General features: G+C 54.1%; 1 protein-coding gene and 1 pseudogene across 1 annotated transcript; one reads left to right on the top strand and one right to left on the bottom strand.

Annotated features, from left to right (window-relative positions):
- Nucleotides 1–14554: 14554 nt before the first annotated feature.
- On the bottom strand, nt 14555–17786 carry LOC114509329 (annotated as a pseudogene).
- Nucleotides 17787–82758: 64972 nt separating this feature from the next.
- Nucleotides 82759–266442, top strand: FSTL4 (follistatin like 4). The gene is made up of 14 exons (XM_036014468.1): nt 82759–82936; nt 87709–87957; nt 157730–157923; nt 161299–161422; nt 209057–209223; nt 222480–222600; nt 237767–237928; nt 238329–238463; nt 239399–239425; nt 242479–242597; nt 246343–246492; nt 251479–251586; nt 260010–260119; nt 262179–266442. The coding sequence occupies exons 1-14, from the start codon at nt 82759–82761 to the stop codon at nt 262885–262887; spliced, it is 2553 nt and encodes an 850-aa protein (XP_035870361.1). The 3' UTR covers nt 262888–266442.
- Nucleotides 266443–284072: the final 17630 nt, after the last annotated feature.

Below are 284072 nucleotides of genomic sequence, written 5' to 3'. Positions count from 1 at the left end.
CCCACTGTGAGCGATGGCCAGAATCACACGGCACTTAGAGTCTCTCTTTTATCTCCCCCCTCCTCTAGATGCCAGCAAATTCAAAAGTTAAATCCCACACTTTTATGAAGCAAGCGGGAGTCCTGCTGGTGTCTGTGTTGTACAGGAATGTCGAAGCGGAATGGCTTCCCACTGTGTGTCCCGTCTGTTCTCTCCTGGGCAATGTCTTCCGGAGAATTTAATTATGCTAAATTACCATAGGATCACCAACTGTATCCAGAAAGGTTAGAGAGGAGAATTAGCCATTAGGAAATCCTTTTCGGAAATGGGTTGAGTTATTGTATCAGCTTTTATATCCTCAAAGCTGAATATGTTAATCAGTTATTTATAACCTGAGTATTTTATAAAAATAGCCTCAGAGAGCATTACAAGCTCGGGAAAATGGATACATTCATCACTTGTGTGTCTGCATGCTGGTCTTCGCGCTCCAAGATGCACCACACCTCCAGGGTTGGGAGGTCGGGCCTGCTTGCCGCTCTCGCACATGCGTGCTCTGACCTGTGCCCTTTGGGATCAGAGCTTTGCCTGGCAGGTCATTCTGTGAAGGCAGGGTGGGGAAGGGCTTCTTCTGAGGGGGGAATTGAACCCCCCACCTTGGTCTCGTTAACAACCCTGTTCTCGGTGGCAGAGTCATGCAGTGCGGTGAGCCGAAGACCAAGGCTCAGAGAGCGCCGACTACGGCATCCACTGTGCCTGAGGCTCATTGGTGTCCAAAGCGGGGACAAGTCAGTGAACCGTTGTGAACATCATGCTTTCTCTGCAAAGTGAGGGCTCAGGTTTTTTTGCAGACACTGGGAGGGTCACATGAGTTCATAAAAGTGAAAGTGTGGAGATGCAAGGAGAGGAGGAGGGTGGAAAGTGTTGTCTGTCTGCCACCCAGAACTGTTCCATGGGCCGCTCGGTGCCCTTTCCCGAGGGCCGGGCCCAGAGGTTACTGCCAGGGCTGGCTGTGGCAGTTGGCACAAGACACAGCAATAAGAAAGAACACTCCCACCCTACAAACACGACCGATTTTGTGCTCCCATCTTCAGCAAAGGAAATAACTCGCTAGATGAAAGGCCCTCCAAATCTGTGACTCCCTCTCCAGTCCCGTCTACAGCAGAATGGATCTTCATTCAATGCTCTCAGAGCTTCTGAAGCAGCCTCTCCATGCCTGGCCTTTGAGAGGTGAGAAAAAGGAAATGAAAGAGAAGCCTTGCACAGAATGGGCAATGAATACATATTGGCTGATCGAGCCAATGTGTGTCAAACAAAATACCAGAGGGCAGAATTTAGGCCCTGCCTTCCCAGAATCCCATGATCCAGCTAAAACCTGTGTGTGGGGGGAGGGGGTGGGTGCAGATCGTTGCCGTCTCAAGGACTTCAAAGGGGTGAAAGGGCGGCATGGGGTGGCGTGGCCCCAGCAGCCTGTCCGAGGCCCCGAATCCCCAACACAAGATTAGTCGGCAGAGCCCCAGCTCAGCCACAGAAGGAATTTAAAATCATGTAAGGGTGTGCTTCACTGAAGCAAGGAGAAGTTGTCACTGTTATGAATAGCACATTTGAAGCTGAACTGAAACCCTGGTGGGTTGTTTGGTTCCTGGGTTTGAACTGGGAGGAGCAGTTGGTGCAAGCCTTCCCCGGAGACTCTGGCCCCGAAGCCCTGGTGAGGGAGTCCCACCTTCTCCTGGACCCACAGCAGAATGAGCCTTCCACCCGTGACACGGGGCTCCGCTCACACCCCCAGGCCCTTCCAGGGCCCAGTGACGTGTGAAACCCTGAGGAGGCTCTGATCAAATGGTCAGATCCCTCCCGGGATTTCAGCAAAGACTCAGCCTCTGATTGGTCTCAGAGCTATTTTCCTAGCTTTGAACCAGCCGTGTTAGGAGCAGGCTAGACAGCGATGTGATGAGAGCTGCTTAGCCGGTCCCCTGTGTGCGGGTTTTAAAACACAGCCAGGAGAAGCGTTGCCATTTGGCCAGTCTGCAAGCATGTGGCTGAGCTGAGCGTTCATGGCCAGGGTCCATTCTGACTGGCCACCACTCATCCACACCGCTGTGCATGCGTGTGTGTGTGTGTGTGTGTGTGTGTGTGTGTGTGATGCGTCAACACTGAGAACATGCTGAGTTTTGGGGATTTGAGTAGTTCCTATACTCCCTGTCAAACCTCCTGGCTGGTGATTGTGTAGGTATTTCGTCTCAACGAGGAAGACACATGCTGACAGGGAAAAAATGGAAACCTCTTCCCTTAGACTTAGCCCTCACAGGCACTGCCACTGCGCCCAGCTCTGATGACAGTGGTCCAGCGCAGAATTACCCAAGACCCACCCTTCCCCACTGCAGAGGAGCAGGGCTAGAGCTTTGGGCTCATTCACTCAGTCTCAGTTCTGCCACCTAAAGAGCTGCGTGACCTTGCGGTGGTCCTCATCCTTGAATTTTCTGTCCTGCAAGATAACTACAACAAAGCCTACCTTATAGAGGACTGTGGACATCAGAATAATAAATGGGGCCCTGGCTGGGTGGCTCAGTTGGTTTTAGTATCGTCCTGATGGGCCAAGGTTATAGGTTCCACCCCCAGGCAGGACACATACAAGGAGCAAGAAGCAACCAGTGAATGCATCGATGAGTGAAACAACAGATCGATGTTTCCCTCTCTCTCTCTTTCTCTTGCTCTCTCTCTTTCTCTCTATCCATCTATCTGTCCATTCCCCTCTCTCTAAATCAATTTTTTTAAAAATTTAAAGGTAAAAAAAGAATAATAAATGGAAATCCCTTGGAACACTGCCTAACTCCTAGTAGACGCTCAATAAACGGCCCCTGTGGCTGTGATTGGCTGTGATGATGTTACTGTTGTTTGCCTGAGGGGCAGGGGAAGGAACCCCAGCTCCCACTCTGGTCTGGCCCAGGCAGTCCTGGGGCCTGTTCCCTGCCCCCATTCTTCCAGCCTCAGTCCCTGACATCGAGTCTCGTGGGTGGCATCTAAGGAAAAGGCATGCTGCGTCTGCGTCTGGAACTCGAGAATCTGCGCGTCACTCACACACCCGCAGTGCTGAGCGGGCAGGCTCTGGCCTGGCACCAGGGGGCTGAGCCCACCACACACTGATGTCCGACATCTCTCTGATGGACTTGGGACGTGATTCAGACCAAGACGCCTGGACTTCCTGCACCTGAATGAGTCTCTGCACCTGCCTGTTCTGCCCACTGATGTTTCCCCTCACTCATTCGATGGAAGGCACAGTCAAACATGGCTATTAAATTTTATGTTATTTTTTTTAAAGCAGGAGATACTCTCAGGAAAGTTGGGATTTAGGGGAAGACAGTGAGGAAGGAGAGTCACATGGAAGAATCTAGCCACGGGGAACTTCTATGGCACCCACACTCGGTGGCCTGGGCGCTGGGCTGGTCTGTGACTCACAGGGTATGTCTGCAGCCCTGGCAGCCAGCCTGCTCACTGGCAGCCCCGAGGCGTGTCGGGGAGCGCAGCCCAGGCGCTCCCACAGGTTCTGCAGCCCTCCTCCAAAAACACCGCCCTGACTTAGAGCAGTGGCTGTGCTGTGCAAAGGGGCTTCCAGAAAAATCCTCGGGTGCCTCCACCTCCACTGCAATCCCTCCTCCTTACAGTCCCCCAGAACCACCGCCAGTTTTGATCCCACGTTCTCCCACCTTTCTCTCTGTCAGGTGACGTTTGAGAAGGTTTCCTGTCCCTGGGACTCACCGTCCATGCTCTGGTTTAGGAAGAACCTGACTTCTCCACAAAGCACCAGAGGCTGCTCGGTTCTTTGTAAAAGGCCTGGGAGCGTGTAGTACCCCAGCGTAGGGACACCATGCAAAGCAACAAGGCTAGACGGAAACAGGTTTGCTCATCCCTCAGAGACATCCAGGGCCTGCGCTCTCAGGGTGTGGTCTGCAGCGCTTACTCACCAGGGCTGAAGCTCTAGTTTCATTTCATTCCCCTCACTGATAGGAACAGCTGCCTCCTAGGTGTGACCCCCACACCTGAGAGCCTCGCTCTCTCACCACAGTCATGGTGGACAGCCTGAGAAGTAGCTGTGGAGCTTCTCTGGGAGCTCAGGAACAGCCCCCCCACCCCACTCTCAGCCTGGCCAGTGCCCAAGGGGGCCGGGCAAGCCCCAGCCTTGCTCATTAGGAGTCCATGCCTCCCATCTCTCATGTCAGCTGCAGTCCCTGAGTCCCAGCCGGTTCGCCAGCAGGCTAGCCTTTGTGCTGACCCTTCTCATGAATGATTCTGGTGGGTTGCTTCCCGGACTGATTTCCATCAAGATGCTACGGGCCCTGGCAAGAATCCTCCTGTCGGCTTTGTTTGTTCGACACGGATGTGTTTGGTTTTCCTGCCTCAGAGTGCAGACAGCTGTTTACAGCGTGACACTCAAAATACTTCATGAAAGCAACCTGCAGTTTAGAAGGACTGAGAGGAGGGAAAGAAACACAGTTTCCTTCCCAGGTCGATCAAAGCAGCTGCATAAGCCACCTTGATGTGGGGGCGCGTGCCTCTCTGTGCTCAGGATGGCGTGTGCAGCGGACAGTCACACCAGTGGGCTTTCTCTGGGCTCGGGCCACAGGTCTCCCCCATTTAACTGGGGGAAAGAAAATGAACACGTGCATAAACCAGACCACGCTCTTCAAAGTGACATCGGGATTTCAGAGTTTTCAGATACGCTGTAGCCTCATGAAGTTCAGACTCCGCTGATCAAAATCTGTGCTAGGAATCCCACAAGGCCTGAGGACGCAGTTGTTGAACATTTTGTCTTCAAAAACCGCTACCACTCAGCACGCTCTGTGCTGGCGGGTCATCCAAACACGCCTGCAAATACTGTGTCTCCAGTGCGTGCCGTGCATGAGTCCATGCACGCTGCTGTCCGCCAGGCTGTCAGAAACGGCGCTGGCAATTCAGGGGGCTCCCTCCTGGGCCGTGCTGCACTGCGATCGCTTTCAAGGAAATCAAATTGCACACTTGCAAAACATAGTATCACAAGAAAGACATCACCATGAGTATCACCTTTGGCAGGGTGAACCAGCTCTGAGGTCTCAATGACAGATAAAAATTGCAAGGCTGTCACATATGAAATCCTCAGTTGTCCCTACTTAGGGAAGTGGGGACACCCTCCATTTCTTCTTTTCTGCTGCAATTTAGTTCTTACACACAAAGCTACTGTGTGTGTTCGACCTCTTTGTTGTAAGTTCCCTTACCTGTACAATGGATGATAATACCTACCTCACAGGGCTGTCGTGGAGAGCACATGTCTTAGTGTGGCTGAAGTGCTTAGAACCGTATCTGGCGCACAGTAGGGCTGCTATGCTTATCGCACAAGCTCGCGCTCTGTTCTTTACTGTTGCAGCTTTCCTTGTTCTAACTCTGTGGAGTCTGAAGCAGCAGTTGGCGAGGGGCTGGTTTTCATCTTGGAAGGAAACGTCTTCCTGACAGACGGGTGATCCGAGCTGACTCCAGGCCCTCCACTATCCCCACTCCAAACATATAAATGTGGATAAGGTATTACTGGGAAAAGGTGTGTGTGTGTTAGTTAGTTTGTATTTTGAAGATAGCCGAACCTGAAGGTAGGGGGAATTCCTAGGTGCCAAAAATGAACACAGAACTCTCCAAGGCAGTCGTGGGTGGACAAGCCGACGTCCCGGTGCCCTGCAGCCCCAGGGAACACTGTGCGGTTCAGCTCTGCACCCCCAGGGGTGGTAGCAGGGGCTTTAACATCCCGGCCGGGCAGCGCCTGCACCACACCACAGGCCTCTGCATAGGCTGAAGCCTGGGGGGCTACCCGGCACTAAGACAATTTTACCTCCTGGGCCAGTAATTTGTGATCTGCTAGATCACATTGGAGTGGGTGTCTGAATTTATACTACTTACACGGTGCTGAAATTCTAACCCTAGAAATGAACTTGAAGGGAGTTCCCAGATCAGTAAAAGCACTAGTGGTCTTGGAAGAAACACAACAGAAAAAACACATTCATTAAGAAAAGCACCACCATGACATGATGTATGGGATGCCCACGGGAAAAAGAAAAGCTGAGCCTAAAGGATAAAACTGCAGATCCCAGAGAAGTCTCCTGCTATGAGGAAAACGTAAGAGATGCACACACTGGAGGGTGAGGCCCTTCAAAATCTTCAGATAGTAGAACAATGTAACAGACTACTTAAAAATTCACACTTGAAATTACTAGAATAGGAAAGAAAGAATTATAAAAAAGTTATGGAAGGGGAAAACAGGTAAGCTTGGGAAGGTAGAATTTCTAAAAATTAAAGTTATTAAAATTGATAACTCAGTGGACGGGTTAGAAAAGCACATTAGACATAGCTGAAAAGAGAATTATTAAACTGGAAGATAGCTCTGGGAAAATTATCCAGGAAAGAATTCAGAGAGACAAAGATGGAAAATATAAAGCAGATATTGAGAGAAAACAGTAAGACATTGTTAAGAGATTTTATTAAAATATATTGTTAAGATTTTTGGAGAGAGAATAAGGAGGCCCGTGGGAAAGTAAACGGGGAATGGTGTAGAGGAATCCTGGAAGTAATAGTGGTTAAGAATTTCCCAGAGTTAAAGGAAGATATAAATTCCTTGGCTGAAGAAGTGCACCAAGTCCCAGACAGAATAAATACAAATTACATCACAGAGAGCTACAGAACACCAAAGATAAAAAGCAACCAAAAAGGAAAACTAGATTCACTGCAGAGGAACAGCTACCGATTGCAGACTTTGTATCTGCGACAGTGGGGGCTAGAAAGCAGTCAAATCATATATTCCAAATTGGGAGAGAAAATAATCAACTTAGAATTCTATTCAAGAGTGAGGGCAAAGATACTTCCAGACAAAGATTTGCAAGGTTGTCATTCACAAACCCTCTCTGAAAGAAGCACTGAAGGACACGCTTTAGGAAGAAGGCAGTTGAACTCAGAAGTTAATGAAAAAACACAAAAATCCTTGGTGAGAAAGGCCAGTAGGCAAATATATGGGTGGAAATAAGGAAGCATTGACTGTAGAAAAACACCAGTAATACAATGACTAGTTTCAGGGTATATAAATATGAGATGGGAGGTGATAATGATTGGCCAGTACTAAAGCATTTTATGATTTTGTGTTGTTTGAGAAGATAACAGGACTTAATAAACCTTAGATTTTAAGCCAAAATGCATATTAAAAATTTAAGGGTAACATATAGAAGATAGGAATAGAATATAACCTCTAACACAGAGGCGTAGAAAAGTGAGGACTAGATAAATAACACTCAATTAGTTCACCAGAAGGCGGGAAGGTAGAAGAAACGAAGCAAAGTAAAAGCATGGTGACAGAGCTCACTGGTGCTGCTCTGGGAGACCTGAGCAAAACTCCCCTATTGGAGCCTTTCCTTCATTTTGTTATGGTACCATGTAGATTTTTTAGAAACGCAAAACAAAACAAAAATATGAATGAAGAAAAAAAAAGGTGGGAGGAGACTTGCATAAGATAGGGTGCCAATGCACCCAAACCAGGGCAGTTAATAAAATTTAAAAAGAGAAACAAATTTGATAGAGAAGTCCGGGAATGCAACAACCACTTGGGCAGTGAAGGTCAGTGCGGAGTGCGCGCTTCCTGCAGATGGGATGGGCTGCAGACCATGTCACTGGTTGCAGCGGGCAGGCTGGAAACTTGCTTTCAGGGCAGAGGCAAGCCTGGGGCCTGTCCTGTGTGCACGAGCATCGGTTCAAATGCCAGTGACGAGAGGCTGCTTGTCCTTCGTCAACCTTCAGGGGGGGCTCAGGGTCATGCTGGCAATGTGGGGGAGCCCCTTGGGCGACGTGGGGCTGAGGAGATAGAAGGGGTTCTGCAGGGGGCCACGTACGATATGCCCATTGCCCAGGCACAGTGTGCTGGGTGTGCTCTAAACAGGAAGTTCTCCCCCAGAGCCGACACTGGTCGCCGAGCTGCTAGTGTCACCTGGGGACATTTCAGGGGTCTCAGCCTGAGGTTCTCCTGAGATGATGGTGCCTTCTGGGTGAGACCTCAAAGACATTGGTGGTTCCTCACGTGGGGAACGGAGGCACTCCGTCCAGGCCACCAGTGGTCGTCTTGATGGAAGTACCCTGCGTCAACTGCCACATGCCCACCATGGTTACACTGCCACATGGTCAGGCTCTCCCTCCCTCCCATCCAGCCCTTCCCCACCCTCAGCGCAGTGAGAGTTTCTGAACAGGACCCAGGCTTCCGCGTCAGACGAGGCTGGGTGGATGTTCCCCAGAGGCCAGCTAAATGTGGGCTCCCCTGAGGGGCCCGCCCCTTCATTTCAGAGGTTCAGAGTTGGGACTCTCACTTTTAAGAGTCCCAGATGCTGCCGGGCCTGCTCAGAGGCTCCCTGTGTCAGCATGGGGCTCCAGGAAAGGAGGGAGACAGGTTTCCGGGGGCACCAGCTGTGCTTAGCAAACACGTGTTACATGCCCGCTCCTGGTGCCCCAGCCTTCGGCCCAGGAGGGCTTGGCGAGGTGGCCTCTTGGGCAGGCCCTACAGCAGCAGTCTTGGGGGTCCTGAGCTCTGTGAACCTCTGACAGGCCACCCCCAGGAGGGATACCAGATACCAGAGGAGTGGGGTTAGGAGTCTGGAAGCAGCAGGAGGGGCGAGGTGCCCCACTTGGAGATGGGGAGCTTTTGGCCTTGCGAGGTTGGGATGCAGAGGCCTCTCTGAAGCCCACCGTGGGCGTTCACAGCCTGGCACGCACCCCCACTCCCCCAAGGAAGTTCTTGCCTCAGTGTTTTCATTGTCCTTGAGAATGAAACCTGCAATGCTTTGGGAGTTTTTCTTCCAAATCTGCATTTTTAATAATGTTTCTCACCCAGAGATAAACATATAACCTCTACCCTACCCATGGGGGAAATGCTCCGTCATTAATCTGTATCAGCCTCTTACAAAAAAGATGGCATCTTTCATTTGTCCTGGCCTTTCTGAGAAATCCTAACTAACCCAAGATAATTGTATCAACAAAATTAAGATTAGAAAATGCCAGTTAAAAACTATACATGTATGTACCCTATATATATATGGCAGCAGATTTTCTAGTTTAGCTTCCAGGCCTCTAAAACACAGGTGTGTGGGAAGAGGTCTGATGTCTGGTTCCTTAACTATCTGAATGAGGCACAAATTCTCCAGCCTTGGAACATCTGATTTCCCATCTGTAGATTACAGTGCTGGGCTGGACCACTGCTCTCAGACCCAGCACTCTCCACGAGGTGCTAGCAGTGGAGAGTCCAAGGCCCACAGCAGCAGGACTGGAGGCCAACCCAGGTCTCCCGGGGTGTCGCAGAGAGCCAGAGGTGGCCAAGGTGGTAGCCCTTGGCTGAGGCCCAGGTCGACTCAGCCGAGGGCCGTGGGAGTTGGCCAGGGATGGCAAGTGGGGGTCCTGGCGCATGTTGTGGTGCCCACAGTGGGGGAAGCAGCTTCCCCCTACGGCGGACTCTCCTTTTTGAGGGAGGACTTGCCATCTACTGGGCACTATGATGAAATGTTTACATCACCAGCTCAGGACACGCTCACCACAACCTGATAAGGCAGGAGTTTTACATTTCAGAGTGAGGACCTGAGGCGCAGAGGCAGCAGCTTACCCGAGGCCACTGAGGTCCCTCAGGGGAGCTCCCGCTCCGTCATCTGCCAGGAAATGGAGAGGGAAGACTGTTTTCTGGGAAGGAGGTTTCACTCAAAGGCCTCCTTGCACAGAACTTGGAAGATGACACCAGAAGAGAGGCCACTTGCACAAACAGAGCCTTTTTTTTTTTAAGAAATAGAATTAAAATTCCTGTTTCCTTGACTAACAAGGAGAGGAAGAGTAAAATATTCCCACTCACTCACTTGCGAGGAGAACCATCAGGGGTCCAAGAGAAACCTGCTCTTGTAGGCGGCTTCAAACCGCTCACCTGGGACCTCCCAGCCTCCTGCGCCCGCCCGGGGGGAGTGTCCCCTTGACTATCGAGGTTTCCACTGCTCTACCTGCACTTCCTGGTGGCTCTCTCTACACTGTGCTCGGCGACACTGTCTGCTGGTCTCTTCGTGATGATGCGGCGACAAGAGCCTGGTGCCATCAGTCAGGACACTTCAAGTCAAGGTCCATCTGATGTCAGCATGTGGGCCCCTGTGTCCCTCTTGTAGAAGGGGGTGCCTCCCTTCTTCCTTCGCATGGTCATCACAAGGCTCAGTTGAGACCCTGAATAGGACAGTGAGAGCCATTTAATGCAAATGCCTTGTATTTATTAAGTGACAGTTCTTATTATTGCTGAGGGAGAGATGCTGCGCAGTTCAGGCCAGATCTCGGGTTAGGGACCATTCGCAGAGTAACTTTTCCCAAAGAACTTCCCTGGCTCCTCTCTTGTTTTTATCTCTTTGTCAAGGATTTCAATACATTTGTATTACCCTTGGTAGTAGCTGTGAGTTTTGGTTTAAGAATGAGATGTGATTGCCCCAGATACTGCCATTTATCTACCCAGAAAAAGATATTTAGAAGAAATTTTGGAGCGACAGGAGTTTATCCCCGTGGCCGCAGGAGCCCCCGCTGCGGCAGCCCCACTGTGACAATGTGGCTTCCCTTGTTGGGAGCAAGCAAGGAGGCAGACCACGTGTAGCCAGCTCCCGGGAGCAGATGCTAGAGAAATACCTGCCTGGAGACTCAGAGGAAGCAGGAGAAAGCCCTTTATGGGCAGGTAAAGGCACTGGCCGCACACCCCACCCCCGCCCTGTGCAGGCAAACCTCACCACTTCAGGCAAGTCTCGGGGGAGGCCAGCTGTGTTCAAGGCAGCTGGATCTGGGAATGTCGAACATGAAATCTGACTTAACTTGTTTTGCAGCAACTCAAACTAGAAATGGCCAGAACTTGCTGCTCTGCAGAGGTCCTTCACCCAAACCGTAGGAGAAGGAAATGATTTATCGTCAGTACATTCTAAGCAACTATGCACACAGGAGCAGCCAGGGCAGTGGCAAACAAGCCGGTGTCTCAGGTGGGTTTGCTGGGCAGACACGCACTCTGCTGCAGGCAGGCGTGCTGACCGTGCTCAGGGTCCTGGCAAACACTCAGCCGGTCCCTGGCTATCAAGATACCCCAACTGAGGGAGGCAAAATGGCCGAGGACTGCTGTACTCGAGCACAGGTTGCCCCTGAGCCCCAGCTGTCGGGGGTGGGGGGTGCAGGAGACAAACTCCCCTTCAAGGGCAAACCCCTCTTTTCTCCCACACTGGACTGTGTGACTGTCTTCCTGTTGGTAAATGGACATGTTCCCATGGTGAGCAGCATGCACTTGCCCCTGTGAGTACTTGTGATCACAGGAGGGTTAGCTCATGCTCACGTACACGTCGTCTCATGGATGAGGGAGGGAGCAAGGGATGGGGTCTGAGTGTGCACGTGCATGTGCACGTGCATGAAGTGGGCTGAGACACAAAGACAGAGACAGAGAGAGAAAAGGGACAGAGGGGCAGAAAGGTAGGAGAGAGAGAGAGAGAGAGAGAGAGAGAAAGAGAGACCAAGACATCAAGAGAGGGACACCGAGCCCTAGGTGGCATAGCTCAGTGGATGGAGCACCGGCTGTGAACCAAAGTGTCGCAGGTTCGATTCCCAGTCAGGGCACATGCCTGGGTTGCAGGCCACGGCCCCCAGCAACCCCACATTGATGTTTCTCTCTCTCTCTCTTTCTTCCTCTCTTCCCTCTCTAAAAATAAATAAATAAAATCTTAAAAAAAAAAGAGAGGGACACTGAGAGCACAAGACAGACCTAGAGAGAGGAGGGGGGTGCAGGGAGAGAAGGAGAGACCCCGAGGGGGCAAGCAAGACAGACCGTGCAAGAGAAGCACAGAGACAGGGAGTGACCGAGAGACGGAAGGAGAGACTAAGAGGAAGAGGGAGGAGGAGAGTGGGGAGGGAACTGCTCTCCAGCAGGTGTTCCCTCCCCTGTCCTGGCCTTCGGTTGCTTTAAAACCAACTCACTCATCAGCCACGTCTGAAACTGCTTTTGAGGAGATAAGCTGAAGAAAAATGTGTGTCCCCATGAAACACCTATCACCTGTCACAGGTACTCTCACTGGCTCGTACTAAGAAAGCAGAAACTACAGGGTGACCCTCACGGCTGACAAGCACACTGCTGGTCCCCAGGGAGGGGCTATGGTCACAGCCCTGGAGGGAGGGCCGGCAGTCTCAGAGCTGGAGCTGGCCGGCCGGCAGTCTCAGAGCTGGAGCTGGCCGGGGCGGGGAAGAGGGGGAGGGGTTTCAGACCACGCTGCCTGCCATCAGCACCACATCCTAGGCAGCTCAAGTTCACATGCAGTAACACTACTGTGTTTGACTGATGGGGAAATGGAGGCTCAGGCAGGAAAACTTGCTTGGGTTAAGCAGCCAGTAGGTGGAAGCCTTGGGACCTACCCAGGACACATCTTCTGAGGACAGAACTGTGCTTTGTCAGGACTGCGGCCATTTGCACTGCTGACGGTGGCTGTGAGTGGGGAAGCGGGTCTGGCCCTGGAACCCAGAACTCCAGTGAAGCATGTGGAAGGGCTGGCAAAGGCTGCGCAGGGCAGGTGGACACCAATCACGTTCCCAACACCCAGTGAAGGCACCCGGTGAAGGCGCCCGGTGAGCCCCAGAGGACGCGAGCACGGGAAGCCTAACCCGGGACTCTGGGTCTCACGGCCCGTCCTGCCTGTACATCTGTCTGCACCCAGCACTCCCAGGGCAGCCAAGTGGGGCAGATCCCACACAGGCAAGGGTGGGCACCCACGACGTGTGCCGCTGCCTCTTTGGCATTCTCTTCCTCCCTCATCTGTCACCTTTCATTTACTCCAAGGGTCCATGTCTGGGAGATGAAGAAATTGCCCAACTTGCTATGCGGCAGAGAAGGTGTCATACCCAGGGGACAGAGAACCTGCTTGGACCTACTATGTGGGCAGAGGTCCCCCTGGGAGGCGTTGGATGGGAGCAAGGCATAGTAGAGCCCAGTGTGGAGGGCTTGGGACAACGAGGGCTGAGCCCACACTGGCCGCTGCACAGCCCCACCTGTGCCAGTGACGTTTCACCGGAGCCTGGCCATCTCTAAGAGCATCGCACATTGTCCCCAGCCACATGTAGTCCCTGGCTCCTGAAGCAGCAGTGCCAGAGCAATGCCAGCTGGAACCCTGGATCTGAGCTTGTCTCTCGGCATTGCAGTCTGGCTTCCTCGTCCTTTCATACAGCTCACATGGTGTTTTCCCTGCTTCTGCACCAGTTAGCATCGTGTCCAGTGAAACTGGGGCTGCACGTGCAGGCAGGCCGCCCAGCTCCAGTCCCACCCATCTTTCTCCAGCATCTTCCGCATCCACCTGGAGTCGGCTGGAGTGGCACTTGGCTCTTCAGTCTCAATGAGAAACTCAGAGAGTAGCAGTAATGGCAAATACAAGGTTAGGCAAAAGCAGGTTTACAGTGGTTCATATGGAAAATTATACAGCGATCAATAAATGATCATTCAAGAACAAACTCTGTGTTTCGTGTACTCATGACTGTAACCTGCTTTGCCCCACTCTGTATTAACACAGGGCTTACTGCACCAGCTCAGAGCAGAGGACAACAAGGCCGGTGTTATAATAAAGTTCCTGTGTTACAGGTGAGGAAACTGAGGTTTACAGAAGAGAAGAAATTTGCCTGAGGTCACAGGGCGAGTAGACAGCAGAGCTCAGACTCAAGCCCCCAATGCGCGTCCCTCCCGCTGTGTGCGGTCCGAGCCGGGTGGTGCGTCTGCAGGGCCAGCACCCCACCCGTCCATCGCAGCTCTCCTCTCCTGTGCTACGTGTTAAATGTGTTCGTGAACACAGTCCCATTCGATCCTCATGGAGAAGGAGGGAAGAGGGTCACCCTCTTTGTTTAAAAAAATTTTGAGTCTTGTATGAAATTTATTTTAAGAAGATGAAAGGAATATTAGCTTCACCAGTATGCATTTCTCAGAAGCCACAAAAAGAACTCAGGGCAATAACATAGTATTTCATTTTTTTTAGGCATCTGATTCTGTTTATTTTTATTTTTTTTGAAACCGGGTGTGTTAAATTTTGTAACAAAGGATCAGTAGAGGGTCATATCCTCTCCTGGACATGTGTGCCCTTCACCCCAAAATCTGCAGTGTTGGCTGTACAGAGGAGTCCAAAGTAGCTCGTGGGGACCATTGTCCCTCAGACATGGATTGGGATTCCAAGGAGACACAAAACTCAGCACCTTTTTCATTAAAAAAAAAAGTAGAGCCCTGGCTGGTGTAGCTCAGTGGATTGAGCGCAGGCTGCAAACCAAAGCATCGCAGGTTCGATTCCCAGTCAGAGCACATGCCTGGTTTGTAGGCCATGGCCCCCAGCAACCGCACATTGATGTTTCTCTCTCTCTCTCTATCTCCCTACCTTCCCTCTCTAAAAATAAATAAATAAAATCTTTAAAAAAAAGTAGAGAAACTTTTAGGTTAAAAAAAAAACACCTAAAATATTCTCATAACTGCCTCTGGAACAGATCTTAATCCTTCCTCATGAGAGAGAGGCAGGGGTCATTTGGACTAAACCCAAACTGAGTCCATCACTCCCCCCCTCCCGGCTCTTCTTGTGGCTTTTCTTAGGTCCTTCAGGAGATCCCGAGGGGCTCCTGTGTCCTTGGAACGGGATCTGGGCTGCCTGTCAGGGACCTGCTGTGGTGGCATCTTAGGCTCCTGCTTGGATGCCTTCCTCGGTGAGGGGAGGGACTCTTCCTTTTGGGAACCCCACTCTGCCCCAGGGAGACGGCTCCTACTTCTCTGGGAGTGCAGTGTGGGAGAGCTTCGGGGCCTGACCCCGTCTCAGCAGCTTCTTTGTGGTGATCAGCGATGGTGCTCTCTCCCTCTTCTCACCCTCCTCTTCACTGACTTCCACGTCATCCGTGTCCACTTCTAGAGTGCTCGCCTGAGACTCTGATGGCTCAGCCTCCTCTAGCACATAGCGTTTGTGTCACCAGGACAGACTGACATCACGGACTCTCACCATGAGGTCATTCATCAACGAACTCATCTGCATGCGTCAGTTCGAGCTCCCCAATTCGGTCCTGGCTCCTGGTTTTTCTATAGTCGCTGTACAGAGAGGTCCCAAGCACTTGCAGCTATCAGTGGCACTGCTTGTCAGCCTCAGGTAAAGTGCTCCCAACAAGCAGACATACTGGAAGTCTTCATTGTTTTTTTTTTCTTTAAATTTTATTTTAATTGTTGTTCAAGTACAGTTTTCTGTCCTTTACTCCCATCCCAGCGCACCCACCCAGCCCTCCCCACCTCCCTCCCATTTTCATCCCCCCCTAGTTTTTGTCCTTGTGTCCTTTATACTTGTTCCTGTAAAGCCTTCCCATTCTCCCCTGAAATTCCCTCCCCTCTCCCCTCTGGTCACTGTCAACCTGTTCTCTATTTCAGTGTCTTTGGCCATATTTTGCGTGTTTGTTTGTTTTGTTGTTTAGGTTCCTGTTAAAGGTGAGATCATATGGTATTTGTCTTTCACCACCTGGCTTATTTTGCTTAGCATAATGCTTTCCAGCTCCATCCATGCTGTTGCAAAGGGTAGGGGCTCCTTCTTTCTTTCTGCTACATAGAATTCCATTGTGTAAATGTACCATAGTTTTTTGAACCATTCATTTACTGATGGGCACCTAGATTGCTTCCAGCACATGGCTATTGTAAATTGTGCCGCTATGAACATTGCGGTGCATAGGTTCTTTTGGATTGGTGTTTCAGGGTTCTTACGATATAATCCCAGCAGTGGAATTGCTGGGTCAAAAGGCAGATCCATTTTTAGTTTTCTAAGGAAATTCCATACTGTTTTCCATAGTGGCTGCACCAGTCTGCAGTCCCACCAACAGTGCAGTAGGGTCCCCTTTTCTCCACAACCTCTCCAACACTTGTTGTTTGTTGCTTTGTTTATGATGGCCATTCTGACTGGTGTGAAGTGGTATCTCATTGTGGTTTTAATTTGCATCTCTCTGATAGCTAGCGATATTGAGCATCTTTTCACGTGTCTCTGGATCGTCTGTGTGTCCTCTTCAGAGAAGTGTCTGTTCAGGTCCTTTGCCCATTTTTTAACTGGGTTGTTTGTCTTAGAGTGGAGTCATGTAAGTTCTTTATATAGTTTGGAGATTAAACCCTTGTCTGAGGTATCATTGGCAAATATGTTTTCCCATACGGTTGGTTCTCTTTTTATTTTAATGCTGTTTTCGTTAGCCATGCAGAAGCTTTTTATTTTGATGAGATCCTATTTGTATATTCTTTCCTTTATGTCCCTTGCTCTAGGGGGCATATCAGTAAAAATGTTGCTGTGTGAAATATCTGAGATTTTCCTACTTATGTTCTCCTCTAGGACTTTAATGGTGTCACAGTTTATATTTAAATATTTTATCCACCTTGAATTTATTTTTGTGTATGGTGTAATTTGGTGCTCAAGTTTCTTTTTTTTGCACATAGCTGTCCAGTTCTCCCAATACCATTTGTTGAAGAGGCTATTTTTACTCCGTTTTATGTTGCTGCTCCCTTTGTCAAATATTAATTGACCATAGAGACTTGGGTTTATTTCTGGGCTCTCTGTTCTGTTCCATTGGTCCATGTGCCTGTTTTTATGCCAGTACCAGGCTGTTTTGACTACAGCGGCCTTGTAATAGAGTTTGGTATCAGGTATTATGATCCCTCCTACTTTACTCTTCTTTCTCAAAATTACAGCAGCTATTTGGGGTCATTTATGGTTCCATATAAATTTTTGAAGTGTTTGTTCTATGTCTGTGAAATATGCCATTGGTACTTTAATAAGTATTGCATTGAATATGTAAATTGCTTTGGGTAGTATGGACATTTTGATGATGTTAATCCTTTCAATCCATGAACACATGTATGTTTCCATTTGTTTGTGTCTTCCTTGATTTCTTTCTTCAGTGTTATGTAGTTTTCTAAATACAGGTCTTTTACCTCTCTGGTTTGGTTTATTCCTAGGTATTTTATTTTTCTTTTTGCTATATCTAATGGGATTTTTTTCTTGATTTCTGCTTCTGCTGTTTCATTGGTGGTGTACAGAAATGCCTTTGATTTCTGGATATTGACTTTGTATCACACTGTTTTGCCAAATTCATTTATTAGGTCAAGCAGTTTTTTGGTGGAGTCTGTAGGATTTTCTATGTATACTATCATGTCATCTGCAAACAGTGACAGTTTTGTTTCCTTCTTTCTGATTTGGATGCCTTTTATTTCCTTTTCTGGTCTGATTACTGTGGCTAAAACTTCCAGTACTATATTGAATAGAAGTGGTGAAAGTGGACAGCCTTGTCTTGTTCCTGATCTTAGTAGAAAAGATTTTAGTTTTCGCCCATTGAGTATGATGTTGGCTATAGATCTCTCATATATGGCCTTTATTATGTTGAGGAATGCTCCCTCTATTCCCACTTTGCTGAGTGTTTTTATCATAAATGGGTGCTGTACCTTATCAAATGTTTTTCTGCATCTATTGATTGGAAGTCTTCATTGTTTAGAAGCTCAGCAATGGTATCCTTCTCCGGTTAAATCCAAAGCATCTTCAAGGTCAAACACAAAAAGCGTGTTGGCTTTATGTTGCTACCATAGATGCCACCAACAAACCTTAACTCCATGACTTTACAGACTACAAGTTCAGCCATAAGTCCAAAGCACTCCTCTGTCTAATACTTGGACTCATAGATTTGCATCCAAATGATCTCCACCAGATACCGAGGGCTGGTGCTGTGGATGCTGTGCCATCTGTCACTGTGTGGTTCACCATTCAAGAAGGCCTTCAGTTCTATTTCTGTTGGGTCCTTTCGTGCATCATGTCCAGGTTAAAAAAAAAAACTCTAAGAAAAGGAAAAAGTTAATGGTGGTCTCCTTTAATGAGCTCAGGTGACCTTCTTAAAATTGGAAGTAGGGCAGTGTAAGGAACTTCTTTCCTCAAAAGGTGTCATCGATGGAATCCTGATTCTGTTGAACTGGATGGCTGCTGTTTTTCCCTCTGGTGAAACCAATTCTTCAGAAGCCTGTGGGGGAGAGCAGTGGCAGCCAGAGGTTCCCCGGGTCAAGCAGCCTCCCCTTGCTCCACCTCCCAACCTAGAGCCAGGGTCATGAGATGCACAACCGGAGCATGCAACTAGGTAGTAAGCACTTTTCTCTGGAGGTCTCAGGGGACGATGTCAGTAGAACATTCATTAGCTTTCCAGGTGTGTCCTTACAGGGTTGTGGTCTCCAATGATGGGTCAGCGCCAGGGCAGGGGGTCGGTAGTCTTCGCTGCGGGTCCTGACACCAGCCATGCTGCCCCCGGCCTGGTCTTGCCGCTTTTCTGGGCCTGGATCAGAAACACAGCCGAGGCCTAGACGTTGTCTCCAGTTTAACCAGAGCTCTTTGTGGTCAGCAGATCCAAGGCTTTGTTCTTAAGATTATTTGCATATCTCATTTTTAAAACAACTTTATTGAGAATAGTTTACACAGCATAAAATTCACTTGTGTTTACTCTACAATTCAATGTTTTCAGTGTACAGTGGAACCTTGGTTCTCAAACTTAATTCACTCCAGAAAACTGTTTGAGAAGTGATCTGCTTGAAAACCGAGTCTCCTCCTTTGTCTGTGTCCTGAGAGACGCACAACTGGCCACACAGGCGTCAGCAGGAGAGGGGTGTTGGTAGAGGACTGAGACCCGAAGTTTTGTTCATTTTTTCCACGAACAACTAGGTCGAGAGCTGAACTGTTCAAGAAACAAGACATTTGAGAGAAATGAGGTTTGACTGTACTTCCAGAACTGTGTAACTATCACGACAATCCAATTTGAGAAGGTTTCCATCACCCCCAGAAGAAACCTCATGCCCATTGCAGACACCCCCCAGTCCCAGCACAGCCCAAGGCAACCGCTAACCCTCTTTCTGTCTCTATTGATCCGCCTCTTCCGGGTGTTTCACATAAACACACTCAAATATTCTGCGGCCTTGTGGGGCTGGCTTGTCACTAAGCATAACTTTCTGAAGCTCTCCCATGTGTTAGTTCCTTTTACTTGTTGAATCCTGTACTGTCCTACGTACTGCATTTTGTTCAGCCGTCTGCCAGCCGAGGAAGATTTGGGTGGGTTCCATTTTTAGCTATCACATGATCCTCTTTGAATGGGAAAAAAGTGGGTCTCAGAGAAGTCTTGCACCCTGTCACAGTTTCATCCTCAGCAGGATCAGGCTAGACTCGGGCTGGTGACTCCTGGTTCATTCACTGATCCAAGCAAACACTTATTTGGTACCACTGTATGCCTGGTGCTGGTCTAAACCTTGGGAGCCTGCAGTAAGCAAGACCCAGAAGGCCCCTGTCTTCATGGGTCTGCCAGTCCAGGGGAGGGCGACAATTAGGGAGTGAGCAAACCGAAGTGTCAGGATGCGGTGAGTTTGCTGTGAAGGAAATGACATAGGATTATGTGAGGACATGTAACAGGGAGTTCAGAACATTTCTCAGCATTTTTATTTTGTTTATACATCTCTGGGTGTTATCCCCAGCATTTAAAATTTCTATTTTGCTTAAAGAATTATCCAAATAATTTCACTCTACATGGAAAATGTTCGAAGATTTGAGAGAGAAGGAATTGTTTTTATCTGCACATTTCGAGGGCACCCATGGACTGCCTTGTGGGTAGCATGTGGCTTGTCTCTGCACTGCGTGGGGGCAGTGACTGCCCCCCATCACCAACCCCCCCCCCACCCCCTGCCGCTCACTCCAGCCGAGAAGGCAGTGTCCTTTCCAGTCCGCACTCAGGGCGGCTCACAGGCCTCTGGAGCTCCAGCCGCAACCGCATTAGTGTGTGAGAGCAAATCACCCCAGTTTTCTGGCCGTGTAGAAAGCCATAGTTCTGCTCTTCATGAAAAATTAAAATCTTGTCCTGATCTGATGCAAGGAAACGGATGAGGCAACTCGGGTGAACTCAGCCACTGTTGATCAGGCGGATAATAAACTACGCATTTGCTCGACTCAGGGGATCAATGGAGAATCTTAAAGAGAAAATCACAGAAGAAATTAAGATTAAAGTTGCAGGCCTGTAATATTGGGGACGTATCCTATAGCTGCAACAAAGTAAGGCTGTCTCCTGAAAATGCATTATTCATCCCCTGCCTGTAACTGCAGTTACGGACGCTCATTCACGCCGCTGCAGCCTGAGTGAGAGAGCGAGACAGACCAGAGACAGATGACTTGTATCTCACCAGGAAAGTCAGAATTTCAGATGAGCAGCCGTGGTCCTTTTAGAAGGTCTGTGTGTACCACCTCACCATAGATCGTGAGGATGGAGGAAGCTGCGTGAGTCTAAACCCATTTGGGGCCACAGTGTGGGCTTCACACAGCATACATTTCAGGAGAAAAAAATCGTGGAATTGGTTACATGGTTCATTCCCATGCGTTTTTCATCAGCAAAACCTTGGAGGAACATGAGGAGTGGTTGGGGACTCAGTGGGGTCCTTCAATGCAAGAGCATCATTTGCTCCCAATGCAACTTGTTCATGCAATCACGCCTACCAGCCTGAGAGTCAGAAAGAGAAAACTGTCCCACTGGTGTTAACGGATCAGCATCTGCCTTGGATGTCATTGCTGCTGAAGTCACATAAGCCAGACAGTCGGAACTTTTCGGTGATCAAAGCACGAAGCACAGTAAAATGACCCCAATGAGAGGTTTGCTTCAGCATCTCCAGAGTTATGAGTGATCTGGGAAAATTTCTCTGAATTTTCTGGAAAACTGGCAATTCTCAGGGAAAAAAAAGATCTTACAAGGTTTTGAAGATAAAGTTTGAAGAAGATGCTTTCAGTAAAGTTGCCCAAGCTCATTAAAATTTCAGCAGGTTCTTGGCTCAGGGAAGAGAAGCAGACAAAACCTTAAAGGGTCAAGTCTGTCACCCAGAAGCTTCCTGAAGAGGGAAGTACTAGAAATTGGCTGAGATCAGGATTTCTACAAAATGGTTTGATCCCCAGCCCTGGGGCTGACCAGCTCTGCGGCCCAGGGCGAGCCACCTGTGTTCTCCAGACTCAGTTTCCTCCTGTGCGAGGAAGGGACCCTGTAAGCCTCGTCTCTGCGGGTTGGCTGGGGGGAGTCAATGGAGGTACGGAAGTCCTTGAGCAGGGGAACCAGCATGCAGTCAATGCCCACCGTGATGGCAATTTATTGGACAGAGAGGGAAGGAGCAGAATTTGTTACCGTAGCAGAGAGAGCAAAGAGAAAATGGTGGATTTGCATATTGACTGTGCATGAGAAGTGTCACTCCCTCTCCTGAGAAATCAGAGCAAAATTCTTATAGGCCAATTAAGCTATTAGCAGGTTTAAGGAATGTATTCAACTCCCTCCCTCCACCCCTGCAACCGCCTCCCTGACTTTAAGAGAAAAAAAAATGTGGAATTGGTTGTGTGGTTCATTCTCACTGACAATTAGAAAGTTATCTGAACTTATTTTAAACCAGACTTTAAAAACAGTGGGTAAACACGCATGTATCAGTGGTATTAGTCTGTTGGTTCTTTGAGCAGGCCGGTGATGACAGAACATGCAAAAATTTTCAATAATGCAAATGATTTACTAAGCACATACTATGTGCCAGACACAGCCCCAGGTGTTACAACACTTTGCCGAAGAGGCCAAGATCATGGTTATAATCTTGAGGCAGGTCAGTTGGGCTTATGTTGATTCACCTGAAGGATCCCATGACCACCCACCCCCACCCCAGGCACTGACTATTCCTGACCCAGGCTTAGCTTGGTTCCTGACCTCATCCAGCCATTTACTGGGGTTCATGCTGGGACATGAGAAGGAACTTACCAATCAGCCTTCCAAGTGTAGTTTTAATATGTGTACCTGCATCTGAAGATCACTCCATCAGTTCCGCAGATGGGGTCAGTGAGGCCCACCCTCCACAGAAAGGAGGACCTCCTGGCTCCTGAATGGGGGAGGGGGAGGGAAGAGGATGCGGGAAAACGTGGTGCAAGTGTTTTCGGAACAGAGACTTCTCTCTCCTCAGAAAGTGGACACCCACTGGCGAGGATGGCGGATCCAACGTCTGATGTACTTTTTTCTGATAAGAGGAAGAGGCTGGGCTGTAAAAGTTTCACAGAATCATTTTCTTCACCACAATATCTCTCTAGCAAGCTTTCTCATCACTCATGAATATTTATGTCTTATCTGTTTAAAATGCTTGGAGGAGGGAAAACAAACTTTGTTCTCAGTCTCGAATAATTTCTGAGAGCTATGCGAGTGCTGCTATAAGATAGTAACTTAAACTAAACCAAGTGCTTAGCCTACGGTTCCTTTAAAGCCCGAGTTGGCTGATGTTAATCCTGAATTAGGTGTCACGAGATAAGGAAATTGACAGGAGGCCCCTCGGTGCCTCACACGGACCAATCAGGGCTGTTCACATCCTCCATCTGTCTGTGATGGAGCTCCACGTAATTTAATTGAAGCTAAGTGACCAAGGTTTGGGGGGCGATTCCATTAGGTTCAGAAACCCATCAAGACTCTCGTCTGGGTGCTGTGCTCTCTGCTCTAGCCCCATGCACTGACCTCCCTGCTGACCTCAAGCAGCTTTGCCTTTCCTCACCTTTTCTCTCCACCTCCTCCTCCCTGGACTTGCGCCCGCCTCCACCCGCTGCACTGTTCCGCAGCCCTCTCCGAGGGTCCCACTCGGGGATCCCAGCCACCCTCACGCTCCTTGAGGCTGGATGTCAGGAGGAAGTTCCGCCCCTCACAGCTTCGGGAAGGCGGGAAGCATCACAGAACCACGAGCAGAAGTGGCTGGAGAGTGTAGACCCATCTCAAGCAAGTTTCTAAGGTAGGGAGCGGGTGAGCTGATTATGCGGACCACTCCGAATTCAGTCTCCTGGTTTATGTTATCGCCAGAGCCGTGATGGAAGCGCTGCCTGTTCGTTCAGACTTTCCAGTTATTCTTTATCCAGAGGAAGTAAAGAGAAACAATTACCTTGGCATGACATTCTGCCATTGCTACAAAGCCACCTACCTGCACCTGAGACTTCACTATCTGCCGCAAGAACGAGTTAAACACTAAATATTTCAGAGAGAGGAGAGTAGGAGGGCTACTGAAAATAAATTTAAAAGACCTTCGTGTATTCTGGTCATATATGTCTGGCATATAACTTGCCCAGAGATAAAATAGCTTTCTGACAGGAGGGCAGGGGATGGGTGGAGGAAGGGCCCGCTGGAAAACACTCCTGACCTCCCATTGTCGGGACGTGGGGGCCTCCTCTGTGAGGGCATCTTTGGCGTGACTGAAGGAAGGCTATTGCTGAAGATCCCTTTTCAATAACAAATTTTAAATTACAAACACATTGTGTTGTGCGCCTCCCCCACCTGTCGGCCATTAACTGGGGAAGTCAACGCAGTTGTCATATGAAGGGAGCGGGCATCTCAGCAAGCTGAAAGCCTGCAGCTTCCTTTCAGTTCTTCACTAAGAACGCTCCCCACCCTGCCCCCACTGCCGTGGGTGCCCGTGGAGCCCATGTCCTGGGACCAGCCTGGCCCGGACAGGAGCCCCATGGCTCCCGGACACACGCAGGCTTTCCCTTACACCCTCTCCCCTCATGGGAACGGACACTGGACACGGGGACGATTTAGGCCATGGATGACTAGGCTGCCCGAGGGACCCTGTGCACTGCCTTCCTCCCCCAGCTGGTGAGAATGAGGACCATCCGTTAACGTTACAGGGCTACTTCGATGAGACGGTCACCAGTCAAACCACAGAGGAACTGCTGCTTGTTTACTGCCACTAAAGGAAGCTGTTAAGACAGAGCAGAGATAATTTAGGAGTAATTATTGGTGCACCAGCCCTTTCCGCTGACCCTGGTATTCAGAATTTTCTCTCACTGCATCAACCATTCTTGGCAATGAGATGTGCTTTCCTTATTGATGCCAGGGTAGGGAAGCGGAAAGTGAAGGACCTTCTTCACAAACAGCGGCTGAACATGGCAATGCCTGCCTACACGTCATGAGAGCCGCAGGGGCTTGCCTACTGGAAAACGCTCCAGAATGGAAAAGCACAGAATGCCCCTGATGACAGCCGCTGACGAGAAGTATTCATACAGACAGGCAGACCCTGGCAGTCTCTGCTGGCCTGGGCACTTCCACCTGCATGGGTGGAGCTGCCCACACCTGGGCTAGAGTGGAAGGGCCCGTCCCCAGCGGAGTCTGGGCCCACCTTCCAGAGGTGCCGGGTTCTCCAGCGGCGCCCTGCGCACCTGCTGCTTCTCAGCAAACACTTGGCTCCCTCTTTGCCTGTGCTTTCTGCTCAGGCAGCTGGCCGAAGCTGCCAGGCGTGGTGAGGGAGGGTGACGCAGGGGCCATAGAGAGGCCGTGTGTGTGTGTTTGTGTGCCCCACTCTGCGGTCTTTGGTTGTTAGTTACTATTACCTGTGCTCGAGATGCCGCCCTAGACGCTACACACCGCAGGTCTGTTTCCAGGTGTGATGCAGGCGGCACGGAAGATGGGGACCAGCTCCCTGTCGGCTCGCTAACTTAGAGTGGGAAGGAGGTTCAGCAGGAGGAGGTGAGGTGAGACCTGAAGTCTGCTTTCTTTGCGGCGGAGTAGATCATGCTACCCCTGTGGCGAGATTTCTCTAGAAGATGTCTCCATTGAAGCGTATAGGGTAGTGGCATTGGTCTGGATGCAGAGGACTGGCCTAGCTGACCTCTTGACCCTATAGCCACTTGGGCAGCTGTCATCCAAGCATGCCTGGTCATCCCTAATCTCAGACTCAGAGAGTCCTTAGGAGGGACACACTGCACAAGCCGGGAGCCACTCTGTCCAGTGCTGACTGACAGGCCAGGCCACACACTCCATCGGGAGTGCTCGGCAGGCCAGGAGGTGTGGGGCTGCCTGCAGGCAAACCGCTGCGTGGCTAGTGCGCCTTGACAAGTCACCTGTGTTAAGCATACCATTGCCCACTTTCTCCTTTCAAATGGAAGTTTCTCAAGAGGCAGCCAAAAACTCTAGGAACCGAGCCCTAGATTAGACCACATGGATGGGCAGGGTTACCTTCTCTAAGAGAAAATAGCTGCCCCTCCTGGGAGGAAGTGTCGAAGACTCAGGTGGGGGAGGCTTGTGGGAGCTGGAGCCAGCGCAGCCTTTGCTGAGAAGGCAGGGCCCCGCCCCAGTGTGGGGGCAGTGAGCCCAGGCAAGGGGGACAATGGGAGGCCCCGGGCACAAAGCCGGCAGGTGCACGGGGGCCATGGTCACTCTCCTCCAGTCCCTGCTCCACTCTGAGGGGCCTTGGGAAAACCATAGCCCTGTTCCAGTTCCAGTTTCTTCATCTTTAAAGGCAGGGGTGGGACTCAATGACCAAGCTCTGTCCCCGCCGTGCCAACATTCGGATGGCCTCCCATCACTTACCTGTAAGCTGATCCTCAATGTTGAGGACAAATAAACTACATTCGTATTATTATGACTACAAACTCGTGCTCCCTGGAGAGGCCGATGATGCCCTAGTGTCTCACTGCATTCTCTGTGCCTCCCGCATACCGACCCCGTGTTTCACGCAGTGAAGACTTTTTCCTGCACCAGGTTTAGATGGGTCCCCCTTTTCAGCCTCCATCACCTGCCTTTCACACATCCTCACATTCATTCACATTACCGCTTTTGTCATCAGTTGTCTCTTTTGCCTGAAGTCCTCTCTCAGAGTCTCTTTGTCTCGCTCCAATCTAGAACATTCTTTCAGGTTGCACCCCTGTTTCAGGATATCCTGACTCTTTCTTTCTTGGCTTATACTTTTCTTTTGCTGGAGTACACCCTTATGTAATCTCCTAAGATCGTGTGTATAGGAGTCCCACTTTCTGTTCTTCAGAAATCTGACAATGCTTTTATTCTGTGCTCCTACTCGACAGACTGGCTGGATTTAGAATCCCAAGCTGAAATTTTCCTTATGATAGTCAAGGGAGGATGAACATTAGTGGCGTGACAGAGTTCCAATCACAGCCTGCCCATTCCTCCATCGCATGAGGATGCAGGTGTTCTCTGCCCCACACAGAGATTCAGGGAGCTTGTGGAGACTCCTTGTGTCCTGTGGCCTCCAGGGTCACTGTGGGCAAGGATGGGAGAGAGAGCACTGAGAAGGCCCACCAGCCCTCAATTGACACAGCCGAGAAGTGGTATGTCATTCTCATACCTTCTCTGTGAGGACCAGCCAGATGGCCCCGTGAAGGCCCATGGGAAGTGCAGTTTGGGAGTGCAGGAAGGAAAAACCACACATACCCTTACACTTGTAAAGGTGTCATCTTCAAGCAAGCGGCGTCTCTGGTAACAAGTCCAGTGCCAGACTGATTTTGTCCCTTGTGGGTGAGCTGTTTTAATTTATCTGGAAGTTACTGGGAACATCTCTTTATCTCCTTTAAGGTCACTACTAGTCTATCTCTAAGACCTCCCACCTGGCATGTAACAGGGCTGGGATTAGGGTTAGGGGACTGAGGCCATTGCCTCCAACACAAAAACTTAAGAATAGAGTTAAATAATAAATAATAATACTTTAATGCAATATCTCACAAAGTAGAAATTGCTACAAAAATTCACAGTGAGCAAACTAATAATTCATGTCCTTGGTGGTATGAAATTTTGCAGTGAGGTATCTGGCTGTGTGGCCCCTTCGAGGAGTCTTCAGTCTAAAGGTACGAACCCTTCCTCAAATGGAAACAAGTGGGAGGTCTGCCTGGAAAAAGTCCATCCACTGTTAACATAATGAGAACGGTTTGTGGACATTGATGTGATAGCCGAGGAGAGTGGACTTGGGGGCAATAGATGCTGTTGAGTGAGCATGTGTACTGTGTAGCCATTGCATTCAAAATGACTGAGTGAGTAGAGCAACGAATGTGCATCAAGTTTTGCATTAAGCTTGAACATTCTTCTGCAGAAATTATTTGGATGACTGGCAGCTTCATCATGACAACACACCTGCTCATACATCATGTCTCATGCAGAGTTTTTTGGAGAAACATCAAATCACCCTGGTGACTCAGCCCCCCTGCAGACCAGACTTGGTGCCCTCAACTCCTGGCTGTTCCCAAAACTAAAATCAACTTGAAAGGGAAGAAATTTCAGACCGTTGATGAGATTCAGGAAAACACAACGGGGCAGCTGATGGCGACTGAGAGAACTGTGTGAGGTCCCAGGGTGCCTGCTTTGAAGGGGACTGAGGTGTCATTGTCCTGTGTACAATGTTTCTTGCATCTTCTTCAATAAACGTCTGTTTTTCATTTTATGTGGCTGGATACTTTCAGGACAGACCTTGTATAATCCCTTTTTTTAAAGCACTCCCCACTTCTTGGTGTGCTCTTCTGTCTTTTTGGGGTGTCTTCATGGGCTGTGTGCCCTCCTGGATCGATCTTCCTGGCCCACCTGTTCTCTCAAAGTCTCTGTTTCTATATCATTTTGTTCCATATTCTGGAAAATTCCTTTGGCTTTATTGTTCACTCTGACTATCAGACTTTTTATTTAAAATATTATGCTTTTAATTTCCAAGCTTTCTCATTTCTCACTTTCTAGAAGTGGCATTTTCTTGAAACTGTTTGAGGGTATTAGTAATTTTGGCTTTCTGTTCAAATTCTGCTTTTACTCTTAGGTGTTTTTTTCACATGGATGATCTTTATGTGTGTTTTTTTATTGTCAGTTTTTTGTTTGCCTGTTTCCAGTGTGCTTGTGTCTCACTCCGCCCGTTTTACATGGTGGGCCCGCCGGCTCATGGCTGACCCGTCAAAGGCCAGAGTGACGGGGGTACAGGTGTCAACTGGACCCTGCAGGGCAGCCCTGTCGGCCGGCGCTGCCGCTGCAGGGTGAGTGGCCTATGCTGGCTTTCACTCTGCACAGGGGACTTTCTGTCCACAGTCCTTCTGTCACCCCACCCCATCTCGGCTCTGCCTTTGAGGATGTGACATTCGGCGGCCGCCCCCTCTGCCCACATTCTAGCTGAGGGCTGAGGTGTCTCTGCTCTGTTCACCAGTGAATGTTCTTCCATAGACACTCCCTCAGGGTAGCTGTCCCATTCCCTTCTCTTTTTGTGATTTATCCTTCGACGGGCACTTTAAGCGAGACCCAGAAAGAGGAAGAAATGCATGTGCCTACTCCGTCATTGTGAACCCACCTCTTCTGTTTCAACCTGTGTGGAAGACCTAGCCTTCTGGTGCTAGCACTTGGCATCTCGGGCTTCAAATGCCCAGAGCGAAGCTGTTACAGCCTCGCTGCCAGCCCCCAGAAGTATCTGCCTCTCCTCTGGTCGTGCCCACGTCGGGGAACAGCACTAAAATCCACCCACTCACCCCAGCAGGAAAGCTGAGTCGTCTGTCTGTCATCCCTCCCTTTTCCACCCTCAACATCAAGTCCGCGTGGCTCTAGTCTCTGAATTTGTATCTGAAATCTGCCCACATCTCCACCCCCGACTGCCACCAACCTAGACAAGCCAGCCCTCCAGCCTTACCCCTACCACACGCTCTTCCCACAGCTGAGTGAGCCACCTAAAAGATAGCCCCAGCTCATCTCTCCCGTCGCCCTGTCAGTAAAATCCAAGTCCCTAGCCGTCCCTTCTGCTTGAGCTAGCGCTGCCCAAATCTCAGCGCATCCCCACTCCCCGCTTTGCCTCTGGGCTCTAGCCCCTCTGGCCTCCTCCAGTGACCACGCTCCCTCTTCCCCCAGCTCTCCACATGCACCTTCTTTCTCATCCTCAGGCGCTGCTTGAAGCCCACTCACTCTAAGTAGGTTTTGCCCAACCATTTTCCCTTATTCCTGTACCTGCTCATTTCCTTCACAGCCCTGTCCCAGTGGGTCTGCGCATACAAACAGCTCAGATGGTGTGGTTTACTGGTTCACTGTCGGGTAGTGCTCTGGACCACAGGCTCCCAGAGGACAGGAGTCAGGCTGGCCTTCTTCTCTGGTGTGTCCCCTACATGGTGCCAGGCAGCCGTGCTCAGCAAGATTTGAGGGGTAGATGAGGGAGCAGATGCCCAGCGTGGGGGCATCTCAACCAGCCTCAGGGGCATAGACGTCTGGACGCATCTGGCAGATCTCCCGCCTCCATTGCATCCCTGACCACCGCCACTCACCACCCTTGTCAGAGCCAGAGACGTCAGCTCTCCCAGGACCCAAGGGAGAACCAGCTACCTGGTGTGCCCTCCTGCCTTTTCCCAGTCTGGTCCCCAGGTGCCTTCCCACCTTATCTCCCTCTGCTCTGCCTCCCGCCCTCTGACCTTCCAACCCCCCAGCCACCTCAGACACGTCTTCTGCCTCCACACATCTGTGCACTTGTTCAGCGCCCTCCCTTCCATGCGTGCCTTTCAAATCCTGACTATGCTTCAGAGCCTGGATGACATTTCCCCTCCCCTGGGGGTCACCTGCACCCCAACACTTGGATAGACTCTCTCAGCTCCTCCTTTGTGCATCCTGCTGTACCTCATGGATCATCTGCCCACACCTGGGTGCTGGGTGGGAAGATGCGTTTCCCCCACTGAGCTGTAAGATCTGAGAGGGATGTTGGTTGTGGCTGGCCTGCCCACTGGGAGCCCTTTGGCAGACATTGCACCACGGGGGCAGATGAGGGGAGTCTGCCCAGTGCTGGTGCCCAAAGCCTCTCAGTGCTGGCACCTGGACATCAGGCCTGGGGGTGTGGCCAACTGAGTAGTGCGCCCTGTGCCCGAGTGTTAGGGTGCTAATCTGGGTACAGCTAGAACAGGCCATGAGTCCCCAGCTCTGCATGCCTGTTTCAGCAGGCAGCCTGAGCAAGCTTCTCTGAGGCCCCTCAGCGGCCTCTGTGAAAACAGAGACGTGATGGAGGCTCCTCCCCCATCCATCATCCTTAACTCATAGCTCTCCCTTGTGCTGCCGGTTACCTGGCTCAGGAGTGAACCAGAATGCCGACAGCTGGGAACGGAGTCCAGGCCGTCATTCCCAGCTGTGCTGGCCTGGCAGTCCCCAGGGTCCAGTCCAGCTCTACGGAACAGAGCCATCTGCAGTCTGTGAGCGACACCCACGTGGCACTCAGGCAAGGCCTGGGAGCCCTTGTTGGTGCCAGAGCTACTGTGCCAGCGGTGAGCCAGTGGGCAGTACCATCTCTTGTTTTCATCCTCCTAGCAAAAGGAGCCGCTAAGGGGCTGTGCCACCCAGCGCCTGGCACCCGCACGCCCTTCTCTTGCCAAGACACCTGCCTGTGAGGAGATGGGCAGATTGCTCCGAAAACGACGAACCTGGAAGGAGCCTGCTGGGCACCTCCTGCGCGGTGTTTAGGCTGTTCCCTATGAGTGCCCCATTCTGAAGGCAATTAGTCTAATTGCTTTTGTTATTTCAAAAAACAAATTAAACCACCCAAGTGTTTCAGGGCAGAAAAACGTCGGCAATGTAGTATAAGAAGCATTGGAGGAGCATTAATTCACAGCCAGCAGTGTCTGAGCAAACAGCCTGAAAGCAGCTGAAAGGACAGGGCGCTGCAGCAGTCAGGACCTCTGTGAGGTGAGCAGCTTGCCCCTGGAGACTGGGGTTGGGGGGGTCTCTACTCCTGGCCACCTCTGAGTAGAGTCAGGGTCCTGCTGAGGCCCAGGAGCCATCTGAGGCTCCTGCCCCTCTTCCCCTGCCTGAAAGGCCTATGGGTCCCATGTCCCCCTGCCCACCCACCTCATTGCTGACAGGGCTCAGGCTCCTCCTCTGTGGCCGGGAACAGTAGGGCAGCTGCCAGCTGGATTCCCTGGCTTCCTCCTAGCACCCTCCTCATGGCCACTGGAGGGGCTGCCTGAAACCCAAGCAGGACAAATAGGGACCTAATCACCACTTCTCAGCCTTTTATGGCTTTCTGTAGGCTACCAGACCACCCTCAGCACCGGGGAGCTAGGAGCCCGGCCTGCCAGTGGGGCATGGTGCACCCCACACACACTGTGGCCCAGGACTACTCCCCATTCCCCCCCTGCAGGCCACGCACCCTTGCTTTGGGAAGCCTTCCCTACCATGCGGAGGCTTTAGGTGCCTTCTTTGTGCTCCACCCCCCGGGCCTGGGACTGATCTCACGTCTGCTATTTGGTCTCACTGGTGCTCTCACCAGATTGTGAGCAGCTGAGAGAGGAGGGGCCTCGCCTTGTTCACTTACGGTCCTAGCATATGGCAAAGGATCTGTCATTCAGAGAGAATTCGGCACCTGCTGGATGAGTAGATGGATACGTGGGTGGGTGGATGGGCAGTGAATGAATGAGTAGCCCAGAGGATGGGTAAATGCTCTTGTTCCAGGGAATTCTTCCACTTCAACCTGCTCAGAATCAGAAACCACCCCAGGGAAGAGGGAGAGGGAGTGACTCACTGGGGACCCCCCTCCCCACCCCTGGCTCTACCCTTCCCTTTCTGGTGCGGAACCAGAACGTGGTGAGAACCTTGTCCAAAGAGCCTGTGAGCAGTGTGATGGCAGAGGCCACGCCCTCTCATTCCACTCAGAGCCACGTGGGACTCACCAATCAGCATTTCTCCTGGATCCATCGCCCAAAATTGTTCAGATCCCAGCTCAATCCCTCCTTTAGTGCTGGAGGCCTGGTTGACATCGGGGTGGAGGTCGGATCTCTTGGACAAGCTAGCCACCCCTCCATGTCCCATAGGAAGACCCTGTAGCACAGAAACACCCACCTATTTAGAGTTGTCCTTGATTATGTGGTTAAAAACAAAACAAAACAAAACAAAACAAAACAGAAAAAGGCTCAGCTGGCAGGTCTGCACTGTTCTCAGCACCCACAGGCCTCTCTCGCCCGGAGCACCGACCGCCTGCCCAGACCCACTGGGAGGGCTTCCCACACACCAGCTTTGGAGGCCCAGCCCCGTCCTGCTGCATCACAGTCTTTGGGATGGGATCCAGGACGGGTGCTCTAAACTAGCACCCCCAGACTTTCTTATGCAAGGGAAGAATTAGACTCATTGTCTGGGGGATTCCAAGGGTCTGTTGGAAAGAATTTAAAATGACAGAAACCTGAGTCATATGTGTCCCCCTCCATCTGGGAAGCCCCAGACCTGGCCCTGGCGACCCAGCCGGCCAGTTCAGCGGCCTTCGCCTTCCTCTTTGATCTGCTTCTCCTGCCTCAGCAGAAACCCCTCCTGCTCCCCACACCCTCAAAACTACCTGCGTCTTCCACTATCAACATAATTACCTGGAAATCCTGCATCCTGCTTAGAATGCGTTTCAGTCTCCCTTGTCTGAGTGCCACTTGGTCAGGAGTGTCGTTAGGCTTTTCCCTACCACCTGTAGCAGATGACACTGTCCGTGCATTGAGGTCCACACAGGTGTTGTCACTCAGGTCCCAGGCTGAGGCCCCACTGGAGATGACAGGGGGCCTCAAGTGGCAGGGGACACCCCCCCACACACACTGCTGGGCCACCCCATGGGCTCCCCTGTGGGAGGTGGGCCAGTGGGTTGACCTCACCTCCCCTGCCCCAGCAGGCAGCAGGAAGGGGGCGGGGCACTGGTTCTGGATCACTTGTGCCTGGGAGCTCAGGCTCTCTGTACTGGTTTCCCTCCCCCTACATCCCCCACTGCCCCATATGTTTCAGGGCCCACTGTGGCTCAGAGCCCTGCTGGGGGCTTCTCGGGTGTGTGGCATAGGACCTCCCCTTGGGACTCACACTCTCTCTGTGGGGAAAATGCAACACATGGGAAGTAACAGGGAGTCATACAGGCCAGCGTAGGGTGTGTTATTCCACATTTACGTGGAATGGAATGATGGCCTTGAGGTGCTCAGAGGAGACGAGTGTGGGCTGAGCCAGTGGGGAGGGCTTGGACAGGACAGGAGGGAAGCGGAGTACGTGCTCCGCTGGAGGCGATGATGGCAGGGGATCGGTGACGTGGCACGGGCAGAGGCCAGGGGGCCACAGCCTGGCGGCACCTTTCAGGGGCTGACAGTGAGAGGCCAGACTGCCCTGTGGGTGAACGATCATTCCCTGGTGGAGGAGGAATGCAAGGGCTGTGGTTTAGCACGTAGACTGTCCAAATTAAAGGCAGATCAGAGGCCAGAAAGGTCTGCTTTATGTTCATTGATCATTCAGCTATGATTTGGAGGAAAAGCATAAAACATTTAAAAATAGCCCCTTTTTTCACATAACCTTTGAGAATTTCTCCCTGAAACTTTGCAATTGGGTCAACCATTCCCTGGCTCCTGGCCCTGGAGTCACAGTACCCCTCACTTTCTGCCCAGCGGCTTCTCTCTGTCTTTCCCAGCTGCTGCACACTGGTCCTGTGGGGTGGAGGGTCTGGGGTCTGCTGGCCCCAGAGGGCCAGGGCATGTCCCCAGTGCTTCTGCCGCCACCATCAAGTGAACTTGCCCCACGAGACTGGTCCCTCTGGTCATGCTTAGTTGTAAAACTAGCAAACGTCTTTCTCTTGTGAAAGAGAGCAAATTTCTTTGCACAACTTGAATGCTTTAAGCTTGGGTTGTAGTTTTGTTTAGGGTGTTTGGGGTGGAGGGACTATCTTTCTCATTATTTCACCAGAAAAACCTGCATATAGAGTCAGCAGAAAAGCTTGGTTTTATCACTGGAGAAATGCAGCAGCCTGAGAGTCAACAATGCACTATTGGGCGGGGGGGGGGGGGGGGGGGGGGGGACCTTGCCCCCACCCTGGCCTGGCGGAGTCGCACTCAGACAGAGGCGGGCGCTGCACTGCAGAGTTTGTGTGGGTGCAGGAGAGGAGGCACTTTAACATCCTTGGTGCATGGGGGGGTGGGGCTCAGAGCCCAGGGAGAACATTTGCAAGACCCTGGAGACGTGCGGGGGACAGTTGTGATGTGAGTGTGAACACACACTGCATGTTCAGTGACTGTCCCAGTGAGATGTGATTGGGACTAAGTCCAAAACAAGGAGCCAATGCAGACCTGGGGGTATTGTCTGGCACGTGAAGGCTGGGGCCATTCCTGCAACCAATGGAAAAAGCAGGCAAAGAAGTCTGTTCTTGCCTCACCAACCTCCACCTGCCTCTTCTGGTCCTTCCTGTCCCCTTACCCATCTTCAGGCACTCGGTGCCTAGGCAGACGTCACTGGCTGCCTGGCCCAGGGAGCAGGTCCAGGAGGACCTGCATCTGCGTCCTCCAAGCCACAGCCTCCATCTGGGATGGTGACCTCTGTGAATGACTCAGGACCAGGCCAGATGGTTTGTGAAAGTGGAGACCACCGTTTACTTCTCATTAGGGGCTTATGTGCTTGGCAGGCCCCTTCCTCAGCACCCGCATGGTGGAGAGCTGGCAGGTTCCGAGGGTGGTTATGGGGAGGTGACCCTTTCTCTCTAAATGTGTTGGGGTGGGTTGAGTTCCAAAACGAAAAAAACTTACGAGATTTATTATGGAGGCTGATCAAAAGTCATAACAAATCATCTAAATGGTATAAAATACTTAAATATGAACAGCATCATAGTGCATAGGATCAAGCACCCGACCCACCTCCGAGGGCACTGGTGTGAATGTGCAAACCCCCCACCCCAGGATGTGTCCGGTCTCTCAGCAACCGAATCTGTAACCACAGGATTCCTTTGGACATTTGGATTTCTTTAAACTTTGTTTCTGAGAACCAAATCTTCACTCATCTCCAGATGTGTTCAGGACAGGTTTGCAGCCTCGAACACTGATCTGACACGGGAGGTCGCCCTGTGGAGCTGGGGTATGGAGCAAGACACAGGTCACCGCCCCAGCGAGCCACGTAGGGACTGGACGGAGTCCCTGTGGAAAACCAAACCACTGAGAATATGCAAAGCTTCCCATCCCCGTCACTGTCGGAGACCTGCCCGGAAGGCAGTCAGTCTGCTGTGACAGGGGACGGTGGATGGCAGGTCCCAAAATTGAGACAGGGGATTCAAACCCACAGCAGTGTGGCATTCTCCCCCAGATTAGAATTTTAAAAGTGGAGCAGTGTCGACAGTTGGAATTTGAGTGAGTGGTTTGTGCAAGCCGTCCATGCACGATTCACGAGAGGGCTTTGCTCCCGGCAGTCGGCCACAGGCTGTGGTGTGGACCTCAGGAGAGGAGAGTGGGGTTCACACGGGCACGTTCCCAGAATGGGGGTCGGCTCACAGGTGAGTCTTCAAAACTCTGTTCAACCCTTCATGTGGTTAAAAATGCTCTGCACGTGCAGTTAATACCAGAGAACCAGGTGGAGGTCTTGATCGGCTAACCTCTGAGCAGGTGGGACTGGGAGGGCTTCAAGACATAGCTGGGTCCCACCCGCTGTTTGTCAGAGGAGGAGCCTGAGTTCCAGGGAGGCACCGAGTCTGGCCTGAGGCCACGCAGCCAGCCCACCGACGAGGACCAGGGCCCTGGCCCAGGCAACGATGCCGGCGGCAAGTTTCCCAAGAGACTGTCAGACACGTTCAGGGTCCTCCAGGTCTTGTTGGGCCCACTGGGTGTTTGTTACTCCCAGCTCCACTCTAAACACGTCCTGTTCCTTCCTTTCAAAATGGAGACGGGGCTGAGGGCTACGAACAGACTTCTCCAGAAAGAGAACCCTCAGACAGAATGGAGAAAGGAGGTGTGTGTGTGTTGGGGCGGGGGGGAGGGGTGGGGAACGGCAACCAGCAGGCAGATCTCCCCACCAGGTGTCTCCGTCACTGCCACACAGCTTGGTTGCTGCCTTTGTTGGAAAGAACACTATCCTGGGACTGTGTCCGGGGTGGGGTGTCACATGAGTCCTTGACAAAGGAAAGGGAAGAGGGTCTTCCAGAAATGTGGGGCATTAATCACGGGCGTGTAGCCCAGAGCACATCGAGGCCAAAACAAGACGTAAAAGCCCAAGTTTCTCACAGAACATAAGCTGGAATTTCATCCACCTTCACATGACCTTCCCGTGCCCTCCGGCCTGGAGGCAGCCTCGGGCCCCAGGCACCCGAGTGTCTCCTTCCCCTCCTGCGTGAGCCCTCGCCTCAGAGCGGCCGTGCTGTGATTTGTCCTTAACTCCCCGCGTCCTCTCACCGGGCGTCTGATGACACTGTCGCTGCTGATGGAGTTCACTCAAGCTGACAGTAGACTTCTGAGAGCAAAACAGTAAAGTGACAAAATTTAAAATTTATATTGAAATTCTAGACACATGTTTATCTTTTATTTTCACTCCCCTCCTTTGGCAGCCATCAGCCTGTCCTCTGTATCTGTACGTTTGTTTCTAGTTTGTTTGTTTGTTCGTTTACTGGATGCCACGCTTCTGTGAGACCGTACAGTGTTTGTGTTCCTCCGGTCTGTTTCACTCGGCACAGTACTCTCTGGGCCCATCCGTGCTGTCACAGGTTCCACTCTCTTTATGAGAGTCCTAAATCTGAGTCCTGTTCCATCGAATATAGGTACCACTTCTCTATCCATTCATCTGTCGATGGATATCTACGTGCTTCCATATCCTGGCTATCGTAAATAATGCTGCGATGAAGATAAGGGTGCATATGTCTTTTTGACTTAGTGTATTTGTGTTTTGGGGGGCTAAAGAAAACAAATTTCTTTTTTACTCTAGAATTCATGATCTAATCCTAATCACAGTGGGTGGTCCCGAGTACTGAGTGGCTCTTGCTGTGGCATCGGTTCCACTCGCAGGCTCTTGGCAGGGTGGTCACTGGTGCCCCAAGGAAACAGGAGCGAGCGGTGGAGTCCCCTCGGTTTCTAGGAGTCTGCTGGCTGAAAGGTCCCCTGCAGGGTTCAGCCTCCTGCACCCCCACTCGGAGGCGGCTGGGGCGTGCTGCCGGACCCGGGCCAGGAGGTGAGAGCGCACTTCCCTTTCGAGAGGCGGAGATCCGAGCCACCCATTGGCACCAGCTCCACGTTCAACTTCGAGGCCACAGAAGCTGGGGTGTGGAAGCCCCCCTCAGAGTTTCCTGCCCGCTGCTTCTGGAATACATGAGACTGTCCTCACGTTTCATGCCCTTTCACATCCTTCCCAGGGGGCTGGCCAGGGCCTCCGCACACAGCGGGTCCTTCCTAAAACAGTTGCTGAAGCCATCTCAGAAGTTGCAGGTTTCAAACCATTGGACTCCTCCCTCCCCCACCACCCCCCCTCCCGGGTGTGTGAGGATAACACTCCTGTAGATGACAGTTGGCCGAGAAGGCCCTCACGGCAGGCCAGCAGTCGCCCGTCATCCTGGACACGCCCTTCAGGCCCATCGTCCCCATTTCACAGCTGGGCACAGAGTCAGGACAGGTGTCTTGGCAGATGTGAGCAGTGGGGGGCAGGAGTCCAGCCCCAGGGCACTGCTCTGGAATATGGTCAAGGGAAGCCCATTCTACCGCGTGAAATACATGGGGTGGGGTGCTGTCTTGGCCGGTTCCGGGGCTCACTTCAGGCTGAGGGGAAGACAGACAGACATGGGAGGAGTGGGGGTCTGTCCGTCCCCAAGAAGATTAGCCAATGACATCGTGAGTGTCCTGGCTGGGGTGGCAACAGCCAAGGCAGATATTTCAAGGCTTCCATTACTCATTTCTTAAGGACGAAATCATTCTTTTATATTTATACATAAATAACTGCTTTCTTGAGCAGGCTCAAAGAGATGAAACCCAGGTGGAAGTAGTGTTGAAAATGTTTACCGATTTCCTCTCTGAGGACATCAGATTAGCCCTTTCTGTGGGCGGAATGTGTGATCCGCAGGGAGACAATATCCTCCCTTTGATCTTGCAATACATTTTTCATATCTTCGCCGCAAAAGCTGATTAGTATCGTGTCATTTTTAAACAATGACTGTTCGCTGTGCAGAATGGGAAGGGAAAACTGAGCTGAGCATATAGACAGATGGGTGCTTGTCCAAGGCCAGGCGGTGGGAATGAGTTTTCCCATGTTTCTTTCGCCCACTGACATTGGCCTTAACCCCTTCCTCCCAGGACACGGTCCTGTGCACTAATTGGAATCTGACGCTGGGCTGTATGAATTGGCCTCTCCTCACTCTTGTATGGAGAACCACTGATTAATGACCTCATCCACTCCTTCCAAGGTCGCCATGTCCCCTTTTCTTCTGGAAGTTAAAGAACCCTTGATTAAATGGCAGAAGTGGATTGAGTGGGAAAATAAATGTATGAGGAAAGGCTTTTATAAACGGTCAGGGGCCGGCAGACAGGGAGATGCTGATGATTCCTTTGTAGATGGTGCCCGTAGGCAAATGACACAGGCGGCCACGCAGCATCTGATTGGCCGGCTGCCCTGGCTCGCTAACGTGGAAACTGACATTTCTAAAAGGCTCCTTAGCGACCCACTCGCCTCCCTTCAGGGCTTCACGGCATTTCAAAGAAGAGAGCAGCAGCATCGGAAAGGACTCAGATTTCAAATGTTTTGTTTCATTTTGGCTCCAGAGAATTTTGTTTGTGTGTGGGGGGGGGGGGAGTTCTCTGTGGGCTGAGTGCACCTACCTGTGGGCCCCACAGGCCCATGCTGTCGGGCCCAGTTTCTGAGACCAGAAGGAGGCCTCCTAGCAGCAGTGGGAGGGCTGGAAGCAACAAGGGAAGACTGAGGTCACTGGCGGACTATTTGCAGCTCTGTGGCCTGCAGCTCCTGCCCCAGGCCTCCCTGCAGCAGGGCTAAAATCCCCTGCAGCCACTGAGGGGGCAGGTAAATCATGAGTGAGTTTGAAATGGTATTTCCTTCTCTGAGCTCTCTTCTCTTCCCCTCTCCTCTCCTCTTCTCTTCCCCTCCCCTCCCCTCTTCTCTCTCTCTCTCTCTTCACCTGTTTTACCTACCTACTCTGGGAACAATGTTACAGAACATTATACATCATACATTGCACCTAGTGCTTTTAGCTCTGACCATGCTAAGAAGCTTGTGGAATGCCACCTCCCCAGTCATGTTCAGGAGGCCTGTCAGCCAGTCTGCGCACTGTGCAGGGGTCAAAGAGCAAACACAGGAGGTCGCCAGGGTGGAAATGGAGCCACAAGTGGAAAGAGTGCAGGTGAGCAGCGAGGTGCACTCTAAGGTGCTTCTGACGCATCACAACTTAGAGCGGGCATTCAGGCCTCAGGCGGGGCACACGGGGGCTTGCCCCTGTGCCGGGCCAAGCTATAGTAAGATCTCAGGCTTATGTGGCTTGTGACCTGTGCTGCAGAGTTGGGTTTTGTTTGGTTTGGTTTGGTTTTAAAGCAAAACTTTGTGCAATGTTGTGCCTTGACCATGGAGCGGGGCAGGAGTGCGTGGAGCTTCCCACTCTTGGGTCCTAACCTGAAGTGTCAGGGACCAGCAAGGGAGGTCAGCCTGAGCTGGGAGAGCCTGTGTCTGGGTCTTGGGCAGTGCAGTCAGGAGGCAGAGGACCAGCCGGTTGTCCACATTTGTCAGCTGGGCTTCACTTCCCAGCCAGCGGGTTTCATTTCCGCCCACCGAGGTTCGGTCTGGGGAGTACGTGCGTGTGCGCATGCACGTGAATGGCATGCCTGAGATGTGACACAGGGTTCAGAGGGCCCAGGGGATTGGGAGATTGCCTCCAAAGCCTGATCCACCTGGCTGAGGCTCCTGCCTGGAAATACTCGAGATGCTGGTGCCTCTGTCCCCAGAAGAACAGTCCCCACCCTACAGCACGGCCCCTGTGGGACCTGCTGATGTGAGGACACCAGGAGGGCTGGGGCCCTGGGGGGTGCGGGCTGAGAAGGAGGCCCTCCAGGAGCCACCCTGCAGGTTCGGGGCGGGGGACGGCACACACACACACACATACGCACTCGTGGCCTGTAGACGGTGGCCCATTCTCACGCACTCTCTCTTTCCCTCCCTGATCTCATGGAGTGAGCCCCATCCTCAGGCTGCCAGGGGCCTGTTGGTAGCTCCTCGCCACCAGCTCTCTGCCTTTGCCTCTTCGCTTCCCTCCCAGGACCCGGAGCACCACCCCCTGCCACGGAAACCTCCTGGAGTGTGGTCTCCAGCCGACCAAAGCCTCCCTGAGACTGTCCTCTGCGGTCTCCCTCGGGACAGAATTTCCCTCTCACAGGCCTCCTCCCAAGGTCCTGTGCCCCGCAGCTTCCGCTGGTGAAGTCTGCAGGCCTGATGCTTTCCCAAAGGCTGAATGCACTTGAAAAAGCAATTAATATAGGTTAAGAAATATAATCAGTGAGGAACATGTGCGTATTATACTTGTTTGAAAAACAAACGCCTGTCACCTTCTGCTGTGTCAGCAGTAGCAGCTACAGCGCATCTATCACCTTGAACCAGAGGTCACGCCTGACACCCTCCCATTCATTCTTTCAGGTTAAGCATTTCCTGCCTATTATTTTCTTGGGAAATAAAAATACCTATCAGGACAGGATGCCTGGCATTTTCATCTGATGATGAGATGCAGCAGGGAAACTGGAAGTGCTCAGAGGAAATTATAGAACAAAACGCCACACGGAGAGACCTTGGGATAGGGCAGCTTGGGGTCCCCACATCTGCAGGCTCGGTCTGGCTGCGGAGGGACCGGTCACAGCACAGCAGCCTTCACACCCCAGCTGGTGACCGGCAGACTCTGGGTCACCAGCCAAAGTGCAGGTCAACAGAATCGGGCAGGCTACTCGGAATGGAGTGCCAGCATTGACCTGCTGGGCACCGCCCGCCCCGCCCCCCCTGCCCCGCCATGCACCCAGGCTGCATGTAATTCCTCAGCAAGAAAAATGCCACCTTTAGGACAGAAACAACTTTACTGCCTTGTCAAATGGTTTATATGACCAAGCAACCATCTGCCACCCGTAGAAGCTGATGAGCTCTAGGGGTTTCTGCCTCAAGTGCAGGTTCAGGGTTGAGTTCTACAGCACAGAGTTGGGTGTGGAGGAAGGGTCTCTTTGGTGTGGAGCCCCCATTTAGGAAAAACCAAAGCCAGCACTCTTTCAGCCAGAGCTTGCCCAGGTCTTCCTTGCCAAGTTTCATTTTTAAAAGCTCTGCAACTTCACTTAGATGTATGTGTTTTTGCTTTGTAATCAGATTTTCACCAAACTGATATATCATTAAACTTTTGTTTTTACAATACATGCTTTATTGCAAAACCAATTTCAGCAAAGTATTGCAGATGCAACGTAATCTTTATGTCTTAGTTGTTGTTTTATTTTTTCCTTTTTTGGTTGCTAGGGTACCAAACACTTTTGAGAAAGTAGCTCGATAGTATCTGTAATACGGTGGTTCCCCGGATAAGAGACTGCATTATCCCCATGTAATATATTTGGGCAGACTGTGCCCATCACAGCTCGGCGAGATAAATAAATTAACACCCACTGATTGAGGAAGCAACGTGATATATCTATTGCCGAGAATGGTTTATGCTTCTCTTCTGACAGCTGCTGCATTGCTGGTCTGGTACGCCTCATCCCTGCCCAAATGAGTCATTTCCACTTCTGTGAAAGAGGAAAGCGTGGTGGCCTTCCAAACTTCGAGGACGCCACTTAAAGGCTGGCTAGGACTGCACCCCCTACCAGCGCCTCAGCCTGGCCCCTTTCCCGAATGAGTCATGAGATGAATCTCCAGGTCCTCACTGGGCGGGCACCCCCGTGCGCTCCAAGTGCTGGTCCCTCCCTGCAACCACCCACCTTTGCCTGGGTGTGTGCTGTGACTCCCAACCACGGACTCAGCTGGGCACACCTCTGAGAAGGCAGCTTGTTCTTTCTTCTCCTCCCCCAAGTTGGCAGCCTGGGCTGAGCATAAGTAAAGGCCAGTCTCGGGGCCTGACCGAGGTCAAGGCTCACCCCCGGCTGCCAGCCTGGGCCCAGGAGGGCCTTGCCTCGAACAGCTGGTAGGAATCGGGCACAGCCTCCTCTGTCCATCTGGCCTCAATACAAGCACCGGGGAAGCTACAGCCCCGTCGCTGAACTGTCAGAACACTGCCGTGCAGAGACCACGGAATGATGATGACCACAATGACAGACTGCAGACTTTAGGGGAGGGCGGCCTCACGGCGCCTTCAGCCCCTCCGGCCCCTGAAGGAGGCCCTGCAGGAGAAACAGTTATTCATCCTGCTCACTGTCCCACTGCCTATGTTGCCGCTGGATGCAGGAGAAGAGTGGTGCGGGAAGTGCAGTGCAGCTCCCTGCGCACGGTCTGGGCTGGGGTCTGGATTCGTTCGTTCCTTCGTTCTTTCATTTTGAGCATGAACGTGCTTCAGGCACTGTCCTAAGCTCGGATGTGAGTCCGAGTTCACGCGGCACTATTTGTATTGCCTCCACAAGTCACTTCACCCCTGCATCTCGGCTGCCTCATGGGGCTGTTGGGAGAACTGAATGAGTGAGCGAGACAAGGCCCAGAGTGAGCCTGTGGTGGAGAAGAGGGCGGTCACTGTCGTGTCTGCAGTCTGGGACAGCAGAGCTGTGTGGTGTGCGCTCCCTCCGGCAGGAACCGCTCAGCTGCCTGGGGCCCTGCTTCCCCAGAGAGAGACCACTGACCCCTCCCTGGTGTGGTGGAAGGACTCAGGAGGTTCAGAATGCACAGCCTTCCCATCCTTCCTCCTTCTGACATTGACCCCCACAACTAATTGCATCCAGAACTATTAAAAACTAACTAAATCCCTCCAAACCAGCTGCAGAGGCCATTGGAACTGTGAGCAGTTTTTCTGAAAGTTCATCAAATGCTTTCATGATAGACCCTTTACCCGAGTTCGAGTCCTGGCTCTGCTACTCACAAGCTGAGTGCTCTGGGGCCCCTTGCTCACCCATAACCTCTCGGAGCCTCCATTCCCTCATCAGTAAAGCGCGAACCCCCTAACGTAGTTGTGAGGGTTAAACGAGTTAATGCACACCAAGCTCTGGGAACGGCGCCCAGCTCTTGCAGAAGCTCTGGCTGTGTTAGCTGTTGTTAGTGTTTCAGGAGGAATTTCCATTTAAATGAGAAATGTCTATAGAAATCGCCTGCACAGAAATCTCTCCACTCAGGAAAATTCCCCCAGCTGCGGTGCCCACTAAGTATTCCTGTGTTGTGTTCCTCTCGTTGCTCGGAGCAACACAAATACCTTTGTCAGCTCTTAAAATTCAATTCTCTGGTTTGGTACTTGAGAGATACGCGCAAAGGATGATGCAGCAAGAATAGCCTCTATCTTCTTCCGCAAGCTGCTTCCCGGGTAAGCAGGCAGGCAAGAGTGGTGCTCAGCAGTGCAGCTAGAGTTCCGACGCTCTGGGGGTGCTGGCATCTTCCTGTCCTGGTGCTGTGTTCTTCCAGGTCACAGCCTTCAACAGCTGCCATCAGGGTCCTGGCTGCAGCTCTGGACCCCAGTGGTCTTGGACCCTCACAGGCCACGGCCAGGCAGTAGTCTGCCATGTGGCCCCCAGGTGGGCTAACAGGAGGCTGGCTTGACCCCTGGAGCCTGTGTTGTCAGGGGACTCCTTGGACCTTTACAGCTACCACCCGCCCCTCCCCGCAAGGTTGAGGGGCTCTTCAAGGCTCTGTCCTCTGGGCCCCCGCAGCCTGGGCCACCAGGGACTCTGCAGGTCCACCTCCCAGCAAGGAGCAGCAGGCTCCTGGAGGAGGAGGGACCTGGTGTTTGGTGTCTGTAGCCATAGTGCCTCCTGGCCCAGGGGAAGTCATAGGCAGGCCCCCAGCAGGACAGATGATCCCCTCTTCGGCGGCAGCCACCTTGCTGCTCATAGCTCATAGTGACCTCAATGCCCTCTTCTTGGTAAAGAGCAATTTCATTGACAGAGAAATAGAAAAGCCCAGGTCTTCTGCCTGACTCTGACCGTCCTGCCTCTTTCTGCATTGCCCTGGGGCCTGGGGGAGCCCCTTCCCCTGCCTGGCCTCCATCGCTCACCTGTGGCAGAGACCGCACTCTGTACCCAGCATGCGCCTGGCTGGTGCCCTGTGCACAGGTGTGTCTGGAGCTCTGCTCCAGCCTGCTGGCCTTTCACTGCTGCTGACATTCTCAAGCCTCCCCTTCGAGTGCATAATCATTGGCCCTCCAAAGATTTCTTGATTGGAATGGAAACCTGCCCATTAGACAGTGCAGGTGGAAGTAATCAATATGCACCACCTACGTCAATCCAACCTGCCCTTGGGGGGCTCTGCCAACACCGGGGAGGGGGGCGTTCTGGCCCAGGTGCTCAGGTCCCTCGCTCCCTCTCCCCTTTCGTGTTCCCTCCTTCCCTTTCCTCCTGCTCCCTGTCCCCCCCACCCTGCCCCTGTCCCTCCCTCTTCCTCTCTTCCTGTCTCTTCCCCTCTCTCCTCCCTTCCTCCCCAGGCCCCGCATCCCTCCCTCTCCTTTCCTCCCATTCTGTCCCTCTACACTCTCCACGCCTCCTCTAGGGTGACAGGTGTGGGAATACGTGAAGCCCAGGTCCCACCCCGCATGCTCTCAGTGCTGGCACGGCTGCTGGGCCTCCCTCCCGGTGGGGCTGCAGCCCCGTCTCCCCGGCTCCCTGATGGGTGGGATCTGAAAGGGTGCCTGTGGACTCCTGCATCAAGCCAGCTGCTGGGGCGCTGAGATGGCAGGTGCCATGTCTTCCTGGGGGTGCCGATCTGGGAGAAGCACCCTCTCCTGTCATAACGGAGCCAATGGTGTTCCGCCCGGGGATGGCTGCTCTTGCGTCTGGTGTTAAACTGCTGTTGCTCAGGCTTCATGGTGGGAGGGGATGCCAGTGTGTCCACTTGCAGTGTATAAACTATGTCACTTGCTCAGGCACTTTTTTTTAACCCCGCTTCTCCTGAATTGTGGGAGATGGACAAGCCTGGTGATGTTCCTCAGGGCTCCCCTGGGCTCTGTGGGCAGTGAGCGCGCCGAGCAGCCCCTGCTCACACTGCGCAGAGGGCTAAGGGGCCGCCCATGAAGGCACCGTCCTGGCTGAGCCCCCAGCTCCTGAGGGGCCCATCACACCCCTCGCTGCCACTCAGCAGGGTCACCCTGAGGTGACCCCCTCGGCGCCCTCCTTGGGGAGCCGCAGACCTCGAGTCGTGAACATGATGGATGCTGCAGCTGGCCTGTGTGTAACCCCCTCCTCCCATGGAAACTGGCTTCCCAGTTGTAGGTGGGCCTCCTGGTTTTCTCCCCAGGGCACAAAATAGAGGAAAGGCTGGGTTTTTTTTAATGTGTTTGAAGAAACTGTAAGCAGAAAGAACTTTTCTTTCCAAGTCAGTTGGTAAGTGGATGCCAAACATAGAAGACCTTTCACATTTCTGAGTTGAACTTGACCTGAACCTGGAAGGAGCCTGGATTGGAACTTCAGCTGGACAACAGATCGCATTCCCTAGTAAAGGCCTAGGCAGGAGTGTCCAACCCTTTGGTGTCTCTGGGCCACATTGGAAGAAGAGTTGCCTTGGGCCACACGTTAAATACACAAACACTAAAGAAAACTGAGGAGCAAAACAAAAAGATTTTAAGTAAATTTACCATTTTGTGTTGGGCCGAGGGTCGGACGCCCCTGGTCCTAGGGGAACCCCAAGAGCAGAGGGCCTGCGGTCAATGGCCATACATCCCTTTTACTCTGGAGGAAGTCCAGCTGGCCTCCACTTCCTTTCCTGTGAGTTTCCTACATTTGCCAGTACTTAAGAGACTTCCGGGAAAATGAATGGCACAGTGATGTTGGGGGGAGACAGAAGAAAGGAGAACCCCCAGGGGTAACTCAGCTGCCTCAGAAAGACGAATCTGGGACCTACCCGCATGCACCTGAAATGCTAGAGAGGCTGTGACTGTGGGGTCACGCCTTACCCGGACCCCATGGGGGTGGGTGTTTGTGGAAGGCTCTCTCTGGACCCTATCCTCTTAGGCGACATGTGCCCAGGTGTTCCTTGAGCAGAGGTCGCTCCGGAATACTTCACTGAATCACAGACTGCAGACTTATCCCCTGACCCCATCCCCCCAGTCACGAGCCCTGAAACCTGCCTCTACCAGGAGACAACCCACTGCTCAAGACTCTACCAGCAGCCTGCACACCTAGACTCTTTGGCAGTGGTTCCACTCGTCTTTGCTGTGTTTCTCCAGCCCCGTCGTATCCTGCCTGCCTCTCTCTGAAGCCTCCGTGGGCACCTAGTTCCACGGGCCTCTTCAAGCTGGGGCCAGATGGCCAGCGTTCTGCAGGTCACTCGCTGGCAGTGCTGGGCTGGGGCAAAGCTCAGAGGTGCAGAGCTGAGCAGAGGCATGGCCTCCTGTCCCACAGGTGTGGACAGCAGTGGGGGATCAGAGCAGGTGTGGGTATTTGGGGATGCCCCCTCTTGCCAGTATTTGTCTCCATGCCTAAAGGTCACCACTCAGTGCAAATGCAATCGGGAGGGAAAACCTATGAAACCATTGTCAGAACTACCCCCCACTGTGGATCAGTCAACGGGCCATTAAACCGGGTGGGAATTAGCCCGCAGAGGATCACCTGAAACAGTGGTGGCAGCTGTGGTTTAAAAAGAGCACCAGATGGGGGGACCTGAACTTAAGTCCCTGTCATCTCCTTTAGTGGGCATCCAGCTGTTCTGTGCAGAAGACAGGACACTCAGAGCCTGGCCCCCGGGCTCCTGCATCAGTAGGTCATCTTGTAACAAGGTCTGTGGGAGGTCAAGACCTCCCTTTAAGAAACACTGAGGAGAGTCTGAGTGGGGGAGTTCTCGGCAAGCCCACTTGGCCTCAGTCGGACTCTTAGGTGGGGGTTTTCGTGCGCCCCAGCCCATGTCATTGAGAGGAGGCTGACAGAAGCCAAGCGAGCGCTGAGGGAGGAGTGGCCGCTACCCTGCATGCGGCCCCCCGTAGGCCCTCGGAGACCGGCAGCACCCCGCACTGTGGGCACTGTGAGTGGGCGCTGGTTTGTGGGACACCTGGAGGGACAGGCCACCCGTGGCCGTGGCTCACAGCTCCAGGTGGGGGAGCTGGCAGCCCAGACCCTAGCCGTGCGGCCCTGGGTGCTTCTCCCCTTCCGACGGGCCGGTGCTGCCCCGGTGCTCTCCCAGGTCACCAGGGAAGGTCGCTGGGCCTGGGAGGGAGTGGGTGTAGAGAAAGAGCTGGAAGCCGCGACTCTGTTACAGAGTCGACAGAGACCATTGGGGGGCAGCTCCGGCAGGGGCGGCGTATGGGCTGGTCAGGTGCCAAGTGAGCAGAACGCTGTCTCCCCGCTACTTTACGAGCACTGTTTACGGAGAGTGCTTAATTCAAAGTGTCTTCTCGCCCCTCCGGTGTGAGCAGAGGCTGAACACAGCTGCTCTCATGCTAACATATGACAGCTCGCACGTGCAGACAAAGGAGGGTGTAAAAATCCCTCGTGGAAGTTATTTGAGAAAAAAATCTTGACATCTGGTCCAAGAAAGAAAAAAAGGGAAGTTCTGTTGAAAAATTAGGAAGTTTCCACCACTTGTGGTGCATCTCTGAGCTTCGCGGAATTTGAGCCGCGGAGCCGGGGCCTGGGTGTGGCCGAGCGTGCTGTCCTTTCCCGGGGCCAGCCGGGCATTCCTCTCGAGCACCGGGTTTAGGAACATCCGAGAGGTGTGTGACGTGTGCTTCAAAAGGCAGACGAGCGCAGTGGCTCAGAGAGACACTGGGGACTAAGTGACCTGTATAGCCTGGGCTGGTCCTTTCCTTGCTCTGTGCCTCAGTTTCCCTAAATGTAACATGGGCTGGTGATGATGCTGGCCTCGTCATTGAGGCTGTCACATGCCCAGCACATAAGTCCTCCTCACATCCTGACCATCACTGCCCTTCCTGCAACCTCTGCTGCCCCACCCCCCACCAGGGCACACACAGCCCAAGGTAACTTGGTGGGGGAGGGGGGGCGGGGGGCGGAGCCCAGAAAGAAAGATGTCGTTGAGTGAGTGCTGAAGACTTAAAAGGAGGTGGAACTTTGTAATAGGAGCCCTCTTTCTTCTCCCTGGTTTCCCTGCTCTGAATGCCGTAGACCTGCACTCTCCCCTGCGTGCCTCCTGGCCCCCTGGAAGCTGCTCCACAACTGCATCACTGGTAGTCAGAGCACCCAGAGACTGGGGGGCTGGGAGGGGAGAGAAGGGGAGCTAAGAGGACCAGGGCCAGGTCTGCAGCCTGGACCCAGCCAGAGGGAGGAAGCTCAAAGAGCAGGCCCATGCCACCGGGGCCTGTACTGATGTGAGCACCCCCACAGAGGACACTGGCAGGGGGTAGGCCATGGGCAGGCTGCCTCAGGGAGGTCTGGCTTCAGGACTGCTACTGCAGAGCCCCCTGGGGTGGGGCGGGCAGGGCCCGGTGCTCCTGATACAGGGGCAGAAGGACAGTTAGGCATCCCCCAGGGAGAGAGTGAGCTTGCAAGGAGGGGGACGCAGATCTGGAGCTGGGGGACACAGATGTCCGAGTTCGAGGGAACAGAAGGGAGCCACCGGTCTGGAGCAGGTGGCCAGCAGAGCCGGCCTGGGGACAAGAGTTGAGGGGCCTTAATGGGGCTCACATTGTTCTGGGCACCCCTGGAACAGGGGCGGGATAGGAGGAGAGGAGGGCCTCCTGGGGGAAAGAAGGGCTATGACCGTTAGCATTTTTATACCCTATGATCGATCACTCAGGGGAATCGCTAGCCCTTGAGTTTGTAAAGCTTGTGTATACTTGTAGCATCCGTGAAGAGGAACTGCTGGGGACATGTGGTTTCCCAGAACAGCACCCAGCTGCCACCTGCTTCCCCATGTAAATTATGTTTTCTAACCTTTCATGGGAGCTGTTTAAGGAGGGTTGTCTTTTTTCTCCTTCTTCAAAACCCGAGCATAAATTCAAAACTCAGTGAAACGACCCCCAAGAATTTCCCTCTGTGTTAATACAGCCCATGCTGTCACACACACAGGTCTGGGGGACTGGAGGACCCTCACAGTCCCGGGGCAGAGAGCCCCAGTGGAAGCCCGCCCTGGCACACACCTGCCACCGTCCAGGTCTGCTCCTGGCTGGTGCCGTAGAGACTCCCCAGGCAGGGCTGACTGGCCGCAGGGGAGGTACTTCGTCCCCAGGAGACAGGGCACCCAGGACCGCAGCAGGCATCGGGCAGGCAGGGCCAATGGGTGGCAGCCTGCCTGCGGTGACTAGGAGGAGGCTGGAGCCGAGCTCCACAGCCTGTGCTGGTGGGAGTGGCACTCTAAGGGCACCTGCATGTCCCTTACATGGATGTCCCCACAGGATGACCCTCACACAGCAAGGCCTTGATAGCTGGCAGCTGCCCCTCCCCTTTCTCTGACTTTTAAAGGCAGGTGGGGCTTCTCTGGTTGGAGGAAAGCAGACTTGCTCTTTTAAGTCGCATATGTGAACTGAATGGGCTCAGAAGTGGACCTGGATCGCTGTGCCTCCTATCCGAGCCTTCGAGGGGGGCACGAGGCCTGTGTTCTCCATGTGCTGTCTGTCTGCATCCAGCTCGAGGCCACTTCTGCTCTGTGGCTGAGCACCAAGGCCAGCGGCAGTGCTGGGCCACTGTGGAGGCTGAATGGGGGCTGCAGGCTACCAGGCATCTTACCCTCCCCCTGGGGCCCAGTGGAGTAGCTGAGGGGGCAGCTTGAGGCCTCAGACGTGTATGGCCCCCTTCCCCAAATGGCCTTCAGAAGCAGGTACTTCCCCTTCACTCCTGTCCAGTTCTGAGAGCACATAGGCTATGTAGGGGGAGGTGGGACCCAGGGCACAGGAGCTACAGACACTGCTGGTGACGGCCAGTGCCGAGGTAGGGAGCAGGGGCAGCTGACAGTGATCCAGCACGAGAGAAAACCCCAGAGCACAGCACGGACCTTCCTGGTTGCCCAGAGTGGGTGGTGCGTGAACTGCATCTGAGCAGTGGACCCGTGCGGTCCCCCAGGATGGAGAACAGGCTGCAGGCGGGATGTAGTTGGGCTGCGCTCGGGGCCCGGCTCTGGCACTCCTGGGCCAACCTTCCCTGGTGGGGGCCCCCCAGGCAGCCGCCTGGCCCAGCTTTGCCCAGCACTCCTGACTGCCCTGGGCATCTGCCCGTGGGGGCTGCCTCCATCGGTGTGGGCTGCTGGAACATAACACCACAGGCCGGGTGGCTTACAAACCACAAATAACTGTTTCTCACAGCTCTGGGGGCTCGGAGCCTGAGATCAGGCTGCCAGCGTGGTCGGTCTGATGAGGCCCTTCTCCAGGTTGCAGACTTCGTGCTGTGTCCTCATATGGTGGCTCCCTGGTGCCTCTTTTATAAGAACACTGCTCCCATTCATGGGACTCCCACCTCATGACTTAGTCACCTCCCAAAGGCCCCATGTCCTATTACCATCACCTTGGGGGTTAGGTTTCAACATACACACTTGGGAAGGACCCGTTCAGACCACAGCAGGGGCTGCAGCTAGAAGGCACCTACTCATCTGTCCATGTTGACATGCTTGCTCTTCCTTCCTCCCCTCCTTCCAGCTGTTCAGCCACATGGTAAAGGCCATGTGGAGCTGGGGATTGCGCGGTCCCAGTGCCGACGTGACTCTGCCCGGCACGTGGCCAGTCTGAGGGCTGCGGCTCAGCGAGGTGGTGGGAGGGAAAGCAGGCGCCATGGGGACACCCAGCAGGAACCCTCATCTCAAGTGGAGATTCAGGAGCGGCGTCTCAGAGGCCACAATGTCCACACTGAAAGCCAGGGAGTGAGACAGAGGAGGAGGGGAGTGCTCTGACCAGACACAGCGGGCGTGCGCAGGCCGAGGTGCAGAGGGCCTGGTTCAGAGTGGGGGTGGTGTGCTGCAAGCCATGAGGTCCGGTGGGAATGAGGCACAAGGGGCAGACATGGGGTGGGGCCTCCTATGAGGCTGGAGGGTCCCCATGGGCAAGAATTGACCTACCCATGCTGGGAGCCCCCTCAGAACATCAGGCTGACCCTCAAAGGGGCTGGGGCTGGCCAGGGGAGGTGGACTTCCTTAACCAAGGCAACTCAGGGCACCACTGACCCACCCCAGGCCCAGGCCCTGGCCCAGGTTGGAGAACATCATCAGACATCATTTCTGGGAGGAACCTGGTCCCCCGACCCCTACCCCCACCCCATCACCAACAGGATGGGTCTGAGGGTCAGCTTCCTGCCCGGTTTTGAGAAGACAGGGTAGCAGAAGGGGTTAGGGGCTCCCAAAACCACAAGCCAGTTACCCCAATGCTGGAAAGTGTACGAATTCTGTTCAGACTGGGTGTTTAGAACACTTGGGGTTTTTCTTTCCCGGATGGGAATCTTTAGATGCCGCTATTCCTTCCTTTAAGTCACAGTAGAGGAATTGAACCCCCTTATCACTTTCCTGCACCTGGAGAAACCTCAGACAGGAGCGATCAGATATTTCTGGACCTTGAGTTAATTTAAATTCTCCATTTAGACTCCACCACCCGTGTGTGATTTCTAATTAGACTGCCGCGCTCACCGCCAAGCACAGGATGCCGTGCCGGAGCCCCGCTGCGGACGAGGCCGGGGGCCCGCGGGAAAGACGGGGGCCCGTACGGAGCGACAGTGATCATTCTGCAGGCGTGTTTGGAGGCAGCAATTTTCCAATAAATGGAACCTTCGCAAAGATTTTTTAAAAACCACCGATAGACCTAATGTGATTCACTCCTATTTAGCAAGGTATACAGAGAACCCGTTGTTTTCCGTAGAGAAGACGCACAGTGGGCCATCCTACATGGGAAAACGAAATGGCTCGTGGCCTCAGAGACTCGGGCAGTGTGGGTCGATAGCGGACTGAGACTTACGCAGGTTCTGGTGTTGTCTGGTGACTCTGAGAGTGTCCCCAGGCCTGTCAGATTCAGCAGAAGGGGAGACGTGAGCCTCGGGGCCCTGTGACTCTCTGCAGGCTGCCACACAGACGCCTCTGTGCTTGCTCCTCTCATGCCCACCAGAGTCCAGGACGGCAGGCCACTGCGCGGGAGCTCTTTAAAGGACACACGCCAGGATGACACCCCTGCTGCATCGTGCTGGTTCTGCCGAACGTGGTTTTATTGACTCTCGTCAAAAAGAGATGAGAGTTTTTTCCCCTTCATCTTGAAAAAAAGATTTTTAAAAATCAACATCGCATTTCTCAAGAAAAGCTGCAGAAGAGGGTGTTCAATGAAAATGGATCTGACTCCACGCCCGTGTGGACCTAGGTAGTGGCGTCTTCATCTCCCCTGAGGGCTCAATGGTGGACCGTCACAACTGCACGATTAGCAACAAAGGGACAGGTTGGGGGCTGAACGGGACACCTGGGCTGGCCAGCCACAGTCCAAATGCACCTTCTTGTAACCAGACCAAGGGAGAAAGAGAGCTGGGATCTTGTTAGTCCTTCTCACGGGCATACGGCTGCCCTCAGCCAGTTAGCCATCAGGAGGAGGTACCGCTGCCTCAGATCGTCAAATAAGGCTCTGCGTGGAGAGGCCTCCTAGCGTCCCCAGAAGGACTTGGCCTGGCCCCGCCTCTGATGGGCACGTCTGGTGCACTTGTCAGAAGCTCAGATCCAGGGAGTGCGACCCCTCCAGTCTGAGTGACAGAGCGGAAGCAGGTCTCTGTCCCTATTGCTCCAGCTTCCAGTCATCAGGGGCACAACGCCAGCAGCTCATTGGCTGAATGGCATGGCCTGCCACACCCACGCAGATATGTGACACTCCACTCAGAGAATCTACCTGTCCCAGGCCCTGCCAGGCTGGACCAGAGTTCCTGCAAAGAGAAGTGGGGCAGACAGTGACCTTCACCGACAATGCTGTGGGTGTATGACCTTTCTGAGCCGGCCCGGCCACACTGGGACACGCCTGTGGGAGGTGCAAGGCAACCCTGAGGGTGGGAGTCCACAGACCTGGCCTCCCCCATCCTCACCTTGCCCCCAACCAGCTCTGTGTCCTAACTCAGTTTCCGGGGGGAGGCGGTAACTCGGTGCATCAGTGATGCCGGCCTCAGGCCTCCATTCAGGTCTCGACCTGCGCCTTGCCCTCCGTGGTGAAGGATTATCCTCACTGACACTCCCTCTCTGAAATCTTCACTAAATCATTTTTGGCCACTGGCCGATGCCCACAGTGCCCACTCTTGACCCCCAAAGGTGTCTGTGGTGCTCTCTGCCACCCCCTGGATGCTGGGACGGCCTTGGTCAGTGCACCCAGCAGGTCAGAAATGCTGGGACACTCAAGTCCCCAGAAGCAGCCACCTACTGACAGTGTGTGAGAGCGGATAGATGAGCCGCAGCTCTGCACCCGTCAGGTGGCCTGGGAGGCAGGTTCTACCTCCACCGCCACGGGGCCTGTTCAGCAGGTTCGAGTCCCTGTTGCCCATGGCAATAACCTGCTCACTAACAAGCCCTGGGCCGGCTTCTGGCTCTTCCTTGTGGTGTTTCCTCATCCTGCACCAGTGCTTGCTGGGCTCACCTCCCAGTAGGCTACTTGTGCTCAAGGCCTTGACTCGGGATCTGCTTCTGGGCCCTGCACCCAGACAGGTACTGTTACCCCGCGCCTTGCCCTGGGTCTGCCTGACACTGAGACCCTTTTCTTCCTTTCCCTTGCCATCTTCAAGAACAGGGCTGACCTCTCACACACACAGACAGGAGGCCCCGGCCAGGAGGGAGGGGTCAGCCATGTGTACCCACAGGCCTCCTCTCGGAGTCGCCATGGTGGGCCTACAGAGGTGCGCTGAGACCCCACGGGGGGTTGGGCTGCGGTTCTGACATTGTGCCTGAAACCCCCTTTCCACGCTGGGCCTGGGCCTGGCCCTCTGCAGTCTGCACTGTCTTCTTTCCCTCTCCCACTCCGCCTCTCAGAACTTGACGGGCCACATTGTCCTGGGCTGCCAGGGCTGTGCAGGCAGTAAGCTTCCTTGATGAAATGGGTGTCTCCGGTCAAACCCTGGACGTTACCATGAGCAGCTTCGTCAGGCAGGCAGACAGCAGCTCCCAGGGCATCCCGGCCACTGCAGGCTGATTGACCGGGAGCTGCCAGCAGACTTTGACCCTCTCCATAAGCAAGGGCCTTGAAGTCCAAACCCTCCCCAAAAGGACCTGGTGGGACACCTCACAGGTACCCTCGAGCTGCCTGTAGCCACCAAGATGGACAGCGCTGCTTCTGGCCCCCACCTCACCCACGGAGCCCTTCCTTCTCGCCAGCACACAGCTGTGATTCGGTGAATGGGTGCGTCCCAGGTGTCCAGAGCTGTCTCCTGTGCCCCCGCCCCAGCTGAACCCTTCATTCTTCTGTGGCCAGGGCCTGCGCTTCGAGGTTGCTCTTCCTTTCCTCCACTCCCTCCCCTCCCCCAGCCTGTCCCCCATACAGGGAGCTCCACTCTCCAAGAACTGTCCTTACAGTGTGTGAATGAGTCATCTCCCCGTGCTCAGAATGGCTAGACCACCATCTAACTCCTTCCAGGTGTCTGAGCCCTAACAAGAACAAGGCTTCCGGCCTAGGGAGGGAATCCCTAAAGAAGTGCTTCTGCCGCTGATGGTGCCGGGCCTGGGGGCACGCGGGCTGGCCCGTGCTCCTGGAGACCCTGTGCCTGGCCCCTCTATCACGGCCTTCACGGGGCACAGACTGCCGCTCGGCCAGTGTGAGCCTCCAGGCCGGCCAAACAGCCAGGGGTAGGCCATCGGTGTCTTTGCAGCCACAGATACTGGAGTCAGGGCTGGGCCCACCTCCCACTGGAAGTCCTTGTTTCAGAGACAAGGGGAGCACAGCCCAAGAGCGAAGGGGCTTCCCTGCGATGTTTGTGTGTTAGCACTTGAAGGCCAGGCGCTCTGCTTACACTAACTTGCCTAACAGCCCGTAACCCTAGGCTGTGCGTTTTTAGTGATGGAGAGGATGGTCCACCTCCCATCTGACAATAACACCCGGAGACCCGAAATAGCTTTTGTACGGATTTAAGTTAGAAACCCAAGTCACTAAACACTGGCAGGTTTGGGCCTGATCCTGTCGGAAGACTTCTTTTAAAAATGTCTTATTTTTAAATCCAACAATAGATTGAAAAGGCTCACAGAGTTCTAGGGGAAAAAACTTCTAGCCACTCCTTCTGTACTCCCATCATCCTCTGCTCTCTACCCCTGTGGGGCCTAGGAGAAGCATCCGGTCAATGCATCACCGGACTCCCAGGCCACCAGGAACCCGCTTTGCTGTGTCCTGTCCCAGTGTCCTGCGAGGCAGTGTCACCAATCCGTGGAGTGAGAGAGGCAGTGTGACCTCCCAGGGACGTGGTTCATTAACTGCTCCGACTTCCACCAGAGTGTTGCAGCGGGAACCGACGAGGTGTGTGGGACTCCAGCTGCTCGGGACGCCAAGCTCTTCCAGAGCCTTTTATGTACAGGGCGGGCAAAAGTAGGTTCACAGTTATTAGTACGCAAAGCACAGCATTTATTCTTGTATCATTTATTTATTAATTATTGTGTTATCTATTAGTAACCTACTTTTGCCCGCCCACGTAATATGACTCATTTCTCACAAAGTCACGACCGCTGCCTGCAGCCCAAATGCTTCCCTGGCTCCTCAGACCTTCCTTCTGTCTGTCCTCAACTTGTCTGCTGTGTTTGATGTGCATTTGGGTTTTGCCTCTCTGTAATGTCACCCTCGGGCCGCGTGGACCCCGCTGTCTGACAGTCGGGATGGTGGATCCGCTGCTCCACCCTCCCCGAAACCTCTCCTTCGCTAAACGCTCTCTCCCTGCCTCCCTCTCCCACCCTGTGTTTGTGAGCATATGAGTGAAAGACCCCGCAGGTTCCGCCACATCAACCCCTTTGCCCGCCCCCGTGCCTGTTTCTCCTCATCTCACTGGTTTTACAGTGTCCCTGACCTCAGTGTCCCTGACCTGAAGGACATCACAGACTCTTTTCTGTTTACAGCCCCCAGTATGTTTCTTTCCACCAATAAAATATGTGCCCCTTCTGATCAATCCTGCCCAATCCATAGACATTTGGGAAGAGGTTTCAAAACACACACACAAATTCTGCTAGCATCCTGGGGGGGGTCAGCAAATCAATTAATGACTTCTTGTCTGTCATTAATGACAGCAGATACCAGAGCAGTAGTTATCTGAGCAGAGTTTTGAGAGCAAAAGATTACAACCCAGGGATTTTGTGCCCCACCTTGGTATCGTTACGTGTGAAGGCGGGAGAAAGACATTCTTAGATGCACAAGTGTTCAAACACATATGACATCTTCCTGCTCCTTCTTATCTAAAAACATGGGCTTTGTCATACTCCACTCCACCGATAACTGAATCAAATAAATAGCTCAGAAAGAGAGTTTGTGTAATGAAAGAGTGGGCTGTGAGATGCAAATGTGTTAATCACAGAGTTAAGTATATATCATTAAAGTAATGTATTAAAACTCATTAATAATAAGGAAGAGAGATGGAGGAAGAGAAAGAAAAAAGGGAAGGAAGGAAGGGAGGGAGGGAGGGAAGAAGGGAGGAAAGAAGGGAGGAGGGAAGGAAGGAGGGAGGAAGGAAAAGGATAGGGAAGGAAAGAGGAAAACTTGGCCCTCGTAGCTGATGATGGAAATATAATACTAATAAAAGAAAACGACAAAGCAAGGAAACACTAATAACAGAAATAATGAAAAATAATGAAAAAAGAAAGTTAAAAGAACAACTTTGCAATAAAAACAGCAAACACTCCCTATTGACTCAAAAAAAAAAAAAAAAAACCACCACTGACTACTCTGCATTATCTGTTGGCTGGTGGATTTTCTTCCCTTGCACTCCAATCTCAGCGGTTTACTCTCAGACGAACGTCTGGTTCTGACTTCAGGCTTGGATCCCTCCCCTGTGCCCAGAACTTCACGGGCCCCCCACGTGCCGTGGCTCTCACAGGCAGAGCTCTGACGCTCAGTCCCGGAGACCAGCTCCCGGCCTGGCACTGGCACTCGTGTGTCTCCCAGGCAACTCAAACGCGTAAATCTGAGCTCGCGGTCTTTTCCCATTGCCAGCCTCCCTGCCGAAACAAAAACAAAACGCTCCTCAGTCAGTGTTATATCTCAGTGGTGGTCACCCCCCATCCGTGTACACAAGCCCAAGCTCGGGAGTCTTTATCAGCGCTTTCTCCCGCAGCCACCCAGTCCGGCCCACCCCCCCAGTCTCCTGGCTCCACGTCCTACGTGGGACTCAAGCTCAGCCACTTCTCTTCATCCCACTGCAGCCGTCCTGGTGCAAGGTGCAGTTACCTCTCAACCAGACTCTCATAATCATGTCCTCACCGACTCCCCCGTGTCCCCTCTCACTCTCCGGGAGTCTGTTTTCCGCCCAGATACCAGTGTGATTCCTTTTCAAAATATAATCTGCGGCTATGTCAGTCAGTGATATGCAGGTAAATATTTAATAGCTGGCTCTCCAGCAGGCAGAAATGCCCTGATATGTAGCATTTGCCAGTTGCCATGGTACAAATACCACCACGGGTGATAGCAAGTGACCAGTTCAGTGACATCACTGGACACGGAGTGGGGAAGAGATGTGCACAGCTCTGCTCTTATGTGCAGAAGCCTGGGCACATTGCTGCTTGTAAACACTCCACTTAATGATTTTTCATTGCTTCAGGAATATAGGTTCAAATCCTCACTAGGACCTGAAAGGGGCTGCATGGTCTGACCCTGCTGACCTTTAACCCTAAACCTAACCTTCGGTTTCACCCTCACCCTCAGCTCATGCTATATTCTTCCGGTTCTCTGCACCTTGCAAGCTCCTTTCTGCCGCAAGCTCATCCTCCACCTGGAATGCTCCCAGGCAGTGCCCCCCGCCTCCGCCCCCCATCTGGTTAACAAACACCTCCTTCAGAGCTGAGTTTTGGCGTCTCTTTCCCAGGAAAGCCATTCCTGAGCACTCCCCCAAACGAGGTCAATCCGTTCCACCGAGAACTTCTGTAGCACTTAGTAGCTCACCGTGCCATGCTGTAGAAACACTCTATCACGACTGTGATTTTACATGTTCCTAGGAAGTTGCTGATTAATACCTACCTTTCATACTGCACTTTAATTTCTACGAGGCTAAGCACCGTACTTATTTTATGATCATTGTCATGTTCCCCAGAGTCTAAGCCTCTGCAGGTGGGAAGTACTCAGAGTGCCGGTCAGTGATGGAGAGAATGAACAGACACTCATTTAGAATCCAATGGCACAGGGACATTAAAGGAAAAAGCATGGTCCAAGATCTATTTGTCAAAAATGAAAAAAGAAAGAAAGAAAGAAAGAAAGCCACGGTAGCAATTTTGGAGGCAAAATATAATTCAAGGTAAAAACATTAAATGAGAAAAAAGGAGGTTATTTTATGGGGATAAAAATCCATAAAGAAGATGTGGTGGCCAAGGAGCTCTGTGCACTGAACCGCATCTGCTGGCACCGTCGGGGTCAGGAGGGAAAATCGGAGCACAGTTGAGGTGCGAGGCTATTGCATGCCAACGGCAGGAACAGAAAGGCCGGAGACAAGCTTGGGGACACAGAACACTGACATAAAGACAGCGTTTCAGAGCTGCGAGGGAGAGACAGATTATTTGCAAATGGTACTGGGACAAATGATGAAGGGTTTGTTTACAGGGGGGGAAAAGTGGGAATGTTCCATGATTCCAGGTGGATGAAATGGGTCTTCTGAAGTGTTTGCCCCCCAAACGCTCTTCATACGACATGAATAATCACAACAGGGAAAAGGTTCTACCATCAAATAAGTCTGGGGAGCACTACGTTAGGCCAAGGTAAGCAGATTTCTTCACTGCAAACTTTTCGAAGTCTTTGTTGCCAGCATGCATGAGAGCATTTCACGAGGGAAAGACGGCACATGCCGCTCCCACCGTTGGCGGCCGAGCGACTCGGGAGACTGCTGCCTTCGGCTCTGCAGAAATCACACGGACAAGGCAGCTCCCAATGAACACAAAAGCAGAAAAGACCTCAGATCAATAGACCCAGGGATTTATGTGCTTTCATGCAGGTGAGGGAGCCTCTCCTCGGCCCAACAAGGAAGGAAGGCACGGTTAGAGAAATCACTGATACATTTGATGACATAAAATCTTTACGTTTCTGAATGTCACAGAGTAAATGAAAAACTGAGGGGGGCATAGTCAGAGTTAGGAATGAGTTTTCTATGTAAAGAGCTCTCAGTAATCAATAAAAGGATTACCATTCAAACAGAAAAGTAGGTGAAGGGCATAAATGAACAATGCATTCACGCACACACTTCCACCCACCAAATATGCATGATGATTAAATATTAGAAAGATGCTTAACCCCACTAAAAACCAAAATAAAGCAAGTTAAAACAATGGACTAATACACTTTTGGGCTACTTAATTGGCTATTTTTAATGATAAATTTTAGTTTGGGCAAGATAAAGTGAAATAAGAACTATCAATTACAGTCAATGGGAGTATAAAATGGTACCACCTCTCCTGCCAGTAATTTGACAGTACCTATTTATCAAGTCTCTCTTTTAAAAATGCCTTTGATTCAATAAATCCACTTCAGGCAGTTTATCGCAAGGGAAAAAAATCGGAGACTGCCTGAAGATTTATGCACAGGGATGCTTACGGCAGCCTTGTTTATGATAGCGGGCATATTGGAAGCGGCCCAATTGTCAGGCAGTGATTGGCTAAAGAAATGATGGTATGCCTTATATGATGAGATATTATGCAGCCTTTAAAATTGACTTGTAGACATAGTCACAAGAAGAAGGTTAAGGTGAAAAGTATGATGTAAAACTATGTCCAGATTCCAATTTTATAAAAATACATATGCATGTTTATGTAGCTGGGAAAGACTAGAGTGAAACTTACCAAGATGTTGAGTTATTCTCCCTGAAAAAAACACTCCATGTATTTTTCTAACCGCCCACATCTAATCCATCAAGTCTTATCAACTCTGTTTCCAAAGTATATCGAGTGTTGCTGACTTTCCTCTGTCCACCCGGCTGTGCACTAGTCAGAGCCGCCTTCATCCTTCACCTTGACACACGGGAGCCTCTCATTGGTCTCCTGCCCACGGCTTTTGCCCTGTTACGGACCAATCTCCATGCAGCTGCCGGAGTAATCCATTTTCAGTGTAAATCAGATCTTGTGACCTCCTTCATAAAACCTTCTAGGTCTTTCCTGTCACGTCTTGCATAAAATCCAAAGCTCTTTCTTTTGCCAGGGCCCTGCGGTCCCTCTTAATCCCAGCGGCCTGTCTGACCTCATCCCAAGCCCATCCCCCTGCCACAGTGCTGCACCTCTCAGCCTCTCTGGTCCCTTCTGGCTCCCTCACTTGCTGCACCTTGACCTGGCACCAGCTCTCTCCCTGCCTGGGATGCTTCCTGCCCTTTCATGGCTGATTCCCTCCTGTCGGGCCTCAGCTTGAATGTCGGGTGCCTCCTCTGAGAGGAGCACCCCTGACCAGAGTGGTGTACTTTAATTCTCCACGGAGCCCTCCTTACGACCTCCTGTTTTCTACACGTCTACTACTTCGTGCGTTGTTGAAATTTCCCCCACTAGGATACAGACTCACCCCAGCTTGCCCTTTTCACTTAGAACCCTGCCCTAGTAGGCAGCAAATGCCAGCTGAATGCATAAACTGGAAAGTGAAACTGAAAATGTTTCATCAAAACTGGAAAAGGTAAGTTAGGACAGGCTACCTGACCACCAATCTTCAAAAATCAAAGTACTCCGGAAGATCTGCAGGCTTGGAGGCATGTCCCACCCTCACCTGGGTCCCCCTGGCCGGAGTGGGGTACCCCTCCCCTCTGCAGCCTCCCAGGCCAGAAAAGGACAGGAATGTGGACGAGCAGGTGGAATGGATCTGCAGTGTCCCCTGCTTCCGAGACAAATAGCACCATTAAGCTTTAACAGTTCTCTGGGGACCTCGTCCAGGTTTTGGTGAATTCCAATGAGCTCTGGCTTTAGACATGCAAGATATCCACCCTGGCTTTTAGCTCGCTGAAAGAGAGCAGCTTGGATGTATTTATTTGCCTCACCAGCCCAGGAATGTCTCCTTCCCAACATGACAGCCACAGAAGTCCGCAGTAGAGCTCGTGGTGAGACTGGATGGCCTTGAGTGATGGCCAGGACCCAAGCAGCCTCTGCTGTCTTCATAAGCCGATCCTTGGGACTGCTTGCAGGAGCCGGGCCCTGACCTCACACCACAGGCCCAAGAGCCCATCGGACTTGCTGGATTTATTGTTCATGGCCTTGACTGGACTTAAAGGTCCCCGAAGGACACTGATCTGTCATATCGCTGTGAGTAGATTTGAATCGAGTGCAGTCCAAGGCTGCTGTGTGAAAACAGATCGCGTAGCTAGGAAGTGGGCCCAGTCAGCCAGCCCAACTCAGAGAAGCTTCCACCTAACGCTGCAACATAAAATCCGTCAGGCAGATTTCTGCCTATTCATTCACTGTTATAATCCTATTGCCAAAATCAGCAACGTGCCCGGGGCAGATGCTTGGTAGTTAATGTGGCATGAGTTGATGAGTGAGTACAACATTTTCCCCCCTCACTCAGCCCCCAGCAAGCACCTCACCTGGCTCAGCACCCCCAGCACTGTGACCTCCCAGGATTCACACCACCTCTGTGAGGCAGGTTCTGCCAAGGAGCACCTGACAAGTTCCATGCTGCAAATCTCAGGCAGCACATGCCCACTTGAAAGTTCGACTTCATTTCCTTTATCAGGCTGTGGTCTCATCCTCTTGGTGCTGAGCAGGTAGTGAGGGAGAGGGGCAGCGCCGTGGTGAGGGGGGCCGCTCTCCCCTGGCTCCCGTATTTAGAGAGGTGGTATGATGTAGGGGGAACCGCTGGGCAGGGAGTTGTCCTCTCTGGGTTCAAATTCCATCTCCTTCACTAACCAGTGTGAACTCGGACACATCACAATGACTGGGCCTCAGTTTTCTCATCTGTTAAAACAAGGAAAGAGAGACCATGAAACCAGCTGTCCCCAGCTCATCCAGGGTTTAGTGAGGCACCAGCCAGAGAAAGGACACGATGAGTTAGCGCTCCACTGAGGTCAGCCCATCAGCGTTTGACCCAGTTCATGCGGCTTTGCTGTCTGTCCTCGGTGACTTGGGAAGATTTTACATTTAAGTGAGTTATTCCATATAAAATGTTGCCAAGTGACTTGCACATAATAAGCACTCAATACATACTAGTATTACTATGATATTACTAGAAAAGCCCCCAAGACTCCTGCCGAGCCCTGACCACCCAGAACCAGGGTGATCACCGAGTTTCACCTTGGGTGGTATCCAGGTTATTTACAGCCATGTAACAAATTACCCCCAAACTTAGCAGCTTAAAAGGACCTGTGCATTATAGCTCCTGCTTGTGTGAGGAACTTGGACAGGGCTCTGCTGGGTGGTTCTTCTCCTTCAGGTGCCATTGACTGGGGCTGCTCAGTGGAGTTCAGCTGCCGGCCCGACTGTAACTGAAGGTCCCAGCCAATGTCACTCACACATCTGGCACCTTGGCAAGGTCAGCTGGAAGGCTCCGCCCACGCAGTCTTAGACGTTTCCTACAGGACAGTCATGTCTCTTACCTGGTGGCCCTCACTATAGGAGTGAGTGTTCCAAGATGCCCTTATGAAAGAATCAAGGCTTCTTGACCTTAGAAGTGCCAGTTACGTCTGTCACATTCTGTTGGCCGAGCAAGTCACTAAAGCCAGACCAGGTTTGCGGGGAGGGAGATTAGAGTCCGCCTCTTGATGGGATCAGGGACTCTGTTGCCATCTTAACCAACTACAGACGGCGACCGATCTCTTGGGAGGGTCTGCCCCGAGTGACTCGAGATCATTGAGCAGCCACACCTGGGCTCAGTGGGAAAGAAGGGGGTGAGTCCCACTGCTGACTGTGGGAGCCGGGGCATGAGCGCCCCCACGTCTGCCATCCCCAACCTAGAACTCTGTCCCTCGGCATGCACACCTCTCCCTCCCTCCACAGCCCTGAATTCTTCCCAACAGCAGTCCTCTCTGGTTGTGTTTAACTACTGTCTCCCGGAGAGTGGGACAGGGATTCCCGTCGCTCACCGCCAGTTCGCAGGAACAGCGGGGCCTTAGATCTCTGCTGGGCGCACGCATCTATATCAGGCGCCCTCTTCCTCTAAGCCTTGTCCGTGGGAGACCATGCTGACCGCCCTCTCTGGCTTCGCCAGGGCAGAGTTGAGCAAGGCCAGCCAGGCATATCCACATCCAATTAAGGGCGTGACCTTCCACGAGTAATCAGTGGGAAACCCAGATACTTGTTACTGCTAACACTGCCAAGTAGACTCAGATTGAAAAGCATATCAGGAGTTTGTGGAAGGAAAGAAGGAGGGAAGAAGGGAGGAGGGAGGAACAAGCCACCAGCGTATTATTTTGGAAAGCTGTACTCCACTCTTTTGTCTGTAGAGGAGGATTTGGATATAATGAGCTGGCTGAAGTGGCACGCATAGCGAGCTGAGGCAGGCCTGAACAGTCCCCCGCTCTGTGACCAAACTTGCAAGAGCTCCGACTTGTCCATTCCTCTCCCAAGTCCTGCTGAGATGACAGCCATGAACTGGAAACTTTATACTCATTTCCATGGCAACAAACCTCACTGTCCTAGGGCCACTCCCCGAAACCTTTGCAGTTGCCACTTTCCCATTAAGTCCAGCCCCTGGGAGGTAGCGGAGCGCAGGCCCACGCAGCCCACAGGCCACCGAACCTGGAGCAGGACGAGGCTTCAGAAGAAGACAGTCTGGCGGGCAAAGCAAAGGCAATTAACTAAATGGGTTTCTCTCCGATTGTTTCTTCCCCTGTAAAGTTTACCCCTAGTGTGCAAATCTCACTTCCAACTCACATTCCACACCCAGGCTGCTTTCTGTCTGGAGTCCGGAGATAGCCTGGATGAGGAAAAATCGCCCCTCGCTTTCACAAGTGCTCTAACTGTGGCAATCCTCTGTCTCAAGCCCTAGTTAGCAGCGTTTATTCACAGTGCACATCTCAGATGCTGATGGTATGCAGTGTGCGTCTGTAACCAATGACTTGCCATTAATCAATAATCAAAGATCCAAAAACAAGAATGTGTGAACTATGATACAGACCTAATTTCCATGAAATAGGAGAGAAGGCACATTATCCTCTGACTGAGTTCCGTCCTGGTGCGGAGGGTGCCCGTGCATCCCAGGAGGTCTCACAGGAACCGTGACCTCACGCTGGGAGCGGAGGCCTCGCAGGCGATGGTTCCCTGAGCTCATCCTGCTCCCCACTCCTTCCTGCAGGCGCCCACGGAGCACAGAAACCCCAGCACAGTGAACCCCAATGGACTAAAGTGGCTTTAGGTGTAGGAGCCTGGAGACCCACACACAAGGGACCGATGTGATTTTGAGTCAGGCAGGCTCTGGAAAAACCAGAGTTTGGCCTCAGCCCCTGTGTTCGACAACTTCTCCCGGCCTGACTGTTCCCACTGTCCCCTGGGTGGCGGTCGTGAGGAAGCCCTGGGCAGTATCCTCCACTCGCCTGTCTCTTCACCTCCGACACGGGAACACTAGGCCCTGCCGTGTGAGGTGCTCTGGTAAGCAGCAGCCCACACTGTGCCCACCCTTGTCATCCTCACTGTTGCCACCCTCACCGTCATCTGAGTTGAGGGCAGGGCAGCCCCTTGGTGTCAGCGACTCCACTGTTGTAATCTCTGCTTAGTAGCTGCAGAGTGAGGCCCAGAGAGGTGATCGACTGGCCCAAGGCCACACAGCTGGTAAACGCAGAAGTGTGAGTGTAGCCCAGGACGAGCCAACTCCTGCTGGCCACACCGTGGGGCCTTCCGGGGAGACGGTGTGGGCGAGTTGGTGAAAGCGAACACTGGGGTGTTTTCAGATGTGACGAGACCAGGCCCCCTCCCCCACCGTCGGGCACCTGAGAGACCGAACGCTGAGAACGGGACGAGACGCGCTGGCATGACCAGGTGGTTTCAGAACTTGAAATCCCAGCTTGCTGCCTCTGAAACGCCTGCCGGCTTCTGGGAGGAGGAGCGTGGCAGCCTGGCTTTGGTTCTTGCCTCGCGGTGGCAGTGGGGTTTGTGGAGCTGGAGAAGGGCCTTGGGGGTTCTCTGGACGTGCTGAGAGAAGGGACCAGGCAGCAGGTTTTCTGCCTGGGGCTTGAGGAGCCACAGGGCTGAGAACCACACTCCTGGAGGAGATGACACCTCCCAGCCCCACCACCATCACCACACTGCCACCTTCACCTCCATTCCCTGGCCACCCCCTGCACCACCCCCCAGGAGGAATAGAGCCAGTATCAGTCACCCCTAGCCGTGGTGCAGCATGGTGTCCTTGGTGGCTAACGGGCCAGGGAGCTGTGTTATGGGTGATCAGAGATTTGGGTTTCTTCCCTAACGATGTCTGTCAGGGCCCCCTCCAGGACATTCCGCAATTAGCGAGTGGGGAGCCCGCAGGACAGCGCTGCTCATCGGCAGGAGCCCTGTGCAGGGACAAGAGCTCACTACGAGGGAGACCCACGTCCCCCAAGGAAGGGTGAGGTGGCTGGCCTCCTCTGCCAGTCCTCCGGCTCCCGGACTCTGTGCCCCACCCCCCACAGGGAAGCCTCCGTCTGGGCGGGCCCACCGGGGACCTTCACTGTTCCCACAGCTCAGCCTGTGTTAATGGAATTTACAAACGAGTGCACAGACGTGGTACTGTAAGGCCGTACCCCTGAAATTTATGTGATGTTATTTACCAACGTTACACCAATAAATTTAATTTTAAAAAGGGAATTTCTAGCCCTGGCCAGTGTGGCTCAGTCCGACTGTTGTCCCATAGACAGAAAGGTTGCAGGTTTGACTTCTGTCCCGGCACATGCCCAGGTTTTGGGTTCAGTCCCCTGCATACCAGAAGGCAACCAATCGATGTTTCTCACATCCATGTACTTTTTTCTCTTTCTCTCTCCCTTCTCCTCTAAAAGCAATAAAAAATGTCCTTGGGTGAGGATTTAAAGAAGGAATTTCTAGCTTGGAAAGATGAGGCCCCCCTCTCAGGGACGGTGGACCAGTCAGGGAAGAGGAGAGCTACAGGGGAGGCCAGGACTAGCCCGGGTCCACCTCCTCGCACACAGAGATGGGGTGGGGGGCTGAGGTCTGAGCCAGGGGGTGGGCTTGCCCCTTGGAGTCCTCAACACTGAACAGGAGGACCAGAGCCTACCTGAGTCATTCCTGCTTCCCTCTCCACCCCACCCCAGTTTCAAACTCAGACTTCCTTTGCTCTGTTCTCCCTTGGAGGTCTGTATTGCCTGGGACTGGCTGTGGCCGGGAAGAGACCTCAGCCACCCCAGCAGGCTGGGGTGCGGAGACACCGCTGAGGCAGTCATGGCCCTGTAGCTCGTGTCCAGCCCCTTGTCCCCAGGAGCCCGGCCAGCTCTAGGCCTTGTGTAAGTCAGAGCCAAAGGGCCCCCTGGGAGAGCAGAGCCCTGGGTTCTGGGTTTGACAATCAGATGGTATTTCTGTGCAAAGAAAATGGTGTTCCTTTGCCCAGGTAAACTCAGCCCCCAATCGGTGGACACAGCTGGGCAAGCAGAGTGCAAGCTGGGTTCTACCTGCTGCTGGACACATCGTGTGGCTCACAAAGTACACGGCTGGGCATGGTAGCCATGAACCTGGCCTTGGCTGGGGCCCCGTCTGTGCTGGTCTCTGCTGTATCCCCAGGACTGAGCGCCTCGCCCATGGTAGGAACACAAAGTTACTCAGTGAGTGAGTCTGCCGATTAATGCCGTCATTGAGAGTTCAGATTTATACTTTCAGAGAGGAGCCCAGAAGGGCTAGTCAAAGAAATGAATTTCCAACAGTGGAAATTCAGATGACAAAAGGGTCTTGGGAGGTCATCTGGCCTTAAATATTTCCCCACAGGAGTCTGCCAATGACGAGCAGAACTCAGGTTGAAAATACTTTTCCCTTATGTCTCTCTCTCTTAATATCTCAGCAGCTATGCTGTGGACAGCTGTAGCCTCGGGCCTGGTGGCTGGGCGGTGTGGCCCTCCCAGGCTGCCTCCCTGGGCAGGGCCCTGCCTCGCGTGTGCGGAGCTGCGGGACTTGCCTGGGTCCCCCGCGGAAGAACAAGACCGGCAGGGCAGGCCCTCCCGACAGATTGGGAGCAGCTTCTGGAACAGACCTTGGGCTTTGCTAATGCTCAATTTTTTTTAGGTTATTTTAATGAAATTTCAATACTAAAAACATACGCAAACTAAAAACTATGTAGTTAGTTGTTTTTAAAAATTGATAACAAATCACCCAGTGAAGAAAATCTACACCCAGTACCCTTAGCGCCTGGAATATAGTAAATGCTCAGTAAACGTGAGCCCATAGAGCCTCTACAGCACAGGCAGCAAACACAAGGCCCGCGGGCTGAATCTGGCCCTCCACCTCGTTTCATCCTCCCGCCACCTTGTTTCTACCTGGCAGCAGCACCGAGCTCTCACTTAGCTGTTAAGGAGCAGTTACATTCATACAGTCCTAAAATTACATTCAGCCCTTGGAAGGCAACCGCGAGGCTGATGTGCCCTCGGTGGGAATGAGTTTGACGCCCCGCCTTACATCATTATTCACTTTTTGAAATAGATTAACCCACAATCTAAAATTTGGACACACTTGGATACAGAACATAAATTTTGCCGTACAAAGGATCTTTTGTTTTCTTTGTACAGATTTGCTTTTAATTGGATTATCTTTTTATTGGGCTGGGAATCAGTGCTCGCATTTTTCTGGCAGCAGCCGTGGGCCAGAGGCTGTGTGGCTGGCGCCCTGCGCTCACCACTGTGTGTCTTCTCCTCCGCTGGCCTCACGGGAAGGTTTATGTGGCCGTTCTCCAGATGTAGAGCCCAGGACTGCAGCCCTGCCACCATGTGCTGCCCCTCCTATGAGGTTCGGAAGTCAGCCCAGGTGTGGGAAGAGCTGGTTCCAGGGTGACCTCTGAGCTGGAATGGCCCATGGGGACCACAAGGTCACTGCCAGCTTCCCTGTCAGACCAGCCTTCTGAGGACACTGTCACCCTACCCATTAGTATTTTAGCATCATGGACAGGGAGACAGGGGCTGGCAAACCAGGGGGAGCTGGAAGGAGCCCAAGTGACTCCTGGATATTCTGAATGCCGTAACCTGAGCGACCGAAATTGCAGCACTCATCCAGACAGGCCACTTTCTTGTCTCTAATGCGTCAAATAAAGATGTCAGAGGGCAGTGCCCTTGGGGAGGGAGGCATGCACCCTCCATCTCCTCAAATGCCAGTGGGACAGTGGGAGGGGCCACAGGGGCGGGCCCAGGGCCTACGCTTCTGCTGGCGGAAGTGCGTGCAGGTGCCAGCGGCCTCTGTCGAGGGGAGCGGTGCAGGTCATCCCAGAGGAATCCAGACGCAGCTGGGAAACAAGTCATGTGGGAATTTGTGCACTTGGGGAACAAAGCCAGCTCCCACCTTTGTGACCGAAATTCCAGGGGACCTTTTCCTTCTCCTTCATTGTCCCCCAACAGAACCTGTACAAAGGAGCGCAGACCTGGAGCAGGGCTGTGGGGAGCCAGGCAGCTGTCCCCGGGGCACTGAGGCTCTGCTCTGTGAGCTGCAGACCCGGGGCCAGACCGCCAGAGCAGTCCTCTTGGTCCTGGGGGGTGCTTGTACCATGGAAAGATGAAGGAAAATACATTTGGCAAGAGTTTCTTTTAAAGCAGCCTGAATGGCCTGATGAAACACCTCGCTTTCAAATTAAACACAGATTTGCTAATGCAGCAGTGGAGTTGTTAAATTTTACAAATTGCCACACTTGAGAATATTCCAAGAATGATTTTTTAGGACAACACACTTTTCTGCTTCAGCTCAACTGGCTCCCCGGGTGATGTCATCTAATCCTGTGACTTTGAAATCTTGCAAATCTCTGTCTCAGTTCGCACCTCCTCCTGGTCTTCAGGCTCACCCTGCCAGCTGCCCCCGGTTTCCTCCAGGTGGCCACTTACTCAGTAGACATCTCAATCTTTGCGTGGTTGGAAGCAATCTGTTGATTTCACGCCCCGGCCTGATCGTCTCCGACTCTCCCCATCTCAGTGAGTGATAAGCGGCTCGTTCCTGACCCCCCTCTTTCACTCACAGCATCCTGGGCCGCATCCGCAAGCCCGCCTGAGACAGCACATTCATCCCTCCACTCCTCCCCCCAGGGCTGCCCTGGTCAGGCCGCCAGTGTCACTGGCTTCAATCATCCCAACGGCCTCCCACGCTGCTCTCCCAGCTTCTCCCTGAGCCACCCAGCATCCAGAATCCATTTTAAAAACATAAATCTTGTGATATCACATCCTGCTCAGAATCCTCCAGCAGCTGATGTTCACAGTCAAGGTGGAGGCAGAGCCCCCGGAGGGCCCACCGGCTCTGCCCTGCTTTGCTCCGCAGGCTCTTCTCCAGCCACTCTCCTCTCCTTCATGCGTCCTGCTCTGCCTTGAAAACACTGGATTTGTTCCCACTGCGGGGAGTGGGCACTTGGTCTGTCCTCAGATCCTCTCTGGCTCGTTCCCTCACTTCCTACAAGTCCTAGCTGAGAGGTCGCCTCCTCTGAGAAGGCTTCCCTGACCATCTTATCTAAATCACCCTCACCCCTTCACTCCTCGTCTCCTTTCCCAGCTTCTTTTCTTCAAGGCATTGATCAACTTTCTGTCTGTCTCTTTCACTTGAATTTAAGCCCCGTGGGAGCAGGGACGCTGGGTATTTCGTCCACTGCTCTGTCTCCAGTGCATAGACTAGGGCCCAGCACATGACAGTGCTCAATAGACATTTAAAAAAATGAATGGGACTAACGCCCACCCAACTGGCTGCCCCCTTCTGCTCAGTGTTGTGTCCTGAGCTGACCACTTGTGATCCCCTGTGTAGGGGGTCGTTCTGGAAGAGACTGTATCAGGTGTCGGAAACGGCTCTGCTCCCAGGGCCCACCTGCCGTCATTGCCCTCAGTCAAGGCCGAGGCCGTCTGGTAGGAGGCAGCCAGCAGGGCAGAAGAAGAGCTCAGCAAGCAGGGAAGCTGAGCGTCCATGCCCGCAGCTGTCTGGCTGTTGTCATGCAAGAGGAAATGCATGGAGAGCAGGCAGGGAATTCCGGGCTCGCTCCAGAATGTGTGGGGCCCATGGCAAAAGGGAAGTGCAGGACCCCAGACAGGGGTGCAGAAGCTAGTCTCCCCTCCGTGAGCCCGCTGCCCCAGCCCCGGCACCCAGGCCTCCCCAGGGGCTTGCAAACCCCCGCCCCATGAGGTGCTCAGAGCCTGCCCTAAAGATGGGCACAGCCCTGCCATCAGCACCACAGTGCCGTCAGCATGGGGCAGGGATGGCCGCCACCATGCCCCATCCTCAGATACCGGGGGTGTGGTGTGGGTACAAACATCCCCCTGCCCGCACCCCCACCCAGGCCTTGGGCGCGGGGGAAGGCAATGACAGGAGGCAGACGCCTCCCCTATGACTCCTCAAATGCCTAGGATGGAGGGGGCGGCAGCCAGGGTGAGTCGAGGAGGACAATCGGGGCACCTCGGGTGGGAAGCAGGCAGCCCAAAGCCATCCTGGGGAGGTGAGAGGCGGCAGGAGTCAGGGCTGCATGCCTCCACTCTCCCACCAGGCTTCCCTTACACAACACAAATGCAAAGGTAATTATTAAGAAGTTCAAGACCACAACCCAGAGCATTAAACCCTAAATGCAGGGTCCCTGAGTGTGGGGGCCTGTGCCATTACTGGACCAGTTGCGTGCCTGTGAAGCCAGCCCTGCTTGTGGTGGCAGAGGAGGGTCGGCCAGAGTCGCTCTGTGGCCCTCTGAGGCGTGCACAGCTCCACATCACTGCTGGACCCATTTCTTTGCTGGCGCTGCTGTGGTGGCACTGTCCCGTGACAGCATCCGTCCCACCAGGGACTCAGCACAGGGGCCCTGGCTAGGGCCCCGCCACCCCCCAGAACCTAGAGTGGACCAGAGCCCTCTACCCGGCCCATATGGTTCAAAGCCCTGGTCACTAGGTAACACGTGGGAGGAAGACAAAAGATTTCTCAAGTTTTCTCTTGTCACCATTTAGTCTCGTGCTGTCTTGAAGGGGGAAAAAAAAAGGAAAACCTGGGTGCAAATATTTTTAACTGAAATATAATCTGCATACAGTGAAATGCATAAATCTTTGTCAATGATTTTTGACAAGTGTAGACACTATCGCTGAAATCAAGACATAAAATATTGTCACCCAGCAAATGATCACAAGTCCCTTTCCTGTCAACCCTCCCACACACGGGCGCCCACTGCTCCTCTCAGCACCAATTCGTTTTAGCTGATCTTGAACTTCGTGTGAGCAAACTACGCACTACACGGGAAGGAGCCTCCTGGGCCCGGCTTCTTGCACTCAGCACGGCATTTCCCAGTGTTCTCTGCGTGGTTGGCGCATCGGTTTGCTCCATGTTATTGTGGAACGGTGCTGCATTCATTCTCCGGCCATATCTCAGCTGGTCGGCCATCCCTGTCGGGCACATGAGGTGTGTTTCCTCTTGGGATTATTCTGAGTGAAGTTCCCTTGAATAGTGCTGTACATGTCCTTTTGTGGGGGTAGGCTTTCATTTTCCTTGGGTAAAACTTACGGATGGCAAATAACAAGATGTTCACCGTCATTAGCGAGTAGGAGATGCAGATTAAAACCACAGTGAGCCCTGGCTGTTGTGGCTCAGTGGACTGAGTGCCGGCCTGCAAACCAAAGGGTCGCCGGTTCGGTTCCCAATCAGGGCACATGCCTGGGTTGTGAGCTGAGGTCCCCAGTGGGGGGTGCATAAGAGGCAACCACACACTGATGTCTCTCCCTCTCTCTCTCCTTCCCTTCTTCTCTCTCTAAAAATAAATAAATAAAATCTGAAAAAAAACCACAGTGATATACGACGGGACCCCTGGCAGAAGGGCTACAATCCAATAACAGGCTGACCGTAGCGAGTGCTGGCAAAGCTGTGGGGGGACGGGAACACTCCCAGGGGAATGTTTTCTGCTTTGGCAATTTCTTCTCTCACCTTTTTCTTCCTTCACTTCTCATTTTTTTCTTCTCTGTCTTTCTTCTTGAAGTGGGAGCTTAGTTTCTTGTCTCTGACTTCCATTGTTTCTGATGAAAAGGGAAACATTATTCTCATTGTTGTTTTCTTGAAGGGGATGTTTCTTTTTCTCTCTGGCTGCTTTTTACATTTTCTCATTTGCTTTGGTTTTCAGTGGTGTGATGATGGTTTTGCCTTTGGGGTTTTCTTTGTATTTATTTGAAGTCACTGACCGCCCTGAGTATTAAGTTGATCTCTTTCATCACTTTGTACATTTTTGGCCAGCCTCCTTTCAGAGGCTCCTTCTACCCGACTCTTCCTCCTTGCCCTCGCAAACTCCAGTCACCGCGTGTTAGTAGCACTCAGAGGATGCCTCCGACTCTAATGATCTGTTCATTTTTTAACTATTTTTCTTCTGTGTGCCTCAGCCTGGGCCTTTTGGATCACTGACTTGTCTTCGAATTCCTGGTCCTGTTTTCTGCGGTGTCGAATTAGCTCTCACTCTCATCAAAGACCATTTCATAAATCCTTTATTCCAGATTCTGTATGTTTCAGTTTTGTGAAAGGCTTGTCCTCTGAATTGCGTTCACTTAGATACATGTTTCTTTATCCCATGACTTTTAAAAATAGGAATCTTAGTTCGTCTGGTGTTTTCTCGGTGTTACAAGGGGAACAACAGCGTTGTGCAGACCTCTGTGGCCTGGCCGGAAGTACAATCTGTCTGGGAGACCTCGGGCGCCGTGTTCTCTCCAGCACTTTTCACATCACTGGAGAATTGCGGGAAGAGTGCAGAGAATTCTCCTACATCCTTCACCCAGAGTCTCTGCTCAGGTTTTGCCAGCCATCCTCACAGAGTCCCTTGTGGAAAGAAAGGTGAGCCAGGCTGCCACCAGACCTGGCCGCCGCCTGCCTCAGCTCCTCGCGGCCCTTCCTGTCCTTGGCCTGTTGAAGGCGACCCCCCCCCCACCAGCCACTTTCACAATGTCCCTCGGTCAGGCTTGTCTGGGCCTGCCACATGGCCACACTGCGGTTATGAGTCTGGGCAAGCATGTCACCGACGTTGCGCCGAGCTTCTCCCCCTGCAGCCGGCCCGGGTGGGAGCCGAGTCGGCCGTCCTGCTGGCGGCGATGACACCTTCGGTCGCTGGAGCACGGGGACACCCGGCAGCTTTCCCCGCCCTTGGGTTACTGTTTGCCTTTAACATTCCCAAGTGTTTCGCCTCGAGAGATGCTGAAACTATGTAAACACCTGGCATTCTTCTAACTTTCCCTCACTAGTTTTACTATTTGATTCTTTTTATTCCTGAAATAATTAGCACATCATGATAGCCCAATGAAAGTTTCTAATGCTCTCATTTCCTCTACATTTATTAGTTGACATTCTACTCTAAGGAAGAGGTTTTTCTTTCCCAGTTTATTTGCTCACTTTTTAAAAACCAGTGTGGACTTGTGGACTTCTGCTTCTGGGATTTCGTTGTTTCCAGTGCAATCACTGTCTCTTTTCACGTCCCAGTACCCCAGATCTGGCCAATGGGCACACCTTCAAACCCGCATCTGGGTCCTTTTGACACGTCCCATGGTCCTTCCTTTCGGCCACAACGAGGTGTTCTGGATGGTTCTTATGCTTCCCCGATCCCTCCCTGGAACAAGCCGCCTCTTCACAAAGCATTGGTTCCCTCGGCGGCCGATTGCGTGTAGAAACCAAGGCCTGGGAGTTACATGTGCTTCTTGCCCCTATGGCTGTCCTATCCTCAGGTGCTCTCGGAGAACTGGTGTGAGACACACGAGTGTGCGTGCACGGACACACACACAGACCTTGGAAAGCATGGTCCCCCTCAACGCCTCCACTGCCAACCCAGCCAGCCTCAGGGCTCACTCCAGCTTCCCCGTCTCCTGTTTGTAATTCCCTCCTCCAGTGAGAGACCTAACTCCCATTTTCCTCAATATGTTTATTTGTCGCTAGGGCTCCCCAGATATAAAAGATCTCCTGACCCCCACCGGGCTGCCGCCCCCCTGCAGCCACCTGACTGTGCAGGTCCTAACCCCACGCTGCCATCACCCATGCAGCTGTCCACCAGAACCAACAAGGCCACCGTCCCTTCGGTCCCTAACCTTGTAAGGGCCTCACCCCTCTTCAGCCACCACCATGCTCTGCTCGCCCTTCTCTTAACTCTGGGTTTTTGAAGATAAACCTGTGTTAGAATTTCTTTGCTTGGAATGTAAGAGCAGGCGTCATTCTGACCTATGTAGAGTGGAGGTGGTAGGTAAGTGTGCTTTTCACAAATCAAAGATAATTTTGTTTTGGTTCATATGACCTGCTTAGAAGGATATTTTTCCATTTTTAATATTGTCTAATTTTGCCACTCTAAGTAAGATGCAGCCGATGCTTACTCCAGAGTGACCGCTGCCTGGGGTTCAGGCAGAAACATGTCAATGGGAGTCCAGCCCCGCTTCCTGGTGCCACCGCCTCCGGAAAGCAGGCCCTGTCAGAACAGGCCGGCTCCAATCAAAGTCAGCCACAGCCCGGGTGGCACTGCAGGCCCAAGACCCACTACGGTGGGCCTGCCAGCAGCAGGCAGCGCTGACTCAGAAGCTACTTCCAGCTCAGTGTGCGTATTTCCATTTCTCCAATCAGAAGTGAGGCCGAGGGGGCAGCCCCTGACCTCGTGCTTGTCTCCGGCTTCATCTGCACGTCCAGGAAATGACTGCTCCCGCGAGGCCCCCTCTGGGTTTCGAGGTGCAGATAGGGGCACAGGTTACTGGTGACCACTGTGTCCGTCGTCCTCTCCACTGCACCCCACTAATAGACTTCTCTTTGTTGGTTGAGTTCCTGGAGACAGAGGAGTTTCCATTTGCTCAAACAGGCGGGTGGACTCAGGAAAAGGAAAGCAGGCCGTCGCGCCCTGAGGCCGCCCTTCCTGAGTCTGCCGGGCGGGGACTGTTCCCGGCGCTCTCGGGAGGGCTGAAAGGCGGTGTGGTGAAAATGATGTCCCTGCCTTCATCTCCAAGTGCTTTGTCGTTGTTGAATTCTATTTTTAAAAGTCATAATCTGACTTCTACCTCTGGCAACATGGCAGATAAATATTTTTAAAATCCTTTTAAGCATTGATGTGCTTTAAAAAGCCTTTTTTACCCACCATCACCCCCAACAGGAGTTTCTGCTCAGTGCTCTGGGAGAGGAAAGATGGGGCTGAACATGAGCAAAAACTCTGCTTTTGACCTTGCAACCTTCTCGGTGATTGGGTGGCAAGGTTCTTATTTTTATTTATTTTTAATTTCTTTCCTTTAATTGACTGCTAATGAAGAAAAATACTAAATACTGAGTGGCTGAAAAAGCAAGTGAGAGCAAGAATCCAGAGAAGTATCTGTGAAGCTGCCTGGCCCTGGTGGCCTGTCACCACAAGCCTCAGCTGTGGTCAGCACGTGCTGCGTATGTCTGGGCACCACGGACACGCCCCAAGGTGCTCCCATGGTGGACATACTGGAAAATTTTCCCCACACCCCATATAAGCCTGAGACCCCAAAGAGTCATATCTGCAGTGGCAGGGAGAACAAGAAAGAGACCTACACAGTCCCTAGGTTCTGCCAGACAGTGTGCTTGTCTCTAATCTTGTCACTGAGCAGAGAGGAAGAAAGGCCCCTGGCAATGTGGCACCACACGATGACCTCCCCAAGGAATGGCAGACACGAGTTGCCTGGGCAGTCGGAAAAACCTCAAGTGTGAAATTTGGTTTAACCCAGAACAATGGAGTCCTTGGGTGCCTGCTACAACCCACACGAGCCCATCTTCAAACTGCACCTCGAAAAACGTTCACGGATACATCTTCTGGAAATGTGAGATCATGTTAAAGAAGGACCATTAAGTTCCAACATAGCCTACAAATAGCAAGATGACACAGAATATAATGTATGTTTAATATTTTTAAAAGAATGAGAATATGGTAGAAAATCAGAGGTTATGCAAATGGCCAATCATCTCTGTGAAGGACCTAATAGAACTTCAAGAACTAAAAAGTCTGAGTTAAAAAGTCTGGGGGAAAGGGTTAGAGTAGATTAGAAAAAGCCGAAGAGGACATTTAGGAGCTGGAAGATGCATTTGCAAAATACCACACAGGGAAAGCAGACGTGGGAAGTCTGGAAGAGACAAGAGATACCAAGCTAGAATGAGACCTTGCAACGTATGTCTAATCAAGCTCCCTGGGGAGAAGGAGAGAAATAACGGAGCAGAGATGATACTTAAAGCAAGGCAACTGTGAGTTTTCACAAGCAGGTGGAAGACGGGAATCCTCACTTCCAGGAAATCCAGTGAATTATCAGCCAAATAAATGCAAAGGAATACACATGTGTACATCACAGAGAATCTGTAGAAAACCAAAGAGAAGAGCTTAAAATTATCCAAAGAGAAAAGATGGACCCCCCCCCGAGGCACGGGGAGGCCGACGTGTCTCAACAGCAGAAACCGAATGACGGGGGATCCCGTGTCGCTTGAGGGGGAAACCTGTGAACACAGAATTATTTATACAGCCTAAATAACTGTTTAACATAAGGGTGAAATGGATATTTTAGACACACACAACTAAGAGAATCTGGGGCATAAGAAGGAATTGCGGGGAGTAAAGATAGAATTAACACATAGGACCACCAGGCAGGAAGGGGTGATTGAAGCTCATACGTTCTGAGGTTTCTCATGTGGAGGGTAAGTGCTGGTGAACTTAAGACTGTGGGTTAGTTACACATTTTAAAATATAAAATTTTCAACGATAGAATGGTAAAAAGTATATTCAATTTTATATGAGTACAAAAGAGAGAAAGGGGAGGGATTCAGTTCAAAATAAGGAAACACAAGGAAGAGCACCATAGAAAAAGGCAATGGGCAATTTAACGTAGACCAGATAAATCGTAATAGTGCGCACAACAGACCTGTGAGTGAAAATGAGCGAATCACAGGTGTGCGCAGAGATGGGGATGAGACGAAACAGACTAAGAGCGAATAAACTAAGTCTGCACACACAGACACAGTCTGGTTCCCTCATGTTTATATAATGTGCAAAAACATCTAAACCAAGCAGCACATTGAGGAGAGATGCAAAGATGAGCTCAAACCGCAGAGAAGCGCAAACGAGTGATAAACACAGCATTCGGGAGAGGGGCTCCCTCTAAGCGGAAGTGCGGGGATGCAATTAGAAACAGGAAGATTTCGAAACTACCAAAACTGTTCTTTGTCTTTAAATGAGCAGATGAGCCCGTAGTTGTCCCCCGGGCTCCCATGCTGATGCTCCCCACAGAGTGCATAAGCATTTCATCACTACTCAGTATTTAACAAGAATAATTTATAGTTTTTTCGAATTTGATTTGTATGTGGTGTGAAATAGGGTTCCAATGTCATTTCATTCCAGGGGAGAGCTAGTCATTGATCAAGTGACTGTCATTTTCCCAATGCAGTGGTCACCCCTGTCCCACAGTGACTTTCCACGTGTAGTGGGATTTTTTTTTCTGGGTCCTCTCTGTTCTCCTGTCAGACCTACATTGATTTGTCGGTTCCTCAATCGATGCCTCACTGACACGTTCACAGCAGCTTCCTGGCTTGACGGCCTGATGTCGGCTGCAGGCACTTGTCCCTTCGCAAACCTCCTCTTGTTCTCCTTGGTTGTCTGGGGGCACTTCTCCTTCCAAATGAGCTTCTCACGATCATTTCATACAGTTCCAGAAGGATTTCCTCAAATTTATAAATTTATGGTAATGTTTCCCACTCAAGAATAAGAAATGTCTTTGCATTGGTTCAAATCTTATTTTATGACCTTCAATAAGGTTTTACAGTCCTTTTCATATTGGTCCTGTGGCTTCCTTGTTAAATTTACTCATAAATATTTTATGGTTTTTGCCATTATTATGAGTAGAGTATATTTCCCTTTTCCATTTCTAAATGGTTATTGCTAATGAAGAGGAGAATGATTAACTTTAGTATATTTATCATCTGTCCAGTACCTCATCGTAATTCTCTTCCAATTTTAACATTTTTCACTAGTTTCTTGGAGTTCTGAGTATACAGACACACAGTCAGTAAAAAGAGACATTTGTTAGCTGCCTTTTCCAAGCTTTTACTTATTATTTTATTTTCTTCTGTTATTATCCTTCCTTTTTAAGTAAAGAAATAGTGACAGCTTCCCTGTCTGGCTCCTGATTTCAAGTGAAACAATGGTTGGACATTAATGATGACCTATTTAAGGAGCTTTCCCGCTTTCCTTTTTCCTTAACATTTTAATTTGGAGTGACTACGTATTTGAGGACTTTTTCTTTCTATTTTGGCTCTGGGTTTGAGGTATGCCCTCCTCTTGATCTCAGAGGCCACTGACTTGATCGTTAATAGGAACCATTCTCTCCCTAAATTCTGCTGGTTTCCTTTCTGTTCAAACCTTATGGTTTTTTTGGAAACCCACTTTTCGCTATAGTCACTTCTAGAGTTTTGCTACTTGGTTGTCTCTGTTGATGTCATCATGCTGGTCATTCTTCCCTTCTCTGGAGCCTGGACCGCCCCCTCATACAAATGGTTATTTTCCACTGCCAGCTCATTGGAGCTCAAGTTCAGACACTTGGGTAACATAAGGCAGTAGTGGTCCCACAAACGGTGCCTGATGGGGAGTGGCTGCCCCTTGGGGCCTCAGTCTGGGAGTAGACAGGTTGTCTGCCCCTGTGGAGACACTTGGAAAAAGCTTCCTTCTGTCTGGTCAGCCTGTGGCTCATGGTCCCAGAGGTTGAGAAGACCCAGGCCACCCAAGAGAGCCAGCCCCCACCCCTCCAGCCTTAGGCCCACCTGCCAGAGGCCTCAGAAGCTATTTGGCTCAGGTGAGCCAGAGGGTAGGAGCTGAGAAAAGAAGAACTGAAATGAAATGATCTGTTTGATTCTGTGACTAAACTCTGTTTTGACATTATCTGGCTGCATTTTTGTGGCTGCTAATCTCATGGAGAGAACAGGGCAGATCTTTGGGAGGGGAAATTGACACCCTTCTGATTAGCTCCACCTTTTTCTTCTCTAAAAGAATAACAGGGAGAAGTTGTTATCTGTGGTTGTAGGACACCTCTATGACAAGGGACCTGCCGGGTGTTGACCTCAGGGCAGCACTTGCCCGACAGCTATGGGGCCCTAAAGGATGTGGCATCTCCTTGGGGCTCGTAAGTCTAAAGAGGTGGGGAGCATTGTCACCCGTGGCTCACGCTGAGTGTCTCCATGATAATCCTTGAGATAATTGGAGGCAGCCGAGGTGTCATGGCCCTGAATCATTAGCTGATGGAGACGCAGGAAAGAACCCACGTAATGAGGCGTCAGCGGGAGAGTGAAGACCCAGTGAGAGCAGCAGCATCTGCCCCCCACTGACCCCTCAAAGACACGGGGTGCCCAGAGGAGCTAGAGAAAATGTCGAGGGTCTTGGTACTCTTCCTTGGTACCAGGAGGAGAAATGAGGGTTCCGGGGACAGTGACAGAGAATCAGACAGAGCAAACTCAAAGGCTTTAGGCAAAGAGCAGGAACGCGGGGACAGGGATGTACTTGGGGGGAAGTGCTCCAGAGCAAAAGCATTTTGTGACGGACACTCTCCCAAAGGCAAAACTCCTACTGTGCTTCACATTTTTATGCAGCTTTTCTTCCCAAGAAGGCCTCCCCAGGAAGGAAATAACCCTTCAGGAGCCCGTTGAGATCACTCACTAGGGCAGACAGAGGTAAAAAAGGAACACTAGTGATGTTGTCATTTCTTTACAACCAGAAGACACAGAAGCTAGAAGACAAGCTTTAGATACGCCCTAAATTCACGGGCATGAGGTTATTTTTCCATCTCAAGAACTCTCTCTATAAGCCCCCCACCCCCATCACTGATAAGGCTTTGTGGCATGCTCAGGTAGAGCCCAGACAGAGCCCAGGTCCGCAGTCTCACACCCCCGTACTTTCCACAGTCTCTGCTCTTTCTACTGCTCGCCTCTGTTCCTTTGAAACCACTCACTTCTGCCCTCAGTGGCTTGAGCACTGGCTTATGAACCAAAGATTTGCCAGTTCTATTCCCAGTCAGGGCACATGCCCGGGTTTTGGGCCAGGTCCCCAGTAGGGGGTACATGAAAGAGAACCACATACTGATATTTTTCTCCCTCTCTTCCTCCCTCCCTTCACCTCTCTCTAAAAATAAATAAAATCTTTTTTTTAAAAACATTCTCTTCAGACACTGAGCCTACAGTCTTGGTCTCAGCACTGTCCCATCACCGTCCTCACCAGGTTCCCTCCCCCAGGTTCCCTCTCCCAGCTGGCCTCTTCTGCCCTGTGCGAGGCCCTGGGCCGAGCTCTGACAAAAGCAGAATCTGACCCTTGTCCTGAACCCAGAGACCACGCATCCCGGCCCCAGGCTCTGAGTGACTGCGTAGTCTGGCTGCGGCGGGCCCTGCCCCAGGGCCGCTGTCCTGTCTGAGGAGCCAGAGGAAGCAGGGATCCCCACTTTGAGGTGACAAGCCCTGAGCGCTGGCAGGCAGCCCGGAAAACCTCCAGGCCCTCAGCCCGGGAGCTCAGGTTAAGTGGAGTGTACCCTGTGGGAGGCCTTGGGGAGAAGCTCTGGGAAGTCCCCGGTTAGGTGGCTGTGATGTTGTCACACAGTGTAGAGGGGCAAAGGGCACAACAGAGCAAGGGTACCCAGAGGAAAGAGGAACCCCAGGACCCGAGGTGGGCAGTGGGCCTAGGCCTCTGCGAGGGCCGGGCCATCATGCCACTGCCTCTGAAACTGAGCCCGGCCCGCCAGGCAGATCAGGGCCCTGCTGACGGCCTGCACCACTGAGGTGCTGAGCGGAACCTTTAGAGTCGGGGCTGCGGGTCAGTTCTGGTCACCTTGCCTGGAGAATGTGTCATTTCAGAGGCCCTCTACTCAGAAGCTGGGAGGAGTCTGCCTGGTCAAGCAAACCCCTGGAGCAGGGGAGGGTGCGAGGGCAGCTCTTCCTCGAGACCTTGCAGATGTGCTCCCTCAAGTCTGCCTTTTAAACCAGTCAGCACTGCCCGTGCAGACGTGCTCACCTATGCATAAAGGCCGGCCTCCTACGGGCCGACCAGCCATGGCGTCAGTGACGCCACATGGCTTCTTCTCTTCCAGTCCTACGTACCCAACCCAGCACAAACTGAGAGCACGTACCCTGTGCCCAGCTCCTGACACTAGTTACCTTGTTTTGTCCTCAGAGCCATTCTGTAAGCAGCAAGTCATTGTCATTCTCACTTTTAAATTAGAGGGGAAAGAGGGTAGGGGGTTTGCCTGGGTCACAAAGCCAACAAGGGCCAGGAGTCAGTACCGAGGTTTTACCAAGTATTTCTTGAAACCCATCTGCATGTCCAAGAGCCCTGGATGGGTTGGACACAGCACGCACTCGCGACAATGAGGCGGCCCCGTGTCAGCAGCTCACACACAGGGCGACTCCGCCGTGTGCCGTGGCCACATGAGAGTCCTCATCTGTCTCAGCAAAGCTGAGCTCGGTGGTTTGGGGTTTCATTTCCTCCCTTCTGGGGTCCCTTAGTAAGGCTGGGGGTTGTAAAGGAAGGGGCTGCCCAGCCTACTCCACTGACCTCTGTCGCTGCAGGCGCTTTGCATATTGAGAGAATTGTTCGAAACTCCGGGATAAGGCACCGGGAGGGTGGCAGGTCCTCCCAGTCTGGGACTGGAGCATATGTGAACAGACCCCCCAGGGATCACGTCCTGACCCGCGCCAGGGGCTGCGTCTTGGTTCCACTCGCTGTTTCCTGCCAATGAAAGGCCCAAACTATGCAGTTACACCTGAACTTGTAGATTTGTTTCCAGTAAAGTGAAGAATATTTCTTTCTGATGGAAAAATGACCCCAAAGGTCAGTGTTCTTGCCCTGCAAGTCGTTAAACAATTGTGTTCTCAACAGACCATGGCACCTGCCCCCACAGACCCCCTCTGATTCTCATGGGAGTCAGCCTCACCCTCCCAAGGGTCCCCTCATTAGGAGTCAAAAAAATCTTTAAGTTGGGTGTGCTTTATATTCCCCGAGCGTCACGGTTTTACGTTTTTGAAAAGTATGCTTTGGCACCTGCACCCATCTGCAGGCGGAAGCAAGCACTCCACACGCCCTGTCCAGGGCCCTCCCGTGTGCTTCAGTCTGACCCACAGCTGCTTCGATTCCAACCCCGGGGGCAGAGTTGAGGGCCCACCACAGGCTAAGGGGCTTCATTCCCTCCTGATGTTCCAGGCATTTCTGACTTTGACTTAGTGGGTTGTCCGAAGGCCAGTCTGTCCAACCACAGTCTAGGACCACTGAGCGATGCACGTGGTAGGTTACAGCACCTCCCGGCAACGGGTGACCGTATGTTTCTGTTAGGGTTTGGGACCTGGAGGATTTGGTGAGGACTTTCAGAGCTGGACAAGATTCTGCTGCCATGAAGCACACAATCATCTTGTTTGGGGCTCTGCTCTGTGGTCACCGGGAGGACATCACATCTTCTCAGTGGTCACCTGGGCAATTTCAGGGAACACGTAGGGGAGGGGACCGAGAGACATTATACTGGAGGGTGGGCTGGCCAGGTGTGTGTGTGCATGCCGGAGTGGGTTTGGCCTGAGGTGCTCAGAGATCCAAGCAGAGCTTCCTCGTGTCTCACTGTGAGCCCCCAGCCCTCCGCGGAGCAGCTGCATTGGCCTGCAAGCTGCCCATTCTCGGGGGTGTGAGTGGCAGAGGCGCGAGAGGCCAGGCTGCTGATGGTGGACGGATACATCCTAACATCAGAGACGCTCAGACCGTGGATGTCAGGACCGTCCTGGCACGAGTTCCTCAAGGCAGAGACCCTGTCCCCGGCTGAGCAGACGACCCAAGTCTGAGCGATTTGGAGTGCAGCTGATTCAACTCTAGAGCCCACCACCCACAGCCCGCTTGCTGTCGGACCATAAGCAAGTCCCTTCTGACTCCTGCGTGCTAATCTGTAAAATAGGTGCACACATGTGCCTCAGAGTGAGGCCTGTGTGTTTGCTCCACAGAGCTGTAGAGAGAGGGTCCACAAGCTCACACGTGTACCTGAGTGCTGGGCACCTGGCCCTGGCACGCCTCAGCGCATGGGCGCTACTCTCAGCATTGCCCTGTCTGCCTGGGTGCTGGCAACGCACCTCCCCCGGGAGGAACTACAGGCTTTCTTCCTAATACTCGAGTGTGAACGAGGGTTTACAGGGCAGCAGTGGACCTGGAGCAGCCCCAGCATCCGGGCCCCCAGAGGGTGTGAAGGTTCCCACCAAGGTGACCAGTGGTAAAAGCCCAGGGGGGCTGCTGTCCTCCCCACGAGCAGCCCGGGCAGTGCAGAGAGCCTCCTGGCCTACGGGAGTGTTCTTCCAGCAGGGGTAGAGACGGGGCCTCCTGCCAATGCTCGGTTCCCCAGGGCTGACAGAGGCTTCCAGGAAAGCAGAGTCACTGTCCCAAGTGCACAGATGGGCGAGGCAGAGACTTTGCCTCTGCGGCCGCAGCTCCCTGCAGCCTGGGTCTGCCCCGTGGGCCAGGCCTCGCCCGGTGCCGGCCTGCTCACTCTGCAGATGGGCTGCGGGGCCCCAGGCTGCTGTGCTCTCTGCTGTGCCCAGGCTCCACACCGTCGCTTCCAGGTCTCAAGTCAAATCCCACATCTTCCCCCAGGTTTCCCTCACCCCCAGATGAAGGCCGGCCCACTCAGCCCCTGTTTATTTCCCCCCTGGCCCACCTGTGTCTGATTTACTGGTCTTCCTCTTCATGCTCTTGTGTGTCTTCCTACACTGCTGTGTGAGTGTCCTGAGGACAGTGTCCTCGCCTGCTTGTGTCCCCAACACCTAGAACAGGGTCTGGCACACAGGAAGCGCTCCAGAAACATTTGTTGGATGACGGGGTGGATGGAGAGCTGGCAGGGGGGCCTGCTGAAGTGCCCCACTGTTACCACCTGTATGCACGGGGTATGAAAACTGCACCCGCCAGCCTGCTGGGTGTGGTCTACCTGGCTCTCACACCAACCCAAACTCCGAGACCACGTCCAAGGCACGCAGGAGAAAAAGTCGACCAGACACTCTGTCCCAGGGCCGCCTGGGGCGCGTCCGAGAGCGTGGGTTGCCTTGGGAGGGTGGGGGAGTCCTGGGACCATCACCCGCAGCTCCCGGGTGGCACACCCCACACATCTGCGCACACACTGCTCTTCTAAAGGCACATCTCAGCTTCAGGTCTTTAAAAAGCCTGGCTGTGACCCAGGATGTGGGCGGCAGCTCCCTGGTGGGTTTGTTTGTGGGATGCACGGAAAATAAAGCCTGTGATTGAGCTGCACCTGCTGACAGGTGGGCCCTGGGTTCCTGCGCAAGTCCCTTCTGTCTGCAAACGCTGGGACCATTGCCTCACCTGGTGGGGGCTCACGGTAGGCAGCAGCGAGACCGTCAATGCTCGAGGTGGCCGGTTCTTGGCCGTGGGCATGCCTTCCGTGTCCACATCCCATGGTTCCCGACCTGCACTGGGCCTTGCTGAGTGGCCAGCCACCTCAGAGCCAAGAAGTCACCACAGTGTGGCTTTCTGGTGGGGGGGGGGGGCAGTCCTTTGCTGGGGCCCCAGGGACTACAGGAAGAGGTTGAGGCAGTACTGCGGACTGAGACCTGGGTGGGGACCTCCCAAGGCCAAGCAAGGGTCAGGGCTCTCCTCAGTGGCCACGCCAAGGATGAGTTCTCAGACAGAAACCGTGTGCTGGGCAAACACATTTGCAGGCAATTCGTGTCCCAGTGTGGAAAGCTGGCAGGTTTCCTGTTGTGTCCAAATCAGGGCACAGTCCCTACGAGGGGAACCCACACTCATTCACTCTGTGCCAAGGAGCCAGTCACAGAACCGTCTATGCTCTGGTGGGGTCAGGGAGCGGGGAGAGGCCCCCTGCCCCGGGTGGAGGAGAAGCACCTACCATCTCCTTCTGGTCCCGCCACTGGGGTGGCCGAGACCCGACTGGCCAAGACTACCCTCCACCAGCTGCGCCCACGGCAAGCTGGCAATGCCAGGTCTGGGACGCTCTCTGGAGAATCCTCACCTGAGTCACGGGAGGAGCCTTTAGCACCGACTGGTACAAATGGGCTTGTTTCTCCCACCGCCGTCACTTTCATGTAACAATTCCCCTTTGTGACCGTGTTCAGTAAATTTAATTAGTGTTGAAAAGCAGCTTCTTTGGTATGACGATCCATTTCTAACCCAGGTAAACGACTTTCTTTGTGACTACAAATTAAACACATTATCTTTTTCATGCATCACAACTGTCCTCATAAATACCAGAGGCAGTTGCTGGCGGTCTCACTTGGTTACCTTTCCCATTACTGTTTAATCAGCGTCCTGGTAGGAGTGGGAGATTCATCCTGTTTTAGTAACAAGGAGGAAGTGGTGACAAGGGGCTTGTTAAAGAGGAACCACTACTGGTCTGCTGCAGTAGGCAGTGGGCGGGACCCCAGACCATCCCTGCGAAGGGCGTCCGGCTCCTGGCAGGCCTGCTGTCTGCAGACTGGAAAGGGCAGGCACAAGGCATTAAAGCTACTTTTACCTTAATTGCAAATAATTAGGACCCCATTGTCTGCCGACAGCTGCTTCCTGTCAGAGAGAACCTGAGTGTCTGGACAACTTCCACGTCCCTGGTTGGCACCTTTTCTGAACACAAACGCCGCCTCGGTCACACCTAATCAAACGTGGGCACTGGAGGTGCCACACGCCGCTCTGCCCTTTATAGGCATGTCCTGTGACCCGGGCATGCAGGCATTTCTGAGGAGAAAGGGCCGGGGAGACAGGGTGCTCCCCTTGTCCGGAGTCAGGTGGCTTTCCTTTGACTGCCCCGGCTGGAGCCGGTGGTCTCGGAAGCCCCTGCCTGCTCTGCCACTCCAGAGTCAAGTCCCGTTGACCCCAAAAGGCTCACCTCCAAGGGCAGGTGTCTACCCTTCCTGCACCATCCTTCCAGCTCCCTCCTGCCCGGCCCTGGGGGGAGGCAAGGGGGCCGCCCCCTCGCAGCTTCGCCAGCTCGGCCTCTGGCCTGGGGTTGAGCGGTGGGGTGGGGCAATGGTAGTGAAGATCAGCTTTTCAAACACTTGTGTTTCCGAAAACCTGAGTGTGCGGGGGCGGGGTTGGGTGAAGACACGTGAAGACAAAGGCCCTGCCCCTACGGGGTCTCCTGAGGCCAGAGAGTAGGGCAGAGGGATTCAGAGAGGGGCACTCGGAGGAAATGGGCCCGCAGGTGGGTTGGAGCCGATTTAAGGGGAAAGCGCACAGTCTGGGCGGGCAGCACAGCCGGAGCAGAAGGGGCCTCAGGCTCAGAAACTTTGGCTCTCTGTGGTTTTCCGAACCGGGCAGTGAGCGCCCTTTCAGTTGCTCGCGGAAGTTTATTCCAATGGTGATGGAAGGGCGGTGCTTTGTGTAGGGAAGGGATCGAGTGCGCATGTTCCTAGAGCTGCGTTTCTTCCAGTAGCTGGGTGTACTTTCCAGGGTAACCCATTTTCCGGGAGGAGCGAGCGCGCCTGGTGGCAAAGCAGCCATCAACACCTCAGGCGGGAGTGGGGGTGGGGGTGGGGCGGGGACTCCCAGGCCGGAGTCATCCTCCGCGGGGCCTGGGGACCTTGACAAGAAGAAGCGCGTCTGGCAGCCTCGGAGGCTCCGCGGTGCCTGCGAACTGTTAGTTCACGCGCCCGCTTAGGGTCTGCACTTTCACACTGCTTGGAGATATTTTGACCTTCTAGTTTATTACGATTCAAGAACAAGTCAATAGTTCTTAGCTTGCCAAGGCTGGAGGGATTTAAATGAGTTATTGAATCAAGCAGTTAATCTACCGATAACTGATTTTTTTCCTTTCAAATCTATAATGATGAAAAGCAGACTTAACCAAAATCAAGAAAGGGAAAGTTCTTTTTTCCCCTTGGACATTTTACTCCCCTGGGGTGGGAGCTGGGGCTGAAAGTTCACTCCCGAGTGCTGGGGCCATTCTGTTTTGCTGAGTATTTTGGAAATTTAACTAAAACTTAAAAGCAAAGATTTCTGTGGCCGTGAAATCTGCACTCACGTTTGAATCATTTGTACTTTGCTATCCCTTTATAATTCGCAACGTCCCATCTGTCGCTGTTAATGCCACTCAGCCATCTGCCAGTCTTCTGCCCTCGATGGCCGAGTGGGGCGGTGGTGGTGGCTGCCCGTTTGGCCTTTCACTGCGCATACCCTTTCGGCACGAGCCAGTCTGCTGTCCACCCTGCCCACTTTGCCATCTGTGCCCTAGGCACCACGGCCCGAGACCATCACAGGCTTGTGTCGGGGGTGGGGACGCCCTGCAACACGGCAGCTGCCATTTCCTGGTCCTTAGGTTCTGGCCCTCTGTGGCAGCATTGCGCTAGAAGGGACCTGGCAGTGGAAAAAGGCTGCCCGTGCCAACGCGCTGGTGCGCACCCTGAGAGCTCCATTCTCCCCCGAGGAAAAGGTCAACCTCTGGCCTCCCTGCCCCGACAGCCCTCCCTGCCCCATCCTGAACACTTATGATGCCACTTTCTCCTTACTCTGCTCACCCTCCCGAGATTCTACAGTGCCCTCCCCGCCCCCACCCATCTCATTGCCTAACACATCAGACCAAAATCCCCTGCTTGGCTTTCACAGTCTCCTTTACCCACCCACCCCCACCCCCTGCATAAAATGCCTCCTCACCTCAGGGCGCCTCCCCAAAGTGCGTGATGCTCCCTGCCATGCAGTGGGGGCCGCCTCGACTCAGGCCCTCTGCGTCTTTTGGAAAGCCCTCCTTGTAGCCCCCCTGTATTTCTCCCCAGACGGGCAGGGCTCGTGCCCGAGACGTTTGGTGTGAGCCAGCCATAAAAACTGAGCTCCACATAAGCAGACACCACTCTTGGTGGCCACGGCCTGTTGGAGGGGCAGGGACTCCCTTGGGCCCTCTGAGCCTCTGGCTCACAGGCAAATGGAGCCTCTGCTCACCCCGATGTGAATGAGCCACAGAGGAAGCCCAGGGCCCCACCCGAGTGCCCGGAGCTGACCCTCCGTGTTTGTGTGCCTGGCAGGGCTTTCCAGCCGCGATGCGCCGCCAGCCTCCTGCAGGAAGACGCTGTGCCGCCGTGGCAGCAGGTGCACGCTCAGCAGGGAGACCGGCCAGCCCGAGTGCCGATGCCTGGAGGCCTGCAGACCCCGCTACGTGCCCGTGTGCGGCTCCGACGGGAGGTTCTACGAGAACCACTGTGAGCTCCGCCGAGCCGCGTGCCTGCTGCAGAGGAGGATCACCGCCGTGCACTCCAAGGACTGCTTCCTTAGAGGTAGGAGGGCGGCTCCGGGCCCTGTGACCAGAGCGTGTGGTGGTCCTTCCAGTGCCCATTTGGCCCCTGACTGAGGGTGCTGAGCATACCGGTCAAAGTGTAAGGGCAGTGGAGGAAGAGGGAGGCCTGAGCCTTGACAACATGGCAGCAGTGGCATTTTGGAGACGCTGGATCTGTTGTGGCCACCTGCCCTCGGAGGGCAGAATCCAGGGACACATGTCCAGGAGGAGCCAGGGCACGCAGAGGCACCCAGGTCTCTCACACACACAGGGAGCCCTGTCTAGAGGTGGTGATGGGGCCTACGTTTACCCCTCTGGACAGTCAGTCCCATGCAGCAGGGGGCCGTGCTATGCACAGCACTAGAATGTGGCCAGATGGCACCAGCGCAGTGGGTCCCAGTTTAGCAGGATCTCAAACTCTGGCCTGGAGCGGTCGCTGAGGGAACAGCGCTCCACGCACACCCCGAGCAGGACAGAAAGGCCCTGCATGAAGCCAAAGGGTTCATGTCTGATGCTGGGGTGGAGTCAGAGGAGGAAGGAGGGCAGTAGTGGCTCCCAGTGGAGGGTTCAAGCCTCCGGGGCAGGGCCTGTGGCTCCTCACGCCCAAGTCTACCTAGCTCCTGGCACAGCACTGGGCACTGAGCACCTGCTCACTGGCACACAGGTGCCCAAAAATGTGAGTCAGAATGCAAATTCCCATGTTGCTGTGGCCCTGATGAATGGTGCTTACCATGGCCTGTAGGAACACCTGCAGTCCTGACACCAAATGGCCACATGTGAACAAGTCCAAAAACGTGAGAGGACAGAAGGCACGTGTGGGTAGGTGGGAGCATGGGGATGTGCAGGTGGGAGAGCCCACAGGGGTAGCATAAGGGTGGGGGGTAGGGAGAGGAAGAGAAGGCTTGGGACTGAGCCTACCGGTGCCTTCAACAGTGACAGCAAAGGGCTTCTGGGTGGCTGGAACTGCGGGGGTAGCAAGGGGGGTCACTGCACCCGGCCTCAAGCCCAGGACGGTGTGGTGGGCGCATTCTCGGCAGTGGAGCACAGGCCCGTGCCACCTGCAACCCTGCAAAGGGCAGCGCACCCACCCTTGCCCACAGGCTGTGGCAGCAGGGAGCCCTGGAGGACTCGGTGTATGGCCACCGTTCAAGGCCAGGCGGGTCCCTGGTATTCGTGCAGATGGAAAAATATTCATGGAGCTGTTGGGATGTCTGGCATGCCTTTATTCATGGATGGGAAAGTCACACACGCTGCAAGCTGGGTGTCTATGGGCATGTCTCATGTCGTGGCCCCTGCTCCCCAGCGTGGCACCTACTGTGGCCCCTGTCCCCTTGTGTGTCTCTCATCATCATCACCCCAGCAGGGAGTCCCTTCTTGTTTGAGTACTAGAGGGGAACAAAGCCAGCAAAATGTCAGAGCCCACTTCATGTTATGGGAACAGTGTATCAGATTCAGTCTCAAGGCTGTGAGAACACTGGTTATCAGGCCCCTCCAAGGCTATGGGAACGCTGCTCCCCTTAGCTGCCCAGACACCTGGGTGAGGAAGCCAGACTGCCTCCACTGACTCTACACTCGGGCTCTGGGAAGTCAAGTTTACCCGTAATGGGAACCGTCTCGGACACGTTGGTGGCTGTGCCAGGACACTAATGCTGAGGTGCTTCAGAAATCGTGAGGCACGTTATGGAAATGAGACCGCAATGAGCCCAGGACAAATGTCCCTGGTCCGGGAGTGCTGCCCGGCCACGTGCCTGCTGAGTCCACAGCAGCCTCCAGCTTCCAGATGCTTGACCCGTTGCCCCAGCTTTACTGGCCGAGTTGAGTTTTATAGGCTGATGCTCCGTTCTCCAGACCCCAATATCCTCCGAATTGCATCTTTCTGATGGTTTCCATTTATGCTCAGAGTATGCACAGCCCCCACCCCCCACCGCCGTTGGGTATTCAAATAGCATATCTCATTTCATGTGGGGGTGGGGGTGGGGAGGGCAGGAAACAGCCACTGCAAACCCGGGAGGGATGGGGGCCGGACAAGCAAGCAAGGGCTCTGTTTGGAGCTGGTGGACTTCTTCCACCAAATCCTGCCAATTTGCTGAGTTTTTCACAGAGTCGGTGGATCCCTGCCCAGACGGTGAGTCCTAAAGCTTCCTTTCAGGGCAGAATGGGGCTTGTGGGGCGTCCAGGTGCTGTGACTTCGGGCACGTGGCTCCACCCATCTGGGCCTTGCTCAGCTGTGAGACGGGGCTCCCCCCCGGACCTGTGCGGTCTGGGGAGAATAGTACAGGAGACGCCACACAGAAACTACTTAGTGTGCGCCGGGCGCGTTAGAGGCGATGGTATTAATGACAGCTGTTGTCTTCGTGTATCTAATCCAACGTGGCCTCGGGCCTCGGGCAGCGACGTGCCTGACTGTGAAGGGTCCCAGGGGCAGGGGCAAGGGCTCTGCCCAGCAGGGCTGGGGGGATGAGTCTGGGCCCACGTGGCTTCACAGCAGGTGGAAAGTGAGTGCAGGGGCACCCAGGGTCAGCCTGCTGCCATCCTAGAGACGCCCTTACTGCAGGCTGGGCCCTGAGTCTGGGCCCTTGGAGAGGCCTCCCCAGCCTCAGGCCCAGTCTCAGCTCCAGTCCCTGGCAGGGCAGGGTGGTTGGGGGTGGGGAGGGCTGTCTTGGAAGAAAAGAGGAAGTAAAGGGCAATTTTCTGCCGTGCCAACCAAGGTCGCAGTGGGATGTTTAATGCCACCTTGAGCTCCTTGATGATTATTTGTCTTTGGTCTCAAGTTTCCAGAAAGTTAATGATACAGGAGACTTAAAGACATCTTTTTTCCCCGTGCAAATGGAAAATCTGAAATCATATACGGCTCTATGGTCCTACCAGCCTTCACAAAGAGAAGTTACGCCTTTATTCCCTGGTGTTTCATCTGCCTCCAGAAGTCCTCTGGGAGAGGAGGGTGGGGTGAGCTGAGGAGGGGGAGGGGGCCACCTGAGCACCGTGTGGGGACACAGTGCCTGCCACCCTGCAAGGGGAGACAGGCAGCCGTCTCAGCCCCATTTATGAGAGAAGTGCTGGTACCACACTGCAGTTGCCATGGCAATGGGATGCCTTGTGAACTTGGAATGAAATACCGCATCACTTAGGGATTATTAGCTTGTGGGAAAATCAAAGCTGCACTGGGAACTGTCACTGTGGCTCACCATCGCCACCCTGACACCAGCTCCCTGCAGTCCCCGGCGTGGCCGCCTGCCAAAACTCGGGTGTTTGGAGGGATGTGGGACGTGGTGTCCCTTTCTTGTGGCAAAATTAGTCACGTACCACTGGAGAATGTCAAGAGAGCGGGTGGAACTCTCCGTAACTTTCACTGAGAGTTTAAGTTATCTTCTGACATGGTTTCCTGTTTGTGTACTAGTTGGCACTTTTAAAATTACTTTTCTGACTCGGTTTTCAATTCATGCTTTGTCTCCTGCACTGTTCAAGAAAAGATTGCCTTTCAGCCGTCACTCACCTGCCAGGGCTGCATTATCCCGTCGACACAACGTCATAGTTGGGCAGTGTTCCAAGCAACCCATGAAATTATGGACGACAGGAGCCTGTTAGGGGCTCAGTTCTAGGTGGACCTCAGGCTCCTGGTCCTGCACGCTCCTTGTCAGTGCACTCTGGCACTTCCAAAGGGGGTCCCTGGCTCATGAAATCAGAGGAAATAACTTCCATTTTTGACAAAAAGTGAACCATACTATTATTGGCTCACGAACAAATCTTCTTTTGTTAAGTGTTACTAAACACGTGAGTAAAAACGTAACGTTTTGTTGCAGGTTAGCAGAGCAGCTGCACTTTGCTCCCGAAGAGATTTCTTTTTTCCTGTTGTTACTTTGAGTCTTGTTGCTTCAGGAACGTAAATTAAGCCTCAGGCCTCCAGGGCATTCCCACACTTCCTGCAAGTCCTCCTGCCCTGCTAGGGAAAGCTGCTCACCACTCCAGCTGGGGACTCAGCTTCCCAAGGTGCGTGCGTGAGATGCTGGCACAGGGCCCTGATGGTGGCTAGAGTCCCAGGGGATTGGGTTTCACTCTATGGGAGAGGTCCCTCCAGCAGGGAGAGGCTGTGGGACAGGGGGACACAGGCAGGCTCCAGGGCACTGGCTTCATCCACCACGGTGTCACACCACACCTCCTTGAATGAGAGGCACAAGCTCTCTGCGCCTCAGTGGCCTCATCTGTGAAATGGGATGATAATCGGACCCACCTCAAGGAGCAGTGCATGTAGTGAACGCTCTAAGCAGAATCAGTAGCACGCAGGTGGATGGCGATGTTGTTGCAAACCTCAGGGCTCATTCGAGGGACAGATGCAAGAGGCTGACAGACCGCTGCCCACGTGTGGCAGTGCTGTGCACGCGCTAGGAGGTCGGGGTGGCAGGTGCTCCAGGGAGCAAACCAGGCAAGACAAGAATGTGGGCCCTCAAATGTATTTAACGGGTGGCTGGAATCTGACCTCCACGTGACCACATTAAATCACCTCCTGCTGCCTGGCCTTGTGCAAAGAGCTGTCACGAGCCAGCCAAGTTCACCCAGCAAGTTGGTAGAGAAAGAAGAGGAGAACCGAGCACTGATCCCAGGTCTAGAGGAGGTTTCTGGAGTGAATGAAAGGCTCTCAGACACTGTCCACTAAGCCTGAGGGAGGGATCGTCCGCCCAGTGTGAGCGGGGGGGGTTGTCTAGGGAAGGAGCTGGAGAAGAGACAGTTGAGGTGCATCTCGAAGGGTGCAAGAGGGCACCCCAGGTGCAGGCGGGAAGCAGCCACAGACCTAGGGAAGGGACAGCAGACAGAACGCAGGCCCTACAGGGCAGGTGCAGCTGGGGTCAGATGCAGATGGTGGGAGAGGGTGAGCTGAGAAAGGTCAGGGTGACCTCAAGCCGCCTCGTGTCAGGTGAGCTAGTCATTTCCCAGACAGTGACCTCGAGGCCCAGAGAGCACTAAGTCCCTGCCCCACGTCACAGGCTCTGCCACTGCGGCCGGCCCTTCAAAATCACTCACAGCTGTGGGGCTGTATGTCCAGTGCGGCGTGGTCACAGCAGATGAAAAGCTTCACGCTTTCCCCAGGAGGCTTCCTGGAGTGCAGGGTGCTCGGGAGCCCTACGGTGCTGGGCTGGGCCCCTCTGCTCTCCGGGGGCTCCTCCTGGAAAGCTGGCTCAGCCACCCCACTCACAGAGCCTCTAGACAGTGGAACCCCAGCCCACTCCCTCCCCCCAGGGACAGAGTGGGGGCTCCCAGATCAGCCAGAGCTGCCAGAAGAGCTGGGGACAGAGCCCCAGGGCCTCTGGGGGACCCCTCCTTCAGCCTGGTTGGGCTCCTTAGCTCGGGCCTCCACCCACCAAATCCTCTCTCCTGGTTCTATCTTCTTACAGTTGCCCTTCCACTCCTGCCCCACCCACATTCCGTCCAGAGGTCCCGTGGCTCTCCCAGCCCTCGCAAAGGAATCCGTCTGCACCCAGCACCTTTCCTGGCCTTCACATTGGGTGTCCCCTGGGGACCACGGCTGTGTGGGCCCTGAGGACCCCAGTACACCCCGGATGCCAGGCCTGACCTCGTGGCATTGACAGGTCCCTGGCACCCCACTCTCCGGACCATCAGGTTAGGCTGCTCTAGCCAGACACACCCCCGAGACCCCCAGGGCCAGTGGGAATCGTCAGGGACCGCCCGCCGACTCGCAGCCTCCCCGGAGGGTCAGCTGGCACCCGTGCCAGCAGCTGTGAGCGGCCAGCCACAGCAGCCCCCGGAGCTCTGTGTCCCCTCTCTCAGTGTCTGCTCTCAGGGTCTGGAATCAAGGCCTAAAACAAATGTGTGTGTGCTGTGGGTGTTTCCTCTAGGTTTCAAACCACCTACCCTGTGTTGGTGTCAGCAAAGGTGGGAGAATGTCATCAGTTCAGCACTCGGGGTGCGCTTCACAGAACTGCTGTACTTGGGTGAATTAATTATACCCTGGTAATAAAAATTGCTAATAAGCTATTGAGCTGAGAAAGCCTCACTCTGCATTGATTCCACTTGTGGGAACAAGCCATAGCCTCAGAGGCCCCGTGGTGTCTCCTGACTTTCCCTGGCACCTCCTCCTCCTCCTCCTTTCCACCCTTCGGCCAGCCGGATGCTGGCAGGCTCAGTCCCAGAGTCCCTCCTGGTGCCATTCATCTCTGCCCTTCCCTTCTCTCCCGGGTGCCCAAAGCATCAATGGCCCTGGCTGCTTCCACTTCCCCAGCTCCCTCTGCACGCTGCCCACCAGGGTCTGCGTCCAGGTCCTGTCCCCACCGAGATCGTGGCCTCCTTCCTGATGCCCAGTCCAGGTGGAGCCTGCCAGGCCTGCCCTCACCGCATCCCTCCCACAGTGGCGGCCGCCAGTCTTCCAGCAGCCCCTCCCACGGCTTCCGGGTTTAGCCCTCGTCCTCTAACTCTTCACAGGCCCCTCCTTCCCCAGGAGCTTTCTGTTTTTATTTATGTTTTTGTTAAAATACAGTTAGCATACAGTATTACATCAGTTCCAGGTGTACAGCACGGTGATTTGACATTTGTGTGCCTTACGGCGCGATCGCCACCCTGGGCCTAGGAACCATCTGTCACCAAGCGGAGTGATGGCAGCAGCACTGACCTCGCTCCCGGGGCTGCACGCTGCGCCCCTGCGGCCTGTTCATTTCCTGTGTGGAGGCTGGACTTCTCACGCCCCTGCACCTTTTCCCCCACCCCCACGCCCCTCTGGCAACCGTTAGTTCTCTGCTTCTGTGCCTGTTTGTGTTTGGGGTTTTCAGATCGCACCTACAAATGGGATCATACAGCGTTCGTCTCTGTCGGACTTCGGTTACTCACAGTAGCTTTTTACACATGCGCCCTCCTCGGCTCGCTTCTCTCCCCACTCCCGCCTTTCTCACGGGCCCAGCCAGGGCTCACGTGCGGATAAGACCCATCTGTGTCTTCACCCCCCACCGCGCCTCCCCATCTCCCGCTGCCTGCCCGGCCCCACCCCCAAAGGCCCATGGGCACCTCAGATTCGGTGTGTCCCAGACAAACTCACCATCTCCGTGTTCCCTCTGCCCCGGAATCTTGTCTCCCCTGCACAGTGTCTGTCTCGGTGATGGCAGCAACCCCCGCCCACACCCGAGAACCTGGCATCTTCCCAGCTCCCTCTATAGCTGAGCCCCTACTGCAAAGCCTGCCAAGTTTTCTTCCTCCTCAGTTCTTCACTCTGCCCCTCTCTTCCTTCCCTCTCCTGCTGCCACATCTGTCTGTTCCCCTCTCTCACCTGGATGACCTCTGTGACCCCAAGCTGTCCTCCAGCTCCTGGTCAGAGAGTTCTTCACACCCACCCTCCACGTGGCTTTGAGAGTGAGCTTGCCAAGGCATAACTGTGGCCATGGTACCCCGCTGCTTGAACCCTTCCGTGTGTTCAGGGAACAAACATCCTGCCTCCTCTGAGTCAGGTCTATTCCCGGTGGCAGTGGGGACACCACAGGGTGCAGAGCAGACAGGATCCCTGCCTTCGGGATCCCTGCTGTCTCAGAGGAGAGGCAGGAGAGGACAGATGGAGTGGGCGAGGTGGCGCGGGTGCCATGGAGAGGAAGCAGGTCGGGAAAGTAGTGAGAGCTGCTGCGCTTTTTTTTTTGGCTTAAATTTTTTTTTATTTTTAACTCCAGTTTACATCCAGTATTGTTCTGTCAGTGTCAGATGTGCAGCACAGTGGTTAGACATCATGTACTTTACAGAGTGGCCCCCTCCCCAATATTTCAAATACCCATCTGACCCCACACACACGAGTTACAGTGTTATCAACTCTGTTCCCTGGAGTCTGCATCTCTGACTCTTCTGTAACTTCCCGTCTGTGCTTCTCAATCCTTTACCTTTGTCACCCACTCACACTCCTCCCCTGCCAGTCGTCCGTCTGTTCTCCGTATTTATGAGTGTTGCTATTTTGTTTGCTTGATTTTGTTCCTTAGATTCCACATGTAGGTGAAATTATATGGTGTCTGTCTTTCTCTGTCTGACGTATTTCATTTAGCGTAACACCCTCTAGGTCCATCCATGCTGTTGCAAGAGGTAAGCTGTTGCTCTTTTTATGGCCGAGGAGCATTCCATTTCCTATATGCACCACAGCTTTTTTATCCGCCTGTGCGTCGATGGGCCGGTGAGACCTTCTAATGTGAGAAGTGACATCTGAGCAAAGACCTGAAGGAGGCAGGAGGTTAGGGAGCGAGGTATTTGCATATCTGAGGGAAGAGCATGCCAGCAGCAGGAACAGCAGGTGCAAGGACCCTGAGGGGAGAGAGCTTGCCTGGCATGTTTGGGCGTCAACAAGGAGGCCAGAGCAAGGAAGGGGAGAGAGGAAGTCGGAGGGTTGTGGGGGTAGGTCATCCACGTAGGGTCTTGTCGGTCAGTAGAAGCCCAGACTCTTAGCCACTGTGCTGCATAGTCTTTTCGTCCCTCTACAGTGTGCACCCGGGGGTGAGGGCACCGTGCTCTTCACCACCACCCCATGAGCCGTGAGGGTCGGCCATGGCAGGCAGGGAAGGCCCATCCAGGCGCTCGTGGCCAAGCACCCCTGGGTTCATTTTTATCGAGATAAACCCACAGGGCCCAGGACTTCCTCCGTGAGCCCCAAGCCGACCAAGGTCCTATCAGAGCTTCTACCAAGAGGAGGGCCCCCCTTCAGTACAGCTTCTTGCCAGCTTGCCAGTGGGCACGTGTGGTTCACCTTCCTGCCCCAGCTCGCTGGAGCTGCCCCGCTCACTCTCCGATGAACGCACGCATCCACGATTGTGTGCGAAACAGGGTGCAGGCAGTCCCTCCACGGTCCCCAAGCGAGGGCGGGGCAGGCCCTAGTTAGAGACCCCATCAGGGGTCCCAGCAGAGTCGGGGTAGGTTCACACTGAGGACCCTGCTCTGGGGGCATGGTGGGCTCCCGGTGGGGGCAGGGGGCGTGGAGTGTGTCGAGGGGAAATGAGGAAGGAAAGGGGCAGAAGGAGGCAGGGGAGGGTGCCCAGGGGGCTCCGGCCCCTGAGGCTTCTCCCCAGGAGGCTGCTTAAAGGAAGCCCTGTGTGGAGACGGGGCGGAGGGGTGCCCTTGGCTCAGACCGCTGAGAACTGTTTACCGGAGCCCGTGGCCGACACAGGGAGGCTTCCGAGGGTGGTCAACAGTCGAGTGTTTAGTTACTGGGGCGAGGAGGAGTTGATGTGGGACTTCTCTAAGGTTCTCCCCTTCTGCAGCTTCAATTAAGATCAAGGCTCCCGGGTGGCGGCAGCTAAATGACACTGCATATTGAATGTCTGTGCTCAAGCAGTTTATCCAATTATCTGGGTGACAAACTCAGCAGCTGTCAGACCAGCCACAACTCAAACATGTCGACTCGGGTCCCTGCCTCAAAGGGTTTTCTGCTAACTAACGGGCTGAGGGAAAGGACTCGAGTTTCCTTCTGTACGTGGAGAATCCCTCCGAGGTTCTCCGGCTGCCTGCGGTTGTCCCCGCTTGCCTGAGGGTGACGCGGAGAGCCCGTGTGAGGACGCTGGGTGAGGAGGTGAGCAGAGGCCTGGAGGGCGCCACTGCTTGGCCCCCAGCCCCACCGCCCCTCAGCCTGGCCCCTGCACAAGGTGTGGCTGCCCCACCTCCCCGCCTGCTTTTTTGGACCATAAAGCAACAAGTTTTGAGCCATCTCTTTTTCCCTGTAAATAAAGGGCGGAACACTGGCCACTGTGTCCAATTAGATGGAATAAGTCAGGGGAACAGGGAGAGGATGCTGACTGCCGCCCTCCACCCCCAGAGTGACCATGTGGGTGAGCAGCCCGCACAGTGGGTTGGCCACATGCACCGGTGCCGAGACCCCACCAGTGCCGAGACCACACCAAACGTCCTGCACTGGGCCTACGGGGCCGAGTGCTCAGCCAGGGAGCCAGGGGCAGGGCCGAGACCCAGCCCTCGGCAGCGTCCTGGAGCCCTGGGAGTCCCCTGTGGTTCCTTGTGGTGGGTGAACCTGTGCCCACGGGCAGCCGGGCCCAGGCCCCGGAGCACTCTTGAAGCTAATGAGGGAGCCGGAGCCCCACCTGCACCAGCTGTGAGCTCCGTCCCCAGCAGCCCCGCCCTGCCCGCCTTCTGGCTGTGCTGTGTCTGCGTTAATGCATGTTGATCACTCATTAGTGAAGGTAATCGCAGTGAAACTACTTCGAAAAGCTCCTCCAAATGCAAGCAGTAAAACCACTTTGTCTGTAGGTAATTAAAATCTCCAGAGGCTGTGAACTCCGGCTGCCTGCTGGCTGTAAGCAGGAGGGCTGAGTGGTGGCTTCTCTTCCCAGCTGGAAGGAAGGGCTCACCCAGTGACCTGGCCGGCCTCTCTGTTTATGCACCTTCCTGGGGGAGCATTGGTTTCCTCACCCACTGCCTGTCTTTCAGCCCACGCCCACCCACTTTCAGTGGCAGACCTGTGACCCACAGGCCTGGTCCCCAGTAGTCCAGCAAGTGCCTGTTTGAGCTCTGACCTGCCTCACTCTGCCTGGCTGAATTCTCTGATATTCTCTCTCTCTCTCTCTCTCCGCCCCCCACCTCCCTTCCTCCTTCTCTGATGGCTCACCCAGTGATTCATATTTCCACTGAAATATAACAAATCCAATGTCTTTTTTTATATGGCATGACAGAGGCAGAGGCCCTCACTTCCACCCACCTCTCCAGGAGCCCTCATAGATGATATTTGCGACTTCTCCCCCCTGAGCCTGCCCACCAATGTCGGGAACCCTAGATGAGAGGCGCCAGAGGGTAGGGGGGTCTGGTAGCCGAGCCTTCCCTGATGGGCATGATGGTCAGGAAAGGGACACTGAGAAAGGCCACCGCAAAGCTGCAGAGGAAGAAAGACACCAGAGCGAGAAAGAGGTTTCAGAGGGGACACCTGGGGACAGCAGGGTGGCACGGGGCAGCAACGTACCGTCCCAGTTGTGTAGAAAGTGAGCTTGTCAGTTCTTCTCCCGAGACCCCATACTGCAGACTTCCAAGGGGGTCTCTCAACCCTTTGGCCACAAGTGCTGGTTTCAGGGACATTATGACCACTGAACCCCTCCCCCTCAGGGGTGCTATTTTGTGGCAGTGACCATGGAGTTGGCCATCACCGCACAGCCTGGGCCATCTCAGCAGGGCAGGGCGGAGGTGAGCATAAACGGGCAGGCAAAGCCCCACGGGGCCTGTTTGGATGAGGATGAGAGAGGAGCTGGCTTCGGCCACACGGAAGGGGGAGCAGCGCCCCTGAGACGCCGAGGAAGCGCGTGCTCTTGGGGAAAACTGTTACAAGAAACGGAAGCACAGAAGACAGCAACTGTGCTCTGCTCTCAGGTCAAGAAAACACAAACTCCGGAGTGAGAAGAAAAATGGGATCCCACGTTGGCCAGGGCCCAGGCAGAGGTCAAATGGGAGCCGGAGGAGGGAAGGGGAGAGCGTAAGGGATCTGGGGTACGGAGCGCAGCGGCCGCAGCAGGACCTTCCCTGTGCCGGCGGCTGTTCCAGCCTCCGGGCGAGGCTCAGTGAGGAAACCACACACCGCTCTCCAGTGAGAGGTGGACTCAGAAACCTCTCCCAAACACACAGCAAACAGAGGAGAGAGGTTTAAAACAACAGTAATAACGATGTGAAAGAGAGGACAAACAGGTAGGACAGAGACAAAAATGAGCAGATTGGCAATTGGCCACTGTAAAGGCGACCCCCAAGCATATCAAAGGGACAAGTGAAGAAGGGTTTTTTTAATTGCCCTAAACAGAAAGGTTTTTTAGTCCAAATATAACTGCCAAATGTTATGGATTTCAAAAATTTTTTAACTCTATTTGAAGTGTCCAGGCAGAGAGAAAAAAAAAAGCTGGTTTCCTATGAAGGACAAGGAGAACCCCTCTGACCTGGGCTGTCCTGCAAGGGGCAGGAGCAGGGAGGCGACGGAGGCGATACGATTCTGACCCAAGCATCCCACTCTCGCCGAATGGGACCCCAGCGTGGGAACAATGGAAAGGGTTCTCCGGTGGGCAGGGGCCCAGGTGATGAACCGGTCCTGGATTCTCGGCTGGAAAAAATACTGAAAGACAAACGCCCATCAATCCGGAGACAAGCCAGAGAATTCGGGAAAGACGAGGCCCAGAGGGAAGCGCGGGGACCCCTCCCACAAGCAGTCGTCCAGACACTTGTTTGGAATGTAGTTCCCTGAAGCGGCAGAGGGAAAAACCCAGTGCAGTTCATCCCCTTGCCTCACTCGTGGGAATGCAGTGGCTCCTGCGTGATTCTGAACAAAGTGCGTTAAAAAGCAAACGTCAATCAGCCCCGCTCGGCAATCTCCGTTAGCTCTGCCTTTACTGCTGCCTGGCGTGTGTCCAGTGCGGGTCCCCAAACAAACGCCCTGGCTGTCCCTGGCCACACCTGGGGCTCTGCGCCTGCCTTTGCTGCTGTGTGCAGAGACTGAGCATGGCCATGGGCTGAGGGGCCTGCCCCAGGTCGGGGCCTTGCTGTGCCGCGTCTCGGTGGCCAGGCTGTTAGGAAGTAGAAGAAAACTCCCGTGTGTCCCGGCATGTCCGCTTTGAGTGACAGTGCCCTCGATAACGGGTGCATGTGAGTGTCCCGGCGACCTGGCCGGGACAAGCGTGGGAAGCCTGGACTGCAGGTTCTCAGTTCCAGTCGGAAACAGGTGGGTAGTCAATGAGCAGAGAATGTGAGAGAGCTGAGCCCTCTTGCAAAAGCAACAACAACAAAAACATTGAGAAGCAAAGATCTGGCCTCTGGGAAGCTGGAGGTAGTGATTAGACCCTCAAGACAGCCAGGGGCCACCATGGGGTAAAGCCACCCAGAGCAGAAAAGGGGGTGGCCCTCAGGGCAGACTCAGCATGGTAACAGCCACCATTCACTGAGGCCTGCCAGGTGCCCAGCCCAGGCCTGAGGCTTTACAGGCACTGTCTCATGTAATTGTAGTCCAGGGGGCATTTTACATAGGGCTAAAGGGAGGCCCAACACCTTGCTCATTTACTGAGCTGATAAATGACAGCGTGAGTGCTGGGGCCAGCCTTCCTCTCCCTTGGGTGCCTGTGGCCCTACCAGCAGTGAGGAGGGACTTTCCTGGGGGAAGAGAACTTGACCCCAAAGAATGAGTAGCCAGGCATGGGGGGCAGAGGGCAGCAGCCGACGGAGACACTTCACCAGCTTTGCCAAATGTCACCAACATCGTTCCTCCCTCCTCCACTCCGACTTGCCAGAGGTGACTTGTCAGACACCGTCAGCCTGGAAATTACCTTCCTCTAACGAGACTTGGAGAGAACGTAGAGTTTTCCCCTAACAGACAATAAGCATTGTCCCATTCCAGTCATTTTATTTTATTTATTTATTTTTAGAGAGGGGGAAGGGAAGGAGAGAGGGAGAGAAACAACAATGTGTGGTTGCCTCTTGAGCATCCCCTCCTGGGGACCTGGTCTGCAACCCGGGCATGTGCCCTGACTGGAAATTGAACTGGCACCCTTTTGTTCGCAGGCCAGCACTCAGTCCACTGAGCCACACCAGCCAGAGCCACGTTCTGTCTAAACCCCAGTGACCATCTCCATTGGCTGTGTGCCGGGGCCACCATGGTGATGAGCCTGTTGCAAAAAACGGGAAGTGCCCACTCCCAGACAAGCGAGACACAGAGCAGACGGGCTTGGTTCACGGGGGAGGGAGACACCCACGTTTCCCAGTGGCTCCCTTCTGTCTCTCCACTCCTGCTCCCTTCTCGCCAGTGCTCCCCTCAACCCCCGCTAGATTTTGGTGCCATAATGATCTCATCTGCACGCCAGGCTCGTCTCAGTAAACACCCTCCTAAAAGTTTTGAAGGAGCAAACTTTTCATTTGAAGGAGTTTGTGACTCTCAGGGCAGACAGTTGTGAGTGTCGGGAAGGCAGACAAGAAAGGGAGTGTGCAGAGAAGAGAGGCAGAGCCCCGCCCCCGGGCAGCACGGCTTCCCTCCCCAGCGATGGCAGCAGCGGCCCACACGCTCGTTTCCAGAAACAGCTGGCAGGGAACTGGACGCACCCCTGAACCTGTGCGTGTCTACAGGCCAGGGAAGAAATGACTCAAAGCGGAGGCCCCTCCAGGCTTCCTTTGGGTTCAGCTCTCCAGGAACTCATTTGGCTGCCATTCTAATTACCAGAATGCAGCTAATGGTTGTGATTTTATATTTCTCGCTCTTCACAAGAGACCAGAGAGTGGATGGGAATAGAGAGCAGGGTAATAGCTAACATCAAAAGCCCATGCTACACGCCAGGTCCTTCCACTCATCGGCCCCGCCCCGGCCCTGAGGGCAAGGATGGTTGTTCGCCTACTTGGCCGAGGGGAAACCAAGGCTCGGAGAGGTTTAGTGTCTCGTCCAAGACCACCCAACTGGGGAGGGGAGAGCTGCAATTCAAACTCACGCCTGCCTGACATTTTTATTTTAAATTTTAAATGTTGTCTTTGCTTCAACTGCTCTGCCACTTCCATTGTACCCATAATGATTTTTATAATTACCTATAAAAACAAGCCTTGGAAACCATCCGACTTTTAGAGCACTTAGCGACTCTCATTCAGCGACTTGGCAGATCGCGCCTATGTTCCTTCTCCTCCGAAGGAAAGCTTTTTGCACGTGGAGCTGACGGTCACCTGGCTGGTAGCCACTCCTGACTTGTCAGGAGAACGGTGATATTTTTTAAAAATGTTTTTCCCTCCATCGTCCTTGCTTCCTCTGCTGTGTGTGCCTTCTGTGTGAGTGATGATCGGGGAGGAGGTGCGTTTCGGGCCAAGGGTTGGTGACGGGTAGAAACGGGGCAGGCAAAGCGGGAGGGATGGGGCCAGTTAAAGCACGGAGCAGGCTGTGAAGTCAGCGCAGGGAGCCACAAGCCAACTGCCGTGTTTCCAAATGTGAAGTTCAAGGTGGGGAGAAAGCCACAGAAGTTGAGTCTGGAGAAGCCAGGGCTACCCCTGGAGCATCAGGGGAAGGGACTCATGCTCTCCTGTAGGCAGGACTTCGAGGGTTTAAGCAGTCTGGTGTTTAGGAAGGTCCCCCAGCATCTTCGTGGGGAACCGCTGGGGTGGGCCGAGAGGGAGGCACGCGGTTCATCCAGCAGAGAGACTCGGGGCCCGAAACACAGGAGAGGGCCAGCTGGGGAGCCCTCGGGGCCAGTCCGTTTGGCGGGACCAGGGACTGAACACACAGGTTGAGGGAGGTGGGGTGCAGATGTACGTGGCCCCAGCCTGGATGGATGAGCCTGGATGGACGTGGCCGCCTTGCCCCCGAGATGGGGACACGGGAGGGGGAGCCAAGTGAGCACTGGGAGAGGGAGGGCCTGCCCTTGGGTGCAGCTTTGGGGAGCCCGAGGCCCTGTGGGGTGGCGGCCTGGGTGGGGGAGTGTTGGGTGCGTACGACAGCCTGCTCTCTGGACGTCAGCCTAGGAGGGGCTGTCCGACATTTCTGAGATGGCAGAGTGAGCCCTTCCTCCCCTACTGCACTAGAGTTCTGCGAAGGAGCAACCAATGGGAGGCACACACGTACACGGAGAAAGAGGTTTGCTGTAAGGAAAGGGCTGGCATGAATCTGCAGGCCGGGAAGTCCCAGATCTGCAGGGGGCCAGCGGGCAGGAGACCTAGGGGAGACCTAATGTGACTGCCTCTGAGGACACCCTAGTCTGGGAGCCACACACCTCGCCGGCCAGCTGCAGGGCTCAGAGAAGCAGGAATCAACATATGGGATCTGCAGCCTTGGTTGACTGGAGCATTGGGGGGTTGGGGGGTGGGACAGGGAGCAGCAGTTCCTCCTGCACATGGGTAATGAAGTCCGCAGCAGGAGACCCGTCTCTTAGTGAGGAAGGGGCCAATTACCAGAGCAAACGTTTGAGTGTCCCCACTGAGTGACGGGCTGTCTGGTCTTCCCCCAGAGTCCCTCCCCCCAACCCCAGGCCCTGCAGTCAGATAGGCAGGTACTCAAGTTAATTAGAGAAAAACTCCTTCCAGGGTAGTGGGCACTGCTTTGTCATTTCATGGGACTGAGGTTTGTTTTTGACGAGGACCTTTGCCTGACCCCAAAAAGATACACCCTTCAGGCTGGTTCCCCCCTCTTTACCCCCACCCCCTGAACACTCTGTTTCTGGGGATTTCTCACCAGGGGACCTCAGAGCTGGATGCCAAGGCTGGAGTCTGAGAACCCAGGAGAATTCTGGCAGGAGGGGCTGTGCCGATCCAGCCCCATCCCCCGGCAGTGGGAGGGCAGCTGTTGGCCCCAGCAGCAACAGCAGCGGTGGCGGTGTCAGGGGAGCCCTGCTAGGGGCTGTTGTCAAGGCCTGGGCTGCAGGGGGGGCCAGGAGGGCTTGCAGGATTGGGCCACAGGGGAGGCTGGGCCTGGGGTGAGTCAGAAACCCCAAGTAGGGCCGAGTCGGGCTGGGCGGGGCTTGCTGTGCAGGAGATGAGGTGGCCACGCCCCCGGAGAGGCTCCTTTCAAAGGGCAAGGCAGTGACCTGCCAGTAACAGCTGTGTGGGCACACAGCTCGTCCAGCTGAGGTCGCAGCCAGGTTAGAGGGGGGAAGCTGGCTGAACCCCCGCCAGGCAGTCTCCCCCTCGCTCCCCCTCCCTGCCGCCCCTGCCCCTCATCTTCTCACAGCCTCCACTTCCCCCTCCGCCCCTCTCCCCAAGAAGCCTGACTCATGTGCCCACATGTTTCTAAAACAAGTGGCTGAAAAATAACATGTTTCTCAGTGAAATGGGTGACACAGCGACTAGTTTGACCTTTTTAACAACTCAAGCGGTTTCCCCGGCATTTAGACACAGCTGAAATTGTGAGCGGTCCTCGCACCTCCAGACACGGTGGCCCCGAGTGACACAGGGATGGAGCCGCTGCCCGCTGGCTCCCCCGGGCTGTTCCCTTCCTTAGGGGCCAGCGAGTGTGTCATTTGTTCGAGGACTCCCTCTCTCCACTCCTTCAGTCCCTGCCTGGATCACAGATAAGTGACTGACTCAGCCAACATGTGAGTTACTCCTCAGTGCCGTTGCCCCCAGTTTTAAGTGGGAGGAGGAGGTGATGACAGAAGCGAACAGTCAGGCGCGGAGGTGGGCACCGTTCCCCCGTCGAGAAGAGGCGCCCGAGGTCCCGGTCGGGTTTGCTGAGCAGTGAAGGGTGCTTACTCATGCTGCACACCCAGCGGGGCCTGGCCCCGTCACTGCAGCTCCAGGGTCATGGCGCCAGGCAGGGAACAGAGATGGAGGGCAAGGGGAGCGCTGGCTGGCTGGTCCCTGAGGGCCCCCCTCACACCGTAGTCAGTCCCGCAGGTGAGACCCCGTATGTGAATGGGGACACTCACGTCCCTCCAAACAGGGGCCCAGCTGGGAGAGCACTGGAGGGCCAGTACTCCCCATTTTCCGGCAGGTCTGGGCCCCTCTCTAGTGCTAAGGAAAGTCCCCAGGGAGGCTGCAGGAACGGAAGAGCTCCTGGGTTGAAGGCTACAACTTCTGTCCGGTGCCTCCGAAGACAGCACCCCCCACAGGTTGCTCTGGGCCTCCTGTTATTGGGTCTGAGTTTAACGTGCGGCTCCCCAGGTACCCGCAGGTGCGAGCAGGACCGGGGAGGCTGTTCCTCCAAGTTTCCTTCTGGAGCAATTTGAAGTTTTTAGCATAACAAAAGCAATTACATCAATCTTGCACAAATTGCTTCTTAATGACCGAATTTTACATCCCTGAAGCCTCCAAGTGTTTGAGAGTATGCATGAAATTAATATTTATACACAAAACCGAGAGAATTCGCACTATTTTCCAAGGCTTCTGCGCTGGGCCGGGTGAGTAAACACAGTGGACAGGAACCTAAGTTCCTCCTCTGTCTCTCGGTGCAACCGTGACAGACAAACCGGGGGTGCAGGTGATACCACCGCCCACTGACATGTGGGGACCAGGTCTGCCTTGCTCACTACAGCATCCTGGGCCTGGCACTGGGGCGGGCGTGGAGTGAGCCAGCAGTAAGCCCGTGCGCAGGAGCAGGAGGGCGGGCGAGGCGGCAGGCAGAAGCAAGCCTGCTTTCACCTTGGTCCGTAGAACAGCGGTCGTGGACTGCGAGACGGAGAAGGGGCTGGGAAAACCTCAGCAGGGCTCGGCGCTGCTGCTCACACGCCAGGGTCGCCTGCAGCAGGCTGTGCATGGGGCTCACAGAAGGTCTCCCCCTGCCTCCAAGGTCAGACCCTGCACGTGGTGTGCCCACCCGCAGCCCTGACCCACGTCATAGTCATAGCATTGGGAAGGGAGCAGCTTGTTGAAAACAACCTTTTTCTTGATGTTTTATTATGGAAGATGACACACAGGCAGAAGGGGACCCAACATGTACATGTGCCATTAAAAGAACAGCCATGCAGAGAAGAGCCACGTTTTAGGAATCGGGCTGGGCCTTAGAAACGCCTCCTCCCCTCTGTGCCGCCCCACCGGGTCCTCCTCTCTGTCTGTCCCGGGGCAGCCGCCGTCCTCGGGGACACCTGGATCCACGTGTCCTGGCTTCGTTCTTTAAATCGTCACCTCACCTAAGTCAGTGTGGAAACGTGCTTTGCCTGCTTCTATTTCTGAACTTCATACAAATGCTGCTGTGTTGTGGATGTTCTTTTTTGATTTGCTGCCTTCCCTCCTCCACGTGTTTATGACACTCACCCCTACTGAACAGAGCTGGTGCTTCCCCCTTCTGTGTCTGCCCCAGTGCCCGCGGGCACAAGCCCCCCAGGCCGAGTCGGCAGGCTGGGTGCCTTCAGCCTTCCTCGGTATTTTCCAGGGTCGTTGGCCAGTTCACCCCGAAAAGAGCGCCGCACCACACTCCCCACCCTGCACAGGGCTGATGCCAACGACAGCTAAACACCCGCCGTTTCTGCCGGTCTGGCGGGTGTGCAGTGGTCCTTCGTTGTGGTTTTAATTGATAGTGTCCTGATTACTGGGGAGACTAAGCATCATTCCATTAGTTTATTGACCGTTTGGTTTTCCTGTTCTCGGCAGTAACTGCCTGGGCCTTCAGCACATTTTCCTGTTCAGTTGTTTGGCTTCCCCGTGTTCATCTGTGGGTGTTTGTCATGTGCTTTGGATACTTAGTCCTAGTTGGTTACATTTATTGCAAACTTGTTCTTCCAGTGATGGCTGGAATGTTCACTTTTGGTTCATTTTAAGGATACACGTTCTTAATTTTAACGTAGCTGCATGTATCGAGTGTTTTCCTCACAGTGCAGTGTGCACACGCACCGACTCCACACGCTGGCACCGTAAGCTCACACACTCTCATCAACCAGTTTCATCTCAATTTTTTAAAAATCTTTTCCCTTGTGGTTAGTGGATTTTGCACCTTTCAAAGTAAATCCTTTCCTGCCCCCAAGGCCCTACACTATTCTATAACATCTCCTACTTTAAAATGTTGCCTTTTACATTTACTTTTTCTTAGTGTAATTGCTTTGTTGAGATATAATTTGCATTGCCATTCAGTTCACCCACGTAAACTGAAGTGTACACTTCAAGTTTGTAATGTGGCCACAGAGCTGTGCAACCATCTCCACAAACAACTGTGAGACGTGTCCTCCTGCGGCACAAGGAAGCCTGCCCCCTCCCCCGAGGCCTCTCCCCACCACTCCCCCACCCCGCCACTGGCCCCAGTCAGACACTAATCTGCTTGCTGCCTTGACTGAGTTGCCTGTTCTGGGTGATTCAGGCAATAATATGTGGTCCTATGCAATTGGTTTCTCTCACTTAGTACAGTGTCTTCGAGATTCATCCACGTTGTCATTTGTACCATACCTCATTCCTTTTTGTTTGTAAGTAAATCGTCACTGCCTGCACGAGCGTATGCCAGAGTTCATCCACGCATCAGCTGTCGCACATTTGAGTCACTTCCACTGCTGGGCTGTTAGGAATATGCAGCTATAAACATTTGTGTGCAAGTTTTCGTGTGGTCACATCATTCCTCTAGGGCAGGAACGTGGGAATAGAATGGCTGGGTCCTAGGTAACTCTACATCTGACCTTTTGAGGGACTGCCAGACTGCTTCCCGAAGTGGCTACACCAGTTCATGTTCCCACCAGCAAATTCTGAGGGCTCCAGTTTCCCCCTGTCTCTGCCAACTCTTGTTATTATCTGTCTTTTTAAGTGCAGTCATCCAAGCAGGCGTGAAGTGGTATCTCATGTGGTTTTGGTTTGCAGTTCCTTGGTGAATAATTCTGACCATCTTTTCATGTGATTATTGGTTCTTTGTATATCTTCTTTGAAGAACTGTTTATTCCTACCCTTTACTCATTTTTAATTGGGCAGTTTGTTTATTATGGAGTTGCAAGAGTTCTTTCTATATTCTGAACATACAAGTCTCTTACTAGATACATACTTTGCAAATATCGCCTCCCATTCTGTGGGTTCTCTTTGCACGTTTTTTGTTATCCTTTGAAGCACAAAAGTTTTTCACTTTGATGAGGTCCAAGTTATCTATATTTTTCTTTTGTCAGTTATGCTTTGGCGTTGTATTTAAGAAGGCTTTGCCTAACCCAAGGTCACAAAGATTTACCACTTTTCCCCCTAACAGTCCTATAGTTTTAGCGTTTATACTTAGATCTTACATCCTCTTGCGTTCATTTTGAGGTCATGTTCACGGATGTCGTGAGACTGAGGGCCATTGTCATACTGTCCCCGGGCGTGTCCAGCTGCCCCAGAGTCGTCTGTTTTGAAGGCTGCTCTTTCCCTTTGAACTGCCTTGTGCTCGTGTTGATAGTCAGCCTACTGTAACTCTGCAGGGCTTGTTTTTGGACTGGGTTCTGTTCCACTGATCTCTGTGTCTGTATTTATGCCGGCGCCACACTGTCTTGATTACTGTGGCTTCATAGTCAGTTTTGAAGTCAGGAAATGTGAGTCCGCCAACTTGGTTGTTCTTCTGAAAGTCTGTTTTGGATCTTCTGAGTCCATATGAAATTTTGGATCAGCCGGTGGGTCAGCTGGGATTTCGAGGGCGTGGCATTGAATGAGTCGATCAGTTTGGAAAGTATCACCATCTTAACTGGGTTAAGTTTCCAATCCATGATCATGGGATATCTTTTCATTTATTTGAGTTTTCTTTAATTTCTTTCAACATTTTTTGGTCATTTTTGGAATATAAATTTTGTACCTCTTTGGTTAAATTTATCCTGAGTATTTTATTCTGTTTGAATCTGTTGTAAATGGAATTGCTTTCATAGTTTCATTTTCAGAATGCTTATTACTAATGTATAGAGAGATGCAATTGATTTTTATATTGATCTCATGCCCTGCAAACTTGCCAAACTCATTTATTAGTTCCAATAGTTTTTTTATTGGCTAATGTAGGATTATCTATATAAAAAAAATAGTGAGTGCAAGTAGAGACAGTTTTGCTTCTTTCTTTCTGATCTGGGTGCCTTACATTTTATTTCCTTGCCTAATGGCCCGGCCAGGACCTCCAGCAGCACGGTGAAGGCAGACGCCCTGGCCTTGGTCCTGGTCTGCATTCCGTCGTCGCTGCTGAGTGTGATGTTAGCCCTGGGCTTTCCACGGTGTCCTGTGTCAGGTGGGAGCATTCCCTTCCACTCCTGTTATGTTGAGAGGGTTTTTTAATCAAAAGATGGTGTTAAATTTTATCGAATGCTTTTTCTTCTACTATTAAGATTCTTTTTCTACTGATACCATATAGTACATTAATTGATTCTCATATGGTAAACTAACCTTGCATTCCTTGGGTAAATTCCATTTGGTCATGGTGCATGATCCTTTTAATATGTTGCTGGAATTGGTGGTTAGTATTTTGCTGAGGATTTCATTGCATCTATAATCCTAAGAGACACTGGTCAGAGGTTTCATTTTTTGCGATGTCTAGTTTTGGTATCAGGAAGCCTTCCCTTCTCTTCTGTTTTACGGATGAGTTTATGAAGAATTGGTACTGATTCTTCTTAAATGTTTGGTAGACTTTACCAGTGAATCCATTTGGTCCTGCCCTTTTTATTTTGAGGGACATTTTTGAATAATTAACTAAATATTTTTACTTGTATAAATTTTCTATTTTTTCTTGAGTCAGTTTGTGTTTTTCTACAACTTTGTTCAATCCATCAGTATCTAATGTGTTGCCATACAGTGGTTCATATGATTACCGTCCAATCCTTTCTTACTCTGAACAGTCAGTGATGTCCCATCTCTCACTCCCATTTGTAGTTATTTGAGCCTTCCGTATTTTTTTCCTATGAGTCTAGCTAAAAGTTTTGTCAAATTTGTTGATTTTCTAAGGAAACAGCTTCTGATTAATTTTCTCTATTTTTCTGTTCTCAATTTCACTAATTTCTAATCATTATTGTTCTAATCATTACTGTTACTTCTGTTTGCTTTAGGTTTAGTTTGCTCTTCTTCTTCTAGTGAGTTACCTACCATAGGTTAGGTTATGGATTTGAGGTTTGTTTCTCTTTAGTGTGGGAGTTTGTAGCTGCACATCCATTCCCTCTGAGCCCTGTTTCAGCTGCGTCCCAGAGGTTCCACGTCGTGTCTTCATCCTCATTCCTCGCAGGGCGTCGTCTCATTTCCCTGAGGATTTCTCCTCCGACCCACTGGTTCATGCCCACACATCTGCGAATTTCCCAATACTCACTTGTGATAGTGGTTGCTGGTTTCACTCCATTGCTGTAGGACAACGTATTTTATAGTATTTCTGTTCTTTAAGTCTCACAAGCCTTGTCCTGTGGCCTAGAACGTGACCTGTCTTAGAGACTGTCCCACGTGCCCTCAAGGAGACGCGTGTGCTGCCGTGGCCGGGTCCAGCGTTTCCCAAAGATGCATGAGGTCACAGCGCCGTGCGAGTCCTGTGCTTCCCAGTTTACCTCCAGTCCCGTCGTTCTCTTCGTCGTTGGAAGCGGGGTGTTGAAGCCTCCACTATCGTTGTTGAATTGTCTTCTTCTCCCTTTAATTCTGCTAGTTTTTGCTTTTTGTATCTGGGAGCTCCGTTGTTAGGCGCATATGTTTTATAATCATTAAAGCTCCCAGAAGAATTGATTCCTTTATCATTACAAAATGTTTCTCTTTGCTCTAGTGGCTTTTTTCTGTTTTAAAGTCTATTTTGTCTGATATTAGTGTAGTCACTTTGACTTTCTTAGAGTTTCTTTTTTTATTCTTTTTCTTTCAACCTATTTTTCTCTTTCATACTAATGTATATTTCCTGTAAGCAGCATTTTTTGGTTCTTGGTATTTTTATGCTGTTTGACAGCCTCTGCCTTTTGATTGCATTACTCAGTCCATTCACATTTAGTATTATTATTGATGTAGTTGGATTTACATCTGCATTTTACTTTATGTTTTCTACATGTCTTGTGTCATTTTATTTCTCCTTATTGCTTTTTTTTGCATTGAGTGACTCTTTTTTAATAAAATATTTTAAGCCCTTCAATTAAATTTTACTATATTTTTGTAGTTATTTTCTTAGTGGTCACTTTAGGCCTAGTAATGTTAAATCTTAAATTGTAAGAATCTAGTTCAGATTCATAGCAAATTCCAGTGGGATAGAGGAATGTTACTGTTGTATACCTCATCTGCACTTGCTTGGAACTTAGCCTATGCAACAGGGAACTGGGGGTGAGAAGTGCTGGTGTCCCGCGTCCCAGAGAGATAGAGTGACTGGGAGCTTGGAGGGAAGGAGCTCTGACTCCTGGGCCACTCCCGTCCACAGTGGACCTTCCCGCACTCGGACCTGGCAGGGAACAGGGGTCAGCAGGCCGATGCTAAAGTAGGATGCACTGTTCTTACTAAGATCTAGTAGATTGTCCTGGAAAAAGGATTCTTCGTGTGTTGCATACTCTTCGGAGAGTTTCTGGGCACTTCAAATGATTGGTGTTTGGTTTCTTTAATCATTTTACCAGTTATGGTCACTTCTCAGGGGACACAGGTCTGCACGCTCCTCATGCCATCCTTTCAGAAGTGGAATGCTGTGTTTATTTTTCAGTCGACCCGGAAGCAACGCTTCGTGACTGGTGTAAAGTGAAGACCATTGGGGGCTGGTCTTCAGTTTTGTTTGTTTTCCCACACAGATGCCAACTTGTGCCAGCGTCACCAACTGAAAGGTCCGTCTGCTCTCCCAGTGGCCAACAGTAACACCTTTGTCTAGTAGCATATGCTCACATTTTCGGTGCCCTGTTATGGCTCCCTTTCTTCTGTTCCACTGATCTATGTCTATACCAATACCACTCGGTCCTCTTTCCCAGAGCTTAATAATAGTTTTTTTTTCTTTTTTCATGTTTAAATATCAACGTGTGGTTGCCTCTGGCATGCCCCCAACCTGGGACCTGGCCTGCACCCCAGGCACGTGCCCTGACTGGGAATTGAACCAGCGACCCTTTGGTTCACAGGCCAGCACTCAATCCACTGAGTTGCACCAGCCAGGGCCGATGATAAGTTTTGATATCTCCTAGGGCAAGCCCTTGCTCTTCCTCCTTGAGTGCACTGAGGTGTCCTCGGCTCTTCACACCCATCTGTGAATTGTAGAATCAGCTTGTCAAGTGTGCGTGTGTGTGGGCACACATGTGCACACACCCTGGTGGGATTTTTATATGTTTACATGAATCTACAGGTCATCCCAGAAATGGAACCTCGCGTTCATTTCACAGCCTGCCTGGAACTGGTTTTCTGTGGCTGGTATGAAGTGCAGGCCGGGCTCTATTCTTTCCCCACATGCATCCCGACTTGTGCTAGCGTCCTTTATGAAAAGGCCCGCGCTCCCCCAGGGACTTGGAGTCACGCCTCTGTTTTGTAGCAGATGCTCGTCGTTTCAGGGGCGTTTGCAGAAAGGAAATGGGCCTCTTTCCATGACTGCCTTTTAACCACAAACGTAGTGTATCTCCCCATTCGCTTACATCCGAATACCCATTCACGCGGTCCGTGTGTCTGCTCTCTGGAACGCAGAGCCTTCCAAGACTCAGAACATTTTTACTGCCCCCACTCCTTTCTCACAGGAGCTGGGCTCACTCTGAAATATGTCACTGTGAGAAAAACAAATTAACCTCCGAGTCTATTCGTGACAGAAAGCCAGGTTTGGGTGGCGGTCGCTAATGGATCAACCGTACCCACCAGGAGCAAGAGTAGAGGAAGGCAGGATTTTGTCACAAAGGAGCGCCTGCTTTGAAGCTCCTCCACCACTTTTTACTGACCGGTTTGCCTCCTTTCATGCTCTCCCCAACATTCCAGCTGTTTTCTGATGATGGGGAGCTGGCGTGAAGCTTTGCTATTTCAATCAAAGCAGGAAGCCTTTGATTGGGGGCTTTGAAGAGTAACCACTGTTGTTTTCTTTTTATTGCTGTTGTTTTTCTGATTACAAAGGTATTCTGTGTCATTTGCAGAAGATGCAGGAAATACAGAAAGGCTCAGAAGAGAAAATAGTATTTATTTATCTTCAGAGAATACAAAGGAGAATATTTGGGTATATAACTTTAGATATGTAGATGCGCACATCTCCCCCACCCCCCACCAGAATACCACTTTATAACCTGGTCTCCTCACTCAGCAATAAGTCAAACCGTCTCTTTCTTGGAAAAGGGGCTGGCAGCCCAGGCAGGGCAGGTGGGCCCAGGAGTCTGTTGCAGAATAAGTCAGCTGAGAATTCCTTGAGGAGAGGCAGGGTGTTGAAATCGGAACAGCCCTGAAGTTCTGCTTTGTACAAACATTTCTCCATCGTGTGTTTGGCCAGGCTGTGTGCCAGCTCCCCCGTGGAATTCGGCCCATGCATTGTGGGAGGGTTGACTCCTGGTTTTGATTGGCCTTGCGTTCCTTCCAACTCTAAAAGGCTGGGATTCCAAAATGTCCCCTCCCTCTGTGGCCCTGTGCCCCCCGCATGGTCACCGCCTGCATGGCAGGTCTGAGGATGTTTTGTTTAACTTTCCACCGAGAACACGACTGGAAGGGCCGGTGTTTGCCTGGGACAGCGATGCTGTAATCCCGCGGCTTCTGTGGAGGAGGGGGACCTGAAGGCACAACGTGAACAGAGAAGAGAGGGCAAACTCGCAGCTGTCTCTGGTGACATGTCTTTGTGCCCCAGACTCCGGCGCAGGGACCCCGCTCCCCTCAGCTCTGCCATTGAAATGAGCCCCCTTTGAAAGGACCTGCGTGTGAATAAAGGGGTCTCCGTGATGACTGAGGAGGAGAAAATGACACAACTGCATGTTGTCATACAATGAACTCCCCGTGACCAGGCCAGTGAGCCTGAGCGTGGGGCAGTGGGCAGGGAGCAGAGCCTCAAAATCGCCCTTTCTAAGCTGCCACCCAAGGGTGGTGAGCTCAGTGCTGCCTTGCCCAAGAGCCTCTGGCTCAGGTCCAGCAGAGGCAAGAGATGTGGCGCCCTCTGTCTGTGCTGCTGGGTATGCTCAGCGCCGGGGGAGAGGCTTCCTGTGCTTCTGGAAGGGTGGGGACGGCCTCAGGCTGTGTGAACAGCTCTGTCCAAGCCGTGGAGCATGGTGCTGTAGGGAAGGCCAGACAGTGTTTCACGCTGAGATTTGCGGGACTCTGCTGCTTGGGTGCTTGTGCTGGACAGTCTCCTTGGAGCCCCACCTAGGGGGCCAAGGGGCACGGGGGCCCCATCTCGATTGCACAGCCTAGGGTGTGGTCAGGGCACCCCAAGCACAGAGGGTGGAGGCTGTGGCATCTGCCCCAAATGGCCATTCACTGTGAGGCCAGCATCCAAGCCCAGACTCATGCCCAACCTGCTGAAGGACCATCCCACCTGAGCAAGGTCGTCCAGTGCGTGTGTTTGTCCTCAGCGGCTTCCGCCTCTCCATGGAGACAGGTGGGGGGCTGTTCTGTGCCAGGCGGCTCACTCGCAGACACTGCTTGTCCACACTCTTTCCCTCTCCTGGGGGCACACAGTGGGCCTCTTATTCCACAGACAGCTGGTCACACAACCCTCCCTCAGGGCGCTGTCACCTGTGGATTTCACACTCTCACTCTCGAGACGTGCTTATTGTTTCAAGGAGAGTTACCACTGAGACAGACCCTCCTGATCCCCATCACTCCCAGGGCCCGGAGTTTGGGGTGCAGACAACCCCTGGGTGACCCGTGCATGCACGGGGCAGGGCGGTCCTCCTACGACCCAAATCCCTTCCTGGAAGGTCAGCCACACCCGCCCTGCCAGGGGCAGCTGCTGCAGGAGCCGGAACACAGAGCCGCCTGCCTCTGGGCACAGTCAGAGAGGACGCCCTGCTGGTCAGTGACGTGACGTCCTGCTCCCCACTGGAAGCCCAGTTTCCACCATGAAACACCACGGTTGAGATGCAGATTCCCAGAACCCTGCAGAGGGCTGGAGAGGGCATGGGGCTGACACATCCCAACCAGTTCTGTGTGAGTGGCATTCACATTGCAACACCCAGTTCCGTCCTGGCTCGCTTACCATCCCCACTCTGGGTGGTGCCGGGAACTGGTCCAGAGTGAAGTGGACTCTCCGGGTTGCACTCACTCATTGCTTTGTTCCCACCTGGCAGCCTGGAGGCGGGGCTCCTGCCAGCGCCAGGAGAGGTTGTTGGAAGGGCTGGTCGATGGTGACCCAGTCCTCATAAGGACCTTGAGGGAGGGAGGGGACACCCCACCGAGCACCGCTGGGCCACGCCGAGTCACCTGTTCTCTTCTCGGTGCCGTGTGTTGTTTAGAGGGGGGAGAGGGGTCCGACAAGCAGGTGGCCCCCAGGAGGTGGGAGACCAGGAGGGCACGCAGCATGCTGTCCTCATCCATGGGGCAGTAAGGACCAGCACTGTAGACACCCCTCCGGTCCCCCAGAGCTTACCGTGGGGCCCTGTCTGGCCCCTGTCCAATGTGAGGGCCTTGCCCTGGGAGCTTGGAGCAACAGGTTTGGGCCTATGGGTGAGCACCCCAGGGCGGGTCTCGAACGCCCCACTGGTCAGTGTTGTGACTCTCACTGCCTCTCAAAATGCAGTTTCTGCCATGAAATGGTAAGCCCGATAACAGCCGGGCTGTCTGTGTGACCAGGCTGGGCCTCCAGCCCCCGGGAATGGCCAGAGAGTCTGGAGGCTGTGTCTGTCGGGGAGGCGGGAGGGCGTTCTGGCCCAGGAGGGAGGCTGGTGCCGCCTGGGGGGACCTCCACCTGGAGCCCAGGTGTCTGCCCCAACAGGACCTGCTGGACCCAGTGGTTTTCAAGCCCCAGGCGCTTATTGGAATGATGCTCCCGTAACAAACAGTGCTGTGACAGCAGTGGTGTGACAGCCTTTTCTCCGTGGCACTTCAAAGGGTCTGAGAACAAAGGGAAGCCGAGTGTCCTTGTCTCCCCGCTGATGTTCGTGCGGGAGAGTCAGCTGCCACTTCCAGTGTCATTCCGCGGCTCGCCTCGCCTCTGCACCCCACGGGGAGCTTTTCTGAGCGCCCCAGAGCCCACGCAGCGCCCCGTCCCACCCAGCGTGCTCACGCTGAGGCTCCACGGGGCCCTGAGAGCCAGGCCTGATGCTGGGCGAGGGAAGCAGCCGTCTCTCTAGTCACAGGCCCAACGTCGAAGCTCACGCGGGTGCTGGGGGCCCGGCTTGTACCCAGTTGTTGACCAGCCCCTGACCCCCTGATGGACTCAGCACCCCAGCCCCCCCTCGGCCTCTGGGGCCTGTTTCTCCTGCCGCCCTGTGGAGCCAGTCACCTCGGACTCAGAGGCGTCTGCCTGGGGACTCCAGCACTCTGCCCTCACCCCCACCCCGTTCCGAAGGCCACCGCCATACCTTCTCTGGCCCCGGGCCTCTCACTGCCCCCCACCCCCGCCCCCGGGCACGCCCACCCGGTCTTCCCTGCACCCACAGCACAGCTTCCTCCCTCATCCCTCACCTGGCACTGGTGACACTGTAGAGTCCAAACCCTGGTGCTACCTGCACGCCGGCCTTCCTAGGACCATCTGGCTCGCCCTGGACACAGACCTGTCCCGTCTCTCTTCCTTTGGACACCTTCCACCAGGCTTCCTTCCTGGCACACAGCTGATCGCTTTAAAAATTTGAAGCTCTGCCCAGGGACATGCTCCTGAAATGACCCAGATGCTCCACTCTGGTGGGACTAGCCCAGGGGTCAGATGCCCCGTGATGGACCCGTCTCTGGCCAAGTGGCAGGGCTGGGACTGCCAGTCTCAGCTGCTGTCCCACTGCCCACCATGACATTCTGTGACTCTTCGGTGAGTGGCAATACGCGTCTCAGTGTGGGTCTCAGCCTGGTCCTGCTGAGGAGCCACAGGAGTGACAAGCCCCAGGGAGGTGACCGGCAGAGGGACAGGGCTTGCTGCACATTAGCGAGACACCAGGTGCCAAATGCAACAATTCGCCTGATTGGCTTCTGTTTTATTAAGAGGCATGATTCTCTCCAGCCAATTCTCAAATGCCAGATGGGCACTGAGCTTTGCAAGACATAAAGAGATTGGCATTAACAGGAAAAGGGCAAACATGGGTGGCGCGGAGGCCGGTGGCATTCGGCGGGCCTCTCGCAGGTGTGTGCCAGCCAGAGCCCCTGTGGGGCCAGGCCGCCTGGAAACCAGTGTCCACAGCCTGTCCCTGTATGGGGTGTCACCTACACTGGGCCCCACACTGGCTTTTCCGGCTGTAGGAAATGCTCCCTCGCTGTCTGCTGGAAAATCCCTGTTTACCAAAAAGGCCAGTTGGCACCAGGAAAAATCCCTACCTGCCAACTGATCTTCACCCACTGAAATAAAATGATTCGAACAGACCTGATGACAAGCCAGCACCGTGTCCACAGTTGGGGCGGATGAAAAGGGCCTAGCAGGTTTGGGCGGAGGGTCCAGGTGATGAGACAGCAGGCCCCGGGCACCGGTGCCCGTGGGGCCAGATTCCAGGGGCTCCCGCTCTGTGGTTGTGCTCTGGGCCCCAGTTCTCTGCTTGCTCTTACTCCCGCTCCCTGGACCTCAGTTTCTGCCGAGTTAGGTAATCCCCAAGACCTCCCTGGTTTCCAATACTAGGTGCAGCGTAGACCACCCTACGGTTGACCGTTTGCTGCAGGGGCCCACAGAACCGAGAACAGCCAGTGTGCTCACGGCTAGGGTTTATCACAGCAACGGGACCAGGTCAGGGTCAGCAGAGGGAGGAGGCCTGTGGGGCGGCCCGGGGACTCCAAGTGCAGAGCTGCAGATCGGCCTCTCCCGGTGCAGTTCGTGCACAGGCCCCGCCTCCCCACCCTGAGGAGCGACAGCACACGCGCAGGATCGCCCACCAGGGAAGCTCGCCCAAGGCTGGGAGGCCAAAGACTGCGCTGCGACCCCCTCACACAGACAAGGCCGACTGCCCCTGGGGTGGACCTTAGCCTCCAGCCCTTTCAGAGGCCGAGCTGACAGCGTGTGGCTCGAAGATCCCACTGTAAGCGGCAAGGTTATAGACCACCGAATGTGGCCCAAAGCACTCAGGTCAGCAAAGACACTTACTAGGCAGGACATTCCAGGGGCATAGAGATCATCTCCCATGAGCCAGGGGGCAAAGGCCAGAGTCTCCTTGGACCAGACTGACCCTTTAATGCAGTTTCCATCTGCATGACACATCGGTCGGACGAGATGGCCTCCTGGCTCCTCCCAGGTCCCGGGCTTGGAGTCTCGGTCCTCCCGTTGGGGCTGGGTTTATCAGCGCCAGCACACGGAGAACAAACTTGCAGCCAACCAGCAAAATGCAGTGTGAAACTGTGCGAGGTTTCTCTGCAGGCACATCCCGTGCCACCATGGACTTGTGTGTGATTGGTTTCCCCCATGGTCATGGCTGGCAGGCCCGCTAAAACCATTAGCTTTACTTCTCTTTTCTGCTCCCCTGTTCTCTGATTCCATCCTCCTGGCATGGTCGACGGCAGGAACGCCGGAGTGGAGGGAAGCCTGCTTCCTGGCACCTCCTCACGCCTTTCACGGCCAGGTGAGGGCGAGCTGTGGGGAGCAGGCCTGGCTCTGCTCGCTGCAGACCGAGATCTGGTGTGAGCGCGCTCACAGACAAATGTCACACGTCGTGGCAATGAAGCCTCTTCACGCCCTGAGCCCCAAACCCGGGGTCTGATTGGAAAGGAATTGAAACAACTCGGGCCTTTCAGGGACGCTCTGATTGCATTCCTGAAACACATCCAAGAATAAAACGTGCCAAGCGGCTGTCGCTGTGTTTCCCTGGGGACTGAAGGGAGACTTTCTGGGCCAGAACCTTCCATGCTGTTTCAGGGACAACCCTTCTAACCCCTCGCATTTTTAGGTCGTGCCAGAAACAGCCTCACCCCACCTGGTGGGAATGTGGACACGCAGCTCGGGTTTTTGGGGTGGCATCGCCAGCTGACCTGAGAATCCACTCATCGTAGGGCATGTGATTCTGGGGGTCGGCGTCGTCCACTCCTCCTGTAATGCCATAAGCAGGTATGCAGCCGGGCCTGCTCCTGAGTCTGCTCCTGCCTCGCCAGCCCAGAGCTGAGCTCTTCTGGGGAAGAAGGTGGCTGTTCTCCCCCTGAGTCTGCCCCCAGAAAGCTAATGACAGGCCCTCAAGGGGAGGACGTTCCGCCACCAGAGTGGGGCCCTCTCGTCCCTATTCTGTTTGGCGTCAGCACTGCAGTACAAATCCAAGTTTAAGTGTATTGCTGAACGAGTTAGAATGCCTTGTACCCACACATTGAGCAAAGGGAATCTGTGGGATTTTTTTTGGAGGGGAGTAGCTTTTCAAGCTGAGGCGAGTACTTGAAGCAGAACTAAGTTTAAAACTTAGATCTTGGAAATGGTTTCATCGCTGTAAATGATGTGGCAGTGTAAGAAAATGCTGTTTTCAGTTCATCACTTCTTGGGACTGGGAAGGAGTGACTCCCACCAGTTACGTCCTGGCACTGGGTTCCACCTGGCCTTTGCGTCACGGGAGCGGGCACTCTGGGTCCTCCCAGGAAGGGGCAAGAAAAGGGGCGTGAGAAGGCAAATAAAGTTTTCAGTGACTAGTGTGGCATCTGCATGACAGGATCGTGTTTTAATAAATGTAATTTCAGTTTCAGTTCAGTCTACTGTGACAGATTATGATGGATTCAGTGGCTCAAGCAACAGACATTTGTTTCTCACAGTTCTAGAGGCTGGGTAGTCCAAGGTCAAGGTGTCAACGGTCCTCTGTCTGGCAAGGGCCCACTTCCTAGTTCCTGAAGGCCATCTTCTTGTCATCTCCTCACACACCAAGAACAGAGAGGAAACAAGTTCTCGTGCTTTTTATAAGGTCACTAATCCCTCGTGACCTAGCATCTCTCAAGGACCTCACCTTCAATACTATAACGTTGGAGTTAGGATCTGAACATATGAATTTGGGAGTGGGGGTGCATTCAGTCCAGAACATTTATGGGAGACCCGCTGTGTACTTGTGACCGTGCCAGGCCCTGGGGTACGGTGGTGACCGTGACCATGGGTGTCCTTGCCCTTGAGCTGTTTGTATTTGTGTAGATTGAGACAGAGAACGAACACAGGAACAGGCAAGTGTGGTGACGGGACTGTCAACAGGGTGGTGTCTCCACAGGGGCTCCATGATCAGGGCAGCCTGGGGAGGCCTCTGGGAGGAGATGACATCTGAATGTTGAGCTGACTCTTGGGAAGGAGGCAGCCATGCAAAACTCCAGGGAAAGGGTGATCCATGCCGAGGCTCAGCATGTGCAAAGGCCCTGAGACTGGAAGGAGCTTGGAATGCTCAAGGACAAGGTCGCCATGGCTGGGACATCGGAAGTTAAGTGAAGGGTGCTGGGAGGCGAGGCCAGGGAAGGAGCTGGGAGCATGGGCAAACGGGGCCTGCAGACCACAGTGAGGACTCGGCTGCCCGTGAAGGTGGGGGAGAGGGAGTGGAGAGGCCCCTGTCTGCGAGGGGTGGGAGAGGGCTGAGGGTGAAGCCTCACCCCTTCCCCTTCATCGGGTCCCACCCAGCCAGCACATGTCACCACCCACGCCCTGGGGTGACCTTTTCTGCTGGGTGTGCTGATTAACTGGCCAGTCTCCCTCCTCAGCACCTGTGGAAGATGCTTTGTTGAGGAGGAAGTAGAAATGGCCAGTCCATCTAATAACAGAATATTGAAAAGGTCACAGCAGTACGGCTAAGTCCTCCAACCTACAAATCACTGAGAGCGTCTGCCCAGATAACTCATTCTCCTGACAAATCAAGGAGCAAGGACTGAAAACCGCACAGCTGATTAGGCTCGTTGGAAATCAGAGAGCCAGGGAGAAATCGATAGGAGAGCTGCCCCATTCAAGGGGGCAGGGCAGCAGGGGTGCTGATGAACAAATCAGCAGGTGGTGGGTTTTCTGCCCCCTAGTGGCCACTGCAGTGACAGCAATGTCCTGAAGTCAGCCTGAAGTCCCGAGGGGGCCGGCACCTGTCCCGAGGACGAATACCCTGTTGTGGGGTCCTGCCTGGCCAGCAGTTTTTGCACAAAAGCATTAAAAAACACCTTCTCCTAAACCACCACTAAATAAAACACTTGCCATTAAAATCCCCGAAGTTCTATTTTTTTCCACCAAGGATTTTTTAGAAATTAGCTTTTGCCATGGGCAGCCTTTGGAAAAACAGTGAGCAAGAACACGCAAAACCCAGACTCCTCAGAACATGAGGACAGGTTTACGACTTCATTTATTACAGAGTTCCACAAACAACATTCGAGAAAACGTGTGGATTTAATTAAAGACAGGGCAATTAACCTCTGGGTGAGCAGACAGAGGCCTTCGGGAGGGCTTTGCGCGGAAGCCTGTCTCCATTGGGGAGGCAGCAGCTGCGGAGACTCCTGACAGATCAGCCGTGCCGGATTGACATGGAAGGCTCACCTCAAAAAGAAATCTAAGGACATTAAGAGAGGGCTGAACATCAAAAATGACTCTGATGAAATCACGCTAGAGAGCATGAGGCCTGAAAGGAAGACACTGGATACACAGAATGTGTTTTCTCAACCCAGGCGCAAAGATTTCGGTGGGCTTCGGAGATAAGGGGCCCTGACATTTTGAGAGCAGTTGATGAAAAGCTTTTCGGCACAAATGCTCATTTTCACTGGGGGTTGAGCATAAAACTCCATGGTGTAAATTGAGATTCTAAATGCTTAGAGAAGACTAAAAGATTTACTGCCACAGATTCAATTAAATGGCTTAAAAAAATGTACCGTCTCCTTCAGGACTCATTTAGGTGCCCGCCTCATAACCGCACAATTTCCCAGACGCCGCTTGCTGACGTGCGTCGGGAGGGATGGCTCCGTCGGAAGGGCGCTGGAGGCCCAGGCCCTGGGCGACCCCGCCCAGTCCTCCCTCGAGGCCCACTGCCACCAACACTGGGAGGTTCCTTGTCCACTGGAAGCATGCTGGGAAGGTGGGGAGTGGGGTGGGTGGCCCTCGCTTTGGGCCGGAACTGGCCCTTGGTGTGCGAAGTTGCACCTGGGCCGGGCTAGTGAGTGGAGCTCATTCCTGCTCTGGAGGGCCCTGCGGTCCCCAGCCCCAGTGTCGCCCTGGCGACAGCACCAGGAACTGCCTTGCTCGGCCTCCTACATGGATGCTAGAAGCTGTTGTTTTAGAAGAAAAGAGCAAGGGAGGCAAAACCGAAACGTACCTGGTACAGGTAAAGACTGTGCATTGGCCATAGGAGCCTGGGGCTGCCAGACGCCTGCTGGTCACAGAAGCCTTTCCCGGGGTCCGTGCTCAGGGGAAGGCCCGGGGTCGGGGGTGGGGGGTGCCAAGAAGGGGAGTCAGCTAAAGTGGGCATTTCCAGGGTTCCTGGGGAAAGCAAGGGTCGAGGGGGCTGCAGTGGGGAATCATCCACTGCCTTCCGTGCCCCAAAGGAGAAGCAAGGCTAGAGCTGGAGGTCAGGGCCTTTCCAGAACATCCCGCCCTATTCATACCCCGCCACCCGCAGGACCCCAGAAACTGCCTCCCGGGGAGGCAGGCGCCATCACTGCGGACCAGCCACAGGGCTGGACTGTGAGGTGATTTCTTCCCTCTTCCCCCCAACTCTGTACATCACCCAGGTTATTTGGAAAGAGAAGAGAATAAAAAGGGTAACTTTTTTCTTGAAGAATAATAGAGCAGGCATCAAGTCCCAAAATGGAGGTAAAGCAGGAGTAAGTTAGGAGAGAGAGGAATCCGTAAAACAGATGAGGTTTTAAAAGCTGTCAGCTTTTAAAACAGGAGGAAAGAAATTAGGAGACTAGAATTTAAATTTCAGAAGTGAAACTTAAGATAAAATAGAAAAGAAAGGAATAATTTTTTAAAAAAATGAATTTGACAATTAAGCATTTTAAAAGCATATTTATTTTAAAATATAAAGTAACTAAAGTTGAGAAAGAGCTGCTGATGCTGGGCCCAGTGGCTCAATGGGTTGGAACACCGTCCCATACACAAAAGGTAGTGGGTTCAATTCCCAGTCAGGGAGCATACCTAGGTCGTGGGTTCGAACCCCAGCGGGGGAACATATGGCAGACAACTGATCCATGTTTTTCTCTGTCATTGAGGTTTCTCTGTCTCTCCCTAAAATCAATAAACATATCCTTGGGTGAGGATTTAAAAAAGAGATTTATTTTTAAAAAAGAAAGAAAAAAATAGCTTCTGAGAACTAGAGAGAAGAGGCAGCCCGAGGTGTCACAGGGGAGCGTGTGTTGGAAGGTCACAGCACAGAGCTGGCTGCAGCCCTGGCCCTCCTCCCGGGCCCAGCGTTCCCCTCCCCCACCTTGTCCTTTATTTTGCCATACCTGGGTGCCCGCATTTTCCAGTTGGGGGGGGAAGGGCTGTTCTGCTTTTATGCATGAGCACACAGCACCTGGACCCATCAGAAAAACCCTGAGGGTGTAGACGGTGAGCCCCTGAGCCCCACCCCTCACCCCAGAGGGCGCTCAGACACTGCGTGCTGGGTGAGAACTAACAAAGGCTCACCTGGACCAACAAGGGCATCCCACAGCCACGCCTTTGCGCACGGGTCCTGGATCTTTCCCATCTGACACCCAGTCTTGTTGTTAACAAATTATTTCCCACACCCCTTTTGTAACCCTGCAGTAAAAATGATAGATACTGTAATCCACTTACACATAATTTCAGAGTAGGATGCCCTAATTGAAATATAAATGGGAAATACAAGGAGAGTAATTAGTAGTAAAATACTGTGTCTTTCCATATGTGGGTGCTCATGCAAGACCACGCACGACAGAACTCACAATGAGGAAGCCAGATGGCAGCATGAAAGCAGCCGTGACAAGTGCAACTGATTCAGGTGTCAGGTGCACTGGATTGGCAACTCGGACCACAAACAATGCGTTGCCATTGGCAATGAGCTCATGGGAAACAGCCTTGGATGTAGTTTTGAAGAAAATGACTCATACTGTTCCTTTGGTTTTCGCAGTCATTGTGTCCCAAATCCCCACCACATTAAAACCACGCACAGATACATTGAATTTATACATAACCAGACTGAGGTTCTAGGCTCAGATAATTATAAAGATGTTTCACCTCCATGGCTATCCAGCGAGACATTCAGAGAAGTGGGACATACGTCATGAAGAACTGTGGACAGTTCCGAAGGTCTGACACCCCTGGCCCTTGCCCTTCTGGTGCAAACAGCCACACACCTCGCCCCCAGGTGCTGTGACAATAGGAAACGCTCCAGTACTTTCCGGAAAAGCCACTAGGAGGCAGTTCTGAACCACTGTCAGCGGGAGAAGCTTGGCCTTTGACAGCCCTGCTGGATCTCCTCGTGGCTGTCTGGGTACACGGCCCGAGCCTTGGAAATTGCAGGGAACATTTTTGTGGTGAAAGGAGATGTTCAGGAGCAAGAGCAGGAAGCCCTACAGGAGAGACCCAGGAGTCTCGGCCCAGGCGTGTGGGTGCCGTGTGCCTCGGAGCCTGAAGACAGCAGCTGGAGACAAGGGAAGACGAGAGCTGACTCAGGAGCAAAGGACCCACGGGGAGCACGCCCTGCTCTTGCAGCAGGGACAGCCGGAAGAGAGGGTGCTTCTCAAATACAGCAGTAAATAAACATACGGAATTACTGTAATCAGCTGTTTGCTCTCAGGATGACGGATAGAGGTCGCAGGTCGGGGGCTCCGGCTCCCAGCGAGGCGGTGATGTTTATGCGATGCTTTTCCTCTAGTGGTTAGGAAGCGCTGGACACTCGCCAGCACCGCAGGCCAGAGCATCCGCCTCCTCGGAAAACGTGTGAGAGCCAGCGGAGATCAGGAGCCTCGATTCAGACTCGCTCTCGGTGGCAGGGGCCAGGGAAAGTCAGCCAGATATTCCTCTTACCCTGAGTCATTTAACTCGTTTTTAAAATTGGCTTCCTGCTCAGAGCGAGAATGTTCAGGTTTATAAACTTCAAGGAGAGAAAGAAGTTAACACCCAGTGGTGTTACTGTGATTGAACAGCTGTGTTCTTAAAGATTTAATTCCCCAAATGTTGCTTTAGGAGAAAAATGGAGGTGCTGCAGGAGGAAAGATGGCAATTAAACTGCCTGCGTTAGGGGGCGGGACGCACAGTGCTCACTGGGCCTGGACGGAGGCCGCGCTCGTGGGCGCGGGAGAGGGGAAGCGTCTTTTCAGTTTCCCTGGACCTTTTTTATTACTTTTGAAGGGTAAATGCATTGCTGCTCTTAACTGCCTGGAATTAATGTGGAATTTGAAAACTCCTCGCCTTCTTTGAGCTTATTTTGATTTTTACAGAGGCTAATTAGATGATGTAAACGAGAAATTTCCTTTTTGAACGTGTCTCCTCGGCTCCCTCGGGCTGTCCTCAGGAGCGGTCCCGTGGGGTTCCCCAGCCTTGTCTCGGCTCCCTTTCCAGCCAGCCCGGCTCAGCGAGCTGCAAGCGTGTCCACGGAGAATGAAAGCCGGCTTGTTGCAGAAAGTTTGCATTGCCTGAAAAGTAAACTCAAAGAGACATTAATAGCAATGTTCATGTTTTTAACTTGAGATTGGAAGCAAGAATATTTTCACATTTAGATTCTGCAAAAGGATCATTGGAGCAAAACGAATCTCCGTGTGTTAAGGTCAGAGCTTAGGGCCTGCTTTGAATTAAACAAGGGGTCCCGTCTCTCTTAGCATAAGACAGGTTTCAGAACGTCAGGAAACAAACCACTAGGGTTTGGAGGGGGGAAATCACCCAAAGTCCTCCTTCATATTTTCAAAATAAAAGGAGAGGGTATTGTACTTGGAGGGTGTGCTGTAGGTCAACAATTGGGGACAAAGAGGAGAGGCTGAGCACGTGCCGCCCCTGGGCATGGTCGAGGTTGGGGGCAGGGGGAGGTAGGGGCGAGCCGCCCCTCAGGTCTGTCCACAGTTAGGACCGGGAGCAGGGGCAGGGGACAGGGCAGGGCCCTGGGTGCCCGGCTCCACGTCTGGGGCGGGCAGCTTTGAATCTAAGACCCGCGGTGCAAAGGGTGGGGAGAGTTCTCCGCCTGTCCTGCCAGCTCTAGTCTTTACGAAACTCCTGCGAGGGACACGGACCCACAGCCAGAGGAGGAGCAGAGAGGGAAAGGCTTCCAGATCAGAGTTGTAATGGAGCCGAAGAACAGTAAAGGAAATGGTATAAAAAGCAGAATTGTGGACAGAGGAGTAGCTAGGGGAGGGGCTTTCATTAATCAAACAGGACTCTAAATCTTCAAGAATCAAAACACTAATATCACTGTTCGTAAATGTGATATGTGTATCACACTTGGGCATGTGTGACACCGCCTCACACCTGTGTAACTACCACACGGATAAAGATGCAGAGCGTTTGTATCACCCAGAATGTTCCCCAGTGACCTTTCCCAGACCATTGCCCCCTCCATGGGACCGCTGCTAGCCTGACCTCCGTCACTATGGATTAATTTTGCCTGTTCCAGCTTCCTAGAGCGTGGCTGTGCAGTGCGTGCTCTCTGTGTCTGGCCTCCTTCACTCAGCTGAGTGTTTCAGGGATCCGTCAACGTTTGCTCCTCAGCCCATCTTCCGCAGCGTCTCACTGCTGTGAGAACCGTCCACGTGGGGTCTGCCTCCCTGAGGTGCGCTGTGCACCCCCGACCCAGCTCACCTGCTCCCAGGAGTCTGTTCTGCACTGGAGATGGCCCCACTATGTCCCCCGGGCTTGGTACACAGAGATACACTGTGTCTGTTGTGTTTGCATCTGTGGAAAATAAGGTTTATTTTGCATATCTGCTTTGCCAGACTTTGCTTTTAATTATGAGGACTTTTTAGAACAGGGCCCCAGTGGCTTTGAAGGCCCCTGGAACCCAGGCCCCACGCGTCTATGGAAGGCCTTCGGAGTCTTCCTCTTAGCCGACAAAATGCCGCCTGCGTGGGGGTGGCCCGAGAGGCCTGGCTGCCCCCTCTCAACAGCAGACAGACGGGGCCCAGCCTGGGTGTCTGTGTTGGGGCCCTGGAGTTGGAGAGAGGGTCTCGGACCAGCCCCAAAACAGGAAATGCTGAGGCTGAAATAAAAGATGCGAAACCCCCCTTATTGGCCATTCAAACCTAAATAGCTGGAGGGCTCATCAGCAGCCTTCCTTCACAGCTGAGCTTGGCATTGCTAATGCTGGTGCTGAGTTTCCACGGGCGCCTGGCACGCCTCCTGAGCCCGAAGAAGCTTCAGTCACGTTCAGTAAGGGCTGCCTGCTTGTTTTCTCTCTTCCAAGATTGGTAAGCCATCTGGGAGTGTCTGTTCGGTAGACCGCCGGCTGCCTCAGCTATTCCGGGTAACCGGTCTCTGCAGGCTGCTGCCTCTGCAGGTGTGCCCTGCGTTTGTTTCCGCCCTCTGCACGTGCAGACTGCTCCCTGCCAGCCGCTCGGGACCAGCGAAGTCTCCCCCACAGGCAGAGCCTGCTGCTGCCCGCGGGGCGTCCCGGGTTCTGCCAGGAGCTGGCGGGCACAGAGCAGGCCTGAGGCCCAGGCCAGTGCAGCGGTGACACTTCCCACCCGACGCGTACGCAGAGCTGCCATCGCTGGGCTGCCGTCTGCCCATCTGCCCTTCGGTGGACAGATAGTGTTCCCGGGCCTGCAGGTTTGATGTGGGGACAGGAGTTCCGAGTGGGCACAGCCTACACACGGAAAGGTTGTCACAAAGCCACCAGCTAGAACCAGGCCCCACTTAGTGATATCAGTGTCAATTGGGGGCCTCAGAGATCACCCGTCCCATGCCCAGCCCTGTGCTGGCCCACCGCCTGGGGTCCACCTTCGGCCCCCAGAGGCTTGAGGCCAGTCTCTCTGCACAGCCCTGTGTGTGGCCTCACTGGGGAGGTGGAATGATTTCACGCCCCATGGTAACCGGCAGGGCCAGGCGCTGGGCGGCCACAGGGCTGCCGGGGGCAGAAGGCAAGGAGCCCCGGGCCCGGGTCGTCCTGACTCTCCATGAGGTCCCCTCCGTCTGAAAACGTCAACACACACTCTTCCAGGAGTGCCGAGCCGGGACGCTCCCAGGTCTCCCAGCAGCCCCCCGCCCTGCTCTGGAGACATGTAAATGTTCCCGGGAGGGAACCCTGTTTAGGGACAGATGACGGTGTTCCCATTTCAGCAACAGATTTACTCTCCTTTGTTCCGGGCCAAGTGGCTGTGTCATTCTGCTTCTCCCTCTCTGTTCACCCTGGTCAGGGCTGCCCGTCCAGTCCAGGGCCGCCTGCCCTGCCCTTCCCACACTTTCCCCCACTGTCATTCCTCCCTGTCCCTGGGGTAGTCCTGCCTCAGGGGGTCACTTTACAGATGGCAAACTGAGCTTAGTTCTGGGAGGACGGGCGAGGGACCTGCCCGAGGCCACGCAGTCGGACAGAGCCCAGCCCAGACCCCCCTCCCCGCAGTGCAGAGCGGCTGCTGCTTCCACAGGGCCACTCCTGACCTCCGTCGGTCAGCAGCTCAGACCAGTCCTTGGCATGGGACAGCCAAGGATGGTGCCACCCGCACGGCCCAGCAGGTTTCGTGCAGGAAGTACCGTGGGAAACCCGAGGCCGGGGTGAACCCGGTCCCGGCAGGCAGCGGGCTCGCTCCTGCCCCTGCGGGTGCTCTTTAAGGCGGGTGTGTGCGTGTGTGTGCAGCCCCTCACGGTTCAAACTGTAACACTGTCAGGTGGCAACTTGGAAAAACACCTTCCAGAAAGTGTCAGTCTATCATTTCATGGCTCCCCACTCCTCTAAGCACTGGTCCCTCAAGGCACCTGTGCAGCTCTCTCATTCTCCCCCGAGTGTTTGAACTTGAGCAGTGATGCCCCCTGACCTTGCACACTCCCACCAGTCCCCAGGGAGTGGGACCATGCCCTGCCCCCTTTTGGAAGTGAAAGGCACCCCTCCGACACCCCCCCCCCCGGCCTGGGGAGCAGTCTGGTTGCGGACCAGCTGCAGACCTGTGCTTCCTCCTCTGCAGAGGAGTTGTTTCTCACCAAAAATTATCTCGGGGGCACAAAGACAAAGTTCCTGATGGTTCCTCCCGCAGACCAGGACCAGCCACAGCGCACTTCAGGTGTGGCTGTGAATCCATTTACGAAGCCTGAGGACACGAACACGGAACACGGAGCTCACCGGAACACAACACACAGGGCGGGCGAAAGCCGGGCACCGTTTCTGCGGGCACAGAGTTTCTTCTTGTGTTCTTGCTCACTCATGACTGTGCTGGTTTCCACACACACAGCCGTGAACCCACGTCCACCACCCTGCGTGCCACCCCGTGTTTCCGTGGGAAGGGGGAGAGGGGCAGACCGGAGGGCACCTCCTCCCTGTGCGGGCGGTGGGGGCAGAACAGAGCAGGGCCCTCATCCTCCGTGCTGGGATGTTAGCAAACAATGCCTAGCTCTTAAAAGGCAAGAAGTAGAAGCCTTTTTAGGTTAATTCTAAAGTATTTAAGTAGAAAGCGGAAGGGATGGCCACAGGGAGAAGAGGGATGGAAGGGAGGGACAGTGGCTGGCTGCTTTTCCTGAAAATCCTTAAGTAACTAGTGGGCTTTACATAAATTATGGGCTTTAAATTCCTTGAATTAACTTTGTTTAAAATATAACTTTTTAAAGTACGTTAAATATTTAAAGGTATAAGAAAGACTAGAAGTCATCCCAAAAGAATGAAATACTCTGAGAAAGAGCCAGATGAAATGTATGGATAAAGAATGTAATTGCCATTGTAACTAGGAATTCAGAATGTGGACTAGACAGCTTTGGAGAGAATAAATGGGTTGCAAGGAGGCTGAAGAAACGGCAGCACCGAGAAGCGGGGCGCAAGAGAAGAGGAAACGGCTGTGGACTGTAGACGGCAGAACAACCAAAGACCACAGGCACCTGACGGGAGCTGCGGGGGCGGAGATAACGAGAAGGACTGCCAGGCCGGGCGTGCAGGCAGGCTCGGCACTCTCCAGGCCTGAAACGGTGCCTCGCCCTTCAGACTGAGGAAGCACAGCGAGTGAGTTCCAGGCGGGCTGATCAAAGCAGATCCGAGAGTAAACAAAAATCAGCAAAACTGCGGAATATCAAATTCAGCGAGGACAGTTTGAAAACACCCGCGGTTTGAAAAGAAAAGGAAAGACAAGGCCCCTCACCTACAAAGGGGTGGTGCCTGGGCTGGCAGAGGGTCAAGAACAGGGGACGGAGCCTGACAGAAGGGTGCCTGCAGCCCCAGGCGAGGGCGCGGGAATGCCGGGAGGGGCCGTGCAGAGACGGGCGCACAGTTCCCTCTGCTGCCAAAATGAAAAGTTTACATCAGTTTTCCAAAAACCACGTCCCCACCTCCCTTGTTATCTAATGACAAAACCTCTAAGTCATCTGAACACACTGTGTTCAGACAGAATTCAGCATTCCCCCTCCTCCCTAAGTCGGTCTCACCTCACACCGAGTCCCACCCACGAGGTGATGCAGAAGTGTGTGTGCGCGAGGCCCAGAGAGCCCGGACAGAAGAGGGGCCACACCGGCCTCCCCGCTCCCTCCACACGCTGCCGGGAGGGGGGCCGGGAAGGGGCTGTTTGGGCTGGAGCTCTAGCCCTCCCCGGATGGGAGGCCAAGGCCGGCCACCCCTGGGGGTGGCAGAGTGGTGAACTGAGATGGTGCCGGGTTTATGATAAGTTAGTGGACATACCAGGCCAGCTCTGAATTTCCTGCTTCTGGATTCTTTTACATGAAGAAGATACCAAACACTTAAAACTTGTTCAAGAAGTTTTAATGCTTTGTTTCCTGCTTCTCCGGGATCTGGCTGACAAGCTAGGGATGGGACACCAAGATTTTGGCTTTTAGACTTCATGTAATTCCAAATTCATTATTCAGAGGTCAAGACATGTTACATGTGCCTTTTTAATGTTGTTTTCTGGGCTTTAACCCTCTGGCTCAATGAGCCGGCACTCTCCTTTTCAGTGGGGTGCTCTGCGGACAGCCGCATGGGAAGACGAAGTTTCCGTCCATCGGCTGACCGCTATCTTCCAGCTCCCGCCCCTGCTGATGCTGCGCGGCCGGGTTCGGGGTGCCCCCGGGAGCTGTGCGCATCTCCCCCTACCCTCCAGACATCCAGCATCCTGCTGACGAGGCCGGTTTCCTGTGGTTGTCCCCCCAGCCCTCGAGCACCTGCAGGGCCAGGTGGGTCTGACGTGCTCGCCTCTTGGTGCCCAGCCCTGTGAGCGGGGCTCGCAGAAGGCACTCCCCTGCTGGATCATCTCAGCTCCGCAGAAATGGTGGAAACAGGCGCTCCTCATGGAGGGGGCTTCGTGCTCAGCTGGTTAGAACAGGCATCTCCCAAATGGGTGCACACATCTCAGAAGTTTTGTTAAAAAAAAAAAAAACTTGTTTAAGTCACCCTTTTGGGGAGCCTGTTAAGCAAATTTCATTTAACAGATGCTGAAGAGCTTTCAACTGCAGGAATGAAAACAGGAACCCCAGCTGTCGGAGAGCAGGGAAGACTTGAGGGAGGTAGTGGGGCCTGAGAGCCCGGGGCTGCCTGTGACCCAGGGCTGGAGCCCTTCCCGCAGCTTCAAGGCCTCGAAGCAGGAGGCCAAGGCCAGCATCAGCCCCGAGGGCCCTACCAAGGCACCTCTAATAACGGCCACCCCAGAGGAGTGCATGACTCTCTCTGAGAGTGAGAGCCAGGCAGCCCACCCCGTGGGCTCTGCGTGTTGTGACAATTCAGGGTTGTCAGCGTGGTGTTACGTTTCCAAGTGCCGGGCTGTCTGGCTGTGCTGTGCTCCTGTGCTGCAGTGCAACCTGGGCTGCGGGGAGGCCAAGGACGCGTAGATACACTCGCGTGAGCACAGCCTTGCACTACATTTCCTAGCGATTCAAAATGCGATGGTTTCCCCCCAGGATCGCCCACGGCTCCTCTCTGGTCTGTGACTCGCTCACAGAGGCAGGGGTCCACACCCAGCCCTCCCTCTGCAAACAGGAGTGATGTTGTCACAAGATGCATCTCCTATTTTGGCCTGTGAACTTGAGAAAAGTGTTCTGAGATCCCACTAGACATGATTACAAACCCCACAAGCCCTTGTGTCCTGGCTCTGACTAGCTGCTTTGGAAAAGATGATGACGACTTAGATGTTTTAATCAGCCTGCGTGCAGGAGGTTCTGCTCCTCTGACTTACTTCAAAGCCAGCATGGCGTTGTCAGCGGCGGCGGGAAGAGCCGCATTGTTCCAGCAGGCTCTGTGTGCGGGCTCCACGCAGACAGGTAACTCACCCACAACCCCTGCCCCAGGAAGTGCAGGAGACAGACCAGAGTTGAGTTCAGCTCCGTTGGACTGGAAAGTCAGGGGAAGCAAGGGGAGGGACACACAGCTGAGGGCCCCGCCCCTGCCCTCAGGCCCCCCCACCTGGGACGCCCACAGCCCTTGCTGCCCTCCACCCCCGCACCCGGCTACACTTGGGCCTCTCTGATGGAGCAGGCTTCTGGCCCTACTCCCACAGAACAGGTCTCCTCTGTTCTGGGACCCCCACCAACGTTTATGGGGTTTAGGTCATCTACTCCAAGCAAGGAGGCCATAAGGCCCCTTCTGGAAGAGGGACCCCAGGGCGCGCCTGGGCTGTTCTCAGTCTGCCTCTGCCGGCCACGTGACCTGACCGCCAAATGGGAGGGAGAACCGCGGGTGAGTGAGTCCCACACATCCTCTCCGTGCAGCTGCGGATGCTCTGAAGGTCACGGACTCCATCACTTTATTTCTCACTATTGAAAGCCCAGATGATAGAGCTTTAGAAATCGATTATTTTTCAAAAAGATTGTCATCTACCCTTTGAAAAAGCCTTAGTTCCCAGAAAACCGTCTCTGCTGTGAGTTTCAAGAGCCAAGAACCCGATGCCTTAGCTTCTGTGCAGCGTGCTCTCCCCGAGGCCTCTCCTCCAGTGTTCGTGGGAAAAGAAGTTGGGAGTAAAGGTAATCAGCTGAAGGTGGAAAACCACCAGGCATCATTTGAAATACAGGTGCTCCTCAACTTACGATGGGGTTATGTGCCAAGAAACCCATCCTGAGTTGAAAATACCATAACTTGGAAATGCATTTAATACTCAGCCTGACGCACTGATGCACTGAACCCCTTGGCTGAGCCTCACCGGCCTTCAGCGCACTTGGAGCTCTCACCTGCGCCTGCAGCCAGTTTCCACTCAGGAGTCGTCGCCCTCCTCCTCTCCTCGCCAGAGCGGGAGACACAGACGGGCCTCTGCAGACGTGCTGGGCTGCAAGGGCACAGCACCCACAACACGCTGGCCACCCGGGGCGCGGAGGCGCCTGGGCTGTTTTCCTCCACGCTGACCCGGCTGACTCGGGGTCAGGAGGGAGGGTGGCACCGCATGTCGCCAGCCCAGGAAAGATCAGAATTCGAAGTGCAGGTTCTGTTGAATGTGAATCTCTTCTGCACCATCACAAAGTCAAAAACTCCTAAGTTCAACCATCGTTCAGTTGGGGCTGTCAGTAGGGTCCCGCTCACCCGGCTCTGGCTTCGATGAGACGTGGCCTTGGCCGGATCCTTTGTCTTTGAGGTGAGGCGTTAAACCTGCTGGTCTCTCGGGCCTTAGCGGCTGCGATGACCCCACAGTTCTGGCCTTCCAGCGGGGATGTGAGGGCCCTTTCAAAACGGACATGCGTGAGGAAGTGTCTCTGTCCCCTGCAATTTGAGGCAATTTGGGAGACCCGGGATCGGCCTGAGCCGTTCGCACTGCAGGCACAAGATTAGCCCAAGACAAACGGCCCTGCCTGAAATGAGACGCCAGCCATCTCCATCTGCAGGGATGTGGAATTGGGGTTGTTACGGCCCTGATTTGTGAACTTGAATGAGGGCTTCCAGAAAGCTATTTGTAAAATTCATGGCTGTCTCTGGCTGCAGCTAACACATTCAATCTTCTCAGAATAAGTGACTCCACATTCCACGAACTCATAAAACAGGGTGGACTGCAGGGTGGGGTGGGAAGGGCAGGATGCAGGGGCGAGGGCAGGATACTGAGGGTGGGCAGGGGGATCGTGCCCCTGGGCAGAAGAACCACCACAGCTTCACTGCTGGCTGGGAACATGGTTTCAGGGAATTCTCCATCAGCCGCCCCAGCCAGGCACCGGGGCCCTCTCTCGCCTGCTTTCTCATGGGGTGGTCCTCCAAGGGATTTCCACACACCCCAAAGTGGGGGTACTCCATTTGCAGAATGCACCCACTCAGCAGCTCCCAGGCCTGGTCAGGGAGAGGCCTCCTGAAGGGGTCCAAGTCCTGTGAGCAGAAAGCGTTGGGAGGAAGCCGAGAGCTGGGGCCCCTGGGCCCGAGGGAAGTGGGGGGAGCTTTGAGGCCAGCAGCGGGGAACTGTGAGGCTTGGCCAGGGTCAACTCAGGCCCCTGCACATTCCGAGGGAGCTGAAGCCATCTGTGATGTTTTCTGGGACCGGGTTTTCTCTGACAAATCACCACTGCACTTCTGATGGTGCTTAGGGCCAGTTTCTGGATTAAGTGTAATTGAAACTGAAACATTGAATTAGTAAAGAAAATTAATTCCGTAAGCTACTCTTTCATGCCCTTGGAAGCATTTGACAAATGTACCCACCTCCCAACTTCATTTTGCTTACCTGAGAGCCGGGGTGACGCCCCCCACTCTGCCCGCCCCCGGGGCTGCTGTGACCCTCGGTCGGTCCGTGCACGGACTGGAATCGGTGCACGGGCTGGCCTGCAGAGCACACGGCTACAGAGGAAGAAAGGGCACGCCCTCCCATCCCAGGGCTCTCTGCGGCAGCTCGGAGTCGGTGTGGGGCCCGCTGGGCCCTCTTGGTGTCCTGCACTAACTCCTTGGTCCCAGGCGCTCTTTGCTGTGGCCAACCAGGGACTCCCTGGGACCACGGCCTGCACCTGTCACGGCAGGGCTGGGGCCCGTGGGGTCTGTCCCTGCTTGGATGGGGGCCCACTGCTCCGGAGGGGTCTTGGCCTTGCCTTGGCTCCTTTTCTCCAGAAACCCCAGGGTCTTTGACCAAAGGGCAGAACCGGGCTTGGTGCTCATGTGACTGACCAGCCCTCCCGGGACCACCTCTCTGGCCAGGTCGTCTGCAGGAGGCATCGCCGCTGCTGCCACTGTACATGAAGGCTCTGAGCTGGGCCACCTGAGCCAGGCCAGCTGTGTGAGCCATGCAGGGCGTGCTTCGGCCCTGGGTGTGGGGAGACTCAGAAGTCCCTGGAGGTAGCCGGACCTGGCTCTGCAGCCTGGGGTCCAGTTTGAGGGGTGCTCAGGGTAGGGGTCTCAGTTCTGGAGATTATACTGTATGTAACCATCCAGGCTGTGAATTTGTGACATGCATGGTGCGGAGGGGCGGTTTGCGGCAACTGTGTTCCTGGAAGCTACGATGCTTGGTCTGCGTGGCCTCCAAGAACCAGGTTCTTCTGGCTCAGCCACTTACATTCTTTGAATCTGTTTCCTTGTCTCTAGAATAAGAAATACGGCTATTTGGGGAGGTAAGGAAGACAAGTGGAAATAAAGCAGCCACCAAATATCTGGCTCAGAGTAGGCCCTTCGTGGACAGTAAGGGTTGTTTGCTTGCATTGTTGTTGTTTTTATTAGTAAATAATTCTCTTGTTCAGGGTCCTCTTGAGAACTGAGTTGAGGCAACTGTGTGCCACTGATCTGACCTCGAGGAACCGAAAGCCCAAGAGGACTGGGCAGGATGGCCTGCCTGCCCGCCCGCTCCCTGACTGTGCCCTCGGGTGCACTGCTGGGAGCCACCCCTCCCCCCACAGGCACCCCTAGTCCTCCAGGGGGAGGGGCCTGCACAGCCACAGAGGGAGAGCTGGCAGCTGACGGTGCCAATTTACCTAATCACACCCAGATGGGCGGACAACAGCGATCACAAGACGCTCTGTTTGTTCGTTTTTAATCTTTACTGTATTTTTTCCATTACCATTTAGTCCCCGTATACCCCGTCCTCCCAGCAGTCATTACACTGCTGTCCGTGTCCGTGGGTCCCTTTTCCTTTTTGCTCAGTCCTTCCACGTACCCCCCACACCCCTCACAAGCTGTCACCTGCTCTCCATCTATCAGTCAGTCCCCATTTTCTTTATTAGATCAGTTTGTTCATTAGATTCCACATGTGGGTGAAATCATACAGTACTGGTCTTTCTCTGACTGGCTAATGTCACTCAGCATAATATTCTCCAGGTCCATCCATGCTGTCACAAAGGGTAAAATTTTCTTCTTTTTTACAGCTGAGTAGAATTCCATTGTGTAAATGTCCCATAGTTGTTTTATCCACTCATCTGCTGATGGACACTGGGCTGCTTCCATATCTTGACAACTATAAATAACACCACTGTGAACATAGGGATGCTTGTATTCTTTCAAATTAGTATTCTGGGTTCCTTCAGATATATTCCAAGAAGTGAGATCGCTGGGTCAAAAGGTGGATCCATTTTTAACTTTTTGAGGTATCTCCATACTGCTTTCCACAGTGGCTGCACCAGTTTGCACTGCCACCAACAGTGCAAAAGGGTTCCCCTTTCTCCACACCCTCGTCAACACTTGTTTGCTGCTTATTGTTACTAGCCATTATGATAAGTGTAAGGTGATATCTCACTGTGGTTTTAATTTGCATTTCTCTGGTGATCAGTGATGCTGAGCATATTTTCATATGTCTGTTGGCCATCTGCATGTCCTCCCTGGAGAAGTGTCTATTCAGGTCCTTTGCCCATTTTTTAATTGGGGTGTTTGGTGTTGATTTTTATAAGTACTTTATAAATTTTGGATATTAATACCTCATCAGATGTATTAGTGAATATGTTCTCCCATTCTGTAGGTTGCCTTTTTATTATGTTGATGATTTCCTTTGCTGTGCGAAAACTTTTTAGTTTGATGTAGTCCCATTATTTTCTCTTTTGTTTCCCTTGGCTGGGGAGATATAGCCAAGAAAAGCTGTAAGCAGTGTCTGAGACTTTGCTGCCTATGTTTTCTTCTAGGATTTTTATGGTTTCAGGTCTAACATTTACATCTTTGATCCATTTTGAAATTACTCTTGTGTATGATGTCAGAATGTTGTCTAGTTTCATTTTTCTGCACATGTATCTGTGCTATTTTCCCAACACTATAACTGTCTTTATGAATAAACTATCTTTAGCCCATTGTATGTGCTTGCTTCCTCTGTTGAATATTAATTGACTATAAAGGTATGGGTTGATTTCTGGGCTCTCTGTTCCATTCCATTGATCTGTGTGCCTGTTTTTATGCCAGCACCATGCTGTTTTGATTACTGTGGCCTTGTAGTATAGTTTGATATTAAGTAGCATGATTCCTCCAACTTTGTTCTCTCTCAGGATCGCTGTTGTTGTGTTGGGGCCATTTGTGCTTAGGTAGGTGGTGTCAACTAAATTATGTCAAACAAACATAGAAAACAAACAAAGCAAACTATGTCACAATGTTAAGTAAGTGAAGGAAGATGAAGGAAGGGAGCTATTTGGCTGTGAAGCCTGGAGCGGTCTCCCTCCCGCAGCACAGGGGTCTCCTGGGCTCCTCCCCTTCCCTGCACGAGGCTGCACTGTGTCTTTCTGTGGAGGTTAGGAGGTTACGGGAATGTCTCAGAATATTGCTAATGCATTCACTCATTTTCACTTTGAGAGTCAATGAATAGAAACCTACACTTATTACTTATAGTTACAGAATGTAACAAGGTAAAATGAATGTTATAGATCATTTAAATGAGAAGAAACGGGGAAGGATTGGGGATTGGATTTCTTCAACCAAGAAAGACTGCCTAATTGATTTTTTCATTTTACTTATTATTTATTAATTTTTAAATCATTTTTACCCTTTAATTACAGTTGACATGCCATATTATATTAGTTCAGGTGTACCCCCGTGGTTAGACATTTATATAACTTACTAAGTGATCATCTCAATAAACCTCATACCCATCTGACACTACACACAGTTATTGGAATATCATTGTCTGTATTCCCCGTGCTACACTTTTCATCCCCATGACTGACTGTCCTGTAACAACCAGTTTGTACTTCTTAATCTTGTCACCTTTTCCACCTACCCCCCAACCCCCTCCCATCTAGCAACAATCAAAATGTTCTCTGAATTTATGAGTCTGTTTCTGCACTGCTTGTTTATTTATCTTATTTCTTTTTTAGATTCAATTGTTGATAGATATGTAGTGTTTGCCATTTTATTGTCTACATTTGTTATCTTCTTTTCTTTCTTCTTAAAGAAGACCCTTTAATGCTTCATTTAATACTGCTTTCGTAATGATGAACTCCTTTAGCTTTTCTTGAATGGGAAGCTCTTTATCTGTCCTTCGATTCTAAATGACAGCTTTGCTGGGTAGAATAATCTTGGTTGTAGGTCCTTGCTTTTCATCACTTTGAATATTTCTTGCCAATTCCTTCTGACCTGCAAAGTGTCTGTTGGGAAAGAGCTGAGTTTTATGGGAGCCCCTTTGTAGGAAAGTAACTGCTTTTCTCTTGCTGCTTTTAAGATTCTCTGTTTGTCTGTAACCTTTGCCATTTTAATTATGATGTGTCTTAGTGTGGTCCTCTTTGATTTCATCTTGTTTGGGACTCGCTGTACTTTCTGGACTTCTATGTCTATTTCCTTCACCAGGTTAGGGAAGTTTTCTATCATTATTTTTTCAAATAGGTTTTTAATTTCTTGCTCTCTCTCTCTCTTCTCCTTCTGGCACCCCCATGATGTGAATGTTGGTATGCTTGAAGTTGTCCAGAGACTCCTGATACTACCTTCATTTGGGGGGATTCTTTTTACTATTCTGATTGGGTATTCTTTGCTTCCTTAAACTCCAAATTGCTGATCTGATCCTTGGCTTCATATGCTCTACTATTGATTCCCTGTAAATTATTTTTCATTTCAACTAGTGTACCCTTCATGTCTCACTGGTTCTTTTTTGTGGTTTCTGTGTCCTTTTTCATGCTGCAGAAGTTCTCACTAAGTTCCTTGAGCAGGACCCAGTGGCACAGCCTCCCCAGTCACCCGAGCTGGTGCTCCAAGTGTGCCCTGCGTGGGCTGAGTGCACTGTCCTGTTGTAGCTGAGCCCTGATTGCTGTTGGCACTTCACTGGGAGGGACTGACCCCAGGCCCATCAGCTGTGAGGACCAGCTGCAACTAAAGTGGTGGAGCTGTGGAGCAGGGGCTGACCCCACAGAGCCGGTGCTCTCCAAGTCTGCCCCTTGAGTGTGTCACTTATGGATTTGGGAAGATTGTATTGCAGCATGGTCTGAGGCTGTCCACCAGGTGCATGGGCTCAGGGGCGGCCTGGGAAGTACAAGGTCACCAACTGCCTGTGTTCGTGCTGGGAGTCACCCAGCATGAACTACAGAGTGATCTGCAGAAGGCTGCTGGACTCAGAGTAAAAGGTGAGGCCAGCTGCTGCTAGTGCCAGGCCTGGGGCCACTTAGCAAAAGGTATGCGGTGTGCAGAGGCCAGATGCTGCTTGTATGAGGGATTTTAGGAAAAGTCCGAAGCCTGAAGCAGGAAAGGCTATTTTGTATACAGAAGCCATTGGGAATAGCTTGGGTGGGCCTGCAAGTGGGTGGGGCAGGGCCTCAGGGAATCACCAGGGTGGGGATACAGTGTGAGCCAGGTTGATGGAGATTCAGGTATGGTGCCCACCTGCCAGTTCTCTGGGGGTGGGGTGCGTCTCAGAAAAGAGACAGTGGCCCCTTCCAGCACTTTCATCTGGGAAAAAGCTGCCTCCCCCAGCTCTCACCCTGACACCAGTCAGTTCAGTCCCTCCCCTGGTGCCTTTCAAGCTGCTGTCCCAGCACTGCAGCTCAGAGGGAGGGAGTCCTGATAAGTCTGTGTGGGGGCCTCTTTGAGAGGAACTGCCTGGGACCGGAGGAGTCCTGTCTCTCCCAGCCTCAATCCCCACTGGCTTTCACAGCCAGAGTTTTGGGGATTTTTCCTCCTGGCACTGGACCCTCGGGCGGGGAGCTTGGTGTGGGGCTGGGACCCCTCACTCCTCTGCATATGGTTGTGGGGCCAGTCCGTTCCAGGTCTCTACCCCTGCTACCAGTCTCCGTGCGGCTTCTTTAATTCCCTAGCTGTCGGGCTTCTGTTCAGCTCGATTTCAGGCGGTCCTGAATGATGGCTGTGATTTCCCTGTGGGTGTGAGAGGGTTCGAGAACCGCATTCACCTATGCTGCCATCTTAACAGAAAGTCCTGCCTAATTGATCTTAATGCATTATTTAAAGTTTTACTTTTTTGTTTTTCTGGTATGCATCTTTTGCTTTCAAAGCTTTTGTGGGCCACATTAAGCATCTGAAGAGTTTCTACCCTACTATTTTTCACAAGCTGTCTCATGCTTATAAGAATCCACAGCTTTTACTGTTCTGCATCTTTTACTGTGTGCTTATATATTTACTGTTCTCCAAAGATTGCAGTTTCAAATTGCTCGATATATTTTCTCAGCTGCAAATGTCAGTGTATTTATGTAATAAAATTGTCAATCTGAATGTATACATCGGGAATTAGCATAGAGATGATAAAGGCAGTTCAGTGTTGATCAATAATTGTATTTGATGAGGGGTTTTTACTTTGCTTCTCTCACCCATCCTGTGACTTGATATTTACTACCACCCACTGAGATTCTGGTCTGGACTAAATGGAAGTTGTTGGAGGAAATTCACGATCTAGCCATTGAATTCAAGCCGCATTGCTCTCAGAATGACAATGGAATTAGGTCTTGCGGAGTAAACAGAAACCCAGTAAACGGGAAGTGCGCCCTTAATAAAAATGTCTCCTACTGCCTTGAACTCCACGAAACAAACGTCACCAAACTGCAGCCCCCAGAAATAAAAACTTTATGTTTCAACTGTTGGGTCGGAGTCATCCTTCAATCAAATGCGCTAAGCAGCTTCACCAAAAAAGTGTATTTTTGACACCTGGTTTTAGAAGATCTGAGATCGTCAAACCGCAGTGTTGAGCAGGATGCCACAATGTTTTGAAAAGTCCCCTGTTGTCCACATTCTGTGAAGCCCCAGAGCTAGTAACAAGTTCCTGGGCCCGGGGCGATGGCCCTGGGCCAACCTCCAGCCGCCCTGGAGCCCAGGTGCTGAGCAGCCTCGCGCGGCCCCGCATCTGCCCTGAGCCTCCAGCCCTGCGTTGGGCCTGCGGGTGGAACGCTTGTAGGAGACATTCCACATCAGCGCCAGCCTCAAGCCTCCGCCCTCCTCCCTGAGGACTCACAGGGCAGGTCCAGATACTTTCTCTTCGTATTCCAGCGTCGCTAAGCGTTATGTCTTGCTGATTGAAATAAAATGGATTTTTCTGCGACGGGTGGCCTGATCCTCATTATAATGCATAGCAATGACCCCTGTGCCAAGGGCAGGTTTCATCGTGAGGGCTGTCGGGGTGCTCCCTGGCCTGCCCCTCCCCAGAAGAAAGGAAGGCCCCCCCCATCCCAGTCAGTAGGAGGATGCCAGGCTCTGGGCTTTTGCAGGGCTGGCAGAAGGCAGCTCCCCTTGCTCGGGAGGACCGGGCGCAGTCAGGGCCACGCATCTGCAGGAGACTGTTGGAAAGACCAGACTGGCACCACACGTGCTTCGACTGCCCCGACACAAAGCACGCGGCACGAAGGGACATGGCACAGGGAACACGCGGAAGTGCAGGCGCCTTGTTGTTAGAGGTTCGAGGATTACGGCTGGTTATTTTTTCTTTTGCCAAATTTTCCCATAATCCCCATGAAAAGGGAACTCTGGGGACTGCAATCCAGTTGCACTAGACCCTCCCCACTTTGTCAGCGGTCTGACTCGTGGCCATTGCGTCACCTGCTGCCACGACAGTCTGAAAATAGCAAACGGAAAACTCGGGCAACTAAAAAAGTCTTCAGTCTGAACCTGCTTGCCTCCCGGAGGCGCAGGAGGAAATCTCACACTGTCCTGCCCGTCCCACCAGACCTGAGTCGCCCCCCTTGTCCCACTTATCCTCACAGAACCGCCAGCCCCTGCCTGCCGGTCGCCTGGCTGCCATCCGTCACCAGAGCTGCTGTCTCGATATCGTAGTGTGTGTGCTCAAAGTCACCCTTACTTTACACAACAGCGCCACATCCATGTGATTTTTTTATTGCAGTGCATTATTATTGTTCTACTCTGTTACTGTTGCTGGTAACCTCTTACTCTGCCTAGTTTGTGAGTTAAGCTTTGCTGTAGGCATTTATACAGGAAAAAATATAGTACATTCGGGGTTCGGCACCATCCGAGGCTTCAGGCACCCACTGGGGTCTTGGGATGTCTCCCCCATGGATAAGGGAGAGGCCTATGTAACTGAGTTTAATGGAATGTTTCCCCGTGCCTTGCTCTTTATAATTTTACAACTAAGTAAGCCCCAGGGCAGCATAGGGTGAGACTCAGCTACATGGCCCAGGTTTGGACCCTTCCCTCTCCGGGCATGAGGAGAGAATACCCCGACTACCAACAGAGCCAGCTCAGCAGAAAGAACAGTTTCCCTCTGTGGCCAAAGGGAATGAGCGCCCGGACCCGTTCGTTCAGCAGGGGCCGCACTGAGACCCATGTGCAGGTCTCCGAGCACCTGGCTGGGCTGATACCTGTCCAGTGACAGGTCTGAGGAGCCCGGAGCCCCATCAGCTGCCCCAGCCTCGGCCCCCAGCAGCCCTGCCTAATGTCTCACCTCTTCTTCCTGCTCTCCAGGTCAAGGCTTCAGGAGAACAGACCCCCCCCAACCCCCTCCTCACCCACCCTGGACGCACACAGGTGTCATCTCTGCGTCACTACCATCTTCTTGTTCTGTGAGCGTGCACGTGTGTGTGAGCGTTCATGTGTGTGTGAGCACGCATGTGCATGTCGTGGAAGCACCGAGGCCCCGTGGTGTTTGGCCGGGCACCCACAGCAGAGCAGAGATCCGTGGGCGGCTCCTGGAGGGAGGGTTCCCTTGTGCCTGGGCCCAGAGACAGAGCCCCTGTCAGAGCCAACAAGCAGAAGCCGGTTCCAAATGTTTCTCCTTCCTCCAGTGTTTGGGGTAAAAACACAGCAAGTGGACAGCTTGCTGCCTTGCTGAGGTGTCTAAGTGGAAGACGAACCCAGCTGCTCATGTGGCGATGAGTTTCACAGGGTTTCCTCACATTTCGCATCAGCGTGCTTTGCTTTACAGGGAGGGTGCCGTCTTGCTCTCTGTGTTGTCGGATCCCCAGCTGTCTTTGCTCCCGCCCCTTCTCTGCACCCTCTGACCCACCCAGGCCTCTCCTCGAGTTCCACCTCCTACCCCTGGCCACACGGGGTTCCGCACCTTTCTCCCTTCAGGTTCCAAGCCCACCACTCCCAGAGCTCCAAGTGATGCTCCCGGAGACTCTTCAGACCTGCCTTCCCCTGAACAGTCCTTGCCAGCCCCCTCCCTGCCCACTTGTCACCTGGTCCTAGGACTCCTAGGGGCAGCCTTCTGTCAGAGTGCTATGCAAACTGCCAGAGCCAGAGATGAGGTGACTCAGGTCCTGGGGAGGCCACACAGGAAGCCATGGGTACTTGAGGGATGGTGCTGGAGCAGGTACTAGGCACTCCCATACACCTGGCGCAGGTGTCCACACTCTTGAGGACCTGCGACAGGGGATAGATTGCAATGCACTGGAGACCTCCAATGGGTCAGTAAGATAGGTGGGTCTTCACCTGTTCTTGCTTCACAGATAGGGTTCGGAGAGGTTAAGTGATTTACCTGAGGTCACACAGCTTGCAAGGGGTATATCCAGGGCTCATATCTACAGTTTTCTAGAGGAAGACTGCTCCGTGGTAGGCCTGGAAGGACAGGGGCATGTGGACAAGCAGAGTGCAGGGCACACGGTGGTGGTGCAGAGGTGACGGTATCTGGGGTTTGCGCACAGGTGTCGGTAGCTGGGGTGCTCCACCTGCAGGTAAGCACAGGAGACAGGCAGGAGGTTTCCTCTCTGAAAGGTCTGCATGCTGCTTGTCTTTGCCCTGCTCCACCACAGGCACACACACTCTCCCACAGTCACGCTCATGCACACACATTCATACACAGGCGCACACACTCTCACACATTGACTTGGTGGGGAGTCCTGCGACCACAGGCGAGTGAAGTGCTAGGACAGGCGCCGAGCGCTCTCGGTGAGCCAGCTGTGAGCCGGGGCTGAGCGTGGTAGGAAGCCTGCCTGTGGTTAAGGACAGTCACCCTGGCCTTGTGTGCACCCTGGGGCAGTCAGAGCAAGTGCATTGGAGTTCCTGCACACCTGTCTTACTGTCTTCTCTAGGTGTGCAGCACAGAGGTCACGGCTGCAGGCACTGTCCAGGGGGCATGGCCATCAGAGGCCTGGCTGTGTGCTGGGAGCACGGATGGGCTGGTGGTGCCCCGGATGGGAACTTTGGAGGACCTCCAGGTTCACACAGCTGGCCCCCAGTGTGGTTCTGGAGCCTGGCTGTGCATCCAGGGGCTTTTCAGAGTAGAGGCAGGGCCCCATCTCAAGACACCCCCACCACCCTCTTTTGCTTCCATCTGTCTCAGGGGCAGACTATACATTTGGGCTAAGTTATCTGAGCGAATTATTTTATTCCTTTTTTAGTCATGAGCAAACCCACATCATCATTTTATTAATGTATTTGCAATGACCATATAATGATTTCCAGTTTAGTGTGGTCAACGATACAGAGACGCTTCATTGAATAGCCGCATGATGGGCCTTTAAGTTCTCTGGGGCCAGAAGCTTTTCCTATCAATTAAGCTTCAAAGAAATGAGTTTTAGGCTCATCTGCAACTGTACTTTTACATTTCTTTTATGGCTCCACTGCCTGCTCCTGGTGCCTTTAGACAGGCTGGGAAATGTCGCGTGGAGCTGAGATGTTTATTTGCAGTGTGCAGACCAGGTTTATAACTGCAAAGTATTAACATGCCCCTTTGAAGTCCAACGATTTACATTTCCATTACAGTCATTCCTGAGTGCCCCCTGCCCAGTGCCACCAGAGAGAGAGACATTTATCCTGGGCCCTGGAGGGGTTTCCTCTGGAAAGAGACTGAACTCCCAGAACGTCCCATGGACCGACACTCACCCCCCACCCAGAGGTCTTGCGAATCTGACTGATTAGAATGCGAAGAGGATTTCCCTGCTGTCCAGAGTGCCCCCACCCCCGTCTGTGCCACCTGAGGCACCATCCTGGGCCAGTGGCTCTGACAACCAGCTGGAGGACAGAGGCCACCAGCCCCCTTGCACAGGTGAGGAAACGCGGCTCAGGGAGAGAAGACCTGAGTCTCCAGCACACAAGTGGGCTCCGCTCACGCACAGGTTCCGAACGAGCATGCACGGGAGAGGCAGACCCCCCAGCCTCCAGCCCATCCCGGGAGCGCATGTGAGGGAACAGAAAAGTGAAAGGGAGGGATTTTACAATCGCCAAGATCTGGACACAACCCAAGTGTCCATCGTAGATGAGTGGATAAAAGGCTGTGGTACATTTACACAATGGAATACTACTGGGCCATAAAAAAAGAAGGAAATCTTACCCTTTGCACAGCATGGATGGACCTGGGAGCATTATGCTAAGTGAAAGAAGTCAGAGCAAGACCAGTAACCATACAATCTCACTCATATGTGGAATCTAACAAACAAAATAAACTAACAAACAAAATAGAAATAGAGTCATGGACAAAGAGAATAGACTGACCGGCTAGTGAGGAGGGGCTGGGGGCCTGAGTGAGACAGGTAAAAGGGTTAAGCAAAAAATAAAAAAGCCTTGTAGACACAGATGATAGCATGAGGGGTACCGGAGGAAAGGGGGTGGGCGGAGCTAGAAGAGGGTAGAGAGGGGATAAAGGGCAATGGGAGGAAACTTGACTTTGGGCGGTAAACACACAGTAGTGTACAAATGATGTGTTATAGACTCGTACACTTGAAACCTACATAACTTTATTAACCAATGTCACCCCAATAAGAGCTGATGCCAGTCCCCATACTTTTATGCACTGGGCGGTGCGCCCCCAACCCCATCAGTGAGAAACTCAGACACCCGAGCCCAGGAAAGACTCTGCTAAGCCCGGGGCACCGTTTCACACGTGGTTACTGCTGGTCTTCCCACACGACAGCCCCGCTTCCAAGCCAGCAATCTTGCTCATTTTAGATTTGCATTTAGTCCCATTCTATTTTCTGTGACCCATTAATTCTCCTAAGTCACTCAAAAGCCATAATTGCGGCCATTTGCTCAGATGGCTACGACCCAGATAAGTGGACCCAGACCCACTCCTTCAAGGTGCTGTGGGCTCCAAGTCCATGTTAATGCCCCCAATTAATCCCTCAGAGCCAGCCACCCCCAGTTCTACCGAGTCTCCTTTTAAAAGCTAGATAGTGTGTGCACGCATTAGTTGCAGGGGACTCTCAGGGCTGGCTGGCTGTGCCCTCTGGCCACGCCCCCAGGTCCAGAGCTCCTCCCCTTGTACGTCTCTGAGTTCAACCTGAGGTCCAGCGTTAAGCCAGCCTGGCAATATTCACGTGCTTGTGAATTCACAGAGCAGGGGTGAGCCGCACGGTTGCCACACCTGCCAAGCCAAACGTTCAGGATGGGTATAAATTATCTCCCTCTTCTCCTTTGGTGTCGGTCCTGTTGCTTGGGATCAATTAGTTCATCCCCAGCTACACTGAGCACCCCTCGTGGGCGTGGTGGGCGCAGCGACCGCAGAGGGTGCACCCTCTCCTGTCCCCAAGGCTCCTGCCATCTGGCGAGTGTGTGCCATACACTGGAAGGGGAGATAGCCCCACAGGGCGGTTAACGTTGAAAGTCAAGTGCAGCCCTGGCCAGGGGAAGCCTGGTCCTGATAGTGGGGAGGTTGTAGGTTTGACCCTCAGGGCACAGATGAGGAACAACCGATGAACGCACAAGTAAGTGGAACAATGAGTCAGTGTCTCTCTCTCCCTTCTTCTCTCTTGCAAGGTTAATAATTTTTTTAAAGAAGAAAAAGAAAGTCAAGTGCAGAGCCTGGGCCCTCCCTGATTGCCACCGAAAAGGGAGGGTGTCTGGCTGGGGAAGGCTCTCTGGGAGAGCTGGAGGCACGGACTCTAAGGGGAGGGCATTTCGCACGGCGGAGACTGCCGCTACCACGGTGAGGCTGCGCCTGCTGGCCACCATGCCATCCCTCGTGGCATGTGGGTCAGGCCCCGCTGGACCATGAGGTGAGGTGGCAAAAGGGTCCCGCTGGATTCCTTCAGAGCATGTGACCCCTAAGGCCCATTTCCAGGCCATGAGAGCCAGGGCCATGGCGGTTGAATCTTAGGCTGAGCCCTCATTTCGGTTCTTGAGATTTTGGGAGCCCAGGAGGTGGGCAGAGCAAACCAAGGTCTGGTCAGTGAAAGGCCTCTCCGGCCTCGGCCCCCACTCTGACTGGGGACCTCCAGGGAGGCCATGTGTGGTGCCAGAGCCCGTGCAAACCCCCGGTTCCCTATCAATAAAATGAGCCTGTAGCCCATGCCAAAGCCTTCACCCCTGCTCCTGGGGGCTGTGCCTATAACTTGTGCTGGGTGGGCTGGGTAGGCATCTCTGAGAGGCCAATGCGGGGGGCACAAGGCTGGCACAGGAGTAGTGTCACTGGGCTGCACACTCAAATCCTCAGCTGTGTGTGCATGTGTCTAAGTGTGTGAAGACCTTTCACCCAGCATCCTCTGTACCCACCCTCAAAAGCAATGAAAGAGTGTCTCACCCCCCACTCTTGACACTCTTCCCAGCACGCACCAAACGGAGCGCCTCTAGTGGGAAAGACCGCAAAGCCAGTGGAAGTGTGATCCCCTTACTTAACTGATGGCTCCTGTTTTTATTAGGGGCCATTAGCATCAAGTGGCAGTTTTTGGCCTTCCCCATGGAAATTTCTTTATGAAGTTTCAAACCGAAGCCCAGAAGAAGACAGGCGAACATTCCGTAGCCTGAGGCAAAGCATGCTAATCACGTGACACAGGCAGGCTGGCCTTGAGGGTCTCTCGGTCTGAAGAGCCTCGTCACTTGAGCTGTGTCCCCTGGGCCCCACCTGTCTGGCCCCAGGTGTGCTCCTCGGGGCCGCATACGTTCTCCTTAGGATGGTCCTGGAGGGCCTCTGTCACTCCCATCTCCTGTGGGTCCTGAACCCTGGCCCACGGGCTGCATGTTGTTGGCCCAGGGTGGCTATGAATGTGGCCCAACACAAAATCTTAAATTTACTTAAAGCCTATTTTTTCCTCGTCAGTTTTTGTTAGTGTTTGTGCATTAAATGTGTGGCCCAAGATAACTCTTCTTCCAGTGTGGCCCAGAGACACCAAAAGGTCAGACAGCCCTGCAAGCATTCTTGGGACCCGAGAACTAACATACAAGGGGTGCAAAGGCAGGGCCGAGGGTTCCCCGTGTGTGAATCTAGTGATAAGGTGGGGACTGTGCAGGAGGAAGTGAGTTCCTGCTTCCTCACTCCACCTGCCAGGATTTTCCCCTGACTCAGGGGTCCTGCCTCAGGACCACCGCAGCCTATTGGCCCTTCAGACGCCGTCATCCACCCAGGGCTGACTGTCACAGAGACAGGAGTGTCTGGGCTCCATCTGTGGACTGTCCACATGGTGCCGAGTCCAGTGCGGACCACCCCAGAGCAGGGCACAGACGCGGGAAGCAGTGCCTCCCATTTTCTTCCTGCAGCTCTGGCACCAGCAGGGCCCTGAGACTGCCCCAGATGCAGTGGTTTTCCTTCAGAGCTGGTGGGAATTTGCATGGGTTTTGACCTTGGGTCTACTGTCAATCATACCAATCAGAGAGGTAAGGTAAATCTTCAAACCCCAGGAAATGTCTCTGAGTCAGCTCAGATCTAAAAACCTCTGTTCAAGTAGTTCTCTTGAACAGAGAACTGTCATCCACGGCTGTCAGTGCATGTACTGTGGCTATCTGGGACCTTGTACAGCCCAAGGAGGCTGAATCCAAGATCCCAGAGGGCAGCAGCCGCAAGTTCAATTGACTTGCCTACAGCACCCATCCCAAGCTCAGCAATTGTGCTCATATTACTATGGATAGTTAGCTAATTATTAATGAGGAAGGAAACAGAGAGAATTAGACATGAGCTTAATAACCTGGAGAGTATAAGCCTGTTTGCTTAGCCAGAAAGCTACAGCTTGACACACTCCAGGGGATTACAGTCATTCTCCACCAAGGAGAATAACACTTGTCCCTTCCTCCTCCAGCACCGATTGTGGAGGTGAGCCCAGAGAGGTGCCTGACCGTAGAGGCCTGTCAGTCTAACTAGGGGGCTATCCAAAGCTTGGGAAGTTGATTGGTTATTTTGAAAAAGCTCCTGGTTCTTCCCAAGCCCAAGGTAATATAAACCCAACTTAACAAAGAAGCAATCTCCCTTCTCTCTCTCCCTCTCTCTCTCTCTCTCTCTCTCTCTCTCTCTCATTCTTTCTCTCTCCCCCGCCCCATGACCCACACTCACCCCGTGCGTTTGCACATTCTCACCTGGGAGCATGCACCATGCAGGTCTGGCAGCTACTGGGGCTGCACCAGATGGCATGGGCTTCGAAGGATGAGGCTTTAATATGAAGCAGAAAGCCTGGACACTGACCTTCGTTTTGACCTTGCTGAGGACACAGTTGGACTTTTTCCATGGTGAGACAGTAGAGATGGGACATCTCAGAACCCAAAAAAGACACTCCTTGGATTTTCCTTCAAATAAGCATCAAATAAATCTTACCGCACCTCCTGTATGGGTCCTGGAACGCTTTCCTTGCAACCCTATAAGGAGCCTGATTTCTACTGACAACACTTGTGACCGCATCACCAAAGGTCTCAGGTTCTGGCAGTCAGAGGCCTAGGCCAAGGCTCAAACAGAGTCCTAGGCTGCAGCTCCAGCTCCCAGAGGTGCCCAGGCACCCACAAAGTCTCCAGAATAGAATCGTCTGTCTGCCAATGTAAAGACGGAAGGACAGATATGACCCCTGGGGGTCAGCCCCTGCGTGGGGCTGGTGTCTTCCTGTGCTGTTTGTACAGATAAACCTGAGGCAGGATCTGTCAAAAAACAAAAACAAACAAACAAACAAACACTAGTGGCTCTTGGGCTTTGCCCAGAAGCTGAAGATTACCTCGTCTGAGCAAACACCCTGACCGACACCGAGGAGAGAAAAACACTCCGGGCCACACCAGGCAGGTGAGGCCTGGGCTCCCAATCCACCCTGGCCCTGGTCTCCTTGCCTGCTGGCCATTTAGGGGTGTCCCGGGAAGAGCCCTGTTCTGGAGAAAAGGGGAGGAAGGTGGGCCCTGCCCCAGGGTACCTGCCTGGGGGCCCGTCCTCCTGGTGGGGTGTGCAGGGAGGGCTTTAGCATTTATTCAGTTTTCAAAGGTCACGCCTTCTCCCTGGGGCCATGGGATAGAGGGCCAGTCAGCCGTAAACCATGTCTGTGGGCCCCTCGTCCAGGAATGCAGCCGACGTCGCTTTCTCTAAGAGGGAAGAGAGGACAGTAAATGTCAAACAGCAGGCGTGTAGCAACTGCCCTGGAACCAGGCATTCATGAGCAAATGTGCCATTCCTCGCACAAAGGTCTGGGTGGTTGTGTTCATTTAAATTACCTGATGCCGTGGCGAAATGCAGATGGAGGGTTGCCTGCGAATTTGGGAACAAGTGGAGGTAGACACTGTCATGCAGACTTGATGGGCTCTGGTGCAGCAGCTGTGGAGGGAGGCACGCGGTCAAGATCAGCACGGCCTGCATGTTGGGCCCGGGCAGAGTCGTGGGTCTGGTGGAGCCTTAGATGGGCAGATTCTCTGTGTGGGCCCAAAGTGAGCTCTGTGCCTTTAAGAACCCAGAGCATTCAAAAGCAGATGGGATGATAAATAGGGCCCTCCAGGGAAAAGGGCAGAGGGCACTGACCAAGGACGGTTGCCCAGCCAGATGCTAGGCCCCCTGGGCACCTGAGCAGATGAGGACACACCGATGAATGCAGTGAGCCCATTGCTGTTCTGGGGTTGGGACGAGTGGGTGAGGAGGGGACTCGGGTGGAGTGTCGAGTGCCGGAAGGGGCAGGAGGTGGCTGAGCATCTCCAGAACTATGGGCAGGAAGCAGCTCACCAGTGCCCCTATGGCCCATGACAGTGTCCACCAAGGGTCCCCATGGCTGGGCTCTTTAAGAGAGTGAAGACTGTCATGCAGGAGATGCAAAGGCCCTGGGGCACAGTGTTTGGAAGAGACAGGTGAGAGACGAAGGCAAGCTCCTCAGTGCTTAAGGGACCAAGGGGCCAGATCGTTGGCTTTGAGTGTATAGAAGCCGTTCCTTAGAGCTGGGTCTTGGCAGGAAAGTCAGATTTGAAGAAAGGGCTTTTCGGGAAGGGAACGCCTGGGAGCAAAGTCTGCAGGCCGGCTTTCTGGCAGCTAATGGGACTGGCCAGTGGCTACAGCGTAGGGCACGGCGTGAACAACGCCCCATGGTCCTGAGTGTGGGCAGCAGTGACCCATCTGCTCACAAGTCTCCGGTCCCAGAAACAGCTAGCCAGGGGTCACCACGCGGCACCTCTGTGTGTGTTTGGGGATTGTTCAGAGCCCGTAGGATGTGTGCTTAACCACCTCCTGGAGTTTTCTGAATTTTGTGGCTTGGTCAACACCATCAGTAAAACTGTATCATGTGAGGGGAAACATATTTTAAAGATGGACTCATTGGTTTCGGCATTTATTGGTAATTGCATTTTCCCAGAACACGGCAGCAGAAGTGTTGTTAATGTTTCTGGATTTACATCAGTCAGGCATCTGTTCCTCCTAAGCTGAACCCCGGCGAACGTGCGGCAGCTCATAAATTAGGTCTGGGAGGAAAACACTCTTCACTCTTTGCACAACTTAGCGGTTCCAAAATAGCCTCAGAATGGCCCATCACCACCGAGGCCCGCGTTGTCACACCACATTCAGCTGTGACGTCGGCACCAGACGATTGGGCCACGTTTTCATTTTGGTGGTAAAGACCACAGCTTTGTCGAGGGACAAGCGACACCGATTCTCAGGGCGCTGTGCACAGTGTGGGGACCGGGGACATCAATGTCCGTGTGAGATCCGAGGGAGCAGGCCTGGTGGGCCCTGGGCTCATCCTGTCCCTCCCTCAGGCTCCCTGGGGGCTCTCCCACGGGAGGGTCTTGGGATCTGAGCCGAGGCGCTGGGCCCCTGCCACGTCAGGAAGGGCTGGAACTGGGCGTGGCTTGGAAATCAAGCTGCCCACACCCCAGCACTTCCTATCTTCTCATCACAGACCCCCCCAGCCTACCCCTATTCCCAAAAGGGGTCGCTTCTGCTGGTGGCCAAGGGGTTGCTTTGTGACGTGCAGTGGTCTGTGTCCTGCAGCCCCTGTCCAGTAAGCTGGTGGTCGTTGGGGACTCCCGAAGTGCACAGCTGCCCCAGTGAGGGAACTGCCAGCCCCTGGGGGCTATCAGGGGTGGGGCCTGCACAGGGGCCTTGGGTTCTCCCCACCCAGCCCACTCCCCCGCTTCTGCTTGTGGATAAAGCTCTCCTGAGAACGCAGAAGGGCCCCGGGGGCAGCCGTGCTCGTTTCGGATCAGAGTGCTGGCAGGAGACGGGCCTTTCCTGAAGCTGGGCTGTGGTCCAGTCCATCCTCAAGCCTCCCCGCCTGCGCTGCGCTTCCAGCCCCTGCCTGTCATCTCTGCAGGGCTGTGCCCCCCAGCAGTGGCAGAACAAGAGGTCAGGAACGCCCCGTCCATCATCCTCCATGCCAGAGGCAGTGCCAAGGCGCTGCATGTGCCCGGCAGCAGAGGCTGGAGGAGCCACTTCTCGACAACCTAGCGCCCAGCAGCACAGTAGCCTGTCTGTGGCTCACCGCCCTGCCACCACCCCCTAGCCGGGCCATGCAGACCTCCCTCTGTAGGGCTACTGTTGCAGGTTGGGGGTGCCCCCGCTGGGTGAGGGAGGGTCCGTGCCCCCTGGCCAGCCCACGGCGGCATGGGCATCAGTGAGCATGGCTGCGTGTACCACATTCCAGAGCTGCCCCACTGCACCCACATCTCCCACGTGCTCCCCCCCAGGAGCTGACATGATGGGTAATGTGGGCCCTGAGCCCCCTCGAGTTCCAGACCCTGGTCACTGCAGCTCAGGGCAGCTGGGATTGTCCCCTCCACAGCGCAGGGCTGCAGCCACTCTCTGAGCCCACCTGCTGTCTCTCTCCACTGAGGATTCCGTAGTCTGTCTATAGACACTTAATGAGCACCTTCTGCATGCAGGCGCTCGGCCAGCTGCTGGGGACACCACTGCAGCAAAACAAAGCCCTGGCCTTGACCTGGCCCCAGGGAAGGGGGTGCTCTGGGCCCGACAGAGCAGCCTGACGACCGGCAGTGATGAATGGGAAGGCTGAGTGAGTGCAGCGACACAGAAACCAGGGGCAGTGAGGGAGTGGGCTCTTTGGGCAGGGGGTTGGCATGTTGGAGGGAGTGGGGCAAAGGACAATACTGGAACAAGAAAGAAGGAGAGGCAGGCAGAGACCGCCCCTTTGCAGCAGGCACCCTCAGCACCCTCCCTTCCCAGTGCGAGGTGTCTCCAGCCTCCCCGCACCTGCCTCCAGCTGCTTCCTGTGTCCAGGACCTGGGCCACCAGGAGCCTTTACCTCATGGCCTGTCTCACTCTCAAATCTGAGCTTCCCTCCAGCTGGGTGGCATCTCCCACCCTCGACCACATTGTACAAACCCCCTGCCTTGGCTCCCTGGAGCCCCCCTGCCCTCCCCCAGCCCGGGACTGGAAGCTTCGCCTGCCACAGAGTGAAGACGGTCCCTTTGAGGGGACGTCTGGCAGGGGCACATGTGGCTGACGGAACATTCACAATGTCTTCCTTGCTTCCCTTTGTTTTTCGATAGAAAGTGTTACTTTGATGGACATTTAATTCCAGAGGCTGCTACCTGCTTCCTATCTCTCTTTACTCAAAAAATTAAATGCGGATGTGCCTGTGCTGCTGCAATAATAATCTCCCTCCGCCTGGAGGGAGTGTGGCTGGGACCGGGAGAACGTTAGAATCTTCAAAGAGGGACAATTATTGAGGGAACTAGATTAATGAGGTGTCATAACAACTTAGCCAGATCTGCGGCTGACCTTTCTCATGGAGAACGGGCTTGATGAATGTAGTTCATTACCAAGTTCTGACATGAAAATAGGATCCCACTCTGGGCTCCACAGCAGGCTGATCAATATTTTATCTGCCAAAGCAGGCCCGGTCTGGAGGCAGGAAGAGCCCCGCACACACGTGCTGGCCCAGCCGGCACCTGGGCCGGCAGGAAGGTGGCTGGGACCTAGCGAGGGCCTGTGGGGTGCGCATCCGGGTCAGGTGGCCGGGACAGGAGCTTCCCTCCATGAGAGGCCCCACGGAGGAACGTCCGTGAGTGGTGGGACGGAGGGAGGAAATTGTCTGTTTTCTGCAAACACTGATATAGCGGACACCTGTGCCAGGTGTGGGTCACTCGTGAAGGGGACAAAGATGAGTGAGTCACGCTCCAGTTCCTTGGGGCTCTCTTCAGCAAGAGAAGCCCTCAGGCCTGGCTGACTGCTTGGACTTGGCAAAGTCCTCCGCCATTTCCGTTAATGCAGTGATTTTCAACCGGCGTGCGGCAAGAATTTTTAAAACACGCAACACCTGACTATTCATTTAGTCAGGGACCTGGCCTCTGTTCCCTGAGACTGTCAGATCAAACAATGACGACAGCCAATACGACCGCAGCTCTCCAGTGGGAATGAACTGAAGTCACACCTCAGGATTTTAGTAGTCGGTCTGTGTGTGCCATGAGAGGGCAAAGGCTGGAAACCACCACTTCGATGCCATGACCTGTTCGGTGGGAAGGGGTGATTTCTGCCCCATTTTAGGGTGAGAACTAGAAGCAGGACTGGCACCTGCGACCCCGGATGCCTGGCCCGCTGTCCCTGCACCTCCTTCTCCCCCACACCCCTCCCCCTGCGGTCTCATCCTGAACGCCCCTCCCTCGCTCGCTCCCCTCCACGGGCCCCTGGGTGCTCGGGACTGGAAGCTCCATTGTCCCCCTAGCAGGCCGCCCAGCACCATCTGGCCCAGAGTTTGTGTGAATGTCCAAAGGGAGGAGCAGGGGGTGTGGGCTCCAGCAGGGGGCAAGGCCAAGGGCTCAGGAAGCCCGACTCCAGAGCCTGGGGTCACCTACCCTTTCCCCTTCTAGATTGATGTCTAGACCTGTGTGTACCTCCCTGGCCAGGAGGCCTGTGCCAGGCAGTTGCCAGGGTGCAGATACTGGTAGCCTGTGAACTCAGAGTGAACTGTAGGAATGTGACAGGAGGGACAGGGCCTGGGGGTGGGGTGTGCTGTAGCCCACCTGGCAGGACCCACCGCGGTGGTTCCCTTCGGCTGCCGGTGTGGGAGAGGCTGCCTAGCTGCAGACGTCTGGGCTGGGCAGCAGGCAGCTCCGAGGGGCATGGTGCTCCACAAAGGGCCGTGAGGGAGGTTAGCAGGCTGTGGGGGACCACCAGGAATGGGGTGTCTCTGCCCACCTGCCCTCTCCTGGCCCATCCTTCAGGTGGCCCTGCTGTGGAGTGTTCTCAGGAGTCTGATCGTCCCCTAGCATTTCTGAGCCAGGCCTGATGTCGACCCGACAGCCGTCTGCTGCGCACACCAGCTCCCGGGAGAGCCTGCACGCCCTCCCCACAACCCCCTCAGCAGCTGCACCCGGGCTCTGCCTTGGCTCCTGCATGGCCTCCCAACTTCTCGTTCGTTTGCCAGAACTGGATTTCACCCCGTGGGGGGCGAGGGGGCAAGGTCTGGACAAAACTGTTCTTCTCCTTTGCCAAACTGACCTTCCTCCAGGCCTGGGGGGGAGAAGAACCAGCAGGCTGCCCGTCTTCCCCTGGGTGGAGTGGTTTTGTAGCAGGACACAGCCTCTCTTCTCCACACTGTGCAGCTTCACACACATGAGAATCAGTTCGCCGGCTGGTGGCCCCACGCGGCCCCTGGCATGGACACTCTCCCAGGCCAGAGCGGTGCCGGCATGGTGGCAGTGTAGGGGAAGCCATCCTGTCAGAGCATGGAGCTCCCAGAGAACAAATAGATTTGATTATATTGAACACAGCAATTGATTTTTCTTCTAAATAAACACACAGGAAGAAATGGTAACAGGCATCTGTTTCTGACAAGAATCAATTGACCCCAAATTGGAAGAAAATCTAGAAACACAAACAAGCACAGGAGAGAGTGGCTGGGCCCTCCAGGTCTGTCTAGGGAGAGACAGACGGACGGACTGCCGTCCCCTCCCCCACCACACAGCTTCCCTGCCTGTTTGCCACTCTTCAGTAAACATGGGCCCAACAATGGTGGGGAGAGAATAGCTATCGTGTTAGAGCGCTCACTCTGTGCCAAGCCCATGCAGAGCCCTCAATGTGCATGTCCTAGTTAACCCTCCGTGTGGGGGCCGTGTGCGCCCCACTTCCCAGGTGAGGCCTTGGAGGCACCTGGGACACCATGCACGTCCAGGCGGTGGCAGAGCCAGGACTCAGACCCAGGCAACTGGAGCTGGTGCTGTCCAGCCCTGCTCTATGGTGACTCCCCCAACCCGAGCCCTTACCTGGTGCCCTAAACTGGCCTTGGAATTAAGGGCAAGAGCTCTGGGCCCCAGCCACTCTGCCCCCTGCAGCACGTTGGCCTCCTGCTGGAGTGGACGGTGAGGACCCCACCAGGACCCAGTGGGAAGCCCTCTGCCCCAGGGAGGAGATGAAGGGGGGCCAGAGGGCCTCACCTGCTCTGCCAGCAGCCCTGCAGCCTCAGTCTGCAGGCTGTGCCTCGCAGGGAGTTTCTCCTGGTGGCCCGCCCCCAGGAAGGTCACCTGTGTCACGTTGCAGAGCATCTCAGACCCCATTTGCCAAAATGCCGTGTGGCCCCGACGCTGTGCAGTGCTCGTGGCTGTGATGCAGGCCTGCGAGTGATGGCTGCGAGCTCCGGGTTAGTTTTTTAAGGCCTCCTCCTGTTTCCCGGTCACAGACTCTCCTACACGTTCACTCTGACACAGCCCGGCTCTTGGAGCGCCACTAATTAACCTGAGCAGGGCTTAGTGGTCTTGTTAACTAACATCCCCGAATCCATGAGGCCAAGCGTTCAAAAGCAGCCTTTAAAGGTGGGATTAAGGCAAAGATGAGCATTACAAAACGGAATTGGGGCCGGCTTTCCTGGCGTCGCCGTGGGGCTCCCACTGAGGATTCCCCTGGGCAGACTCCCCGGTTCCGTTTGGCAATGGCTCTATGGCTGGCACGTAGTAGGTGCTCAATGGATCTCCGTGGGGCAGATAAGCAGGCACCAGCCTGTGTTTGCATCTCGTGTACCATGTGTTCGGTGCTCGGTGAGTATTTTGGGATGCATTGGTGGGCAGATGGACAAACAGATCCTATCTACTCAGGTGGCCCCCGCACTGCACCCGGTAAATGCCTAGAAACTCCTTACCAGCAGAATGGATGGCCGACCTCACACCACTCCAGGCAGGGGGGATCTCCCTGCAGTAACTGCTTCTTCTCTCCCCCAGGCGACCCGTGTACCATGGCCGACTATGCCCGCCTGAAGAACGTCCTCCTGGCCCTTCAGACCCGCCTGCAGCCACGCCGAGAAGGGAGCAGCCGAGGGGACCCTGCCTTCCAGAAGCGCCTCCTGGTGGAGTCTCTGTTTAAGGACTGGGACGCAGATGGTGACGGCCACCTCAGCAGCTCTGAACTGGCTCAGGTGAGCACGGTGTCCCATGAAAAGAAGACTAAGGAGGCATCCTGTTTTCCCCTTGGCATGTGAATGAAGAAAACCGGGAGACCGACGGGGCGCTCTCTGTGCCCAGAGCCTCCCTCCTGCAGGAGAGACCCAGCCCCCAGGAGCCAGGGAGCTCCTGGCTGAGGCCCCGAGACTCTCTCACACAAGACGGTGGCAGCGCCGCCTTCCCACCAGCCCATGTTCACAAATAAGCGTGGAAGCATGCATGGCCAGCTGGCAAAACGCACGCTTCAAAGGGGCTGGTCTCTGATGTCATTAGGAAATGTCCTTTCTTCCTCGGACCTTTTACTGTCCTCGGCAGAAGGTTGAAAGAAAGCAGGGGCAGTTTCACCGAACACCACTACAATTGCAACCTGGGCCCCCCAAGCCCTGCCCCCTAGGGTCTCCCTGCTCCTTAGTACCCAGATACCCACAGCCAAAGCCCAGCCTGTGTGCTTGCAGGAATCCCTGTATCCACCCCTGAGCACTGCTCTTCCTTTGCAAACACACATGGATTGGGCCTGTGCTTTCCCTCCCTCCCCAAAGCCAGTGCATGTATCCGTCTGTCCAGCTGCAAGGAAGTGCAAGGGCAGTTAGTGTCTGTGGCAGAGAGAAGTGAGGAAGGAGCAACGGGAGCCCATCCATTGCCAGATGTGGGAGGACCTCCTGGGGCCGGCGGCAAGAAAGCGGGGCTGGGCCGGCAGAAAGGCCTGCCTTCCTGCTCCTGCTCTGCTGGCTCCCCTCTGGCAGGTGCCAACATACACAAGGGAGGCAGGGCTGGCCTCCCCATGCAGGGTGGTGGGCAAAGGAAGCTCTTCTGTAGGGACCATTGAGTGCCCACCCAGAGGGCAGACAATAAGGATGAGTCCCGCCCTGGAGACCACTATAAAGAAACCCTGCACATGATGCAGTGACCTCATCAAATCAGGGCCAGGTCACCAGGAAGGACAGGGCCGGGACGAGCCCCACCCCAGGCTGAGCACCAGGCCCTTTCCCTGTGAGGTGCGAATGCAGAGGTGTTCCTAACCATGTGCTGTAGCAGCCGAAGATGCCGGCCTCACGGGAAGGCCAGACTGCCACTTCTGAGCACTGCCTGCAGCAGTGCCCAGCTGGCGGGTCTGAGGAGACACCTCACCCCTCTGCACCTGCATTTCTTGTCTATGACCATCATGGGGTCACCTGTCGCATCAAACAACTGAGACCTGTGAGTCCTGAGCACGGCGCTGTGCATGGGGCACCCTCCCGGTAGGTGACAGTGGTCAGCATCGATGCCATCGCCTGCCTCTCAATTGCCAGTTCTTCCTCCTACACCTCCCAGCCACTCTCTGCTGGGAGGTCAGCACGGCTGTGACCCCCCCACTTCACAGGTGTTTCTACATGAGAAACACCGGGGCTCCTCACATAGCTGGCCGGAGGGCGCTCACCACCCAGGACGTCATGGGACTGAGCTGCACCCCAGGTGGCTGCTTTACGTGCACCTGCTTTCCTCACAGCGTGGGGTCACCTAGGTGAGGACGGCTCCCCACAGGAAGTTCTACCTGGCCCGTTCAAGGTCTAGGGGGGCAGCATGTACCCACAAAACCTGAGTATGGAACACTCAAAAGCCCAGAAGCCCTGCCACGGAGAGCCCCCCTCATGGTCCTCTACTGTGACCAGTCTGCAGCCTGCTTCCAGGGCGCACGCTGGGAACCACAAATCCAAAGGCACTTTCGGACCCCACCCTGCTCGCCCACACCTGGGCGACATGTGCAAGTCCACGCAGGGCCTGCCTCCCGCCTGCTGCCCACTGCCTCCCAGGCACACGGCATCTCAGCCAGGCCAACCAGCACATCAGCAGCTCCCGCAGCCCGAGGCCCCTGGCTGTGGCTGAGACCCCAAGGGGCAGGGCCAGCGACCCACAGATGGCCCAGGCTGCTCTGGGGAAAGCCCAGGTCCTGTGGGAAGGACTGCCTGGTGCTTCCCAGGCTGTGCTGGGAGCACCCAGGACAATGGTGGCAAGGCCCTCCCTGGACAGGGGCACTGTGGGCTCTCGGCCCCCAGCCCACGTGGCCCCCAGGCGGCTGCCAAGTAAACAGCAACTCCTGGTCTTGTCGCTCTAACCTGGCAGAGATGTGCCCCAAGGCACCTGAAGCCATTAACAAGCACAATCAATGGACTATAGTTTCCTCTTTAAAATTTAATGTATTTAATTTAAAGTCCATTTCATAAATCTGCCATGCAGAGCCCACCTAAGGGGGCCTTGCCTGGACACCTAATTACAGGTGTCTCGGAAAAACTCGTCGGTCCCGTGAAAAGTTAATCAATTTCCAATGCAGAAACAGACAGAGGGGAGTTGCCATCTCTGAAGGATTGATTTCGGGCGTTAGGGTGGATCTCCCTTTTATCGACCATTCTTACTTGCTGGGTGAGAGGTCATTTTTTTTAGCATTATCACATTAAATTGCCTTTAATGTAGCAGACCAAGCTGAGACTGTTAAATAAAGAGAAAATGCCTCTGTCCCACTTTCCCCCTGCAAACTAAAATCCTTTCCTCCTTCCGAAATTTCCTCTGAGCATTTGTCCTGTGAGACGTTCAGCCTCTGGCTCCAGCTGAGCAAGCGTGCCCGGAATTTCTACCTTTAGGCACCTTTGGGCATGTGGCTGGCCATGCTCTGGCCACCTCTGTGCCCTGCGGCCCAGACTGCTTCCAGAGAGTTCGTGAGGGCCCGTGCAGGCCCCATGCCAGAGTTCCCAAGACAGAGGCTTGTGTCCCCGACTGAACAGGCAGAGGCGGGGGCACAGGCCTAGGTCAGTGGAGTGGCAGCTGCCCCTTTCCGGGGGGTGTGCTGTGGCTCGGAGGTGCGGCCCTGAGCGTGGCAATGGCGTATGGCAGCGGGGGTGGGGGAGGCATTAATGCAGCGGGAGCCTGCCAGCTGTGCACGGCTCAGGGCCAGGAGCCCTCAGTTGGCTCAGCTGCTCTTTGTAATATTTGCTGAGTTCATTTGATCAGCCCCTTCCCTTCTGTCCCCCACGAATGACATGAAGGGGTAGATCAGGTGGCCTCAGGATCCATCTGACCTCAGACTGTCTGGTGTCTGTCTGCCCAGATGGGGAGAAGACACACCTAAACACTAATCCCAACTCTGTCCCAACCACTGTGTGACCTTAGGAATGCCCCTTCCCCATTCTGAGCCTCAGTTTTCTCATCTGTAAAAGGGGACAATAGGACAAGACAAAACCAAGCACTTCAGAGGCTCCCTGTGGCCCCCTGCACTGTCCCTGGAGTCCTCGCCCCGACGCGGCCTGGGCCCCGTCCCAGCAAAGCCCGCAGCTCTGGGCTCACACCGGCTCCAGCCTTGTTCCCTCGCTCCCCCGCAGCACGCGCCGAAAGAGCAGGATCTGGAGGAGGACTTCCTGGGATGCTCGCCAAGCGACCTCCTTCGATTTGATGACTACAACCGTGACGGCTGGCTGACCCTCCGGGAGCTGCTCACGGCCTTCCGTAAGTCAGGCCCGGCCGGGCCGGGCGGGCAAACGGGCGGTGTCCGCAGGCACGCCTGCACCCTGATGTGTCAGGGCCTGCAGTCTGTCCTCGGCTGTCTCCAGGGCTGGTTTCTGTTACAGACAAAGGCAGCTGGGTTTGTTTTGCGATGAGCCTGCCCTTGAAAAGGGCAGAGGAGAGTGGTTGGAGAGGGAGCACTCGGTCTGCTCCTTTCGGACAAAGGACCTTCTGGCCGTCACCTGAGGAGCACAGGACTGTGATTTCAGTGTGTCTGGGGTGCACTGCTGGGCACCCCGAGGCATCTGTGCCTGCACGGAGAGGGAGCAGAGGTGGGCGCCGGCCCCCAGGAGGCAGGTTCTGCGGGAAGTGCTAGAGGCCGGGCCCCGCAGAGCACGCACTTCAGCAGGAAGCTCACAGAACTCAGCAGCGAAGGGGGTGAGGCGCTGCTGGGGTTGCTCTGGGTCCCAAAGAGATGAAGGCTCTTTGTATCGGACAGTATTCAGGCTCTGCTAAAGCAGGTAGAGTGTGCACCCTGTGTGACTCATCCTTGAACTTGACCTTTAGGCTCTGGATTTTGAGAAGTAGGTGTGAGACTCCCAGAGTGCACTAAGCCTCCCAGCCATGGATCCTGGCTTTCTCCTCCTCCCCCAACCCCCGCCCCCACAAGCCTCTGCGTGGAGTTCCACTTTTCAGAAAGGTGCTGGTGCTCCCTGTTGGCATCTCCTTGTGCGGCTGTTAATCCAAACACTCTCAAGGCCTGAGAAGGAGTCCTTGGCAAGAAGAGCTCTTGCGGCAGATGGAGGAGGTACTTGTATGCCATAAGAGGAGAGAGACAAGTGTAATTCTTCCCTGTGGGAAAGGTCTGTGAGTTGACACAGGGGTGCCTTCCCAGTTCACACCAGTTCCCGGCATTCCTATCACCAAGGACAGAAGCCCAACCACCAAGGACAGGGGTGTGTGTGCTCTGAGTGACTAGGAATGGGCTGTGGTTCCCCACCAGCCTCCTCCCTGCCCACTGTTAACACTCATGTCTGCCTATAGTAGTTCAGAATAAGGTGTTAATGACTGATAGGCTTAGCCCACTGTGGGAGGAGTTTGCTTTGTGGATCAAGGAGCTTATTCCCTGAAATAAATCTCTAAATTTTAGAACATATGGAAGTATCAGCAGCTCCTCAGACCTAGTTCTTGAGAGCCCATTGTTAGATTTTCAGGAATTTTCAAGGCAAACAAACAGCTGGTAGCTTTTAATTGTAATCATCCGTAGTGGGAGGATTTACGCCACAGCAATTTACACTGCACAAACGGTATGACGAGGTGGGGGAGGGGTCTTTATCCTCTGGAGAGCCAGTGGTTAAGCGTTGACTTGCAAATCACCCCTGTCCCTTGTCCATCTCCTGCAATGTCCTCTCTGTCTACCTTCCCCAAACCCAGACCTCCCGATGGCTTGAATCCCTGGTGAATCTGGACAAGAAGAGAGTGGGGGTTCAGGGCAGGTGATAGGGAGATGAGCCCGCCGCGACAGGAAGGCAGCCTCAAGTGTTCTGGGGGCACTTCTGGGACATCCCCAGCAGGCCCCTCAGTAAAAGGAGCCATGAAGGAAAAGGTCGGTGCATTTTAAGAGCCGGGGCCAAGGCTGGACTTGAAGACTTGGGGGCGGCACCAGGTGTCAGCGCGCAGATGGCCCACAGTGGCCGCAGGAGGACGAGGATGGCGCTGTCCACGCACCGTCCTGGTGCCAGGACCACAGCAGCCTCAGCTCTGCGAGCTCTGCTCCTGGGAATCAGTCTGGGGCCCAACCGGGAGCGGAGGGCGTTACCATCAAGGGGATGGAAGCAGCCCAGCTGGCCCTGAGGGGAGAGGCCTCCTGGATCCCCAGTGAGGCCCTCCTGAGCTTGATCGCCCCGGAGAGGGAGGCAGGCACCGCCTGCCCCCGGCCACACGCACGTCTCTCGCAGAGCCCTGCAGTGGCTGCTCCCTTCATTCCTGGGTTATTACTTGAAAAGCATGATAATCATCATTTTTAAAGCAAATTAGATTCTGCTGCCGCCTTGGACTTGTTTTGAACCAGGCAGCCGAACCATCCATCACAGCCCAACCCAAACAATAGATATGCAATAAAATGTAAACTCGCAGGCATTAAGGAAGCCACAGAGTGCGGCAGCCCGCTCTGAAGGCCTGGCGTGCGGTGACCTGCGCACGCAGGATCGATGGTTTTCCGTGGTCTCGGGAACTCTCGGCCGAGCTCCCCGGGCCCTGGGAGTGGATTTATGGTTCGGTGAATGTTAAATAGGCCATCGAAGGGAGACACGGAGGTACAACTTACTACCCAGAAATCAATGGGCATTAAAGAAATCTCCCTACAACTCAGAAAACAGTAGCTCAAACATGTCAGCAACAACAGTCTGGGTTTAATTTTTAAAACTGGAGCTGGTGGGCTGGCAATGGTTGAGACTTTAAATTCTAATTTCCTGGTCTCTGTTTTGCCAGGGTCTTTGGGTACCAGGCAGGCCGAGTCCTGGCCCCAACCCAGTCGCCCCATTAAAGGATGAGTCTGGGGCGTGTTCCCTGGAGAAGCAGGTTGCATAGCAAGTTCGGGGGCCGGGGTCTCCTCAGTCACATCTTCCCCTGCAGCGGGCACAGCTGTCCGTGGGAAGATGTGTTTGCCATCGTCTGCAGCTGGCTCGGGGAGATGTCAGGGATCCCGGGACTGGTGGCTTCCCACGCTCAGCTCAGCTGGCTCCCGGCGGGGCTGCCCCGTCCTCTGCAGCACAGGCGACCCCTCCCCAGGGAGAAGGGCAGAGGACAGGTCCCAGGACCATGGAAGTCAGCTCAGTCTTTTCTGTCAGATGGCGTGAAGGCTCCTAGTCACCCCTCTTTGTACAGTGACATGAGTGAAATATGAAGGTGGCCTCCCTCTCACCCTCCACTTATCACGGAGACACTCTGCTCTGGTTGCTTGTGGCTTTCCAAGTCAGCGGCTGATCTGGGAGACCAAGGAACAGTGTGCTCTCAGCACGCGCCCCCCACGCTCCCTCCCAGCCCCACCCAACGGGCAGCAGAGCCAGCCGCTGGCCCCCAGGGTCACTGGCAAGCAGCACGAGCACCAGCCCTGTCTGTGCAGCACCATAAATTAATCTGAAAGTTGCTCGATTGAACAGCTTTTCAATAATGCATGTTTTTGCACTTTTCTGAATGCTTGGGCTGGGATCTTGGGAAAATCACGTTGCTTAAATGAGTGTTTTTTTTTTCCTCGCTTCAAATTCATTACAAATTTTGTCTGAATTTTGGAAAGATACTTGTCCTTTTAATGAACCCTATGAGAGCAATGTGTTGGAGGTGGAGGAAGGGTTTGAGCGGCTAGCAGTGCGGGAAGGAGGGCTCACGCGTGGATGTTCTGGGATCACAGACGCTTCGTGCCCAGGACCACCGTGTCGGGGGGTGGGGGGGCCGCAGACAGTTGGCCTGTGGGTCGGACACCCTCCCTCAGCTCCAGGCAGGCAGGCAGGCAGGCAGGGGGAATGCGGGGCTTCATCTGGCCGTGCAGGATCTCGGTCTCCAGGGCGACTCCGTGAAACAGACCGAACAGTCACCTGGTCACCTGGTGGACTGACAGCTGTTTCCCTGCATTGTTGCTGAAAAGTAAAGGATGGCGCCGTGTCGTTTTTCTCTAGAAAGAATCGTGCCTGGCACAAGCCAGACACGTGACCTCGGTGCGTCCTCACGGCCAGCCTTGTGAGCAGGACAGCAAACTACAGCAAAGGCAGGCGCCCCCCCTCCCCGCCCCCACACCCGCCCACCCCACTCCTCATCTGCGGAGGAGGCAGAGGGTGGGTGAGTCTAGACGGGCAGCGCAGATGGTGAGGATGCCGCTCTACCCTCCACTTGGTCGCCGAGTCTGGGGCAGTGAGTGGCTGGGTTTCAGACAGCATGGGGTTCGTCAAAGATCGGCTCCTGAGTTTGGAGAACAAGGAACATGGGCAGGCAGTTGTCGGTTTGGGCTGAGGCCAGGACAGGGTCGTGATGAGTCCCCTCATCCCATGGGGACAAACCACGGTGGCTCACACAGGCCCTGCACACCAAGTAGCAAATTTGCTGCCTGGGTCACCTCATTTTCTCGGGGGCTAAGCTGGAGTGGCCAGAGGGGGACTGAGAATCGGAAGTCAGAGGTGCCGAGTCTCGTCACTCCCTCCCGAGGACAGAGAGGAGGGTACTTCCCCCTCACCTCAGGCACAGAAAGAGGGGCTTCAAGGAGCCCCCCCATGAGCATGACGAGTGGCCCAACACCAGAGTCAGTGAGCCATCGGGGCGGCTGCGCTCGTCCACGTCACTGCAGCGAGCGCTGGCTCAGCTCACACTCACTATGTGTCAGTGCTGTGACATCAGGCCCCCGTGCCACAGAGGAAGAACTGAAACTGAGGGGAGTTAGGGGGCTAACCCAGAGTGGGGCTGAGCCCCATGCCTGATTCCGGAAGCTTCTCATACACTTGAACATACTTGGCCACTCATCTGAGTTGTCCAGGAATGAGACTGTCACTGTTCCCTCAGTGGGTTTCCCTATATGGCGAATCCCGGCTCAGTGGTCCCCTCCTCCAGGGAGTCTCCCTCAATCTCTCTTCCCTCTGCCAAACCCCACGCGCCTCCCGCTGTGTGTCCACAGCCCTGAGTTCATCTCAGCACAGTAGCCGGGGTGTGGCCTGGTGGCTGAGAGTGTGGACGAAGTCAGACCTGTTCGAATCCTTGTTCTGCCGCTTACTGGCTGTGTGACCTGAGACAGTTCTTTATCAGAGGTTAAGCTGGGTTCCAAGTTCCTCTTCTGCACAGCAGGCAGAATCCCTGCTGCCTGACACACACAGAAGACATACGATGCCACCAGCTTTTGAGAAAAGCAAAGGCTTTATTGGGAAGCCACCTGGCAAGGACACAGGAGGTGAGGCTTAGCCCTGTCTCCCTAGTCGAGGGTTCGGGGTGGGATGTAAGGGGGTGAAGCACCGGATCTTCCTGGACAAGGGATGGTTCTGAAAAGGTTCCGGCGTTCAGGTCCCCGTCGTGTCCCTGTAGGGTCACTCAGGACTCAGTGAGAACAGTGAGGAGAGTGACACCTTGCATGTGGTCATGCTGAGTAACCACTGACCAGGCAGGGCGATGAGGGGGGCAGTGACGGCGATGACAGAATTGCTCTGTGTGTTCCCACAGCCCTCCCCCCACCTGGGCTGTCTCACTGTCATCCTCTTGCCCACCTTGGTCCCCAGGCTCTGCCAGGCAGGGGCAGTTTACTCGCCATGTGCTCTTCCCTCCAGCCTGGGGTCTGGCACCCAGGAAGCCCTTTTTAAATGCTCATTTAGTGAGGGGCTGAAATATAGGAAGAAATGTGCCTAGCAAGCAGGAGTCTGAAGTCTGAGCACGATGTGACAACCACAGGTGTCCCAGAAGACCTTTGCATGTCCCCAGGGGGCCAGGGAAGAGGGAGCCCAGGAAGCATCTCGTTGGGGTCCCACGGCCGGGACCCTGCCTGCGGGGGCACCAGCGAGGCAGAACCAGGCCAACGAGGCGCCCCTGGCTGCCCCGCAGCGTGCCGGCCCTGACCTGCCGGATGAGTGACAGGGCGTGAGGTGCCCACGTGGGCCTAATGCTCCCTTAATGGAGACAGAAGCTGTTTGTCCCATGAAGCTCCCGTTCTGTCCCAGGGCCACTCGTTGGCCACTTAGCCCTCCTCAGGATAAGTGTCCTTCTGGGCTGTTAGGCCACCTGCCAGCTGCTTAATTACCGGCCCTCCGACAACTGTGTGCAGAGATAAGCCTCCAGTGCAGCCCGCTCGCTCCTCAGCCCTGCGGCGTCTGGGGCTGTGGCCCCCTCCCCAGCGGAGGCAGCTGACCCTGGCTTCCAGGGATCTGTGCACCTTGGGAAACCATTCATTGGCGTAGAATGTCAGTTTGTATGTCTTCCACACACAGCTCCTGAGAACCCAAAACGCACCGGTGCGGCCCCAGCTTGGCCCCATAGCTGCCTCCCTCCCACCTGAGGCCACATCCAAAAACAGCTGGATACTGACAGAGAACGACAGCGCTTGGGGTCTCAGAGCCTCTGCCACGGCCGCCCGGCTGAAAACGGGAGACAGCCAGCTCAGAGTCTGCCGAGGTGGGCCCTGGCAGGCTGCAGGGTGGGCCTCTTGAGCAAACCCGCTGAGCACAGAGACCCAAGCTCCCTGACCCAGGCCCCGCCAGAAAGACTCAAGGAAGCAGCGCAGCCCCGGCCCCTGTGGGAAGACCCGGCAGGCCCGCCCTGCGGCGGGTGTGGGCCTGGCTCTCTGAAGGGGGGAAGAGCATCCCGGCCGGCTGGGATGCAGCCTGGTCTCTCGCTCAGCTGCACTGGGGGTGTGGCGTCCATTTAAGGGCCAGGCCAGCCCAGAACGACCAGAACATTTTAGAGGAGCCTGGTCCTGGGCTGCGAGACCACGTGCTCGAGGGAAGTTTTAGCAGCCGAGACTGAGAGCTTAGGAGGAGGAGAGGGTCAGGTCAGCACAGGCTCCCCGGGCCCCTCCCTGGCCTGCAGCAGGGAAGGCAGCACCGAACAGAGTCTGCATTCTGCCAGGGAGGCAGTCGGGAAACAGAAAGGCAACCGAATCAGCCAAGGGGGAGCTGGGGCAGAGGAGGACAGTGCAGGTGGGCAGAGAGGACCTACCTTCCCCGGAGAGTCAGAAAGGGACATTTGAGATGAGGCCTGCACAGCAGGTTGCAGATAACCAAGCTAAGGGCGAGGACAAAGGTGGCTCACACAGGTGGGGGAGGGGGTGGTGGTCCCGAAGGGGCCAAGGGCTTGGGTGAGTGAGGAGGCTGTCACAGGTAGGAATGAATGGCTGATGGGAGGGCCCCAGAAAGCTGAACTGGACTCAGAGGCTGGGGCTGGGAGGAGGCCAACTTAGCCTAGCTCTGCGGAGCCCCACCCCCCAGGAGTTGTGGAGGCCCGTGGTGAGGCCCCGTGGCTGCAGGTGCACCAGTCCGGGCAGGTCACTGGAGAGGACACTGGGTGTCAACTGGAGGGCTGAACTTGGCCTCAGACGCCCCTTTCAGAGGACAGAAAAGTGTGCAGAGCTGCTGTCCAAGGACTCAGGGAATGGATGCCCTGAGCTCCATCTGGCGGGCCCTCCAGCGAGGGCGTGCTCACTCCCCCCCACCCCACCCCACCCCACCCCCGAATGCACAGCTGAGCTGGAAAGCCAGGGGCAGCCCCTGGTGCAGGGCAGGGGCTGTTCAATGTATACCTCCCCTGCATGGGGGGCAGGCTGGCGGACTGCCCCACACACACACACTGTGCAGGGACAGGGCTCTGGGGTGGGACACTCTCATCCCTCATCACACCGTGGAGAGGTCAGCTCTGAGCCAGAGCTGCTGCTTGCCAGCCGCTTGGCCCTGCACCACTTTCTCCTGCCTCTGGGAAGCAGCAAACCCAGGCGCCCTTCCCAGCTCCCGGGCTTTGCTCCTGACAGCTGTGTTGTTGGCCCGACCCTTCCCAGCCATTGTCTGGGGCTGGGCCTTCAAGCACTTTCCATTTTTAAAGATCCCAGCTGGAAGCTGTCAATGGTTTTGGTGCAGAGCGATTGAATGGCAGAAAATGAACTAATTACATGTTGTTATTGAAAATCTATTATATACAAATTGCAAAGAAAACTCATTAAAATATGATGCTTTGCTGATTTTTTTTTAATCCGCCTCTTGGAGGGAGAGGCAGGGGTGGGGTGTCTGGATACTGCCCCTTACTGTTTGGGGCGCGCATTGCACTCAGGGCCGCAGAGCAGGCTCTGGGCCTCAAGCACCCGCCCCCCTCCGGCACCCCTGTCCCCCCGTCACAGTGCCCAGCATTTCCATACGCTCCACGGAGAAATGAAATCTTGCATGGAACAGAGAGATTTCTAAATGTTAGTAAATATTCAGAAATGGCTGCAGAGGAAACAAAGGATTTCACTGCAAAGACATAAAGTGAGAACAATTTAAATGTCAGCTTTTTACAAGGGCAGAGCTGGATTGTCCTCGTAAATCTCGGTGTTTTTGCAAAGGCTTTGTGAGGACTTCAAAGGACTTCAGCAAGCAATTAAACACTGAAGGTCACATCACAGACTCCAGGCTTGCTCCCCGGGAGCAGAGCCCTGAGAGGGCTGGGGGTGCGAAGAGACAAGCCATCCAGGCCCAGCTCTCCAGGGGCTCCTCCGAGGCCGGGCAGCCTCCCCAGCCCCTGGCAAGAGCCCAGAAAGCAATCCAAGGGCCACGCCAGGGTACAGCCCAGCCCTGCCACCTCTGGGTCCTGCCAGTGACACCCACTTCTTGGCACAGTGTGGCCCAGGTGGGTGGCGTGGGCTCTGCGGCACCCGGAGACCCCAGTGGTCTGAGGTGCGGAGAAGGCCCACCCGACACGTGCTTCTGAGACGAGGGCCCCCCCTAAGGCTGTTCCCACCCGGGCAGGGTCCTTGGAGCACAGACTCCTTGTCCTCTGCCTTGTGGTCTTTCCTTCCTCTCCTGCCACCTTTTCCAGCCTCTGTGACCATGTTCCCCAAGACCACAACCATGACGCAGGTCCAGCTTGGGGGCTGCACGAGGAACGAGGTGCTGGGAGTGGGGAAGAGGGTGAGAGCGCTCTATTCACATAAGACAGCAGCTTCCCAGGTGGACAGCACAGGGGCCATGCCTGGGGCTGGGGCACTCAGAAGCCCCAACCCCCTCAGTGGGTCCCTGGCAGGAGGTAGCTGGAGAGCCAGGCTCTGGGGACAGTGGGGAGCGGAGCAGGCAGAGAGGGGTGCCTTCTCCTGGGTGAGGAGGCGGGACAGACAGAGCACATCCAGGCTGCTGCTGACTCGAGCAGGCACATGGGGGGCAAACTGGAGGCCCCAGACCTCAGGCTGGTGGCCCTTCTGAGGTTCCCTCTGCAGCATCGCCTTCTGGCGGGCTGGTCCTTACTCCTCAGCACTGTTACTCAGCAAGTCTCCAGCCCCAAAGGCTGAGGTGCCTTCCAGACCCACTGCCCTGCCCCTCTGTGGGTTCTCCCTCTGGGCGGACAGAGGGCTGAGGGCAGGGAAGGTGGCAAGTGGTTGAAACACAGGCAGAGCCCATGGGACCAAGAGTCCCTGAACAAAGGTCTCAGCAGAAGGGACAGGGTGGTGGCAGAGCAGGAGGCACCAAAGGGCAAAGGGAAGACGGGGCTGCCTCGGAGAGCGGGCAGGGTAGAGCTGCCCGGGGTGCTTTATTCCAGCTGGAAGACGGACAGTGGTGGGGGCAGGGGGACCAGAGCTTCCCACAAGGTGTATTCGTAACCTCATAGGTAGTAGGCACTTAGCAAACATTTGCCGAAAGGATTGAAGACCGTGATGGATGATTTTGTTTTTAATTGCATGAGGAGAAAATTCAGAGTGGCTGAAGCAGTTCCCGGAGAAGATAAAGAACAGAGTCAGGGGCTCTCTCTGATGGAGGTGGGTCGCCCTATTGCCCCCACATGGCACCAGCCCCAGTGAGTGGCCCGCCATGGTCCCACAGGGCTGCAGGTTAACTGAGTCACTGGATTGGCAGAGAGCTGCCTCCAGCCTGGACCTCGCCCCTGCTCCTCTGCTGTCCTGGTAGAACTCCCTTTCCCCCCAGCCTGGCCTTCCCCTGGGAAGTGCAAGCCACTCTTGGATCCCTTTAGAATGATGGCATCTGACCTGCCCTGACCAAATCCCTCCCAGATGCTCCCAGGCAGGATGCAGTGAGGCGGCCCCGCCCCACCCCCACCACCCTCCTGTCCCGCCCTCCCGCCAAGAGGTGGGTGGGTTTCTAATGCCCTTTGCTGGCCAGAGGGATCTCGGGAGGTGCTCCCCACTGCAGAGGGACACAGGTCTGCACCTGGGGAGAAGGCAGCAAGGTGCTAACAGCCATACCCTCGCCTCGGTTCCCACATAGCTTGCACAGGATTTGGTAGGTTCCTGGGGGCCCCAGACCTGCGCCCTGACTTGTGAAGGCTGCTGTCATCCTTGGGCCGGAGGGACCGGGCTGGTACTAGGACAAACACACGCGGCTGGTTTCTGGATCCACGGCAAGAAGTCAGTCGGCTTTGTTCCCTCTGCGCATGCAGACTTCCCAGCGGTGGGGGCTTCTCCAGCCACGCGCTTGCAGGAACGGGTAGCACGGTGGGGAGCTGAGAGCCGCTGACTCCTTCCGCCCCGGAACAAGGGAGCCCACTGTCCGTGTTCAACACATGGGGCCACCTGGCATGGTCGTCCCCTTTCAGGCTTCAGCCAGAACTGCACCCTGGCCGCCCTGTCCCAGCCGTGCCCCACTCTGCAGCACCTGTGACCTGCCCCGGCAGGCAGGAGGGAGCCTGGGCTGCCGGTGGGCAAGCCCTGGACAGCTGGGCTTCTCCACATCACGGGCGCTTGTCCCCAGAGAGGTGCTCCAAGCACAACTGCGTGTCCCCTTGTCAGGACCGCACAGTGCATCCCGGCAGGAGTAGAAGCGGGGCCCAAAGGACTCTGCGCCCCAGGGTGGCATGAGGGGTGCTGTGGGCAGTGCAGGCAGCGCCACTGAGCGCTGTCTCTGGGCTCACCTGTCTTCCCGCAGGGGGCCCTGCCGGCCGGCAAGGTGTCGACAGGCTTTGGACAGAGAACAGTAGTCACACCTGAAGGGAGCCTGTGGGGCACGGGCCTCAGGGATTGCCGGTCCAGCTGCGCAAATAAGCCGGCTGGGGTGCGCGGTTTCCCCTTTCCTGCTCAGGGTGGTGAGTCCTACTTAGAAAAACAGGGGAGCTGTTCTGATTTGTTCTTTTTCTGTTTGTCACCACAAACCGCTGCGGTGACCATGGCAGGCCTGGCCCTGTCCCCTGACTGGGAAGGGCTTACTGAGGCACAGCTCAGGGCCCACCACAGGGAAGCCCTTCCGTCAGTGCCCAGCGGGGAGGCACCGGGGCTGAGCGGAGCAGCGCAGGGCCCACGACATGGCACAGAGCTTGCTCCTGAAGCCACCTCCTTCGTCTCGGGCGACAGTGCCAGCACCGATAGCAGGGCTTACTGAGCGCTCACCCTGTGCCGTGGCACCCTTCTCGGTGAACTCACTTGTCCTCACAGCGTGTGTGAGGGGACCCGCCGTGACCCCCTTTGCACAAAGACAGGCCAGAAGACACCGGGCCCTGGAGTAACCTGCCGCATCTCAGAGCTGGCAGCTGCAGGCCTGGATCGGAACCCGGAGTCCGGCTCCAGAGCCCAAGCTGCGCTGTACCACCGCTGAGTAATCTAGGCGAGTTCGACCCCCACCTGTTTCAGCAGTCCCCTTGGGTGCCTTAGACTGAGCAGGTGTCTGCCCCAGGATACTGGTGGGGGGGAGGGGAGTGTGCTGAGGAGTGGGGCACAGCTGGCCCAACCCTGCCCACTCCTAGCATCCTGGCCCCCCCGAAGGCTGGACCACCCAGAGCACCCTTGCCTCTAGGGTCGGCCCCACCCAGCAGAGTAGCGAAGGACTGCCTTGGGGCTTCAGGGGGGCCCTCGTCCCCGGTGGGCAGGACCCACTTGGCTGAGGCTCCGTGCGTCCAGCCCTGGGCTTTTACAGGCTGCATGTGGACAGGAGCGGGGGCCATCGGCACGTGGTCTTCCCGGGTAGGAGGTGGGCAGCCAGTGGCTCTGCTCCACTTGTCATTATTGATCACATTTATCTATTGTAAACAAGTTTATCATAGCTTACCTAGTGACAACACCCCTATGAAAAGGTCATACCATTTATCTCCGTTTTAGAGTTGAGAAAACTGAGGCACAGAAAGATTAAGGAACTTGCTTGAGGTCACCCGGCTGGGACCTGGATTCAAACGGAGGCTGTGGCAGCTGCACCCCCAGCAGCACGTCTGCGCCGAGGCTGATTCTCGGCTGGAGGGCCGAGAGGAGCACCTCCTCCGCCCCGGCACCCCAGGGCTTCCCGCACCCAGCACTGTGCCTGATTGGGTCACGTGAACTTTCTGTAATCAGGGCACCGATTCCTTCCCTTTCCGGTAGGGATGTTGCAAAACTGAATTAATACACATTTGCAACATGCTTTGAGATCCCACATGTGGGATAGAACACGTGTGCAAAACAGTTCTTTAACGATGCTACTTGGCATGAAAAATTCTCCTCTTGGCTCCTGCAGAGAGCCTTTCTCCGAACTGTTTTCCATCCAAGGGTGCAGTGGCCGACTCTGGAGGGCCTCCTGATGCCGTCGAGACAGGCCACTGCGCACTGCCCACCCGGGCCCGGGGCGCCCCTGAGCAAACCCACGCCTGATCCTGTGCCCCCCAGCCCCCTGAGGTTGGGCTGCAGGTGGAAGTGCTTAGCCCTGGAGGGGGACACGGTCGTTCCCACGACAGGCACCTCCCACAGGCCCAGCTCTAGGCGGGGAGACTCTGCAGGTTTCTGCCAGAAACCCTCACTCTTGTGGAACTTGCCTCCAGGTGAGGGGCCCCAGATAAGTAACAACAGAAACATAGGTGAGACCAAGAGAAGTGCTTCTGAGGACAACACAGAGAAAGGAGGAGGCAGGACAGGAGCAGGCAGTGGGCAGGTGGGCCCCAGAATTTAAGGCCAGTAGTCCAGGAAGGCCTCACCAGGGAGGGCCTCTGAGCCAGGGGTTAAGGTGGGTCAGGGCACTAACCTCGAGGTCACCTGGGGAAGACGCATCCCAGGCCCTCAGGTAAGGTCTGGTGTCCGGAGGTGCATGGGGAGGAGGGGTAATTGGGGTCTGAGAGGGCCCCAGAAACCTGGGTAAGAGCTTGTTTTCACACTGGGTAAAACAGAAAATCTTTTGGAGGGTGTCAAGTTGAGGAGTAACATGATCTGACTTCATGCTCTAGAGGAACCACTCAGGCTACAGGTTTAAGGAAAGACGGCTGCCGTTGAGGGCCAGGGCGGGAGCAAGCTGTCAGCTGGGCGGTTGCTGTGATGATCCCGCTGAGAGACAAGAGTGACCACGAGGAGGGTGGGGGACTGACCATGGGGAGGAGTCAGATCACGGGTATGTTTTGCATGGTGGTGCCAAAGAGGTTTGCTGAGGTTTCCAGAATGACTCTGAGGTTTCAGCACGAGGACTGGAAGGACAGGGCTGCTGTGGACAGTAACGGAGAGGACTGTGGGTAGAGTGGGCTTGGTGGGGAAGCTCGGGGGTTAATTTGGGGGCATACTGAGTGTGACGTGCCTATCAGACACCTGAGTGGCAGTATCAAATAGGCACTTGGATGTCCAAGACGGAGTTCAGGGGAGAGGGCAGGCTGCAGATGGAGATCTGGAAGCCCTTAGCCTACTGCACGCGTTTGAAGCTGTGAGGCTGGTTGAGGTCACTGAGAGGGTGAGTGTAGCTGGGGAAGACTCTCCAAGACCGAGCCCAAAGAGTCCCCAGTGTGAAAGGGCCAGGAGATGAGGTGGAGCTAGTAAAAGAGAATGAGAAGGTTCCAAAGAGGTGGGAGGAAATCGAGGCCAGTGTGCTGTCCTGGATGTCAAGACAAAAATGAGTCAGGAAGTGATCAGCTGTGCCAAATGCCATCGAAAGGCCAGCGAAGATGAGCACAGGAAAGAGAACCTCAGATTGGTTGTTTGGAGGTCTTGGTGACCTTGAAGAGCAGTTTCCACAAAATGACATGGGAGGCAGTGCCAAAGCCTCGTTGGAATGGGTTTAAGAGTAAGAAGGTGGGCAGAGAAGAATTGGGGAACCTGGGCACAGAGCTCTCTGCTGAGGGTCTGCTGGGAGGAAGAGCAGAGGGGCAGGCAGCGGCTGCGGGGTAGCAGGCGGAGGCAGTAGCAGCATGTCTGTGTTGATGGGAATCCTGACGTAGGAAGGGGAAGACTGACGCTGTGGACGGAAGAGGTAGTGTGCCTGGAGCGAGTGCTTAGACTAGGTAGGGCAGGAGAACCTAGCGCCCAGGGGAGGGGCTGCTGTACAGAGGGTACAGGCTGGTAGATCTGTGTTACCGGGAGAGAAGCCTACCACGTGAGCACAGGTGCAGGTTGGGGGAAGGTGTAGTGGGAGCCTGGGTGGGTGTCTGTTTTCTCAGTGCATCAGGAAGCGAGGCCATGGCTGAGAGTGAGGATGGAGGCAGAGAAGTGGAGAGTGAAGAAACAGAAGGTCTGGAAGAATTGTCAAGGAGGGTGGAAGGGTGGCCACGTGGAGAGAAGGGCCCTGGGCCGCGCATTAAGGGCCCCTTGGAGGCCCACAGTCATGAATTCAAAGGCACACCAGTCGGCAGGGCGGGTGCTTTCCTCAGCCACGTTCAGCCACACAGATGCCGGCATAGAGTCCACAGACAGGTGTAACCAGGGTGGGTCATGCCCAGAGGGACAGGGGACTGAGGGCGTGTGCAAAGTACGATCCCAGTGACGGAAATCCCACCGAACTGATGCTGGGCGAGAAGGAAGGGCCTTCGGGGAGGGCGTGATGCCGTTCATTAAGTGGCCGGTCAGTAGACTGTGGGTCCCCATGGACTAGGAGAATTGTCCGTGTTTGGATATCAGAGAGAACAAACCAGAAGAGGTGGGAGGCGGCCAGAGAGCAGGAGGCCTGAAGTGAAGATCTTTCAGGATGCCATTATTTATAATGACAATGCGTAGACCCCAGGACTGGTCATTCAGGGGAGGGCAGTGAGGTGGAGAGTTGGCGGGGAAATGCGCTGGGGTGTTTGCGTCGCCCAGGGCTAACACAGGAGGAGCATCCGAGAGACTGTCATCAGCCAGAAGCCACCATCATCACAGACAGGAACAGGAATGATCTGGAATCAGTCGGTGACAGCGGCAAGGCAGGGTGGTCCCTGGAGCACACACAGGTGTTCCCATCTCTCCCTGGGAGCAGGTTCATGGAGGTGGAGTCCTCTTTTTATCCCCATTTCACAGTAGGCAAACTGAGGCACCAAGTGGTAGGTCATTAGGTGGTGGCACAGCTGACCTCCAAAGTGGGCACAGGGCCACCACACGGCCCACCCTCCACATTGGTGAGCTGGACAAGTGGTGTCTGCTCCCTGCCCCCAAGGAGTTAGCTCCCCTCCAGGAAGTGGATGCCGGTGCAGACAGGCAAAAAGGCTGTGAGATGCCAGACAAAAGGCCGCCTTGGAAACTGAGGAGGGTGTAAGTCCTCTGACCAAAACGATGCCAGAGTCTTCAGAGAAGGATGGGTGGGCTTTCATAGGCAGACGTGGGAGTAAGGAAAGGCATCCGCATCAGAGAGAACAGACTAAAGGGTGGAGACGGGAGGGCCCCACGCCGTTCGGCCTGGCCAATTTGCCCCTTAGTCGTGGACAAGCAAGGGAGAAACAAGATGATGCTGGAGGGGAAGGCAGAGCCAGGGCAGCAAGGGCTGGTGTCAGGGGAGGCAGGCTGCAGCCCTAACAGTGACAGGTCTCAGGGGCTAGCACAGTCTAGACTTACGCCCCCTTCACATAATAGTTCAATGCTGGGGCTCAGTTTGTGGCCACGCAGTGACACATGGACCCAGGCATCTTCGTTTCGGTGGCTCTGCTGTCTCATAGGGCTGGGTTCCTTTACTGGATACCCTGCTCCTGGACAGTATATACACGGAGAGGGTAAAAGATCTTACAGATTTTGGGGGAATCCAGCAAGGACTTATGCGCATCCCTTCCAACACATCCCATTGGCCAGAACTCAGTCACAGGCCACCCCTGACAGCAGGGGCAGCTGGGAAATGTAGTCTAGCTGTGGCCACAGGAGAGAAAGGAAGAACCAATTCCTGGAACCCAAAACAGTGTCTGCCACAGGCCCCCAGGTCCAGACCACAGGGTTTGGGCTTGTCAAAGAAGTCGGGGAGACCAGGGAAGCAGGGAGGGCCATGACCAAAGCCAACCTGAGCTGCAGACGCCCACGGGAGACAGTGCAGGCTGGGGGACTCCGGAGGAGAGGGAGACCCAACATGGAGGCAGCAGAGGGAGTAGAAAAGGGCCACCAAAAGGGATGATATTAAGAGGTTCTTGTGGTCATGGGGCGGGGCAGCAGGATGTTGGGGGAGTTAGGAGCTGACCAAGGAGAGATCATTCTGAGTCTCCCCTGCGGGGCCGGAGTGGCCCTGGAAAGATGAAATGTCAGCGTGGCCCCTGACAGTCCTCCTGGTCCGTCTGCGGCCTGGCCTCCGCGGGTGGGGGGGCAAAGGGGCCTATTTTAATTTTCTTCTTGGGCCTCCACATGACAAAGGAAAAATATCACCCAACATTATTATCTCTCAGAAAAATACTCTCTAGAACCATAAAAAGGGAAATACAGTGAAGCCAGAGCACAGAGGCTGCCCCTTAAATCAGCAGCCTGTGAGTTACCGTGACGATGCTCTCTAATTCCTCCGGATGAACACATTAACGATGACAATGTCCCTTTAAATCAAATGCCCTGGGAGCTGCTTTAAGGAGTCCGTGGGCTTTTTTTTTCCTAGTGAGATTTTTTTTCCTAGTGAGATTTTTTTTTTGTCTCTTTCACCTTGTAATAAAATATAAATCATCACTTGTGGGGGCAGGCTCTATAGAGCAAGCTGTGAACATGGATTTTTCTGAAAATGAAGGTGTTTGGTTAATGGGAATCATCTCATCTCAGGGAACGTGAGATTTCAAATGATGAGTTTGCTCCTTCACACAATTTTTTTTTTGTCTTCACGGGCCGGCCTGGGCCTGGCTGGGGCACCGCTGTGTTGATTCAATAGGGCTCACTCTAGGAGGCTGGGGGCTGCAGGACCCCTCCCGGGGGGGCCGCTGGGCTCCAGCTGTGCCAGGTGGGGTGGAGACCCCAGAGCCCGTCTCTAGGGAGCAGGGAGGGAAGTGCCTAGAGGTGGGGAATGGGGGCCAGGCCTGGTGGGCTGAGCTCTGGGACCGCACAGAGAACCCCGAGGCCAGCACAGCACCAGGAGGAAGGGCTGGAAGCCATGAGTCAGAAGAGCCTGCATGGTGAGTGAAGCCTTAGCCAGGCAGGCTTGCGTTCTGGGCTCTGGTGCGGAGAAGGAGGCACAACACAGGGGAAGAACCAGGGGGTCGGCCCAGACACGGGCCAGGGCCAGGGCCAGGGCTGCACAGCCAGCAAGGTTCCGCCCTGTGCTGCTTCTCTCCTCACCCTCCACGTCCCTGTCCTCGGCCTGGGTGCAGACTCAGGGCCTAGCAAGGCCAAGTCTGGGAAGTTGGCTGGACAATTGTAGCCAAGGTAGGAAAGCAGACTCCGGTATTTCAGAAAAGTTTTCAAGGCTCTGGTCGGAAATAGAAGGGTTTGCCAGTTGCCCCGCATACACCATACCCCTGGCATCCCCTCCCCTCCTGAAATAGCTGAGTACCCATAAAGGGGTGGTCTCGTCTCGACGACCCCACGGCCTTACCCCACCCCGGCTCCTCCCTCCACGGCCCGTCCACCCCCCCCCCCCGCCCCCCGCACCACCACCTGCACCGCACACACACTCAGGTGAGCAAACTGAGACCAACAGGGGCCACTCGCAGCCTCCAGTGGGCGTGTCCAACGGGCCCACCTCAGCTTCCATCACATTTGAACTCTGGGCCCACGGCCAAGGCCTCTCTCCTTGAGACGCTCACTCACCATCCACCACTTCAACTCCTCCACGAGCGAGCCCTCTCTTCTGCCAGCCTCTTGCACTTTTCTGTAGGGGGCTGGGTAGCAAATGCTTTAGGCAGGCAAGCCGTCAGCCTCCGTCACAACTCTCCCTGACACTGCGGCACAGCAACAGCCGCGGACCGACGAGGGAGGCTGTGTCCCAGTGAACCTTCGCAGGACGGCGGGCTGCCTGACACCAGAATGCGCTTCTCTCCTCAGGGTGCGCCCCCTCCAGAGGGCCTCGCCCCAGCCACACCTCCAGGCACCAGGTTCCTAGCCACAGGTGTTCAGCACCACCCCCAACCGGTGTTGCCTTGGTCATTACTCGTGGGCACTATACACTTAGTGTGACCACACCTCCCACCCACCCCCAGCCCGCCTCACTGGGGTACTTTCCCCTCTTCCCTTGAATGAAACGTCCTCGTCCTCAGATTGCCAAGGGCCTCCGAGAGGGTGAGAGGGCCTTTGAGAAGCTGCACGTCTGCGGGCAAGCAGAAGGGGGCGACTGAGGGCCCCGAGGAGAGACTGCAGCCCGGGGATGTGGCACTGGGATGGGAAGTCCACCTCTGAGGGCTTGCTGGGCCTGGACCGAGACCCGCTGACCAGCTGGCCGACCACCCTGCCAGGGCCTGGGTGTGGCAGCAGGGTCCCGCAGGATGGCCTTGAACAAAAAGGAGCCCAGGTATGGATTTACCAGGTGCGAACAAGAGACCGCGCAGGTGAAGGGCAGGTGTTTGGAGCCACGGGCACCGGTCTCCTGGCCTGCCCAGGCCCAGGCATGGCCGTGACCACTGAGTGGAGGGCAGGCCGGTTCTCAGAACCCTCTAGGGACGCTCTGGGCAGGGGGCTGTTTGAGGCCACAGGCCTCCCTTCTTGCAGCTCCTGCTCGGCCTCCCTCATGGCCAAGGCCCAGCTGTGGTATCCACAGTGAAATTCCAGGGGCCTCTGACATCCACGTCGGGGTCCACGGACGACTCCCAGGGGCCCCCTTGCCCAGGTGGGGCCACCTCCCCAAGGGCTGCTGCCTGGCCAGGAGGGAGCATGCTGGGCTATGAGGAAGACTCAGGCCTGAGGCCCCTGTTTCCATAGAGGAGGCTGGTGGGCCTCCCAATGGCCTCGCGGGAGCTCTGCCTCCATCCACTCCCTCGTCCCAGCTGGCCCGGCGCCAGCTGCGCCCTCTGATTGATGGGGCTGTAAGCATCCTGGTCATCTGGAGCGCGAACAGTCTCACCTGCTTCCGCGTGGCGCGGGCAGATAAAATCCCGTCTTACTCATTCACTCTCCTCCTCCGGTCCCGGGCTGTGCTCTTCGATAATTAATTCCCAAACTGCCTTTGTGAGGGGCCCACTCGGCCCCGACGACAGGTGCCTCCTGGTGCATTGCCGACACCATTGCCAACAGACCGACTGTAAGGGTGTGCAGAGACCTCATTTTTCATCCTGGCTGCCCTCCTGGGGACCGACAGAAGGCGGCGGCACCCCCAGCACACAGGCCCTGCTCCTGGCACACTCGGGAGGGCCCTGAAATTTATTTCACCCATTTGAATACAAATGCAATTGAGACAAAATTCTTTTTGTTTCAGCAGCCATCGCTCCATTTTTGTCTCTCATCCAGTGAACTGATGGCCAAGGGAAATGGAAATAAATAACTCTGTGCCCGGCTGTGCTGCTACACCTCCACCCCCATGGAGCTGTCACGTGGTATTAGCAGCCAAGGGCTGGTGCCAAGCTTTGGGCCGTGCTGGGGGCAGAGCAGCAGGCTCGAGGCCGCATCCGTGCCAGGACAGGCTGCTGGGCTGCCCGGGAGTCGGGCGAGCAGGGAGACAGGTACCCTAGCTGCAGGTGCACCCCCCACTTTGGGTGCACCTGCCTTGCCGCCCCGTGGCCTCTCCCTCATTCCCGGGGCCTGAAACAGTGTCTCAGAAGGTTTTCCTTTGACTCAGATTCCAAAGAAGGGAGTCAGGCACAGGAGGGAGCGGTGGACCAGGGCCTGCACTCCGGAGCTCCTGACCAGGAACGAGGCTCGTGGGCCACAGGTAGTGTGCGGCTGTGCAGGATTAAACCACTCGGTCTGACTGTTGGGGGCCAAGGGACGTCGTGAAGGGCGGCAGGCTTCCTGGGAGGAGATGGCTTCCGCTGGGCTGTAAGAATGGTCGACGTGCCCTGACTGGTGTGGCTCGGTGGGTTGGGCATTGTGCCGAGAAGTGAAGACACACCTGTTTGAATATTCGTCAGGGCGCATGCCTGGGTTGTGGGTTAGGTTCTGGTCACATACAAGAGGCAACCAATTGATGTTTCTCTTTCACACTGATGTTTCTTTCTCTGTCTTTCTCCCTCTCTTCCCCTTGCTCTAAAAATAAATAAAATCTTTTAAAAAAATGGAATGGTACCCATGGATGGACAGAGAGAGAAGTAAAGGGCTCTACCCAGAGGCAGCAGAAAGGTTTAGAAGGGGGATCAGGAGAGAGGGTTCTAGGCTGTCTGCCTATTTATTCAACGTTAATTAAGCCCCTGCTGCGTGCCTGGTCTGCACGAGGTAGAACTGAAGTTGGACAGACCAATGATGGGACAGTCAGAGCTGGGCCTCCAGGCCAGGCTGCGACATGTGACCCCCAGCCCTGTCCTGCCCTGCCCTGCAGCATCAGACGGGGCAGCTTCCAAAGGCCCACTGCCATCTCGGCCCCCAGGTTGCGCTCACCCGGTGGGCAGGAACACAGTGGTGAGGTTGGCCAGAGCATACAGGCCTCCATTGCCAAGCCAGGGACAGCCACCCGGAGCTCTGGGCAGAGGAGAAATGGGGCCAGAGAGGAAATGATCCAAACTCGGCCCATCCGAGGCCCGAGCCTGGGCAGAGTCCCCAAGCCCACGCCAGTTTCACAAAGGCGCCAGCGATTTCGGCATCGCCTCCCTTCCCCTGGAACACAGCGACCCCAGGCGGCTCCGAGGACTCTGCCTGAGGACCGCTGGTGTCAGCCCTGTGTTTGCAAAACTGTGGTCTCCAGCCCGCCCAGCCCAGGGAAGCAGGGGCCGCCCAGAGCGAGGGATTGTTTCCGAGTGAAGGAGATGGAAAGAAATTTAAAATCGATACTTCTCGAACTAGGTTTTCCTTCTGTGGGATTACAAGCGCTCTGCTCTCACCCGGAGGAGGGCCGTGGTCTGTGGGCAGCGAGAAGGGGGTCGTCATATCCAGTGGCTGCAGATGCGTGCAGACACGGGAGTGAAAACACACCGAGCCAAACGGTCTCCGCAGAGCAGCCGCAGGCCCGCTGCTCGTCAGGGTCCTTCTCGTCCCTGGAGGCCAGCTGTCCCCACGCCCCTCCCTCTGGCCCTTCCTTGCTCCTGGGGGCCATGGGAGGCCCCATGCCAGGATGTGGCCTTGAGCTGGGGCGAGGCTGCAGGCTCCACAGCAGCCACACAGCTCACAGCTCAGGAGCAGTCAGCACCCCGCTCCACCCACCCCATTGTCCTTAACTCACCGGGCTGTGCCCTCAACCCACTCACACAGCAGCTTCTCTGAGTGGGTGTTTTCTTAATAAAAAAAAAAATAGTAAGTTAGAAAGCCCTTTTGAACCATAGCCTGTGGGTGAGAAGGAACATTTCTGTCAAGACTAGAGAGGTGATTAACTTGCGGTGGGCGGATGTGTATTAAAATGGGCTCCACGAAAACGAGATCTCTAACAGCGTCTAGGCCTTGACAGCAGGGTTCTACACCTGTGAGTTTGGACACCGGGGCGTCTCGCCCAGTCACAGGGCCCGTGGTCCCTGTCTGGCCGAGACATGAGCCATCAGGGCTTTGCGTGAGCCTGGCACGATGCCCAGCACTTGCCACATGTCAAGTACCCACAGACGGTCTCTGAGGCCAGTCCTGTTATGACTCCCAAGTTACAGAGGAAGCACCCAAGGCCCGGATAGGTAGGGGATCTGCCCAAGGTGGCGCAGTCGGGAACCGGTAGGTAGCGTGGGGTCAGGCCCCAGGCCCCCGAGCACTGCCTGGCCTCACACCCAGGAGCATGGGGCAGTCGGCCTCTCCTCTCGCTGTGACGATATCACTCACGCCCCCAGGCTGCGAGCTCCATGAGCACAGGCCAGGGTGGGGGCAGGGACGGGGCAGAAGGGCGTCTGTGGTGCTCTGGCACCCAGGGCAGTGCTCTCTGCCCACCTGAGTCATGGGTGCCCTAAGCGATGGGGCCATGGATCCGGCTCCCTCCCCAGGACCCTGCGCTCAGGGCCGCAGTTAACCCTGCAAGTGTGAGGGTCCTCACACTGTACAGAGTCCTCGCCTGGCCCTGGTGCAGCCCCTGCTCATCCTGCTGCTGGGACGTCCCAGGCCCCAGCTGTGCCCAGTGGCTCTGGGCTGCATCCAGCCAGGCACCTGAAGGCCACATCTGGGGGACGAAGGTCCAGTGAGCAGGAGGGTCAGGGAGGCTCCCTGGGTAGCAGCACTACCACCCTTGGGCGTGGAGGACACTGGGAAGCGACCCCGCTGCAGCTGTGCGGGGTTCAGTGTGAGAGTGCAGATCCGACTCCGTGGTGGTTGCCAGGGTGAGCTTTGGGGCCGAGGGAGGGGACCAGAGAGGCTTGTGCCAGAGGCAGCCTCCAGGGGAGGGCCAGGGTCCCTGCCAGGCCGGCACCTGCCACCCTGGCTCCAACCCCTTTCTGCTTCCCTCCTTTGGTGAAGCGCTGTCCCACACAAAGGGGGTCACCACCACAGGGTTTCAGCATCCCCACCCCACCAGGGCTGCCCTTGATCCCTGCTTTCCTCTTATTGTCATTCATAAATGTTTCCTGCCTTCTCTTTCTCCTCTCAAACAGGCCTCTGCCTGCTTGTAACTAGAGGGCAGGTGAGCATGTGCAGATTTCCCTGCCTCTCGACCCGGCCAGGCACAGCGGGGCAGCCTGTGGGGTGACTCAGTACCTACTCAGTGCCGACTCAGTGCTGGGACCCTCCCTCACCCTGGGCTGCCAATGGGGCTCCCGCCCCATCGCCCAGCTCCCTGTGCTTGCAGGCTCCAGAGCCTTTGATGGCTCCCTGTTTCCTGCCTCACCAAGTCTGAAGCCTCTGCCCACGCCTGAGGCCTCATGCCCCCACCAGCCTGTCCTCAGGGCCCTGACACTGCCCAGCCTGTCCCTTCCCATGGCTCTGTGTGCCCTGGTCATGGCACCGCTCCCCATGGCCCAGGAAAAGTTCAGTTGTTCCAGGAGGCGGGGACCGTGTCCGATTCAGCTGGCTCCCCAGCGTCTGACACTGGATACCCTCTCAGGGTTTAGAGTGTTGACTTTATTAACCATTTCAAGGCAGGAAGTGGGAAGGAGATTGGCAGGTGGGGACATTGTCCAGGTCTCAGATGCCTGAGTCATGTCCAGGAGGGCTGGCCAGGGTTTAAGTAAAAGAACAAGAGCCCAAAGCAGAGGCAGGGCCCCGAGCAGTTACGGTGCTGGGCGTGCAGGGCAGAGCTGTCTGGGGGGTGCATCTGGGCATATGTTGGGGTTGGGGCAGAGGAGGAGGCAAGAGTGGGGTGCTGAATCAGGGGGATGCTGCCCACACCTGCAGGGGCCTCAGCTTCAGATTCCAAAGGCGGGTCTGTTCCGTCTCGCAGGACCCGCCTCCGTCCCCAGGATGCTTATCGAGAAGGAAGGGCACACTCAGGCATAGGAAGAGTTTTTAATGACCTGCTCAGTCCTAATTAGAGGCAGAAACACTTTGACTAGCAGCAGTCTGACCAGGGGGCGTGGACGAGGGAGGTTTGCCCCTGAAGGTGTGCTTGGGGTTTGAGATGCACAAACGCTCTCCCAGCGTGCAGACAGTGGGGGTGGACAAGGGCCAGCACTGGCGGCTGTGTCTGCGCAGCCTCTCCTGCCTCATGCGGCCTCCCGCCCACATCCCACCGCCCTCTTGTGAGCGCCCCCAGCTCCATCTATAACCTTGAGCCGAACTCCAGGGCTTGCTCTCCATCACCCTCACTGCCCTCCCCCCGCCCCCGCAAGCAACACCCAGAATTCCTCGCCTGGTGTTCTGCTACCCCAGTCTGTGTGGGGAGGGGAACCAGCCGGTGTCTGACATTTGGGAGGAGTGAGGGTGAGAGAGACTTTGAGGGCAGGCAGCCCTTCTGCATCTGGACCCTGAAGTAGAATCTTCACCGGTGGCACCGCGGTGACTGGTTTTGTTTTCTGTGTCATTTCCCAGGGGACACAGTTTTCTGAGACAGGGCCCAAGTCACTGTCACCATTTGGAAAGCTGAGGGCCAGTTTGGCGCAGGACCCTCGCGGCTCGGCATGGCCCTGTTAGGGCCTTGAAGCGACCCCACATGCCTACACGTGACCTGACTGGCTGGGCTCAGGCCCTGATGGCCCCCAGAGAGGGCCTCTGCAATGCACCTGTAGGGGGCGGATGGTTTGGGCCCCTCCCTCCTCCACCCAAGTCTGTCATTGCCGAGCTGTCCTCAGAGGCAGGCAACAGGTCTCTCGGTGACCTTGTTATGAGAGAGCAAAATGCTCTGACGGGGGCCCCGCCCCCTGCCGACAGGGGTTCCGTGCCCCTCGGCTCCCTGACTGTTCTGCAGAACTTCAGGAGTGTCACCTGCTGGCTCTTTGAGAAGAAGCAGATGTCAGATGAGACTTGCAAGACTGTGGTGTTTGTTTAGAGAAAATTGTCTTCCCAGCAAAGGGGCTATTTGTCCCTCATGGTAATGAGGCCCGTACAGGCCCTGCAGGAGGGGACCCAGGGGCTCGGAGCGCTAGAGCAAGTGTGTCAAAGCCCTAGCTTAATGGGCTGGAGCCCAGGTGAGGGCTGAGGGCAGGTCCCACTGGCTGGGCAGAGCCAGCAGGCTGCACCCATGGGCACAGTGACTCGGGTGTCTGCTGAGGGGACCCAGGGACAGCCCTAGTCTTAGGGCACGGAGAGGGGACACCTTCTGGGACAGAGGGCCTCAACTTCTACCCTTAGATACCACTCCTGAGCCTCTACCCTACTCTCAGAGGCAGGAAGGAAACAGTCCCCCTGCTGATGGGATTACACGCACTGTGATTTCCCCAATTCTGTGTTCAGTTACACCACGAACATCCTCTGGAGCTCGACAGTGTGACTGCAGGCTGGCAGGAGGCCAGAATGCACAGCTTCTCCCGCACACGGCCGCAGCATCCCCACCCAGGACACGCGGGGTGCATGTGGCCAATGCCTCTCGGGCCCCACGCGTTTAAGGAATTTCCACCACGTCCTCAGCAAGTGCCTTGGCGTTCCTGCCACTGCTCATCCAAACCCACAGCAGGGCACCCACTGTGTCCCCTGCTTGGAACCCCCTCCCCGGGTCCCACCCACCCTCTGAGTCTTTTCAGACTTGACCTAAGTGTCCCTGTGCAGGGCGACAGCTCTGAGAACACAGCAGATGCCCCGCCAGGCATTTCCTCCCTGCCCACGTCTCTCCTCACCTGGACTCACTCACCTCCCACTCCCCAGAGCCGCGTGGGGCCTAGCACACAGTGGGTGCTCCGTAAATCCATGCTGCAGGGGAAGATGTGCCCCGACACTCCTGACCAGCGCCCCCCACCACATAGACCAGGCTCAGACCTGACCGGAGTCTGGAAACCAGACCCAGGTTCACCAGCCACCCATGGAGTGCAGTGCTGGCCGCCGCCGTGTGGTCCAGGTATGCCGACCAAGTCCCCAGCCCACGTGGTCTCTGCCCTGCCCCCTGGAGACCCAACCATGCTGTGGAAAAGCCAAGTACCAGGGTAAGGGGCACTCAGCCAGCAGCTCACGAGACAAGAGGTCCCCACCGCCATGTTCCCTCAGCCCCCAGTCCCACCCTGCTCTTCCACCTTCTGCTGCGCCCCAGTCAGTCAGCTCAGGTCTCGGAGAAAGCCCGCACCAGGGCTGCAGCGGGAGCTCGGGAAGCTCCTGAAGGGCTGGGCTGCCTCCCTCTCCAAGCCTCATTTCCTCATCTGTACAATGGGAATCCTGCAACCACCTGCTTCATAGGGCCCCCCCCCCCCCGTTCTGAGGGCTGAAGGTACAGTGTGTGTAGAGGGCTTGCCCAGTGCGTGGCAGGGTGCTCAGGGGCGGTTAGCTTTCATTACTGCCATTCTTGGCCTCCTAGATCCAACCAAACTGGGAGCATTTTCCTAGAAAGAAGGTTCCAGGCAATAGTCAGCAGGGGTCTTTCGGGGACTCTGGGTTCATGACCATCAGATCACAAGCACCAGGCAAAAAGGCTCTGGAAGTGGGGCTGGTGGGAGAGGCAGGAGTGGGTTACCACCGTCCCCCACACTCAGAGCCTCCCAGGGGCGTCCTGCACCCAGGGAAGCAATGTGCCAGCCTCACCACTCACCCGCCAGCACCCACCCTTGTGGGGGGGCTCCACCCACAGGGGACCCCGCCCCAGCTGCCACAGATGAGAATAAGTCTACAAGACATGATCTGCTTGGGGAGAAAAGGTGGCCAATCTCTCAAAGGAGAAGAGCCAAGAGCCTTTTCCTCAGTGGGTTTTTATTGGGTTCATTTGCACAGGAATACAGATAAAGCTCATTAATCACTGTCAGGCAGTAAGGATCAAACAACAGATAACAAAGAACTCTGAGGGCCTATTCTGAGTCAGGGTCAGATAGCTAAAGAGCAATAAAACTTTTGAGGAACAAACTCACTTCTTGCTTGGACCCTTATTTAATTGAGAGCATTCTAAACAAAGCAGGTTTCACAGGATTTTACATATTCTTTCTTAGGCCTAATTGTCCGGAAACCCGCCCTTTCCAGCACAGGGCTGCACCACCCTCTGTCATTGTTTCAGGTTTAAGTCGAGCAGGGGTAAGGCAGTCAAGAGATTAGGAGACATCTTGCAGACAGAATGAGGGCTCAGGCTATGTCAAAGCTGAGGGGTGAGGGTCCATCACCCCCTTTTGCTATACCCCCCAAAGTCCGTCCTTGGGGGAACCTTTCCCATCATTGGCTAACCAACCAAGCACTGGGGGCCAGTTATGGAAGAAGTAAAAGGAGCAGAAGCAGCACTCCTGCCAGGGAGGTAAGCTTTGTCTCCTTAGTGGCTTCTAGTCCAAAGGTCATCCACTCAGCCTTAGCCATGGGGGGGTTACAGCTCCTAAAACCAGGCAGGGCGGTTCCCAACACACCCAGTGTGCCCTGCCTGCCAGGCACTGGGCAGGCCGCTGAGCCGGGTGGTGACCAAAACTAGACCCGGTTCCTGCCCTCGTAGAGCGTACTGTCTTTGGGGAGAGTCAGGAAACAGTGGCTACCCAGTCTAGGCCAGGCAGTGGCAGGGTAAGGGCACCCCTCTGCAGGATAACGTGAAAGATGAGAAGGAGCCGTCAGAGGACTCCACCCCGGCAGAGGACACAGCACCTGCGAGGCTGTGCTCAGGTGGCAGGGAGGTGGTGAAGGGGCACTGTCAGCGGGAGGCTCTCACGAAGGACGGAGGGTGGATTGCACTCTGCATGCGGTGGCCAGCTGCTGAGTAAGACCCCCGGCTTGGGGGCATGGGGTGCCAGGCACTGCTGTGGGGGTGACATTCATGCCTTGTTTGCACCACCTCGCCCAGGCCACTCCAGAGTGGCATGGACCTTGCCTGGGAATTTGGGACGCTTTCAGTAACTTAGCTCGTCCATATTCATGCCTGCGCTCCCAGGCAGAGGGCTCTGAGCCATCCTGCTGGGCAGAGTGGGTAGGCTGGAGATTTCAAGGTCTCCTCCCTCCTGTGCTTCCTCCCCAGGCCGCAGAGGCCTGGGCGGGGCACTGAGAGGATTCACCAAGGTTAGAGCAGTGGCCACACACACAGCTGGGGGTACTGTGGGTTGGTTTGCCCCTGAACTCAAGAACAGCCCTGAGTAGTGTTACTAGGACTGCCGCATTGAAGTGCCACAAGGCAACTCAAAACAACGTGAATTTAGGTCTCACAGTCCAGGAAGCCGGAGTCTGAAATCCAAGTGCGGGCAGGGCCACGCCCTCTGCAGGTGCTAGGGGAGGAGCCTCTTCCAGACCTGGCAGCTCCCGAGTTCCCTGGTGTTCAGCAATGCCACTCCAGGCTCTGCCTGCATCCCATGTGGCCTTTTAGTCGGTGTCCACTCCATACGAAACACCAGCCATGGGACTTAGAGCCCACCCTAAATCCAGGATGACTCCTGGTCCTTAAGTAACTACACCTGCCAAGACCCCATTTTCAAGTAAGGTCATATTCTGAGGTTCTGCATGGACATGAATTGTGGGGGGACGGGGACCCTAGCCACTGTAGCCCCCAAGGAGGATGGGTCCCTTTGAGGGGCCCCTGAACATCCTAGGAGGTGTGTGCAGTGGCCAGCCTGGCCCAGACTGCACCGCCACACCAGGCATCCTGGACCTAGTTCTGGCTACAGCCAAGGATGCTGGGAGACCAGAGGCAGCACAGTCTGCTCTGGGGAACTTCTGCACAGACACTGACCCGCCCTGCACAAGCTCTCGGCTCCACGGCAGCACTTGAGCCACAGCCAAGCGATCTGAGCAAGTGGGCCGGCGCTGGGAGGGTCTGGGGCCTCCTGGTGCATGCAGGGGAGGGGGGTCAGGCATGCAGGTGCACCTTTAGGAAATGGTACCCAGCACCCCCACCCCAGTTTGGGAGCCTGGGGCCTCTTTGTACCCTGGGCTGAGGCTCCCTTGGCTCAGCCACCCACAGGAGGAGCCAGCTGGGTTGGAAACCCAGCCCCTTTCCTCCCTGATGTCCTGGCTCTAAAGCCCAGACATGTCCCTGCACAGCTGTCGGGGGGCGGGGGGGCGGGAGGGAGGCTGGAGGTCTTCAGGGGAGTGTGACCCGCAGGCCTGCAGGGAGGGGACTCCCCGCCAGCAGGTCCCTCTGAGCCCGGCACCCGGTGCCCAGTCTTCAGCTAGAGCCTCTTCCCACTCCAGTCTTCCCCATGGAGCTCCCAATGCCACCCCTGCCAGGATGGCCCCCAAGGGCAGACAGGGGAACAGGCCCCGGCCCCGTCAGAGCATGCTAGGGGAGCGTCGTCCTTGAGAGCGTGTCTAAGTCACAACAGAGAGGGAAGCATGCGCCGTGTCCGCCTTGATGGGGCACAGGACAGAAAGTTCCAGCAGAGGCAGAGCGCTGCTGGTGCACCTGAGCAGGGAAAGGCTGCCCCTGCAGCCGGCAGGCAGGCGAAGTGGGGAACAAGAGCTGAGGCTGCAGTGGAGGGGCAGCAGGAGTCCTGGTGAGCAGAGGCGGCTGGGAACCATGGCAGGAGTCACACAGGGTCTTTCAAGATCCCTGTAGCTGCGAACTCCAGGCCACACCGGGCCAGGAGCTCCGGGCAGGCAGGCCCTGGCCAGGGCGCGGGCGCCTGGCCTCCCTGTGGACTGACTTGCTAACTGGTGGGCGTGGGACCTCTCCATGTTCTGAGCATCGTGGCACTACTGCACCAGCCCAGCGGCACTCTGGGGAGGCCAAGTGACCGGGCAACCTCTGGCCAGCTGGGGATGCCCCCGGAGGTTCCCATGCAAAGCTTCTCAGTTCCCCGGAAGAGCCTTCCCACCCTTTGTGGGGGGCCACGTGGTCCAGGCCGTGGGACTGAGCTCAAGGGGCGCATAGCTCTGGTCACAGGGAAGGGTAGAGGATGATGAAGTCCCTTGTCACAAAGGGGCCCCTGCCCAACCCAGACGGCCTGTGTCCTTCATCTTTTTCTTCAGAACAGCAGCAAGTATCCTGGGCACAAACCCCCAGGGGCAGTTCAGAGCAGGGCTGCACTCCAGTCGCGGTGTGGGAGAGAAAAGCCAGGGCCCCGGAGTCCCCCAGCAGGACAGCTGCGTTGGTGGGCCGCTTCCCTCAGGGCCTCGGGGTTCGCCGCCAGGGGCCAGTCAGGCCCACGGGATGTCCCGGCCCCCACTCGGCCCCCGCCCCCGATCCTTCCCACCGGAAGGTACATGGGAGCTGATGGGGAGTCACAACACTTTTCTTTATAGGTTTTCTTTACTCTGTAGCCTCTGTTTCAAATTATAATGTGTCTGTCATTTTTAAATGTGCTTGACACATACTAGATGCAGAAATTGCGCACGACCTAAGCAACCGTGCAGGGACGTTGGCAGGGGGCCCCTGTGCGGCCACCATCACAACGAACAAATAGAACACTACGGCACCCAGGCGCTCTCCCCTCTCCCGGGTGCAAGCGGCATCTTCCCTTCCAATACTCCAGGGTCGTTTCGCAGGCTTTTGAACTTCATGTCAGTGGAATCACCTAGCGTGGCTTCACTGCATCTGGCTGCCTCCTGGGAACCACGCGTGAGGTCCATCTAGTGTTGCTTCCCCTGCAGCAGAGGGGTGTTCCTGTCAGCCGTCTGGAATACTCCGGTGTAAGAGTGTGCCACCCTGACGTGCCAGGTTGTTTCCGGTGTGGGGCCATTATAAACAGCGCTCCTGGGAACACTCCGGGCCGACCGTGGACGCGCACTGCTGTTGGGAGGGTGTCTCGGTGTGGAATCGCCCCTGGGGAGGGTGCGTGGGGAAACGAGGGATCACCTGCTGCTTTCAGACACGCTCCGGTCCTGAGAATAGGGGCGACACGGAGAGGGGGGTGCAGAGGGAGTGACGGTCTTTAGCCCCTGTCAGGGTCAGCTGGCCACACAGCCTTGAGGGGTCCTAACTGACCCCCCACCATGGCCTTAGCCACTGGGTTCAGGCCCCTTCCCTGCCTTCGGGCCAGGGCCACTCTGAGGATTGATATGACAGGACGGAGGGCTCCCCAGGCCGAGGCAAGGGGGTGCGGTGGCAGCCAGGAGGGGAGCCAGGACGGGACTGACCTTGGGGGCCCTTCCATTGCCAGCCTTAGACAGCCCAGGGGTCAGAGAGGCCACCTGCCTCCCCCCGCACCAACTCCCTCCCTTCCCCCTCACCCTCTCCCCTCCTGCTCCGCTGGGGAAGGGCCCTGAGCATCGCGGTAGCTCCCACCTTGGGGACAGGTGGGAGGTACGTGTCCCTCATTAAGGAATGTCAGGGGGAAGTGCTCTGGTTTCTCGCCGTTGCCTTAATTCACGTTTAGTATAATGTTAGTTAAATATGTACAAACGTAAAACTAGGTACACATTCCTTCTGCAGAGTGTTCTTTTCCAGCACAAAGCTAAAACAAATTCATACATGAAATAAAAACAAACTGCAAACCCAATAAACTTCAAATTAACAACATTAATTTAATGGGACAAATGATAGTATTTTCCTGAAACTAAATCAGCGCTCACAGCGTGATTCTGGGCAGCCTGCTGCGACGCCCCCTGCGCTGGGGAGGACTTGGCCCGCCCGCCTCCTCTCCTCCACTCAGGGGGGGCTTCCAGCCTGTCCCACCAGCAGCCTGGGCACCTCCGGGCCCTGCTTGCTTATCCTCGTCATGGGGAGTGCAGTGCTGTGAGAAGCAGGCTGATGGGTGCACGTGCTGCTGTGCGTGGCCAGGGTGGGTCCCGTGACACCCAGGCCTCTGTGTTTCCATTTTGCATTGTGCCCCGCGAACCCCGTCGAGGCCCCTCGAGAGGTACAGAGGCAGGCCCACCGGTGGCACTCAGCAGTGGTTCCCTGCTGCTACTGGGACCCTGTCCTCGTTGCTAAGTGTGGCTTCTTTGCGATGTTTCCCTCTGAAGACAGTTTCATCTTCTCGTGCAACAGGGTGGGACAGACCACCCTGAGTGTGAAGGACTGTGTTTGACGAATCCTCGGAGTCGGGGGTGAGCCCTGGGGCGAGGACACCAGGGTGCTGACAGAGGGGTGGCCTCTCTGGTCATGGGAGAGGGCTGAGACCCCCGGAGCATCAGGAGCCCTGTGGTTCAGCCCCGCCGGGCGCGCTGATGTCAGTCCATCGCTGTGATCGTAACACACAAAACGAGGCCAGGCGGGGGAGGCTGTTTTCTGGGAAACACTGCAGCGGCGGCCGGAGTTCCAGTTCTCGGTTAAGGAGGTGAAGACGCCGTGATGGACTGGAGGCACCCGCGGAGTTGCTCGTTCACTTCCCCTGAGTTGCTGCTCTCCTGCAGAGCAGCACGACAGCCCTTTTCCAAGAGCAAGATGTTAATAATCACGGCCTTCTGCACAAGCGGGAAAGGGCATTGAGATTTCGAAAGGTCTCTCTGTTTGTCCCTGACGCCCCAGGGCTCCTCTACTGGCCCAGGGGGGTCAGTGCTCCAAGTTCTAGGACATGGAAACGGCACTTAGCCACTGTCACCAGACTCCAGTGACACCCCTGCCTGCCTAGAGCACATCTCTGCAGACCACCACCCATCAGCTCAGGCCACTGCCCTGGCCGTGTCGGTGGGTCTGCCAACACGAGAGGCAAGGCTTTGGGTACCCACGGGGGACACGGCAGGGGAAGCACCAGGCTCACTCCCTGCGCTTGGTGATCAGCGCTCAGGGTGGGGCTCTGGGTGCAGGGGCAGAAGGAACCGCCCCAGGCAGTGTCTCCGTGAGTGCCCAGGTTCATGCCGAGCATCCACACCTGGACGGCCACTGCCCGACAGGAGGCTGCACCACAGTGAGATGTATGCATGAGATGTCGAGGACTCGCATGGAAAATGAAAGCAAAATACCACATTAGCGAACTTGTATGTTGATTTCATGTTGAACTGCTATTTCGATACGTTAAGTGTGTTATTAGAATGAGTGCCACTGTTTCTTTTTACTTTTTCATGTGGCTGCTAGGAAATTTGAAGCAGATACGTGGCTTGTGTTGTGTTTCAACTGGACAGCGTTGCTCCAGAGAGAACAGAGGAAATATCTCAAAAGTCCACCAAGGAGGGTCCACCAAGGGGAGAGAGCCCTGCACTCCCCACACACAGATGCCTGGCAGACGCTTCCCCCATCCCCTGCACTGGCCCTCGAAGACCCCCAGTGTCTGCTGCCCCTAAAGTGAGGCAGGGACGGGAACCCCCACCAGGAGGCACCCCGGGCGAACTTGGAGGTTGTGCTGTTGCAAATGCTATCGGGGTGAGGAAGTCAGGCTGGGCCACCTGAGTGCAAAGAGACGGTCCAAGGTGTCACACTCTCTTCTGAGTCGCAGCGCAAGCTCTGGGGGAACAGTCGCAGATCTGCGGCGTCATCGGCACCCGCAGATGCTCCCCACGAGTGGTGCCGCCTGTAGGGCTCACGCAGCACAGCCGTTCACAGACTAATAAATTGGGAGAGTTATTATCCCTTTAAAATGCAGACATATCTAGGGTATATCCACTTAGCGACGCGCACGGAATAAATTACTTTGGGATGACACTTTTTAATTGAATTGAACTAACAGCTAAGTAATGTGTTGCAATAAGAACAATATTAGGATGATTAAAAGATCTGAAAGCTCCTGCAAAATTAAATGATTAAACATAATGCTGAGTAAATGAACAAGCGTGCGTCTGTTAATCGGTGGTGAGCCGCAGCAAACGGCCACGTGAGTAACTGTGCATCGTGGCCTTACCACCCCGACCCCCTCCACGCTGCCTCTCCATCACACGCTCCTTACTGCCACGCTGGGCAAGCTGCTTTCTCCACAGACAAACAATATGCCAGTAATTTAGCGAGTGTGGCAGAGCCCGCCCTGTGGCTCTCAGCAAACTCTCGTTCCTTTGGCTGTGGGCTTCAAGGAAGGGCTGCAGGACTGGTTTTCAGTCTCTGTTGTCACTCGAAGGGCACATTATGTATGGGGCACAAATTCTTAGAATGCTGGCGTCCATTCTGATCATAGACTTGACCTTGCCGACCTCTCCCCTGATGGAGATGTCACCTGTCTCCTGTTAACCCAGTTCCCTCCATGTGCTTAGTTGTCTCCGGGCCGTCCATGGGGCACTTTGGTCTTAAGAAGCAGAAGGTGGAAATGTCACGTTGGAAGAAAATCCCGACTCCAAAGACCCCACGGCCAGAGCCGGCTGCTCCCGCAGGAGGGAGAAGGCGGGCCCGCCGCTCCAGGGCCCCTCCCCGGAGGGTGGCTCCAGCTTCCAAGCATCCCTCGGCAACGGGGCCTGCCAGCCCTCCTGGAGCAGCCGCCTGGCAACGGGGCCTGCCAGCCCTCCTGGAGCAGCCGCCTTTCGTCTGACCTAGAAAACTGATTAACTTCCTTCCTCAGCACACCCCTGCCCGCCCAGAGATAACACAGGTAATTTCTTTTCTGATCATATCAATCTTTCCTGGCGAAGTCTCACTCATTATTAGTTGCATAAAAATTCAGGCAATGACTCGATTTATTAGGAAACACGAAAACAGTGAGAAGTTTTGTTTCACTCTCTAATAAAAACTCCCAAGGTCTCCGTGACAGAGAACAAAGGGACAAGGCATCTCATTAAGGGTAAAATTCAATTCAGAGCAGACTCTCACTTGCTGGAATTGACGCTGAATAGATTATTTAAAAAGTGGAGAAAAAGTGCCAGCCACTCAGGCATGCCTGTGCTCACCACCAACCCCCCACAGCCTCGCCGAGGCCCCACCCCTCAGCAGGGCCACGACTCTGTGCCTTGCACACCCAGGCTGCGAGAAGCTCCGCAGGGGCAGCCTCCCAGGTGGAAATATGTTCCCCCAGCTGAAGTGCTGAGCGGACCCGTTTGCAGCACATCACGTGGGAAAAATGATACAGCGGAATCCCTTTAAGCCAATGGCTTCTGAAGAACGAGTCGGCTCTCCGAGAGCTCCAGAAGAAGCGCTGCAGCCGCTTCCTGTGACCGCCTACCAGCGACACTGGACCCGCCTTCCCGGATCTGGCAAGTGCAGAGCCAGAGAAAAGGACTGCACTGCTGGAGTTACCCAGGACGCGCATGGGCTCCATCGGGCGCCGTTGGTGGGGCTTCTGCCACCGGCAGCCGCTGCCCCTCCATCTGGCCCAGCTCAGGCCGGCCAGCCCACGAGGCAGCACTCTCCGGCCTCAGGACAGAATGCCAGATGCCCCCAGAGAGCCCAGGCTTTGAGCTCTAGGGGTGGGAGTCAGTCTTCCCAGAGCAGGCCCTTGTGGAATTATTGAAGGTTGTTCCCAGGTAGCGCAGCTGCCGCGCCCCCTCAACCCGAGGCCCAGGACCTCCAGTGGTCTGGGCTTCGGGAAACTTGGGGTTGTGTTGCAGGCTGCCCAGTGGGGAGAACGGGGTGGGGGCGGCCTGCACCTCACGGAACCCCAGCCCCCACATCGCCATCCGACGGCACCAGCGTCCCCTCAAATTTAGTCCAGAATGTGTCCCACCGTTGCCGTGACAATGCCCTTCCACTGCCACGCGGGCCCGGGAATGGAGCGCTAGTCCACGTTGTGGTGCGATCTCTGTGTGAGGGGGTGGGAGCCCCGTGCCCCTTGACTGAGAGAGGGTAACAGCGTAATGGAAGGGAACGTTTTTGAAATGCTCATGCACGCTCCCCTCAACTTAATTTTATTTTTTTTCTTATTGGCTTTTTTATATGACATTTCACAGTCCTGTAGCCTCAATAGCTAGATCTGCATCGTAAAAATGACAACACAGTGATTTAAGGAGGAGAGTCCATCAGAGGGAAATGGACGGTGTGCTTTCAAAGTACCAGTTTAGCACCTCTTACCTGGGGTCAGCGTTCACTTTCAATACATCATTAAAGCATCCTGTTAAATCGCTCAAAGTGGCCGTGTTCTTCCCGGCCCCATGTCAGATCATGGAGACAATGGGGTGGAACCCTGCAGGAAGGGCCGCGTCAGGTGCACATGCAGGGAAGGCTGACCTGAGTTCAAACGTGGAAGAGAAGGGGAGAGAGAGAAGCCGGCCGGCTCTGCAGGCGCCGGTCTCCATCCCGAAGCTGGTAGTCAGTGGCCGGCAGTGGCCGGCAGTGTCCACCTCACCCCCTCTCTTTGTCAGCCCTGCAGCCCAGTGAGACGAGAGGGGCCGCTAAGGTGCCTGTAGAACCCCGGAGACGCCCAGGGCAGCTCAGGGCACAGGGAGTTGGCAGGTGCAGCGGGGCAGATGCGTCCTCCTTGGCGGCAGCGAGGCCTAGAGCAGAGCTTCATCGGCTGAGTGACCGCCCCCCACCCACCCACTACAGGAGCGTGAACTCCTGCAGACTCAGCCCTCAGACCCACTGCCCCATCCTATCCCCATCCTGAGACCCCAAAACAGTAACACCCCCTGGGCTTTCTTTCATTTCCTTCTTGAAGTTACATCTTTTGTTTCAAAGTAATATATGCCACTTTTGCACAATTACCCATTAAGTTGAAAGATAGCCCCTCCCAAGCCCCCTGCCAGCCCAGTCCCTCGCCTTGGGGGTTGGGGTCGTCTCCCCAGGTGGTGGAGCCCAGGCAGGCTGTGTCCCCGCACAAACAGACACCCACCCAGGGATCTTTGTGACCTCAGATCAGACACTACGCATTGTTTTCCAACTTGCTTTTCTCACTGAAAGCGATAGGAAGTCAGTTTTACAAAAAGATCTACATGGCTCCTTCCAACAGCTGTGTAATATTCCATGTGGGGCCAAAACACAATGTTTGGCCGCCCGCTGGTGCCGGGCACGCCGGTGGCTCTGGTTTCTCCTGGCACAGACAGCACCACAACTGGCCCCTGGTCAAAGACAACTTTGCACGTTTGGGCAAGTTCATTGTCAGGTAGATCCACAGAAGCTTCTGGGGGTGGAGAGTGGTCTGATTTTGCAGGCACCTTACAGCTCCTCCAGAAGTGACAGCTTTTGTCTCTAGGACTGAGGGTTTCCAAAAGTTGGGGAAAGACGAAGCTCCCCACCTCATCCTTCCCATCTCAGGATGGACAGGGGTGCAGCTGGGATTTGCACTTGGAGTTTGCCACAAAGACGAACAGGCCTGGCCGCCGCACCCCCAGTTTGATCTGCAAAGGCCTCAGAACTCCCCAGGACTTCAGTCACCCCGAGTTCAGTGGTCCAAGGGGGGTGGTTGTGGCACAGGGCCAGCGAGGAAGCCTCAGGGAGGTGCAGTGGTTGGAAAGGTGGGGGGCAGGAATGGGAAGGGCATGCTGTTACAGCTCACTGGGGCCTCCAGGCTTCCCCGTGAGGTCAGGTGCACATCCGTGACCTGGGCCTTGTGCAGGAGGCCTTTGGAGGGGCTCTGGCTGTGGCTGAGGGAGTGGAGGAGAGGTTGAGCTGGGAAGGTTGGGAAGGAGCAGGTAACCAGACCTGGGAACCTTGTGGGCCAAAGGTTGATGGTGTGAGCAAGGACAGTGTAACTGGTCCCGGAAGGGGGCTGGCTAGAGAAGATGAGGTGAGGGGTAGCATGGGCTGTCTAGAGTGGGGGTCTGCAGACATCAGAGCACCAGGTCCAGAAGAGCTCAGGCTGGTCCCAGCTGGGAACACCAGGGGTCCCATCATTCCCAGGGCCACCCAGGGCCTGGCTCCCAGCAGGCTCCCAGCAGGCTCCCAGCAGATGGGTGGCATGAGAGACTATAGGGCAGATGGGTGGATTTTCATATTCGTGATTTCTTTCCAACCGCGGCACATCGGGACAGCCCAGGAGGGCTCTACTGCCTGCTGAGACAGCACCTCACGGTCCTGTGGGCTCAGCAGCGGAGCCTGTGGTCCCCATGACTCCCAGGGACCACTGGGCTGCCCCCAGGTCTTCAGGGGCCCATGGGTGCGGTGTCTGCGGAGCCTAGGGCAGCTGAGCCCCTTGGTGTCAGGGCCATTTCCCCAACCCCAACTGGAGAGGTGGTGGGGCCAGGACCCAGGAGAGCAACGCACCAGCTATGGTCAGTCCTCCTCAGCTCGAACTGCTTCCTCAGATCCCTTTCCTTCCCAACGGGCCAGAGTGGAGGTGGCAGGTGAGGCTGAGGATGGTCACATTGGCACAGATGGGGTTACAGTGGCAGGAAGGGTGGCCTCCAGGGGCGCTGCAGACTGCCAGATGTCAGTATGGACCACGGTGCTGGGGGGCGCATCGAGGTGTCCAGGGGCGAGAAGGGTGGACAGGATCCTGGGCTGTCTGTGCGGTGTGTGTGTGTGTGTGTGTGGTGTTCACAAAGGGGCACCAGACCCCAGATGATATTTTATCCCAAAGACTTCCAACCCCTTCAAACCCGAACCTGAGCCTGTTGCTACAACTGCAAAAGACACCTGGCCTGGGCCCGGCATGGCTTTGGCTGCAGGGTCCTGACATGGGCTTCGTCCCCAGTGCAGCCCAGCATGTCCCCACACGGGACCTGCAGGCCTCCCGACGCAGGGCCATTTCTCAGCACGCTGACTTCTGCTCAGAGGTGCACGTGGCCCCTGCATCAGAGGCACCGGGAGCCCTGCAGTGGCCCCGGGCTGCAGGAGGCTGTCCGGTTGTAATGCAAAGCCACTCGGCATCACACCACAAACACACATGGAATCAAGCTAAACTGCCCCCTCCATTGCCAGGGACAGCACTGCCGGTGACCGGTCCCTGGGGTGTCCCCTGCCCACCACGCCCAGCCTGGCTGAGGAGCTGGGGGTGGGCACCAAGGCACCGTGTATAACTCTTAAGTTGCCTTTCTCTGACTTCTTGATGTTTACTGGAACTTAAGGTTACCCCTGTCTCCCTCCATCAGATGACACGTTTGTCAAGTTGTGGAAAATAATTTTTCAGCCTCTAGTTCACTGCTACCCTGGTGATTGTTGGGGCCTCGTGCCCTGCGCCGGCCCTGCCCCAGGGGCTCCAGGCAGCTCCCTGTCTGGGTCCGGGCTGTGGCCATCACAGGGGCGGGGTGGTGGGCGAGGGGTGTCGACGACAGAGCAGAGATAGACCCGAGAAGTGTTCACACTGATTTTCTGCCAGCTTTGCAGGTTCAAGCCGAGGTGTCATGGGCTGAGCTCCTCTGCCCGAGGTGCCAGCGTGGCCAGCGAGCGTGGGAATCCCTGGGCACACGCAGATACTAGCCAGGAGTTTGGTTTGGGCCCCGCTCAGCAGGCGCTGTGGGGGACGAGACTGGAGATGGGTGTGCGTGTCCTCACAGCAGGCAGAGGAGTTGGGCCCCCTCCCGAGCCAGCGGGAGGGGAGGAGGTCTGTGCACAGCGAGAGACCTGCGGAGACATCCCCAGGGAAGGGGTCCTGACCCGGAGTGGCAGTCTCGAACGACAAGAGATGAGAGGCTCCTCTGAACACACCTTATCCAGAGGCGTGTGAAGGGGGTTCAGCTGCGACTGTGAAGTGGGGAGAGGTGGGTGACACCTGGGCTCATTCCCCCCTCAGATGGAGTGTTCGCTCAGCCAGCCCGCAGCCTCCGCAGGCACCTCACCGGGCAGGCGCGGTGGCGTCCAGTGCAGGGAGAGGCAATTTGCTGCGGGTCCAGATGTGGAGATTTCCGAACTGACAGATGGTGGAGGAGTCTTTGGGGAGGAAACGGGAAGCATTTTTCTTCCCAAGACCTGTCCTCGGACAAAGCAGCCATTATAGGGCTCTCTCTCTGACAGATGACTTAAAGAACCTACCGGGGACAGAGAGGGACATTTCCCATACAAGTGCAAGGGGAAGTGGCTGCTCGCAGCCCTGTGCCCCTGGGGGGCAGGAGCAGCTGGGTTGAGAACCCCTACCTCACCCCGCAGGGGCCTTCCTGGTCCTTCACTTCAGGCCCACTGCCACTGCCCCGCGTCTCCATCTGCAGCCAGACACCTGGTCCCCACCCCGCCAGAGGACACTTGCTCTGCTCTGGGTGTGGGGGGGGCTCCCCGCTCTCACCCGCCCAGAGACTTTTCTTCTCAAGCGCCCTTTCTCTCTTCTGCATCACAAAGCTCACCCTCTCCATCCGGCCATCCCACTGGCCGGCACACACAACACCTAAAACGCACACCAGTGTCTCCTGGACCTCCCATCAAGCATCCCACCCCTCTGCTCCCCTTCATGGGCCCCTTCTCCCACCTCCTTGCCTCCCGTTCTCCTTCAGTCCCTCCCAGAGACGACTTCACACCCCAGCGCTCTCAGGAAACAGTCGAGGTTCCAAATGTCAAGGTCTCAACGGACCTTCATGCTGCCGGTGATCAGATCTCAGTGGGGATCTGAGCGGAGCTCTGGACAGCGCTGGGATGACTGACAGCTCCACAGGGACAGCCCCGCCCCCTCTCCTGCAGCTGTGGGCCCCAGTGGTCCCTCCTGGTCCTGCCAGCCAGGCCTCTGTCCCAGGCCTCCTCCCCCGACCACTCACCATAGTGGTCTCTCTCAGTCCCATGGTTTTAAGTACCAGCAAGATGCTGATGGATCCTGAAGGTGTCTGCCCCTCCGTCCACCTGCCGCAGGAAAAACAGAACCTGGATCTTACCTCAAGTGTCTGCTCCCTCCTTCAGATGTCTGGTAAATGCAAGCTACACACAGGTTTTCAGGCCAGGCTGGTAGTGTTCATTCTTGATTCTGCCTGTTCCCTCAATCACCCCCTCACCCCACGTTAGTAAGTGGACAAGTCCATCAGCCCTGCCCCCGACAGCTGCCCCAAATCAGCCTGCCACTCAGCACCTCTGCCTGCACGACGCTGGCCTGAGCCGCTGACACCTGACCCACAGGTCCCCGCAGGTCTCCCATCTTCCCCGGTTACCCATTCTGTCCACCCTCCACACAAGCCCCAGAGCACTGCCCCAACACCCACCCCCTTCCTGGGGTGGGCCCCCTCCCCCTCCCCCACCCCTTTCCCCCTCCCCCCTCCCCACCCCTCCCACAGCCACAGTCCTCTGCCCGCCAGTCCTGACTGTTCTTGCCATAGTGGCTTTAGGAGTGAGCAAGCACATGACCCAGATCAGGCTAACGGAACCCAAGGGGACAGCAGCGTGGGGGCTTCTGGGAAAGGCTTCCTATCCTTCCAGCTTGTGCGCAGCAAGGGGTCCCTACCCCACTCTGCGAGGAAGTCCCTGCCCGCGAGGCCTGGGGTGCTTGGCTCGGTGCCGGCGGAGGACCGCAGAGCCCGTGGGAACCAGGGGGAACACACCCACCTTCTTGTTCCACAGATGGTCGTGTTCCTTCTCAGTCAGCCCTGTTTCCAGCCAAGGGTTTCTGTTAAGAAAATGAAGACATCTTGACCCATGTGCAGACGGTCTTTGACAGCATAAATCAGACCACGTCAGGCTCCTGCTTAGAGTTCCAGTGGATTCTCACGCAATAAATCCCCAACTCCTGGGGGCTCTATTTGGCTGGGGGCTCTGTTCTGGCAGAGTTGGTGCCCAGTAAACAGTTGTTGAATGAGCACTGTCCTAATCTCTCCGTTGCTTGAAACTACTCATGCAGTCCCTCTGTGTGCTGGGAACCGTGCTGGGTGCCAGGGACACGAAGGAAAGAAAACAGGTACGGCCCCTGCCTCGGTGCAGCGTGCAGAGGTGCTCGCTCACAGTGGAGAGCAGAACTGCAGACTGTAGGATGGTTGGAGCAACACCGAGCAACCAACATGGGTTGAAAAAGTAGACTACCCACAAATCCGCAGGTCACCGACGGATAAGTTGATTGCCGTCCCCAAATGAAGCCAGGAAGAAGGAATGTGGTAGTCACACAAAAGTGGAATCAGATGGCCCGGGAAGGAACAACAGAGTCTGGCAAGTGCCCCCTGCACAGGCCAGACGCAGCCCAGGGCTCGGACCCAGGTGCGGGGTGAAAGCACCCAAGGCAGCCTGTTCCCAGGGGCCAGGCCTCCCACCCACCATGCTCCAGCAGCTGGCAGAAGGAGCCGGGGTGGCAGACCCTGGTGGGGGGGTCAGCAGAGGGGACACAGGGCACCCCACCTTACACGTGTCTCCTCAGGGTGAGCCATTTGCAGATGCCGGGCAAAGCCATCGCACCTGGGAGGCCTAGGGTGTTACCTGTCCCCTACGTGGCCTGGAGACATTGTTCCTGTCCCACTCACCAACGTCACAGGGTGGCCCTGGTCACAGGAACAAGGCAGGATCAATAGAGCCTGTCCCGCAGGTGCCACACCTCCCTTGGTGACTCCCAGGTCCCCTGAGAGGCTCATCCCAAGGCCAGAACATTGACTCACGGGGAGAGCAGAGGGAGAAGAGGCTGCAGCCGCAGAGACGGGTCACAGCACCAGTCCTGGGCTCTGTCCCTGTGGCCCTGGGCCCCAGGGGCCCCTGAGCCTGGCCCTGCCCTCCCAGGCCCCGTCTCAAGCCTCACAGTGCAGACAGGCAGGGTGAGCTTCTGACATGATCTCTTCACAGAACCATCCCTCGGAAAACAGCGACTGTCCAGACAGGAATGTGTTCCATTAGTGAGTTTCTAACACCAACACCAACTTGACACGACTCTGAGAAATCTAATTTCTGTTGCTGTGAAACGCCAGGGTCCGGCCTGCGAGGGTGCTGACGGGTTCGTGAGTGTCTCGTCAAGTTCAGGGCAGAGTGAGGAGCAGCGCCCGGACAAAGGGAGAGCTGTGACAGGAGCCAACACTCAACTCTCCAGCGGCTACAGTCCCACGGCCCCCGTCCTCAGGAAGGGTGTTTATGGCCCAGTTCACAGAGGGCCCGGTCACCCCAGCACCGCCCCGTCTCTGCAGGCCCTGAGGAGCAGGGACAGCGGCTGTGTAGGGGGAAGCTGATTGCCGGTGTTCCCCACCCTGGCTGTCTGGGAAACCAAGGGTGTCACTGCTCCAGTGTGAAGGACCTAGAGAGAGAGGCAGGGGTCTCCCAGGAGATTGCTGTCAGCCCAGCTTGGCCTCGAGCCACCTACTGTGTGCCAGGCACCATGCTGGGCACCAGAGCCCCTAACAGTCCTGCCTGGAACCCCACAGCCAGGCACACAGCTTAATCAGCACCCCACAAAGGTCTGCCTGTGCTAACCAACCTGCGCTGGCTGACAGCCGTGGCCACTCGACCTGTCCCCCCTCATCCTGGGGGGAGCCAGGGAGCCCACTGATGTTGGAGGCCTGGCACATAGGGAGACAGGTGCCCCAAGCTGTCAGGAAACCCCCAACTCTCCTGCCCTCCATAAATTCCCTACTTGCCAGGCAAGCCTTTCCATTCTCATCGCAGGGCCACTGTTGCCCCGGGGGGTAGCGAGGTGCAGAGACTGGGGGAGGTCTGCAGGGACGTCCACTGGGAACCGCGTGCACACTCAGAGTCCCAGAGCCCTCCAGCTAACCCCTCACTTCATAAATGTCCAAGCGGAGGCCAGGGGCAGGAAGGGGCCTGCCCAGGCCCCTCAGTGTGTCACCAGCAGAGCCAGGCCTGGAGGCCAGGTGTCCAGAGCTGTAGCCGGGCACCAGCCCTGCCCACCGGAGCCCCAGCCCAAGACACAGCTTCACGTTTGGCCCCCTGGGGAACCACCCCGGGAGGTCATCGAGCAGGGAAGGGCAGTGGCCAGACGTGAGTTCCCAAGCAGTGAATCCCCAGGAGTGAGGAGAGATTCTGTGGCCGTCAATCTCTTCAGAATTTTAAATGGAGCCGGAGAACCCTGACATGAATTAAATTCAATAAAATAGTCATTTCATTGAGCTTGCTATGATCCAAATATTTGCAGTTTGGTTCATGTCGATGTAGCCCACAGGGGCAGAATTATGAGGGTTCTATTGGCATGCTTGAGTTCTGATTTTGTCTGAGTCTTTCCTGCCCAGCATGCGTGTCTTCAGACTTGCAAACAATGGGCCGGCGCGCTGGGCAGGGACACAGGTGTGCTGGGCAGGGATGCAGGTGTGCTGTGTGGGGACACAGGTGTGCTGGGCAGAGATGCGGGGCCAGCTGTGCCTGAGCAGGTGGAGAGGTGCACAGACATCCCACTCGGTGTGTTGGCTTGTTAGTTTTCCAGATGTTTCTGAAATCTGTGGCTTTTGGGCCACATGGAGAGAGGGCCTGGGCATCGCACGTAGCTCTTACCTTCTGAGTGAGGGCCTATGCTCCCAGCCTGGTGATTGGCCCGGTACCCCTGCAGGCCAGACCACCACACCGCCCCACCCACATGCCCTCCCCTTGCCATCTCTGCAGACCCCCATCTACCAAGACAGGGCTTCTCAGGCCTCAGGCAGCACAGCAGCCCCGAGGCACCTGGGAAAGCCTGGAGTCTGTGCCCCCAGGGAGGCAAGGCCGGTGTGGGGCGACCACGTCTCAGGAAGAGGAGCCCCTCTCTGCCGGCCCTGTGGGTCTTGCAGTCTGACAGCAGCACAGGCGTGCACAGAAAATGTAGGTTCCTCTTGTAAGAAGACTTTCTGAAAATTGTTTTTATTTTTCAGTTACAATTGACCTTCATTATTATATTCATTTCAGGTGCATGACCCAGCAATCAGACATTTGTGTAACTTACGAGGCGATCTCCCCGCAAGGGGGGCACCCGCCTGGCACCACGCACAGTTGTCACAGTGTCATTAACGACGTTTCCTGTGCTGTGCTTGCGTCCCCGGGACTGGCGTTCTGCAGTTCCTGATCCCTTCGTCTTTTTCACCCAGACCCCAAATGCGCCCCCAGCCCCAGTGGCCATCCGTTTGGTCTCCATATCTATGAGTTTGTTTCTGTTTTGTTTGTTCATTTTTTTAATCCTCACCCAAGGATATGCTTTCGTTGACTCTAGAGAGAGAGGAAGGGGGAGAGGGAGAGAGAGAGGCAGACAGGCATCGAGGTGAGAGGGAAATGTCGACAGGCTGCCTCCTGAACGCGCCCTGACCAGGGACCACACCCACAAACTTTTGGTGTGTGGGATGGGGCCGCAAACCACTGAGAAACCCGGCCAGGGCCGTTTGTTCATTTATTTGTTTTTGAGGTTTCATATATAAATGAAATCACATGGTAAGTTTCTTTCTCTGTCTGACATATTTTGCTTAGTGTAACACCCTCTAAGTCTACTCTCAGTGCTGCAGATGGCAAGATTTCGTTCTCTTTTATGGCTGAGTAATGTTCCACTGTATATGCAAGTATATACCACATTTCCTTTATCCACTCCTCCGCCGATGGGAATCTGGGTGGCTGCCATGTCTTTGCTATTATAAATAATGCCGCACTGAGCAATGGGGTGCGTATATCTTTTTGAATTGATGGTTTGGATTCCTCTGGATAAATAATCAGATGTGAGAATGCTGAGTCATAAGATAGTTTCATTTTTAATTTTTTGAGGAACCTCCACACTATTTTCCACAGTGGCCACACCAACCTGCATTCCCGCCAATAATACACAAGGGTTCCCCTTTCTCCACATCCTCTCCAGCACTTGCTGTTTGTTGGTTTATTGATAATAGCCATTCTGACAGATGTAAGTTGACAGCTCATTGTGGTTGTCATTTGCATTTCTCTGATGATTAGTGACATTGAGCATCTTCTCACATGTGCATCGGCCCTCTGTATGTCCCCTTTGGAGAAATACCTATTAAGGTCCTCTGCCGATTTTTTAATCAGATTGCTTGCTTGCTTGTCTGTTTTAGTGTTAAGTTGTATGAATTCCTCATCTATTTTGGATATTAACTCCTTATTGGATAGACCATTAGGGACTATCTCCGTCCATTCAGCAGGCTGTGTTTTGTTTTGTCGGTGGTTCCTTCATTGTGCAGAAGCTGTTTACGTTGATGCAGTCCCATTTGCTTTTCCTTTCATTTCCCTTGCCCGAGGAGTCACATCCGAAAGAGTAAATCACTAGGAGCACTGTCAGACTTTACTGCCTGTGCTTTCTCCTTGGAGTTTTATGGTTCGGGGTCTTACGTGAGCTTTTAATCCATTTTGAGTTTACTCTTGTGTAGGCGTGAGGAACTAATCTAGTTTCATTTTATCTTTACATTGTCCGTCCAGATTTCCCACCACCGTTTACTGAAGAGACTGGCTTTACTCCATTGTATATGTTTCCTGTCTCCTTTGTCGGAGATTAATTGACCACATACGTGGCAACACACCTGACTTCTGCACAAGCCCCACTTGCCAGCCATTGGGAGAGAAACACTCCTAAGTGTTCAATCCATTGCAAAGCCTAGTCCGAGCGGACCATTGTAGCAATCCACACGAGTGATGCCCGACCCAAAAAAAAATGCCTCAGGTTTCCAGTTCCCACCCTGCATCCCCCACTGGCCCCCTAGCTGGTTTCTGAATGTGGAAGTAAGCACCCTGCCATCCTCCACCACCTCCAGTTCCTGGGCCTAGACGCCCCGCCTCCACCCTCCCCAGCTGCTCTGCCCAAGGTCAGCCCTGGCTGTGCTCTTGGTCTGGGTTCTGTCAGCCTGGTGGAGTCCAGAGTCCAAGGTTCCCCTTGGTTCAGCCTCCCATAGCCCCCACAGCCCCCACTGGCACCATGCAGCCCTGGAGGTCTGCAGGTCTGCAGGTCACAGCCTCAGGGCCCAGACCTGGCCATCCAGTGCAGTCCCCAGGCACAGTCCCCTGCCTCACAGCCCAGCCAGCATGCAGGCAAGGACCCCTGGGCCCCTCCAGGCCACCCCAGAGCCTAGGGGACTCTGGCAGATAGTCCCGGCCCTGGCTCTGTCACGCCCTGTGTAGCCGCCCAGGTGGGGAGGAGCAGCCTCCTCCTAGAGCCCCCTCCTTGGTTCCGCTCGCTTCCACACTGACAAGCACACTCTTTGCCCTTCTCACTGTCTCCCTTGTGACTCCCACAATGCCTTGGGATGAGGGGGTATTCCATACCCCTTTCTTCTTCCCTAGAGCTCGGAGCCTCACAGTTTATCCTGTGAGTGGGAGGTACATCCTCGTCTCTACTGGGGGAGAATCTGCATTCTGAGCCCTAAGGGTTGGCACAGCACAGTGGGAGCTAAACAGTTACAGCAGATGCTCCTTATCTCTCCGCCTCGCTGCCCTCTGCCCCTCCAAAGCCAAGTCTAGAGTGGGCTAGCGCCTTCTCCCCCCTGAGCAGTAAGCCTCGTGACTCGGAGGTGGGAGGGCGGCAGGCAGAGGGTGACTGGAGAGGGAACGGGAAGCACATTGCCTTGTCTATACAATAGTGCGCTGGTGTGCCCGCATCCGCCGTGCGGTGCTCGTCTTCCCCATGTGGCTCGTCACATTTGTCCTGTGTGTGCGGTTGTCCCCTCTCTGCCGGCCTGCTGGCTCCTTTCCTTCTTCATTTCCCTTTTCTCCATTTTGCATCCATCCATCCAACAAGCACTGATTAAGCACCTAGTATATACCTTGTTCCTCTTCATGAGCCCAGAGCAGGGCCACTGAGCGATTGTGGAGTGAGGAGGGCTCTGGTCCCCGGTTCCCACCTGACTGTGTCTGCATTGCAGAGCATCTCACCTGAAGCCGGTTTTGCTTCCCCTTCCAACGCCATCTCCCACACACACAGGCAGGAGGGGGTGAGCTCAGGTGTCCCGCCTGATCACAGCTCAGAAGTGTCCTGCTGAGTCGCAGAGCTCAGTCCCCACCTCTCCGCCTTGCTCCACACCTGTCAGACCTCCCCAGGCGCCGACAGAAACACAGGCTCCCCAGGGCTGGCTGCCTCCCTCCGCTCCTGCTGCCTCTGGCTGCCGCCCCCAGCCCCCAAGTTGTAGATCTGGGAGAGGCAGCCTGCCCTGTGGGCTGGTGACCCTCCCTCCCAGCCTGATCCCTTGTTGGCATTTGAACATCTGCGTCTGATTAACTTTTTGATAAACCCCGAGAATTTTAGAAAGCCTGTGGACGGAGGGAATTATGTTAGACCCTTCCAACTGCCTGAAGAATGATCAGTCTCACAGCCCATTATCAAGTGTGAAATGATGAGGATTAGTAATTGGTGCGGCCTGAAGCACACTTCAGACAGTTAAAGGCTACCAGTAGCACATGGTTGCCAAGCAGAAATCCAAATCCAAGTTCAGAGAATCCCCAGACAGAAACAAGCCTGCAAAGGTCAGCCAGTCCATTCCCCAGACTTCAGGCAGTGCGACCTTTCAGTTGCCCCCAGATGGAAGAGAAAGCTGCCGGCCCAGCCAGCGGACCTTGACCGCTCCTCACCCGGCCCAGGCGTCGTGAGGCCCGAGGCCGGGAGCGCAGGATGGATGCTTCACCCCTGGTCTCTGTGTGGAGGCCCACGGGGCCCTGGCAGCCCCCATTCATGGCTCAACTCACAGGTCCACAGCCTTCTCCACTGGTGGTAGTTCCTGACCCATTTTGACTCCCAGAGGCCCTTGGTCATTTGATGTAAGTTGCGTCCCCTCCTGCAGAAGACGTGCCCAGCTGTACATTTCGTCAGCATGGGAGGACGACTTTCCGTTGCCTTGAAGCCACCTGAGGCCCGGCCCTGCAGGCCATCCCCGGGGCCCTTTCCCTTGGAATGGAGGCTCCTTCCCCAGGCCTGCCCCTGACCGCCTTCTCCTTCTCCTCCCCCCCGCAGAGGTGGTCCAGCTCAGCCTCGCCCCCGAGGACAGGGTCAGTGTGGCCACAGTGACCGTGGGGCTGAGCACAGTGCTGACGTGTGCTGTCCGCGGGGACCTGCGGCCACCCATCGTCTGGAAGCGCAATGGGCTCGCCCTGAACTTCCTGGATTTGGAGGACATCAACGTGAGTAACCCGCGCCCAGCGGCGGCGGAGGCAGGGCCTGGGGCTTTCTTTTGACATCTCACATTCGGTGCACCACACGCAGAGGCAGGACGGATGGGGGCCGGACGCCCACCAGCCAGGCCCAGGAGAAGGTGAACGGGTCAGTGAGGGGCAGGGCCGGAGGTCCTTGTACTGGCTGAAGCAGTAATGAAGGCCAGGAGGTGGGCGTGAGGATGAGATGTGAGAGGAGGGGCCGTGTGGCGAGCCACCACTCAGAAGCTGGGACCACAGGCCAACAGAGAACATGGCCAGGCAGGAAAGCTCCGTGGCAGGGAGAACACCTGGGTGAGGTCTTCACCAGGGGGAAGATTCTGGGCCTAAAGCAGGTCAGGATGTAGATAGCTGGACACGGGGGCAGGGGATTCCCTGTGGAGGGCAGAGGCGAGCTGCTGGGCTGGTTGGCGCCTTGTTTGTGGGGTGGGGAGGGGGTGTGGGGGTGTGATGAGCTGGGTGGGAGAGCCCCTGAGTTCACACAGCCTCACCCGGCCGACAGGCTGCCGGGCCTGGGGTCCCAGCGTCACCCACACTGCGTCTAGCACTCTGAGCCGTTCCTTCAACAGCCGGTCCTCAGTGGACTACTCTTGCAGCAAAGCAACAGCGGCAGCACCTCCCTGCTGTTGGACTCGAGGAATACAGGGATTAATCTGAGAATAGTTATCGGCCCTGGTTTGGCCCAAGGGGTGAGGTGGCTTCCCAGAAGCTCACACAAGAAGACAGCGTGATATCATCATGGAGGGTGCTGCCAGGCCAGCAGCTACAGTGACAGGACCACAGTTTTCTGGGTGATCAGGGACAGCCCTGGTCTCCTTGCTCAGGTCAGGCCAGCTGGCTCTGCGGGGGGCGGGGAGACAGGGGTGTGGCCCAGAAAAGGGAGACCTGTAGCCTGAGTGGTCAGCTCCCACTCACAGCGCTAAGTGCTAGGGAGGTGCTGGGACAGAGGGAGGTGGCCTGGGCCATGTGACCCCATGAGTTGGATAGCACTAAGGGCCAGGGCGCACCCCAAAAAAGAGACCAACTTGAGCACCTTAGCGGGAACACTGTTGCAGCCATCGGCCTGACCCTGCAAGGGGGTGAGCTGACAGGAGGCAGGGAGCTGGCTGCCCACCCCTCCCGCCTCCCTGAGATGGGTGAGCCCACGCAGCAGCAGCAGCAGCACGGCAAACAAGGCTGCCACCACAGCAGGGCTGCTGAACCCCACAACCTGCACGATGGCTCTCAACTCTGAGAATGCTTTCTGGGGAGGCCCACTTGCAGTTCTGCAGCGACCCCCAGGGTTGGGACTCTGCCCCTCTGTAGGCCCCTTCGCTGCACCCTGGAGACTGTGTAGGAAGCAGACAGAAGGAGGGGCCTGGGGTTCCACCCTGGGTGGAGCTGGCAGGAGTGCCCTTCCCCCACCCTCGTCACACTGGGCTGGACGTTTCCTCGCGATCTGCCCTCTGTGGTGCGCACCGGCAGTCCCTCCCCATCTCTGAACGTCAGTACCAACTGGAGCCCACAGGTGCTTGACAGACTGACAGACAGGCACCGGAGGGGCCGAGTCTTCTGGGTCTAAGATGCCCAGAGCGCGTCTGGGATCTTCGCAAGGAAAGTCGGAGTCCTGTTTGCGAAGACTGGGGGTGGAGGTGTGTGTTGGGGTGCGCGCTGGTGTGTGCAGAAGCTCTCAGTGTGGGGTGTCAGCTTCTGACCGCTTGGCCGGCGGCGACTAATTCAGAACTAGGACAGGTCCGCCCACGTTTGTCGGAACATCCACAGGCCCGGCTCAATGCTCCGTTGAAAGACTCTAGGAATAAAGGCTGAGGCAGAAGTCCTCTTAATGCACTCGCCATTGGTTAATTGAATTACTTTGGGTGTTTTTTCCCCTCCCTCGAACATGCCTCCAGCACCGACTCAACTGCATTTTTACTCTGTGCTGCGAGGTTAGCGATGTGGGTAATTGTGGGTGCCGCTGGAGATGGATCGGCTCGCGTTCCCTCCCAGGAAGCACCTGCTGCTCATGGTCAGCCTGCAGCCCGCAGATCGGCAGGGCTCTGTGCTTCTCAGGAACCCCGGTGCCAGGGTGCGGGGCGGCGCCAGCCCCACGGGGGTCCTCGAGCGACGTGTGCAACCACGCACACACCACATAAACAAACACACACGACACAAGCCACACGTCCCTACACACACGTCTGTGCGGCAGGCGCACGTGGCTCCCCGCCTTAGGAAGCGGAGGAAGGCAGCACAGCCTGTGAGTGCGGGGCACCTACTCAGGGGTCACAGGCTCCCGGGCTTAAGTCTCAGCTTTGCCTCTTCCTAGTTGCACTCAACTACCCTTGGAAAGGGCGCCTGGCCCCTCTAAGCCTCAGCTTTGCCCTCTGGGGAATGGGGATGAATAACAGTTCTTGCCTCATAGGGTTAGAGCGAAGACTGACTGAGAAAATGCATGTGGATACATGTGACACTCTTAGCATAAGTGTTCCATGTAACTGTCACCACTCCCATTGTGATTATCGTTGTCATTGTCATCGTCACTGCTGCTGCCAGACAACACGGTGCACCCTGAGTCCCCAGCAGGCAGGCAGCCAGCAGCTGCCCGAGACTCCCCAGGCAGGCAGCCGTGACCCTGGCTGCCCATCACATCAGCCCCGATTCATGCAGAAAGACAGACAGTGACCAGCCACCACCCACAGGTCCAGAGCAGCCCGGGGCTGCTTCTCGGAGCCCATGGGGAAACGGGGGTGAGGATGTCCTCCTCACAGGCGCATTTCCAGGCCGAGGTGTGTCCCGAGCCTAGCCTGGGGCCCAGCGCACAGCAGGTGTTCCTGAGCGGCAGCCCCCTCTGGGGACAGTGAGGACAGCAGCCCTGGGGAGGTATAGCTGTGGAGAGGGACAGACAAGTCCTCTGGATTCCAGGGCACGTCTGAAGCGAGATTGGTCAGGGGAAACAGCCCAGGAGGGCGGGCAGCCCTGCTGGGGCACAGGTCAGAGATCGATCGGCTGCTAGGGCCTGGCCCCCCGCCGCAGTCAGATATGGAATCCTGTCCTGCCAGTAATTAGCGACTGTGGAAATGCCATACAGACCAGGAAGCGGATCAGCCTACACACGAGGGCGGGGAGCTGAGCGGAGAGCTGAGCGAACACGGGAGGTGTGGGCCTCCTCGCTTTGTCATTCCTGGGAGACATCTTGATTGGCAACAAAATATTAATCACTTTTTCACTGCTCTCTTAATGAGATGCTTTCATGGGCAACAAAATATTAATTTGTCTTGTCTTATCTGTTAAGCACTCTGTTAATGAATCCTGCCACAGAGCTGCTACAGAATGCCATCCTAATGACACATGTAATTAAACTTTTCTGACTTGCAAACATCAAGGATGCCTTGAGCGTCAGAATAATATTTGATTAGAAAGTAAATGTAGCCTCTAGCCCGGAGCCAAGCGAGAAGGCGCCTTTCGGATTCCCCAGCCAGTCCGGCCGCTGTCAGAAGCGTTCGGGAGTCACCCCTGTGTGTGTGGCCGTCCAGACGCTGCACGTGGGGCGTCACCCTGAGGACTTGCTTACTGAGCATGGGGAATCCAGGGCCTGCACCAGAGCGTCGCACAGGGTCACTGTCTCAGCCTGAGCCAGGTCAGGGCGGCTGCCCTGAGGCACTCACAGAGGCAGAATCACAGCAAGAAGCACACAGTTCCCACGCTGCAAGGAGGGAGCCAGTTCTGGGGGCCGGAGGAGGAGAGGTTCTGGCCAGGCTCAGGGGGCAGGGGTAAGTGAGGGGTGGGTCTGGAGTGACAGGCTGGGGCCAGGCCTTGAATGTTAACATAAAGGACCTTGGCTGTGCCCTTTGAGCAGTGGGTCTGTAGCTATTTACCTGGGGAGTGACATGGTCAGACATACGTTCTGCAGGCGTCCTGAACCCTTTCCAGCATAGGATTAGACTTGCATCCAAGGGGGACCCCAAATAAATAGGACCCAGAAATGAGGGGAGCCCTGCTGGTGCTCTGCGGGGGGAGGTAGAAGAGTTGGGGATCTCCCTCCCCAGTAACCTGCCCAAACGCACCTTCTGAGTGGGACAGTGCCACGGGCCGGCCAGAGCTCCTGCTCAAGGCTCCCCCCTTGATGGCTCAAGCCATGCGCCTTCACTTCCTCAGACTGCCGAGAAGTTCAGCGAGGACCTGGTGCGCCTCTTGAGGATGCCTGAGCCTCCTCCCCTTTGCAGGAGGCCCAGCTGGCATGAGGGACCCTTGCCTCAGCTGCACCTGGAGAAACAACCCCCCACCCCATGCAGAGCAGCCTCAGAGTGCCGCCCCAGGAGACCCCTGCGGGCTCAAGCAGGGGTCTCCTGCTTGATTATGAGGTCTCTTCCTGTATGTTTCGTCAGAAGCCAGTAGTGTTACTCCCACACCTATCCCAGAGCTAACAAAGGCTGCCTGAAATTTATTTACTTCCTGGCCAACTGCTGATGGCTTTATTTTTTAATTTATTGATTTTTAGAGGTGGGGGGAAAGAGAGAGAGAAAGAGAGAAACGTCGATTTGTTGCTCCACTTATTGATGCATTCATTGGCTGATGCTTGCATGTGCCCTGGCCAGGGGTCAAACTCACCAGCCAACTGAGCACCCCAGCCAGGGCCCGCTAGTTTCTTTCCTGAAGCAGTTATGGGTCTAGGTGGCTCCCGACTGGGACCTGCGGCCCTCACCTTAGGCTTCCAGGACCCATGACCTGCTGCCCCATCTCAGAAGCTAAGTGGGGGTGGGGGGAGGGGGAGTGGGAGGAGGGGGCCGGGCCATGTAAGTGCCCTGAGCTTCACCTGTGTTGGTGCTGGTCTTGAGCCTGAGCTGAGGCTGCCCTGGGGTGGGGTCTGAGCCGATGTCCAACAAGGGGCCAGCCGCACCCCACCCACCCTCCCACTGCGGCCCGTGGCCAGCTGCCCCGAAGCGGCCCTGCTCTGCTCAGACAACCCAGGTCTCGTGGGGGAAGGGCCGTCTGCCCCAGGGCCCCAGCCAGAGCCCCCAGGGCAAGCTGACCCTCAGGAAGGACGCTGCCCCAGGAGGTAGTGGAACGCCCGTCACTGCAGGCCCCCGTGCAGAAAGGGGGCCAACTGATGCAGCTTCGGAGGGGTCTCCCAGCCATGCGGGCAGACAGCCTGCGGTAAGGAGGGCACTTGGGGGGCAGGGGCCTGTCGCACATGGGGGGTCCTGCACATAAGCCAGGCACACCCGATCCCAGCCAGGCACCTCACGTTTTCACCTGGGCCACAGCACCCCGACTTTCTCCTGCGGGCTCTGAGCCAAGCTGTAGGACCGAGGTGGGGCCCATCTCAGAGGCTGGTCTGTAGGCTCCCCTCCTCCCCCGGCCTCCGTCCTAGGTGTTCTGGGGGTTGGGGGCCTGGGTACAGCTGCCTCACCTCCTGCCGAAACTGAATGCGCAACCCATTCTAGGCCCCAGCTCTGCATCCATACCACACGCAGCAGCCCGGGATGAAGCAAACTGTCCCATAACCCAGCAGCACATCCTGCCTGAACAACGTCACCTGTCCTCCCCTCATAACTGTCTTCCTCACTGTCCCTTATGACCCTCAGGGACAGGGGACCTGCCCATCAGGGGAGCCAAGGCAGGGAGAAGACATCCCCAAAGTCACAAACACAGACAACCTGACGGATCCTTGCCAGTGTTAATGCTGCTGTTTTGACTGTTAGAACAGGCAGCTCCCACGTCCCTGGGGGCCAGGGCTGCGCCGCCTGGTGCACACGCGGCATCTCGTTGAACCCTCACCCAAACTCCAGGAGGCAGGCGGGCTTAGGTAACTCACGGGGTCCAGGAACCCGCCGGGGCCTCCAGCCGGCCCGCACACCCCGCCAGGACCCTCTGTGTTCCTCTCTCTTGGGACACAACCCTCAGCCCCACCCCCATATCGCCAGGGCCTCACTCTGGGGCCGGCAGGGCCCAGCCCCACGGGTGGTGTCCACTGTGCTCACAGGCCCCAGGCATCCGCTCCAGCAGGGGAGGAGGGCAGAGGCCGTGACCTGCACGTGAGATTAGAAGAATACATTTTTCTAATGTATTCTTCTTTTTAAAAAAGCCTACAACAAATCCAGTACATTTCAAATAACTTGAGAGAGCCACTCTTTTGTCAGGTTTATTTTTCCTTTCACCCAATCTCGCTTTTGGGGGGCTTTCAAATGTCAGCAGACGGAGTGCAGTGATGAAAGCAGAAAAACAAAACCCATTAGAAGAAAGTGCGTGAGGCAGTGTTTGAAGGATGTGTTAAAAGGCTCGCTTTTTTCCCCATGCCTAAATGGTGTAAAACCAGGAACAAACAACTCTAATGAAGCATATGCTCTCAGCCAGCTCTTCTTTGCAAGTGAATTATTAAAAAGACCAAAAGAGAATGATTTAGGCGCTCGTGACTCATTTAATCTTTATTGTCTTTATGTGAACCAGTCATGAGCCCACTGCGGAAAGAGGAGAGGCGTTGATCAGCGTGGAGAGCGGCACCACCACCGGCAGTGGTTGTGGGCTCCGCATTAAAATAATCCCATTAAACGCTTGGGTACATTTTGTTTTAAAGTCTGGGAAAACACTGTACTGGAAACGTTCAAATGCTGTGGCCCATTCTCTCTGGCTGGTGTCGAACACCCTGGTTGCCAACGAACATCTGGTTCCTGAGAGCTTTGGATGAGTTCAGACCATGGGGAGTGCGGGCCGAGCTCCCAGGGGCGGGGCCAGAGCTCTGAGGGGCGGTGGCAGGGCCGGACCCGGGCACACCAGCCACTGAGACTGGTGGGGGCCACTCTGCCCCTCCCAGTGCCCCCACTGGCCTTTGCTTTCCCAGTGGCCCCCTCCAGGTCACCTCTCTTCCCTCCATCACTGGCCTCAAGGCTTTCCATGAACTCAGTCACCACTTCTGGCCCCATCTCCAGGGTGCAGGCCCCTCAGGAAAATTGTGATCCAGGTTCGGGACCGATGCAGAGCCCCCAGCCACAGGGAGCACAGCACAGCCCCTGGCTGTCCTCACCAGCCCCACGCAGGGGCACCCACCTTCCACCTGCCATCTGGCTGTATCTGCTGCAGCCAGCACTGCCCTCACACACACCTCCTCGCACGTGTGCAGAGGAGGTCTGTAAGAGAAGTTCGCAGAAACAGAGTGACTACATTCTAGCGGGGGCATGTTTTGGGTTTTGATGGGTGTTGCCAGATCTCCCTCCAAAAAGCCTGCACTGAGTTGCACTCCTACCAACAGCGTGGAAGAATTTCAAACACCATCTCAGGAGAAACGTCCTAATCGCAAGCCTTCCCTGTCCCTGAAAAGGGCCGTGGAAGGAAATTTCATTAATCCTTCCCGGAGTGTTTCACGAATGGCAGCCGGCTGTCTCGTGGAGAGTGTGGTCACAGTCGGAGCCGGTCCGAAGTACAGCCCTCCCAGCCTGGGGTTCAAGGTCCAGGCCTCTCTGAGGGCGCGTTGCACTCGGCCCCGCCCACCCAAGCTGGCCCTGCGGGGCTGATTGGCTAGAGATCCGAAGCCCTGTTCAGAGCTCAGGCCTGCCACTCACCAGAGGACCCCACGCGCTGCCACTCCCCCCGCATGCCACTCCGGACCCCCAGCCAGTCAAGAGGTGTCTGCCCTCTGGCCTCTGAGGACCAGCTGAGGGCTCAGAGCCGTGTCCCTAATGAGAGCCCTCGGTTGCAGGTGCGCACTCGGACACTCAACTCTGTCCCCGGGTCAGACCCTCAGCATCCACTCACCTGGGCTGGACCCCCTGTTTGAGTCTGGGAGCCAGCCACACAGTTAGAGACAGCAGTCCATGCCAGATGGCTGTCACTCTGACGTCAGCGACAGGTGTGGCGAGTTCCCAGAACTCTGTGCAGACCCAGCCACTTGCTAGAAGGACTCGCATAACCCTCCAGAACTGTCACAGCCACGGTGACAGTTGATTACAGGGAGAGACTACAGATTAAAACTGCTGAGGGGAGACCCTCTAGGGCAGGGTCCAGGAGGGTCCACATGTGAGCTGCCATTGTCCCTGCCCCATGGAGTCATGGGCACGTTACTTACTTCCCCAGCATGGACGTGTGACAATACGCACAGCATCCTGCCAACCAGGGAAACTCAAGAGCCTGGTGTCCAGAGTTTCACTAGAAGTCAGTCTCAAGTCCTGCCCATGTGGCTGGCCTCTAGTGTCAGCCCCCGGGGAGGCAGAACTGACACCACTTGGCCCAGGGCCCCCGTCACATTGCTGTCTGGTGGTGAAGGCTCCCAGGCCAAAAGAGGCCCGGGTGCCCCTGAGAGACAGGACGCCCTGAGGCCTGGACATCCCCTCCCCGTGGCCGAGGGCTGACCCGGCCTCTCTCTAGGTGGTGTTGCTTCTTCTCCACGCTTCCTTGCAGGGGTCCCCCAGAGACAGCACAGCTGGCCCCCACACCCCCATCCACTCAGCAAAAACTAGCTGAGCACCTCCAGTGCACTGGCCCCGCCACACACTGCGGACAGGGAGAGGAAGCGCCTCCCCGCTGACGCCCAGTCGTGGGGGAGACAACCACACACTCCCTGCACCCGCAGGTGAGTCGGGAGCCCCCCACAGGCCTGCTCCGGCCTGGGCAGGAGGACAGACGCCCCGAAAGTGGGTGTCCATACAGCCCCGCCCTGGGGCTCAGCAGCCACTTAGGGATCTCTTCAGGTTGCAGGGCCTTTTTTGAGAGGACGTGAGCAAGAGGACTGGTTCTGCAGGTCCTGGCAGAGTGGTGGGTCTGTGCTCCTCCAAGGGGCCGGGAAGAAGTGACCCTGGTGTGGGTCAGAGTGGTCGGCTGTAGAGGGCGGGGGGGGGGGGGGGGGGTGGGGGGGGTGGAACAAGTGTGCGTGTGCATGCACGCTCAGGTCTCCTGAGTGTGCCCACTGATGGTGCATCTGGGCCCTGCCTGGTCTGGAGAACAGACTCGGGTCCCTGTGAGAACGCAGACCCCTCTGCGGGCCGGCCGTCACCGCAGCACTGCGTGCCACTCAGTTTGTGTCCGTGGTGTTGAAACGCAGGCGCAGGCAGGAAGCTGAGGTTAGTCAGATCCCAGGGCCAGAACTGAACCAGATGGAGGCAAGGAGCCCCCCTCACTCCCTCCTCCCCAAGGAGCAGGGCAGAGCTGGGAAAGCTCTGAATACACATTTCTAGACTGAGTTTTAACCTGTAGCGTTGGCAGGATCGTTACCCCAAACTCCAAAGTCACGCTGAAGCCCCGGTGTCTAACACGTTGTCACCACATCCTCTGCGCCGAGGACTCATTGTCACGTGACTTAGACCTGCCTCCCCTGCATCGCTATGGCAACATCCTTCATCTCGCCTCTGCTTAAATACAGTTTAATACTTAAGTCTCATTTAATTACTTTCTTTATTAAGGGTGGATACTTAGAATATAACTTTTTGAAAGGCAAAAACCATGTCTTTAAGTAAAATTGTCTCTTTCCCAAAGATGGATGTACATCAGTAACAGAACGGTCTGCGCTGGCATCTGTTTACGGCTGCAAGGAGCCTTGATTCTGCTAATGCGTTTCCATGCACCAGAACTGGGAAAAAAAAAGCCATCCATAAAAAGACAATCACAGAGATGCAATCAAGCCTTGATGGCGGTACTCCGACAGACCTCAGGAAACATTCACGAGCGGAAGGATTGCAGCCTTAGTTTTACGTAGCTTCTTATAAATCAATTTTTAAAGTAATTCTCTCACATTCAATGAGGTAAATTTGATTTCTGTAGCCAGTATTCATGTTCCAGAAAACAATATGCACTTTGTTCTGTAATTACGTGATGCCTATTATTTTAGCCTGCAGACATTATTTTATTATGGAGCCGAGTTCTCCCCCGAGCCAGGCTCACGGGCTGGTAACGAGTGAGGGGCTCCAAGTGGAGCCAGGACTCGCCCCGCACCCCCACACCTCCGTGAAGAGCACCCACACACCCCTTGCACCTCGGTGAGCACCTCAGAGGGGTGGCTCTGCCTCCCGAAGCAGTGAGGGAACACAGACACAGAGCCCCTGACTGTGTTAGGGGCTCACCACGTGCCAAGTCACGCGTTGAGTCTGGGATGGGCCTCCAGGCAGGGGCTCTCCCATCTCTGCCTTCCGGTCTGAGTGTCAGTGCGCCCTGGCCCGAGGGAGGCAGCACAGAGCGGGAGGCGAGGTGGGGCCATGGGGGACAAGGCTGAGACCAGTTCTCTGCCTTCCCACCCACCACCTCACTTCGACCCATGTGACTGGCGACACTTGTGTGAATGGGAATACCAGAGGTGGGGGCCTCAGTGGTCAAACCCTAAGAACCAGAAGACCATCCCTGCAGGAATCCCCACCCACGCCTCTCACAGTCGCTCGGCGATGCTGGGTCCTGGGCCGGGTGCTGCAGACCCTGCGGTGAGCAGCGCACCCAGAGCCCTGCCCGCCCTGTGGAGCTCTCGCGCCCGTGGGGTGAGACAGACTGCAAAGGGGGCAAACACAAAGAACAGTGTGTTAAATGGTAGCGAGCGCCCGACAGAAATAAAGCAGGAAGGAAGGTGGGGGTGCTGGGTGGCGGATGACATTCGAGCAGACTTGAAGGAGGGGAGCGAGTCAGACCTCTGGGGGGGAGGGAACGTCAGCGCAACAGTGAGGGGCCGCTGTGCTGCGTGCGGTGGAATGACAAGGGCGAGTGGAAGGAGTCGGGCTGGAGAGAGGACAGGCAGACCGCCCCTGCAGACCCTCTAGGCTGTGGCTCTGGGCGAGGAGGGGCGTGGTCTGGCAGCTGCCCCCCCGCCCAGGAGGAAAGGCAGTGCCTGGGCCCCAGGGGTAGCTGCGGAGGTGGTGAGGGAAGGTCAGACTCTGAAGGAGAGGCAGGACTGGGCTTTGGTTCGGTTTCACTTTCAGGGGGTTCTGAGGCGTAAACGAGGCCGCATGTGTCGAGTCTCCTGCACAGAGTTGGCTCTTACAGACTGCAGCATCGCTCTGCAACTGCTCTGGGGGAGCCTCAGCCTCCGGCACTTCTCAGCCCAGGAATGCTGTGGTCCTGTGACCCCACAGCCCCATGGCCGTGACCACAAGCAGGGAGCACCAAAGGCCCGCCCGTGAGGACGTGTTGTGGGCACGTGGGCTCAGGAAGGCAGTGGAGAAGAGGAATGAAGGCGGGGCGGGGGGCGGGGGGGGCACCAGCCTCCCCCGGTGCAGCCCAGGGGCTGCCCTGTGGGATGGAGTCTGCCCTGGAGCCCACCAGGTGAGGTGGTGCTGGGGGTCCCAAGGCGGGGGCTGCACCCAGCTTCCCAGTGCTCTTTCAAGATGCCGCCCTGCCACTGGAACTCCAGCGGATTGTGTTTTCCTCCAGACTTGGGTTTTTGACCCAGGAAATAGCTCAGACCAGAAATGTGTCGGCCCTAGTACTAACCATTACCTTTCATAAGCAACTCAGGTATGAACCTATTATGACTCTGTTATGACACAGGACAAATCAGCTATCTGGTATTTTATTTTTATTATTGAAGCTTCCCCAGAGGAATAGGACTGGGGCTTTTAGAAGCAGAGCAATTTTCAGAGGAAACTCGCAGGATCCCTGCAGCCCTCTCCGAGCGTTCCCTCCCCTGGAGGCGCTGTTGGGCGCTTCGCCCCTGAACACCGGCTGCGGGCATCCTCTCAGCCATCCCGCCCCTGCCCTGACCCAGGCCTCTCCCTGAGCCCGCACCCCTCACTGGGCTCATGAATTGGACAGAAAGCATCTGTAAAGGGCTCGTGATGCTTGTGACCAGGCTCGGGAGTGTGAGCAAGACAGGGGCCAGCGTTTCAGGGAGCGGGAGCTGTCCTTGGACAACCCTTGTGCCCACTGGCTGGTGGCCTTTCCTCCCTCCGACCACCCGCTTCCCCTGTGGACAAAGGCCAGGGGCAGTGGCAGGAGGGATGGTCTGGTGTTGGCTCCAGGCGGTCAAGGGGAGTTTTGCATCTTCAGTGGACAGAGGCAACAGCAACGCTCCCACGCCTGTCGGGCGCACTCCCTGAGATGGGAACGGTGTTCACCGGGCCTCTCCTGCCACCTTTCCCAACCCCTCAGGAGGCAGGCAGGGTACCACTTGCAGGCGCAGCCACCGATGGCAGAGGGACACGGGAATGTTGGGCCCGTGACAGAGTTCAAGCTAAAACCTGAGCCTCCTGAGTCCCGGCGCTGGTGCTGTCACCTGGTAGCTGGCGCGGCGCAGCCCTGGGGGCCCGGCCAGCCCGTCCCCTCAGCTCTGAGCCCCACACCTCAGAGATGCATGGTAGCTAAGGCCACGCCTGGTGCAGGGTCCCCCGGAACACCGGTGATCCCATCCCCCAGCACATCCAGACTCGGGCCTGGACAGGCCACACTGCGTGGTTCTGCAGGAGAGAACACAGCTGACCGAAAGGCCCTGGGGGAGCGCTTTGTACCCAGCCTGCAGGGGGGCCCCTGACCAGCCCAAAGCCCCTCCTGCCCACACCAGCTGAATAGGAGCCCATGCTGAGAGCTGCAAGGCCAGAGGGACGAGGCTTACAGGCCATTCCCCATGGACCCCCCCCCCCCCCCACACACACACACCAGCCCTCCTGGCTGTCTTTAATGCCTGCCCTCTGGGTCAGCTCCCCATTGTCCTCAGAGTCTTATTTCCCCTCCCGGGGGTCACTCAGATGGCTGCCAGCTGCCTGGAGTTATTTCAGTATCAAGGTGGGGTGTAAACCCGTGGGGAGCAAACTCCAGCCCACAGGCCAAATCCATCCCACCACCTATTTTCTTTAAACAAAATTTCCTTGGTGTGCAGTGACATTGGTTAACTTATGTGTCGTAATGGCCATTTGCATCTAGGAGACAGAGCTGAGTAGTTGACGAGAACCCTGTAGCCAAAACAAGTTGCAATCTGGCCCTTTATGAAGTTTGCCTGCACTCAACGAGGCCCCCTCCCGGAACAGGTGGGCAAGAGCCCAGGAAACCCAATAAACGGCAGGGCAGGAGAGCCCAACGGGCAGAACCAGAGAGGGAGCTTTCGGGGGAAGGTGTTCAGGGGCGGCCTCCCAGAGAAGGAGAGCGAGGCCTTCAGTGGGTGCGCAGGGTCGGGGCGAGCGCCGCGGGACCGGGGTGCGGTTCCTGCGGGCAGCTCTGTGGAGCAGGGGCGGGGGAAGGGAGCCTCCTGGATCAGCGGCGTTTCTGTCTTCCGGGGACCCGGGAGACCTGGAGACCCTCCCCCAGCCACTTAGTCGGGAGGCCGACCTCGCTGTCTTCCTTGCCCCACGCAGGACTTCGGAGAGGACGACTCCCTCTACATCACCAAGGTGACCACCGTCCACATGGGCAACTACACCTGCCACGCCGCGGGCCACGAGGAGCTCTTCCAGACCCACGTCCTGCAGGTGAATGGTTAGTAAATGGCTCCGTGCATGTCGTCCCCTCAAAGCATCCCCCAAATGCTGCTCAGAATAGTGGCCTCCTCTCCTGTAGTCTGTCTGCTTAACGAAATACCTGACCCCAAACATCCCACCTCTCTCATGAGTAAAGGGGTACAGTAGGGAAAGGGCAACGTCCACCAACTCATTTCCGTGTCTGGCTTCCCCAAAGCCCCCTTCGAGGCACCGAATCCTGGTGTGGTGGCCGGGGGGGGGGGGGGGGGGGGGCAAGGAGTCATGGAGGCCGGTCGCGCTCAGCATCTGAGGCTCCGGCAGTGACACTTCAGGACACGTGGCAACAGATGAGCTGCCCCGTGTGGTTTGGGCTCCAGGGAGACGCACCCGCTGTCTGAAATCCACCCCCACTTCCAGGCAGTGCCACTTGTCCAGTCGGGAGGCGCCATGTCCTCCCACAGGCTGGCTCCCATCTCCCTCGCTCGAAGGCTCAGCGAGCCTCAGCTGGGGCGCCGCCGAGACCGCACCTGCGCAGGCCTTCGAGGCTCCGAGCTCCCCCAGCCCTGAGCTGCCCGGAATTGGGGGTGGGCAGCACCCACCAGTGCAGCAGCCTGCGGTGTCCGAGCTCTCGCCCTAGCCCGTCCTCTGTTTACACGTCGCATGGACACTCCCAGTGGGCATATTCTAACCCACGTTTTGGGTGAGTCTCTAGGTAAGGTCACTTGCCTGGGGTCACAGTACTGACAGGTGTTGTTCTAGGCCCAGGGCCGGCACTCTGCACACCCCCCGCCCGGTCACACCAGCCATCAGAACCAACAGGCCGTGGTCTCCCCGAGGTGCTAGGGTGGATCAGCACCCCAGGGAAATCGGGCTCATTCAGCCAACCCCAGCTGGGCGCACCCCTGTCACCCAGCAGGTCCGAGCAGCAGCTCATGCATCGGTGGAGAGAGCGGCAGCTCTGGTCAGCCCCGCATCCTCTGAGCCGGCTGGTGCTCAGGGCTTCTGCTCTGAGATAACGTGGGCAAGGTGTCAGGAACGAGCTCAATTCCACTTACCTCTGGGATCCACGGGGACAAGCCATTTAAGGACAGCTGGGAGAGCTCAGCTTGCCTGTGCATTTACCCTATAGGATGTTTTAGGGATTTTTTATACTCACACTTGCTAAGCTGTATTTTATTAGTATTTCCCTTGAGCTGGGATATACTTAATCCTTTTGGGTTTTGTGGCTGTGCTTGCTGGCTTGAATCCAAGCCTACAGTGAAGTGTCTGGATTTCACCAGAAATAACCCACAGGTTCTTAGTTATAACAGCCGCGGGGTGCACCGGCCCAGGCCAGGGTTCAGAGGCCGGGGGGTGTGCAGCCAGCAGGCTGTGTCTGGGCCTCTTCCCCCCACCCCCCAGGGGCAGGACAGTGCTCTGCGGTGTGCAGAGGGCCTTCTGGTCTAAAACAGGCAAGGGGTGCCCGGCACGGTACAGCGTTGGGGACTGTTTGGTTCCACAACAGCTCCGAGTGGTTTGCCTCAGGCTCTGGGTCCTCAGACAAGCCTGGGGAAAGGAAACCGACCCACGTGCCCAGACCCTCAGTTCGGTCCTTCATGTCCCACCCCCGAGGGACCATGTGCACAAGGAGAGGGCTTGAGCTTTGTCCCCTGTATTCCCTCCAAAGCAAAACTGTGAGGAGGGGAGGGGAGCCACCTGCCCTGTTGCTCACAGGTGAGAACCTATACAGGTGAGCCTGGGGCTTCCGGAGGAGACTCTGTGGTCTTAAATGCCTCCATACATGAAGTGGCAAGTCCACAGTGCCAGGAGTTCCCCCAGAATTCTGAGACTGAGCTCATGATACAGATGAGCCAGTTCCTCACTCCAGTGCGAATCCAGGAGCAAAGCCCAGGCCCTCGAGCACCGCATGGTGCATCGCAGCTGGGCTCAAAGTAGGGAAGAGACTCCTCCCACCAGGTGGGAGTGGACTGAGCAGCTGGCCCTGGAGAATGCTGTTCAAGCCCTGCACCCTCCCCATTCTTCCCTCTGCGTCCCCCTCCCCTCACCCCCCTTCCCTCACCCTCTCTTTCCCTTCTTCTAACCTCCTACATCCCCACCCCTATTCCCAAGCCCCCACTAGCCCAACAATTGCTCAGTCTCCCCAGAAGACGCTGCTCTTGGCTCTGGGGAAGTCAAAACAGAGCAGACCTCCCCAAAGAGAGGCTGTCTAAGGTCCGTTTCCTGATTGCTCAGAGATTTCAGACTTCTCTTCCGGCCACGATACTATCAGTAGAATTGGAGGAAGCGTGCTGGGACCCGGTATTTGGGATCAGTTTTCCACCCTATTAGGTCAGCTCACTGTGCTTGGCTCCCAGACATTGGGCCCGGGCCATTCAGGTGGCCCCAGCTCCAGGAGCCCCCGAGGCCCCTGGGCTGGGCTGAGTCCCAGGCACTTGGGAGTGACACTTGCATCCATTCACCAGCTCCCTCATGGGAGCAACATGCTAACGTAGGCCAGCGGCTGCTTCCCGAGGACACGAGTCCCCTGCCTGCTGGCCTGGGAACAAGACGGCAGGTGTTCAAAGTACTCCGGAAGTTAGGTTTGCAACAGCGGTCTGAGAGGGAAACAAGGGTCTGTGTGGGGCGGTGGGAAGGCGCTGCTGAAAGCAGAATGGCGTGAGGGCCACAACTACCATGGCCAAACACCTGCCGTGCACCAACCTGGGTCAGACGAGAGACCTGGGGCTCGGAGCCGTGAGCCATTTACCCAGCGCCCCCAGCCCTGCAGTGAGGAATTACAGACAAAGCTGAGGCTCTTGACCCCTGCCCTCCCCTCCCCATGGGGACCGGTGTGGCTGCCCCTGGAGAATCCAGACGTGGGATGCAGGGGCGGCCAGCCAGCAGGTCACTGGGAAGCTGCTGTGGGTGTTACCAGACGGGAGGGGTTCGTTTGCCTGCGTGCACCGGAGCCCAATAAGACTCACACAGGAGTTTGTGAAGAAGAAAGTAAAGGTTTGCTGAAGGAAGTAGCACCAAGCCCGGGGACACAGGTGAGCTAGGGTTCTAACACCTGGTTTCCGATGGCTTCTAGGGAGTGGGCTACATGGGGAGATCATTAATCATGGCAATTAAGGGAGTCAGGGCTGTGGGCCCTCCTGACGGTCAGGGTCAAGGTTCATGGTAGTCAGTCATTGCGTCTGGTCCCGATGTCAGCCACAGAGTTATGCTGTCTGGTTTGGCAAGAAGGCGGTTGGCGGGGCCAGTCCGCCATCACAGGTCTGGGGCCGGAACACGACTGAGGTCAAGATGTTTGTCCTTCAGGACAGTCTGACGCTGGCCAGGGCCTGGTTGTGCTGAGGGCTGAACGGTTCAGGCCGTGGCCGCGCAGCGCGCACGAAGGTGGAGAGACCTGATTGGAGGAGGCCAGTGAGTCGTGATGCTCCTGGACTAAACAAAGCTGGCTGGAATTATGGACAAGGTTGTACTGAAGAACTGAGGTTCCTGTGCGGCTACATGGGCTGCACACTGTGGGGGACGGGGGACAGGACCCCTGCCTCATGTGTCTCCATCCCAGTGCTGAGCTCAAACCTGATCCAAAACAGCTGGCCCTGCAAGAACCTGAAGAAGGACCCGTGACAATGACTCTTAGGCCCAGCCCCCGCCCTCAGCAGGACTGACACTGCTGAGCCGAGCAGCTTAGTGTCCTCCAGCTCCAGGTGGGGCTTAGCAGATCCCTGTGCAGACAGACTCCCGATGCTGTTCGGGGGCAGGCCCAGGAGGCCAGGTCACTGAGGAGTGCCTACAGAGGCGGTGGGCACTGGGGCTTTGCAGGCTGTGGTGTGGTGCCATGGTGGGTCACTTTCCAGCAGGTGCCCCTGGGAAGGCTGAGAAGGCACTGCTGGAGCTCAGGACAGAAGGAATGCTGCATTTCTAAGGAGCCCATGAGGAAGGGTGCAAATGCAGTGACGAATTCATCTGTGGGCTGTGTTCCTTTCCGCCATCCATTCCAAGCACGCGTCCGAAGCTCAAAAGGTGGCCCTGAGCAGCTTGGGTAGAATTCAGTGAAGTTGCCTGGCGGGGCTCTTGGAAGTCCCCTTTGGTCCCTGCTTGGCCTGACAGATGGCCTGGGGCTCACCCTGAGGCAGGGCCTCGGGCACACAGACAGGGAGCAGTGTTCTGTGTCTGGTGCTCCAGCTAGGTTCTCCTCAGAGCGAGACAGGAAGGGGGGATGATGAGGGGAGGAGATGGGGTGGTACTCAGAAGATTCAAGTGAATGGCAGATGTGCTGGGGAGTTAACAGGTAGCCTATGGGCCCAAGAGATGGAGACAGCATGCCTGGGAACAGGAGCAGGAGCTGGGCTGAGGGCTGTTCCATCCTAGGCACAGGGCAGACCCAAGTTGGCAACACTCCGCCAGAGGGTCAAGACATGAATGCTGAGCCAGATAGACCTGAGTTCAAGTCCCAGTGCCGGTACTTCCTTGCAGCGCAGGCTGAGGCAAATGAACTTGCCTATGAAAATCAGAATAATAATGCCACCTCCTGCCTTATAGTCTGATGATATATGATATGTGGAAAATGCCTGGCACAGATACAGTTCAAAGTCCAAGGCAGGATAGGTTGGGGGGAGATTGAGGGTTGTCTTAAGTCATATTTAACTGCTATTGGCAGACACAGGTGGTCTGAGCTGGTTCCCCCCGAGAGAGCCTCCTACCCATCACAGAAGGGAAAATCAAGACCTTTAGAAATTTGCCAAACCAGGAATAAATACAGACCTACAGACCTCTTCTCCCTGGAGCTGCCCCACCCCCTGGTGACAAGAGCAAGACCTCAAATATGGGCTGGGCCACCGTCTCTCTGCCCGGGACTGCGTCAACCAGGCTGGCTGAAGGAGTCCCTTCCAGGAAACTGCTGCCTCTCTCCAGCTGTTCGTACAACTTCCCCGTGGACCGAGCCTCCCAGAGATGTGAGGCCCTGACACTGACATGATTTATAACTTCACGCAAGACGCCCGCATTGCTTTCATTGGAAGGAGCAAGAGCCCAAACATAAATGATTAATCCGTTAAATTAAAAACACCCTCGACCTCCCCACAGGTCAGACAAGAAGCGATTCATCCCCCCAAAACACAGCGATCAGCGCCCGAATCTGTCTGTTCCTGCCACGTGGTGCCTGTGTGAACGTGCCTCTCCTCACTCAGGGCACACTTCCGCCGCCTCCGCTCCGAGGCTTCCCAGGGGAAACGGGCTTTGTGTTACTCAAACATTTTCACGGGACGGTTTTGCACATTAAAGAAAACTGAAGGTGTTTACCAAGGAATATTAATTTCTGATGATTTTTTAGTATCAAATTACACAAAAGAGGGCAGATCTGGCCACAGAAAACCAGTTTGGTCTTTGCCTTGTAGCTATCAGAGAGCTGGTCCCACCCCGCCTCCCCAGCGGGGCTGCTTGCTCCACCCCCTCAGAAAAAACTGCAGGACTTCTTCTGACAGGGTCCCATCCAAGTGGGGTTCAAGGACACCAGGGCCCTTGATACCTCCCTGTCCTGGCAGGGGCTGGGTCCACAGCTCTGGCTCCGGGAGGCGTGGCTTCTGCTCGAGTGGCCCAAAGCCGCTCAGAGCCGAGCCTGACCCACCCTGGGCCTGTCCTACCCCTTCGCACTCAGGAAGGGGACAGTTTGGTCCTGGAGGCGGTAGGTGAGCTCCCACCCAGGTGATGGGGAAATCCCTCTGTTTAGCATCCTTGTGCTCGTTTCCCCTTAGCGAGCTGTCAGGTCGGGGCCAAAGGAGCTGCTCAGGGGAGCTCTTCCCAGGGCAAGACCAGGGGCCCGCTGGCTGCACTCGACCCAGGGGCCCGAGGACTGTCATCAGGGCCCCTTCCACTGCGGGCCTGGCTGTGCCCCTTCAGGGTCCCCCACACCAACCCCTCGGGAAAAACAGGGGTGGCCTGAGCCACCGGGGCACAGAGGGGCAACAGCAGCGTCCTGCCCGTGAGGCCGCACCCCACGCTTACAGACACGTGTATGCCGGGTCCTGCTCCCCTCTCCCCATGCTCCAACCCTGTGACCGCCTCTCGGTTCCCCCAACAGGCCTGGCCTCTTGACTCCCAGCCACACACTGTCTGTTCCCTAACTGAGAATGCTCTTCCCTCCTCCCCTTTGCTACCAAATCCCTCTTATCCTTCAGATCTGTGTTGACATCCCTCCATTCATTCAACAGAGATTCATAGTTTCTTTGACCTGCCGCTCGCCAGGCCGAGCACTAGAAACAGCGCAGCGAACAGACCGAAGCCCCTGGCCCCACGGTGCGCATCCCAGGGTGAAAGGGTTGAGGAGGAAATTTTAACAACCGCAGGGGAGCAGGGGAGTCAGATACAAGGTGGGATCTCAGACAGGACGGCAGAGAAGGCCTTACTGAAAAGGTCACATCAGTGTCGACTCGGTGGGAAAGTCGAAGGTGCCTCCGAAGGACGTGGTTCGAGCTACCGGAGTCGGGGGGCTGCTCCTGCAGACGAGCAGGGGGCGGAGGACAGGGTGCGTGTGGAGTGGCGCGCAGCCCCTGGGTGTCCGAGACTGGGGTCGGAGGGCGAGACTTGGCTGGAGATGCACGTTTCAGGTGCCTCGTAGGGTGGGCAGTATTAAATTCAGGGGCCCAGAGGACATCACAGGAGCAAGTGAGGACAGAGGATGTCCTACAACCAACACAGCGGCATTTGGAGCTGGGGAGCTGAGGAAGTCCTCAAGGAAGACAGAGCAGGACAAGTCACCAAGATGGGAAGACAAGGAGCATGGTGTTGGGGGGCCGGCAGAAGGAGTGGTCAGCTGGGCCACATGCTCGGACAGGCCACGGAGGACCAGGACGGAGCCTGGCCACCAGCTCAGGGTCGGCTCTGGGGCCATGCGACCTGGAGGCGAGCAGTTTCCGCAGTGCAATGGGGCAAAGCCGGCCTGGAGCTGGCTCAGCAGGCAATCGGGACAGAAGCTGGAGCCATTGAGGATGGTCAGCTCTTCAGGGTGTTTTCAAGGAGAGAAAAGGGACAGAGTTAGGGAGAGAAGTTGGGATAAAGAGAGAGGTTGTGGGTTCTGTTTTTTTCCAAGATGGAAATTAACAGCATTTCATGGGCTGAGAGGGAAGATCCAGCAGAAAGCGGAACAGAGGTGGGGGAGAGAGAGGGTGCTCATGTCCCGCAGGGGGCGCAAGAGGGGCGATCCGGACATGAGGCTGGCATGACGTGAAACCCCAAACTGGAGAAGAGAAGACGGATGGCCTGCAGTGATGGCGAGGACCCGGGACGACAGCTGCCACCAGCCAGCCTGGTGGTGGGCGAGGGAAGGGGCGTAGGGAGGGAGTGCCAACTCCACTTTGGGGGCTGCAGGAGAAGCAGGGTCATCAGACTTCCGTGAGCGAGAAGGAGCAGTCGTGGGAGGGTTTGAGGAGACAGGCCAGTTGGCTGTGGCTGGAATGTGAGCTGCAGAAGGCACACAGAAGGGCTGGGGGTGCGGGAGGCCCTGGAGGCCTCGGCTTCTGGTGGAGACTCACACAGCCCGGAAAAAGGGCCCGAGGGAGGGAGTCCTGGTGCCCCCAGGTGGCAGTCGGGCCAGAGTGCGGAGGGGCACTGGGAGGTGGCTGAGCCAGGCCCCCTCTTTAGTCCTGCTGATGGGGGGGGGGGGGATGCAGGCCACAGGGGGAGTGGCCTCAGCCCCCAGGACGGCCCCACACGTCTCCACGCGCAGCCTCTGGTGCTGTCATACTTTGTAGTACCCGGTACGGGAAATGACGCCCGTCTCTCTCGGCTTTCATGGTTTCCTCAGCTGTTTTCCTGTACTTTTTCTTGTGGATGAATTTTAGAATTGTTCTGCCAAGGCCCCACCTGTTTGTTTTAATTGGGATGAGATTAAACGGACAGCTTAATTTGTTGTTTATGAACAACAGTAAATCTCCAGACCCAGGAACCTACCTCCTCAGCTGTTCAAGTGTTTCTTGTGACATCAGTGGGATTTTACAGTTTTCTTCATTTAGCCCATCTGGCTGCTGCCGGTTTGTAAGCAAGCTATTAATTCTGTATGTTTCAGCGCTGGCCCCTTTATGCGCATATTGACCCTAACTGCTGTTTGGTCCGTTCTCTGGGGCACATCCAGAGAAAATATCGTGTTTCTGCGTCATTGCAATATCTGCGCCTCGTGCTCCTTGCCTTCCGTGGGCAATAACAGCCCGTGTGGTGTTGCTGCCCCCCTGCTTCCCCCCCCTGATTTAATGCCTCGCTGTTCCGAAAAGAACAGCACCGTTTCTTCTTTTTATAGAGATATCCTTCACTGTGGGAAGAAAATATTCTGTGCTTATTTTATTGAGGTTTTTCCCTCAAGAAGTAGATTTTGAATTTTTTTTCAAAGCCCCTTTCAGTGTTTACACGAGAACCGAGTGTTCCTCCTTTGCTGACTGCTTTTGACTTTGGATGTGGTTCATTATAAATTTCCTAACAGCTCGCCGCTGAAACGTACTGTACCTGGTCACAGGATGTCCTTTTAACGCCATGCCGGATGCAATCGGCTCCTCCCTGACTCAGGAGTTTGGTGGGTCCAGCCCTAAGTGGGTTAGCCTGTGGTCACATTCTGTGCTCTCTGGCTGGTTTTGGTGCCCGGGTTACACTAACTCCGGGGTGTAGTTTGGAACGTTATCTGTGTGGTAGGCTCTGGGAATTATCAATTCCTTAAGTGCATAAAAGAATTCTCCTATGAAACTAGTCAGCGTGGCTTTTGGGTCAGTGGTGCTTTCTTAATGAAAGCATGACAGAGGTGTAACTGATGTGGGAAGAAGAGCTCACAGCCGATGCGCGCACGGTGAGGGTTTGGACAGACGCACACACCTGTGACACCATCGCCCCAATCGTGGCGACAGATCTGTCACCTCCCAAAGTTCCCTCGGGTCCTTTTGCTTTTCCTTTTCATTTGCTTTTGTTTGTGATGAGAACGCGTGACGTGTGCTATGCCCTCCCACCAGATTTTCAGTGCACAGAGTGGTGCTGCTGACCACGGGCCCTGTGCCGGCTGCAGAGCGGATCTCCAGAACACACTTGTCCCACAGAGCCAAGACGTCGTGCCTTAACAGTTTTTAGACGCTCTCCTCTTGATGTCATGTCAATACCCTGAAGTCTCCCTTTAAGTGGCTCACTTTGTTGAGATGTTCACATTCATTACATACGATTAATTACAGTCCTCTTATGTTTTTTGGATTCAGTCATCTTGGTTAACCCATCGATGTTACATGTTATGCATGCTATCTAGCCGCCTTCTCAGAGCGGTCTGCTCTTAGGACGTTGTGTTAATTGCAAAAAGCCAAACGAGATGGCTGAGCTCCAATCTAGCACCCCCATGTCCTCTGGCCGAGGCAGGCTGGACACCCATCACCGCACACCCACACAGCCCCACGTCATCGTGGGAGAGCGCAGTTCTGAGCCACGAGGAAGGTGATGCACTACGAAGCAGCGCAGGAGAAAGCTTTCACTTTGCTCTTTTTTGTGTTCTGGCAAATCATACTTTACGTTAACAGCAACAGTGATAGCATAAAGAATGGCCTGCTTTTGAAATTTCTGGGCTTCCATACAAACTGGAATAAAATAGTAGTATTGGAGTCTTTGGGGAGAGAAAGAGCCAGCAGCGACACTCATCATGGGAGCTGAGCCTCTTTATGGATGACCAGGTCTGGGGGCGCGGAGCCCTGGGGCAGCGTTGTGCACCGGTGTTGCGTGCCCTTGCAGGAGGGGTCGTGGTGCTCTAGGCAGGCTGTGTAAACCCAGTTGGTTGACAGGCCCCAGGTTGGCTTGGAGCCATTCCAGGTTGTGAGGCAGGGACCACAGTATAACTGGCAGGTGGAGTTGTCATTTCTGACTTTATTTATTTGGGTCCTCTCTCTTTTTTTCTTGACGAGTCTGCTTAAAGGTTTGTCGATCTCATTTCATTGGTTTCATCGATCTTTTGTATTGTTTTTCTAGATTCTATTTCATATATTTCCACTCTGATTTTTATTTCCTTCCTTTCACTCACTTGAGGCTTTGTTTGTTGTTCTTTTCCTAGTTCCTTTAAGTGTAACATTAGGTTGATTATTTGAGATTGTTCTGGTTCCCTGACATAGGCCTGTATTGCTATGAATTTCCCTCTTAGGACTGCTTTCACTGTGTCCCACAGATTTGGGAAGGTTGTGTTTTTATTTTCATTTGTCTCAGTGTATCTTTTGATTTCCTTCCTTGATCTCATTGTTAACCCCGTTCATTGTTTAGTAACATGTTATTTAGCCTCTGTATATGTGTGTTTCTCAGGTTTTTTCTTGCAATTGATTTCTAGTTTCATGGCATTGTGGTCAGAGAAGATGCTTGTTCTGATCTCCATCTTCTTAAGTTTGTTGAGACGTGTTTTGTGCCCTAACACGTGGGCTAGCCTAGAAAATGTTCCATGTGCACTTAAAAAATAATATAAATTCTGCTGTTTTGGGATGAAATGCTCTGAAAATATCTATTAAATCCATGTGGTCTAGTGTATCATTTAAGGCCACCGTTTCCTTGCTAATTTTCTGTCGGGAAGATCTGTCGGGAAGATTGACATGGATGAGGTGTTCAAGTTCCGTACTAGGACTGTCTTACTGTCACTCTCTCCCTTTATGTCCATCAGGATGTGTTTTACACATTTAGGTGCTCCTGTGTTGGGTGCATAAATGTTTACAAGTGCTACATCCTCTTGTTGGACTGATTATCATTATGTAGAGCACTTCTTTGTCTCTTACTATCATCTTTGTTTTAAGGTCTATTTTGTCCAATATAAATATTACTGCCCCAGCCTTTTTTATTTCCATTTGCATAGAATATCTTTTCCATCCCTTTACTTCCAGTGTGTGCATTTTTCATCCTGAGGTGGGTCTCTTGGAGGCAGCATATATATGGGTCTTGTGTTCTTATCCATTCTGCTACCCTATGTCTTTTGATTGGAGCATTTTAGCCATTTACATTTAAGGTGATTATTGCTAGGTAGGTATTTATTGCCATTTTATTCTTTATAACTATGTTTCTCTTTTTTTTTTTTCCTTTCTTAAAGAAGTCCCTTTAACATTTCTTATAACACAGGTTTGGTGGTAATGAACTCCTTTACATTTTTTCTTTTTTTTTTTTTTTACTTGTCTGGGAAGCTCTTTATTTCTTCTTCAATTTTAACTGATAGCCTTACTGGGTAGTCTTGCTTATAGGTTGTTACTTTTCATCACTTTGAATATTTTGTGTTAGTTCCTTTTGGCCTGCAAAATTTCTGTTGTGAAATCAGCCGACAGTCTTATAGGAGCTCCCTTGTAAATAACTCTCCCTTGCTGCTTTTAAGATTCTTTCTTTGGCCCTGGCTGGCGTAGCTCAGTGGAGAGCAGGCTGCAAAACAAAGCATCACAGGTTCGATTCCCAGTCAGGGCACATGCCTGGGTTGCAGGCTACAACCCCCAGTAACCACACATTGATGTTTCTCTCTCTCTCTTTCTCCCTCCCTTCCCTCTCTAAAAATAAATAAATAAAATCTTTTTTTAAAAAGATTCTTTCTTTGTCTTTAACCTCTGGCATTTTACTTGGTATGTCTCAGAGTAGACCTGTTCGGGTTCATCTTGCATGGGACTTTGCACTTCTGGACTTGTGTGTCTATTTCCTTCACCAAGTTAGGGAAGTTTTCTGTCATTATTTCTTCAAATAGGTCCTCAATCCCTTGCTCTCTCTCTTTGCCTTCTGGTACCCCAGAATGTAATGAGGGTGTTGTTATGCTTTATGCTGTCCCAAAGGTCCCTTAAACTATCCTCATTTTAATTCTTTATCTTTTTGCTGCTCTGATTGGGTGTTTTCCGCTACCTTGTCTTCCAGATTGCTAATTCAGTCCTCTGATTCATCTAGTCTGCTGCTGATTCCTTCTAGTGTATTTTTCATTTTACATACTGTATTCTTCATTTCTGACTGGTTCTTTTCTACATCCTCTCTTATGCTTACTATCTCTTTGTTTAAGTTCTCACTGAGATCATACATTCATCCTCTAAGTTCCTGGAGCATCCTTACAACCATTGCTTTGAACTCTGTATCTGGCGGTTTGCTTGCCTCCATTTCATTTAGTTCTTTTTCTGGGGAGTTCTCCTATTCTTTCATTTGGAACATGTTTCTCTGTCTCCCCATTTTAGCTGCCTCTCTATCTGTCTCTGTGTATGAGGTAAGTCTGTTGTGTCTCCAGCTGTGGTATGGTAGCCTTATGTAGGAAGTGTCCTGTGGGGCTCAGTGGCCACCTAAGCTAGGTGCTCCCGGAATGCCTTTTTTGTTGGTTATGCGAGCCCTCCTGTTGTACTCGAGTGTTGATTGCTGTTATCCAATCCTCAGGTGGGGTTTACCCTCAGGCTGGCTATGAGGATCAAGCCCAACCACAGCGTGTGAGCTGCTTGTTGGAGGCTGACCTCACGAAGTGGAATTTGCTCCAGCACATCTGGTGCCTGCCAAGACCTTCCTGTGGTTGTGCCACTTGTGGAGCTGATTGAGTTGTGCTCTGATGTGGAGTAAAACTCACATCTGGGTGTGTGTGTGTTCTGGGGCCTCTTGGAAGGGACTCCGGTGCAGGTCAATGTCAGTGCTACCTGTGACCAGCTTTGGGCAACCTGTTGGGAGCTACAAAGTGACCCACCGTTTGTGACTGCGTCTGCTGGACCTGGGTGTGTGTGGGAAGGGCCAAGCTGTGGACCAAGGCTGGTTTCTACTAGCAACAACCCAGGGGAAGTTCAGCAAATGGCCCATAGTACCACCTCCACCTGCCAGCCGTCTGTTAGGCTCAGTCTCTGAAAGCACTTCTGGTGGTATGCAAGTAGCATGAGGCAGGTTCTCAGTGAGTCACCAGGTAGAGGCAAATGGTGTTCATCAGACTGATATCGATTCAAACTCAGTGCCAGTGCTGGGTCTGAAGCCACTCAGAAGAAATCAAAGCCTCTATCTAGGCCAACTACCACCACCAGATACCCATGGACTTTGTTGGGTAGGGTCTCAGGGAATCAACCGAGTGACACCAGCAGAGTTTATCGGGCCCAAAGAGACCATGGTTTGGCCATGAAAAGGGAGAGCACTGCATAGGTACAGTGGCGTCAGTTGGACATGCAAGGGAAAAGTACCCCCACCCTTACAGCCACACCACTCAGTCTCTCCCTGCTCATCTCTGCTTCCCCAAGTCTATCCAGACCTCCTGGAGAGCCCTCTGAGAACATCCTCACCATGGGCCCAGACTGGCAGCAGCCAACTGACTCCTCTGCAAGGGGCAAGCTCAGCAAGGCCACCAGAAGTAGGGAGGGTGAGGCTAGTGGGTCTCCCCCGGGGGAGGGCAGCACCTGTCAGGTGGGAGGGGAGCAATGGCCCTTGCCTTGAAGCCACATGATTCAGTCCCTGACAGCCCCTGACTTCACCTGGACCTCCTGAAGAGCACTCCAAGAAAATCTACATGACATGCCCAAGCAGCTGACTCCTCCATGGGGCATGTGAGGTGGGCAATAGGGAGTCAGGAGACTGGGGCTAGTGTATTCCCCCAGGCTGATGTCATATGGAGGGGACGGCTTGACCCAGGAAAGATGGCATCTGTGGGAGGTTTGGGACAGGGACTCAGCACAGGGACCCTGGCAGCTGTCCCTTCAGCTCTGTCCCCACAGCCACACGACCCAGTCTCTCCTCACACAACTCCAGTTTGCTCTGAGCCATTCTCCCTGCACCACAGCCCAGGGTGTGTGGCCATGCATGAGATTTTGTGCACTGACCCTTTAAGAGTGTGCCTGGGGTCTCTAGCAGACTCCTGTCTCTCCCTGGCAAATAGAATCCCCACCGATTTTCACAGTCAGATGTTATGCGGGCTCCTCTTTTTAGCTCTGATGCTCTGGGATGGGGAGTCCAGCATCAGGTTGAGGCCCTACACTCCTCAGGGAGACCTTTGCAGCTAAGATATCCCTCCCTACTCTCAACCACCACATTCGGGTGCGGGGCCAGCCCTGTTTGTATCTCTGCCCTTCCTACCAGTTTCCATGTGGCTTCTTCCATAAATCCTTGGTTATAAGTCTTTTGTTTAGCTAGTCTTCAGTTGGTTCTTCAGGCTGATTATTCTATAATTTAGCTGTGATTCCGGTTCAGTCCTAGGAGGAGTGAATGTAGCTTCCACCTACTCTGCCGCCATCTCGGATTGGGAGGGTTTCTGTTGTTGGGTGACAGGAGCTTCCAGATAAGCAGCAGCCCCACTCAGGAAGAACCAGCCTCAGGAAGAGCCTGGTCTCCACCGTTCTGAAAGAAGTGTGATGCTTTTGTTCTGTTCAGTTTAATATCCAGGTGCCTCTGCATAAGCTCTCATGAACCCTTTGTGGTAGTACATAGAACAAAATGTGTGAATAAGGAAGGACACCTCAATTCCATTGAAAATGGTATTTATTTTATTTCCTGGGCCCAAAGCTAGGGGTAGGATGCAAGTCCCTCCAGACAGTCTTTACTTCTTCCGGCCACCTCCCCACACACAGCCCAGGTAAGAGAGGCCTGTGTTCTATGGAGGGCAACACCTGGCCCATGCATGCTCACCTGATGAGTGGCCCAGGTCACACCCCAGCCCCAAGGCTGACTTCCAGGGCCCAAGGCTGAGTCAAGAGTTCAGGAGGGTACACTTGCCTTTCCCCATGTTCCAGGGGATGAGAAAAGTGGAGAAATAAAAATGACCCATGGAAAATCGATGGGCTTCCCCTGAGCAGTGATACAGTGAGTCAACCTGCCAGTCAGCACTCGTAAACACTTTGAGAAGCGCTTCCTGCAAGAAATTAAGCCTCTGCCCAATGACTTTCCAATAACAGAAATAATATATCTGAATTTTATTCATTCAGAAATAAATGTCAGTAGTGGTTGCTCTTTACATGTAGCAGCTGAACCACATTAAATATTTGGATGTCTTTCTGATATTTAGAATAATGATGAAAGCCATGAATTACAGGGTACAAAGCCTGACGTGTTTATTGCCTGCCATCCATTTTATAGCTTTCTTTGGGGGCTTGAGTTGCTGAATAGGATGATTGTAAGCTGCTTACAAAGAGAACGGCGTTGCCTCCGGGCTCAGGCTCACCTCCCTGGAGCAGGGTTTCAGGGCTTGACTGCAGGCCCGAGGCCAGGTGGGGCCTTCTCTGACCAGCGCTGGTTCTCACCTGCAGTGCCCCCAGTCATCCGTGTCTACCCGGAGACCCAGGCCCAGGAGCCAGGGGTGGCGGCCAGCCTGAGGTGCCATGCGGAGGGCATTCCCATGCCCAGGATCACATGGCTGAAAAACGGCATGGATGTCTCCACCCAGATGTCCAAACAGCTCTCCCTTTTAGGTAAGAACCTCCCTCGATGTCTCTGTGTTGTTCCCCTCAAGTTCAAGCCAACACTGTCCCCAGGAATGGAAGAGAGGGGGTGATTTGTTTCTAACTCAGACACGTTGGGAACGAACAAATGTCTCCCCCAATTTCTCTACTGTCTGGGCTCACACAAGGCTTGCAGGCTTTCTGAGAGTGATGAGAAGCTGCTGGCCAAGTCCCAGGTCCCCCGCAGTTCATCTCAGATGTTCTGGCCCTGGCTGGGTATGTGTCCGGGCGGCTGGCCACCCTCGGCCCTGCTGAGGGGCTGTGTTTTTAACACCAACGCTGTCAGTAGCCCTATGAAGAGCAAGGGGAGGGTGGGAGGGATTGGGGGTCCCAGCTGAGCAGGCCACCCTGAGCACTGTCCTTTCTGCAGCCAATGGGAGTGAGCTCCACATCGGCAGCGTTCGGTATGAAGACACAGGGGCGTACACCTGCATCGCCAAAAACGAAGTGGGTGTGGACGAAGACATCTCCTCACTCTTCATCGAAGACTCGGCAAGGAAGACCCGTGAGTCCCCGCTTGCCTTTGAGCTCCTCGCTGAGCCCGCTGGGATGTGTTGTGTGGCGGGGAGGGGAGTAGCTGACCAGGGCCAAAGCCGCCAACCACGTGCCCCTGAAGATGGGGTAACACCTTGTCCTTCTGTGTTCAAACCTGGTGACAGAGGGTACCCAGAGGGGGTACCCAAGGGGGAGCCCTTGGCTGGCCACCCAGACAACTCTGGGAATGTAGACAGAGGACCTCTCTGGACAGCAGGCAGCCCAGGACCCCCAGGGGGCTCACATATCCTGGCCCCAGTTCTGCCTCCTACTTGCTGTGGGTCTGGAACCTCTGCTCTCGCCTACAGAACCACCCCCAGGGGCTGCTGTCCCCCGGGGGTGCCCAGGAACCAGACCGCGCACACCTGCCTTTACTCCAGGGGTCATAGCCCACCTGGGTGCTGAGGGTGCTCTCCCTTGCAGCCGCTGTGCCCGCAGTGGGTGTGCTGGCGTGATTTCAAGGATGTGGGTATTGGGCAGTCTCATTCCCTGGGTCAAAGACTCTGAGCTGAGCCTTTTTCAGCAAGGGAGATCATGAGAAGGGTTTCAGATTAGGAAGAGCTCAGCCGAAAATCAGCGCCCTCCAGGCAGGTCCCTGGCAGGTCTGAGAGGCTGTTCCTCCCTTTGCATCATCCACGTAGGAAGGGCATCCTGTTAGCTTCTGTGCTCCTGGGACCCGATTTCAAGGGCTCCTTCAGGATTGAAAGGGCCCTCAGACCGGGAGTGTGTGTCCATGTGCTCAGTGCCCCCAGGTCGATGGCGGGGAGTGAGCGGTGGGGAGCAGGTGCAGGAAGGGCTGGACAGCACGTGTCATGAACTGAGTGCTGCAGAGAAGGTCCTCACGCTGCTTTCTTCTTTTTCCTTCCCTCCATCGGTCCCCACGCCCCCACTTCTCCGCGGCTGCAGTGGCAAACATCCTCTGGCGCGAGGAAGGTACCGAGCCTTGTTCTGTGTCATGCCTGTGCCCACATGTGTGTGTAGTTCCCAAACAGGCCACCTTTGCATGGGCTGCCAAGCGGTCCCCACAAGTGGGGTTCATGTGGCGAATCGAATGGGAGGGGGAGGTCATGCCAAGCTCAGTGGCACACACTGAAAGGCAGACTTAAAACCTGCAGGCATCTTTAGTGGTCACTTGTGCATTAGAATTCGCAGTGGGAAGTTTCCGTTCCAAGCTGATTGAAACCTCCCCCGAAGGGGACCACCCAGCAGGGCTCCTGGTCAGATCTGGTCCATAAGCTTTTTTTCCAGTAGCTGATGTGGGTGTTAGGGTTTAGTGTGTACTCTGAGGAAATCCTGAAGGGAAAAGCTACCATGATTCCTGTAAATATATATTTATGTGTATATTTTTAAATGAATACACTTTCTAAATGTGCATTTATCAAACCATCTTTAGACATTAGGTTGGGACTGTACAAAACTGCCACTTTTGTACATCAAATATGGCCTAATATGGACAATGTCATGTGCTTTGAGAACCAGCAGGCTCAAGGGGGGGCTGGCCTAGAGCACCTGGGTCACTGCTTGGGGTGACACGCATACATGCACCGTCCTAACGCTGAACCCTCCGCCTGAGCGGGTCCAGCCCCGTGAGGTGGCTCCCTACTCCAGGAGGCAGAGGGGAGTGCGAGCAGCGCAGAAGGCACTCTGTGATTTCAGGGTTAAGCACAAAATCCCCCTCCTTAAAAAGCTGCATATTTCCCAGCTCATTTTGCCTCTGAAACGTCTCATGGTGTTACCAACAGTCTGGCACACGCACACACACACACACACTCAGAACAGCTTCCTGACAGCAGACACTGAGGCTTACACGGTAAGGCTGGGAGTAAAACAAAGGCTAAGCCTGGAAAAGTGAGCAATTGCGGCCAATAGACTTTGGGAATCATGGGAAGAACAAGTCAAAGCAACAGTCGCTACTCATGCACAGTTGTCCCTTGACGCCGCCTGACCCTAGCTCCCAGGCCACAGTGCACACAGCTTCCACTCTCCATCTTTAAAAGGTGATGTTTTCTGAGGTGAGGTTACAGCAAAGGGACCCACAGGGTGCCCATGGCCCTGTGATCTGTGAAATGCAGCTACAGAGGCCCACATAGGGCCCAGGCTGCCTGAGGGCTGGCAGGCACTGCACCAGCATTAGACCACCCGGCAGCGAACAAACCCCATTGCCCCGGCTGCCAGCCACTTGCACCCTTCCCTGCCATCTCCAACAGGGAAATGCTGAGGTAAAAACAGAGGCCAGCAGGCTACAGGCACTCTCACACCTCCCTAGGAGAAACGAGCTGATGAGAGCTCACAGAAGCAAAGAAACTCCTTCCTGCCCCCTAAGGAGGAGCTGAGTTCAGACAGAACCTTCCAGGGGGCTGGATCAGAAGCCCGGACCTCTTGTGAAGTCAATTGGTCCAGAATATTTGTTTAGTCTTACGTTCCACTGCCAACTGCGAGCCAGGCACTGTGCTCAGCCCGAAACGTAGCTACAGCTGCAAACCCCATGGAGATCCTATTAAGCCTTCAATCTCACATTGGTCCTTCCAGCCATCAGTTTTCTGAGAAGCCCCAGGAAGCTGTTGCTGGGGCCTGTGGTTGTGCAAGAGCTTTGTGTCGCTCGGGCACCTAGGTTTGGGGAAGGGGTTTGCCAGGTGAGAGTGTACAGAAGTGGAGGTCCTGCTGGGGGCTGAGATGAAGCTCTCGTAGGTGGCCAGCTTTGTCAGGCTCTCCGGGACAGGCTGCCCAGCACCCAGGTCCCATCGGGAGCTATGCAGAGACTCCCAGGAAATACCAACTTCTGAGAGGCAGGGGTCAGGCTGTTCATCACGGCAAGAACCCTGCTGCCCGGAGTCCCTCTCTGCACAGAACCAGGGTCAGCTGAGGCTGCAACACAGGGTCAGGGACCTCCACCCCTCTGGGAGCCACAGGCACGGGTGCCGTCCCCAGGGGCCTGCAGAGCCCCTGGGAGCAAACGGGATGGTGATCACTGTCTGCCCGTCTCACCGTTTTCCACCTCACTAAAAACGTACTCGGGTCATCAGTTACAGCAAGGCACTGGTTTTCTCTACGTGCTAAGAAGAGTGTTCTGTATATTTATTTAATATATTTCATTCTCTTAGAATTCATAGGAAACTTTTTATTGTTCTACCTTCAAAAGAAATGAAGGGGGGTGAGAGAGCAGGAGGAAGAACTCCAAACTTACCCATCTTGGTGCCAGGGTTGCCTTCCGCAGAGAGGCAGAGTGAGGGGACAAGCCCGGAGTGGGAGCTCAGGGTCGAACCCCAGCTCCGGCACCACGGCGAGTGGCCTCCCTGGGCCTTGGTTTCTTTGTCCTTAAAATAAGGAAGCTGAACTAGCTGGTGGTCCCCGGCCTTTTCTTCCCACACAGCCCAGCCCTGGCTGGGGTAGGGTGGGCAGGCAGGAACGACCAGGGGTGGGCTCTGTCACCTGGTGCGGGGCTGCCACGGAGACCCTGCTGGGGCAGAGGCTGGAGCCAGCAGTCTTGGAGGAGGGGTTCACTGGAGCAGACAGGCTGGGACTGAGGCTGGACCAAGGCGCACCTGCCACATACAGGGAAGTGGCGCTGTATGTACCTGAATGTGTTTAAAATAAGAGCCTTTGCCTTTTGGGAATCCTCTGATCCATTCTGAACATAGTGGACGACCAAGGGGAGTTTTGCCTTTCAGAAGAGGAAAGGTCAAATGTAGGTCAAAGACAAAGCTGTCATTTATTTGAAAACTTGGGTAGGTGGCCAGCCGTAGTCAACTGACGTGCATGTCTGGGAGGGCACCTGGGGACTGCAGGTCCCTCCATGTGCTACACTGACTGACAGCCCTCGGGGCGCCTTCTCCCCGTGCTCCCCACACACCCCGCCCCACCTTGACCGGGACTTCCCCTCGGCACCGCAGCGGATGCAGTTCCGTGTGTGCCCGAGGTGGCTCGTCACCCCCGCCCCAGGGCCAGCCGCTAGGCCACCCCCACGTGGCTGTGTTTGCTCCTTGCAGGCCTCAGCGTGGGGAACGTGTTCTACGTCTTCTCTGATGACGGCATTGTCATCCTGCACCCCGGGGACTGTGAGATCCAGAGGCACCTCAAACCCACGGAGAAGATAGTCACGAGCTACGTAAGTGTCCGCGCCCAGGGCTCTTCCACCGTGCAGGCAGACAGAACGTGAAAGTCACTCCTCCACCACAGGCCATTTGATTCTTAAGTCCCATCTGCTCTACGTGGTGTGGTTCCAGGTCTGTCCCAAGGCCAAGAATGACCTGAGGCCAAGCACTGAGATGCTCATTCCTTCATCAGGCAGCCACTTCCACGCACTAAGCCCAAGGCGAGGCCCAGGGCATGTGGATGGGTGCCTGGCCTCCCCAAGTTCAGAGGCAGATGACCAGGACAGCACTGTGGATGGCTGCCTAGAAGGTGCTGTTGGAAGGATGTGCACACTGCCCTGGGAATGGAGGGGAGGGGCGTCCCCAGGCCTGGGAGGAAGAGTTGGAGCAGGCCCCTGGGACGTGTGCTCCCTGGGCTCAGTTTTGAAGAATGAGTAGGAGCTGGGATGGGTTTCTGGAAGAAATGTCAGGCACGTGGAGAAGAGAGACATAAAACATGTCCTGTCCCGGGAACGGAAGTCCTCGGTGTGCCCAGAGGGAAGCATGGATGTGGGAAGGGCCTGAGATCAGGACAATCACTGAGGGTTGAAGGTGAGGAGTTCTAATGGCACCCTAAAGCTCAGGGAGCCCCTGACGGGCTTCCCACGAAGGCTGGCCTTGAGTAGGTTGCTCCAGAACATGGGCAGGCCCTCGCTGAGGGCGGAGATTGGCGAGGCGGCCCAGAAGCACAAGATGGAGCTATAATTATCCAGGCGCAAGGCTGGTGTCCTGGTTCGGCTGGTGGCCGTGAGAATGGGGAGAACTGGGTAGATTTCAGAAGTAACTCACCAGGGAACTAGAGGGTAAACCAGAGCCTTGCTAGCGGTAGGAAAATGCCCTTCACTTAGGAGAGGAGCAAGTTGGGGTGGGGGACTCTGTTCATTCTCTCACATTCTACCAGACTGGTGCCACTTGCCAGGTTGGGTGCTGGGGACCCAGGAGCAGGACTGTAGGCTCCTGACAAGCAGATGAGGTTGGCCTATGATGCACTGAGTTTGAGGAGTCCATGGGGCTCATGCATAGAAACATCCGGAAAGTAGTGGGGCAGGGGTGAGCTGGAGAGGCCCCGGCTCTCTGACAGGCCAAAGAAGTAGCTTTAAGGAAGCCTGGAGAACCTGGGTCACAGACCCGAGGAAGTCCAAGTTTCCAAAAGGAAGGGGATGCTCAACCTGTCGAGAGAGGAGGAGACAAGCTTGAAGGCCCTCAGGGGCCCTCAGGAAATTCCGGGTGACCGCAGGAAACACTGCCCAGAGTGTCCAAGGTGCTCTGAGCAAAATACAGGGCCCGGCAGGAAGTGGCAGCGTCGCTGCACTCACTGGGCAAGGGCGGAAGGATGGCTGCTGGTGGCAGACCCAGAAAAGCCCTGGCAGCCCTCAGGAGGACTCCCAGGGCAGCACTGCCTCACCCAACCCCACCCAGGATACTGTCCCTCCCGCTGGCATCCCTCCCAGGAGGTCTGACCCCGCCTACTAATCCCTAGCTGCCTGAGGGTAGAGCTATGGCGTGGATCCGAGAGTCGTCTCACAGCCCCCACACAGTGAGTGAACCAGGGAGCAGTGGGGAGCAGCGATGGGCTGGGAGCCCAGGGAGGAAGTGGGCTGGGCCCCAGCAAGTTCCTCAAACAGGTTAGCTGCATCACTCTGCCGGCTGCAGGTGCATCTCGGGCTGTGGCATTTCTCACACGCACAGCTCGGGAACAGCTGTTTTCCAGCTATTTCATTTAAATTAATTATTATTTTAACGTGTCACCTGTGAAGAACTTTTCCCTCCCTGTAACCGCCCTGAGTTGATCTTGAAGGTGCTGCCCTAGTTCATCTCCAGCAGTTAGGTTTAAATAATGCCAACCCATCACCTTGGCCGTACCCTTCCCTGCAGTGCGGGCAAAACCTCTCCAGTCCCAACCTGGGCTCAGTTTTCCGAAGAAGCTAGAACGAGATGCAGTAAGAGAGGTCCTAAGGCATGGCAGGCCACACGAGACCACAGTGAGCTGCAGAACAACCCCAAATAACAGTTTTCTCATCTAGAGAATCTCCAAACACCCCTCTGGAGGGCCACAGTGGAACTACCCTCTGCCTGTGGTGCTGGCTGAGTAGAAGGTCGGTGCGCCCTCCCTCAGCCCCTCTGCTGGATCTGACATGCACTGTGCTCAGTGGGGAGCCACACGGTTACTTGAGAAGGGCACAGGCTTCGGGGCCAGGCAGACCTGGGTTCAGATCCCACCTCTGTCCCTCAGCAGGCTTGGCGGCTTTAGAAAACTTACTAAACCCCTCTAAGCCTCAGTGTGCTCACATGCAAGTAGGCGTTTCTATGAGGATCCATCATGTGATGACAGAGACCTGAAGGACACGAGGGAATAAACCACAGAGATGTCTGGGGAAGAGCATCCCTGGCACAGGGAACAGCCAGTGGAAAGGCCCTGGTGCGGGAGGGCGGCACAATAGAGGAAGAGCAAGCAGGCGGCATGCGTGCATGCGTGCATGGAGGAGGGTGGGCGACGGAAAGAAAAGCCAGTGTGCTCGGGGCCTGGTGGGCTTCAGGAAAGACTTAGCTCTTCTCCTGAGCGTGAGAGGAAGTTACTGGGGAAGGAAGAGCTGAGAAGAGGAATAATGACCGGCCTTGGCTTTCACAGTGGTCCCTGTGGTTTCTGTGTGTAGGGCAGGTTGGGGTGGGGGTGAGGCACAGTGGAATCAAGGGTGCTAAGCAGTGATTCAGGTGACATAATGGGGCTTGAGCCAAGCTGACAGATGGGGAAGTGGTAAGGAGCAGCTGGTGTCTTCAGAAGGTAAAGCTGAAACAATTTCTGATGTGTTGGGTGAGAGGGGAGGGTATGGGGAGAAAAGGAGGCATCTAAGGTAGCCTGGACGTTGTCGGTCTAAGGAAGTGAAACAATGGAGCAAGCTGCCATTTTTTTAATGGAATGAGCAGGACTGGACGGTAAAATTGAGAGTTGGTTTTGGACGAAAGTCTCTGATTAAACAATCAGGTCGAGCTACAGAGTTGGCCAGGTGCGTCTGCAGTTGAGGGAAGAGGCCGGAGCCAAGGGTGTAAATGTAGGAGTTGTGCGCGCACAGACTGTCATTCCAGCCCTCAGTTGGGTGAGGCCCACAAAGGGCGTGATGTTAGAGAAGCGGAGTTATTCGGAGTGAATGCCGCTGCTTCCAGCCACAGACAAGGGTCAGCCACTGGGGGCGGCAGGATGGAGGGCGAAGAACCAAGGAATGGTCAGCACAGTGTCAGATGAGGCCCCAGCTCAAGTAGAATGATGGCAGAGGAGGGGTTAAACTAAGAGTGGAGGAGTCCACACCGGCCCTGGTGAGAGCACCACCAGCTCCGTGGTGAGGACTAAAGCCGGAGGGGGAAGGAGCATGTGAAAGGTGAGGAAGTGGAGAAAAACGTAGGGAATTCTTTCAGAAGTCTGGCCATGAATGGAAGTTTTTAAAACGATGGAGATGACCACCGAGAGAAAGGAGCACACGAGCATGGAAGCTGCTGGGGGAGAAGGCCTCCCAGGGCGTCACAGCCTCCGGAGCCAGGAGGCTGCGGAAGGCGGAGGAATGTTAGGTGAAAACCTGGTGAGGGGGAGGGCTGTGTGCCCTGTTCTGTGAGCCCAAAGGAGTCCCAGTGCAGCAAGAAAGGGCAGAAGAGTCGGGACGGGGGATCGAGAGATGTCGGGGAGAGGAGGGCTGGGAAGTTATACATGGCAGCCTGTCTCCTTTACAGGAAGAAATCTGTCCCCAAGGGGAAGGAGGTGCCACCCGGCCGTGCCAGTGGGCGTCGGCAGTGAACGTCAGGCACCGGTACATCTATGCAGCCCAGCCGGCACTGAGCAGAGTCCTCGTGGTCGACGTGCAAGCCCAGAAAGTCCTACAGGTACGTCTAAGGGGCGAGGGGACTTCTGGTCCTGGGGCACAGCCTGCCAAGTTCTTTGCTTTCTGTACCCGCCCCCTGGCTGCTGGAGGGGTGGTCAGGTGGGAGGGGAGAAGCGAAGGAGACGCCTGTGTGGCAGTTCAGCAGGTGCCAAGCACCATTCTAGGGTCTTGGAAATGTGAAAGATGCGATATACATATCAATAAGCGGTTAGATAAACAGTGAAAGGACAGGGAGGTCTAAACCAGAGATGTCAGTGCAGGTATCACCACCACACGAACTCCGTGAAATCCAGAGAACCAAACGAAGAAGCACGGGGCGGGGGTGCACAGACAGAGGAGGGGTTGAGGTGGGAGCACATCATCACTTAAAGATCACGAAGAGAAGCAGCAGCAAGAGGACCCAAAGGCGTAGCTGAAAGGTAGGAAGGAAATTACAGAGGGGTGCGTTCCAGAAGCCAAGAAGAGAGTGTTTTAAGGGAGAGTTCGTGGTCGGTCAGGGGAGGCGAATATTGCAGAGAACATCTGTGCTATGAAAACTGAGAATGGACCGTTGGACCTGGTGCCATGTGGCTCACCTCAGCAGGAACAGAGGATGGGGACGGGGGAATGCAAGCCCGAGGGGGCAGGTCCAAGTTAGAGTGCTGAGCATGCAGGTGGCGATGGTGGATGTAGGCAATGGCTTTGAGGGGGTTTGCTGTCAAGGTGGGAATGTACCAGTGGGCCAACAGGACAAGCCACTGGAAGAGCATGTGGAAGGACTTTTGTTTTTAGAACTGACATCACAGCATTTGTATGATAATAGGAAAATTTGTTCCCACAATTCTTCCCTTTTTTCTGCCTCCTGGGATTATAAGCAGGCATCAGCAAAGTCCAGGGCAGATGGGCATGCTGGCCATAATAAAGGCCCATTCTCTCACTGAAGAGGAGGAAGCAAAGCATACAGACGCAGGGGCAAGGATGTGACACAGTCACTGGTCATCGGCTGAACTTCCCTTCTGGTTGCCTTGATTTTCTCAGAGCAAGAAGGAAAATTACCGCCAAGGCTGGACGTTTCAGGAGAGAGGAGACGGTTGCTGTGAGACCAACGGGCCCCGGGGGGTGTGAAAGGACTGCTGGGCCTTCTTGAAGGCCCGTAAGGACCGTGTGTGCAAATGCAAAGTGGGCCGCTGTGCGGGGCTGCTCTCCCCAGCAGTACTCGGCTGCGCTGCTGCAGACTCACTGATGTAACCGAGACAGCAGTTTCTCCTGGAGAATACAACAAGGGGCTTTCTAACTTTGTTATTGATTTCCCTGGCTAGAGAACATACTCTGAATCATTTAAAATACCTGGGATTTTTTGTCCTCTTAGTCTGTCAGCTGCCGTGAGGTGTGTGCAACATGCCCACGGTGACTGGTTCTGAGTCCCACCTGTAACCCCCTCCCCTCCCCCCACCGCCCCCGGAAGGCACCTGGACTCCACTGCAACCTCCTCTCTGTTCTGACGGCGCTTCCTGCCTGAACGTCTGTTTTCATCTCAGTGCAGCTCACCAGATTTATTTTAATGAGTGTTACCGTGGTACAGTTTTCTACCCTTTCCCCTTCAACCTTTCTACGCCCATATACTTCAGGCAGTCTTTTGTAAAGCCACCTCTGGTCTTTTGGTTTTTGGCTTTTATCTAGTTCAATAATCTTGGTCTTTTATGTGGAGAGTTTGATCCATTTATATTTCATTTTTAATTAATTTATATAGTATTCTAGTATCTTGGTTTTTGTTTTGACCTGTTTGTTGCTTTTCTCTCCCTTTTGCTTTTGAATTAGTCAAACACTTTTATTACTCCATTTTTCCCTCTATTAGCATGCTGACGGTTCCTTCTTTTATATTATCGTCATTCCCACCAACGAGACCAGCACCTGCACCCTCGCCTCAGCACAGTTTCACATGCACTGCAGCTTCACTTCCCTGTTAGTGACAGAACTACAATAGAGCCTCCTGCCCTATTGTAGGAGTGAATTTTGACTCTGCACATAATTTAATCCCTTGGGAGCTGACTTACTGCTCCGTACAGTCGGTGATCATTTATATCCGCCTGCACACTCACTTCTCCATGGTTCCTTATTGCTTCCTGAAGTACCTGCTTCTGTCTGGGGTCATTTTCCCTCAACCTGCAAGAGATTTTTTTGTTATTGTTCTTTTGGTGCAGGGCTGCTGGCAACAGATTCTCACGGTTTTTGTTTGTTTGAAAATAACACTTGCCCTATATTTTTGAAGTATATTTTCACTGGCTGCAGAATTCTATATTGGCAATTGTATATTTTGACATTTTTAGATGCTTCTCCATTCTCTTCCCATTCCTTTCATTAATAGGTCAACTGTCACTGTTACTCTCACTCTCTTGAAGGTAATATATCACTTTTCCTACTACTTTTCAGATTTTCTTTGGTCTTTAGCAGCTTTGCGACAATGTGCCAGGGAACGAATCCTATGTATTTATTTTGATTTGGGGTTTTCAGAGGTTCTGCGATGTATGGACAGATATTCTTCCTCATGTTGGGAAATTCTCAGCCATTATTTCCTCAGATACTAGCCTGCTCCATCCTCTCTCGCTTCTTCTTTAGGAACTCTGGTTGCTTTTTAAAGTCAGATCCTTCTGTTGCATCTCACTTATCTTTTTCACTCTGATCATCCATCCTTTTCTCTCTTTTCGAGCCTCAGTTTGGAAATGTTCTGTCAACCTTTCTCTTCACTAATTCTATCTTTTGTGTCTAATATGGATCTGCACAAAACCTATTTATTGAGTTCTTCATTTTAGGCTTTGCATTTTTTTACTTTAAAATTTCAGCTTAATTCCAAACTACCTTTTTGATGGATCACCTGGGGGTCTATTTCTATTGTCTTGTTTATGGTGTTTTCAGTCATATAGTCTGTATTTTGGAATGCCTAGTGAGTTTCTTGAATGCAAAACATTTCCATATAACATATTTCAGAGATTTGGGATGGCTCTCGCCCACCAAAAAGGATTTACCATTTCTTTTGCTAGGAAGAGAGGGTAGACAATGAATCCCTTTGACCTAATCCATCACCATGTTGCGTCGAAGCCGAGGTGAGGTGTTTGCAAGGCTCGCTGCTAGCCCAGTGCATTCTCTAGGACCTTTTCCGTTTACTCCTCAGCATGTTAAGGCTGAAAGACTCTTCTCTGAATTTGAAGCCACAAGGCAAAAATCTATTAGACTCTTGCTTCAAATGAGAATATGAAATAGGGTGGAAAAGGTTAAGCAGAAAGAAGAGAGAATGGCTACAGTCCAAACCTCAGGGCAGTCTTGCTGTGAAGAGGGCAGACATCTGGAAGAGAAATGTATAGTTAGGGGCTATTTTTAAAGAAGGGTGTACAAGAAACTAGAAATAGTGTCAGGATGGTGTCACTGCTGGTGGTTCCAAAGCACTGGGTGGAGGAAGATGGTGCCAGACCTTTGGAAAGTGCCTTTGGAAAGTGCAGGGAAGCAGCCAGGAAGCCGGGAGATGGTAGGCATACGAGGCGTAGCCCTAGACATGAACAAAGGACCTGGGGGTGTGAAGCGTAGGAAAATAACAACAGCCTCTACTTGAGGCTTCAGAGAACAGGAGGTTAGAGCAAAGAGTCAAAGGAGACTTCAAAGATGGTGATGAATGGAGAAAAAGTAAAATACATTTCATCGGGGATGAGCAAATGTCAGGAGTTTGGCTTTGGAAATGTTGAATCATCGGCAGAGAGGTGGACTCTAACGTCATGGGCGTCCAGCAGGTTATTTACGGCCTGGTGCTGGGTGAGCTCATCCGGGGAAAGGCTGTGGACGAGAGCAGGGTGCAGCAGAAGGCCCGGGACAGGCCAGCACTCAGAAGTCCACATGAGGAAGACAGGCGTAGGGAGGTGGGAGGCTGAGTAAAGAAAATGTCTCCAAGAGGGAATAATTAACCATGCGGAGTGTCACTGTTATGTCAGGTAAGAGGAGGATCATGGGGAGGGCCCTCGGAATCCAACCCGAAGAGCTAGAGCAGGCCAGTGGAGAGACGAAGAGAGAAACTTGGTAGGAAGGAGGACTCAGGGACTCCATAGCTGGTTCTTTTGAGAAGTTTTGACCCACAGAGCTTTCTCCCCTAAAGTCAGAAAAGCTAGAGTCTGGTTAGCTGAAACTGAAACTTCAGAAATTGTAGACAAGGCCTAAGTTACGCTGGCTGAAGTGTGGCGGAAGAAAAGCCCACTGAAACCAAGGAGGACGTGAGAAAGCCAGGCTGTGGGTGAACCGTCTGCGTGGGTCTGAAGGCACCGACCTGAGGAACAAGTGCCTGGGAGAGAAGGCAGGGAGCGGGTGTTCCTGTCGTGAGTGAGCACAGGGAGTGGCTGGGATGTTGGCCAATGGCAAGAAGAGCAGGGGTCATAGTCCAGTGGCAAGAGCAGCACAGAACAACGTTTTAGAACTTATAAAATTACATTATATGCAGAAGAGAGAAAGGTCTCCATTTGACAGGCCACAGGGGAAGCTCCGTCCTCAGGGGACAGCAGAGTGTCAGCAGGGAAGAGAGTCTGCCTGGCGCTATAGTCTGAGTCCCAGAAGCTGCCGCTGAAGGACGTGCAAGACAGAGGCTGTGTGCAAAGATTAAGTGATAATGCATGAGTTCAGAGTGAGGTGCTGATGACCCAGGGCCCTCTCCCCAGTATCCAGGCCACGGAGCAGCTTGGGGAAGAACACAGAGGGTTTAAGGGGCTCAAAGGCTTCCAGGGGGTGGGGGGAGGGTCCTCAGCTGGCTCCTGAATGGAGTGTTTGGGCTTTTGCCAAGATGCTTGGGGTCTCTCCAAAGACAAACCCAGAAGGGAGGCCTCTGCACTGGGTTCCCAAATAGCCTCACCGGCAAGGCCGCTGGGCTGGCCTTCCTCCCACCCAGGGGTGACAGCCACGCACACAGAGCCCAGAAAGGACCACTGTGGCAGCCTCTACAACAACCACGACCAACTGGTCATTATCTTTTTTCAAGTCCATAGGTGTGGACCCTCTGCCGGCCAAGCTGTCCTATGACAAGTCACATGACCAAGTGTGGGTCCTGAGCTGGGGGGACGTGCACAAGTCCCAACCAAGCCTCCAGGTACGTTGAACACAGGAGGCAGCACCTCCCCCTTTCCCCCACCCTGGAACAGCCTCTCTCCCTGTTTAACCCTCTCCCACTTCCCTCGAGGCCAACCACATCTATCCAAACCTGCCCATAAAGGCTGGAGGAGAGAGTAGAAACAGCCTCAGGCCGGCACCCCTCACAGGTGACTGACAAGGTGTGTCTGGCAAGGCCTGCTGCTGGAGACAGTGCCACTGGTGGCGGATAGGAGGCTGATGTTGCTGGGACCAGCATGAGGCTCCTGGGGTCCAGCAGCAGTGGGGGTGCAGGCAGGAAGAAGGGAGACCATCTCTCTTTGCCCTGCGCTAGGCAGGCTAGAGAACTAGAACCAAAGCAAGCACCAGACGCCGGCCAGTAGGGAAGGGCAAGGAAAAGCAGCAGCAGCAATTATGCCCATTAGCAGAAGCATGTTTACAGCGTGCATCCAGTGTGCTAGGGCTCAAAAAAGCTGGGCGACCTGCCCGCAGTCCAACCCCGGCAGCAGGCTGTGCAGCCTCCACCTGCACCTGCGTTACCACCTCCCGGGAAGAGCTTGGGCCCCAGGATCTGTGGGATTCTTCCCTCTGCCAGCCGGGGAAGATCCACAGCTGCCCTCTGCTGAGTGCGCCTGGTTCAGCCTTTCTCCTCAAAGATGCATGAGAGGATGCAGCTGTACCAAAAGTGGTTGGAATGCCTGTTTTCTCAATTCTCCCCCAAAACAGTGCATACAACCATTCTAGATGCACGGAAAAGTTAATTCATTATATACAATGGATGCCTCGGGCGTGAGGGTTTAATTTCTCTCTCAGAACCCCAGCTAAGAAGGGCTACAGACGGAGCCAAGTTCGTCCTGTTCCCAGGACTGGCGAGAGGCCAGGGACACCTGGGTCTCGAGAGGCTTCCTCCCACGGACTGGCCACTGGCCTGACTTCCTTGGGAAGTCAGCACCAGGGGAAGGACATGACTTCACCTCCTATAAACTGAACCTATTGTCACTTGATGGGCTCCTCTACCAGTCTTGAGCCCCTGTGAGCTGACAACAAATAATAACAACCCATCAAAGGACCGAGGAGCCAGAACAAAGGTCACTCAGAACAGAGGCTAAACCTGCAGAAAGTGGTGTCACCAGTCTCCCTGGCAGCTCTAAGAATGCCCTTATGGAAACTCAAGGGGAACAGCCACCAACGATCCTTCCAGAACTAAGAATGAACAGAAATGATTCTCTAACTTCCAACTGCAGTAGATAAGTTCAGAAATGCAGAGTTTCTGTTGAGACCCAAATAGTTGCCTGAAAGATAAAGAACAAGAAAATCTCAAATCCCAGACCAAATACATGAAGAGATTGTGACTTGACATCTCAGAAGTTCAACAGAAGCTTGGAAAGAGAGAAGGAAACAGCTGGAATGGAGTCCAACATTAAATAAATTTGGAATAATAACTACCAAGCTACAAAATATAATCATGTACATTGAAAAGGACCTACAGCTTCCAAGCTAAACTGCTGAGAAATGACACCTCTCTGCCCTTGTTGGTAAAAGAATAAAGGGGAAGCCTTACAAGGCAGAAGGAGCCAGTGACCTGCAGAAGAAATGACAGTCCCGTGGGCGTTGGACGGTGCGACTGCAGCAGCAGCTGGAAGACTGTGGAGTCACACAGCCATGCTACTCAGATAAAAGGGGTGACATCCAAGAATCCTGTACCCCACACCAAGACATCATCTACCTGTGAGGACGAAGACAGATATAAGGATGTGCAAGAATCCAGAGAGTGCATCGCTCATGGGTGCCCCCTGAGGAGCCTGTTGGAGGAACCAGATCAGAGACATCAAGACAGAGAATGATAGAGACGAGACAGTCGTATGTAAGGAACCTAGAGAGGAAGGTGTAAAATTAAAAGGTGGATGAGGAGACACTATCTAGAAATGTACAGTAAGTACTAAATAAGGATGTTTGAATTAGCAGACACACTGAAAGAGAAATCCTGATAACAGGACATTACAGATAAATTATTTCAGTAAAACTGAGTATGGAGTGGAGGGACAAGGCGGAAGTAAGAATACTCAAAAATGCCATCCCATTGGGATAGGAGAGGGTACAGAGAATGTTTGAAATCAACAGCTTAGAACCGAGTGTCTCAGTCCCAGTGAGACAACTGAATGAAAGCAGAGATGATCGGATTGGGCTTTAAAAAAATGAAGGAAAAAAGAAAACCATAACTTGTTTACAAGAAACACATAGGATGGTAATAAGAGACTTAATTTAAAGGGGTAGAAATAGCGATGGACAGGGGAACAATATGTATGTGCAGCTGGTGACACTCTTCCCACGCGAGGCAGAGCTGAAGGTTCAAAGCACTCACCAATGCAAGGAGAGACATATGCGATGACAGCCAGCTGGTAGATGTCCAACAACATGACAACTACACACATGAAACACGAGCAATTAAAAACATGAAGGAACTGAATTTAAAATTTGCTGACCAGTGTTTTGCCATGTCTAATGCACATCCACACAGAATTATCATGCCCATGGAATGTAATCATTATACCCATGTATAATGTGCATCTTTATTTTTCCCTCAAAAGTTTGGGCAAAAAAGTGAGCATTATACACAGCAAAATACGATGAATTGTACGTACCAAGGAGACAAAATAATAACATGGGAAAATCAAATAATATGAATAAGGAACTTGGTTTAATTAATATATAGGAAACCTTTCATCTGCCACAAGTTTTCACATGTTCACATATAGATAAGTGTACCAGTAATCACAAAGAAAACATTTACAAATTTTGCAAATGTTATAGGCTACATTATCTGATAATTAGAAGTAATTAAAATGTGACCTAATAAGAAAGCAATTCTAGATCATTATTAGATCAAAGAGGAAATTAAAAGGGAAATAATAAATAATCTCAAAAGCAATGAAAGAGAGAACATTTCACATCAAAACCTAAGGGAGACAGAAAAGGTTATACACAAGGAATATTTGTGCCTTAAAAGCCCACAAAGGAAGTATTTGTGTTAAGAAATTAGAAAAAGAACAAAGTGACTGATAAGAATAAAAACACTGAAATTAATAGAAAGAAAATAATAAAGGAACACATAGAGAAACAGATAAATCCTTCTCATACCCAATAAAGCAAAAATAACAAAAACAGACACAATGAAGAACAAGGAAGGGATGTGAACACAGATACAGGAGAATGAAATAATTGTAAAGTAATACTACATTGCAATTCTGGGGCAGCAAAGTTTAAAACCTATTAGAAATGGATAATTAGACTTCCAGCCAAGATGGAGGCATAGGTAGACACACTGTGCCTCCTCGCACAACCAAAAGAAGGACAACAACCATTTAAAAACAAAAAACAACCAGAACTGCCAGAAAATCTAACTGTATGGAAGTCCAACAACCAAGAAGTTAAAGAAGAAACATCCATCCAGACTGGTAGGAGGGGCAAAGATGGACAGCTGGGTAGAGAGGACTCTCAACAAGGTGGCGGCTCTCGGACCAGGCAGGTGGCAGCTGGCAGACTGGGAGGTCCCACATTCATGTGCGGATAAACCAGGAGGAACAACTGGGGAGCAAGACAGATGGCACAACCCAGGGTCCAGGTGCGGGGAAATAAAGCCTCAAAACACCTATTGAAAATATCTGTGGGGTTGTGGCAGGGGGAGAAAATCCCAGCCTCACAGGACAGTTTGTTGAAGAGACCCACAGGGTCCTAGAATGCACACAAGCCCACCCACACAGCAATCAGCACAAGGGCTGGTCGTGGATATCAGGGAAAGTGACTGAAAGCCGGCAGAGAGCAGAGCAAGTGGCATTGTTCTCTCTCGGACCCTCCCCCACATACAGCATCACTATGCAGCAATGTGGGTTACCCCACCCTGGTGAACACCTAAGGCTCTACCCCTTACTATGTAACAGACGTGCAGAGACAAAAAAAAATGGCCCAAATAAGAACAAATCAAAGCTCCAGAAAAAATACAACTAAGTGACAAAGAGATAGCCAACCTATTAGATGCACAGTTCAAAACACTCATAATCAGGATGCTCCAGGAACTCACTGGGCACTTCAACAGCATAAAAAACACCCAGGCAGCAATGAAGGTTGCATTATGTGAAATAAAAACCTACAGGGAACCAACAGCAACAGGAAGGAAACCAGGACTCAAATCAATAGCTTGGAGCAGAAGGAAGAAAGAAACATTTATTCAGAACAGCATGAAGAAACAAGAATTCAAAAAAATGAGGAGACACTTAGGAACCTCCAGGACATCTTTAAACATTCCAACATCTGAATCATAGGGGTACCAGAAGGAGAAGAGGAAGAGCAACAAATTGAAAACTTATTTGAAAAATAATGAAGGATAACTTCCCCAATCTGGCAAAGAAAATAGACTTCCAGGAAGTCCAGGAAGCCCAGAGAGTCCCAAAGAAGCTGGACCCAAGGAGGAACACACCAAGCCACATCATAATTACATTACCCAAGATTAAAGATAAGGAGAGAATCTTAAAAGCAGCAAGAGCAAAGGAGGCAGTTACGTACAAAGGAGTTCCCATTAGACTGTCAGCTGATTTCTCAAAAGAAACCTTGCAAGCAAGAAGGGGCTGGAAAGAGGTATTCCAAGTCATGAAAGACAAGGACCTACATCCAAGATTACTCTATCCAGCAAAGCTTTCATTTAGAATGAAAGGGCAGACAAAGTGCTTCTCAGATAAGATCAAGTTAAAGGAGTTCATCATCACCAAGCCCTTATTTTATGAAATGTTAAAGTGACTTATCTAAGAAAAGAAGATAAAAAAATCATGTATAGTTAAATGACAGCAAACTCACAATTATTAACAAAACCAAAAGAAACTAAGCAAACAACTAGAACAGGGACAGAACCACAGAAATGGAGATCACATGGAGGGTTATCAACATGGGAGTGTGAGGGGGAGAGAGGAGGAAAAGGTACAGAGAATAAGTAGCATAGATGGTAGGTAGAAAATAGACAGGGGGAGGTTAAGAATACTATAGGAAATGCAGAAGCCAAAGAACTTATATGTACAGCCCATGGACATGAACCAAAGGGGGGGAATGCGGGTGGGAGGGGGTGTGCAGGGTGGAGGGGAAAATGGGACAACCATAATATAAAATATATTTTAAAATAATATATATACAAGAAAATATATTTTAAAAATAAAAATAAATTTAAAAAAAGAAATGGATGATTATTTACAAAATGTAAAAAAAAAAACTGACCTAAGAAATGGAAAACAAACCAGAACAATTATCTTAGGAGAGGCTTCTATAAGATTAAAGATAGATCATTAAAAAATGTACATCTACATTTTCTCAGCCCTTCAAAATATAATTTTAATATTATTTGAACTATCTCAGACCACAGGAGAAAAAAATGTACAGCTCCTTCATTTGTTTTAAAAAGCCCATATTCTTATAATTATGAAAACTGATTAGTTTATAGTTTTATTTTTTGCCATTTTTAATCTCACGAATACATGAACAAAATTCTAGCCAAGGTGTTAGAAGTGGAGTCCAGCCACCCGTCCCACAGCTCACAAGGGGAACATGTCCCCAGAGGCAATGACAGCCCGCTCCCCAGAAATCAGTCAGCATTACTCGTCACACAAATCAAACCAGAAAAAGAAAAAAGCCCTGTGATATTTCCAATAAATGCTGAAAAGGTATTTAATTAAATGCAGCGGATGTGCTTAATAAAATACCTAGAAATGGGACTAGAAGGAAACTCCTTAAATATAATGAAGACCATTTCCCAGAAACCAAGAGCAAATTTTGTCTAACTGGTAAAGCACTAAAAGCATTTTAATTAATTTCAGTAATTAGACCATGATGTCCACCATCACCATAATTGGCAACTCTGGGAAATGGACTATGACAAGAAAATGAAATAGATTAAATAAACCTACCTTCATTGGTGTCATCCAGGGTTAAGGAAATGAGCACTTCCAAAAACTGCTTCCAGAAAGGTCAGCTGGCATAGGCTTTGCAGTGAGCAATTTGAAATGTGGACGAAAAGCCTCAAAACAGTGCTTTTGGATCCAGCAAATTGACTTCCCAGAACTTATCCCAAAGCAGTGATCATAGGTATGAACAAAGATTCAGTTACAACGTTATGTTTCTGTGGTGTTTACGTTTGCAAACTGTTAAAAGTAACATTCTAACATTTCTAAACACCCAGCATTAAGGAATTGGCTGCAAACCTCACTGTGACTACGGGAAGGTGCTTCAACACAGGAGGCCGCCCCTGGCAGCCAGGGTTTGGGCCTTGGCCCAGCACAGTATGGCCCACTCACTCCCACACTCAGCTTTCAGCTGCCTTTCAGCCAGTCCCACCGGGTGCCTGGTCCCCTGCCGTTCCCCAAATGTCACTTCGTAGCTTACTTATCCACCCTCAATGGAGATGCCCAGTCTTTCTTACCCTGTGCTGACTACCAAATGACCTCTGATACCCGGCTGCATATGTACCCCTCCTGCACCGAGCTCATAGACCCAGTAAATTTGGGGGGTTACCTTGGGGCCACTGAGGTACCCAGCCACAGCTAGTATATAAGCCAAGGGGGGCATGACTTGTTGGAGCCACGAGGCTGACATGCCACATCAGTTCAGTGGCCTGTGGTACCGCCTTTTAATGCAGTGACCTCTGAGTAAAGGGCGTCAGAGTGGTGAGGTGTGCACGGCACCAGCTGCTGACAGCATGTCATTTCCCATCTCTGTTATAAGCCAAAGTGACAGGGCTGCTACCAAGCAAGGCTCGTACAGCTCTTCGGAATTCTCTGGCATTTTCCTGCGGACTCTCAAATTCGGTCTCCTGATGCCAATCCTTCTTCGTGCCCAGTTCTCTGAGCTTCAGTCTCCTGATGCCGATCCTTCTTCGTGCCCAGTTCTCCGAGCTTTTCCTCGGACCTGCCATGGAACTGTCACTTGGCCATTTTTGCAAAGTCACAGGGAAATAACCTCGGGCAACTGACTGGGGAAAGACTCAAGCCCCACACCTGCCTGAGGAGACGGCCAGGTGCTCCTGTTCTCGTCATAAAAGTCAGAGCCAGGAGGCAATCCCATTCACAAAAGGAAAAAGCATGCAGAGCTCCAGGCCACGGGAGTCGCAGAGCCCCACCCCCACCCCTACCCCAAATGGCTGTCCTTGGCCTGAGGCTACAGAAATCTAGATCCTTCTATGCACACAGCCACAACAGGAAGTGGCCACAGAAGTGTCTCACCTCCCTGTTTAGGGTCCTCTGCCTTCTGTCCTGCTCAGAGTCTGGGCTAGTCCTTGGGGCCCTCAAGCTGACTGAGCGCCTCACCTGGCTGCAGGTCTGCCACCTTTCTGGGCAATGGCATTGGACTTGGAGGCCGATGAGCACATGTAGAAGGCAGAGGACACAGGCAGTCTGGCTCGGTATCTGGCCGGCCCAGCCCAGGCCTCGGGAGCTACTGCACCCAGCCTGAGCACAGGGAGCTTTCTGGCAGGAGCCCCAGACCACCTGCCCATCCTCTCTAACCACAGACATCGCTGCACTCTGTTCTGCACTGCCCACATGCCTGTCCCTGAGGCAGAGCAGCAGGATACATCCTGGGAATGGCTCCTGTCACCTCCTGCCACATCTGCCGGGGAGAAAATGCAACCTCAGGGAAACAGGCAGCCATGCTCTGTCACTACCAATTTGTACCAAACACAGGACCCAGTTCCCTACCTCTCACAGCAAGTCCCCTTTCTGACACCAGAACCTGTCCCAGCATCCTACTCACAAGGCCTCCACCCGCATGCCCAGCATGTCTGTCCGGGATCCCCGCCCAGTTCCTGCTTTCTCTAATGAACCGTGGAAACACAGCCCCCGGCGAATGCCTCGGTGAGCCGAGTGTGACAGACTCCCAACAAACCAGCCCAGGCACTGGGCATCCAAGGAAAATAAATAACCAGTAAACTGTCACACAGTTTAACATTTTCATTATTTAAAAGCTCTCCCCTTTTCCCTGGGGGGTCCTAGATGATGAGAAGGTGGGCTTCCCTGCTGTGTGGCAGGTTGTCTCTGAGCAGAGTGGTGTTTCAGTTCTGGGGGCCGCCCTCCGAAGCCCCAACACAAGTCCAACACGGTCCCCGCAAGTCCCTGCTCTGCAGTCACCACGGCTGACAGTGAGTGGCAGGTCACGCCTGACCGAGCAGTGGGAACTTTTCAGGCATCCACTCCTGTCCCCCGTTCTTCGCCAGGGAAGGTCAGGTCCCTGCCTGTGACATCCTATTCTGCTTCTGCCCTGCCCCCAAGACTGGCTTATCCACCATTTCTGCAGCCTGGCTGGCTGGGGGTCTCCCCGGAGCATGCAGAGGTCCCCAGGTTTCCAGCCCTGCACTGGGATGGGCCCTCACAGAACTCCCTCTCTGTATTACAGGTGATCACGGAAGCCAGCACCGGCCAAGGCCAGCGCCTCATCCGCACACCCTTCACAGGAGTGGATGACTTCTTCATTCCCCCAACAAACCTCATCATCAACCACATCAGGTGAGACCCGCTGGCAAGGCCCTGAGGCCCTACATGCTGCAGCTGCACCCTGCATGGGGCACCTTTGCCCAGGGTGGGGCCTGCTCCTGCCTCTGTCTGCCCCGCTCCTCAGCTGGCTTGGGAGACATCGGGAAGGGACAGAGAAATGGACCCGCCCCAGTCCTTAATTGTTCAAGTCAGGAGGCACCCAGCTCCAAATGCCCTCGGGGGCCCAGTGAGGTCAGGGAGGCCCATGCTCGGGTGAGGACAACAGAGGGAAGCAAGAAACAGCACTGGCTAATTGAGCACCCTCCCCTTGCTAGACACTCACAGGAAAAAACTGGTAGTAGTGATCTCAAACCTATTTTACAGATGAGGAAACTGAGGCTCAGAGAAGTTAAGACACTGATCAAAGCTACACAGCCAGGAATTGGCAGTCCGACTAAATGCAAGGCCAGGTCCCCTTTGAGCAGCCCATACTGCCTCATTCTCTGCTCACCCCAGCCATGGTTCCTCAGAGCCCCCAAGAGCAGCCATGCAGGTGCCTGGCCAGGAAGCAAGGCCCCCTGGGTGCCCGGTTTGCCACCTTTCAAAAGAAGATCCTTCTAATAAGAGCCTCCTAATAAAAGCCAGGGCCTCAGCAGCAGACCTCACCCGGGCCTGGCCACACCCCTTCCCCATTCATTCCAGAGCATCCCTGACACTGCCTGTGAAGTTGCCTCTGCCATAGACTGAGCCTGTCCTTTATAAAGTCATCAGGACCCAGGACTATTTGTGCCTTCCTTTGGTCTGGCATCAAGCACCTTTCTCCAGAAGTAATGACACTGGCAAGCTGATGCTGGATTTGTAAAAATAGGGGTTGCCCCTTGGTCCTTGCCCAAGGAGGAAAATAACCACCTTCTGTCCCCCACCTCCACCGCAGAGGGTGTCTGGGGAAGAGCCTCTGGTGTGGTTCCAGGGGCCCAGGTCCCTCAAAGCAGCTCGATGCAGCGGCGAGCCTGCTGCTCAGAGACTCAGCAGCCCTGCGAGAGCGCTGCTTGCAGCGGTCCTCCTTACCATTCCTCATAAAGTTCCCTGTGAGAGTGGGGTTTTCCTCCCCACTCTGTCCATGCACCGATCTTTATGGATGCGTCCCAGACTTGTTAAAGAGGGCGTTTTCCCCACTCTGAGGCACTGGTGTCCAAGAAAGAACCATGGAAGTGATTTTTCTCTGCTCCTGTAAGAAAGTAAGACACAGTGTCAAAAGGCCTCTGTGAGCAAGGGATTCGGGAGGCGGGAGGGGCACCTGATCTGAAGTCCCACTGGAGCCACGCCTTTTGCAGCCAGCAAGGGGCCCTCGAGTGAGGAGCTTCAGGAGGTCCAACTGCCACCTCTGGAGCTCTTCCACTGCAGTGTCCCTCTTAGATCAATCCTCCCCAACAGCTCTCCCGGCAACTACCCCCTGCACACTGACAGGCGTGGACAGGCAAGCAACTTGCCCCAGGCCTTGTGGCTGGCCAGGCACTCCGCAGCATCGGGCCATCTGGCTCCAGAAGTCAAAGCCATTCTCAGCCCCCTGCCAGCAGCACGTATGTGGCCAGAGAAGCGACTGCCTCTTCCTGTTCCCAGGGAAAGAGAACGCTGATAAGAAACCCGGGCAGGCTTCACTGAACGTGCATGTTCGAATCGGACTCACCAATGAGTCCAGAAATGAGCGAGGCTCTGGGCTCTCCTGTCCTGTCCTCGGGGCAGGCAGAGCCAGGGCAGCCAGCGCTGGTCCCTCCCCTCCAGGCCCAGGCCCACCCCTGCCACAAGGTCTCCAGGAGGCTGGTTCAGACTCATCCCCAAGGGAGAGGCTGTTGGAGGCACTTTTCCTGTCCTCCTTACCATTTCTAAAGTTGTGTGTGTGTCACAAAAGCTTAAGTCCAGGAACGCTTGTAGCTCTCTTCATGTGATTTGAGATCACAGGTGAACCGTTTACTAAGCTACCCCCTGCAGAGGGTAGATCTTACACCTGGCTGTGAGACCACTGAAGGATTATGGGAAAGGGAAGGGAAGGGCTGCAGTCCCTGACCTCTGACCTCGGTTCTCCCCCTCCCAGGTACGGCTTCGTCTTCAACAAGTCTGAGCCCGCCGTTCACAAAGTCGACCTGGAAACCCTGATGCTGCTCAAGACCGTGGAGCTGCGGCCTCACGGCTGCCTGCCTCAGGCCATGGCACACACCCACCTGGGCGGCTACTTCTTCATCCAGTGCCAACAGGCCCAGGCCTCTGCTGCTGCTGCTGCTGCACAGCTGCTGATCGACAGTGTCACAGACTCTGTGGTCGGCCCCAACAGCAATGTGACCGGTGCCCCACACACATCCCCAGACGGGCGCTTTGTTGTCAGCGCTGCCGCAGCCAGCCGCCAGCTGCAAGTGCAAGAGGTCACCCTGCTTGGGGAGATCCGGACCCTGTACTCACTGACAGTGAGCCAGGGCGTCTCCGACGTGGCATTCCAGCGTTCTTTCTCCCATGGCAACCAGTACTACGTGTACGCCACGCTGGAGACTGGGCCAGACCTGCTATTCGTGGAGCTGTCCTCGGGGAAGGTGGGGGTGCTGAAGAACTTCAAGAAGCCACCCTCGGGGCCAGCCTGGCCCTGGGGAGGGCCCCGCAGGATTGTGAGGGACAGTGGGCTGTTCGGACAGTACCTCCTCACGCCAGCCCAGGGGTCACTGTTTCTCATCAACGGGCGACAAAATGCACTGCGGTGTGAGGTGTCGGGCATACAGGGGGGGACCACAGCAGTGTGGGTGGGCGAGGTATGAAGGAGGCCTGCGCAGAGCCTGGGCCACCGAGCCCCACCTCGTCCTGACCCCACAGCCCCCAGCAGGTGCCCTGTACATTTTTACAGACAAAAGCAAAACCTGTATTCGCTTTGTGGTTCAACACTGGTCTCCTTGCAAGTCTCCTAGTCTAAGGTGTGCGCTGCTAGCCAGGTTGGGGTTTTCTCGTTAGGAAGTAAGACGTCTGCCTTCAGCTATGACGGGAGGCCAGGCTGCTGGGTAAAGGAGCCACCTCTGGGCCCAGCCACATGAGTGTGACCTGGGGAGGCTGTGGAACCGGAAGCTCCTGCTTTCTAGGCAGACGCCTCCGCCGGCTGCCTTCACACAGTCATCCTTCTTTCCGCGGGATCCGGCCAGGCTGCACCTGACGGGGTGGCCTGGAACCCGGCCTGGAAACGCAGGCCCGTGGGGGCTGGGGCTCCCCTCCTGGCACGAGAGCCATGCCTGCCCTTGCTCTGCACCTTTGTCCTCCTTCAAAGCTGCTTCCTGCTTTCCCTCCCACTGGACTCATAAGCCTGAGAGAGAGCCAACAAGACTTACTGCAGCTTGCAGGGTGGGGAAATCACTCACTTTATTTTGGAAATTTTGATTAAAAATAATTTTTTATAATCTCAAATGCTAGTACGCAGAAAGACGCTGTCCGAGGTCCAGCTCTGTTCGTCCCTGCCTTAGGCCAAGTCCCTGAGAGTCACCGCCCCACATCCCACAGCCAGAAGAACACGGCCATCGAGACTGACAGTCCTCTGCGGCACTGACACCCCACGTGCAGGTCAAGTCAACGCATTGAGAAAGATTCCGTTCAGGTCTGGGACCCTGAGAGACCGGGACAGAGCCTGTGTGCCTGCTCTTCACCACGGAAGGGGGACATTTGACGGGCCAGGGCCAGGCCCCGGGCGCTCACCTGGCGAGGTACGGACAGCCTGCAGCAGAGAGAACTCCAGGCTCAGCGCTGAAACCCCAAGGACACAGGTCAGGTCCAGGCAGGCTCCTTCATCCGGCCCTTTTAAAAACCAACTACCTTCCTGCCTGTGGCCCTGGCGCCCAGCTCTGGCGACCCCAGCCCCTCATCCTCACAGCACGGTCAGCACGGTGAGGGCTTTCACAGGGGTGTATTCTGACACACGGGCCCCTCCCCAGCAGCCCACACTCCAGAACTCTGAATCAGAGGCACGCAGGCTGGTTATTATGTTTCCGAGTCATCCCCAGCGTCTCAGGCTATGGTGAGCAATCAGCAGTACCATCCCCCAGCCCTGGGAAGACAGCCTCCGTGGAAGAATCTCAGCAAGGAAGAGACTCCCTTGGGTTCTCAGAACATTCCTTTCCGTCTCACGTCAATGGTCAAAACATACTTACTGGTAGCCTTGCTGGCTTGAAGGATCGCTTTTCAAGCCACCTGGAGTTGGAGCAGTGGTCCCATCACAGACACCTTAGCTAGGTTCACCCCCTTCACCTGCCCCAAGGTGGCCATGATGCTCCTGTGCCGAGAATGGCCCTTTTCAGGGACAGGAAGGCACGGGCCCCACCTCGCTCTGCATCCATGTGGCCACCTTTCATCCCCGCCTGGCCGCCCAACCCGCCTGTGCCCGCCAACTCCTGAGCTCAGCCAGTCTGAAGGTGTGGCATACACCTGTTCCCCACAACTCCCAGGAGTGTGCCTAGACATGTGCGTTCACATTTTAGATTTTTTTAAAGGTACAATACGTAGATACAGAGTGAGGAGACTGACTTCGGAAGCCTTATACTCAGTTCCACAGCAGCTGGGATGGATGGATGGATCTCATCCTTTCTGTTTATTCTTGCCTCAAACTCTGGACATGTTTACTTCCAAACTCCCACTTTTATCACTGAAATTGCCCAACTTTCATGAACTTCACCCTTTGGAAAAATCTAAACTGTGGCAGTCCCTGGCAGAAAAGTCTCCGAGCCCACCTGCAGGAGAACCCACTGAGTGCCAGGCCCGAACGCTGGCCCCTCTGGGTCGCAGCAGGATTCCTGAAAGGAGATCAAACTGGTCCCAACTGGCCTTTCAAACTGGAAGTGACTTCTGCAGCATCCGACCCCTTCTCCTTCCCCCTCCCGAGACAGTGCGTCTGAATAGCGCGCCCGCCTCTCATCGCCCTCACTGTGCAGCCGCAAGAGCAGCGTCAGCCTCGGACGCAGGGAACTGTAGAGAGCAGGCACAGGCCTGAGAACTGGAATTCGCAAGCCCACACAGGCTGGCAGGTAAATGTCTCTGATCAGAACTGCTTGTGTAGGAGGCAGGGGAAAGGCTGGCTGGGGAAGAGGCTTGCAGAACTCAATTTGAAAGCAAAGGGGTGAGAAGTCATCACAACAGATGGGGCCTGAGGCCAAGCCAGCCACCTATGAACACAAACCGTAACCTAACTACTAACACTTCGCATTCAAGAAGTATTCATTTAACCAAAAGAATCACCAGAAAAGCTACTCATCTAATGAACTCACTATTCTAATGTTACTGAATTTTGAAAATTAATTTCACAAAAATTTAACACATTTTTTTCAGAATAACAAACACAAATAATCTACACCTGTGGTGATATTAAGGCTTGGGAATGGGCCCTCATTCTCCTCTGCCCCAGTGAGCCCGCGGAGAGGCTCTGGGTCCAAACGCCCACCCAGCTGCCCCCAGAGTGGCGGCAGGAAGAGGGATCCAGCTATGCGGACTTTCTGCACAAGCGGGCCTGGGCGTGGGCCACGTGCCACGTTGCAAATGCCAGGCAGCCCAGCCACCCCACCCCAGCCACTGCCCCATGTCTCTATGCTAAGTCTCAAGTCATTCGAGGGTCCTACTGCTCACCCAGGCCCCTGGAAGTAACCAGGAGAGCCCTATAAAGACTTGGCTGGAGCCAACCGCCTATCAAGCTTCAGGCACTTCGATCTACGGATGGCATCACCAGACATAGCAGCTCAGGCCCTGCCTTCCCCGCCCCCAACCCGCCCTCTCCTCCCCTCCCTGCTCCTCTGTGCAGAAAAGGGTTCCCACTCCAGGCAGGTGCCCTGGAGGATGGCTCTCAGCCTCTCGTAAAGCAGAGTACCGCCTGCTGCCCTGGAGAACAGTCCCGGCTGAGACCGCCTGTGGGAAGTGGCCTAGTGGTCGGCCTCATGGGGCCGCAACCTCCAGCTTTCTGTTGACCAAGAACTGTGAACTAAAGGCGATTTCAGAACTGAGATGTGAAACAGATTCATCCTGGATATATTTTTCTACAAGGGGCTTAAAAAGTGATTGAGGGAATTCTCAGAATGGGTTTTATCTAAGTACCACAGACACCAAACCGTCTTCATCACCAAACCCCATAGCTCGCTCCCTCCGATCCTCCTCCAGGAGAAGTGACTCCGCTCCCACCTCCCTCCTACACGTCCGCCAATCTACCTCACATTTCCTCCCTGCACCCAGCACCGCCGGAGCACCGCCCCGTGCCAGGAGGCCAGGCAGGTGATATCAATGACGACAATGCTGGCATGAAGTCCGTAGCCATCCTCCCCCACCCAGAAGCCAGATCCCGCTCCAGGTGTGGTCAGAAGCCATGGTTCACTGCCCCTTGCTGCCCTGAATCACAGACCCAAACACTTGCTTGCAGCCCTGTGGAGTTAGGTGACCCAGACCAGCGAGAACTCTGAACCTCAGGAAAGTCGGCTGTTGTCAGACAGAAGCTGTCCATGGGAGCAGAGACAGTGACATCCGAGCTGAGCCTCATCCCTGAGAGGACCTAAGCTGCACCTCCCTCCACTTCTGTTTCATTCTCTGCTTTTCCTGCTTCCTCCCTATGACTTGAGCCTCCTGCTCCTACAATTCAAGAGGCAACTGACCTCACCGCCACACCAGCGCCTGGTGGCTTTCGCCCACACCTCATCCTTGTTTTGGGGTACAAGTAAGAAGTCACTCAGAGGGCCAGATGCCACTACTTTCCTCCCAGACTGGCACGTAGGCTAAGCAGTTGATTTGGTTTTTTTCCAAGAAAGTCACTAGCTGCCTTGGTTTCTCTCCAAAATCACAGCGATCACAGGACCGAGATGCTTTAAAAATTTAAGGGGAAAAATACACAGTACCTACCCTCAGGGTGTGAGTGCAAGACCCCAAACACCTGGCAGAGTGCAGCCCACCTCCTGCTCTGGTCACTGCAGTGTCGAGCGTCTGTCCTGGGCCTGCTCAGGCCAGCTCAGAGCAGCCAGTGAGCCTGCTCTCACGTGTGCTTTGGAGCTGCGGGCAGCGAGTGGGACTTTAACCAAACATGACATGTGAAAGTATGGGAAGTACAGGGAGAACGGGGATCTGTCTCCAAAATCCACAGCAAGGCTTCTTTAACCAGTGCCGGAGTACTGAGCATGGCTATTGTTGGTCTGCAAAGCCGCAATTCACACACCTGTCTTTTCCAGCTCACCTTAACTCACATAAAGCCAACCCTTTCCCCGAGGCCCCAAGAACGTGGGCCCCGACCAAGAGGGCCTAGAGGGCTGAGCCTGTACTCTGCAAAGCAACAACTGTCGACTCGCTGGAGCCCCAAGCCAGGGGGCACATGCTCTCCATGCAGAACCATGGCAGGGTCACAGGCTGCTGCCTTTTGGGGGCCTCTTCAAGGTCACAGCTCCATTTCCAAGGAAAGACAGCCAGTACTGGCTACTTAGGGGGTCCAAGAGCCCTCGAAGGAGAAAAGTTCCTAAATCTAAACCGCCCGCTGCCAGGCATGACACCTGCCACAGGTTTAACAGCTGTGGGTCCCTTGCTACATCAGCTGCTTCAGAGACGTGAGGGACAATCGGTCTGCAAGGCCCCACCCCGGGGGCCACAGCCCCACCACCCAGCCCTGCCTCACCCAGCCCTGCCCCTCCCTGGCCTGGCCCAAGGAGCCCTGCCTTCCCATGGCCCCCTCTTCCCGAAGGCTGTGTGAGATGACCTAAAAGCAGAACTGGGCATGGAGTTTTGCTGGGGTGCTCACACACACACACGCTTGCTATAGTCTAGCTGAATGACCCTCAAGATACGAAGTCACACACATGCCATTTGTCCCGGGAAGAGCCTCAGCCCTCCCCGCCTCAGAAAACTTTCAGATCTCTCACGTCAAGGCAGATTACATTATTTTCAACAGTTGTGTAGACTCCAAAATATATTTTCTGTAATCACCGGTATTTCGCAAAAGGCCTCCTGTAACTACTATACATGTGGATTTTTCCTTATTTATAAAATAATATAAATTATTTTTAATACATCAACTTTAGTAGAACTTTGTACTGACACTGTATGTGGCATCTGGAATAAGTTTGTGTTTACTTTGACGTATTACGCAGTACCAAACCTGCCGTGTATCTGCAGCACCACTTGATACAAAGATGATTCACAAACTGTCATAAAGGACTATCATTGTAAATGCTCTTTTGCTGAGGATTTTACAATAAAACTTGAGAAAAGTCAACCTTTTTCTGGTGCCAGTCTGTTGGAGGTGTAAACGTGAGAACTGACTCAGGCAGGACCGCTGGGGGCCGTGCCCCACCACCCCCCAGGTTCACGCCGGCCAGGAAACGGCCCTGCTCTGGCCTGGGCAGAGGCAGGCACCTGAGCCCAGAAGTCACCTTTCCCCACGTTGAAGTTTTCACTCCAACAACATCTGGCTCAAACCTTCACCTACTTTGGTCACCCCCTGAAATTCAGCACAGTGCCCAGACACAAATCTGTCCTTGACGGCAGACGCTCTTGGTTCTCAGCAGGCAGATGTTCCAGCTACTGTGTGGAAGGGGAGAGTGTGTGGCAGTCACCAGGCTACTGGTGAGGAGCGCCTACTGTGTGCAGAACTGTGCTAGGTACAGGGACAGAGGGCTGGATGAAGGAGACAGCCCCAACCCTCTGAAAACTTCGTGTCCACTGCACCAAGAGACTAGCGCAGGTTCTCCAGAGAAACAGGACTGACAGTGTGGGGTGGGGGCGGGGCCGTGCCTGTGTGCAGAAAGGGGGAGAGGGAGGTTCAGTGTGAGGAACTGGCTCATGCAGTTGTGGAGACTGGCCGGTCCTGAATCTGCAGGCGAGGCTAGCAGCGGGAGAACTGTGGGGAGTTGCAGTTCAAGCCCAAAGGCAGGCTGTTGTCTGAATCCTCTTCTTCAGACGAGTTCGGTCTTCCCTCGAGGCCTTCCACTGGGTAGGTGAGGCCCACCCACACTGTAGAGGGTAATCTGCCTCTCTGAAAGTCCATGGACTGAAATGTTCCTCTCCTTAACCAAAAGTACCTTCACAGGTACATCTTGAACAGTGATTGGCCAAGCATCCATCCAGATCCCGCAGCCTAGCCAAGCTGGCACACACAATGAATTATCACAATGACGTAAACAGCGTGCCGCTCCCCCTTTCTCCTGGGCAGTGACCTGCTGTGTGACTGAAGCCCCGTACCTTCGCAGCCCTCACAGGGTGCCTGCTCTCTTGTTCTACCACCATTCCCACAGCTGGCTCTGAGCCCAGGTCTTGCCCACCTGCAGCCCAGAGTCTGCAGCAGTCACATGGACTCAAGAACCACTGGCACACAGGGCCACCGAGGGGCCTGCAGAAGCTCCAAGGGGACACACAGGCAGGCTTGGTCGACTAAAGCTTCCTGGATGAAGTGACGTGGAGGTCAGTGGGGGTGAGAGCCGGCCTGCTGGCAGGGACAGCCGGAGCGAAGGGCCACCCTGAACAAGAACAGCAAGGACATCAGTACCACAGGCACGACAGCCGTGTCAGGGGAGGACACTGAACACAGCATGGCCCATGGTGAAGAGGCTGCTTGGTGGGGTGCTTTGTTGCTATGGAGACAGAGAGCATCCTTTGGGCTCTGGGCATTGTCTACCTGGCTGGGGCGCTGGGGGTTCAGAGTGTCTAGGCTAAGAGGAAGAAGAAAAAGGAGATGCCTTCAAGAACAGTGACTTTGTCCACTAGCCTGCACCCAGAACCCAGGTGCCTCGAAGCTCAGGCACCCAGGCACCCACAGCCTGGCATCATTCTGCTCAGGAGGACACTGTCCTCAGGGAGCCCGGAAGCCTGTCAGAGCAAAGAGGGAGGAAGCAGTCGCCCTGAGGGGAGTCAGGCAGGCTGAGGCTGACAGACGGCCTGGGCCGTGGCGTGGGTCCCTCCCTGCAAGCACAGAACCCTGGGGCCCTGAGGACAGAGAGGAGCTCCCGTCAGAGGCTGCAGGGCAGTAGATGAGGAGAACAGGGGTATCCACGCAAGTTGGGATGGCATGGGGAGGGGGTGCCCAGACAGGACAGGGAGTGAGGTGTTCATATAGGAGGGAGGGAGCTGAGAAATAGCGGGGTGCACAGACCCCAGGGGGGCCGAGAAGAAAGATTAGACAGGACGAGGGTCCAAACACCCTGCTCTGCAGAGCACCCGTGAGCCACGGAGGGTGGCTGGAGGGTGGCTGGAGGGTGGCCGCCAGGTGGCCTGGAGCCATGTTTACTCAGAGCCAGCTGGTTGTGTCTGCATCTAAAATTAATACTCAAGTTTTAAAAGTGAAATATTCATGCAATAATAGATTATATTTTATATAAGTCTAGATGGGTACCATCTTTATGTGTACTAAGATATCATCTTTATCTGTCCCAAGGGAGTGAGTTTGTTTCCTTAGCCCCCACTTCTCCAAGGCCCCTGGCCGTCCGAGTTCATCCCCTCAAGCAAGTTTCCTGCCCAAGTGAAACCCCCCAGCTACCAGACAGATGGTGGTCAGCGGTGACCAACGGTGACCAACAAAACTGCTGGGCAGTGCCCCGAGCGGCCCAGGAGGAAGGGAGGGGGTGACGCCCAGTAGGACCCCCACTGTGTGCCATGGGGGCACACCCCCAGACTGACCCACGATGAGACTCCCTCAGCACTCCTGGAGCACCCGAGAGCATGAGTCACAGAGCCCCCAGGGAAACTGCAAATGGAGCCACGGCCTGGGCTCAGCCTGCTGTGAAAACTGCAGAGCAAGCCGGACCAGCGCTCACTGACCCACAGCTGGGCGCCCCCACTGCTACTGCTCGGGACATCACTGAACTCTTGCCGTGTCAGCTCAGAGTTGTAAAACAATACTAGGGGGGAAAGGCCCAAATGGTAATCACGGAATTCTGGGATTATCAGCGGATCTAGTTTTCTTCTATGTGTTTACTTGCAGTTTCTGAAATTTCTACACTGAGCTGGGGGCACCGAGTCCGCATGAAGAAGGGGAAGCTGAAGTTGACACCCACTCATGAGTCTCACAGGTGTGGGGCAAGAGCAGGGGCTTCCCACCCACTCCTGCTCCCTTTGGGGCCAGCAAGGGTGAGAGGGACTCGTGTCTTGGAGGAACAGGGGCACTCTGAGGGGGGTGCTCATCCCCCAGGCGGAGGCCATGACCACAGAGCAGAAGCCGTGTAACCCTTCCCACCCACTCAGGGAAGAAACACAAAACAGGTGAGGACCAGTGGAAAGGTGAGGGAAGCATTCCCAGCATCCCACCGGCAGCTCCCCTGGGGGCCACCCCAGGGAAACGCTTCATGGCTTCCGACCTCAGAAACTACTCCGGGCTTCCCTTGCTGAGCACGGGGCAGATGAGATTTCTGTAACAAGCCTGCCCTTAAAAATACTTGCCAGAAAGCTTTTCAAAGAGAACGCCTTATTCAATGCCGAGGAGGCAGGAAGAGAATAAGGACACAAGTGAGAACCCAGAGGAGGAGGTGGGGCCGTGGGGCTGCTGTGTTCCTGGGGCCGCCTGCCCACTGAGGCAAACGTGGGCTTTCACCCCAGCGGCCTCACAGGCAGTGCACTGGACCTTCTCACAGGGACACACTCTGAGAGTGGGACACCCCCCACCCCCACAGAAAGCTGGGACCTCAAAGGGCCAGGCCCTCGGACTGAGGGTGAACTGGAAGTCAGCAGTTTCTCCACACCTAGCCCCAGGGGGTCTGAGGAAGAGGGGGAAGGTCCCCGAGGTCACATCTGCAGGCCAAACTCCAACCACCCACATGCTGCCAAAACCCTCAGGCCTCGAGTTCAGGTCAAAGACACCTCAGCAATGTATAAAGCGGGTAACATAAGCACAGAAAGAAAATAATTTCAGTGACTTCACTCAGTAGTTTTATTGCTAATAGTATAATTATAGTGTATATATTATGTATGTGACATACACTATAATATTGACACAGTATTATTAATATTATTTGTATTTTATTTCAAGCTCCCTTATGTGTTCAGCAGAATAAAACAAATAAATGGTATCAATCAAGACAGGAGACTTTGCTGCAGTAGAAGTCGACCTCAGACCCTCGGGGGCCTGGAACAACGAGGATTCCCTGCTTGAGTGTGCCCTGCACCCACGTGGTCAGCATGCAAGGACCCAGGCTGGTACATACTCCTTCTCAACACATTTGCACCATCGCTGGGGATGGGGGGAGAGAATTTAAGCCAGAATCAACAGTTAAATAATCTAGCCTGCAAGTGAAAAAAACACTAATTGTTCTCACAACTCATTAGCCAGCATTGTGTTTTGGGCAAATCCAGCCTCAGGAGGACCAGGAAGTTCCTCCTTCAGATGCCCTCGTGGGGCTGAACACAGACCATCAGTGAACGTAGTGAAAAACTACCACGGGGCTTGTGTTACCCCAAGAAAGAGATACGAGTATGAGCTCAAAAAAAGATTATTGAAAACCCTATTATTTAAGTATGGATTGGAAGTATCAAGATACAAGGGGGGACGCCAGAAACCCAGAATTTATTTATTAAAAACTGTATATTCATTCCTTCCAGTTTAAACTTCAGTCACCTTCCATTATGATCAGGATGCCAGTCCCCAGTTCCTACTTCTCAACTCCAAGCCCACCCCTCTCCCCGCTGCACTGTGGAGCTTCAGCTCTGTAAACCTTTCTCTGTGCCGGCTGGCTCAGTGCGAAGCATGGTCTACAGGCAGCTCTGGGGGACACGGCGAGTCAGCAGTGGCAAAAAGGCACTTTCCTTATGGAGCCGCTGGCTCCTTCCTCTTCATTAAGCCAGGAGCCAGAGCCCTAGGGTGTGGAAGACCTGGTAGTGCTCACCCCAGCAGCCCTCACCCACGCCCAGCTGGGCCCTCAGGGACCCCAGGCCATGTGCCCCTCACCCAGAAGTTGCTGTGTGGCGGTCTGGCCAGGGACCCTCAGACTGCACTCTCAGTCCAGCGGCCACTTCTGCTACAGCTCCAGCCACACCCTCTGGCAGCTGTGTCCCCACTGGGCAAATCACCGTGGCCACTGTCTCTGGCAAGTTTCTGCAACTCTAGCAGACTGCGCGGCCCCCTAGCACCCATGCCCTTCTTGACACGTTCGAATCTCAGCCTGCATGTCCAGTCTCAAGCCCCTAGCTCCTTCACTGTCCACTCTTCTTCTGTATAGGAGTATTAGCAACATTTTTGCTCTTGGCACTTTAGGAGCCCATAGCACCCTGTTAAACCTCTTTTAGCAGTAACCACTCCTTACTAGTTAGGTATTCTTCCTGTGAATTTCTGCTATTCCAATTGGTATAGATGTGGTCTCCTGATTGGACCCTGACTGGAATAAAACGGGAATGAGGCAACACAAGGGGAAGCCCTCCCCTCACTGATTTTGACAAAGCTACAAAAGCAGCTCAATGAGGGCAAGAGCCCTTTCAGCAGACGGAGTGGTGGACAGTCAAGGCAAATAAATAAACGAAGAACTGTGGCAGCCTACAGCTCACATCTCATACAGACATTAACTCAAAAGAGACCACAGACTTCAATGTAAAAGATAAAACTATTAAATGTTTAGGAAAAAAAGGAGAAAACCTTCAGGACCTAGGTAAAGAGTTCAGTTTTTACGCTCGACACCAAAAGCATGACCCTTACAGGGAAAGTGGATGTGGCGCACCAAAACTAACGTGGGCTCTGTGAGAGACCCTGCTGGCAGAGCGAAAGGACCAGCGACAGACCAAGAGAGGATATTTGCGAACCACCTATCCAGCAAAGGACTAATATTTAGAAGCTACAACAAACCTTCTAAGCCAAAAGTGAAATAGCAAGCAATCTGATCAGAAAATGGGCAAACGATACGAATTCTAAAATCCTGAAAAGGACATTTCACCAGGGGGCTGTACCGGCAGTGCGCAAGCACGGGAGGAGACGTTCCACATCGCCAGCCACCAGGGAATGCGGAGTCACTGCGCACCTGCCAGAATTGTCAGAACTCCCCTCTGCCGAAGTTAAAGTACAGTGACGCCGCCGAATGCTGCTGAGATGCAGAAACACTGGGTGGCTCGAACCCTGCAGGGGGTGTGAAAAGAGCAGCGACTGCGGAAAGCCACTGAGTCCCTTTTGTAAAAGTCCGCATCCGACCACCGCATGACCCAAACATCACGCTCCTGAGCACTTCTCCCACAAATGTGGAGCTTTTCACACAGAAACCCCTACCCAGGTGTTTGCAGCAGCTTTAGCCACAACGGACCAGAACGGGAGATAACGTAGATGTTCTTCAAGGGTGACCAGGGAACAGATAGATGCTGGCCCGCCCACACCACGGGACATGCTACCAACACACACAGGTAATCCCCAAAGAATGACACTGTGCGAAAGGGTTGCACGCTGTATGTGCAATCCCATTTATGTGCGATTGCGTTCCCGAAACTGCAGAATTAGAGAAATGGAGACCAGACTGACGGCTGTCAGGGATCAGAAAGGGGCATGCAGAGGGGCAGAAACTGGGTGTCGCTGGAGCAGGGCAACACGGGGAGTCCCTTGTTATTGTCTAGTCAGCTCCGACTCCTGGCAACCCTGTGGATGAGTGACGAGTGACGTCCACACTGTCCTGTCCTCAACAGCCCCGTTCAGCAACTGGAGGCTCCTGCCTGTGGCTTCTTTTATGGATCCACCCCATCTTATAGCTGGTTTTCCGCTTTCCCAGCTGCCTTCTGTTTTCCCAGGATTATCGTCGTTTTCAAACAACCTGCCTTCTCAAGAGAGCCCGAAGTAGGACAGCTTCGGTTTTTGTCATTCTCGCCTCTGGTGATGTTTCAGGCATAATTTACTCTAGGGCCCACTGGTTCGCTGTTCTGGTGGCCCAGGGTCTCCCCAGAGCTCTCCTCCGACAGCACATTTCATATGAGTCAATTTGTGGTGATGGCCATGTTCTGCATCTTGATTGTATCAATGTCAATATTCTGATTGTGATATTGTTACTATAGTTTTGCAAGATATTACCTTTGGAGGAAACTAGGTAAAGGGTACATGGGACCTCTCTGTATTATTTCTTACAACAGCATTTGTCTTATAATTATCTCAATATTTTTTAAATTTTAAAATGTCCAAGCCCAGATGGTGTCACCAGTGAATTCTCTCAACGCCTAAGGAAGCGATAACAGCAGTCTTACAGACTCTTCCAGAAAACAGAAAGAAAGCAAAAAAAAAACAAAACCCCAACTCAGTTTGTGATGCTGGAATAACTGTTTTATACCAAAACTTAACAAGATCAAAAAAGGGAAAATTATAAGCCTCTTTTATTCAAAATAAAGACAATAAAACCCTAAATAAAATATCAGCAAAATGAATACAGCGACTTAAAGAAAAGATAATGCATTGTGAGCAAGCGGGAGTAACCCCAGAAAAACTGATCTAACCTCAGGAAAAGCTCATTAATGTAAGTCACCACATCGTCAGATTAGAGGAGGAGAACATATGCGCTTGCAAGAGATGCAGAAAAGGCACCAAAAAAGTCTAAATTCATTCACATGTATCGTTTGCTCTTGAAAAATAGTAAAGAAACTTCCTTAATTATCAGAGATGAAGATCTGCAGCAAACATTCCTCCTGGAGAAACGTGAAAAGTCCCCTCCTTCAGGTAGGGAACAGGACAAAGGTCCACTATTGCCACTTCGATTCAGCCCAAAGCAAGAAAGGAGTTATAAACTAAAACTCTTGAATAAATTAAAGACATTCAAAGGGATGTGTCCTCAAGGAAGAGGGTTCTGGAGAAAAGTGGAGCCATCGGCTGGATGGGAGAAGCAGCCTCCCTTCGGAATTCATGACCATGGGCCTACTGCATATGTCGATTGGGAGCTCGAATGTACACTGTCCTCGTGGTTCAGGAACCGCCACACCGAGGACAGGCATAGAAATGAAAACTTGAGCCGTGGTCCCACTGGGGCACCCAGCAGGAGCAAACACAAAACCACTCTCACCCTGGCCAGTGTGACCCAGCTGACTGGAGCTTCATCCTGGAACCAAAAGGTTGCAGGTTCAATTCCTGGTCAGGACACATACCTAGGTTGCTGGTTTGATCTGCGATCCCTGGTCTGGGTGCGTGCAGGGGGCAACCAATTTATGCTTCTCTCTCACATCAATGTTTCTCTCTCTCCCTTCCTCTCTCTAAAAGCAATGAACAACTGTCCTTGGGTGAGGATTAAAAAAATAACACTCATAATAACACTCTTAAGGGACATGCCCTGAACCCAGGCAATACAGGGTTCTCAAAGATAAAGTTATGTTTAATGTGAACACACACACACACACACACACACACATTACTCAACCACATGAGAAAAAAATGCACCGTGAGCAAGTCAGCAGGCATAGGAAACAGCAGTGTGAAACCCCTAAAACTTCAGATACTAAAATAGTCTGATAGAAAGCATGTTTAAAATGGTGAAAATCAAAAGAAGGAGTTGAAACCATAAGAGGAAGACAGGCTGTGGGGAAAAGAGCAGGCATAGATGAAAACAGCCACGTGGAGCTTCTGTGAGTGAAAAATGTAGAAATGGAAATGCAAAGTCCAACAAATACATTAAACAAAACTTAGAACTGAGAACTGAGCGGTACGGCTGTTCTGAGTGTAACACAAAGAGATAGAGATGGAAAGTAGAAAGCGGAGGTTTTACAAATACAGTAGACAAGGTGAAAATACCGGCACACATCTACCAGGAGGCCCCAGGGAAGAGCCGTGAGTCTGGACAAAGGCACACTCAGCAGTACTGGCCGAGACGCACTGACACGCGTGAGCCAACAGACTCGGGGAATGTGTGCTGAGCAGGAGAAATTAAAATGAACTCACACTGAATGGGCGGATGGATCATCAAAGAGAAAAGATACTCGACCTATGGAGGAACAATCAAACTCACTTATCGCCAGCTACAGGAAAACACAGAAAATATGAGATATCATTACACTGCTCAGAGAAAGTAACAGCAAACCTAGAATTATCACCAGGAAAACTGCTAAAGTATGTACTTCCAGAAGACTGAAATTAAGCTGAGAAAAAGGAAGTGAATTCAAGAAATTGATTTTGTTTAAGTATATACATCTAAATAAGTAAAACAAGAAGAATGATCAGCTGAAAAGACAAAATTAAAGTGGAATTTAACAGCATGGCAACAATTATACAGAAGATGAGAGAGGAGCAATTGAAGTTATTAAAGTATTCTAACGCCCTTCTGTTGTTCCAGAAGAAGAAAACACTTTTTTAGCTTTGAAATTGAAGGTAAGATTTCCAAAACAATAGATGGAGTGAAAGGGAATGAATGCATTAAAAAATGATAAACCACTGTATCAGTCTAATAGAAGGCAAAAAAAAAAAAAAAAGTAGCAAACAAATAGCCTGATAAATAGAAATAACAAAATGAGGTACTAGAAATAAATCCCAATGGCAGTAATCTCATCTGAACAAATCCAATGGAAGAAACTAACCAGTTAAAAGACAGACTGTAAGATCAAGTTTTAGAAATGTAATTTTGCTCCATGTTCTGTAAGAAACACTTGGAAGACAAGAGCATGTATACAGAGGGAAATAGGGACTGGAAAACACAGATGTCCATCAGCTGAGGAATGGGTAAACATTGCGTATGACAGACCCACACAGTGGAATGTTCTCCTGCTGTAAAAAGGAACGAAGTTCCATCATGACTACAACCTACTGAATCTTGAAAACGTGCTGAGCTGCATGAAAGAAGTCAGACACAAAGGCCACATACTGTATGATTCCGTTTATGTGCAATGTCCAGAACAAGCACATCCTTAGACGCAGAACGCAGATCTGCCCGGACTGGGGGAGAGGAAATGGAGAGTGGCAGCTGAGGGCTCCAGGGTGTCTTCTGGGGGTGATCAAAATGCTCTGGAAATTGGTAGTGGTAATGGCTGCTCAGCTGTGCGAATGTACCGTAAGTCATTTGACTATAAAATTTAAAAGGATGGTTTTCATGATATGTGAATTATATCTCGATAAAAATACATAAATAAAAAAGTATTAAACAATGAACTGGAAATACAACCCCAATGCAAAAATATTTTTTCAAAAACTCTGCCGGTCATATTAACACCTGACAACAGACCTTAAGGCAAACACCAGGGATAAAGAGAGTCGCTACACAGTAACAGTGGCTATTCATCAGGAAGATAAAATTCTGAAAACGCAGCCACAAAATGTGTAAAATCAACTTGATAGTGTTACAAGGGGGAAATGACAAATCTACCATCATGTCAGGAGATTTTAAAATAGCTCTTTCAATAACTGTCTTGAGCAAATAAAAATTGATAAGGGTATAAAAAATTAAACCACACAATAAATAAGCTTTACCCATAGATGTATCAACCTCACAAGAAGAGAGAAAACACATCTTTTCAACTCACATGAAACCATAATAAAAACTAACCACACACTAGTTAGAATGCCACAAAAACTTGCAGTACCACAGAACTGAAATCGTAAAACATGTTCTCGGACCACAAGGCAATCAAGCAGAATCAACAGCAAAAGAATAACCAGACTCTTCATACATTTGGAGATTTAAATGTATAACTAAATAATTCATAAGTCAAAAGAGAAATCATAATGTAAATCAGAAAATATTTCAAGTTAAGTCATTAGAAATACATCTATAACACATTATTTGATATAGATTATATGTGTATCTCAGAACTTGTAAGATGCACGCAGAGCAACAGAGAGAGGGAAACCTGTATATGAGAAAAAACACCCACCTTAAAAAAGAGTAAAAGCATAACAAGAGACCTGAACATTCAACTCAAATTACAAAAAGAACAGACACAGCCCAAAGAAAATAGAAGGCAAAAACAGGGTAAGAGCAGAGATTTTTTAAATGAAAAACAAATAATAAAAAGGATCATTAAAACCAAAAGCTGGTTGATTGTAAAACCAGTCACAGCAAACCCACGGTGAGACTGGCTAGGAGGGAGTGTGTAAACAACATCGGGAATGAAAGAGAATCAGTCATCACAGCCGCAGCAGAGAATTGTTTAAGCATAACAAATTGCTATGAACAACTTCATGCAGTCCACATGAAAAGAGCCATTTCCTAGGAAGAGAGTTGGCCAAAATGAACTCAGAAAAGAAATGGAAAACCTGAATAAACCTGCAAAAGAAAGCAAATCAATAGTTAATCTGCTCACAAAAAGAAAAGTCCAAGCACCAAGCCCCGACAGTTTAAGAGGCAATTCTGTCTTAGACAAAATGATCAGAAAAACAGAAAAGATGGAAAAGCTCCTCAATTCATTTTATGACGCTAGTAACCTCTTCAAGCAAATACCAGATGAGAACAGTAAAAAAAAATGAAAATTACAGGCCAATCCCTCGAACAAAAGAAAAAATCTGAATAAAACTCTAGCAAATCAGATCTTAGAAGATAATACCACGTGACCGAGAAGCGGGGGCGGGGGGACCCAGCAACCCAAGCGCAGGTAACTTCCAGTCCACTGCCACAATTCCCTGTGTGGGCGCGCTAGAGAAGAAAAGTCTGCGATCACCTCTGCAGGTGCAGAAAAACACTCGATAAACTTCAATAGCCACTCATGATTTTTCTTTAATCCTCACCTGAGAATGTGTTTTTATTGATGTTAGAGAAAGAGAAGGGGGTGGGGAGAGAGGCGGAGAGGAGAGAAACATCGCCCTGATGGAAATCGAACCCGCAGCCCTCTGGGTGTGCCGGATGGTGCTCCAACCACCTGAGCCATGGCGGCCAGGGCCAGCCAGGCCCTCTGCATGTAGAATGTCAAATTTATCTTTTCCTTTGTGGTCTGTGTTTTTAGTTACTGCTTTGAGAATCTTTCTTACTCTGAGTTTTATGATCTTTTATCTTTTCTCCTAAAGGCTTTACCTAGTTTTGCTCTAATTTTATCTTACTGTAATATGGATAGTTAACTGTCTCAGAAACAGTGATTGGACTGCCTGCTTTCTCCCTGATGTTCTGATGTTAACTCTGTGGGAAGTGTCCAGCCCACATACGTGCACGTGAGTCAGTTTCCAGGCTTCCTGCTCAGCCCCACCGGCGTTTTCACGCATGCCTGCAGCAGTGTGATCATGTTCTGGTTACTCTAGCTTTATAGCAGAGCTGACCTGACTCAGATCGCCCCTCCTACCTCCCACCACCCAGACTGTCGTGGCCGTTGTCAGCCACACTGTTCCTGCTTGTGCAGCACAGAGAGATGCAGGGAGGGCGCATGAGGAATGCGTGACAGTGCGGGAGGGCCAGGCAGACAGGGGTGAGCATGAAGGGAAACCATTTCATTTATACTTACCACATGACTACAGGGCCGATCTTAAAGTAATTTTTAAATGCCTGTACATCAAAGATACCATGAGCAAAGTAAAAACACAAGCCACAACCCGAGGCAAGACGTTTATGGTTTATAACAAAGTACTGTGGCCTAGTCACAGAACAGAATGTCAAGGGAGTGAATGAGAGCAACCAGAAAAGGACAACTCAATAAAAACTGGGCGGGAAGCAGGGTCTGTCTCTACACACGCCTCGAGGAAGCGCAAATCGGCGCCACCACTTTGGAGAGCAGTTTCACAAGACCTAATTAAGTGAAAGATGTGTATATCCTGTAACCCAGCACATTTTTAAGTATACATGTTGGGGACACTGTAGAACTTACATCCAAAAAAACAGTTCAAGAACGTTCGAGGGTTTTTCTATCACCCTGGGGAGGCTGCCGGGAACAGGGCTCTGGAAGGACAGTTTTGTCTGGAAGGTGATGGCCCAGGGCCGTGTCTGACGCCTTTCAGCAGGGTCTCCAGAATCAGAGGGAGCACACGGCTCTTCTTAAAATGGAAGGTTTATGCTCGAAATGAAATGCAGTTCTATCCAGGCAAGACATGTGCTTGTGTGTGCAGAGCGGAGAACAACACAGGGACTCCTAGTGGCAAACAGGACAAAACCAGTGTCACCCTGAGAAAGGCACCTTGTGCGCACGGGGACAGCCGGGGGGGGGGGGGGTGCTCGACTCCAAAGCAACCTTCCTGCTAGAGCCGTCAGACACAGAATCCGTGTAATGCTGTACCCCTCGAGGGTCTAGGCTTATTGAAAAGTCAGTAAAATGGGAAAAAGGAGTATTCACGGCACCACTGTTTGTAATGAAGAAGGTGAAACAACCCAAAGGACGCAAATCAGCAGAGGAGGTAAGTGAACGGTCTAATCACAGAAAGGAATGTTAAAGGAATGAGCGAGAGCTACGTGTGTTAACATGAATAAATCTCAGAAACACAAGGTTGAGTTAAAAAAGCAAGTAACACAAAGATATGCACAACATGATGTCATTTACCTGAAGTTTTTAAGACAGAAAACATACTGTCCATTGCTTGTCACTATGCTCCTGGGCAATGAGAGTACAAGAACACACGTGCCGAAGACAACCCCAGACCCGCGTCGGCGTCAGCTGGGAAGTGGGAGCAGAGAGAACGGGGCGGGGGAAGGGCCTGTAACAGACTTCCACTGTCTGTAATACCATATCTATTACTTTTTAATATAAAGAAATGGCAAGATACTGACATCTGATGGAGCAGAGTAGTAAACAGTAGGTGAAGGGACGCCAGGGTCTGCAATCTACTTCTCTGTACTTTTCTATATGGTGAATACATGTTTTCAAGTTAGACCCAGACTCAGTAATTACCATATTTCCTACTTCAAATAATACAAAGCAGAGCAATGAATTAGTGTTTTTAAAGTGCAAATAAACAAGTATATGCCATAAATTGTAATCTATACTTAAATGTGGTTCTGGACAATGGGTATAATTTTCTAATTTCTTTTTCAGTAAGCAAAAATTCATTTCCAAATTCCACACAGGGAATAAAGCAAAACTGAAGTTTCAGCTTCAAGATGATAAACTAAATCAAGTCTTCTCCTTCTACCACAAATCCACAAAATTAGTAGCAAAATCTTTAATAATAAATACACACATATGTTCAGAATAAGAAAGGGAACTCATTGGCTACAGAAACACCAGGAATCCCTAAAAGACAAAAAAGGGGACAGAAAGAAGGAGACTTAGCAAACTGCAAAAGGTTGCTTTTGGCCAGAAGAAAAACAATGCAGGAATGAATACAGGTATACCCCCCCCCCACACACACACACAATCAGTGGCAAAACAGAAGATGTTTCATGCTAGTGGTAGAAACCCAGAGGCAGAGAAGGCCTGGCTCAATGGTGATGAATACGGACTTCGTCACAGAACACAGACATGACCCTGCACGTTCCACCAGCAGCCCCAGTGGGCGGAGCAGCAGCACGAAGATGCCTGCCTCCAGGGCGGGGGCAGCTGCGGGTTGCTGGTGCTCAGGCAAGAGGGGCAGGGTGCCGTCCCCAAATGGACAGCTGACGGGAAGGAAACAGGCTCACCCTCACCCCGAAAATCAGCCCCCAAGGTACCCCTCTCAGCAGTAGCGATGGCGTTCCCCACTCATTTCCACAAACGACCTGCACTAGTAGTCAATGGGCAAGCGGGAGCCCTTGGCTAAAGGCGCGTGCACAACGGTGGATTGCTAAGCACCAACATCACGAGGGCAAAGGTAGTGGACAGGAGAGCGGATTCACAGGAAACAGAGCCAGTGCAGCAACCAGGACAGGATTTTTATCCAAAGACTACTTTACACTCAGAAAAATATAAAGACAGCCCATTCATTAAATAGAAAGAATATGTTATGAAAAGCACCTCTTTTTTAGTTAGGTATATAATTGACAGCAACAGTGTTATTAGTTGCAGATGTGCAACATAAGGATTCAATAGTTGTATTTATTGCAAAATGATCACAATTGTCTAGGTAACATTCATCACAATACGTAGTTACATTTTTTCTTGTGATAAGATTTTTTAAAGATTTTATTTTATTTCTTTTTAGACACAGGGTAAGGGAAGGAGAAAGAGAGGGAGAGAAACATGTGGTTGCCTGTCACATGCTCTGTACTGGGGACCTGGCCCACAACCCAGGCGTGTGCCCTGACTGGGAATTGAACCGGCGATCCTTTGGTTTGCAGGCCGGTGCTCAATCCACTGAGCCATACCAGCCAGGGCTGTGATAAGATTTTTAAGATCTACTCTCAGCAATTTTCAAAGATGCAAATGGTATTATTAACTACAGCCACTATGATATATACTACATTCCTATCGCACCAATCTCAATAAAAATTGAACTACAGATATTTTAAAAACTTAATTAAAGGTGCAGAATGGACAATCTAAAGAGGGCACCAAGGAGTAGAAAGAGAAGCCACAGAAGAAAATTAGCAAGGAAGAAGTGAAGGAAAGAAAAATAAACATTAAACATACCCCGCAACTGAAGAAAAAACGCGTGCCTAGGGTGAAAGAGCCCGCCGACTGTGACAATCACAAACCGCACGCACGCACGCATACCCACGCACGCGCACGCACGCACGTGTGCGCGTGCACGCACGCACGGCAGCGCTGCCAGACTCAGAGACACTCTGTCCCGCCTTTACAATGAAAACACTGTGCTCCTGTGCACTGCATGGCTGGATAGAGAGACCAAAGGGACAGAAGAGAAAATCAGAAAAATGAAAATGGAGTTTACATTAAGGAGGCATTTCAAATCAGTGGGGGAAAGAGGGACTCTGAGGAAAAACGGTTTTGTGCACTAGGGAGTCATGGAGCAGATGAAACTGGATGAGTGAGTTGCTTCCACTCAAGCCGCGGTTAGAAACAAAACACGGTGACTTTCCAGCATGATTGAGAAAATGAGGAAAACGTGCCTTACTGTGGCTCAACATCCAGAAGCAATTAAAGAAAACAAGCCATAAATTTGAGTACAAGAAAGTGGAACTTCTATATGACAAAAAATAAAATCAATAGCTCCTGGTATTAACTAACCAATGATAATATGAAGTAGGAAAAGAAATACAGTGTCATAATGACCTTAGAAACCTAATAAGAAATGTGCAAGAAATAGTATGAC

Source organism: Phyllostomus discolor, chromosome 13 (genome assembly GCF_004126475.2).
Source record: "Phyllostomus discolor isolate MPI-MPIP mPhyDis1 chromosome 13, mPhyDis1.pri.v3, whole genome shotgun sequence".
NCBI classification, from domain to species: Eukaryota; Metazoa; Chordata; class Mammalia; order Chiroptera; family Phyllostomidae; genus Phyllostomus; species Phyllostomus discolor.
The sequence above is the reverse complement of the archived record's forward strand: the minus strand, read 5'-3'. Positions and strand labels throughout refer to the sequence as shown.

Coding starts and splice junctions, on each gene's coding strand:
- FSTL4 (XM_036014468.1), top strand. CDS start 82,759: ATGGGCGCTACTCTCAGCATTGCCCTGTCTGCCTGGGTGCTGGCAACG. Junction 157,924..161,298: donor GCAGCTCTGAACTGGCTCAG/GTGAGCACGGTG, acceptor GCTCCCCCGCAG/CACGCGCCGAAAGAGCAGGA. Junction 238,464..239,398: donor AGACTCGGCAAGGAAGACCC/GTGAGTCCCCGC, acceptor CCGCGGCTGCAG/TGGCAAACATCCTCTGGCGC.